A 288,358-nucleotide genomic window follows, 5' to 3' on the forward strand; every position below is an offset into this window, starting at 1 on the left:
AGTTACTATCTCGGGCCCCAAGTTACTATCTCAGGGCCTGAGTTACTATCTCAGACCCCGAGTTACTATCGCGGGGCCACAGGTACTATCTCGTGCCCCAAGTTACTATCTCAGACCCCGAGTTACTAAGTCGGGCCCCAAGTTACTATATTGGGGCCCTGAGTTATTATCTCAGGGCCCCGAGTTACTATCTCGGGGCCCTGAGTTACTATCTCTGGGCCGCGAGTTACTAAGTCAGACTCCGTTTTTTTCCTTCCATATCACTTTGGGGGCCCGTAGACTATACATGTATCAAACTGTAAATAAAGTTCTCGCTGACACAAAATATTTTTTCAGAAAACTGCCAGATGTGAAAGCAGGAATATTCATTTTGCCTATTAAAGTTTAACTAATAGTAACTTTTTGTATAATTTGCTTTCAGGTGCTGCTGAAATGTAACCCAACTGTGGTAGAAATAGACTTCCAACAATTGCAACTCATCAAGAAGAAAATGCTGTTCATCAGCCATGCAAAATAACGAGTTAAGACGTTACACAAACAAGTAGTGTGAAAAAAGAACCTTGCACTAATTTTGCCTGTCAAAGATGGATTTATCTGAATCATGCACATGAAACTTGTCTGATTGATTTGACAAACATTCAAAATGGATTCATCAAAACTTTTGATTGTGGTGACTTCATTATTGTGAATATGAGTGACAAACTTTAATGACTATTTTTCTCACAATCAGGCATTAAAAAATTATACAATGCCCTTTCCGACCAGCGGTGGTCCGCTATCTCTAAGGACCACTATCTCTAAGGTTCGCTTTCTCTAAGGTTAGCAAATTGTAGATTTTAAAAAAGGGACATCATGAGTTTGTTTGCTGGATGACTATGCAATGACGTCACTGCCATATCAGGGAGAAAAATGGTATCATACCTATCCATGATGCTTATTATGTATGTTAATTTGTATGACATCTGGATAGACTCTATACTGTGAATTGTAATCAACATGATCAATATTAATGTTTTTAATCTGTCAAACCAAGCTGTTTTAAACAAAAAACAGTTAAGGTTTTGACATATTAAATACATTTATAATTAGTTATTTATTTATTTCATAAACAGAAATCTTTGTAATTTATGTTTAAGGCTTTTATAATATGAAGAGTTGGGTATCATAATGTTGGATGCAAGATAAGAATGTCATAAAGTTTTTTCTAATGTTATTTTGGACTTTGAATTGTTTCTTATTTCAGAATCTATTGTGTCCAAAAGAGGATAGGATACAGTCTGTGGTGGGTACTAGGTAGGCAGATGAAATGAGACAACATGGTCAGAAGAGAAAATCAAAATCCTCGCCAACATGCAGGTCTAGTTCTGTACTAATTATTGGTGCTTGCTTTTGCTTCATATTTCACTATTTATGCTGCATGATTCAAGATTATCTATGGAATAATTCTTGTAAATTCATGCAGGGAAGCAATAAGCAAACATTAATCTATCTAGACTAAATCCACATGTGGCTCATTTACTTTCCAATTGTATAACCCTTATCAGACTGTATCCAATCTGCAACTGCATGCATGGTTTGCATTAGGTTTGCTCGGCTGGCTGGACTAGCTTGAGGTTAGTCGAGCATGTTAGTCAAGCCAGCTGGACTAATGTTACATTAGTCCAGCTGGCTTGACTAGGGCTATGTTAGTCCAGATGGGCACCAGTTGGACTACTTAAAGCTAGTCAATAACTAGTCGAGCGACTAACCTTAACTAGTCCAGCACGCTGGACTAACATCAAGCTAGTCAAAAAACTAGTCAAGCGACTAACCTTAACTAGTCCAGCGTGCTGGACTAACATCAAGCTAGTCAAGCGACTAACCAAAAGCTAGTCAAGCGACTAACTAAAAGCTAGTCCAGCATGCTGGACTAAGATAAGTTAGTCATCCTTGTTAGTCCAGCAAAAGTGACTAGCTTAAAGCTAGTCCAGGTGGGCACCATCTGGACTAGCTTTAAGTTAGTCCAGCTGACCAATTTAGGTTTTCAGTGCGTACATTGGATACAAGAACTCCAGTAGTAAAAGATGGTATATTTACTCACGTATTCAGTGACGTTTCTATGATAATCTCTCATCTTCCTCAGACTGGCAACCCATACCACTGCTCACTGTCCTTTTGGCGAACGCCATAGGGTGCGTGGTGATGAGTTGGTCCAAGATGTTATGTAACTTGTAGGCGTTGAGCAGTGGTATGTATTTGATATGTTATCTGGCGAATGAAATGAAATCAAATCAAATCAAATCAACGGTCAAAATATTGATAATTTTACATCCATAAAGATTTGGATATTAGTATTATCAACAAGCATCATGTAGGGCTTCATCATGGTTGATTTCATGACAGATTTGATTTCCACCGTGGAATGTTTAAAGTTGGAAATTGTCCATCTTATACAATAGCAGTTATCATGGTTATTGTGTCGTCGCTTCCATCCCCGGCTTCCATCATCTACGACAACGCAGAGAACATGCGTTTGTTTTGCCTGCGTACGTTTGCCTGCGTACGGGCCTGACCCCCACATCACGAACCACGAAAGTCCACTAACCGAACCCTACTAGTGTCAGAGGGGATACGACATGGGTTTTTTTTTCGTCTCAGTTTTCTTTTCTTTTTCTTTTTTTCTTTCTATCGGATGGAAATGTTAAGGTTGGCTTCTGTGGTAGTACTATAATGTTGCTCTCATTTAAATGAATTTGCCATGTGTCAGGTTTTCCCGAAAATGAAAAAAAGCTGCATTTTGGATCTGTCTAGCTATCGTCATGATCGTCTACAAAGTAAAAGGGCAAATTCATGCCAATAATAGCAAAGATCGATATCGCCTGTCTTGCTTGCGATGAAAATGCTGGCTGATGATGTCCCCTTTATTTATTTATTTTTTCTTTTAAAGAAAACAGATGTGAAGGCGAGAAGGAAAACAGATTCTGTTAAGAGCTCGGATGGGAACATTTGCACAGTATTTTTCTGGGAAATGGGAACATATTACATATCAAATTGCAAACACGAAAATGGCTTTAAAACGTTGTTTGATGGGATCATTTATTCGTTTTTCAAACAAAACATCATGTATACAACCAAAGTTTATGCTTAAGGGTAGACGACGTGTTGTTGGTCGAAGCAACCAAAAAATCATTCTCTAGATCAATAAATTATTGACAAATAACACATTGATGTTTTGCAAAAGTTCATTCTACAAATTATATAATTTGAAAACTTGCTTAATTTATTGTTTTTAATGAGTTATTTACGTTTTACAAAAGTGTTGTTGTTTCAACCCTCTTTACATAACTCAAGAACCACAGGACCTACAAAATTATTTATGTGATATTTGAATTCTTTTACACGCTCGCAAGGAAATGAGCAATGTAATTTTTGCCAAAGCTCATTACCATTCGCAAGATGTTGTGAACTACCAAATCGCAACACTTTAAAATAGTGTATTACCTTGAGCAGCTAAATGTGATATCATGCTAATGTATACTGATGCTTTTGAGTCATTCTCAACTTTAATTTCCCATCTTTTACAGAATTATTCACTTTTATAGCGGTTGGTATGTTTGTTGTGTTGTTCTCCATAATATCCCAATATTCTGAAATTTCCGTAGGCCTGTAACTCTATAATAATACCCGTTAGACAATTCAAGCATATATGTTTGTAATAACGATTCGACTTCTACTCGTATAATTAATTTTGAGATAAATCTGACGAATAGTTTGATCAGGTTGCACTTTTGGAAAAAAAAAGTTTCTTCAAAGTGAATTGACGCTGGATTGTATTATTACCATGATTACTAACATCACCATATTCCCTATTATCCTCAATAATAAGTGGACATACAACCAAACCATGCAGACCTCCATGTTATGAATCTGAATTAGGCAGTGGATGCATTGTTTATCATACCTAAGAATGCGATTGGGCCCATGACGGTACCTTGTGGTACGCCACCAAATAGCACTATCCAGTCAGAATAAACGTGGTTGTACTTCATACGCTGCTTTCTAGTTGAAAGAAAGTCAGCCACTGTACAATTGAATGCGAAACGCCCAGCTCAATCAATTTGGTGATAGTAATCTTGTGGTCTATAAAATCAAAGGCTTTGCAGAAATCCGTGAGCACTAATGTATTGATATGTTACCTGCGTTTGCTGCGCCTGATATGTGATGGTAAATACCTACAAGACAGTGCACAGTGTCATCGCCCCGATATCTTCATGGCAGAAATCGCCATGGTAGGTTGAATCCACCGCCACGCATGGCCATTTTGTATCGACCTGTTTAATAGTTTTGAGTCGCATAATGGGCCGAAGGCCATCTGACTAAGGCTACTGACAATAGTCCAGATTAGGCCGGTGACTGACCTCGCCGAGTCGAGCATGGTACATGTACGCCATAGGTCATATGCTCTTAGACTACCTTCACGATTGGCCTATACACTGCGCTATATAATTCGGAATTATTGCCAGTTTCTGACTCAAGACGCAAGCTTCTATCTCAAGACGCAAGCTAACGACTTTCATATCTGTTCAAAATATATATTCAAGTGCAAGGAACCATATCGGGAGATATTCATCATTTTCTACCCCGGTATATAAAGATTTTCGTCTTATATCAAACTCGTGCATAGGAATTCATGTGTATCGATCCCGGGTATTGATTTTAGTATCTCTGTCGAGAAAGTAATTATTAGCCAGGCGATGTCGGTGTGCAGTGTGTGGTGGACATAGACTGAGATAAGGTAGATGAGGTTGATACGCCAACGTGGAATCAAGGGGGCAAGGGAACTTTCAGGTGGGGAAAAACATTTGACAAAATGGGCTAAAATTACACAAAATGGGCTAAAAAGTACAAAAAGGCCTCAAAACAGTTTAACCAGCATCTCACAGGGGGAAAAGAGAGAGGACAAGACTTCTCACGAGGCGAGGGGGAAACTACCCCCCCCCCTCCCCTGGTTACACTATAGACTATGCCATAGTCGAATTTTGATCAATAAAATTATGTTATTATTGATCATGATCAACGCATTCCGTTGAACTCAAAATTGTACTGATAGTATAATGATCATAAAAGAGTTTATATAATATGTGACAGTAAAAGTGAAGTATACATAGGCCCTTATTATTGAATGGAACATATTTTGCATATTACATGTATGGTTCACTTCAGTACTGAACAATTCTGATTTTGGAATCTACTTTAACTATTCCGTGTCACTGAAAAGATCAGATGTGAAAATCTATCAATTTAATTGCACACAAATTAATGCAAATCAGAGTTTTATGATAAATGCAATATTCAGAGTATGCAAAATGGGCAAGTGGACTACGAAGAAGTCTAGCTACACTATTGCGACTTGTCAACTTGTGCCCACTGAAGTCGTCTTATAAGAATTTTTACATTAACTATATGTACTGAATCTTGGTTGCATTTCTTACAAACAAATACTGGGAAAGTATATGAAAAGTATCAGAAAGGTATATGAGAGCAGATTATAAGTATTGTGGTTGAAGCATAACTTTTTGAATTAACATGATAAACCTCATGTAACCACCAGAATATTTTCAGTACATTATTCCGATGTGATACAGCGCTGATAAAAATGATATAAAATGCCGTGTTTCGTTGAATTGACATTGTTTCAATGCATCACCTGCAAAAAGTCTATCATCAAACGTATTCTATTTCCAGCAGGTTGCTTCACTATGCCACTATTTATAACAAATTATTGTAATGTTAATATTTTTACTCTTTTATCGCAGTTAAAACTGATCATATTTCAGTCACTGGCAGTTCATTGAATAGATAAGAAAGATCATTGTACGAATGTCCATTGATAGACGAGTCAATTTCGCGTTTGATTGGAACACCAATGTTTTTGCTCGCTTGCCCCAAAAGGACAAAAAAGGGCATAGTGGGGAAAATGGTAATTTGCATAAGTTCGTTATAGTTTATGGAAAGACCACTGTCCTTTATAGATTGAAAATGCAATTGGTCTATACGTTTTTGTACACTAATTTGAACTCATTTTGTTTCATGTTTGGATCATGTTTGATATATTATATTCATTTTCCGGGGAGACCAGTACATTTGTATAGATGGAATTTCCAGCTTAAATTACGAATAAGTAAATATATATACATCATCATCGTCGTCGTCGTCGTCGTCGTCGTCGTCATCATCATCATCATCATGATCATCATCATCAACATCAATATCATCCTTCATCAACATCAGCATCTCCATGTTCATCTTCTCATCATCCTCTTCATATTCACCATCATCATCTTCTTCATCGTCATCTTCGACTTCATCTTCATCTACATCATCATCTTAATCTTCATCATTATGCTTCTGGAATATTTTTAACATAAATGAATGTTTGAACATCATAACATGAAATTAGACTCGACTCAAATAGAGATAAATGTAGTTTTTCCACTTTCTGTTCCAGCAACTATAATTAAAAGATGTCATGTATTCCCGTTCTTGAAAAACCAGTGTCTAACAGTCACACAATCATATAGGATATTATAGGGATATTATCCTACTGCACTTATAACTGCAGTAACTTACACATCTACATGTTCACCCCCCCCCCCCCCACCACCCCACCCGCCAGCACAGACACCCGAGTAAGGGGTAAAGTAGACCGGGACATGCCGCAAACATATGTCCCATTTTCGGCTGTTTGGTATATCTATTACCCGCAATTTTGGAATTATATTGATGGATCTTTGTTCAACAGTTTTTTAATAAGACCTGAGCGCAAGAAGACCGTTAAGTCCACTTGGCCCCTCAACATGTATACATTAAAGTTGCGTATGGTTTCGTATAGTTTGGTCATGTTTTACACATGTTCAGGGGCCAAAACAAATCTTTCACAACCTTTCATGATGTTTTCACCCTGGAACATGTATTAAACATTATAAAACCCTAAGAAACTATACGTAACTTTAGTGTATACATGTTGAGGGGCCAAGTGGTCTGCGCTCAGGTCTTCAATTTTGTTTGATCTGACAATATAGTCGCAATTTCGTTTCATTTAGCCAAAATGTTATAAATTTGCCGAAAATCAGGGGGAAAGTTGTAAAAACTCATCATTATTTCTTGTAATTTGAAACTTGGTATAAATATGAGATCCTCACAGGCACCAGCACCAAAACTTGGCTTGCCCTCCTCCCGGCCTCGACACAGACAGTAGCGTAGCCGGGATTTTGGTGTGAGGGGGCAAAGCCACATTTTCGACCCGATTTGTCTTTTTTTTGTCCCATTTTAAGGACATTTTACTCTTTGCCGTCCCCATTTTTTCCATGCAAAATTCATGGGGACTCTATCCCCTGCTCCACCCCCCTGCACCCCCCCCGGCTACGGCACCGGGACACATACTAGACATCCAAACTGTAAAAGACGTGTTACTCCAAGGTATTCCAGGATATGGTAAAACTACTTTAAATCATCATAATTATAAAAAGCATGCTGTTGCAAGTTTATTTTGACATTTTGTGTTTAAGAATGCAGCACATTTATGAAGTCAAAATAACTAGGCCCAATATGACAATACAATAAAGATGATAAATACTGCATTCTTATTCTTTAAAAAAATCCGAACACCTCAGCAATATAAAGTGAATGTCTTTGACCTGGACCATATCAGTTCACCAAATGTCCATACTGGTCAACGTGTTGACGCCCTCAATCCCTAACGCCGATGATTTGGTAAATCATCTGCTTCATCATCGAAATCATTGAAAACGGTATCCAAGCCTTGAGCTCTAGTATTACGTAAATTATGAACGCTGTGCCAGACTGAGCATCTACGCATGCTCGATAAAAACCAATGATATCGCAGAAAGCATGCGGTTAGACAGGCTGTTGAACTTTGAACTTTAACTGAGAGGCCGTGTAAAATAAAAGTCTCGTTTGTGAAACAAATGGGTATTTTTTACAATAATTGGTTTGAATGCCATGATATATTTTGATATAGAGTTACACAGTATAATTATTAGGTTTGTTGGAGACGATTTGTGTGATTATGGGGATTGGCAGTGCAAAGAAATCTTTTATGAGAGGATTCCAGAGCTAGGGGATTCGGTCTCTGAAATCAGTGTTAGTTGTGTCCCGGGAGTTGTGTTTATCATGGCTGTTTTTTAGCTGGCTATTGAAAGTTGATATTGAAAAGTCTCTTCAGTTTGTCATTTTTACTTATTGAATAATAACTGATGATACGTGCTTGACGCTAAACAAAACAATTCAACATTTTCCTATTTTTTTAAAATAAGACGAAATAAAAGGGAGGACAAGAAGTATAAATTTAGAAGACAGAGCGAAACTTATTTAGGAAAAACGAGCGAAAAGAAGAGGAAGAGGGGATACGAAGGTAGTGCGGGGGAGAAAAAGATTTTAGAGCAAAACATTGTTACAAAAACGAGTTCTGCTGATGTTGTGTTTGTTATTGATGATGACGAATTGCTGATGATGATTGTTGTAATTATGAATGCTGCTAAGAAGAAGATGAAGATGGTGATGATGATGATGCGCGCGAAAAAATTGCTATTTTGAAGCTAAACCGCGGTGCAAAAGTGGAATAAATACGCGCGACGCGAAAATGTGCACTTTTGGGACTAAAATGGGCAAATTTGAGGTTAATTTGGTCAGACACCCATATTCAGGCGTCAACATGGGGGGAGTGTGATTGTATGGATGGACCCCCCCCCCCCCATCTACGCCTATGATGATTTATGATTATGAAGATGTCAGATGATGATGGTAGTGGAGTGGGGTTTATGATTATGAAGAAGACAGTGATGAAGAATGCGCGGATGATGGTGGTGTTGGTGATGATGAGTATGACGAAGATATGTCATAACACAACGGGGGGGGGATATTCCAGTTGAAATCCATACCGCCCTTTCGGACTAAAGATCATGAATTATAATCTTCAACACATGAAGTATTTATTTGTGGCGGTAGTTATTTCGCTCTGGACCATATTTGTTTGGTTCAATGAAAACGATTGATGTATAGAATGAATTTCAAATTGGGTTTGGATTCGGGGAACGGGTGACCATGCAGGGCCGGATTTACCATAGGGCCAGATGGGCCCGGGGCCCCAAAATTGCCCTATGCAGTGTGCATCTTCCATTTTAGCCGAAAAACACGCACACTGTTTTGTTATATAGCAAAATTCAGCTTCAATTTGGGCCAAAATAGTCTTATATTGAAATTTTCCGGGCGCTTCGCGCGCAAATGTCCTAATAGAATCTATACTTGGCCACTTGAGTGCACATGCCTTCCTCGCGGTGCGTTTGGGGGCCTCCAAATTTTGGCCTGGCCCAGGGCCCCCAAAAAGGTAAATCCGGCCCTGCGGGTGACCATGACTCCATTTGCAGTATAAATCCCAAATTTGTTTTTATTTATTTATTAATCTACATCACTCTGTGGGAGATTAAGGTTATGCCTTGCCTGTTATGGATCTTAACAGGAATAGCCCAATCGATAGTGAAAGTAAACCAGAATAATTATAGATCATTTGTATGCAAACCGATGCTTAAAGAAGAGTACAACTTTGATACAAATTAATCTATGTGCTAAGATTGGTGTTCCACAGGGACGGTCTGTCGGTCCCTCTGACTATAATTATTAGGCAACGTGTATTTGTAGTCTTCATAGGTAAATACAGCTGGGTGTAAAGTCGCATCTTCACAGTTTGCATCTGAAAAGTACTTTTATCTGAACTATAACTGCAATTGTACTTTTTATGTACTGAGACTTGATATTTCATCCAAACTTTTAATTAGCCAATTACAATTGCGTGACCAAATCGGAAAATGTGTCCGACTTTTTTTTATACCAAAAGATCGATATTGCTTGACTTATACCACAATCGCTAACCATAAGCGATTGGCTATCGACCAGTGAAAGCGGTCATGACTTCTTGCTTAGAAAGTTATGATCCATTTCATTGGCTTAAAGACGATCGCGACTTGCTACGCGATTGAAGTAGAAGTCATTTTATATCGCGTGTTTGAGGACAGGTTATAGATTTAAAACAAAAGTGTCAAAAATGGACATTCACAGCTGACGTGTCTAGCCTGGATTATCGTCGTTAATCCGCGGCAGAAACACACTTTTGGGCTTACTTTCATAGCCAAGATTTACTAATCACATAATTTAGTCATTTGTCTAGGCTTTGTCTGGATTGTCAGAGCAGACAGACGTTAAACCTGGCAAAAGTGATAATAACATTTGAATTTTTAAAAACATCCGCGTAGTATCATGGCAGTATAGATTGACTGGAACATTAATTAAAAGGGCACATCCTCATTCCCCTACATTTCTAAAAAAAGTTGAGATTTTGAAAAATTCGTTTTGCAAAATTATCGTCATATTTGAATTACGTAATACATTCTCGCACACCAGAATGAAATTACAACAGTGGCCTATGGAAATGAAGGAGCAGTGTAATACATAAACCATGCCCGCAAATGCAAAATCGGAATCAACTGAAATTTTGGGAATACGATTTTTTCGTGGATATCTACTGAAAAAAATGTCACAAAAGAGGATGCAAGGATCACGAAATACTCCTTTTAGTAGGCCTAATCAATTGACAATTATCATCTGCAAGATGAAAGTACCGTTGTTGTTGTTTTTTGTTTTCTGTTATTTTATAGGCATGTATACGTCTCACTAATTATAAAGTTTGGTGGCCGTTTAAATAAATTGGGCTATTCCCGTTGAAATCCATACACCCCATGGAAGACATGACATTATTCTGGGTGCACTGGTCTTCAAAACCCACCGGACTTTTTTTCACGGAGTGAACATTTCCCCCACTTGAACCCACATCTCACATGCACAGTTTATCCCTTACATACACTGTGTCTTGAATAGCTATTGTAGCGAGCCCATCAACCCTGTGATTAAGAGGCTAGAAAATAATTCCTAATGTCTCATACCCAGGTTTGTATCCCTTTATCTAATCCTGCCCCACATGACAAGGACCTTTTAGCACATCTTATCTTGTATTGAGACAATGGCAGCCACAACTATTTTTTTTTGCCTTTTTTCTAAGCATGTTTACTATTGGATTAAGCCATCACATGATTATAATAGGCTTTACTGATTGGTGGGTACGGTCAATGCTATTGTTTATTTTGTGATAAGGCTATGCATATTACTGCATATATGAAAAATACACTGCATATTTTGATACAGGCGATTTACTCAATTCCTTCCAACTGACGAAATTTAGTTCCTTTTATCTACCCAGTAATGTTTGCTTATCTTAATTGGAACCCGTAAACGTGTATAATTATTGGGCCAAGGTTATTATCTGCCTGGTATAATTGAATTTCAATAGGCCTATGAAAGTGTATTGATTTGAAAGTTTATATTTCAATGAGTCGTTTCTTGCTGGAGAGTTATCATGGTTATAGAGTTATATAAGCCAGAGTCAGGATAGGTATCAGTTATGCCTCAAATCACTAATTTATTGTAAGATCAGTGCAGAGTAGGTTTGATATGAAAATGGAAAGTTGGAACAAATTACAGTATACAACTGATCTGTGAACTGTGTCTTTTTGAAAGACTCTTCTGTAGTACTCGGATACAAATAAATTCGGCTCACCTCAGATTTGGGTGAAGTGGACTCAGCTACAGATTTGACTTTTTTTTAAAGCATGGGGAAAACTTAAACAAGAGAAACTGAGAGTGGGGGTAGAGAGAGGGGAGTGGGGGAAGGAGAGAGGACGAGACTAGAAAAACGATCGTAGACATGGTAGAGATAGTTTATAATGGACTGTCATGAAAAAATAGTAAGGATCGAAAAAGGGGAAAGGGAGGGAGAGAAATCAGAGAGAGGATGGAAGCTAGAGAGGGAAAAGGGAAATGGAGGGAGAGGAGAGAAAGAAGTGTAGAGGGAGAGAGGACGAGAATAGAGAAGCGACGTTAACGAACATGACAATAAAGATGGAACATAATGATGCGGAATGCATATAATCATGATAATTATTATTATACATTTTGGTAGGAAAATCAAAGTATATGGTGAACTAGCGAAATATTAGGGAGAAAGAGAGATAGGGAAGGAGGAAGAGAGATAGGAGAGAGGGAAAGGAGGGAAGAAAGAAAAAGAAAGAATGGTGTATTATAGAGGTCTAGATAATTTATAGACATTGAAATGATCATGATGATGAGGTGGAGCAATATACGAGATATTTTGATAGCGAAATCGAAGAAGAATGAAGAAACGAGAGAGAAAGAGAAAGGGAAAAGTGAGATGAGAGGGATGGGGATGGGGAGGGAGAGATGAGAGAGGGGGGAGGGCCATAGGAGAGGGAAGAGAGTAGGACGGGTGGGAGAAAGAGAATGGGAGAATGGAAAGGGAGAGAGAGAGGAAAGGTGGAAAAGACAGATGGCAGGGGAAAGAGAAAGACGATATAGAGAGCGAGAAAGGACGAGAATAAAGAAACTCGACGGTGAAGAACAAGTCTGGTATAATTTTCATATATTTGCCAACCCAACCCACGTATATATGATCTGATGATATCTATTTTCGCTTGAATATTAAATAACATCCTATGCACTTACGCAAGATTAAGTATTTTTTTAAAAAAAATATAAAAACAAAAATCTACGTTTTGGTTAATGTTGGAAGAAGAAAATCGTTTGTGTTTGCCTGCTCCGAGACTCACCTTTACCTGACTGATGTTCTTCAAGAGTTTCTTACCGTCTCCTCGTGTTTATCACATCATTGTACCCCGGCGTGCATGGACATGTTGTAGGTACGGTGAATTTCATCATTTTTAGGCTCCTCACCATCATTTTAGAAACGAAATGTACTTTTCTTACGTGAAATAACCCATATGACTTCATGAAATCGGTGCCTTTTCATATTCAGAAGTTTAATTAATGCATTTTGCTTAATATAAATGGTAAGTTATGCCTGTAGATTGATTATTACAATGGTACCGACTTAATTTGCACTTACTTTCATTGACTGAGCTAAGAAGTAGAGCTTCTGGCTGAGAAGCCTTTTTATACCGCGGAGAAATTATGTCTACTAAGGTGACAAGTGCATGAATCTCTATTTAATAGTACGTTATTGTTGCTACATTTTTTTCAATAATTGCTCACATATATGAAACAAAATGTAATACTGAACAAATGCGATTTTTACAACATCTAGAACTACTAGAACTTGTTGAAACAATGTACAGGAGAAGAATCATTCTTAAGTTTTTGAAAAAAAAGATTCTTCTGTCGTTATTGTGAAAGTTACATATTAAAAGTTTCAATGTGGAGTTATTTCAACCATCAATATAATTTTTTATCATTGTTTATTATGTAGTATAGTCATCGTTCGAATCCAATATTTGTCGGACTCGACCTAAATGGGCCGGTGTCTCGAAGCATAGCTAGTTAGCCATTTAATCCTAACACAATTGCACATGATCACCTAGAAAGATAAATCAATAAAATGGATCCACATTGGTAAACTATAGCCTCTTGGCTTAGGAAGTCTGAACACTAGCCAAGCTCCGAGAAATCGGACAAAAAGGACTCCATACTCGGAGAGTCCGGTTCGAGTCCAGTCCACTTAAGGGGGTACTACACCCCTGGCCAATTTTGTGCCTAATTGTGCATTTTTCTCAAAAAATTATAGCGCATTGGTGGTAAGTAAGATATGTATAATTATAAGGGCGAGGACTACAACTACTGCACTGAAAATTCAGCAACTCAAGGTAAGTAGTTATTGATTTATTGATCAAATATTGGTTTTCCCTCATATTTTACTGTAACTCCACAACTGTTGTCTGTGCTGAAATAAAATTTCCAGTGCAGTAGTTGTAGTCCTTGCCCTTATAATATACATATCTTAGGTCACCAATGCGCTATATTTTTTGAGAAAAATGCAAAAATAGGCACAAAATTGGGCAGGGGTGTAGTACCCCCTTAATCATGTTAAATCAATGTCCATTTTGATAGGGTAAATGCAGGGCCATCGCTAGAGGGGATGTGAGTGTGATAACCAAGTTCACAAGGCCTGCCTATTCATATTATTTTGTCGACAAATTGTCATTATTGTCGGCAAAATCATGATGATTGTCGGCAAATTGCAATGCGTCAAAGAAATTTGACATGCGTCGTAGAATTAAATGCATAGGGGCCTATGTCTTCCTGATGGGCCCATGAGACATAACAATTTGGTTAAATATCGGGGGGAAAAAAGCGTCTCCACCCCTGCCCTTCCCTTGACAGATTTTCGGCACGGTCGAAAAATTATTTCGGTTCAACAATATGCACAATTTCAGTCGACAAAAAAGGCCATATATCGTTCTGATTGGTCTGGCGACGGCCCTGTTAACATTTATCCATGTTAAGCATGTTAAGCATGTATAGGCCTACAATGCATGAATTTGTTCACATTTTTTCTATGTTTTGGGATCTTTTTGATAAATCCATGCATATATATAGTTATGTTGGGCTCAAACTTGGTATCCCGCTCTTGGACTAAAGTATGGAGAAGGATACAAAAACAGAGTGTTATGACTCGGCTCGGTTCGGACCCCGGATTATAAAGACAAACTGTGCATTAACATAATCTATGAATGCCCTACCTGGTCCAATTACCCCCACCCAGAATCGGATGAGCTTCGCGGGAAATTAACAACTAAGTTGGCGCCAACCCATCAGCACTATCACACTGATAGCTGCTGTTAATGCCACGCATAGTTCAGACATAAATAAAAATTCCCTTTAAAAGGGAAGGCCAGCGTCAATGCAGAAGAGGTCTTGTAAATAGTTTGGGTCACCGTGAAAGGCATTTTTTAGGATCACGCTTACATCCATGTTACATGACAGTTCACCAAACCATCAATGGTGAGAACATGCACACTGAAACAGCAAAACACATTAACTCCTATAACTCCTGTCAACTCTTTAATTCATTACTCCAAATTGTTCTGTATTTTTGTCTTTACTGCTTTTTACCCATGCTTATTATAAAAATCAAGAAATACACTGCAGTTGTTAGTTAATTCGCTATGTTAACTCAACTTACATGCACATTTTATTTTAAAATAATTTTATATTATTTCGCAATGTATAGTTTACTATAAAGTAGATAGTGGCAAGCACATGATAAAGGACTGATCATTCACTACAATCTTCACTTTTAAACTGTATTTTTTGAATGTGTTGATTGTTAGTCCGAAACTCCTGCAAAGCTATGGACATGGCATCTTACCTACTCCATTCTGTAGTCTGCATTGTGTGTTTTCTCAGTCTTCAATCATTTTGTTGAATGTAATTTTATGAATCAAATAAAAAAGATAGAAATTGGCCTCACTTTAGTTATGTGTCATTTTACAGTATTTATCATTTATAAAGTAAGACAATAATTTATTTATTTTCTATAAGTGCATGTCAAAATATGGGATATATTGTTCAATATTATAGCTAGCCCTAAAAACTTTATTTTCAATCGGATTTTCCCGTTGAAAAGACAAAACTGATGTTAAAGATAGCAATAATATCATCAATAACATTTTGAGTCAATTTTATCCATAAAACGATACAGGATAGGATAGATAATTACTTTGACTTCAATGTGGTCCATATAATGAAGATTTTGATTCCACAACATTATTAGATCTGTTATCAACATATCAATTATGCACTCACAGGCAACCAAACATCATGCTATGCTCACTAGTCCACTGATATGACCTCGTGATCATTCCCCCGCTTTGACCATGTCATTTTTTTTGATATGCTGATTGCTGAACAAGTTTATGTTTATATGTGTAGGCCTAACCTATGATAACTTTTTAAGTCATAATTAATTAAAACATAACTTTGGCAATACTCAATCGTTTTCGTTCGTTGAAACGGCAAAACATACTTTCTTTTCCTTGCAAATCGAATTAGCAGACATCAAAAACATTTCCACCACGAGAAGTAAAAAAAATAATTCATACCAATAGAAGAAGGCTATAGCTAATCTTTAGTGTACACAAACCCCATCTCAGAATTAGGTACCAGCGCCCTATGCGCTGGCGAAAAGAGATAATATCTCGAATTTATGCTGAAAATGAGATTTTGGTGTATAGCATGGATAAAAAAAAATCCAAAAACAGCACGGTAGGCCTACCTGGATGGATGGCATATACGAGCTGCATGGGCATCTGCTGCCTGAACAATAATTAGGGCCTACTGTATTTTATTGTCGCAAAAGTCACTGTCGTTCAAATCGAAATAGGTGGGAACTATGCATTGTCCAGACCTGTGCAAAATACATGTCACCGTGACAACAAGATGAAATTAGCAAATCGCCAGGAGCAATTTGCCTCAATAATTTTGTCATGAAAGTTTATAATGTCATGCAGCTTATTTTTCAAAATGTCAGAAATTGAGACTGGTGAAACTTCATATAGGCCTATATCCAGCTTATTCGAAGCTTATTGACTGAAAATCATATCGTGTATTTTAAAGAGATATAACATTCATCAATGCGCGGCGTAGCCTGGGAGCAAGGGGACAGCTTCCCTTCGTCTGTACTCTGTAAAACATCTTGTCACCCCTCCCCTCTCCTCCTCCGGGATGCTGGCAACCTGAAATTTGTAGGTTTTTGGACCTTTTCTTGACTTTATGACAGTTTTCGTCAAATTCATCCCTCCAAGTCACCTTACTCCCCTTTACGGGTAGGCCTAGCCTACACCCTGTCACTCCGAACCACCGTCAGTCCGAAATTTTATAGGGTTAGGGTTCCTAACACTAAACCTAACCATAACCCTAAAATTCGGACTGACGGTGGTTCGGACTGACGGTGTTTCGGACTCAGACGGGGAGACCACCGGTAATACCATAGACCCTTTTTCAGGGTCTATCAGGGTCAGATCCAGGAATTTTTGATAACGGGGGCGCCTTTTGGTCGACGACGAAAAAAATGTGTTAGAGGGGGTTACCCCTCGAAAACTAAACGGTTTTGGCCCATTGTTTGCTGTTCATGGCCGAATTGGTTCCTTTTTTTAATTTCTTACAATTTTGTATTTTTAAGTTACCGGCGCCCTTTGCTAGTCAAAAAATATAGGGCGCCCCCCCTAAATCCGCCCTGTCTATGGTAGACCTAATACTATGGCCCTGGCCAGGACTATTGGTAAAATCTGAAAGAAGGCCCTATTCGAGCATTTCTTTTTCAAGAAGTTTTTTCCTTCTTTTTAGTTAAAATTGCCTGCCGCATCTAATACATTTCAAATGTTGTCATCTGATCGTCCTAAAACGGTGTCTTGATCATTTTATTCCCGATATCATCATTTTAAATGTACATAATACATTTTCATGCATCACAGGGCAGTACCAGCTATAGTAATAATTATACACAGAACCTATCTGAATCGGTGCAATTAGCGAAGTAGAAAAAAATTGCAGACGTCTAGGGTGCGTCAATAGAAAATATATAAGTGGTGTTTTCTTCATTAAGTCTAAATTACTACGCCCATGATATACCAATATACCAGCTACTATACCAATTCGTGTAGTTCATTAAATATCATTATATGGTTATTGACTTTCCCATGTTTATTGCCCAGGGGTTATTGAAACGCAGCAGAAACTGGAAAAAACATTATAATCATGTACTTTTTAGTGTTTTAACGAATTTTAAACCGAAAGACTAAATAATATAGCTGAACATCTTTATGTGAGTACTTTTACATTTCTCGATAGATTGCAGTCTCTAAACGTGCCATTTAGAAATTTGAAAATAAACACAGAAAATACTTTTAAAAAAAAATATCCCGCAGTTTATATAAAATGTGCCCAAACACACATGGATAGAACGAATGTATGAAATGAGACCATTTTCTTTATCAAATCAGAACAATTTTTCAAACATGACCCCTTTTAACACAATCCCTCACCTTCATCATTGTTTAAAACGTAAAACTTAACCTTTTTGCTTATAACTCGAACACAAATTCTTACGATTTCTGCTAGTAGGCCCGATGCATGCAGTAGCGGTACCAGGGGCATGGGGGGGGGAAGGGCAAAGTGAATTTCAGGGGCATCAAAACCATGAATTCTGCACACAATTTTCGATTTTTCTTGGTTTGGAGGTGCATGGGGGACAAGATCGTTGACTGGGGGTATCCTCCCCCACCCCGTGGCACCATCACGGCCAGTATACGGAACCGTCGGAACATCTATATCACCTATATGTCACATGCATGGCCATGTTAACTGGCAACACAAAATAGAAATGAGAAAATTGGGCTATTCCAGTTGAAATTCACACTCCCTATGAAATACATTTAACCTTAGGGATGAAATCAAAACTCGACCGGCGGTTGACTACCGGTTCCGTCTGATTTCTATCATTCAGTAAACAGTGGAAACCGGGACTGAACCTGGAGTAACCGGTGGTGAACCGGCGGTCGAGTTTTGATTTCATCCCCTAATCTTCCATACAGGGAGTATGAATTTCAAATGGGGTTACCTGATGGGGTGACTCCATTTGAAATCTACACCCCCCCCCCCCGTGTGTGAGGTAAAGTCATGATGTCTTCCAGAGGGGTGTAATGATTTCAACTGGAATAGCATATTATTGCGCGTCTGTTGTGAGCCAAGTTAACAGTATTTGGCATGTCTGATTCACTAATATACTCCGAGGTTTGCGTCATACTTTAATTATCTGTCACCTTTGTTTTTCTGCCAAAATAGCGTATTTATTATTTGTTATTTTGTCTGGATATGAGGGGCTCCTGATACGGGGGAAATTTATTGTTAAACATGTTGTAAAATTGTCGAAGCAATAAGACTCAACTGTCATGAAGAAGAGAAAACAGAGAAATAGAATGGAACCTTTTTGTTTTGTAGAGAGGTAGGCCATAATTATTTCAGAGATCGTCACAGATCATTAAGACAGGAAGAAATGAATGAGGAATATATAGAAGAAAGAAATAAAGGACAAGAAGAATTAAAGAATTGGTTTCGAAGAAATGTTTTTAATAAAAAGGAAAGAAATATTTTAAAGAAAGAAAGATTAATAAAGAAGAAAGGAGAGAAAGAAAAGCATTTGCACTTATTCCATTAATTGGATTTTTACCCCAAAGTTGTCCCCATTCTATATTATAAACCCTGCATCTTTATGGGGAAACCGATTCTGGTATTGTGCCTCATTCCGTCAAGTTATACCATGCATAAATATATAGGCCTATCATAAGTTGCTGTAAAATTGTACATAATTCTCGTCAGCATTGATGGCACTAAGAGAACTCCGTAGGCCTATACATAAATTCTGGGCTGGTGCCCGGCTGGCCGATGATCCGAGAAGTTTTCAAACGTAACCGGACCTTTTGGGTCAGCCGGGTGTTCTTACATAATACTTCGTTATGTTTGTTTACAGCTTTTAGTATATCACATTGTTTTGAATTTTGTTTCACCGCTTAATTTGATTTCATAATTTGACTGGGCTACAAAGATGACAACTTTTTGAAAACGTTTTATATGAAAAAAACATAACATTTGAAAAATGTTGTCAATTAATATTATTGTAAAATATTGCTCAGTTTGTGCCACCCCCCCCACACACACACACACACTGCATTGGTTAGTTGTGCCACACACACAAAATTATAATTACTAGCATACCTAGTACCGGTACTTGTCAATGCGAAATTATGAAACATGATCTTCATCCATGGCGTTGTCTTTTTTAAAGACAGTTCTTGTTTTCAAAACATTTTTGTCAACACTAAACTAAAATAACTTATAAATGTGAGAATAGCTTGTATATCAAGTTTTCAAAAACGTTTTAGAGTGTTATATTATTAAAATATTTTATACATGTACCCCATATACCGAATCCAACATTGAAACGTTTTCTGTGAAAGTTTACATGACTGTAATGCACTCTTAGAAAAAAGGTTTAAAATATGTTCTCGGTACAGTTCTAGCAAAACAAAAAAGGATCTTAACTATAAAAGCCATAACAGGGTCTGAGAGTGTAAAGTATCATTTGAAGAACCTAAAAGGGTTCTTTCAGTTTAAAGAGGAAGTCTCACCAGAGCAGTTCTTCTGCATGGTGAACTAAACCTGCCTGGTTATCAAATTAATCAGTAATAAATCTCTGAATTTGTCAGGAGCTATTTCATGTTTTAATGTTATTGCATTAACATAATCAATTAGCACCTGTCAAATTCAGAGATAACCTTATCACTGATTAATATGATAACCAGGTAGGTTTGAGTTAGGCCTACCCATTTAACAAACCTTTTTGTTTTTGAGGGTTCCATATAGGCCCTAGGGGACGCAACACAATTTTGTAGAAATCTGAGCTCATCTTATTTAACAAACCTTTTTGTTCTTGAGGGTTCCATATAGGGGACGCAACATAATTTTTTAGAAATCTGAGCTCATCTTATTTAACAAACCTTTTTGTTCTTGAGGGGTCCATATATGGACGCAACATAATTTTTTTAGAAATCTGAGCTCATCTTATTGTTTTCTTAATTGATGTTTCCTCTATAGGAATGGTACGATGATACAATGTGGAAGAAGTTCCGAGAGAAGTTCATCAATGAAAGATGTCACTCTCTTTGCCTGAAACGGAATTAGGTGAATCCGGAAGGTGAGTTTGAAACAATAATGATATGAAAACTATTGGTATTTACAGTTTTTATGTGTATTGAAATGCGCCAGGTTGCTATCCACAAAATTCAACATTGAAATGACCAGAATTTCTAGCTTTATTGTTTATACATTAATGCAGGAGTCAAAGAGAATGTTGACCTTACCCTACTCACCAGGGTAGGTTCAAGACCCCATTTGATGTCTGCATAATAGTCGGTGTGGACCGGGGATGTGGACTGCTAAAATAATTTGGGGTATTGATTATTGAGTAGCAGACACTGAAATAGGATTCAATTCAAATTAATATGTCAGCCCTGTAGGGTCAGCCAAAGTCAGCAAAATTGAATAAAAATTTCCTTTAAAACGGAATGGATGAATACAGGGTTATTTCTGACCGAAGTACTAACAATTTCCAGTCTTACTAAAAAAAGCGAACAAACAAAAAAAACAAAAACCCAAAGATCATTGGGTGTAGCTTCCATGCATATGACATTGGGTGAAAGCTTGAAAAAAGTGATCATTTTACTGTACAGGCCTAGCTTAGGCCTAAGCCTAGGCCTAATTTTGTTTGATTTTGATTGGACAGTCTTGTCCATATAAATAATGCAATTCATACACAGCATGTAATGGTATAGCCTGGTCCCCCTTCCTTGCCTCCACCTTGGCTATACACCACTGTACTTGGGAACTAATAATATAGGGCTATAATTTTAATGATGTAAGGCTATTATGAAAACTAATGAAAAGACATATAAGACTTGTTCTGATGAAGATGTGTGTCACACATCGAAAATTCAAGGTTAGTTGAAATTTTGTGCTGAAAGTTAATTTAAACTTTTAGAAATAAAGCCTACTCATGAATGCAATGGTCCGACTCTCACAGTTCAGATGCATTGTTACTAAGTTAAAATACCCTTAAAATGATCAAAATCAATATGTACTCCTTTACTTTGCTCTAACTCCCTGTCAAAGATTGTGTTTGAACAAAAATGTGAAGATTGAGGAGGGCGACGAGAGGAGGAGGAGGAGGAGGAGGAAGGAGGAGGAAGACGAGGAGGAGGAGAGGAAGGAGGAGGTGAATGTGAAGGGAAAAGAAGAAGGTGGAGGAGGAGGAGAGGAAGGAGGAGGTGAATATGAAGGGAAAAGAAGAAGGTGGAGGAGGAGGAGAGGAAGGAGGAGGTGAATGTGAAGGGAAAAGAAGAAGGTGGAGGAGGAGGAGGAGGAGGAGGGGGTTTAATTTGTTTATTCGCTTCCTTATTCGGAATATAAAAAAACAAAAAACAATACAAATAAACAAACAAAAACCACACCTCAGAATCTCCCAGGAATAAGAATTACTATTTTATGTTTGATGTTCAGAGTTAGATTGTCTATTTTGTTTGGAAGGTAAATAAGCTCTGCCAAGAGATGAACGTTACACTTGCAAAAGGCCGACGCGATACTGACCCGACAATACTCAGATATTCATCCATGATCATGCCAGATCATGCACTTGATTGGAGCATTGTTTTTAAATATTTTTAGCACCAAAAAGTTAGACTGTTCAGCAACGCATCCCAAATGACACTTTCATAATTTTATCATTAAACTGTTGCATGTTTTAACGTTATGTCAATTTAGTGTTAAACTAAATCGGTGACTTACACCATATGCTTACACCAAACTATAGACAGTTTTTGCTATAAAAACTGGACCCACAATACATTTCGATTTAAAAAGAAAGTGTTAGTCACTGAGCGGTATAAGCTTTTGATCTTAGATCTACAGAGTCTATAGTAGGCTATGTCCCGGGTTCAAATCCCTGCAGAAGCGCGCGAAAATGTTGACTTTCATCGCTTGGAGGGGCGCAGAATCGATGCTGAATTGTCAATTTGGCGCCCCCCCCCTAATGGTAGCGCCTGGGGCACGTTGCCCCCCTCTGCCCCTGCTAGTTACGCCACTGGGTGGACGAAGTCCATCATGTCCATGGGCCCTGAGCATGTGAGGGTCCAGAGGCCCCAGCAAAGCACTGCTCCTTTTTCATGGATCCAGTTGCTACACCCCTGAATGAGAACAAAATGTGAGATTAGATGTAAAAAAATCTCCATTTTGATAGGATAAAGTGTGTGGGGGTGAGGCTGGACCTGGTAAGTAATTGATAAAGCAGGGACAACCCGAACAAAGGTGTTTGTGGCAGGCCCATAACCAAGGGGGGGGGCTGGGGCGGTCACCCCATCCCAAAATGTCCAAAAGTCCCCTTTGTTACCCAACATTTTCATTTTGGGTTTTTTTTATGCCTAAAGTCCAATTTTTCAAAATCAGCCCCCTAGTCCAAAAAGGTCCAAATTTTGAAGAAAAAAATCCTGGTTACGGGCCTGGTTTGTGGCAGTTGCACAGAAACGAAATCAGAAACAGAACTGAAATTCTTAAAAGAAGGACCAATGCATCTCGGGAAGGGATTGCACCCATCTTTTGCTATCAGCATTAAGCATCACACATATTGGCAGGCAATAGGAAAACTTAAGGAAGCTCCTAAATTGGGCTATTCCAGATAAAACATGCACCCCCCCTATAGAGGGCAAAATGTTTTTTTTCTAAAATGTCTGGAATTCCAAAGCATACTTGAGGAAGAAACCTGGATTTCCGGCCCTGTTTAGTGCATGTAAAATCTGGAAATCCATGGAGGGTATAGAGGGTTTTAAAAATTGTCAAAAAAAAGTTGGAATTTTCAATTGACTTACCAAAAAAATCTGGAATTCCATTGCCCTCTATAGAGGGTTTCTAAAGATACCCAAATAAAATGTTGGAATTTTTCAATTGACTAGCAAAAAGTCTGGAATTCCATGGAGGGGTATAGAGGGTTTTAAAATTATCAAAAAAAGTTGGAATTTTCAATTGACTTACCAAAAAAATCTGAATTCCATCGCCCTCTATAGAGGGTATCTAAAATTACACAAATAAGTTGGAATTTTTCAATTGACTACCAAAAAGTCTTGAATTCCATGTTAGGGTTTTAGAGTTATTTTAGGCGTGTATAGGTGTTTATTGTTGTAAAGGTTACATTATATTTGCTTTATCTGCATTTATTCCAAGTCATCTATGATGTTTTACATGTATAGGCCTAATATAGGCCCACCACCAAGGCGTGTGTTTGGCAGTAACCAGGCCCGTACGCAGGGGGGGTGAGGGGTTGCGACTGCACCTCCCCAAATTTGCAAAAGTATTCAAAAAGTCCCAAAATTGAAGCATTTGCGAGCGTAGCGAGCAAAAAAATCCGTTTTTTTTATGGTTTTTTGGTCAAAAAGGTCCAAATTTGGGGGGAAAAGTCCACATTTCACAAAATCGCCCCCCTTTGGAAAAAAGTCCACTTTTTCAAAATCAGCACCCCAAAAACAAAAAATCCTGCGTTTGGGCCTGGCAGTAACGTACGCAGGTTTTCAAAGTCTGGTTCAGGGGTCTCGATTCTCTGACTGTTTTAAAATTTAATAACTAATTACCCAGTTTCCCCGATTAGGTGCATTATTTCCCCGATCTTTTTGACAAAAGGGGGGGGGGGGCACATCCCCCTGTCCCCTTTGCGCACGCCACTGGTGTTGGTATCCTAGGTAAGCACTAAAATTAAGCTTCTCTTTTGTGAAGGGTTGCTGTTCTCCTTACAGGTTTTCAATAACAATATGTGGTATGTAGGCCTACTAGTTTCTATATTAGGCCTAAAAATGTTTGATTGGCGTAACATAATTTTAACATTCTTGTTAAACCGGGTCTTTAGGTCCATGAACTGAACCACACAAAGGGACGCATACTCTGTCGGCAGCACACATTTCGAACTATAAAAGGATTGTATCGTGAAACTCAGTTTCTTGCTTCAGCTCTTTCTAAAAATTCATTAGGGCAAAATTCTTTCTTTATGTCCTTAATTATTCTTTATTTATTCCTGTTCTTTCTTTCTTGAGGCCTAGATCTTTTTACCCTACTTCACAACACGAATATTGTTGTATTGTCAATGGAAGTCCGTAGAACGTTCGCCTAATGGCGCAATGGGCCCCTTTGATATAACTGGTATTTTAGACACAAACTTAAAGCGCCCGCCCACAAAATTCCCACCAGCAAATAAGGGCATGCACACACCCCTAATTCTTGTTGTGATTTTTAGAGGAAGTAGCTCTCTCTTTGTACATGAAATTTACCCCCAAGGCAAAGGAGCCATGTGCGCCATTAGGCGAACGTTTACGGTACATAAGAATTCAAACTTTCTTACTTTGGTTTGAGCTGAGACTAAAATACCTAAAGCCTCAAATGTTGTTTTTATATTAAATACATACCTGTATTTGAATGAAATAGATATATTTATAATAGGCTGCATGATAAATACATGAAGCCACATCAAGTAGAACGAGTGCAACCTTGCTGCAGTACCTTGTACTACGCAGGTGCTCCTTTGTTAAAAGGAATTCCCTGATTGGGGAGTGGACATCAAAGAGCTCATATCTAAATTCGTTGGGGACTGTTACTTTTTAAAGTTTCAACGTCCGTATACATACGACATGTAGCCTATGAATAAAATACGACATGACTCAAGTAATAATAAAGTGACCATTGGCGTACGCAGGGGGGTGTTACGGGTGTGAAACACCCCCCTTGGATCTGTCCAAAAATAAAATGGGAAAAAAGAAAAGGCAAAGAAAGAGAGAGAGGGAGAGAGATAGAGGGGAGGGGAGGGGGAAGATGAGCAAGGCATAGGGGACATACTATCACAATAATATCATAAGCCTATAGATGACTTAACAACCCCCACACAAATTATCTCACCCCTATACCCGGTATTGACCGGCAACATATGTAAATGTGTTTATTGTTGATACATGTCAACACTCCTCCCCCATCATCACACCTCTGGCAACGTACATGCGTAAAGGTTTTAATTGTTAATTGCCATGGATATACATATTTACACCCCCTCCTCCCCCTCCCACACACCCCACACCCCAGCAACGTACTTAAAAGTTTAAATTGTCAACCCCATCATCACACTTTCAAAACTGTATCTCTTACACCGCATTTAATTGCGCCATGTTATCATCTGAAAATCGTTTGCAATTTTTTTTCTGTCAAAACATGGTGCTAGTACGTCTACGCAAGCTTTATGTACTTCAGATGATTTTTACTTAGTAATCTAAATCTAATCGCTTTTCAAAAGAATATATTAAAATAAAGCATATTTAGACAGTATTTTGAATTGAAATAGTGTAAAAATTATGCACCAAATGGTTTCAATTGGACCTTCATTTTGCAACATATCTGAGGAGGAAAAACTTGTTCACCTCAAGTAGACCGTCATTTCACTCGTTTTCGGCTTTTTGAAACTAAAATTTTACAGACTAATAGTGCCAAAATGGTCCACCAAATCGCACCAATTAGGTCTCCATTTTGCAAAAGTTTCAAACTTCTCAGGGGGCACATTAGCACTACTTTCGGGCTCTGTTGCTATTTAGTATACTATCCAGAGAGGTTGCGTCCGTGAGGGTCACAGACTGCGGCTAGGGGCACATCCCCCTCAGACACCCCCTGCATAGTGGATAAACCCCGGGGGATAAACAAGTGGCCATTTTTGCTTCTGCTTTTGACATTTACCAATTTGTGTTTAACACAATTTATAGGCCTACAATTAAAGGGAAAACTTGTTTACGAAAGGCTTCATGGACCGTCATTTCACAAATTTTCGGCTTTTTGAAACTAAAATTTTACACACTAATAGTACCAAAATGGTCCACCAAATCACTCCAATTAGGTCTTCATTTTGCAAAGGTTTCTAACTTCTGAGGGGGCACATCCCCCTCAGACACACCCTGCAGAGTGGATAAACAAGTGGCCATTTTTGCTTCTGCTTTCGACATTTACCAATTTGTGTTTAACACAATTTATAGGCCTACAATTATAGGGAAAACTTGTTCACAAAAGGCTTCATGGACCGTCATGCGTCATTTCACGAATTTTTGACTTTTTCAGACTAAAATTTTACACGCTAATAGTACCAAAATGGTCCACCAAATCGCTTCAATTAGGTCTTCATTTTGCAAAAGTTTCTTACTTTGAGGGGGGGCACATCCCCCTCAGACACCCCTGGCGTTGCGCAAGCTCGACGCGATGTCCGCTTCGCGGCCATTTTTTTATTTATTTTTTTATCCTCACACCCCCCTTGAAAAATTCCTGCGTACACTACTGAAAGTGACCTAGTTCTTTCCTTGCCCTGTTATAGCTATTATTATAAGATGAGCTCAAAGTGTATATTTCTACATTTTGAGCTCAAAATATTTAATCAATGATAATATAATGTATATTAGGCCTAAAAAATGTTTGATTGGCGTAACATAATTTTAACATTCTTGTTAAACCGGGTCTTTAGGTCCATGAACTGAACCACACAAAGGGACGCATACTCTGTCGGCAGCACACATTTCGAACTATAAAAGGATTGTATTGTGAAACTCAGTTTCTTGCTTCAGCTCTTTCTAAAAATTCATTAGGGCAAAATTCTTTCTTTATGTCCTTAATTATTCTTTATTTATTCCTGTTCTTTCTTTCTTGAGGCCTAGATCTTTTTACCCTACTTTACAACACGAATATTGTTGTATTGTCAATGGAAGTCCGTAGAACGTTCGCCTAATGGCGCTATGGGCCCTTTGATATAACTGGTATTTTAGACACAAACTTAAAGCGCCTGCCCACAAAATTCCCACCAGCAAATAAGGGCATGCACACACCCTTAATTCTTGTTGTGATTTTTAGAGGAGGTAGCTCTCTCTTTGTACATGAAATTTACCCCAAGGCAAAGGAGCCATGTGCGCCATTAGGCGAACGTTTACGGTACATAAGAATTCAAACTTTCTTACTTTGGTTTGAGCTGAGACTAAAATACCTAAAGCCTCAAATGTTGTTTTTATATTAAATACATACCTGTATTTGAATGAAATAGATATATTTATAATAGGCTGCATGATAAATACATGAAGCCACATCAAGTAGAACGAGTGCAACCTTGCTGCAGTACCTTGTACTACGCAGGTGCTCCTTTGTTAAAAGGGAATTCCCTGATTGGGGAGTGGACATCAAAGAGCTCATATCTAAATTCGTTGGGGACTGTTACTTTTTAAAGTTTCAACGTCCGTATACATACGACATGTAGCCTATGAATAAAATACGACATGAATCAAGTAATAATAAAGTGACCTAGTTCTTTCCTTGCCCTGTTATAGCTATTATTATAAGATGAGCTCAAAGTGTATATTTCTACATTTTGAGCTCAAAATATTTAATCAATGATAATAGGGATATCATATGTCTATACTGTGATGCGCATGCGTTGTGTGTGGGGGTGTGGGCTGTGGGAGTGAGTGTGATGCTGTTTTAAACAAATAGGCCTATAAAAACAAAATCTTCACACAAGCTAGAGTGAAGACCCAAGTCGGGCTGGGGATCACCATTGCAGGGGATGAACCTATCGACCCACACCACTCTTCGTCATACATAAATTCCCCCAGCCACATTTCCCTAACATAATATGTGACACGATCTGCTCCACGGGGGCCAAAGGAGGCATTTTTGAAAATTGAGTTACTATAATTATTATCTTGTAATAACAGCAGGCTATCATTTACTGAAAACACCAGAGGTCTAGCATGTTTGGTTCTAAAGTTATGAGGTTTTGCGATGTGTATTTTCTTATGTATTTTATTGTTTTTTACTCCATATTTTTGCCTTTATCTCAATATCAAACTTGCCGCCTTTGGCCCCCATGGACCAGATCGTGTCACATATGAAATTTAAAAAAAAAGGAAATTTAGTTCGGCAGAGGTGGGGCTCGAACCCACGCTGCACCGCTATCATGTATACAGTATCGACATATTACCAGCGCCTGTACCCTGACCAACTGACTTGTTGGGGCCATCTTGAAAATTTGAACATATAATCACAACTTCAATTACTTCATTACTTCAACATACCACGTGACAAGTAAAGACAGAAAACGTCATACTGCAGTTACTGTCCATTCTCCTATACACAATACACAGTGCTCTTACCGTTGACGCGTAACCTCTACAAATAGCGTATGTTAGAAGTATGGGTAATTGCCTAGTTAACGTCGGTGTGTGAAAAATAACCGGCCAATTCTAGAAAATATAGTTTTGTAACATGTCCTAAATTTTTAGCTAATTTAGATGTTTGGAAATATTCGTACTTTGGTGTTTTAGGAAGGATATGTAAACGACAGATAACACCAAAAAATATGAAGAAATTATTTCCAACCCGTGTTAATTCTGCAAACCACCATGCTTCTCATTTTCAAGAACGCTGGTTAACAATAAGCAGAGTATTGTCTCATTTCGTAAACAAAAGCCCACACAGAATTGTTCTCTAGCGTTCGCTTTATAATCGTTCACCCAACTGAAACTATAATACCAGCTCATTGCTCCATTGTACATGTAAAGCAGAAACATATGTTGCGTGTATTTAACCAGAGAAGATATGATTTAATCAGTTGAGCTGTTTTCAATGAGTGTTATCTTGGTTTAATAGCTTTTAATGGGGTTTAAGTCCTGCAAAGGTCGTGGTGAATTCCACTGTAGACATGACTGCATCATGTACCGTATTTTGGAATTTTATCTGCTTAAAAACATTAATGTGTAGAGCTACCATTAGGCCTATTAATATTGTTGAATTCTCAGGCGCATACAAACAATACGAGGGGCCTATGATACATACACAATTCATTTCGTGCATGCACGTGCCCTGCAAGGTAGGGAGCCTAGCCTACCATTTTTCTTGTAAGACGGTCTGGATTCGTAGTCCATGTAGGTCCCCAAAGTTCTTTCAGATATTAAAAGATTAAATTCCCATAAAGACGAAACAGTAATCTTTAGTGGGGACCTACGTAAATTTTACATAAAATTTCCGCCATCAATTCAGTGTTAATTTTTATAATTCAGAAAATATTTTGGCGTATATAAAATTGAAATAAATTCTCTGCTTCCTAAACCACATAAACTGAAGCATGATTGGGTATCACGAATCGCTATATATGATGTACAGTTAATATTCAAATATTCTTTTACACATTATGATGCTTCAGTTTTTACACAAACAAGAATTTGTCTTTAAAAAAGATAAGTTCACGGATCAGGTGTATAGTACATATACTTTGAGCTACTTTGGTCTAACATTTAATATTCATATCTAACCTACTCTGCACTTATTCAACAATAAATAAGTGATATGAGGCTTAATAATGATACCTGTGTCTTGACTCTGAAAAACAATATTTTTTTTAAACCTCATTTTGCATTTAGTTTTTTAATCACCTCGAAGCCACCTACACTACAGGATCTCATTTTGCATTTAGGGTTTTTATTGCGTTGCAAAGTAGCAAAACTTTCTGGCCCAATTCGTGACTGGAAAAGGCTATCCCTCTTACAACCTATCAACAGGTCTGATTTCTATAATGAGGTGTCACCGGGTTTCATGAGATAATAATACCAAATCTAAACACCATGAAATTCAATACATCACGACCAAGCTCACATTGGGCGCCCCATTCCTTTTTAAAGGAATTTTTATTAAGCCACCTCCAGGAAACAAATTTGGCTATAAACTACGAAGTATAAAGTCTAATAAATAAATAAAATAAATAAAATAAAATGAAAATTGTACATGTATGCAAGATGCCTTATTACTAAAGTAAACAAATTACACAGCCATTTGCTCTTGCTAGTTTTTGTCAGGGTCAGGGATATTTGTCTCATAGTCCTGCTTTTATGAACACTAATATTATACAGGTTACTACACATGGGTTATTACAAGAGTCAATAAACATTTGACCAATTAACTATAGATAATGGACTTAGTTTTATGCAATGTAGTTATATTGAACCTTTTCTGAAGTAAGTCGCCTGCTGCATAGTTTTATTTACAGATGATATGTTTACTTTGTGATTAGGCCTGACCATGACCTGCTAGTTTGATTAACCAATCAGTTATGTGCATTGTCAGCATGTGATGGTTATAAGCCAATTGCAAACATATTTATAAAAAAAGGCTAAAAATTCCTACACTGAGCAGACTCTTTGCTGGGTTTAAGGGCTAAATAGTAAGTTGTCATGTGGGGCAAGATTAGATAAAGGCATACAAACTAGGGTATGAGATATTAGGAATTCTTAGTCAGTGGGAGTGGTCTAGTTCGTAGACACATTTTTGATTGGACAATCGCAATATTTCGGGTGCCGTTTATCAGGCCGTAGACGACCCCACGTCATCATGCGTCTTGATAATGCTTTACACGCTTGTAGAGGTGCGCGTATGTATCGCGATGTATGCGTAGACTAGTGCGGAATACGCGACGCGCTAGCAGTACGCGCAACAGAATACGTGAAAGTTGTAAACAAGTTTCGTTCATTTTATAATGAGGGGAGTTTTATGACGGTAACTTAGTTTTTGCTTTAAAAAATTGTTTACAGTTATTAAAATAATATTTAACTGACTAAGAATGAGAATAAACGATAGGAATTTTTATTTTGCCTATCCTCTACCTATGATAGACGACAGGCAGGTCCAATATTTTTATCGTAGTGGATACCGGCTGCGCCGGCATCCACTACTCAAAATATTGGACCTGCCTGTCGTCTATCACACGGTAGAGGATAGGCAAAATAAAAATTCCTATCGTTTATTCTCTAATTATTTCCTAGCCTCTTAACCACAGGGTTGGGCTATATAGCTATTCAAGACACAGGGTATGTAAGGGATAAACTGTGCATATGAGATGTGGGGGCAAATGGCATCATTTCACTGACATGAAAAAATATTTCATTGAAAACCCTCCCACTCAGCTATTTTAAAAAGGTAATCAGGCTTCCTCAGCATATCACATGTGTTATGGTATTATTTTGCGAATTGCCCCGTGGTACTTTATGGAGGGGAGACTTTTATTTAAATACGGTATAAAGGACGAGTGGCCAGTATTCGGTAGGGTCTACATAGCTTTACAAATTCAGAGTCTTGCAATTATGATTTTAGAGCCAAAGGGGTAACTATATATTATAAAATTATAAAAGTTAGAAAGTCAGTATTAAAAGCAAGTCAGTAAGATACACCTCTACACTACAGGCTGCACTCCATAGTAGGCCCACAGCTAAAAACGACACTGACAGAAAAAAACTTTAAAAGGGGGAGAACTTTTTCATTTTTATTTTTTTCTACAATGCAAAATTGATCATTAAGAGGAGGAAGCAAATTGTATTGCCAATATGTTAACTTTAATTTTCCACTTTTATGCAAGAAATAAAAGAAGAAGATACAAATTCCTATAAAAGGGAAGCCAGCTTCAATGCAGAAGAGGTCTTGTAATTAGTTTAGGTGGAAGGCATTTTTTTTTTTTTTTTTTTTTATGATCCATCATGTTCCATGACAGTCCGGGATGACAGTCCACCAAACCAGGTGGTGGTCGCATTGCATTTTCATCGTCAACCGTGTAATTGAATGGGATTATTTTGAAAATTTAAAACGCTTGAAATTTCACAAACAAATAGGCCTATATGTTAATAAATAATATAAATACAAGCTAAAACCATGGGGGTTTGATAATAAACCCCCCCAAAACTAACCGAGTATTTGGACAATGCCATACGGCCGGGCCGTTTCACAAGCTGCCTGCTCTATCATGCCATTCGCCGCCTGCTCCAAACCATCAATGATAAGAACATGCACACAGAAAAACCAAACATTAACTCCTATAACTTCCTGTCAACTCTTTAATTAATTACTCCAAATTGTTCTGTCTTTTTGTCTTTTCTGCCTTTTAGGCCACCCTTAGCTCATTATTAATATAAAGAAATACACTGCAGTTTTTAGTTAATTGGCTAAAAACTGCCATCCTACTTGCCTTATACATGCACATTAATTTTATATTAATTTATATATTAATTCGCAATTTATACATAGCACATTATAAAATGTATAAAGACTGATATTGTTCAATAGGCCTACATGTATATCAATTGTACCCATATCAAAAATAGGCCTTGAATTTACATCGAATTTTTCCTGTTGAAAAGACAAAACTGATGTTTAAGATATCAATTATTTTATAAATGACATTTTGAGTCATTTTTATCCATAAAACGATACAGGATATAGGATATTTTTACTTTGACTTTTAGGTCCATAAAGGTTTTAATCATGTTATTATCAATACACTCACATCTCATGCTGTGTTGATCTCCAAGAGGTCTGCAAATGTAAATCTAAGAACGCCTGATAACAAGGATACTATCATTTTCTTTCGTTGATATGCTGTGGAAACTATTATAGGCCTGGCATATATATAACTTTTAATGTTATATTTCCTTCAAACCATAACTTTTGAAATTCTCACTCGTTTTCATTCGTTAAAACGGCAAAGCATACTTTCTTTTTCTTACAAATCGAATAACAGGTCTTACATATATATTTTCACCATAAAAAGTTCCGCAAAAGTAATTCAAACCAATGCTAGTACCCCGTAATCTCTTTAGCAAACAAAGACGATCTCCGAATTAGATAGCCAGCTCTTAGCTGGCGAAAATCAGAATCCCTCAAAGGGGCAGGGACAGAGTTGTTGTTGTTGTTTTGGCCAAATAATAATTTTATTGTTTTGATTACGTTCGATAAATTTGGTTTTACCATAGACCATTTATCTTTCCTATTTTGGAGATTATAAAAGACATAATGTACGATTTTGGTAAAATTTTAATTTTGTTCTTCTTTTTTGTCAAAATTTACTATGATTACATAATGTTACTGCTACGGTACTAGTAACACTTTATCTGTCAAGGTAGACTTCTCCGTAGTCCACTTGCCCATTTTGCATACTCAGGCCATTACATTTAAAGCATAAAACTCTGATTTATATTGATTTGTGTGCAACTGATAGATTTTCACATCTGTATCTGATCTTTTCAGTCACCGCACTCCCTCTGTTAGCTTCCAGGATTTTCGGGGTTCGCTATCAATAAACTGGTACTTCCAAAATCAGAATTGTTCAGTATTAAAGTCAGTCATTATAATTATGCAAGATAATGTTGCATTCAGTTACTTTTATTGTCACTAATTATCTGATATTTTTAACTCTTTATGACCATTTTACTATTGAATACTTTAATTTTAATAAACATCAGTATAATTTTGTATTCAACGAAATGGGTTCATCATGACTAATAATAACATATTTTTTAATAAAATTCGACTATGGCATAGTCTACTGTCAAGGGGGTCTTCTGATCATTTTAACCTGAGACTAGTAAACCAACAGTCTCAGGTTTACTAGTCTCAGTTTTAACTAAGCGAAAATAATGAGGTAAAAACCGGGGGTAAAAAGTAAAAAACCGACTTAGCCGCTTAACTGTGGAGCTTTGGGGGATCCCAGTTTTATTATAAAACCTCTAAATTTTACTTTGGAGGCTTAGTCCTTTACATGGTATTTCAGATAGCATTGGGCAATTACAATCATGTAAGAAGTGCAAATTTGAGCAAAATATGCAGCAAATGATAGCTTTACTGTAATACCAGAAGATGGGAGAAATATCTCTTTTGCTGATCAAGCAGACCCCCCCCGATCCAAAACAGCCTGGAGTGACTGTGAAGACTGCATGTATTATAAACACAAGTGTGTATAACTTTGTTTGCCAAGTCATGGAACCTTTTAAAATGTGTTTGAAGAGCATAATTAATATCCATGGTTAAACAAACAACCATGAACAAGATCTTGTTCTGTTTAATACATGTACTGCTCTGTGGTTTAGGTTGTGCAAATTACCAGTTTCGTTTGATTTTGTTTACTTACGTTTTTTAATCTCCATGTGTTATTCAACCTTTTATGTTCACTCAGCATGCAGGAGAATTTTAGATGTGCTAGAACATTGTAGGCTTTACAAAAGCAAAACTTTAATGATAATTATAATGAGTAGTAGAAACGAGATGCAGGGTATCTTAATATTTTAATGACATTATCAATCAAAGTTTTTTTCCTCCATCCCCTATACACAAAACCCAATATTTAAATTCCTCATCAAATTTATAATATGCTAATTAATCACATCCCGTGAATAATAAAATAATAAAACAATAAAATGGATGATATTTGATATTACCATATTTTGCATAACATCAGAGAAGATGAGCTCATCTTCACATGTATTTCGATTGAACATCTGCATTTTGTTCCATTCAAAGAACAGTAGTTTTAGCTAGTACGATATTGGATTCATATAGGCCTATCCCTCAGATGTTATCAACTCAGACAATCCATAGAGACAAATTCGTCTGACATTTGGTTTGTAATGGAACATTTTCCAAATGCAAAACATGTAAAAAAAACTCAATGTCCGGATTTTTTTAGACGGGGAGCATCATTTAATATAAATCATTTTTAATAATAGTAATACCGGTAATATGCACTTCTTGATTTATGCTTTTGGATTTTTAAATGTATATTTAGAGTCCCTCTTTCAAATTTTATATTTATGTGTAATCTAGCTATATCATAATTTGCTGATACTTTGGTCAAAATTTACATTAAAATGATCAGAAAAAACTATTATTGTCAAAATTTCTGTTTTATGGTGTCATGTTATTTATTGTATTTTTGGCGACAAAAGAAAAACCCACCCTATTCTACGGGCGGACCTTTCAACTTCAAGTATAGGGTCGGGTGTTTTTGTACTTGTATTTCTAGAGAGAGCTATCTTGAAATTACCCTAAAATATCACCAAAATCTGAAGAATTTTTTAATACCAACATATTTTCTATGATTTAAGCAAAATAAATGTTTGTTTTTTTTAATTCTCAAAAACACAAATTCCGGGTCGGTTGGCCCCGTAGAGAAGGGTTTTTTCGTAGCCTTTGATACTATTAATTTTTTTTTTTTAATTTGCAACATTTTATAATACTTAACAAAATATTAACAAAAACTGATGCTAAACTTAAAATTTGTATCCATCATTGAAAATCAATCAATTCCGGAAATTAAACCTGTTATTAAAACCCCAAGCCACGATGGGTTGATTTGTTTTAATACACAGAATAATATTTTCCTCAGTTTATTAATACGGTAGCTACCCAAATCTGCTAAAATAAAGCACACAGGAAATTTGGAAACAGATAACACTTTGTACTGCATGGATGAAGTGTGTGCACTATGTCCCATGAACAAACAATTACGTAATAGTATTGACTTTTGTTGAACTTGTGAAAGGTCAGTCCAGAGAGTTTCTTTGCTCGTACTAAATTACTGTTTAAGTGGTAATTTTCGCGTACAGTTATTGTCGCGATTTGGAGTTACAGAGACATTTTTGCAATTGTTATTTTCGCGATGCTTAGTTTTGCCCTATACTTGCAAATACATTATTATATATATTCGCGAGGTGTTAATTTCGTGGATGGAACTCCATTCGCGAAATCCGCAAAAATAAACCCCTCGCGAAGTGTGCTTGCTTTCTGTGAACTTGTTTTCATTAACTTAAGATAGTGCACTTGCTTTAAACTGTTTCTTTACTCAATGAAACTCTCATTAATTGAGTAAAGAAACAGCTTATTTTCAGGGCAACCATTTTCTTGGGGCTGACTTCATTTGGAATCTACACCCCTGTGTGAGAGACTAAAGTAATGTCTTCCATACAGGGTGTATGTCTTTCAACTGGAATAGCCTAAAATGTGTATATCATATACCTGGTATATGGCCGGATTTACCTTTTGATGGTCCTGTGGGCAAGGCAACATGATTGTCGCAGATCTACTCACTCAAATGGCTTTACCAAGATTGCGCGCAAAGCGCGGCAATTTGGTCTAAAATAGGCCAAAAAGGAGATGCAAATTGTAAATTTTGTCACAACATATCTGTCAACTGAGCAGGGGTGGGGTCTGATTCGCCACCCTGCGACTTGTTTTCCGTCAAGTTGGTGTACCCTCTTTTTCTTTCCTACTAATAATTAGGGCTTACTCAACAAGAACTGAAGAATGTTGGTTGTCATGGTCACTTGGGCTGTCAATCATGATGATTATAACTACTAGTACCACCAACTTGTGGGGGGGGAGGGGAAACCGCCCCAACATACATTATGCACATACATAATGACAAATTGCATTAACCTGGAGAGAATGGAATTCCTGATATCTATTTGCACAAAAGGCTGGAAATCCCGACAAATTACTAACAAAACCATCTGGAATTCCAGCACCTCAATGGACAAAAATATGGATTATTTTATTGACCAGAGGCAAAAAAGTCTGGAAATCCAACCAAGGATAAACACAATAAACCTGGAATTCCAAAACCCTCTATGCCTTCAGACTAACAAAATGGTGGAAAAATCTGGAAATTTTGCGCCAAGCATAGGCAAAATAGGCTGGAATTTGGAACAGCATAAGTAGAATAGGCTGGAATTCCGAGCCCCAAAGACCACCAAAAAATCTGGATTTCCGTTGCCCTCTATAGGGGGGGTGCATGTTTTATCTGGAATAGCCCAATGTCACGGCTAACACTAGTACTGACTTTGACAATTCACTCCTTAAGGGAGCGATATTACATGACCGAATTATTAAATTGCTTCCTTCCCGTGCTTATTCGTTTTTCCTCTCTTTGTCATCGAGATGAGACCAAGTTTGTTCAAACTCTTCATGGAACAACTTGTTTGTCGTTGAAAACTTGGATTTCCGTTGTTTCTAGCCTTAGAAGATGTCAATATGCTTGAAGCGTGTGACTGCTGTATAAAGTACAATGCAGAAAGAGTCAACTTCCATGAAGAGGCTTTCTCTTTTAAAATATAGACTGACTTGTCTTCTGACTGAAACGAACAAGGGAATTGCAAAAACCTTGAAGAGAACGTGCGTCTTCCCAGAGCGTCTTCAGCTGATTCCATCATGTAACCATATATTTTAACCACTTTGAAGTTCATAGTCAGGGCCGAGAGCTGGTCCAGGCCTAGCCGAAAAATTCAAATTTGATGGACTCCACAGACAATCGCTTTTACCATGTTTACAAAGATGAGACAAATATAAGATGGGCGCGAAGTGTGAAAAAAAAACCCCGCATTTTCTCACACAAAAGATGTTATCCTGATTATAAAGTTTGTCAGTGGAATTTACAAAACTAAGGGATGAAATCAAAACTCGACCAGCGGTTGCCTGCCGGTTCCGGTCCGTCGACCGGTTTCTATTGTTTTAAACAATGGAAACCGGGAGAGTTTGGATTTCATCCCTATAACCATGCTAACTGTTGGTCTTTGTGAGCTTTTGTGTGCTCTTCGGTACGGCCCCATGTAGGCTATAGGCCCGTGAACGTTGCTCCCCTACGGCCATAGGCGGCGGAACCGGGGGGCCAGGGGGGCCAGTGGCCCCTCCACTTTTTTGACTGGGGGGCCTGGCCCCCCCACTTTTAACCCATAAAGTGCTGTGTGTAACATGTCTGGGTGAACATAAATAATCAAATCTCTATTCTAGACCCTTAACATGCTTAAGAAAGTGGAAAAAGGATGCACAAAATGGCTTCAATTGGACCTTCATTTTGCAAAATTTTCCAACTCCCCTGTTTTAATACACAGTGTGTAGGCCTATGGATAAACAAATTCCCCTTTTCGCTTCTGATTTGGACACCCAACACTAAAAGCAATAATTTATACAATAATAGTGAAAACTTATCCACGAATGGCTTCAATTTGGGCCTTCATTTGACCCATTTTCGGATTTTTCAAACTAAAATTGCCCGGTAAAATTGTTCACAATATAGTGCCAGAATAGTCCACCAAATGGACTCAATTGGGCATTTTCCAAAGGATTTAGATGGCCGCTTTGCGGCCATTATTTCGATTTTTTATATCACCCTGACTGGCCCCCCCCCCCCCACTTTCAAAATCGTTCCGCCGCCCCCATCCCCTTGCTTGTGGCCTTTCTTAACTTGAGAATCCCCGTGTCTCATCTGGCGGCAGAAGCACATTTTGTGACTGGAAGAATGCGCAAAACAAATTTCATTTTCAGACTACTACTGTAAAGCCCAAAATGAAGGTGCACTTTGGTATCGGATAGACCAGTGCACGAAGCGCTTAACTTTTTACAATATTTTGACCCAAAACACGGGAGTTTTTTGGGCTAATTTATTAGGATTTTTAGGGGGAAGACACGACGTACCCAAATTTAAGGGGTAGGGGTGGATCCAGGAATTTTCAATAGGGGCGCTCGGCGAGTCAGGCGCCGCTCTGCAAAAAAAATAGGGGGAGGGGCATAAAATCATCACCACCACCACCATCGTCATCATCATCATTATCATCATCATCATCACACATGGATGCATAGAATCTGAAAACATTAGGGCGACCTTCAAAAGCTCTGCATGCAAACAGCCTAATAAACAAACCAACAAACAATCACGTAAACAAACAAACAGAGATATGTAGGCTATAGAAGATGATCTGAGATGAGGCATTGGTCTTGGCCAAGTCTGCATGAACATGATGAAGTGGAAGGGGCTCGGGGGAAGGGGCGCTGTAGATCGAGCTACTTCACCACGGGGAACTTTTTCAAAGTAACCCCCAGTCAGGCCTAAAATTAAAAATTACTAAATTAAAAATTACTAAAAAAAATTCCACATTATGGGGAAGTGTAAATTAATACAATAAATCAATAAAAACAATTTTATCTAAATAATAAACAAAACTGAATAAATCCGACAGGTGTAAAAATGATTGACGTTTTAGAAAACTAAATTTTGACAAGATGGGTGATTTCTTGTCTGTTTTTTAGGAGGTACCGGCTTAAATTGTCATAAACAATTGTAATCAAAATTAAATAACAGCTGATTATTTCATCGGCAAAAGGATCCATTATTATTTTTGTGTAAAAATAAAGCCATTTGTGTTCCAAACTAATTACTTATTTCCTTCTCACCCACCAGCCACAAAATTATATGCAGTTACAGTAAGTATGCACGCCCCTATAACGAGAAATGGACGCGTCCACATCAATTCGACCTGCGAGTCGAACCGATATCTCGAGATTGGCTGTCGGGTTATAAGTAGGGAGAATTAGAAACGTCTGGCTATATATGATTTAATTTCTAATTTTTGTAACTTTTGAGGAATCAGTGAATCACCCTCCTATATGTAATTCAGTAATCACTACATATACAAACCAAAAGAGCGACAATTTTGTGTAAAATTTGGTGCATATAGCAAGATGAATATTTGACGTATTTCAATTCTTACCAGCCGACCTCATTATGTTGTCTGGCTCACAGCGAGCTGAGGTCATACCGTTATATTTATCAGTATGAAAGCTCGCTCAGTGCTATGGCAATGCATCTATAGGCCCAGCTAGCATGTCAAATCAAGCCTGCCTGCATGAACATAGCATGGACCCTTGATACGTCTTTCCGGGACAGAAAAAAATGATCCAATCTAGCGGTTCTGTTCAAACTTCGCTAAATCATCTAGTTACCTGTGTGGCGCACTTGAGCTTGGCGTTGGATATGTTGGGTGCAGTGAAAAGCTTGTATGACCCATCGGAAGACCCCGGGAGTAACTCGCAATCAGCTGTTTTGGGCTGGGCCGGCGCGCCAAAAAAACACCGGCCGGTAGCAGCAGTGAGGAGAACATCTTTTCAAGCCGCATCTTTATAACGTTAAACAGCATGGTTATTTGCCATTATAAACAGATGTAGGTCATTTGTGCAGCTTTTGGCAGGCTAAATCAGGCGTGTTTTATTGATTTATAGATGCGGAGCAAGCTGTTTGTCTTTTTTGCGCGTGTTAAAATTATCAGAATTCACTTGACCATTTTCAAAACGGATTGATGGAGAGCCGAGTAGCACTGCAACGTCTTCAGACAACACATCGCGATTTCACGTGAGTATATAACAAATAATGCTGATAAAATCATGAATATAATTTAAAATAACCATTTCAGCCATGATCGGAAAAGATATGTAGATGACACAAATATTCTTAAATCGTTTTACTCGGTTGTCAATCCATGACACAAAATGGATTCCGCGCGATCAGCTGGTGATCATTGATAAAATGTTGCCTCGAAATGTATGTGCGAATGTTGGAAGTATGTTCTTATGTATAGTGCTATTACGAAACATACAACATGTGACGGGTACATGTTCGCACACGTACCTCACTATGTTCAGTATGAAACCAGGTACTAGTATACAGACACACTGCGGCATTTCTACCCGCATAGCAATAGCATCCAATGATGGTTTGAAATTAATTTTCTTAAATTGAGTGAAATTCAAAAGCAGAGAAAAATAACAGCATTTAATTTTTGTATTTCTGACAATTGTATCCATTGGACACACCATATTCAATGTTCATGTTACATCATACTACATGAATAGAAAATATAAATCCATCTCTTTTTTGCAGGTTGAAAATAGCTTCAAATTTGCTCATCAATAGATTGAATCAATCCCAGGCTATATTTTGTGAGAAATTGATGAAGCACATACATTGTATTGTCTATATAAATAAATTTAATGCTCCCCCTCAAAACGCCCCCGGAAGCTATCCCTTGAGCACATTATTTGAAGCTAGTGTTATCAGGGCTCAGTCTGAACCTGGTAGCAAAGTTTGGACAGTATATTTTTGTGGGACATGAGAGCACATCAGACATTTGCATTCTGAATACAAAGAAAATTTTGAACTTTCATATTGAAGATATGGATTTTTCCCCCAAACACCAAAAAAATTGGGTCTTTTGCGGAAAAAATGTGTATCTTCAGACTTCATTGATATGAAAAGTCAATATTTCAATTGATCGTCGGCTTTTCATCCCAGCGACATGTATACACTTTTTCAGTTTACTTCGAGGACTGTTGAATATCAAATATCAAAATTATTTGATATAAGGACATATTCCTCGTATTCAGAATGCAATTTCAATTTGATTAGGCCATATAAAATTAATATTTTGGTTCTCGTCCAGAGGATTTTCATGAATTGATGAGGGAGGGAGGTGTTTTTTTTTTTTTTTTTTTTTTTTTCAATGTAAAATCAGCATTGTCAGTAGTTTTCGGTCTTTTCCAACAGTGCTCGAGGAAATGATGAGGCACTTTTTTTTTTTTTTTTTTTTATATTCTGAGGGATAAACCCCTAGAGTACCACAAAAATACTTGGAAGTGATCCTTGTTCTCTAATAAACTTATTTATATGTATGAAAAATTCATAAATCATTCCAAAGTCTAAAATAATTGAAAAATCTAAAAAAAAAAAAAAAAAATCTGACAAATCCCAGAAATTGAGGAGGAGGGGCGAGAACCAAAACATTAATTTTATACGGCCTTATGGTGTACTCTCAGCTCCCACAAAAATATACTGTGCAAACAATATCCAATCCCCTACCATTACTTAGGCAGACTCTTAAATGTCTACAAAAAATTTGTTTAATATAGTTAAAATTTTGTTATCTCCTAAATTGACTTAATTTCATAGAAATTTCACAGAAATTTGCCTAATTTAGAAGTATTATAACCAATGTTCCCGGCAAAAACAGGTTTTTGCCGGAAAAGTGGCAAAAACTGGTGGCAGTAACTTAGGCCTAATGGTTAATCATTTGTTTTGAGATGAAAAAAGGTGAACTATGCATCACTTTTTAAGTTTTTGCCATTTTTGCCGGCAAAAACTGGCAAAAACTGTTTTTGCCAAGTGGTAACTTAAAACCGCATTTTTTCCACCAACATGTACAGCAAAAACCTGCGAACCCTGATTATAACATAATTTACTATTACTAAAGAAAGACAACATTTGTCACAATTTATTGTTGCGTAAAAAATATCAACCCGCAAATGTGTAAAATAAAATGCCAAGATAAATTATTATTTTTAGTGATTATTTCAGATATTTTAACGATCTGTGGTAATTGGATAAAAATAAAATTGGAAAGAAAGACTACGGTAGTACATGTACGTTCAATTGTACATGAGTAGAAATAAATTAAAATTAAATAGCGGCATTGTAAGTTATAAATACCGGTACTGTAAAATAACAATTGTTTTTTCGTTAAAATTTGCCACCAATATTGATTGAAGTACAGGTCGATACATGTAGAAATTGAATATTTCACAAAATTTATTTACCATATTTTTGCATTCAGATTCATTTATGAAATTATTATTATATTACCCAGTGCAAATAGAATTCCACAGAGACTTGTTCCAATCCAATGTTCCAATAACCCAGATCTAGTGTAATCAACAAATTATCACCAAGTATAAAAATTTGACTGAAACAAATTTATTTATTTACACTGCTTTGATGAAATAGGAATATTATCTTCCAATTAAAACCATGTTTTAAGTGGGATAAATGCAATATTTACAAATAAAAGTGCACCACTTTTGAGCACTAAGGTGTGAGGCAGCATAGGATAAATTGTAAGGGTTCCATGCGTACTAGTACTTTATGAGTTGACAATCTAGACAAATCATAAGAATGGTTTTCAATGGATTTTTAACAGATTTTTAGAAATAGTAAAATGGGTATCCTGGATTTATAACAAGTTTGTTCAAGACAGGTGATGAGTGGTACTATAATTTAAAAGCAGAAGATCACCTTCTCTGAATAATGTTAGGAGTTGGAAATTAGAAAAAAAATTGTTCAGCATCTGACAATTCTGTCAATCAAACCCCAGTACAGCCTGCGATTGGTTAGGATCCTGTAATAAGGGATTATCATACACAAACCCTGGAAATCTGGAATACAAACGAATTCCTTTATTTCTGGCTGAAGTGCTAGAATTTTGTGACAAAGTGCCAGATGCAAACAGCAAAGTATTGTTTTAGAGTAATTCCACTATGAAAATTTATGTATGTTTGATTTGGTTGTTTTTCCCAAGCCTGAAGATTCTTTCTCCAATAAATACCATATTCCTGTACCAGCACTAGAGCCAAGTATCCTCAAAATGAAAGATATTTAAATGGTTTGTAACATGGACAATGCACGAGGAGGGCCAGGGCTGTATGAAGTTATGGTACCTGTATTTTAGTTAGTCCGAGACAGTGGCATGCGCAAGTGCGGGGGAAGTGCATGGCCCCCAACTTTTGTTGGTCATTCGGGGGAAAACGTTTAATTCGGTTAAAAACATCAAAATTTGCTCCTATAATCAGACTCCATTTGGGGGAACTGAACAACATGGCCCCCACTTTCAATGTGCTGCACACGCCACTGGTCCGAGAGGTCATTAGTCCAAAAACACAACAAGGATCCTTAAAAATCCTAACCTAAACCCTAACCTGTAACATTTTAAAACCCTAATCCTAAGCCTAGGCCTCAACATAACCCTAATCATATAAACCTAACCCTTACTCTGATATACCCTAACATTGACACAACCCCTAAGACTTGCTAATGACCTTTTGGACAAACTGACTGTTGCCTAAGTTTTGAACTAGCAAGAGATAACATTGATCAACATCAATGTGACGATAAGATCATGTAATAGTGATCATGCAATCAGTAGTGCTTCGATGAAGAGCTGAATTCAAAAATTGGACCCTTGAATGGCAGCTATGCAGTCATGCAGATGCACCATTCTGACACAAACTTCTCGATTACAGTGCATGTTGAAATTGAAATGTTTCGAAATTATTGCCTAAAATGGCACTGCTCGGATGTTATTGTGGTTTTCATGTAATATCAATTGAGAGTTCACTGCAACACTGCCATTTAGGTGAAGATTTTCAGAAAAAAAGGGCTTTCCAGAATTGCAGTGATAACAATGCATTTCAAGCATTCAATAAAGCTACAGACCATAGCAGTGAAATGGTCTCATCTCCAACAAGCCAAAGTAAAGTTCAACACAGGTGTAAGTTGGATAAGAGGCCAATATGGAGATGAGTCAGGTTTCTAAGGTTCAAATCCCGGGGATACCAAGTGACTTCTTTGTTCATCTTTTCTCCTTTTTCGTTTCTTCTTTCATAGCAAAATTTTCAATCAAAGGTAACATCACGGTCTTGAAAAATGGCAGCGGATGATCATCAATAAAAAAACTTCACCATGCTTGGTATTTTTACCAAATCCAATTTCTGCAAGGTCTTGAATGAAAATCAAAATTGATTGTTGTGAATCCATCTTGAATACAACATACACTAATGTCACTAAAGTGGCTGAAAATGACTTCAGTGAGTTGCCCTTATGAGTATCACTTGAGCAAAACTGTGGGTGAAAAAGTCCTAATCTATATCGAAGGTCTAGCGCAAGAAAGCATCATCTGTATACTGAGTGTATAGCTGCCCAATGCATGCCATGTTTCATATTGTTTGAAAACGAACATTATATAATGCAGAAACTGTCAAATATCTATAGGGCAGCTATTGCATAAAGGGCATTCTTGTCCCTAGCTCTGCAGTATTCCCCTCACTAATAGAGTGAAGAGGTCTGTCTGAAACATAATGGCCTCATCCCAATGGCATAGTTCAATAACCTCAATTAAACAATCATAGTGCAAAATTTGACTTCAAGTTGCAGAGTATGAGTTTTTATACCCAACTTTACAAAGGTCATTCAATGAATGTGCAAATATATTGGGGTTAAAGAACTGCCCTGATAGATGAGCATGTTGTGGATCCTAGTGAGGGTCTGTCTGAGAGTAAGATATAATATGGGATATAATCTTACCATGCATACAAGTTCTGCTGTATGCATACAAGACATACAATCTTCGGGCATAAATCAATGTGTTTGACAAAAAACAAAGTTTATTTTGCCATTTCATGTCAGTCAAAGCAAACATTGGAATGTCCCTAAAATTTTAAAGTTCTCAAAATGTGCCAAGAATTGCTATAGGTCCTTTAGGGGAACTTGTGTTGTCTGTTTGAATGGAAAGTGAGAATAATCTACTTCGACATAGATGCTTCTTGCTTCTTGCTACAAAGGCTAGTAATTTAATAGGTTTTTAATACTAAATTAAAGGTCTGTAAAATCACAGTTCTAGCATATCAGAGAATTGCAAGTTTTGCAACATGGTTTCTAAATGGAAAACGTCCATTGACTTTCAGATCATAATCATTAATGTAACTCAGGGACTGTCTTTTGGAATTTGCAGGAGAGCATTAAATAGCTCTTCTGGAACTTTCAAGGTGAGCTGTTTAGAGCATTTACAATAGAATGTTTACAAGGAGAGAATGGTCAACTATGGAGAGCTAACAATCACTCTCCTAGATCAGATTTAAGGAGAGCGATTGCTCTCACTCTCCTCAAAAGGCAGTCCCTGGTAACTTATGGTGGTGCAGCGGTAAACTAAATGCATCTAGAGTCATGAGTCTAGGTTCAAATCTCTGCAGAGCTGACGCGTTGTCCATTTGGGCAAGGCAATTTTTTGCCTATCGTCTCAATACCTATAATCAGTGAAGAGAAATTCCCGCTAAAGTACCGTAATTTAACATCAATTGATAATGTTGGTTGTTGTTGTGATGTATACAGCATCACCTTGCCCATTCAAGAGAGGAGAATCTTACTATAATTCACCAGAATCTGTCTGTTTGTGTGTTTGTCTGTCTGTTTGTCTGTCCGCCTCTTTTCTCGGAGACCGGGGGTCGCGCGTTCCTCAAACTTGGTGGGTGGGTGTAGCTTGGTATGAGGAAGAACGAGTTTATATTGGTTAGTGGGTCAAGGTCACCCAAGGTCATCCAGGGGTCAAATTAGTAAAAACTGTTTTTCTCGGAGACTGGGGTCGACGTTCCTCAAACTTGACGGGTGGGTGCGTCTTGACCCGGGACAGAACAAGTTTGTATTGGTTAGTGAGTCAAGGTCACCAGAGGTCATCTAGGGGTCAAATGAGTAAAAACTGTCATATGGGCATGAAACTTGGTGGGTAGGTGCATCTTGACCTAGGACAGAACAAGTTTGTATTGATTAGTGGGTCAAGGTCACCCAGGGGTCATCTGAGGTCAAATTAGTAAAAACTGTTTTCCTTGGGCATGAAAGTTGGTGGGTACAATGTACAGTCAACTTTTATAGTCAAATTTTTGGAAGGTCATTTTGGGGTCATCCGGGGTCACCCAGGGGTCATCTGAGGTCTAATTAGTAAAAAATGTCGTATGCGCATGCAACTTGGAGGGTACAATAAACTTTTAGAGTCAAATTTTTGGACGGTCATTTTGGGGCCATCCAAGGTCAAATTACTAAAAACTGTCATATGGGCATGAAACGTGGTGGGTACAGTCAACATTTAGAGCCAAATTTTGGAAGGTCATTTTGAGGTCACAAGGGGTCATCTGAGGTCAAATTAGTAAAAACTGTCCCTACGGGCATAAAACTTGGTGAGTACAGTCACCATCAGCCAGGTAATCGCGACAGCCGAGAACCGCCAAATACGGGTAACCGCCTAGTCCTACTATAATTCACCACAATCTGTGTGTGTGTCTGTCTGTCTGTTTGTCTGTCCGCCTCTTTTCTCGGAGACTGGGGGCAGCGCGTTCCTCAAACTTGGTGGGCGGGTGTAGCTTGGTATGAGGAAGAACGAGGTTATAGTGGTTAGTGGGTCAAGGTCACCCAAGGTCATCCAGGGTCAAATTAGTAAAACTGTTTTTCTCGGAGACTGGGGGTCGCACGTTCCTCAAACTTGACGGGTGGGTGCGTCTTGACCCGGGACAGAACAAGTTTGTATTGGTTAGTGGGTCAAGGTCACAAGGGGTCATCTGAGGTCAAATTAGTAAAAACTGTCATATGGGCATGCAACTTGGTGGGTAGGTGCATCATGACCTAGGACAGAACAAGTTTATACCGATTAGTGGGTCAAGGTCACCCAGGGGTCATCTGAGGTCAAATTAGTAAAAACTGTTTTCCGCCTATTTTCTCGGAGACTAGGGGTCGCACGTTCCTCAAACTTGGTGGGTGGGTGCATCTGGACCTCAGACAGAACAAGTTTGTTTCGATTAGTGGGCCAAGATCACCCGAGGTCATCCAGGGGTCATCTGAGGTCAAATTAGTAAAACTGTCGTATGGGCATGAAACTTGGTGGGTACAGTCAACTTTTAGAGTCAAATTTTTGGACGGTCATTTTGGGGTCATCCAAGGTCAAATTACTAAAAATCTATATAATAATACTGGTAGTCTGTGACTCTGTGCCTCTGTCTGTCTGTCTGTGACTCTGTCTGTCCGCCTATTTTCTCGGAGACTAGGGGTCGACGTTCCTCAAACTTGGTGGGTGGGTGCAGCTTGACCCCATACAGAACAAGTTTGTATTGGTTAGTGGGTCAAGGTCACCCGAGGTCCTCTCGGGGTAAAATTAGTAAAAACTGTTTTTCTCGGAGACTGGGGGTCTCACGTTCCTCAAACTTGATGGGTGGGTGCGTCTTGACCCGGGACAGAACAAGTTTGTATTGGTTAGTGGGTCACGGTCACCAGAGGTCATCTAGGGGTCAAATTAGTAAAAACTGTCATATGGGCATGCAACTTGGTGGGTAGGTGCATCTTGACCTAAGAGAGCGCACCACCAATGATTGCGCCATTGGATTACACAGGGAAATACGCACGTTTGGATGGCGTTTTGTCACTGCAAAAACGTAATATGGATAAAAAGTTTGGTATCAAATTAAAGCTTATCATGTGTAGAATATTTTTCTTTTAACAGAATATATTGGTGACCATCTACTTTTTTTGTTTTTTGGCCTTAAAGAAAAAAGCGTGCAAATTTAACCCTAAAAATCACTCAATTTTTGAAACCGGACATTGTCCAAATTCGCGCCAAAACTCCATCTCTGAAATAAAACATTGGGACTTTTTCTCATATTTTGTCATGTAGACACTTGTCGGAAGCAAATGAGCTGAAAATGGGCAAATTTTGACTATACGTTTTGAAAATAAAGCCGCAACAAGCTCAAATAAGCGGTGGACTATTTTAACCGAATTTCACTGGTACATAAATCGTGGAGTGATTTGGTGGTGCGCCCTCTTATAAACGTCAATAGTTATCAAAATCCAATTTTTTACATTTTTAAGTAAACTAGAGACAGTTTCTAGTCATTTCCCAAGATTTCATCCCTCTTCGACTTTCCGTTCGGAAGAAATGGTGCTCTAAATATCAGTTCGAATCACCAAAAGACCCCAATTTCAACGTGTTTATCAACATGCAGAAGTTTGAAGAGGTTGGACATAAAATTGAATGTTTTATGCAAAAGATACTCTTTAATTTTAATTTTTTAATCGTGAAAAGTACTTTATGTGTGTACAAATATTTTAATACCTTAAATATAGGCCTATTTACATAATTGAGTCAAATTACCCCCCCTCTCTCGTTCTCTGTCTTCAAACTAGGCCTACTGATTTTGGCATTTTAAGCAAAAATACAAGTTTTATACGTTATTCTGATTTGGTATAAATCTATAGCAAAAGCGCTCATATAAGTAGATTTTTGATGCTTTTCTTAACGTCAGAGACCTGTATTTTTGGATAAATAAAAAAAACATTATTGCTAAAACTAATCACAAATGTTATTTCAAGCATTTGCGAATGAAATAAAATGATTTATTAAGACTTCTGCCCTTATTCTATGTTTTTTGTAAAAATGCGCGCATACCATAGCAACACACTTTAAAAGCCGCTTATAAGAGAGCGCACCACCAATGATTGCCCATTGGATTACACAGGAAATACGCGCGTTTGGATGGCGTTTGTCACTGCAAAAACGTAATATGGATAAAAAGTTTGGTATCAAATTAAAGCTTATCATGTGTAGAATATTTTTCTTTTAACAGAATATATTGGTGACCATCTACTTTTTTTTGCTATTTGGCATAAAGAAAAAAACGTGCAAATTTAACCCTAAAAATCACTCAATTTTGAAACCGGACATTGTCCAAATTCGCGCAAAAACTCCATCTCTGAAATAAAACATTGGGACTTTTTCTCATATTTTGTCATGTAGACACTTGTCGGAAGCAAATGAGCTGAAAATGGGCAAATTTTGACTATACGTTTTGAAAATAAAGCCGCAACAAGCTCAAATAAGCGGTGGACTATTTTAACCGAATTTCACTGGTACATAAATCGTGGAGTGATTTGGTGGTGCGCTCTCTTATAAACGTCAATAGTTATCAAAATCCAATTTTTTACATTTTTAAGTAATCTAGAGACAGTTTCTAGTCATTTCCCAAGATTTCATCCCTCTACGACTTTCCGTTCGGAAGAAATGGTGCTCTAAATATCAGTTCCGAATCACCAAAAGACCCCAATTTCAACGTGTTTATCAACATGCAGAAGTTTGAAGAGGTTGGACATAAAATTGAATGTTTTATGCAAAAAGATACTCTTTAATTTTAATTTTTTTAATCGTGAAAAGTACTTTATGTGTGTACAAATATTTTTAATACCTTAAATATAGGCCTATTTACATAATTGAGTCAAATTACCCCCCCCTCTCTCGTTCTCTGTCTTCAAACTAGGCCTACTGATTTTGGCATTTTAAGCAAAAATACAAGTTTTATACGTTATTCTGATTTGGTATAAATCTATAGCAAAAGCGCTCATATAAGTAGATTTTTGATGCTTTTCTTAACGTCAGAGACCTGTATTTTCGGATAAATAAAAAAACATTATTGCTAAAACTAATCACAAATGTTATTTCAAGCATTTGCGAATGAAATAAAATGATTTATTAAGACTTCTGCCCTTATTCTATGTTTTTTTTAAAAATGCGCGTACATAGCAACACACTTTAAAAGCCGCTTATAAGAGAGCGCACCACCAATGATTGCGCCATTGGATTACACAGGAAATCATGCGTTTGGATGGCGTTTTGTCACTGCAAAAACGTAATATGGATAAAAAGTTTGGTATCAAAGTAAAGCTTATCATGTGTAGAATATTTTTCTTTTAACAGAATATATTGGTGACCATCTACTTTTTTTTGCTATTTGGCATAAAGAAAAAAACGTGCAAATTTAACCCTAAAAAATCACTCAATTTTTGAAACCGGACATTGTCCAAATTCGCGCAAAAACTCCATCTCTGAAATAAAACATTGGGACTTTTTCTCATATTTTGTCATGTAGACACTTGTCGGAAGCAAATGAGCTGAAAATGGGCAAATTTTGACTATACGTTTTGAAAATAAAGCCGCAACAAGCTCAAATAAGCGGTGGACTATTTTAACCGAATTTCACTGGTACATAAATCGTGGAGTGATTTGGTGGTGCGCCCTCCTAAGACAGAACAAGTTTGCATTGGTTAGTGGGCCAAGGTCACCCAGGGGTCATCTGAGGTCAAATTAGTAAAAACTGATTTCCGCCTATAACTCGGAGACTAGACGTTGCACGTTCCTCAAACTTGGTGGGTGGGTGCATCTGGACCTCAGACAGAACAATTTTGTTTCGGTTAGTGGGCCAAGATCACCCGAGGTCATCCAGGGGTCATCTGAGGTCAAATTAGTAAAAACTGTTGTATGGGTATGAAATTTGGTGGGTACAGTCAACTTTTAGAGTCAAATGTTTGGACGGTCATTTTGGGGTCATCCTGGGTCACCCTGGGGTCATCTGAGGTCAAATTAGTAAAAAATGTCATATGGCCATGAAACTTGGTGGGTACCAATTTTTGGACGGTCATTTTGGGGTTATCAAGGTCAAATAACTAATAACTGTCGTATGGGCATGATACGTGGTGGGTACAGTCAACATTTAGAGCCAAATTTTGGAAGGTCATTTCGAGGTCACAAGGGGTCATCCGAGGTCAAATTAGTAAAATCTGTCCTATGGGCATAAAACTTGGTGGGTACAGTCACCATCAGCCAGGTAATCACGACAGCCGAGAACCGCCAAATACGGGTAACCGCCTAGTAATAACATATTTGTGATGGATGGAGCCAATGATTTAAAAATAGAATTCTTGGTTTTGGTCCATTGCATGCAAACCATATACTGTGATTCACCTATGACCTAGTGTGTACAAAAATAGAACCCAATCCTTAGTATTGACAGGCTACAAAAAGTCAACGAGAGGACAAACCAGAGCTTCCTTGCTAGCTGTGGATTTATTTTCTGTATTTTGGAAGCTTCAAATATTGTTTGGACAATTTCAAATGCCAAAAGGACATAGGACGATTTCAAACCGAAAACGTAGGACAAATTCAATACAAATATACCAAAACACGGGATCATGAATTTCAACATAGGACAACCAATATCAAATACTGTATTCATTCCATTAACTCAATAACTGCCCATGCCCCTATAAGTGCCCACCCAGTAATTTTAAACAAGCAAACTGTGATGTTTGTTTATCAACTGCCCATGTGAATTTGATCATGGTCCGAAACATGACACACTGATAATGATCATGGATGAATATTTTGTGCCCTTTTAACGTATTGTCGGTTTTACAATGTAAAAAATAAGCGCCAACCCAAAATGACTTTCAGTGCTGGTGCTGCCCTGGGCAGTTAATGGAACAAATACAGTACCTAAACATCTATCAATAATATTTCAAAACTAAAACATACATGCAAGGACAATTTGAACCATCTCTATTGAAATATCTCTATGTTCACTCTGTGAAACCCATAGCCTATTTCAGCGGCATAGCTGGGATTTTTTCCAGGGGGGGCAAGCCTTTATGGGGTGGGGGCCCAAACTAGGGGCGGGGGCCCAAATAGACAATTTTGCCAGGCTTATTGATAATAATCGTATGGTATTGCATATCATATGGATTTCAATATCTCTCTTTCCCTCCTTTCCCTCTCTCTTCTCTCTTTTTTCTCTCTCTCCCTCCTTTTTCCTCATTTTTCCTTACACTAGGGGGCAGGGGCCCAAATAGGCAATTTTTATGCGGGGGCGATTGCACCCCCCCGGTTCTCAAACAATCATCTGCTAGGGCACAGGCATTAACAATATGTTAAAACACAATTATTACCTGTTCTGAATGCATTGGGACTGGGTACATAAACTCATACCCCTCAACTAGTCAACTTGATGTTAAATTATGAGATATGACTGTTGAATTGAGGTCAATGAATTATGTCACTGGAACTGTGTTAGCTCATAGTGGGCCTCTTTCAATATTTATAATTCCAATTATATATTCGCCTTCCTTCAATAACCAGTCTATGTTCCTATATAAAAGAACCTGAGGATCAGTAGAATTGGGTCACAACAGATCACAATCAGCATGCTATTGATAAAGGCTTAACTTTATTCTTGTGTTTGTAACAGTTACCATGTGGTACACAAGTTACACAACCTACTTTCATGATTGTATCTATGCTGGCAAAGTATAATAATTTAAGACAATTTGACTACAGTACTACAAACAAAATATCATCATTTCCAGTGACACAGTTGAAAAAGTTCATTGATTCAACGATCATATGTGACGTGTCATGTCAAAAGGAGACACTTTTGGGCAGGATCGTAAATGGACAAATATCCAAAAATCTGGCCCGGGGTGATTTTTTCATAATTTGGGTTTGTTGCGAATTTGTGATGTTATGAATGTTAAAAATATTGTCTGATAGTTTCAGACCGGAATATAACTGGCATCTTGTATTTTTTGAGACATTTTTCAAGGTAATTCCTATTCTCAACATTGTCAATAATATTTTTAAAGGCCGATATCTCAATTTCCAATTTTATAATACCATAACTTACAAACTCAATATCTTCGCTTAGGAATGTCCGATTTCATTGGGGAAAATGGTGTTGTGGAGCAAAATATCTCTACATTTAAGATAAGTAAAAACCTCAATATTGATAACCTGCCCAAAAGTGTCTCCTTTTGACATGACACGTCACATATACTCATGCATACAATATTGGGGTTATAGAACTGCACCTTGACAGTTTAACATGTTTGGGATCTCAGCGCTATGAGTTCCAAAAGGCTTATGAGTAGATTTGGATGTAGAATCATTGTAAGCTTTTCAAGGAACGCATGATGGATCCAGGTGTACAACTACCAAAGAACATTGTAGACTTATATGTATATTGATACATTTTGATTTGATGTCAATTGAGCCTATTGAGGTGATATTTTCATAGGTCAATTTTAAGCTCTAATGATAAAGATAAAACACAGTCTAATTTGGAAGTCATTCTTTAATCCGACAATGAGGACAATCATACTTGAGAAGCAAAAGTGAGAGCATAAGTATACATACTTTTAAGCATTTGGAGGTATTAAAAGCTATGTGATACCCTTACATACAGCATACATTTGATGCGTACATTGTACCTTTGACAAAGCGGAATCTAAGCCTCTTGAGGTGAGCCCCAAGGGTCCATCTTGGGTCCACTCCACACTTTTGTGTTTTAGAATCCATAACCCATTGTGTTGAAAGCTTGAAAATAAGACAAATTATTATAACTTGGTCTACACAGGAAGCATTGTCCAAATGAAACTGTGATGTGGAATAAGCATCTGTTGAGCAAATGAACACGGTGAAGGATATAGCCACATTTTACAAGAATTTTGTGATTGCATGAAATTGAAAGCAACATTTCCTTCCAATTGCAACAATTTCCAGGGAAGGCCAGAGAGGTTGCTGAATCCACTTTTTCAGCCCTGTACGACCATTATGTAAACTACTTGTATCGCGTACAACAAAAATATTCAGGTAGACTATCTAATACCCAATTATAATGCATTTAATATTTTTGTATAGTATATGTAATACAAATCTCTTTGGAATACCATTGGGCAGTTCAGCTAGTTATACCATTTTATATAGCTGGCCAGGTAGGACAGATATTCCAGTACCAACCCATCCGTCAGTTTCCCAGCTGCAAGACATATGATCCGCCCTATTAGCTGACCTATATTTAAAATTAGTACAAGAAAGACAAATCTGCAGATGATAGCTATAGCTGCCCTGGGCACAATTAAGTACACTGTTGGTTTAATATTAGCTCAAGATTGGGTCTTGATTGTAGCTCAGAATGTTAGGGTATATGTCTATAGGCCGTATAAAATTAATGTTTTGTTTTCGTCCAGAGGATTTTTATAAATTGAGAGAGAGAGGGAAACCTCCCTTCAATGTAAAATTATCATTGTTGGTAGTTTTCGGGTCTTTTCCTACAGACTGCTTGGGGAAAGGAGGATGCCCTTTTTCTTTTTTTTTTTTTTCTTACATGAGATTCTGAGGGATAAACCCCCTTAAGAGGGTACTACACCCCTGGCCAATTTTGCCTATTTTTGCATTTTTCTCAAAAATTATAGCGCATTGGTGACAAGTAAGATATGTATTATCGGGGCAAGGACAACAACTACTGTACTGAAAATTCAGCAACTCAAGGCAAGTAGTTATTGATTTATTGATCAAATATTGGTTTCCCTCATTTTTGACTTTAACTCCACAACTGTTGTCTGTACTGTGCAGTAGTTGTAGTCCTTGCCCCTATAATATACATATCTTACTTGTCATTAATGCGCTATATGTATAATTTTTGAGAAAAATGAAAAAATAGGCACAAATTGGGCAGGGGTGTAGTACCCCCTTAAGTGCCACATAAAGACTTGGAAGTGATCCTTGCTCTCTAACAAACTTATTATTATGTAGGGAGGTTTCCTAAAGCATTCCAAAGTCTAAAAATATTTGAAAAATCTAAAAAAGAAAATAAATCTGACAAATCCCAGATATTGAGGAAGGAAGGAACGTGAACCAAAACATTTTTTTTTCCGGCCTGAATGACTGTATTTTTGTTGTAATGATTAAAAGGTATGCTTGGAATATTCCATACAGCAGCTATTATATATTAACGTATTTACGTCTCTCTTACACGGACAAGACCTATATTTTGACACAATTTGCAAGCAAGCTGTAACATAAGCGCATCTATCTTGAGGTGGTATTAGTCTAGCTGGTCCACCAAATGATGGTAGCGAAATGGCGTTGGAAAAAGAAACTGGGACGAATTAGTGAAAGAGATGGGAAAAGTACACTTGATTTATTAAAACTAGGATGAATAATTAGACGGTTTACATGTCTGCCTTAGTGTACTCGTGTGGAAAGACTTGAGATGGTGACATATGCAAGTTGGTTGTGTCTTGATATCGACAGATTGAAGGAGGTGAGATATGAGGTGGATCTCATCAGATAAGGCAGAATTGGTTATTGGGAAATGCATGACCAGAAGGGATTTTATTAACGTCCCAAACGACGATATATGCCCAAGAAATGAGTCCGTTTGTTCCAAGAAAACCTGAAGGAGCGTATCATCAACACTAAAGTAGGGCGATTGGCCGAATAGGTCAACCAGTGCCTGGTCACACCAGACGAAATGTTAGACATTGCAAGGTCGTGTAGGTTGCGTTTGATCTGTGATTTGATTGAGGTCTGAAGTGTGTTCATGGTGTGTGGATGTAAAACCAGGGGCCAATCAGCCGCCATAGTAGTTAAATAGTATTATTTTATTGTTATGAAATAGCATATTTACGCGATTTAGATAATAAATTATGATTCTATTACAAAAAGATTACGTGGATTTAAATACCAAAAAAGTTGCAGATCTTGAGAAGACATAGTTTCGTCTGTAGTAGCAGGAAGGATGGGACACCTAAGTATGAGGCTATGAAGTTCTCGAGCGCCAGTCAACATTTCCAAGTTCCATCTTTTATATGGGTCGGATCGCATGATTCTCATGATCTCATTCCACCCACCATATCCAAGCAACACAACCAAGGTTTTGGTACCGGGTATACAAAAGTTCTTGAAGGACTGGCGAGAGGCGAGCGAGATTATGAGTTTAGACATGGAATGAACAACACCGCTGCCACCAAAGTGCACAGAGGAGGACTGGAAAGTAGCCTCCTATTTTTGTATGAAGAAAGCCTCTATTCAAGTTCATGTCATGGAGAGAGAGAGAGAATAAGGGGTGGAGGGGATGGGGATCAGGGCATGGATGGGGACAACCCATGCTCTGCATCCCACCGCTGCCACCAAAAGTGTACGAAAAACAAAGGATCATTTACGGTCAACTGACATTGCATACAATAATTGATATCAATGTGGAACACCTTTTGTTGTAGTGTACCTCATCGCTTTGATTTGATTGACCGTCTGCTGTTGGTCATACTGATTTCATCGGAGCATGATGCATAACGTTCCGTAATTTGTATTATCGTTTTGAATTATATGCCAAAGGAGAATAAATTGACAGACATGCAACTTTGATGGACTATAGGAATGACCTAGCGATATGGCTGGACATGAAGGAAAGAGATCGAATACCGTGTACATGATGTAGCTAGACGATAGTATCCCCAGGGTTAACAAACAGTTGTCTAAATTAAATATCGTGTGTTGTGTTCAAACGGGAACAATAGTAGGAAAATAATAGCCCCAGAAGACAGTGGACTTGTGGATATTTTCTTCTCCAATTGAAGATGCGTCTAGAAGATAAAAATCGTGATTTATCATTAAGCTCCAGACATGCCTACAGTCAGGATTGATTAGTGTAAAGTCACGGTTTTTGATGCATGGCCATCATGCTGTGTTATCACTATAACTATTATACAATCGTATTTCAAGTTCCTATTTATACTTTTATTTGAAACGGTTATGTAATAAAACGGATCCGTTTCGTGCCAATCGCGAGCTGACAAGCTGTCCTCAAAAATAATCATACATCGAAGAAGCCTTTACATAAATCTGAATGGGATGACTCAAAACTCTGGCATCATAAAACCCAAAATTTCAGCTGTGCTGCAACAACGAAATAGACCTCCGGTTGCGCATTTGAACACAACAGTTTTCCTGAGATAGTCTGGACTCAGACTTGTTTGCTTACGTATGTTTGATTACCTGATTTGGAGCAGTATCACATTGTGTTGTCCAGACATGATTACGTAATCATATATATACTTGGGTCATTACATAATCAATGCTTGTACAAATCAATCTGACCATCTGACCGGCCGGCTCACAGTCACACTGCAGCAGTGCGTCCATTTTAGCTGTAGGCCATGGCCCTACACACCGAGCATTTGAGATCACAAGACTCTATATAGGAATGAATATTTGGATGAAGGCATAGGCCTACATAATTGTATACTAGTGAGTTACCCGCATGTCACGAAGTTGGAGTCCATCCACCTAGAAAAGAGGATGCTCAATGACCATACGGCCCCGCCATAGCCTAGGCGACCGATGATGGAGAAGCTTTACTGGAAGCCATTACACCAACGGAGGAAACGGCTCCGATATCCATCTTCTACAAGATCATCAATAATCAGGTAGCCTCAACACACAGATTAACCCATCTCAACCACATCACAGCAAATCAATCCGGAGACAAACTGGAATAAGCGAGTTCTAAAATCTTATCTAAAAGTATGCCATCAAAGAATGGATTCATATTTACTGAACCAACAACAGTGAAAGACACTGGTGCATATCACATCAGTGTCAGCATAAGCACCCAAAGACCGCGTAGGCCGACCATCAATAGCTGAAGGGAGAGTCGAGATCAAGATCAAAGTCTACATGTAGGCTAGCTGAAGGGAGAGTCGAGATCAAGATCAAAGTCTACATGTAGGCCTATAATGCCTGCATACTATTATTGAAAACGGATATGAAGGATTTGAACCAGAGGCCACTGCATTTTCGTATCCCGCATGTACGTATAAGTTCATTTGGGTATGGTAAGCTGTGTATAAGCGTGGGGGAGGGAATAAACTTCAACTAAACTAATTACTCCATGTATACTTCAATAAATGGGACCTTTCGAGCTCCAATATTGTACTCTATCGCGGCTTGTTATTAAAAGCTTAATATTGAACTTACTTCATCAGCCCATGATCAGTGCATGTGTACCTTTCCTGAATCAATCTCATTTTAATTCAATATAAGTAGGGGCAACCTAGCAGTTGGAGAAAGCTGTAGTCGCCTGCTCCGCAGCCAACTGATGATGATGACCTGGCAGGAAAATTCAAAGAAATCAGCCAAGTAAACTAAATTGCAAGAACCAATGTCATTGGTCATCTTTATCATCAGCATCATCATGACCTGTTTGACCAGGAGCAAACTTGTCTGGCAAAAATTGGGCTGGGGAGAAGCAGCGAAGAACATTTCGCCATAGACCATCGAAGTGATGGTCGACTGGTCGACACAATAAAGTAGAAGAGCGATCAAGAACAGAACATTTTGACGGAACTCAACCTCCGTGGTCAATACTGGTCGATGGTCAATAAAGTATCATATCAACACTGAACTTTTACCAGAGCTCGAAAAGTTCCCACGAAAATGTTGAGTGTAAGTAGGTTAAAAATTAGGTAAAAAAATATTGATAGTGGCGGAAAGAGGATGAGCGATTATTTTGCTTTCGCTATCAAACTTGGATTATGTTACCATACTCGATGATGTAACACGGACAGGCTTGATCAGATCATGGATGAACGGATTGGATGTATCGTCGGGTCGCTCTGCCAATATTATAAATGGTGTGTTTTTAGTCGGGGGATACTGTCTGGCGCTCATGCAAATTAATGCCAAGAAGACGAATCTTCATCGTTGTTGAAATGTCGACGGTAAGTGACTTTACCGGTTTGTGGTCGCGCTTTTCCACCATTGCTATCTCATCAATTTTCCTTTTCCTTTATTAGCAATAAATGTATAACTATTTTTTATAAATAAAATCATACACGTGGGAAGTTATGACCTGATAATAATGATAATGGCTTCGTTTGGTGGGAAATGGCAAATATTGTTATCTAATGAAAATAAATTATAAATAATTAAATATGCCAATGTATTTTGGCGAGTACGTCTTATTTCTGTCTGGATCATCGACCTTATGGAATATGCCACGCCCATTTTGTCTGGCACGGAGAAAAATCGCGCCGGATACTGGAGAGACGGAACAAGTTTTATGAAGAGAACGTAATATAAAAGATATGCTTGTTACCATGTTGCGAACTGTCTGGATTGGTTGCCGACCTGTGTTGATGACGTTCTATCTTCCTTCGTGAATTGGAAAATACTGGTGAGAGCTATTAAATAGTTATGATTTTCAATTCATTTTTATGCATGAAGCAGAAGTTCAGTTGAGTGAGCAGGGATTTATGATATTGATTTATGATATTGGTATTTATTGTTTTGTCTGGGCGATATTTCCATTTCTGCGACTGTGATTTGATTGGACTATCGACTAGCAAATGGCTCGTCATTGAGCACTAGAAATAAAACGTCTAAATCGTGAGTATATACAATTCGTACGCAAAGCTTTAAGCTTTCTTTATTTTTAGCTATTTGTAGAATGTCATTTTTGGAACAATAGAACGAACGAAGAGCTTGCATTACATGCTAAAATTACAAAGTTATAACTGACAAGAAACATGATTGCATACTGTTGCAGTGAACTTGCAGAACTTACCATGCTTTTTAATACCGCGTGTTTGCCAGCCGGCCGCGTGTTATCATGTTTATTAAAACCAGACAATGTTCTCTTTTCATCGATAGCTGTACCTGCTGGCTTGAGCATGCCGATACATTAATGTTCAACCACGTGGTGGCCCGGTCGGCTGGCCAGCTATCAAAGCGTTCAATGTACCGGCCTGTCGGGGAATATGTTTACAGTACATAGTAGTACATACACAAATCAGCTGATGGCGAATGAGTCATAACAACCTTGAATTTACGCGCCATTTCTAGTGAGGCGGGATTTCCCCGTGTGATGTGGCAATGTGCCAAAAGTCACCCAGTGCAGCTATAGAGAACCTTGGAAACCAGTGGATATCATCTTCTATTAAGTTCTAATCTGTAGGCCCTATACTTCTTTCGTGATCATATCAGCATTAATTTGGACAGTTCATCGAGGTAGTTCACTACTCATATTTCCCAGTGCTATTGCCATGGTACTTGGATGCACATTCAAACTTTATCATTTCTTCGGTTATGATTGTTTTTGATAGATCATATAAAACCATGTAAACCAGTATAAGCTTATATTTTAGTCATATGGTTGCATAGGCTATACATTTTAAATCCAACATCACACTTTTGTTTGAGTTTCCAAAGTTCTCTTGGGGGGTATTATTCCGAGGTCATTTAGTTAGAGGTGAAAGGTCAGGACAACTTTTGAGACTACTTTACTTCATGGTTTTATTTCACATTGAAGTCATTGCAAATACAGGGATGGCACCAGGAAGTTACTGAGAATTGCATTTTTTGCCCAAAATAATGGGAATATTTTTGGTGACTTTTCTGGGAACTGCAGTGGGTGGGGAGTCATGGGCCAGTGCCGCTGACTTCAGATTTTCAGGATAGGTGGGCCATGGTCAGAAACTTTAGCTCTTTTTTTTTTGGGTGGTGTGCAAGGTTATATACTGAGGTCAAAGTTCATTTGAGGTCAATTTCATGCTTCCATTCGCTCGGATGCTGTATCTTGTGAATGGATAGGCAGATTGACTTATGATATTTAGGATAGGTGGGCCATGGTCAGAAACTCTGGCTCCCACTCTGGCTACTTTTTTGGTGGTATTCAAGGTAATATACTAGGGTCAAAGGTCATTTTCTTGCTCCCATATGTCCGGATGCTGTAAATAGATAGGCGGATTCAGATTTTCAGGATAGGTGGGCCATGATCAGAAACTCCGGCTACTTTTTTGGGGTGATGTTTTTAAAAAGTGTGACCCCTGTCCTGCTGTAGCTTGTTTCCCGGTTGAGCCCCCATAAATGGTGCACATGAGTGCTTGGTCATCCATGTTCGAGGACCAGGTCAATTGTCAGGAAACAGATCTGTTTCCAAAAATGTTGGCCTGTATTCATTGAAGAAGATTGTGATATGACCATTAAAAAATGTAAACATTGCAAAAGAATTAAAAGCAACTTTATAGGCCAATAGTATACCTCAACCTGTGTATTGGCTCCAAAATGATGTATGCACTCCATGAGCCAAAATCACTGAGAGTCTGCTGATTCGGAAGCCCATGGATTTTTGATACCAAAGTTTTCAAGATCTATAGAGTCAATGCTGACTTCAACATCATCCATTTACAGTCTTGCTAAGTGTCACAATCTTAGATTGGAGTTAGGGCTCGAGCATTACCAATTTTTTTTTACCCCTGTATGGCATTTTGTGACCTTTAGCGATCACCAGGGGTCAAAACTGACCTTGTGCTTCATTTGTGGGTACTTATACTTTTATCACAAAGTGCACAATGGCTCCTCAGTTTAGGAGCTTAGCTGCTGCACTAACCCTGTAAAAAAGATGAATCTCAGACCTGAAACTTTTCCTCTTTTCAGCCGATTTCTTCTTTTTTATTCCTGAAATATACACGTTTTCTTTTATTTTCAGCCCAATTTGAGCCATTTTACCCGGATTTTATGCCGTTTTTTGATCATTTTCAGCTTTAATCCTCTTGTTTTTACAAAGACCCTGTTACAGGTCTGGAATTTATAATCAAATCAATTAAAACAATATCTTTTGTTTTTTTGTCTCTCACAGATTATGCTACAATCAGATGGGCCCCGGATGCTGTCTTGACCAGGACTGTTGGAAGAGGAACTGGAGCTGTGGGACCTGTTGTCATGTGCTGTGAAATGAAGCAACTTTAAGACTTGAAAAGTTACATTTGGAATGAAGGGTCCGAGAACAAACGGAAACCAAGAAACTGAAATGCAAGTGGACTAGAAGAACCAAGAGTTGTTTGGGGTCGTTCAATTGTGTGGCTTGTAGCAGCAGATAGATGATAAAACTGAACATGTCCAAGACAAACTTTCCCTGGTAACTTTATCGATGTGACCTCCTAGACATCTTGTGAACTGCTGGTGGGCGTGTCAGGAGTGAAGATGACTTTTTTTCTGGAAGGAGTTTTAAAGGAAGGAAATCTCGTAGAGAGGAAGGAAGGTGGATGGACGGCTTCAAGGGACCTTTGTTTGGAGATACAGACTGACAGGTGGGTGTCATTGATTGTATTTATTTATGTATTGTATTATAATTTAGACGGGGGGAGGGGGGGGGGGGCTTCCAGGTTGAAGGTGTATGGGGATCAGTGTTTACTCAGAGGCTGTATGTCTCAATTTTGGCCCAGTGAAAATAATATTTGGCCCACACAAATTTGCAATGCTGTATTACAATTAGTCAATTTGAGAAATTGCTGAGCCAAAATTGGGCCAATTTGTAGAGAAAATGTATCATTCGGCGCACCCAAGGTTTTGGTGGTACAATGCATCCAATTGGGGATTTTGGATGCTTTTGTGAAATATTGACCTGTATTCTGATGGGTTGCAACAACAGAAAAAGTAGGTATAGAGAAAATCTGCTTAGCACATCCCCATACAATTTTTTTAAAGACCCCCTTTGGTATTCAGACCCGGCACGTGTCTGGAAGGAAGAAGGGGGCATTTAACCCAAGTCTTGGACTTAGCTCTCCTTGTTTTAAAAAGTGGACAATAGTTTATTCAACTGAAAGAAACAAACATTATATAATAAATGTTCTAGTTTTGTTATAAGGATATAACTCTCTCTCCCTCCCTAAAACATATAAAAGAAATATTAAAAATTCATCATTTTCGACATCAATATTTTACCATCTTTTTACAAAGGTACCGGTAATCACTTTTTTGAACCCTTTACCTAGGCACCGGAGTTTTGCGCGATTTAAAACAGCAAAATGCGCTGGCCACTTTTCAAAATGGCTAAAAAATAGGTCAAAATGCGCTAAAATGCGTGATCCCCTGTTATCAATGCAAAACACGAAAAAACATCGGTAAAACGATGGCATGTCAATCAATTACGACCGGCTTCCGGTTCATTTCCGGGTTCATTTCCAGTTTCTGGAAAAAATAAAAAATAAAGATGGCGACCATCACAAATCGTCGATCGAAATGTCGAAAGCAAGGGTAAATTTCTCCACATTATGCTTGGTTTAATGATCGTTATTTGTATTTTGATGTACATAAGTGAAGTTAGAACCAATATTGCGTGAATTTTCTTGTAAATGCTGCCGATTTGGGGCATAAAATCGTAAGTTTTAACTTTAAGCTTATCAATGGGTCAAAATTTTGAATATTCTCGATGGAACCCAAAATGCGGTTTGGACACCCAAATGCGCGAAAATGTGCGCTTTTGCGCGAACCGCGCAAAACTCCGGTGCCTACCTTTACCCCTGGTGAAACTAGTTATGTTTATATGACATGATGACATCCTGTATTTTTTGGTTTATTCCCTAATGTTTGATTGGATGTATGCTTAGTACAGTGGTTCTTGAGTAACAAGTTTCAGAAATTTCCCGTCACCTGTTCAGAAAGAATCTCGCAAGTCATTCAACTACATTGTCTGCGACGAAGCCAATAACCCCATGCAATCTACGAAATCAAGTCTAGTGCGTAAATTTGTTTTAGCGAAGTCTTTGACCCAAACTGAATTTATAAATGTGAAACTCGTCTGTCTGGAATTGTGGTGTGCTATAGCGTTGGCAGTGGATTAGAAAAAAAGATTTTTTCAGATACATTTTTGATGCACAAATTATTCAAATGCAATTTTTATTCAATTTGATGCATAAAATACATTTAAATGAGTACAAACATTCCTAGTATTGGTTAAGTTATTTTTGAAATAACCTGTTGAAATTTTGGGGAAAAAATGTATGGAGCTTTCGCATGTTAATAAGTAATATATATAGAGATATATATAGCCTAGTGGTAAATAATAAGGGCCTGTCTGGATACATGTTAGAATATGATCTAAGTAAAGACAAACTTCATCTTCCAAATAGCTTGTGCCTCTGAGATAGATAGCAGCGGCGAATACCAGGTAAGAATAACTAACACCGCTATCATGATCATCATGGCTGGGAATCCCGCTGGAGGGCGCTTCTAGTGCTTCCTGCGCTCCCGTGTCTTTTCCTTTAGTGTGATGATGATCGCTTCAATTTCTCTGCGAGATGTCACTTGACAACCAAACCTTCTTCTTAGATAAACCAGACATAGCTGTAAGATGCGCATGCACTGTTAACCTTTTCAGTTTGATGAGCTAACGAAGAGACCATCCTCCCTGACAAGGTTTTTTTAAAGCTTATTTCTTTGATTGCAGACAGTGAGATATGAATTGTACCTTGAAGCAAATATTTTGATTTGATTTGGTGTGTATTTGCACGGTTTTAATTGCGTAAAATAAAACAAGGGTAGGAAGAGAGTTTGCTTTGAATATAAACTTATTCAATATCTCCCAAATAACTAGTCCTGGGCCAAATGGCATTGGCTTACCGGGCAACATTTGTAGGGGAGGGGGCATGCAATGTCTGGGGATGGGGAAAATGGCAAATTCAACCTATATTCCCAGAGGCCATAGGTGACTATATCCAGACATGTGTGTTTTAGAAAGTGTGCAAATTTGTAGTGAAATTCCCCAAAATCCAACTGTGATTGCCTGTTTCCCACACTGCCGTTCGATGGAGCGATTACCGAATAAGTTGCAACTCTACTCAAGACTGCCCTACCCCAACCCTTAACTCTGTAAACCAAGACTAGTATGTTGTACCCAGTTCTGGCATTGTACCCAATTGATTTGGCCCGAAACAGGTGCTATATATTTCGGTTAATTTTGGCCAGCATTTTATCAGTGCGCCACTGTTGCTTTCCAGCAGTCCAGTATAGCCATAAAATTGGCTCAAATATTGCAGGGAGGTCACAGCCATGTAGAGTAGGAAAAATCACGCAATTGATGTCCATCCACTTTACATCATTTTGAAAACCATTTCCTCAGATAAACCAGACATAGCTGTAAGATGCTCGTGCACTGTTAACCTTTTCAGTTTGATGAGCTAACAAAGAGACCATCCTCCTTGACAAGGTTTTTTTTTAAGCTTATTTCTTTGATTGCAGACAGTGAGATATGAATTGTACCTTGAAGCAAATATTTTGATTTGATTTGGTGTGTATTTGCACGGTTTTAATTGTGTAAAATAAAACAAGGGTAGGAAGAGAGTTTGCTTTGAATATAAACTTATTACCGGGCAACATTTGTAGGGGAGGGGGCATGCCATGTCTGGGGTGGGGAATTGCAAATTCAACCCATATCCCCACAGGCCATATGTGACTATATCCAGACATGTGTGTTTTAGAAAGTGTGCAAATTTGTAGTGAAATTCCAAAATGTCCTAAAATGCAACTGTGATTGCCAATGTCCCACACTGCCGTTCGATGGAGCGATTACCGAATAAGTTGCAACTCTACTAGTCTCATTACAAGACTTCCCTACCCCAACCCTGAACTCTGTAAACCAAGACTAGTATGTTGTACCCAGTTCTGTAACAGGTGCTATATAGTAAATTTCGGTTAATTTTGGCTAGCATTTTATATCAGTGCGCCACTGTTGCTTTCCAGCAGTCCAGTATAGCCATAAAATTGGCTCAAATATTGCAGGGAGGTCACAGCCATGTAGAGTAGGAAAAATCACGCAATTGATGTCCACTTATATCATTTTGAAAACCATTTCCTCGGATAAACCAGACATAGCTGTGAGATGCTCGTGCACTGTTAACCTTTTCAGTTTGATGAGCTAACAAAGAGACCATCCTCCTTAGCAACGGTTATTTTTAAAGCTTTATTTCTTTGATTGCAGACAGTGAGATATGAATTGTACCTTGAAGCAAATATTTTGATTTGATTTGGTGTGTATTTGCACGGTTTTAATTGTGTAAAATAAAACAAGGGTAGGAAGAGAGTTTGCTTTGAATATAAACTTATTCAATATCTCCCAAATCACTAGTCCTGGGCCAAATGGCATTGGCTTACCAGGCAACATTTGTAGGGGAGGAGGCATGCCATGTCTGGGGGTGGGGAAAATGGCAAATTCAACCCATATCCCCAGAGGCCATAGGTGACTATATCCAGACATGTGTGTTTTAGAAAGTGTGCAAATTTGTAGTGAAATTCCCCAAAATGCAACTGTGATTGCCTGTTTCCCACACTGCCGCTTCGATGGAGCGATTACACGAATAAGTTGCAACTCTACTAGTCTCATTACAAGACTGCCCTACCCCAACCCTTAACTCTGTAAACCAAGACTAGTATGTTGTACCCAGTTCTGTAACAGGTGCTATATATAGTAAATTTTCGGTTAATTTTGGCTAGCATTTTATATCAGTGCGCCACTGTTGCTTTCCAGCAGTCCAGTATAGCCATAAAATTGGCTCAAATATTGCAGGGAGGTCACAGCCACAGTGTAGAGTAGGAAAAATCAGGCAATTGATATCCACTTTACATCATTTTGAAAACCATTTCCTCAGATAAACCAGACATAGCTGTGAGATGCACTGTTATTGTTAACCTTTTCAGTTTGATGAGCTAACAAAGAGACCATCCTCCTTAGCAACGGTTATTTTTAAAGCTTTATTTCTTTGATTGCAGACAGTGAGATGAGTTGTACCTGGAAGCAAATATTATGATTTAATTTGGTTTGTATTTATTTGCATTGGTTTAATTGCATAAATTTAGAAGAAAACATTTTGTATTTGCTTGCAATGGTTCAAAGGAGTTTTGCTCGGTAAATAAAATTTGATGTAAACCCCCCTCGGACCCCCCCTGTCCGAATAAGTTTTTTGGTCAGCACCTTCTCATTTTTTGGCCGATTTCAATAAAAAAGGTGTCAAAATGCTCAGGAGATCCAGGGTTATAGCTAGCCCAAGTTGAGTGCCGGCTAATTTTTCTATCCAATTAGAGGGCTGGCTCGGGGCACACTCTTTTTAGCGAACACAAGGGATCTGGGAATAGGCTAGGGGGTATACCCCCAAAAATTGTTTTGGTTTTGTACTCTTTTTATGATAAATAAAACATTTGTAACAAATAAAACATATTTTTTTAGTGCCGGTCGGCGCCGGTTACCCCCGACCGGCACCGACCAGCGTGGCTGTAACCCTGAGGAGATCATCCTGCATCAAATAAGCTTGAGCCCTAAGGATTAGGAATCTGACATATCATGGTTGTATAACCCAGTACTAATTATAATATTAGAGAGATAATCTGAGATTTACTAAACAAGAACTTAAAAATTTTAAAGCAAAGTTCAAAGTTGTTTCGGTGAACATCAAGCATTTGTTATGTACTGTACAGAATTGAACATAGCATTTGGGCCATCAATTATTTTAAACAATATTTTACTACATGTAGAATGAAATACTGCAGCCAGACAGTTATCAGTCATCATGATACAACTGAAATGCAGAGTAAAATAATTGTAAATTTGCCCAATTTAACTTGTTAAAAGTCTCCCAATTGGGATACTAAATCACAGATATGGCAACACTGCTGAAATAAGGTCAATAGAATTGACCGCATGCGCATTGAAATAAAACGAAAGAGATTTTTTAATCGGGCGTAAATTTTTATATTCATCAATATGGTAGTCTATATTAGTATTGATTGGGTATTGATTAATTATATAATACTGAATGTCTGTCTGATGGTCAAGTTTAAGTTGTAGTCGTATGTACACAATATTGTACATAGAGTTAAAAGTGTTTGTTTCCCATGCTGCTTACAAAGCTGTGCATGTTGTTGAATTGGAGCAGTTGTACCGCTTTTAAAAGAACCTATAATTCCTGATATACTGATTTATTGAAATCCATTCTAGTAAAGACTTATTAATTGTTGTATATTAATTAATAAAAAAAACCCCAATAGTTAATAGGTTTTTCTAGATGCATCTTTAGAAGAAAAAAAATACTGTACAAGCCAGATTTAAGGGGGTACTACACCCTGGCCAATTTTGTGCCTATTTTTGCATTTTTGACTAACCCCACAACTGTTGTCTGTGCTGCCCCTAGATTACTTGTCATTAATGCGCTATACTTTTTGAGAAAAATGCAAAAATAGGCACAATTGGGTGTAGTACTCCCTTAACTTAAGAAAAGAAAAAATGTGATGTGCCTCAATGCATTACTATTTAGTGTAAATGCCGACCAGTAAAAATCTACTAATTACTAGACATGGTTGATTAATTGCTCGTTGATTGGTTGGACTTTTAACATATTATCTTTTAATCCTAAAGATACTAACATTATGAACAATATTTTGTGCCATGTGCATATGAAATTGTCCATGATGCGATACCCGTAATTCCCTGCAGATCATATTGTGATATCATAATAGTTTGTTCAAGTTGACAAGGGATTTTGATAACTCAGATAATTTTGCTGATTTTGTGATGAAAATTGTCAATTTACTGAATAAAATACATGTTTAACTTACAAAAAATATTAATTGACAAAGCAATGGATAATGAGATGATGGGTAAATGCAAACCGTACAGATATTTATTTAATCCATCTGCATGTCGAATTTGATGAAAATATGTGAAATTTTGAGCTAATTTCACTCAAAATGAGCTAGAAATAACACTTATCCGAGCTGTAACCAGGTGTTTATAGATTTAGATTCTATCATCATTGTGACAATTTTGGTTCAGTGTGAACAGAATGATGCCTTAGGATGCCTCATTCACTCGATATAAGCTTAATACGAACGACAACGAGAAGAAGTGTGAATCTGTCTCAACCAAGTATCATCATTGTTAGCTTGCTATATCCTGACAAAAAATAACAAATTCTAGTTAAAAAAATGATGAAGAATTTGATGCAAGTGGCATCTGTAATACCATCATTAGGTAGACAAGTTGAAATCGGTAGAGTATGACGACGAGACTCGACTAGAGCCGTATTCCGCCCCTCACAAATACCTACACATGTAACAGACCAGAGTCTAGCTCCATACATGTCTCAACCTGCCTTGCACCAACAAAAATAAAACACCCTCCAAGTTTTGCCTGTTTATGTACCATGCGCTAACCCTCGTGTCCCGCTTTTTTGTGGAAATTTTTTGACAAACGTATAAAATTGCATACTTTTGAAGAATTTCTTAATACGATTGAAAGATTTGAGGGAATTATCACGGTGATTAGGTTTTTAAGCGATTACGTTTGATGGTGCTGACGTCAAACTTCAAAAAGTTGTGCGTTTCTGAAAATTATACCATGGGGCGTAATCAGGAATAGGGGGTTAGTCTCGCAGACATGAAAACTTGGAATCGATTATCGCTACATGTTATGTGCTCGGAATCCGATACCGACACTCAATTTTTCCGTCTTCAATTTATACCATAAAAAGGAGAGCAATTTTGGGTAGGCAGATCAAGTCCTGGTTTTTATCTCTTGTTGGAAGTAAGGATTTAGATGTGAACCATGGCGGTAATTCAAGCCCTTCCCATGATGCTGTATATATGCGGGCTATTCCAGTTGAATTCCATACATCCTCTATGGATGATATTACCTTAATCTTCCACACAGGGAGTGTGAATTTCAAATGGGGTTACCTGCATGGGTGACTCCCCCTGTGTGGGAAATTTTGAGGACATTCTCCACACTGGGGTGTATGAATTATAACTGGAATAGGCCAATGAGCTTTGTCTAGAACCTTCCTATGAGTGGCCAGCTGTCTGCACCAGGAATTGAAGGGGGGGGGGCAAAAATTCAGAAAATTATATATTTTTTGCCCAAAATGAAAGCCAAGTTTTAAGGGCATTTGATGCTATAACTGCTGGGATGGTTTAATTTGAATCATAACACAAATGACCATATGGGTATGTTCCCCCGACACCGACAGACGCCCCGTTTTGGATTTCGTAACTCCGAAGGATCCCTCCTAAATTTGACCAAAATAGAGCTCCTTGATTTTCAGCTCTAAAAGACCCCCAAGTTGTTCATTCCTCAAATTTTCTGGGTTTTTTTCAGGCGATTTTCAACCAGAAAGCCAAGAAAGATACTTGTTCGCAGCTCCAAAAACCATGCATTTAAATGATGTGCCAATAAACTAGTTTAATAAATTATCTTATAGTAATAAAATTGCCATTTGAAATGAAATTGAATAAAAGTCATTATGACCTAAATAGATGATATTTTTGGGAAAACATGCAAAACTTGTAGCTTCAGGGAAAAGCTACCGTACTACTAAAGTAGCTCACTGTAGCAGCTGAGTTCACATTGTCGGGCGTATGCCCGGTGGAACTTGGTCGGCGCAAGTTGCAAGAAGTAGTGGTAGGCGCAGCCAGGAGTAGTGGCAGTGTGAACGATGGTCAGCATAAGTTCCGCTGGGTGTACATCCGACGATTTACCCCTGACAGGAGTAGCGAGCTATGTGTAATCTCCACCAAGCGTATGTTGCAGTGTGAATGCTACTACGCCTGGCACCAGGTGTAAGTTTGAAATTTTTTTGGTTGGAACTAAGAAATTAAATTTCGCCTGGTTGAAAAAGGTCACGGAAACACCGGAAGTGGTAGCCAATGTTTACGCTAAGAAGAAGTGAATGCCTGGTGGAACTGGTCAGCGCGGTGTTAGGAGTTGGCTAGGTGTGGACATGCGGTAGGAGTAGGGAAAATATTTGTGGAATTTTGATCAATGTTAGCGTAAGTTTACGCTGGGTGTATCTCAAAATGTGAACATGACTTCTGCTTGTGGATTTACACGGCTTAAGAAGGAAGCAGATAAGTGGAGTTATCCCTCAAATTAAAATCACAGCTTCAATATTAGTCAAAATTTATGCAAAATATAAATAGAAACACTTGTAAAAGGCAAAACCATCATTTACACAAAATGATGTACCAATAGACTAAAACTGGTTTGAATAAATTATCTATAAAATTGCCAAAATAAAGTTAAACGAAAGTAATTATGACCTAAATTTATGACATTTCGTGGAAAACATGTAGCTTCAGGGGCAATATCTCAAGTAGTTAAATTTGAAGTGAAAATGAATTATAACGAGTATTGTGGGACTGTTACAGAATGAATTTAATTCACCAATTTAGCTAGATGATTTGTAAAATTTATTGAAGAATCAAGATTAAAATGTTACTCAGCATTTTGTGAAAAGTGCAAAATTTGACACGAACAGACTAGAATTGGGTTAGCATTTACTCTGCTTGTCACTAGACAAAAACTTGTGGAAAGTGCAACATTTGACACATGAAACAAGACTAGAATTAGGTTCATATTTGTCGACTTGTTGCTAGGCTAGCTTAGATGTGGCCCAATTTACGAACCTTTACCTGATAACATGTTTTGGAAAAGACAATCTCATCCTAGTGCCATGGTTCTGTAACCCCTATTCAACATTTTAGCTCAAAAGTTGACCCCATGTTGTGGAGTATGAGGTTTGGTACCCACCCGTTCAAGAGGTCATTCTATGAATGAGCAAGCATATGAGAGGTAAGGGACTCTGCACAGACAGATGAGGATATTGTGAGGATGATTGACAAGATATGTGGCCCTAGGATGTGTGACTCTGTTATTGCAGATGACAGATCTTGTTGTGTCAGACGACATTCAGTGTACTTTTCTGCTGAATAAACTGAATTCATCATCAAAGATATAAACCAAGAAAGTTAGTCCAATTTTGGATTGGGGTTGATCGTGTACAATTACTCAGTTCAGGCTGGATAGTGTATGGGAAGCTAAGTTTTATTACATAAATGGGTGTTTAAAATCCACACTACCCATGTGGAAGATTTTGGACATATCTTCTACAGGGTCAGTATAAATTTCAAATTGAATTAGTAGCACATTAGGCAGCATCATTTAAATTTCATACACCATCTGAGAAAGATCTATACTGAATCTTCCAAAGAGGGAGGATGAGTTTTCAAATGGAGCTACCTAATGTGTTCATTCCATTTGAAATTCATACTCCCCCTGTAGAAGATATTTCCAAAATCTTCCACAGGGTAGTGTAGATTTTAAGCAGAATAGCCCCAATTTGTATTTTTTGTGAACTCTCCACAACAGGAGATATCTTGCACATCCCAGAATCCTTTGCAATATATCACCTCATTTCTTCAATGGCACTCCCATTACTTTGTACAGGTTCCCTTTGTTTTCATTTGTAGAATTTACTGGATGGGTCGATAGTCAAAGAAATAAGCACGTTTTTTGCAAGATCTGGATGTGCTCTGTTCATTTAAGATAAGTTTCATCGCCATTGCACACATAGCAAATCAGTACAGGCAATGGAATAAATGCATTATGGGAAGGGTAAGATATCTCTTCTGATTCTCCACAGCCCGCCTAAAATTAATGAGGAACAATCGCCTAACATTCATGAAAATCATAATTTCAAATTCACTTCCCTAACAATTTATGCTTAAACTTCCACAGGCTTAACAATGTATTGCAGTTTTTTAATAACCTTCGCCTTGATATTTCCAAAATAATATCGAAATTACACAAAACCTGTGAAAGAATTAATGAATAAAGATAAATGATCAAAAACTGACATTTCTGTAAAATGTTTTCACATTTAGCCAGTGGGGAAGAATCTAAAACGGAAGTAAATGTCAGGGGGGAAAATCACAGTGAGCAACATAAGTATGTTATTTTTGAAATAATCGAAAAGGAAGTTTTAAATAAAACTTGTATCTATATGCAATGAAACTTTGTTAGCCGTTGTTAAAAAGTCAACATTATTTGAGTATTGCCTTATCCCTGTATGCTGGCTCTGCCAGACACATACTTCACCAAGAACAAAGGGGTAAAAAACAAACGAAGATGGAGAAGAGAGAGAGCAGGGGAATAAGAGTGAATTTCTATCGGAGCTATGTCTGACTTTGTGGCTTGAGGCTGTCGCATGAGTTGGAACAAGCTGGCCTGTTTTTCGTGCCATCCTCTTACCTTTCTCTCGCTCTCGTCTTCATCAGACAGTTGTCGTACACTAACCCTGCATGTGTGGGCGTCATCTGCTCACAAAATCTAACATTTTCAATAAAATTGGAAAAAAAAATTAGAAATTTCATATTTTATTGTCGTATGTTAGAAACCTGCATGCTTTATGGATTGTTCTGAGTACAAACAAGCCTAGTATTGGGGTAATTGTTTTTTATCATCTCGGAACAAACAGAGGTTCAAAACACTCAGTACGTTGAATTCTACAGGCCTGCGTGTTGAGCATTAAGACCTGTTGTATAATGGCAACACCTACATCAATCATTGAAAAAGGTAAAAAATTTAGTGATAACCTATTTTGTTAAGCTTTTGAAGTTACCGCCATATGACTTTAAGTAATGATGTTACTTACACAGTTGTGTTCCTATGTGACGGGGTACTGCTGTCTGCTGCTACAAATTGTTGTGTCGTTTCATTTGCTCTGTATTTAAGAAACTAAATGTATTATCTCAAGTGAAAACTGAAGATATAAATAATCAAATCTAGTGCTTTTTTTTTACAAAGTCTGTTATGGCATTTTAGTGGCAAATTGTCTCTTTATTTAATTTTGGTGAAAATTTAGAAAAAATGTTAATATGTACAAAGGGTTAGGCCTTTAGGGGTATGTTTAAGGTTAGAATTAGGGCTAATGTGCCTTGGGAGCATGATGGCCAAGCAGAACATTCTCTGACTCTTAATCGGAAGGTTGCGGGTTCAAGCCCTGGTGGCTCCATCTTGTTTTGCCTTTGAGTGAGGCACTTAATCTTGATTACTTTTGTCCACCCAGGTGTATAAATGGGTACCAGCATTTTTAAATTCTGGGGAGGTATGTAACAGACTCTCTGTGGAGGAGGTGTGGCGATCCGCCCACAGCAACATTTCACGGTGGAGTGTGGTCTAATCACTAACGAAAGAGAGTAGGCGGGCATTCCATCCGGTAAAATATAGGTTCGGCTCCTTTATCTCCTTTTTTAGGGCTAATGTTATAGGTTAGGGTTAGGATGAAGCATTAAGTTCTAAGGGTAAGTTTTTGAAATAATGACCGTTAAGACCATAAACCTGTAACCGCAAAATCTGAGTCGACTCGCTGCTGTGATTGAACTCCTAAATATATAGACAAGTTCTATGTATCCCATGACATCGGCATACATACGTATGTCATGTCGTCCGTATCACATTTTTTGTAATACACACATCCCTTGCGTCTTTGATCCTGCATTTTACATGCAATGACAAATTCATTCAACTTTGGAAGACCGATTAACTACATGTAAATGTTTGTGCAATTTGCTCTCACAGACAGACACGAAAGGACCGGGGTAACTCAAATATATCTGCCTGCCCTGACACGAATTAGCTATTCCAGTTAAAATCCATGCACCTCATATGGAAAATATGTCCTTCATCATCCACACAGGGAGTGTGAAATTCAAATGGGGTTTCCCAGATGGGCGACTCCATCTAAAATCTACACCCCCTCTGTAGACGATTAAGGAAGTGTCTTCCATAGGGGGTGTCTGGATTTCAACTGGAATAACCCATTTATATAACCACCGTTTTGATTGCATACACCCGCGACCTTTGAATGTACTGTGTATAAAAACTCATAACTCTGTAAATAGTAGACAAATTTAAGCTATAATTGGTGAATGGAAGTTAGTGAACTGTGCCGCTGGGGCGATACAATTTAAGCTCATTATGATTTACATCCCAAGTGATACAACATCCCGGAGTCGTTGAATTTGTGGGAGTAACTTTTCAAAGCAATACTAGACAGCCTGCGCTAGAGCATTCAACTCATGGTGTCTCATAGGACATTCCCCTTGCATCTTTTAAGAGAGAGAGAGAGAGAGAGAGAGAGATGCTTGGAAAGAGCTATGAAAGAAACAGACACGGGGCTTTACCAAATTCTCCTTGAAATTAAATATAGAAACACTAGTGTCTGGGATGTATTCAATGTACTATTTCAAAAATGTGAGTGAATTACAGTACATTGTACATGTGGGTATTTTAAATGTATGTATGTTTTAAGAAATTGGGTTATTAAGGAAAAACTGGTGGAAATTAGCCCTGGAAATTAGCAAAATGAGTCGGCTCCTAAGAACTTATATTCCATCTTGAGATTTAGTAGCTTGTTGTCTAGATCCAGGGCCTCAAATTCTGCAAGAATCAGAGAATTGATCCTCGTAACGATTCTCCTAAACCTAAGTTTGTACAAATTCAATTTGACTCTCCTCAAATCATGTCCATTCTGTGTGTGTAAAGTTACGATACAATGATCAGTTTATTCTCATACTTGATTCTCACCAGATGAGTAAATGCAAAGTGCAACTAATTTGAGCCCTGGGATGTATGTGTTAAATTCCTATAACAGCCTGAATGTAGTGACTATAGCATAGTGTAGATTCTGGGGTGGATTGGGGGTTAAATCCCTCCCACCCCCCAATATTTTGATAGGGCTGATTCCTGATGGTCCATACAATCATCCCTTCCCATGTTGATGCCTGTAAGGTATAGGTTTCTGACCAAATTAACCTCATATTTGGCAATTTTAGCTTAAAAAGTTTGTGTGCACTTTGCTCCTATTTATTCCACTTTTGTACCATATTTCGCCATATTTTTTGCGCGCTTTGCACACATTTGTACCATAAACTTATTCTGTTACCAAAAGGTGCTGCATTCACTATACTTTATATCAATAAATTTCCCCCACCCCCACCCCCCATGTCAAAAATAAATGTACGCCACTGGACTAGAGGTTTATTTTAGTAGACAAGGTGAGCCCATTTAGCCAAGTGCAACCCCATGCAATTGCAAAGTACATATTGGATTGTCATATGGGGACAAATTAATTTACATCCTGCATTTTTCATCAAAATCAGGCCTTGCCGTTTGAGGCGAGCGATCGCTCTCGCTCGCCACCGCTCGCCCAAACTCGATTTCTAGTGAGCGATTTTCCACTCGCCATAGACACTAAATATCACTCGCTGCGAATCTCCCAAAATCAGCCATTGAATCAGCCAATTCAGCATTTAATCGATTCGGTGCCCCCTCTAAGCGGAGAAAGTGAAAAGATTTAGCGCGCATTTCAACATAAATACATTTAAGTACCTTTTAAGACCGAAGCTCTTATCATGATCCCGGTCTTATATCCAAATAAGTGATATTTGTGAAAATTCGACCGCTCGCCTAGCATCATGCTAGCGAGTGATTAACCACTCGCCTTTAAAATCTAGACGGCAAGGCCTGCAAAATCCCCAAATATATGATAAATGGATGGTGTTAAGTTAACAAATAATTAACCAAAATTCTTAGGTCCCATTTTGGGGAAAATTTCCATTAAAAATGTAAATAAAAAAGAATCCAAAGAAATTGTAGTGGATCAGACACCAGTTTGTCAATGCAAATGATTGTTCATTCCTCATTTCTTGTATTTTTTTTATTGCACAAAATCGCACCCACGAGTCGATTTGATATTTTATTGCAATCATCAGAAAAGTCACCAGACAAGATGAAATGATGAATGGATGATTCCAGTTGAAATCCTTACACCCCCATGGAACACATTACTTAAACCACACAGGGAGGGTGAACTTCAAGTGGCATTGCATTCCATTTGAAATCTGCACCCCTTTGTGGAAGATGGCCAAGTCTTCCATAGGGGGTATATGGATTCAACTGGAATAGCCCAAATAAATGATGACGAGCAGCATGGGTAATGTTTGCAGACATTTTCCAATATCCATTTTTACTTTATTTTGAATCTTTAGGGGAAGAAGGAGACACAAAATTGGCTGTAAATTTGAGCTTTTAGAAGAGGTAATTGCTAACCATCTCTGTGACGATGGTGGAGAGAGTCAAAACACCAGACACAAAATTTTGAATATAATATATTAGACATTTTAGTGTACGCAATTGCAATCGGCATGAAATATGCATTGAAATGAGTACAAACTTGCCTAGTATTGGTTCAGTTCTTGACATGCCTTGACAATTTTGTCGAAAACTCTAAAATTGGTTGATTTTTTTGCATACGATATGTTCCCTTGAGTGCACAAATCGTTGAGCCCCTGTGGCGGTATGTGTCTGGAGCAACCATGTTTTTTATGTGATGCTTAGACTCAATATACGGCAATTCCGTTCATTGTAATGTACCATTTTCATCATGTTATCATCAATTTTGGGTATGATTTGATGAAGTTTGGTCCTGAGGTGATTGTGTTGCTGGTTTATTAGAGTCAAAGGAATTGTACATTTGGATGGACCTTTCTGGTAGGGTTGATCTATCGGGTGGGTTTTTCCCCCCAAACGTCTGAAATGTCTCCAAAAAATCACCAAAAGCTATTAGAAATTTCTTTCACTTCGCTAAGGGTTTTTCAAATTTGATCTATACTTTGCCACAAAATATCCCCAAAATGTAAAATCTGGGTCGATCTTGTTTGAGAAAAGGTTTGTTTGTTTCGTCGCCTAAAAGAAAGCGACAGAAAAAAATGTAGGTGACTTGATTCTATCGGGTGATACACAATGTGATTGGTGTACATGAGTCTTCTGGTGCACCTGTGAGCAGGGCGTAGCATTTGTTTCTTTGCCTGTCTGCAGTGTCTGGGACTATATGCAACATTGAATTGATTTTTTTTAAAGTTAAAACTAAAGCCAAGAACCCCTTTGCTTAGACCAAAGCAGTGATTTGGTGTTTTCTACCCATAGATTTAGAAGTTGGTTAATTGTTGGGAGATTTTTAATGTACCATTTGTTTGCCGATGTTATCATCCCTCGTCCCATTTTGATTGTTTTCTGTAGCGACTCGTAAAATATTTTTTGGGAACCAAGATACCATGACAGTAACCCTGCCTCTGAGTAGTATAACCTTCATTATATAGGCCCCCCTACTTGTCTTTTGGTAAAAAAGTGGATTGTCAGAAATTAAATTTTTGTTAAAAATTTGAATCTTGGTAACTGAAGTTGAAGTGAAATTATAGACGGATAAATTCAAGACTAAAGTACAAGTGATACTAGGTGAATAAATTAATCGAACACATATTCTGAAAATTTTGTGCATATTCTTAGAATATTGAGTGTGTCGTCTGCATTTTGCATACATCTTTCAGCGCCAAATTACTGTGTTGAAAAACTAGTCCACCGCAAACAAGATCCATAATACCTACATGGCATGTAGCAACCAGAAAAAGATTTACGCATCCAATTCAAGAGGCACACTTTCGAGACGGATAACCTCTTGTCCTCTCCTGCTTTCTGATTGGTCAACAGTTACTTGTCTGATCAGCGACATATTCAAATGAGCTCCTCCTAGGGTGCTGTGCTCATCCAGTGTTCTGCACCGAGATAGCTAATGCAGGGTTCAGCTTGTGCCAACTTGTCGAGCTACTGTTCATCGATAGTGTCTGGATAAATTTGTCGTCATTTTTTTAATAGTTTTTGTCAGACGGCGGCTTCTCTTGCTCTCCTGTGCACGTCGGGACCGCACCCCTGTTATATCATAGTCAACATCGTCTGTTTTTTTTCTCGAAATTTTTGTTAGTTCTTTAAAACAGCGTTTTTGTTTTAATATCACGAGATTTTTAATTTTGCTTGCATTGAGCTCGGATTTGGATATAATTGGCGATGTAGAAGCACACAGATTATCTAAATTATAAGTTTATTCAACATTTTAGCTGAAAAATTTGTATTTTCGCAATTTCCGTCAAATTGTAACAATCTGTTAACAAAAATAACCCCATACTGGTAGGATTCTGAAGAAACTTCTTGATTTGCTACAGTCGTAAATGAGTTAGTTTTCTGGAGTAACTGAAATCAGGATTTCTTCAAATAAATCATCCCAGGGAAAAATTAGAAATTTAATTTTTGAGTTCCAATGTGATAGGGTGAGGAGGATGGTATTGATGGTTGTAATTAAAGCAGGAGCATAACCAGGGGGTGGGAGAGGGGCTAGACCTGTTTGGGATAGAGCACAGACTTGAAAGAAAGAAACAAGTTCTTTTTGCGTTGGCACAGACGATGGCAGCCATACTGGCACTCAATTTGGCAGCAATCCAGATTGGCCGGCGATTGTTAATGTATTTTAACCGTTTGTCTTGTAAAATATAAATAAAAAAAACATATCTTTTAAAGTTGACTCTCCATTTCGAACTGATCTAGAATGGAAAAATAGTGTTTCATATCTGTAAAACATATGGGTACTATGTGTATGGACAATTTTCCAATGGTGACATCAAAAATTATGCAATAAGGCCCTTCACAATTAATTCTTAGTTTCCTGTTTCATGGTTGAAAACAAGGGATGAGGCGACTTTTAATTATTAATTATTAATTATCTATTATTTTCTTTATTTTAAAACAAGTGGTCGCAACCTACATCAACCCCTTTTGACAAGGAGCGTGCATTTAATTATTTTACAACTTTGTTTGATTTTATACATAAGTAATGGTACAATTATGTTCTTTGTTTATTCATCATTATAGTTGATATGATCAAAGTCAGAAAGTAGCAAATAGAAGTCATTAAAAGTTACTTTAAAAGAGAAAATCCAAAATATAGATAAAATAATTAAATATTTTGCAATTCTCTACTTTGGACGCGGGCGGGAAACAGGAAACTAAGAATTAATTGTAAAGGGCCTAATGGCTACCACTCCCCTCTGATAGTCTGATATCAGTATTTAGGGTATTTAATCAACGACCCTTCCCAGGACCTCCATAACACTGACATATTGGTCTGATTCAGGGGTAGCGCTAGGTTTTCAAAGAAGAGGTCATTAATTTCAATTTTGTTAAAACTATGGATCCAAAACAATCGAATAGGTTGTCCAATTGACCCTTTTGCAACCTCGAAATGATAATCGTGTGCGTCAAAAGCTAAAAGAAAGGGCCATGGTGCAAGTTAACCCCACCCCTAGTCTGTCGAGTAGAGTTTGGACGCCAATAAGTTGGGCAACAAGCACAGCTTCTTAGATTTCAGTCTGGACAAAATGCCTGGGTTAGGACAGGCGGCGGATGACATGATCGAGCCGGCAACTCGTGAAACCGCCCGGCCGTATGGCAGTTTCCATATATACCTGGTTAGTTTTGTGGGGTTCATTATCGAACCCCAACGGTTTTAGCTTGTATTTATATTATTTATCAACATAGGCCTATTTGTTTGTGATATTTCAAGCGTTTTAAAATTTCAAAATAATCCCATTCAATTACACGGTTGACCATGAAAATTTACTGAATTTAGGGAATGCACGTCATACACCACCTGGGTTAGGACTTGCTGGACAACAGGATAGAGAAATTTGCATTATGTTTTTGGGGCCTGATCTTAACATCATCAGCCTGAACTTAAGCAGTAGGCCTACATATTGGTCACTCAACTTTTGATCAACTCAAGCTACAACCATATCCACAATCCAAAACTTCCTTCCTACTTCCTACCATGAATAGGGATGTAAGTTTTCCGTAACAGATTTCCGTTTTTTTCCTAACAAATGATTATGTCATCATAACACCAACAAAAAAGAAAAGACTTTTACGGGGTGATGTTTCCGTAATACATTCTCTGATCCCTCGCATTCAATAAGAAGATTGTGCTATGAGCAAGCATTTTTAGCTTGGCTATTAAGTTTGGGTATTCCAAGGCCAAGCTCTCCCTTTTAAAGGGATTTTTATTTCCTTTCCAACAGTTACTTACATCCTTGCTTGGCCTGTAGCTGAGTGGTCAATTCATTGTCTGGCCAGGGTCAATTTATTTTCCATGGTCAAGATCAAATCTTCATGAACTTGACCAATATCTGACTGGTCAATCATTGTCCTGACCATGGTCAAGATCAAAATCTTCATGAACTTGACCAATAGCTGACTGGTCAATCATTGCCCTAACCATGGTCAAGATCAAAATCTTCATGAACTTGACCAATTGCTGACTGGTCAAGTCATTGTCCTGACATGGTCAAAATCAAAATCTGCCTAAGAACCTGGGTAATTTGTCCATCAACCCAAAGCAGCATGAAAAGTGTGCAAATTCCCTCCACTTTTCACCATATTTCAGAAATTTACCAATATAAGCTTATTATATTGACCAAGGGAGCACAGTGGCCTCATGGTCAGACTCCAATCACAAGCTGCATGTTTCTACTGGGGAAAGGTTAGCAGGTAACCATGCGGTTTAGTTTAGCGTGTTACTGGTTAATGTGCTCAGTGGAAACAGATTGGTTCGGAGTGATGCGGTGACCGTGTGGACACCCGGCAACCGTGATCCACCTCTGGGGGTAGATCATGCAGTGTGTGAAGCCCGATCCTGACTCCACTTCGCGGCGCGATGCGATGCTATAAAAACTGTAATCTGAGCCAGGTTTTTACGAGCTCAGCGGTGAAAATTCTCATCTCGCCGTGGAATTTGGGTCCGCGAAAAGTTGAACAATGTTCAACTTTTTAACGCTCATGCGATATCGCAGCCGCGCACGCTTGTGATTGGCTGCTGGAAAATCAAGGTTGGTAGAATGACCTTAAAGGAGATGCAGACCCACATGCTTTTAAAACATCGCAATATCGCTGCGATGAAATTAAAATGTACATTTTAATTTCATCTCGCGATACTGAGATGTTTGAAAAGCATCGCAGCATCGCATCGCGCTGCGAAGTGGAGTCAGGATCGGGCTTAACGGGTGTACCAGAAGTCTACCTTGCAAGGTGACAGTAAATGAATGCAATGCGTGTGACACAGCAATTCCGTCCTACACCAGATCACACAATGGTTTACCGGTTCGAGCATCAGTAGAAACATGGTAGTTGGCCATCAAACGGTGAATCGGTTGGCAGGTGTTACCCGGTAAGAAATACGGTGTGCCCAGTGGAAACATACAGATGAGAAAGGCCTATCAGTGTTGACCAAGGGAGCACATTGGCCTCATGATCAGACTCATGATGACAAGGTTGTGGGTTCGAGCCCCATGGCGGCCGGCATGTTGTGTCCTTGGGCAAGGCACTTGGTCCTATTTGCTTTGCTTTACCCAGGTGTGAATGAGGGAAAGTAAACAGAACTCGGTTAGCTCTACATGTGCTATGCCGAAGTGGTGGGCAGAGATTTCAGCGCTACACGCCTCTTCTCAACTTGGCACTACGCTCCTCTGCTCACGCTAACGAGCTAGCTGTTTGGACACCGCATTCCAAGGGAACTTAACAAGTTCTAGACTCAGTGTGCAGGAGGAGTAGTGGTCCCCCACTGCAACATTAGACATGGAAGAGTCTGGCCCAAGTTTGAAAAAGAGATGGGAATTCCGGCCTGTAATCACAGGCATGACTTGATTGAACAATGCAAGTAATTCAGCTTTGCAGAGCAACAGTGATTTTGGGGGACTTTAACACTTAGTTGGGATCCTACCCTAAATACACTTTACCATAGCCCTAACTACTAGTATTCTTACCTGAACTAGAACAGTCAACATTAATAGGTAAATTTTCACGGGAAAATTTTCTGGACACGTGACCAATGCTATCAATGTGAGTGTAACCTCGAGCCTGATCTCTGACCCCCCGGCGGTGACCTCGCTATTCAAATCTTAGTAATTTTGAATTGGAATAGTATTTTTGACCGCAATTTTTATAGAAATTTGTGCATTGCAAATTTATTAAATATTATGTTATCTTAATTTCTTCACAATATCATCAAAACGTAATTTCAAAAATATCTATCTACGGAAAAAAATATTTATCTACGGAAACTCTCACTATAATATTATTAACTTGCGACAAGTAACTTATTTTGCTTCAAAGGAGGAATTCTTCCTATTCAAATACATTGGAAGAACACACGCTGTGCTCGGGGTCACATTCCATAATGCTATTATGTCTGCGCCCATGGGTGTCACGTGTCCAGAAAATTTTCCCGTGAAAATTTACCTATTAATTCTGACTGTAGAACTAGCCCCGTTCTCAAACCGCGACGCCTCTCGAACAGCGAGCGAGTACATGTACTATATCCTACAGTTGGAAAATCATCATACAGGTATCGGAGTACAGCACAGAAGCCAGTGCTAACCTTAACTTCAGTTACTATGGCAAACTAGAGTAAAACCATTAAAATCTATGGTAAAACAGAGGGGAAACTGGAGTTTATTAGACCATAGATATTGTTCCAATTATGTGTTTAAAGTAGACAATCCCTATTTTCAGGGGTATATGCCCTAAAAACTTGAAATTCCCTAATTTTTGGTATGGAAAAAAATATGTACTTTTGGAAATTAGGGAAGAAAAAATGCTCTAACCCATTGCAAATCATATAAGTCATGGAATTATTGAACATCTCTTAAAAATAAATTGAAAAAAATGAGCCTATTCGTAAAAATATACCTGTGCCCATTTTCACATTATGCTGTCATGCTGGTCAACTCAGTTCAGTTAACACACTATAATAAAGTCATATTCAATACTTCCCTGCTGGTCAGACCAGTTGAACTTGACCACTAGCTCACACAAATGATTACAGCCAATTTCACAGTCAAAACTGTCCTGTGGCCAATGCAGTGTACCACAGCTAATTGAGTTTCAATTTCCCCTGAGGGGATCGCCTTGATCTGTTTTAACAAGACACTAAGCCCCTAATTGGTAAACAATGGAGTACAATGTCAATGGTGTGAGAGTGATTAGTGTTAGGTCATTAACTAATTAAGTGTGGGATAACAGGGATTATGTGTGTCAGTAGGTCAAGGTTACTTTTGCTGGCAACAGCTGTCAATCAGTGGTCACTTATTGGTATGAACTTGACCAGTGTACTTATCATATCAACCTTGTTTCCAGCCAATTTGCTGACTAGTGCAGTTAGTCACTGTATTGTGTATGGCACTGGTCAGTTTGGCTTTGTGTTTACTCGTGTGTAATGTAGGTTGGTGAAGTGGTTGACTACTGACCTACTTTATCACTCAGTGGCCCCATTCCATTTGAAATTGAAGTTAAGATTCAACTGTATCATTATTCGTTAATAGTTACGAAGGAATCTATTAACAAAGCGATATCAAGAAGATAGAGTCGTTTGAGCTGTGGGTATTGGCGCAGAATGCTTCAGGTCAGCTGGAAAGATAGGAAAACCAATGCATCCGTCAGAAAGTGGGCATCACAGAGAAACAAGGTCTGCTCAGTCAGCTGAAGAAAAGAAAGATATCCCTGTATGGTCATTGGAAGCGGCGTCCAGATAGCATTGTTCAGATAACGATAGAAGGAGAAGTAGAAGGAAAAGCCAGGCCAGGTCGAAGGAAAACAGGATGGATTGATAACATCAGAATGTGGACTAATGGTGGAATGGCTGTGGCAAGAGAGAAAGCACGCAAGAGAATGCCGACGGTTCTATGAGGACTATGGCAACGCAGCAGCAGCTATTACAGGATATAGCTAGCTCTAAACTAAAAGTTATAGGCCTATGTCACTATGTGAAGCAGAAAATTTGGATAAATCACTCTACACCACTCTGTGTTGCCACCAATGATTTGCAGTACGCTACACTCAGGCACAACGCCTATACGTTGATCCACAAGCCTCAGCACAGGTTGTCCCTGACCATATGGCCCTGCATCATTCCATATTAAACCATTTAACAACAACTCATACCATATACTTTGTTACTTAGAAGTGCACACCCTAGACATTCCATAATTGACCATCACAGCCAGGATCAGCTCCCCGAATTTGTACAGGTTACAATTATGAGACAATTATTAGCAGTATAAGTTCCATGTCCAGGGCAATTTCAAGCCAACTCAATTTTTCCATGAGAACCCCCGCCAGGGTTCGAACCTGCAACCTCTCGCGCCATAGTCGAGCACCTTACCGATTGAGCTAAGTTGACTCCCACAATTTCTTATGTATTTCTTTATTTGGGGAAACTAAATTCACCCTTTGTTCCCTTCAAATGCTGAATTTCCCTACGATCGATTGAGCAAGCGTACTACACGTAGAGGTCCCTATATTTAAAATAAATGTCAAGATTTTCAATGACCCTTTCTTTTACAAATATTTTAGATCACGATTTTGTCTTTGAAACTCGTCCTTGTTATATTTGTAAAGGACAAACGCTAACAAATGTGGGGGAGTGAGTGGATAACCATGAGTTGTAATATTTTGAACTATTTTGTAAGAAACTTAATGTATGTATAGCGCTTGTGCATTGGTACCACCAAACCGTATTTCCAATTGGGACTTGAAACCAAACGCATGAGAGTATGACTGCACCAAGTTTGTATTTCACTCTTAGGACATTTTCAAGTGACCACTAAGCCGTGGTCAGCAATACCAACAACAAGTCCATCCATCTGCGTAAGTCATATTCAGATGAGGATGTAAAACTCTGTGTGAGTTACTAATGCCCTTAAGTAGTACTGCGTACAAATTTAAATTCTTTTTTTTTAAAGATCTTGGCAATTTCCCCCAAATTTTTAATAATGTAAGTTTTAAAATAGCATGTCACAGGAAAACAGATGAATTCTCCCAAATTATTATAAATTCTTCAAAAAAATTAGTATTTCCTGCTTGCTAAGAGCTTGGATAAACAGCATTTTGAAACATTCTATATCAGCAATTTTGTGCCCCCTCTTGTTTTGAAAAGTTTGGTAGTGACGTAGGTGCGTATTTTGCTTGTAACAGTGCCAAATCACGTACATACGAGTTAAGTGAGCAGAGCATGTATACGCACACATACAAGGGGGGGTTTAGCAAAATGCTTGCAGCGCAATTTGCGAAAAAGCATTGACGTCACTACCGAACAGCTATAAGCCTGTATCACTACATAGCATCTTTGATCCAGAATTGTTCAGTTTCATATGAAAACCAAGATCAACTTGAGTATGACTAACTCAATTTGTGCACCCCTGTAGCCTGAAAAACAGACAGAAACTTCAAGGATTTGATCCCTCTGAGTGCCATCTCCTTGTGCGGACACAACGTAAGTAACTGGACATTGAAGATGGAATACCTGGCCGTTCATACCCTTGAGAAAACAATCTGTATGTCTGGAGGACGGTCTCGGAAATCAATAGGTCAATCCTGTTTGGCCAGACAGGTGACCGATTTTCGCGGTCAGCAAGCAAGGACATTAGCGATTGTGTGTGACAAAAACGGTCATCTGAAAACGTGTTCAATTGAATTTCTTTTTTAGTTATAAGACGGATTTTGCTAACCTAAATATTGTAAAAATGTGGTGGGCAATTTGACCCACATAAGAACAGAATGGAACATTTTTACTGTGTTCATAATTTTTGTCATGATTGATTTAGCGCCAAAAAAACCCCAGTGTCCATGTTATCTAGGTGTTGAGCCAATAAGAGGATGAATACCTTCGGGACTGTCGGTCTGGATGCATCCGAACATTCTGCGGAAGTGCAACCTATTTGAATAACATTAAAGTGTTAGTGGGTTGTTTTTTATGAATTGAAGTGGGCATTATTGTTATGTATATTGACTGCTCAGTGCCAGAATTAGGTAAGTGCAATATATAGCTGGCCTGTGAACATTTGGCAATCAACACACAGTAAAAAAAAGTGACAGTATATTGTACTCATCTACGCATGACAGCTATTATTGCACTTATGCACTTCTGGCACTGAGCAGTTGATTTGTCACTTGAGTTGGATGGTTATTGGTGATTGATTGTCCAGTGATGTCAATGTGTCCAGTGTTTATTTTAAAAGGACTTTTGTACAACTTCTCACTGATGCACTCCCCCATCTTACTCAAGCTGGGCGTTGCTTGTTTGGAACTGGCAGCGAGGTCTTTGTCATCCACTGCCCCAGAATTCAAATGTAATAATGGAGAGCAGATAATTGAATATGAAGCTTAGAAATAGAAATGTTAATATAAACGCAAACTAAATGCATAGTTTGCAATTGCCAAAGTGCAATTCTTACATCAATAACGACGAGTTATTCAAGGTACCCAATATTTTGATGCTCTTTGCTCAGTGCCAATGGGCACAATATCCACGGGTGGGAAAACATTTTAAAGCAGTCAGCGGCTTGTGAAGTGCGCCACCGTGAGTCTGCTGCATATAAACTCTTGTGTCAGGGAGGGATTTTTGAATAGCACTTAGCAAGTGCTATTATCTATACTAGAGAGGGAACAGGTAGCGAGTGTATAACATACTTGTTATGCATGTCCAATCCAAATTCCAGAGGCTGTTGTAGACAGACTATTTGCGTAGACCATTTCTGTGATTGTTTTTTTTTTTACTTGTTTGCAGATATTTCTTTGGTTTGTCCTAGATGCATTTCCTGATGTTTGACAGCCCGGTCTGTTGTCTGACATGCTTTTGTTTTATCGTATTTCGGTCAGCTGGTCAGTCCGTTTCCTGAGATTTCATTTGCCGGACTGGCCTTTTGAATGTCAGGAGGCACATCCATAAGCTTACTTTAGGGGGGAAAAACAAAGGCTTAAATAGTTTGAGATGGATCTGTCTCAAGAGGAAATCATTGTCAGTACTTTGTTCAGCCCACAGAATTAGAGAAGGAGAACCGGGCCTCCCTATACCGCCACGTACAATCACACCGTCAGCTATGGGGAGAAAATTGGGGGTATTCGGGTCCTTGCCGACGGTGCGCGGAGACGAAGAAAAACAATAATTCTGCGTCTCATCATTAGCATCTTAGTATCGCGTGCAGGTCGCATCTCTCAAATGCGCCCATCATTCATCTGTTCATGTCACGCTTGCATTGCCTCGAGCACATTCCGAGGGAAACAGAATACCCCCAATTTTTGCTTCATGCCTGTATCAAGATGGCGGTCCAGTCCCGCTTCTGTCTCGAATTCTGTGGTTCAGCCTGATTGACAACCACACAATGCAGTATCTCGATTGAATCGCATTGTTGCCAAAATATGGCAAAACTTGTATCGTTTTGTTCTATTTTGTATGGAAAATACGGCAAAGTATGGGTGACTTAGGCATATGTCAACAATGCCTAGAAAAGTTGCTTTTTGTCTTGTAAAAGTATGTAATTTTTCCCCATTTTATGCTATTCCTTTTCTCCGACCAGCACCAGATAAACCGGCAACTTGGCCTCTAAGCTTACCAATAAGGCCTAAAAAAAATTGTTTGATTGGCGTAACCCGACCGACCCTAAAAATAGGCCCGACCCTAGACTTTCTTTCTTATTTTTTGGCAAAAAATTAATTAAAAAATCAAAAAAAGATTAAAATATATAAAAAAAGAAAAAAATCATGATTTTTAGCTTAAAATGTGTGTAAATTTTTTTTTTCCATGTTACGCCAATCAAACAATTTTTGTTTTAGGCCTAACTGAAGCAAAGTTCACAGACAATCTGAAAAACATTTGTTGGAGAGTGCCTTGTTCTAAAAATTATGGTGTGAAAGTGGTTTACCCCTTGCATTCTTCCTTCAAGCAGGATCAACCTGGACCTAGCAACAGTTTAACAATGCTGGACAACATCATATACTTTGCTTTCCCATTCAAATTGTCATTTCCAGGGTCTGCATGGGTCAGTGTCTGTGCTAAATGTAGGAGTTGAGAAATTGAGAACAAAATCAACCTTGTCCTTGTGGCTGCCTGAATTAGACCTTGTCCTTAAAAGTGCTCAATATGGCATGACCAGGGACAGGCGATTTGCGCGAAAAAAAATAGCGAATTACGCGGAACTCTTTTTTCAGTGCAAATCATGTATCCCTGCCCATAGGAAAAAAAATAGGCAATTGCACGGAAAAAAGTTCCGCGCAAATCGCCTGTCCCTGGGCATGACCTACAACCTTGGCGAAAAATGTTGCTACACCTGAGCGTTAATTGGCCAACATCCTTCCCCGCTCCCCTATATTGCAATGTTGATTTGGACAAAATCGTCATTATTTCTACATTACCGTCTCCCAACATTGAAAAATGGGGCGGGGGGAAGGGGCGAGAATTAGCTGAATGTGCATTTGCAACTATTATACAAAATAATACGGAACTATCACATATTTAGCTTCGATTGCGGGCTTTCCGCCAGGGTTGTAGTTGGCTCAGCTGAGATTGGGTTGCATGAATTAGTATTGGTATTAATCTACAGTAATATGATTTTAGCTTGTACTTAAATTGTGTCACTTTATTTATGCACATCATATTATTTGCAGCTGACAGGTTTTTATAACTTAACGTATAAGGTTGTAAGTCTTACATAGAGGGCACTGTAATATCGTATATGCCCAACTTGTTGAAGGGCAAACCAGACCTTCGATGAAATCAGAGAAAACAAAAAAAGATGGGGGTGTTAACACACTCGTGCAATGTCCTTGTAGAATCGACAGATATAACATCGGAGACAAAACCTTGAATACCCTTTGCAAATGCAATCGCATCACAGGCATGATTATTTTACACAGACGTGGGGAAAATGTTGATACGGTGTGTTTTTACCAAAACCAATTGCTAGGGGAGCGTGGGTATTCCTGTCTATATTACTAACAATATATTTCGTAAGCTTCTGTCGCACACTGACTTAAAATTGTGATGGAACTAACCTTGACTCGATTGTCGTAAATATTTCAAACCGTTAAAATTCTACCTTAAGATCCGTCTCTGAGAAGGGGTAACAACCACGGTGCCATTGCCTCCGTCGTCATTTATCTCAGTACGCCAACGTCGTGATCGGATCCCTACCATTAGACAATTGCGATATCGTAGCGGTAATCGCACACAAGACAAGGGGCCGTTGACCTCAAAATATTTTCCCCCAGAGTTATTTAGATTCAGTGAATACATTGTCATATTGTCGACTAGTGAATTGTGGCGTGTGGTCCTCCCAGTTCTTAGAAATTGGCTTTGATAATAGAGCGTATGAATGTGATAGTTGCAGGGTACTATGTACAATTTCAAAGCGTCTAGTCTGCAGTCATTGTAATTATATTTTAATATGTCATGTTGGCTTAATGATGTCGCATGACTTGACATGAATAAACATGGGCATTGCAATTATGTTACTGGTCGGAGAGGGATTGTGGGAAATACAAGGAATTGCTCGGGAAATGCTATGAAGTGAAAATACCTGCACTTATTCAGCTCAACCTAGCAGGAATATCATCTGATTTGAATAGTTTACATACTCTATTTAAAGCTTTTTGTATTTTAATTCTCTTATAAAAATATTTTACAACAATGAAGAAAGGCGGCCTATACAGCTTCAACATAGCAGTTCATAAAACAATGCGAGACACGAAATAAATGTGCCAGGATAATACCAATGCAAGCCCAAGAAATTCAGATTTTACTGTAACACAAGCAAATACCGGTACCACAAATTACGACAGACTAAAACATACGGATAATTTCAGTTCGTTAAATTCTGTCTAATTCTTCATATCCATTCAGGGAAGATTGCTTATTGCTGAGCAGTCATGCAGCATGCATATCATTTGCGACTATTATCAGTAACATGTGACCTGCGTAGAATTTGGCCCATTAGGGGTATTGTTGTCGTTCACTGCACAATGGTGTATTTTGACATTTCAAAATATTGCACTGATAATAATATTGCGCGCATCTGTGAGCACAGCCCGATGTTTTTGTTCAATCTGAAGAATTATATAAATGTACAATAATTATTGTACTTTGCATGAGGAGATTTGGTAAATGGGGAATTGTAAAAAGAACGTTTTCATCAAATTCATAATAATACTTTTGATAACCGTTTTGACATGTATCAGTCTCGTACCAGATGATTGTCAATATAATATGACAGGAAGTTACTAATGTGTCATTGTTTGGACGGAAAAAATGAGGAAAAGATTGTACTTCATACTTTTAAGCCATGCATGTTTGATTGTTCATCATGAAAGGAAATAATATAAATAATATCTTGTGTTGTTTTAAAGGCGTGGGGTGGGTGGACCCATATTTTTCCCATTTTATCCATTTCTAATGCACCATGCCTATTTAGGCGAGTGGGAAGGAGAAGGTAAAACTGATTTTCTCGCTGTGGTTTTGAACCAGGGGTGCCAGACACGCGCATGGCCATCACCATGCCATGGGGGTCTACCCTGGCTGGCCAAGCTTTTCGTGCCCATATGACTGTTCGCATGTTGATACAATCACATCACGTGGGATGTCCGCGCTTGCAGATGCTTTGGTGAATTAAGGTTATTGATGTATAGTTAGGGTTAACTACTACATTGATCTTAAAATAGAACATGAATTGAGGAAGCCAACAATCTCTATTATATTTCAGTAGGTCTTGCAGATGATTGTAAATTTTGGATGTTTTTCCCCCCGCACATTGGGAGGAAATGACACCCCTTAGAATCTCCTCTATAGAACCCATACCATTTGTCGTGTGTCAGCTTTATTTGTCTCAATAGTTAAGTGCAAACACTGCTAGGTCATGCTTCCCTTCGACCAGCCTTAATCACCATGTCATTATTATTTGTCCATGATACCACCAGTTTTTTAAAAGCATTTTGTCTGTTACAAATTTAAAAGGAAGTAATTTATCTAACATGTATCAGCTCTATAACTAAACATAGCTAAAACATGCCACATTAAGATCTCTTTGCAGGCGCCAGTATAATTACCATCACATTGCATTCAATTTTATACTGCATTTTAAAATAATTGAGGAATTTGATTGTGGCCATGTTGAAATGATAATAGAAAGACTGTCAAGACTACGACGGCAAGGGGGGGGGGGGTCTTTTAAAGGAGGGTATAGGAATATGCGGCAGATTTGGGGTGCATTTTCAACCTTTTTGGCATAACTATGGGTTGCAATTTACCTGACAATATTCTTGACATCCGACTCATTTTGCTTGATCGCATCACAAATGTGCAGACAATTTTCAAAAATTTGTTATATTTTTGTCTCTTTTTTTGTCAAATTTGGTAATTGGTATGGTTTCAAAATCTCTGGCTCACATCCATAACAAAGTTGAGACCACCCGGACTAAGATGTTGAATGGTGAAATGCTTACATTCAATGAAGTTATCAAGTTTTTGATTTTCAGAATTTGAATTTTCTTGTTTTCAACCCATAGAGTTTAAGATATAAATGTCATGCCTCCATTTTGTTTCAAGTGTCAAGTGTTTCTAGATATTGTCTGCTTGAAAGAAGAGAGGTCAGCTTAAAAATATCTCAAGAAGACAATTTTAAAAATTGTCTAAATTTTAATGAATTACCTTTAGATTTTGAATAGCATCCCGCCATCCTTTGCCCAAACTTGTTTTAACCCCATGTACATTTTACTCCCCTTCCGGGTCCAAACCTGATATTCATTTATTCCACATTTTCAATCTACGATGTTCGTAAAACACTTTGTTATTATTATATGCAGACAACCTGACCATGAGCTACGCATTATGTTGAATAGTAATAATAAAAAAGGGTATTTGCTCGGGTCAAAGCAGCTGGTCACCGGTCATTTCACCCGGAAGAACATCCGGCTTGTTAAAACCCAGACTGGCAAATTATACACAATTCGAGTGAACAGTATTGTAGTGGACAAGGGACACAGTGACCGCAAGTGCGACTCTAGTTGTACTGTTTAACTCTTTCACATTATCAACCCCTACTTTCCTGCGATAAATAAATGATGTCGCTCATTTTGGTACATTTTTGTTCAAATTTTGGGTCAAAAAGTGCAACAAATTCCAGAAAAATTTGGTACAAAATTTGTCATTAAATATTTTTCACATTTGATCATTCCTTAAGCTCTGTTATACTTTGTGTATCATTGCGATAATGAAAATTATGAAATTAGCAGGATAGCATTGTAAGGGCTAGACTTTCGATAATATTTTACAAGATTTTTGTTGCAATATATCTTCAGAATATTTCCTATCAGTGATTCAACATGTATGATTAAAATTGTCATCTACATGACCTTTTTAGTGATCAGAGTCCCACACACGAGCAGTAAGTTGACTAAGATACACATGTTGCATTTGTGTAGCATCAAAATGTTGGATGTTAAAATTGTGAAAATATAACGATGTGAAAATAACATAGATTCATGTTCAAGGTCAGGAATCTTTGCTAATGTGAAACCTGCTGGTCCGGGGTGATTTTCCCCCTAGCCATCTATCGGTCAATTCATCTACTAGAGAAGGGGCTATTCACCTTGACGCCCTTCGTAAACACTCTTTAACATGGCTGGATTGAACTTCTATGTTGTAGTTTTCAACGTAACAAGCGATGAATGTTATTGGATTATGTGCTGCATTACTCAGTGTCAATGTTTATGTTCATAAGGAGACGATACCTTACCCTTCCCAGAGTCCTTTGCAATGTGAAACATTACTTCATTACATCATATGACACTCCCATTACTTTGTACAGGTTCCCTTTGTTTTGAGAATAGACTTGATTGACTATGGGCCGATAGACAAGATCTGGATGTGCTCTGTTCATAGAGGTACATTTTGTCCAGACCCGTACGCGCGGGGGGTGCGACCGCACCTCCCCAAATTGGCGAAAGTATACAAAAAGTCCAGACATTTAAGAGACTCAGTACACCGGTCGATCTTACCGTTTCGATGTTGATTAAGATACTTCTTGCATCGATCCCGAGATGCGGAAAAAACCAATAGTCATTTTGTCCCACATAAATGAATAAATAACAAAAACCCCGATCCCCGAGTGGACTCACCCATTCGGTGACGTCACACACGATACTCCTCCCTTATCCTCCTTGGTTTCTATATGAGATAGACGTGTGAATTTTTCTTTACCAACACTAAGTATCATTACGAACCAAAGGACGAGATATACAGTTTGTTTGTTACACCTGAGGTAAAAACCAACCAGTATAACGCTAGGGAGATAGTTTTGACGACATTTTTCGACTAGAAAAGTGACAAAAACGATCCAAAAACTTAGCTTGTATGAGTGTTTCCGTTCGTATACGGGACACACGTTTTTAAAATGGCCGCCCTTAGGACGCCATTTTAATTTTGTTCTCACGTAAAACAACTATAGCAGACTAGTAAGTTACAATAGATGTTTGTACAGTACTGTGTATACATGTATGGTGAGTGATTATCGCTATGTTTATGGTGTGCTCTATCGTTATATCTTTCAGTACGCGTCTGATGACGAGTTACTGCTAAGAGTTCGATGGGTTTCGAAGGACCAGCCTGACAAATCTATACCAAAAGGTTTTCAGTTTTCATCCCTTTGTATATATATTTTATATCATACCACTACATCAGCGACAGCCACTGTGCGTGTGGGTCTGTTTATTGGGCTTGAGCTTGTGTTCGGGGGGGTAGTGCTGTACGCTCCCCGATTACTACAATGTCCAGGCCTTGTCAATCATGCCCCTCCCTTGTGGCAGAGTGGGACCCCCATCCACTCTGCTACACCCACAGGGATTGCTCTAAATCAAATAAGTGTGCTTCCTTTTGCATAGGCTTATCGGACATCCACTTGAGGATTTAGAAAGTAGCGCTTCGTTTGGGTCTTCGGCACAGACAGAAGGCGAAGACTAAGAAACAGAAGCCTACAGGTAAGATTGATATGGTAGGTACTAGCGCGGCCGGCAAGGGCCACGCTAAGGTAACCTCTGGGGCTCCGGTCCCGGGCAAGCAGGCGGACCCTCCGGGGACTGCTAGCGAGCCCCAAGGCCTAGCAGCCAGCGAAAGCACTGACTTAACGTCTAAGCTAGTAGCAGGCAGCAGGGCGGTACTTGCCCTAACAGGCGAGTACCAGTCTACCAGTGAGATCTCTAGCGAGTTTCTTGCAGGTGGACACCCGTCTATTGCTGGCGAACGGCGGGTCTAGCACCCGCGAAGTAGCCGGCGACGGACAGTATGCCAAGGGTACCCGGGCTTGCCTGGGTTGAATCCTAGCATACAGCGTGCAAACGGACCTCGGGCTTGCCTCGGCGGTCTGTAACGCACGCAGCGTGCCAGTGGAACCCGGGCTTGCCTGGGTTGATCCACGCACGCAGCACGCCTTCGTTCCCCGCAAGGGTCGAATGAAAACGTGCATGGGTTTAGCAGAGACGATACCGGGGCTAACGCTTCAGGTGTAGTCTTAGCAGAACCAGCTCGGCTTGTCACACGGCAGCGTTCCATGGCGGGACCGCCGAGTGATGCCCTGGGCCTGGGAATGGCTGCCGGCTGTCCTCCGGGACTGGCGAGCGGCTATACCGGGGTGGGGCTCGCAGTCTCTCACGGGACAGCGACCCAAGTGCAAGCGGTGGCAGCTACCGAGGACGAGCTACGGCTCGACTTCAGTGTGGTAGCCACTATGCACGCGCCCATAGCTGCCGTGAGTGGTCCGCCACACACAGCGACCTTGGGCGAGGCTCAAGAGGTTAGGGGAGGTAGTTTGAACAGCCTGGCTGATCAACAACCCACTTATGTCCTCGAGAGCCAGCAGGCGTGGGTGATCCATTACAGTCAATGGGTCAATTACCCTCTTATGATCGATCACTATCTATTCAGCGGAGCATGGCTCCATTGATTGATACTGCCTATTCAGGTAGCGAGGTGACTGATCGAGGGTATACACGCTCAGCTACCCGTGATACTAGGCAAGCTCCTTTTAGCCAAGGGACAGCCAGTATAGCGGGGTACCCATACACTGCGGCTTGATCCTCTAGCGGGAACGCTGTGAGGCATGGGTACAGTGGTACGCGGCCGGGAGCCCTACCGGGCCCCTCCGCTACAACCACGCAGGAACCACGGTACTCGTCCTGGTTACCACAGTGTCTGTGGCAACAGGGGGGGGGAGGCGGTACTGGTACTGCCGTTCCATGGGGTTTCCCTGGTGGCGGATCCTTTCAGGGTCAGCTACCGACAGGGGATACCCCGTGGTATCCGCCGCAGGGTGGTTTCTTCCACGGTCTAGCACCGTGGCAAGTGCCGCCTAGCGCTGGGCAAGCAGTACCACCAGTTGTTACCCAGCCTGGGCGGCGAGTGGCTAACCCTGATACAGCTCAGGGTAGGCCGCATGCTGCTATGGCTAGGGCGACAACAGCGAGAGCGTCGCGGATCCCGGGGTGCTATAGCTAGCATCTCGGGGTCTAGCGAGAGCACTCCCTCTTCTGCTGGTGTTCAGTTGGCTAGCCACACGGTGGCGACACCTCCCTGTCCACCTTCAGATGCCCGTCGTCAGATCTCTTCCTCATCAGAGAGTGAGTCAGAGTCTGAAGGCGAGGGAAAGAGTCGGAAGATGAAACCAGTAGCGACTCACAGTCTGATGAGGCTGTGCAGCTAGCTTCAGGTATCCTTCCCCCGCTTCCCCGTGAGGAACTCGCTAGCAATGGTCTGCCTGCGGTGGCCCAAGGTTTGGGCCTGGCTTTCTCTCAGGAGGAGTCCGTTCAGGAGGACCAGGGCATCTTTTCAGTAGGATGCCCAGCTAGCGGCTGTCCACACAAGGGTCGCCTGCACTTGCATTCCCAGCGGACCTCAAGGGTAGGTTTCAGTGGGGCTGTCAGGCTCGCTGGAGCTTCGACGCCCGCGTGCTTGCACGCTTCCACTGCGTGTTTCGCAGGAGGACTCTGAAAACCTACCTCAGGGTCCCTGACATGGATCCAGACGTTGCCAGCGCCTGCCGCTGGCGGCCAAGGCGCGCGGGTCGCTCTCCCCCAGTGGGAGGAGGAGCTAAAGCTCATCGATAAGCGAGCACGCCGCTTATCAGAGTCTCTAAGCGTCGCTTCCACGCTTGCCGAGCACCTCGGTAGGAAGGTAGCGAACGACCACGGGCAACGTCGGAACTCTTCCGCTTGAGGTTAATCTGTTAGCGGTGCTAACAGCTAACCTCAACGAGAGTTCTATGGGCCTAGCCCATAGGATGTCATCTCGCCGCCCGGGAGAATGCCTGTCTGTCCCTCCAGTCAACTTACGGCTCCGACTTTGCTGAAGCAATGAAGAAGTCAGACTCGGTGGGACAGGGGCTACTCTTTGGACAGGCCTTTTGCGCTACGGTGGAGGACCGGGCAAAGAAGGCCACCAATGAGAGCACTCTGAAGAAGTCAGAGGCTGCCCTGACCAAGGGGAAGGGCAGTAAAGCGAAGAAGAAGCACAAGAAGAAGAAGTCTTCTAAGCGTTCTTCAGCGCCAGCTCCGGCTTCAGCAGGGCGCGCACCACCGCCTACACCCGAGCCCGCTACTCCAGCACCTCCCAAAAAATCTGGGAAGCGCAAGAGTAGTGCTGGATCGTATGGCAAGCCCCCTAAGAAGAGCCGTTCTTCTAAGGGTGGCAAACCAGATCGGTCCTGAGGGCACGGCGGTCGACAGTCCATGCCGGCAGGCCTTGGACTTCCACAGGGATTCCCCTGTGGGCGGCCGCTGTGCATTACGCCCAGAGATGGCATGCCATCTCACCGGGCGCCTGGGTATTGTCAGTGGTCAGTGGGGTTACAGGCTGGAATTTACCAGCCACCCCTCGTCGCGCCTGCACGATTCAGAGGTCCACGGTAGTGCCGCCAGACGGCCCCCAGCGTCGGGCACTACTGTCAGAGGTCACCCAGCTTCTCACGAAACAAGCGATTGTCCCGGTCTACCCCCCCCTTTCACCAAGGGGTTTTGGAGCACTTTTTCTGGCTCCAAAGAAGACCGGCGACTGAGGCCCATTCTGAACCTCAAGCCGTTGAGCGAGTTCATCAGGCCCAAGAGGTTCAGAATGGAGACTCGCTTCGGTGCTAGCCTGCCCCATCAAGGGTATGTGGGCGGCATCGCTAGATCTCTCGGACGCATATCTGCATGTTCGATCGCACCTCAAGATCAGAGGTTTCTCGCTTCAAGGTACAGGGTCAAACTTACCAGTTTCGATGCCTGCCATTCGCTTGTCCACCTCCCCAGAGTGTTTACACTCCTGGTCAGAAGCGGTGGCAGCGTACCTGAAGCGCAGGGGAGTCAACATGTGTTGCTACCTGGGCGATTGGTTCATTTACGGACGCACCCCACTGGAGACACAGTGTCTCGTGGAGTTAGTAGTTCGTACGGTGCGGGACCTGGGATTTCTGATCAACGTCCAAGAAATCCAATTTGGTCCCGACATGAGACACCACTATTCTTAGGGGCCCAGATCAACCTCAAGGAGGGGATCGCGGCGCCCTCACCGAGAGGGTGACGAACATGGCGAGGTGTGCCCGACTCTTGGCGAGTCAGAGGGGCACCGCTGTGGCATGGATGAAGGTTTTGGGCCTTATGGCCAGTATGGTAGACCCTCGTGCCGTGCTGCCGCTTTCACATGAGGCCTATACAACTACACCTTCTAGCCTTTTACAGGCCCAGTCGTCACCCAATATCCCTCGCGGTTCCGATGTCGGAGCTCGCGCGAGAGGAACTCTGGTCGTGGACCCATCAGCCCAATTTGACTCAGGGTGTCAGGTTTCCTGCACCAGCGGTGCGTCGCGTAGTGGCGCCCGGCGCGTCAAACCTGGGCTGGGGGGGCCGCTCCCACGGGGACGCAGAAGCGGGCCTATGGTCGGCCACGGAGACGGAGTTCCATATCAACCTTCTCGAACTTTGGGCAGTGGAGAGAACTCTCCAGCACTTCGAGAAGGTGATCGTGATCTCATATCGTTGTCCAAGCGGACAACACAACCGTGGTGGCCTACCTCAACAGACAAGGGGGCACCAGGTCACCACGGTTGTGCCTGCACGCACTACGCCTGATAGGGTGGTGCAAGGCCAGGCAGATTACGTTGAGAGCGATGCACATAGCGGAGTCACCAACATCCTCGCGGACGATCTGTCACGAGGAAAGGTGTCGGGACCTACAGAATGGTCCCTTGCTCCTCCGCAGGTCGCCCAGGCGATCTTGAGGTGATGTACCACCCCTCGATAGATTTGTTCGCATCTCATCGAAATCATCAGCTGCCGGTGTACTGCTCGAGGGTCGCAGACCCACAGGCATCGCCGTGGGCGCTCTGTCCGTGAGACTGGGAGGAATGACTGCTTACGCTTTCCCCGATCTCACTGCTCGCAAGGGTGGTGACCAAGATCGGGAGGGAGGATTACAAACGTCATTCTGATAGCACCGTTCTGGCGAAACACCTGTGGTTTCACCGATGGTGGATCTACTAGCGGCACAGCCGCGAGTACTCCCCCGAAGTTACCAGATCTACTCCGGATGCCGGAGGAGAGGTACCAAGTCTACCACTAGAGCACCTGCAGTTAGCTGCATGGCCCTTATCAGGAACGTCGCGGCGGAGGGAGGCTTTTCATCAGAAGCTGCTTCTCTCGCCAGGGGTAGGCGAGAGTCTACCCTCCGTACGTATAGTCAGCGTTTGGCTCCCTACTACGCATGGTGCGATGAGAGAAATACATCTCCCACTAGAGCCCCTGTGCCTCTAGTGGCAGATTTTCTGACAGAAAAGTTCAGGTCAGGACTTCAGCAGGCAGCGATAGCCAACTACAAGTCAGCCATTCTCTCGATTCATCGAGGATTTGAAGGCGGAATCGACTATCAATTCAGATGGGTCCCTAAGTCTTCTTCTCGACGGTATGTTCAACGGCGCCGCCGGAAAGGAAGGTGGTCCCTCCATGGGACCTCAACACAGTCTTGGAGTATATTAAGCGCCCCCCTTTTGAGCCCCTGTCAAAAGCGACCCTTAAATACGTCACCCTTAAGGCGGCCTTTCTTCTGGCGTTGGCTATTTCGGACGGCGCTGCTCAGAGTTGCACGCAGTCTCAAGTCAGCCTCCGTATTACTAACAACGGGCGACGCTGTTTCTTCGCCCGGATTTCCTTGCAAAAATGAGCGAAGTACATTCCGACACTCGCCCTCTTCCTACCCAGTATTGGGCAGGGTTAATCAATAGCCGAAGACAGGTTGTGGTGCCCGGTGAGGCGCTACAGCACTACCTTGGCGAACACAAACCTTAAGAGGGGCTCATGACCGCTTATTTATCACCCACGCCAGAACCGCACGGTCCAGCCGCTAAACAGACTCTGGCACGGTGGCTGGTCCAGGTGTTAGTAGACGCGGGGGCGGCAAAAGACACTCGCCCCAAGGCCCACTCAACCAGATCTATCTCATCTTCGTGGGCCTACCATAGGGGGGTCCCCATTGAAGAGATTTGTCAGGCTGTGTCCTGGAAGAACCCGTCGTCCTTTTCCACGGTTTACTACAAAAACGTAAACCAACGACCAGGCGATAAGTTCACCAGGGCTGTTCTGGGGAGATAACATGGTGGTTGGGTATCAGGTGTTTTGCGGACAATCAGAATTCCAACATGGTAAGAACCAGTGTTTCTATTCTTAACCACTGCACTTTCAGTTCAGGGGTTTTTGTCTGTTCACGTAGTCTTTCTGTTTCCCGGCCGTGAGGGGGGGGAAATAGTTTGACCTCGCGATTACCATGCTACCCACTCTCCCGATCCTTATCAGATGCTGGCCAATCTTGTACCTCCATCCGTCCGGTTACTTGCTAGATCGATCTTTCAGATGTTGATGCAAGAAGTATCTTAATCAACATCGGAAGCGGTAAGATCGACGGTGTACTGAGTCTAGTCCCAAACAAAAATGTTTGGTAGACTCATAACCGGTCGCGATCTTACCTTTCCGATATTTGATTATCCCGAGACCCGCCGCCCCTACAAGTTTGGCGAGTAGGGGCTGCCCAAGTCGGATAAGGGATGATTATCGTGTGTGGCGTCACCGAATGGGTGAGTCCACTCGGGGATCGGGGGTTTTGTTATTTATTCATTTATGTGGGACAAAATGACTATTGGTTTTTCCGCATCTCGGGATCGATGCAAGAAGTATCTTAATCAACATCGGAAAGGTAAGATCGCACGGTTATGAGTCTACCAAACATTTTTGTTTGGGACTAATTTAATGAGCGTGCGAGCAAAAAAATCATGTTTTTAATGGTTTTTGGTCAAAAAAGGTCCAAATTTGGGGGGAAAAGTCCTATGTTGCACTACAGGGTGTATCAAAATGATTGGTACCGGGCTATGTGACATTTTCAAAAATATATCAAAAATATGAAATTGCTAATTAATATAGTTTTTGTACTATAAATAGAAAGGGGCATATGTTAACTTATTGATCTATTATTTATTAATCTGAAGTTGATAGGTTGGTGCATTTGGGAGCTATTGTCATTTAAACGAAGATCGACGTAATCATGGTTTGACTTACACAACAGGATGAATAGGTTCACTGCTTGAACCATTTATTGCATACATACTCTTCAATATCTCACCTCAGTATACATAACATAAAATTGCTTTACACATGCTTTTAGAAAGATAGTTCCTGAAGTACCTGCCTTATGACTCTGGCAGTGTGAGGTGAAGCCCTATCTTGAAAGAACTTAACACCTGGGATGGGTCCATTCTGTAACTGCCCATATCAAATTTTGAAGCATTGCAAGTTATAGCATGTTCGCATGGGATACGCCTTGCTCTTAGAAGCCGTCTCCTAAATCTTCTCTGCACTTTTCCATAGCTTTGTGTCGACCAGTGATTCTTAACTATGAATGCACACTGAAGTGTGGAATACTGTGGAGCCATTCCAATAACTTTTACCAGGTCTAAACTAACCTACACTGTCTACAGCCATTCTGCCACACCATCTACTTAGTAATCTCAATTATACAATTTAAATTACCGCCCTGGATGGTGTTGATATACAAACTTCTTTCACCCCACCTAAATTATTCAAGTCAATAATATTACTCTCAAGCAATAAATATTGATTATAACATTTCTATTTATGAATGAAGAAATAGGCAAGGAAAATATTAAATATTTCCATGATTTTCAACATATCAACCTCACAAGGTATTTGCAGTAAAATAGAGCTTTGAAAATGGTGCGCTACTGATCCAGCGTTACGATGAAAAGTGTAAAAACACCTACTTTCCTTTAGAATCATGTAACTTCTGAATAGAATATGCTATCTTTCTGATCTAAAATTCTTAGAGAAGATAAAACTACTATAATTACAAATATTTAAACAATTAACTCCAAACTGGCACAAAAATAGTAAAAAATTCGCAAAAATGAGAAGTCTTGGTACCAATCATTTTGATACACCCTGTATATAGCAAATCAGTACAGAAAATTGATATGGAAGAAATGCATTATGTTCATAGGAAGGGGTATGATAGCATGAACAATGTTGTCATGCTTTTCGTATTGACCTTGGGCGGAGATACAATCTGTCATGGTTTGTTTGGTTCGGGGACACATAATAGAGATGACTATGATGGTATTGCTGCTTGAGGAATTGTTTTGAAAGATCGAAGAGGCACAAAGTTTTCCCTCCTGAAGAAGCATGCATAGCACAGTGGGTGGGGAGGGGTCTCTTTAAAGTTTTGAGTACCCACATAGACAAATGGAATTTTGAGACAAGTGATCGAAGTTCAAAAAGTCAGCCAAGATTTACAGGATTTTGATTTTGGAAAAAATTAATTTAAAGATACCGGTATTTTTTTTCCTTTGCTAGGCTCAAAAGTTGCTTAAAAAATTAATCAATTGTTGAATTTCAAAATAGAATTCTGAACCATGACTTTTCTCCATCCTTTGGAGGGGACATGAAGCTGTCCTATCACAGATATTGAAACACTATTTGTGGTCCTATTCTGTGAATGATCTTATCAATTATTGCTACTTGTACTGTGATACTTGCAGCTCTGCATTATCAATTATTGCTACTTGTACTGTGATACTTGCAGCTCTGCATGGAGTGATTAAAATTATGTTAACTTATGTCTCGAAACGCCATTCAAGTAATGTTATTGTTACATTAATTCTATTGATTGCATTAAATCCTATGAAGCACTTGATCAAATCATTTGCCAAAAGTCATGTTCACATTTTGAGTTACTCCTAGCGTAAACTTGGGCTAACATTGATAAAAATGTCCCAAATATTTCCCCTAATCCTACCACGTGTCCACACCTAGCCTACTCCTGACACTTGTAACACAGACCAGTTCCACCAAGCATTTACTTCTTGTTGGCGTAATAAACATTGGCTACCACCTTTTACAACTACGCAAAATGTAATTTCTTAGTTGTGACCAAAGAAGGTCAAGTTTACACTAGGTGTCCGGCATAGTAGCATCTACATAGCAGGTAGAGATTACACCTAGCTTGCTACTCCCAACTTTCGTCAGCATTAAATCGTCGGACCGCTACTCCCGACTTTCATCAGTAGTAAATCGTCGGACGTATGCCTAGCGGAACCTAAGCCAGGCGTTGTCTTTTGAGGCGAGTCAGAGTGATCACTCGCCATCACTCACCAAAAATGAAGCTGAGGAGAGCTTTAAGTTTTTATCACTCACCTACATTTGGTGTAATAATAACACAAGTGATTAAAATCACTCGCCTACAGCTCACCTGACAAGTTTTGAGGAAAATGATTTGTCACTCGCCAGCAATTATCAAAAGACAAGGCCTGTTAAGCTGATCATCGTTCACACTGCCACTACTCCTGGCAGTGCCTACCGCTAATCCTAGCAACTTGCGTCGACCAAGTTCCACCGGGCGTACATCCGACTTGTGAACACAGCTAAGTGTGTTACAATAAAAACATTATCTTTAGTACTGTGAGTGTTGATGTTTAACATATTCTTTGTGAAATGTTTCATCAAATAAAGAAGCGTTTTACAATAAAAACATCCAAAATGATACATAATGTGTGGGTTGCACACCAGTGCCAGTCACAAACTGACATTAAGGTCTACTGGGAAACCAGTGATGGAGTTGGCAATTTCTTTAAGTGGGGAAACCCCTTTTATGGATGAATGTATAATGCGCTATTCCAGTTGAAATGCTTACATCCCCTAAGGAAGAATAACATTAATCTTCCATATAGAGAATCTGCATGTCATATGGGGTGGAAGATTCAGGTCATGTCTTCCTTAGGGGGGTGTATGGATTTCAACTGGCATAGCCCTATTGCTTTGCATTTCATGTACTGTTTTTAATGGGACATGTTCCTAATCAATGTGACATTTCCCAAGATAAATTCACAGAAAGAGGGACTTTCCCTAATTCCAGAGAAGGTATATATATTACACTTCCCACAATGCATTTCTTCCATTCCTATTTTCTGTACTGATTTGGTATCTAGTGCAAGGTGGATCGATAGTAATGAAATGTTCTTCAGGGGCGCCCACACAAATACAGGCGCCACTAAATCCGCCTCTGTACTTCAATGAACAGAGCACATCCAGATCTTGCAAAATACTAGTATGTTTATTTCTTGACTCATGTTTAGCCAGTCTATTTCTCAACATAAAACAAAGGGAACCTGTACAAAATATTAAAAAAGGAGTGTCATCAAGAGATGTTGCAAAGGATTCTGGGAAGGGGTGAGATATTTTCTCTGAATCTGAGAAAACAAAATAATTATGTGTGACAAAAACTTGACTTTTTTCTTCATTGAAAAACAACTTCATCCTTGTTATTTTATGGTCAGCAGTATTTAGGACAACTGCTATTTTAGTGATTCTGAACAACAGTGGATGCTAACATGTGACTGGTGTTTTTTCCTGTTATTGTAACAATTAACAATCCAATCCAGTATGGAAAAGTCAGGGATTTCTGCGTCGTTATCCGAATGTTGTATTTTCCATTATATGGCATTTGGCATTTTGATATCAGAGTGGGAGAAAGGTATCCAGAGAATGCATCTCGGTTTGGTATTACCGAAAGGAAACACATATTTGGGTTTTAGTACAAGAAACAGAATTCCCACAAAAAGTTCCTGAATTTCCCATAGAAGTAGCAATATTTCCCACAATTGTATCTGTATCTTATTTGAAGAAACAAATTTACTTCCAAAGGCCAAAATGTCCCCCTCCCCCATCCCAGATTGCATAATGTCTCTTGAAGGAGCTCCCTAGATGCCACATTAGGCAATTCCAGGTGAAATCCATACACCCGACAACCTTAATCTCCCACACAGGGGTGTAGATTTCAAATGTAGTCACTCTTTCAGATGACCCCATTTCCCGCCCCATTTGAAATCCACACGCCCTATGTTAGACAGGCCTGATTATTCCCTGATTTAAATTGGTTTTCCGATTTGTTTCTACTAAAAAAAAAAATTAAAAAAAAAAGAATTTAATTTTTTTCTTTTCTTTTTTTTCCTTTTTACATTTCCGGAAGTGGATGATGATATTTCATCATAAAAGAGCAAGAGCTTCATGGGCTTAGCCACCTTGACCCCACCGGGGCCCTTATCTGGGCCCCTGGACCCCCACCGTGAGGGGCGATACTACAGTCGCTCCGCAACCTCCGTTCACCAACTTAAACCAAAACGGATTTTTTAGGACCACAATCAGGCCTGGTTAGAAGATAAAGTTCATGTCTTCCATAGGGGTGTATGGATTTCAACTGGAATAACCAATATTGGTTTGAAGCATGCAAACATGTTTTTGTTTTTAACCTGAATCGTAAAATTTTGTGGTTAACATTTAAACAGATCTCTTGAATTGAGCTGTCGTATGTCATGTTGAATAAGACATGGATCATGTTCTTGTAGGCCTTCCCTCGATTTTTCTTCGTCTTGGCTTTTGTTTGTCACCATGAATCATGAATTGTGGTTTTTCATAATAGGCTTAGGTATGTGCAGTCAGACGATGAATCATTGAAAGGGCTTGTGTGCACAGTGTCTGCGTTTAAAGGAACATTGCCCGATTCTGCAGGTGTGGGTCCATTGAAAATACTTGGGCTCTTCTAGTTGAAATCTACACACCCTTATGGAAGACATGCCCATTACTGCCCACACAGGGAGTGTGAATGTCAAGTGGTGCTACCTGAATGGGTGACTCCATTTGAAATTAACACTTCCTGTGTGGGAGATTAAGTTCATGTTTTTCATAGGGTGTATGGATTTCAACTGGAATAGCACATTATAGAAATGGGTCAGACGATGCATGTTTTTTTTTTTAGCCAGTGGGCATATGGTGGATTTGGTGATGAGGATGAGAGTGATCATAATGGCGTTGGTGGCGGAGATAGTGGTACAATGTAGTAGCTGTGACAATGATGATTACTGTGATGTTGGCACTGATGATGATGATGGTAGGGATGGCGATGATACAAATGTAGTGGTAGTCTGGTGGTCTGATTTTAGTGTTAGTGTTGGTGGGGATACAGGCGTAGATGATGCTTTAGATGATGACGAAAACACACTACTTGATCTTTTTCGTAGATGCTGGTTGGTTGAAAGTACTTTTTTATTAAAGGCCCATTCAGTGATTCCAGCAAAAGTGTGAAATGCAAAATTGTGCAAAATAGAAGGAAAACAGCATTATTGATAAAGTTGAAGCCCCATTCAAATACATGTAGTAAATTTCTCTACATAAGTAGAGATATTACAGATTTATGTACTATAAGTAAAATGACTTATTTTGTCTTTAATACACAGCTTTAAAGCACTATTGTCTGTCCAAATAACTTAGACACCCGGTTTTTAGGATATATTTCGAAAAGTTTTTACTTTGGCAAAAAGTCATGAAAGAAAAGTTGCTAAACACGGTCAGACCTAACAGAAATTATTAGTAAAGCGATGAAAAAATATTCTTCCTTGTCTACCTTTATTCAATTTTGACCGATTTACAGCAAGATATCTGGGTCCAGCCGAATATTCCTAATGACTTGAAACTTTTGATGGGATAATCTATTTACAGTAAGGGGTGTTTGAACATGCATATTGATCAGTGATGCCACCCTTTTTCTTTGATCCTTTTACTAATTCACAATAATGGCGGTCTACTCAAATGCATTCAACAAAAGCATGTTTGCAATATACCGCGAGAGGTCGTCTCACACGCATAACAAATACACTACGATCAAATAGGTTGATGACAACTATTTGATTGAATGGACTGCACTGTGCCATGATTTCGGTGAATGACACCGGTTCAAATCCTTTGTTTGGAGCCAATCAATAATTTCAGTTGGTGCATTATAACAAATGATAGGGCAAGTTACTATGCGTCTGGAGTGTATTGTGAATTATACTCCTCACCAATAACATCAGAACATTCATAGGGCATACAATTTGTATTTTCTTGGAATTGGGCCAAGCCAAAAGCATGCACAGAACAAGATTCAAATACCGCGCCGAATTGTTGTAATTGGTTGAGGGACAGCTGGGATTAATACACTAAGAATAAATATGCCAATTAAACACTGTCTGCATTTTATGAACTGAATTATATTTTTCATTTTTGTAAAATGTTTTTGGTGAGGAGTATAATTAATTTACTATTCATCCATTCACTCTCCAAAATCACAATACCTACAAATCTGTATAATGAGATCTTCCAAAATAGTGGTACCCAACTTCTACCGGATTATTTTTAAAGTGTTGAGAAAAACCTTCCAATTTCAATAGAATTTCTGGTAAACTCTCACTCAATGCTTTGGAAACACAAAAATCCCGTTAGGTCTCAGCGAATGTTAGCACTTTTCTTTCATGACTTTCTTTGAAAGTGGATATTTTTTCAAATAAGTAACAAAAAATGGGTGTCTAAGTTAATTGGACAGACAATAGCAGGCTATGTTCACATCTTTGACACTAACAAAGGTGTCAAAATCTGAATTTTGATGATTTTTTCGATCCTCCAGATGAGTAAATCGCTGAATAGGCCTTTAAAAGATTTAATACATCATGCCTCAATTGCTCATCCTTATGGAAGCTGTATTTGAAGCACTTTTGTTGCCACTTATAGGACAGGACACCACCATAGAGGATGTAAATAATGATGATGACAATGTCAATGATGATGTAAATGATGATGATGACAATTGATGTCAATGATGATGTAAATGGTGACTCACTTTTTCACAAAACTACAGTTCAGTTCAAACTTATTTTCCCCCCGATGGTAGCAATGTCCCCGATCAGAACATTACAATCATGCATAAGACATTTAAAAACTTGATAATATATAATGATGGCTCGCTAGCGAACCAACTTGCTCAAAACGTGATAACATGTTCGTTTGTACGCATTGTGATCCCTAGAACGTGAGAACATGTTTGCTATACATTGTGATCCCTAGGCCTACAGACCTTGAGCGTTATCTATGGTTTACCAACTTTAGTCTACCAATTTGACCGTGACACATATAGCTATACATTATTATCTGCACATTGCTTGTTTACTCAAACGTTAATTTTATACATGAACTTTGTTCATTGTTTCGTTATTAATGCTTTATTATTTTGTTTTTTGCATTTTCACATTTTTCATGCAAAAAAGATAGTAGGCCTATAGGATTGTTTTCAAAAATTGCAAAGGATTTCCATGGAAACTTCGCTTGAAAAGTAATGTTTTTGCTCATTTGAATACTAGTCATAGATTCATAAAATTTTGAAATCTTAGCATTTTTGACAATCCTCATGAAAATGGTAATTAACAGTTTAATCAAGAACTGATAATGTATCATTGCATTAATTAAATATATAGAAAGATGACTTTGGCCTTGGCATGTAGTCCAAATGTGCAAACTTTTGCGGCCAAAATGCTTCTTATGTGTCACCGATTGTATTTTGAGTCCAAGGTGCAAACAGCGTGGGAGATGGGCATGGAAGTATTTTGATAAATGTTATATGCATTGGAATGATTAATAAGGCGAGACAAAATTTATTTTTTAAAATCAAATAATTTTCAGATTTTTGTTAAGATTTGCTGGTACATCAGGTAACACGTAAACATATTTACCGTATTTCGTCAAATAGTCGCCCCCCCCCTCAAATAAATGCCCCCCCACCACTTTTTTCAACCAAGATGTTTCAAAATGCCGATATTTCCATGCTATCTTGTGTAGTAAGCTTACCAAGTTGCGCACATGGTCGAGAATAGCGTCAATAATTGGCGAAAATCTGGATCAGAAACCCGGAAGTGAGCCAGAACTCAGTGTTTCTAGTTCATAGTTCGTCATTTTAGCGTGTGTTTTTAGTTTACTTTTTTTTAACGGGAATAATCGTTCTAAAATTGACCTTTAATAAACGCCCCCCTTGGGAAAATGTAACGCCCCCGGGGGCGTTTATTTGACGAAATACAGTACATATAATTTCAAACTGTTTTGTTATTTTTGTGAGCATCAAGTTTTGTTGACATTTTGAACCACTTTGTGGGACACAAATTTATGAAGGAATTGTGGTTTGTAAGAAGTATAGTGGGACATAAATAAGAAGTTGACACCTATATGTAGTACTGACTGGATGTTCCTCCAACCACAGATATCCACTGTTGGTGGGGTTGGGTTGGGGGAACCAGTGGGACTGATATTGGTTGTGATCAAGAACTTATGTTCATGACAGTTCTTTAGACCTGCAATTGTAAGTGAGGGTGGGGAAGTTCATGGGTTATATTTAATGCTCTGTGTGTGTGCTAGCATTTATAAGCTTCAACCGTTCTTCAGACCTGCAGACATCACAATCATGCATAGACATTTAAAAACTTGATAATATATAATGATGGCTCATGAGCGAACCAACTTGCTCAAAAGCGTGATAACATGTTCCTTCAACCGTTCTTCAGAGCTGCAGTTGTAGCGGGGGGTCATGGTGTTGTATTTAATGCTCTGTGTGCCAGCCATAGGCTTCAAGTTCAACATACAAGTCCAAGTTTTGAGATATTTTCTCAAAATATCTGAGCTATTTCAAGAACCACTGAACCAATACTGGGCATGTGTGTGTTCATTTTCTATTTTTCATGCTGATTCCAAATGTGTTGTCATGTTATGTACAATTCTGAAGTTTTTGAAGGAAAGTTGACACCCACTCGACACCCATGTGGAAAGGGTTAAGAACTAAATGGGAATGAAATAAGGGCCTTAAAAGACCTGCCTGAGCAGAGTTTAGTGCTCTCTCCACTATCACCTTCTACTGTTGTCCTTCCTTAGGTGCAGATTGCAGAGATATATGGAACCACTATATATTTAGACATTCTGTACCTTGGCTGCATTACATGGTCCCTAATTGGGAAAAAAAAAATCAAGTTGGACTTGTTCGACTCTTTGACACCTTTAGTTTGGTGCATAATGTAACATAGACTCTGAAGTTTCTGAACCCCAAGATGAATGTGTCAAAAGAGGCCATTTGTTTGCCTTAACCCCCTGGACACCACTGGTCATCTAACAGCATTTCTGATTGGTTGAGAATTTGAAGTGCTCATTTCAATTGCCAATTATAACTAGGCTTGAAACTATTTATGGTCAAACTTGCATTTGCAGCAGGGACTGCTGTTTGAGAGGAGTGAGAGCAATCGCTCCTCTACAGCTCTTCCTAAGTTGCATTTGCAAGAGTGATTTATAGCTCCTCTAGATGACTAGTTAAATTCATTATGCTTTAATGGCCACAGGTGCAAACAGCTCTTCTTGAAGATATCAGAACAGCATTCTACAGCTCTTTTCTAATATTCATAAGGCAGTCCCTGTTGCAGATGATCTTATTAATTAATATTAGTTCAAAATTGGACAAAATATTCATTTTGGCCAATCCGCAGGTAGTTCTCATGGTGTTAAGTTCACAAGTATCTCATAGTAAGTTATTTTTAAAAAACAAAGACTGAGATGTTGGCTGATGGTGTTTGACACAAAGCTTATTTGTTTCTTCTCCTTTTCTGTTTGACCCAATTCTTGTTGTTGCAATGTCTGCTTGAACTGGTTTAAGTGTTACTTTATCCCGCAGTGGTTTGGCACATTTAAGCTTACTGGAGACTAACAATTGATTCCCAACTTTTTCTTTCTATTAACCAGTGGTTTTACCAGCACACATGTTTGCTTGGAAGTGAAGCACTACATGTAGCTACCAAAAGGGCTAATTCGTATTTTGAGATTTACTGTTTTGATAAAAATCATTCAGGTGTGTCTTTGTCTAGCTGGTAACTTTAATATATTTTGCTTGTTTTTTTTATGTTACAGATATTGTGCACAGTTTACACTGCTAGACTGTTTTTTTACGAACGAATGCCTGCCCCTCATCGCTGCGGAGTGGATAAATTCCCCCCTATTGGATGGTTGGACAAGTCTGTCGCTGGGCAGGCACAATATCTGCTAGTGAGGTAAGTGCTGTACATGTACCACAGATAGCGCATCACAACACAGTGACTGACTGCTCTGTACTGCATTATCATATGTACATACATAGCTCAGTGTCTGCTGTATTGAGGCACGCAGAAGGGAATATCAATAATAATAATGAGTAAAAAGGTCAAGTTTAACCCATTTCAAGGCCCAGAAATTACTCCTTGGACTTGGGGTGACCCTCACTGTTCAAGGTCAGTACCTGGTGGTTGACAATAGCACCCATAGACACACACTGTCTGGGTTAGATCATTGCCACGCTTAAGGCAGTGTGCACCAAGTTACGCTTAAGCGCAACCTGGACCTGGAGGAGAGCCCCGTTTAGTCTGCAAGCTGGCCTAAGCGCGACCTCGGCCAATGTGACCCAGACAGTGGCAAGACAAAGCTCCATGACCCGATATCCAATACATGTGCCATATACTCGCCTGTGCATCAAGCAGCAGCATAGCCTGGGTAGGGTGGGTGAATGTGCAATACACAGTCAGTCAGTACTGAAGTGGGGGCAGACGTAGTGCGCATATTTATGGGATGAATCTATGGGGCAGGAATGGTTTTTTCCACACCTATGTTAACTAGTAGTGATGGGAGGTATGCTTTCTTTTGCTCATCAGCTGTGATATGTTATATGATCAGAACATATTTTTTCTCTGGAGAAAAACAGGTTTGAATCAATGTTTTATAGTGGCTCTAGTCCTTAGTTATCCCTGTTATAGTGTAGCATGAGTGTAATTCTGTGATATTATAGTGGTGAAGTTTTTTAACTGTAGCATTGTATGCGCTGAATGACTGACTGTGCCTGAGGATGGAGCATACTAAAAATACATGTACATGTATATTTTGGTACCTTCATAGGACCAGTACATTGGGCGCAGAGGGGTGTTCTGCTGATTTTCCAGTTAAATTCGGGATTCGTAATTGGTCAAGCATGACTCTGTTGGTGTGTTGCTGGCTAGGCAGATAGGCGACTACAGTTCAATGTACAGTATGCATGGTGTAGCTATAGTATGCGTGGGAGTGTGTACCGAGTATATGGGTCCATGTGCTATATGCAACGGCCGACTGTGGAGCGGGGATTTCATATACACGGCAACATTCGTTTTGCGCCCATTTTTTTTTCTATGTTCCTGTCTGGAACGAACAAAGGAAAAGTGGGTCAAAGAAGGAGTCATTGAGCACATTAAAGCCTCCCGGGGTGTTCAGCACCAGGGCATACAGCTGATGTTGGAAGGATAACCTTTGACTTGAGCTTATTAACATTCACCAACTAGTACCTACAACCCGACTGTGATGTGTTGCAATGGTTTAGAGTGCACCGCCATGTAAAGGAGGCAGGTCACAGACTGTCTAGGCCACCACGCATTGCCGAGCTAACCCATGATCACACCATACACGCGGTTGCCGCCATCTTGGAGAGAGCATGAGTGTTGTTCAGCGCCAAGCAGTTCTGCCCTCATCTGTTTGGCGATTTTCGTGTCAGTTGTTACTCTTCCTGAAGTAAAGTGGCAGCAGTCTTAGCAAGTGGATCCCTGAGTTTACCAGCCGGAATCAACTAGGAGTATCGCTTTGGAAGGTAACCGGGTCAATTGTAGTTAAGGCGTTGAATCGGAGTGAGGAGAACTCTCATGTAACCTTCGTGCTTTAGCACTACACATACACAGAGTGGTTGTCGCCATGGCGTTGTTGTCGCCGGATATTGTGGAAGAAGATGTTTCATAATTTGTGATTCTAGTATGTGCTTTGTTCATGGTTGTTCCATGTTCTGCCGATAAAAACGTCTGTAGCGGGGCAGCGCCCCGATTGCGACATGACAAGATTTGTGCTTCAACAAGATGGCGAATCGGCGGTTGCACATGTTCGCGCCAGCCGCCATGTTGAATTTGTATTGTTGAGTTTAATTTGAACTACACTGTTCGTGATGCCACGTGTCTATACCAGGAACATATTCTAATATTTTGGCGGGCAATTGTATGTGTTAACTATTGTGACCTATTGTTGAATCTATTTTTGGCTGATACGACCTGTGTGCCCTAGCAGTCTATCCCAGTATGTGCCTGATAATGTGTGTATGTGGGTTGTCTACCTTCATGCTGTACCATGCCCTATGAGTACATAGCACATTACCGGGGTACATTCAGCTATGGTAGACATGAAAGGTTAAAAGGTCTCCAGAAACAGTAATCATAGTTTGTTTGTACTACACCATCGTTTTTTGTGTACACCATGGATGTACGAACCGTTGGATGTTATCGCGAACTACTTTTATCAAACTGCCAAGTTTAATTGCCACACCCTTAAAACACGAGTTGGCGCGATTTACACATTTTTCCCGCACTTAGTCGACACAAAAATGTTGCATACGGTGGAGTGAGTGATCCTCACTCTGGTTCAACACGTCACGCTTTGTGACTTTGCTTTAAGTGGTATGATATATCTTTTTAATATATTTTTGTATGCTTCATGAGATTCAATGCATATATCATGTCTGTATCGTCATGTGAATACAGGTACATGGCACGGAGGGCGGACTAATTTTATATGCAGACATGTTAATTTACTCAATGTACGTGCTTGCATGTTTCATGACCTTAGGGCATGCTAGGGACATGAAATCTTGACTCTACATGTACACCCTTAAAGCGGGCCTACTATCACCTGCACGCCTACTGTCGCTAACCTTGCGCATACGTCTGAGCATCTTCCGTCAGTGCATTTTTTAAAACTTTTTTTCAAATTTGAATAGGATTTTTACTTTGCAATTTGGAGTGGCGCCCTTCACACTTCATGATGTCACCTCGGTTCTCCTATTTCTTCCTAGGCCTACATACGTGACGGGATCTATGTATTTATGTATCAAAGGGCGTACCTATAATCACGCCATATTGTCCAGGACTGTCTGGCTAGTGGCGGAAGGAAAGTAGAGCGCATATTTTAACCGATTTTCAAATCTGCAAATTTGCTGTAAATTACAAGACTTCATTGGTGGTTCAAAAAATTTCATGTATCGCATGCCGTCACATTTCGGATCACTTTAGGACTACGGGTTTGTCTTTTCACTGTCCATATTGTATACATTTCAAAAAAACGAAATGTGTGCCAAATTTGCGACGATGTGAATTTATCCATTGTCAATGCATCGCCGATTTCCAGAACAACGAGACAAGTAAGTCAGAGAATTTTGTTGTTTCATCATGCTTAGCTGAATTAGCTCCACCTGGGGCAAACAATCAGCACTCGCACGGTTTTCAATATATTCATTCATTCATTCCCACCTCTTTCAATTTTTTATTCCTTCTTTTACATTTTCTGTTTTTTTCTCCTTTCCGACTAGAAATCTCAAACAAGTCTGAACCTGAGCACGCCGAGCACATGGCGTCTGTATGTTTCATAGGCTATGTATCTTATCTATATCTTATATTCTTTTTAAGTTCAGATTTGACAGATCGCTATGCTGATTTGCGGTTTTCCAAGTCAATCGTGCATATTTTCTCTATCTTTCTGCTGTTGTATTGTAACCAGTTGGGATGGTGATGCAAGCGTTATCACATTTTCCTATGCCGCCTATCGTGTGCCAGCCGGTACACTACACCATTACTTTTCCCGGCATACCCAGAGACCATTTCTTACTATTCGTAGACTGTCTAGTATGTGCAAGTACTTGATCTAACTAACCATTCAACACATGGCACATTTCATCCAACCGGCGAGATTCATGCTCTTGTCTTATTCTTGTTCGCTTCGGTCTGATAGATTTGAATACCCATACTTCAGCAGGTTTTGAACTAGAACTGTGTGTGTCTATGTTTGTGGCAATGATGGTTTGCTTTAAGTCAGTATAGGCCTACTTAGTGGTGGTAGTGTTTGGCGCCAACATACGCCTCCGCTTATCCGACCAGACGGTGCTGTAGACTTCATACAATGTGATACCAGATTGATGAAATTAATCTTTGATTTAGTCAAATTCTTCTTTTTTAAGGGTGTAAATTTGAAAATCAATTATTTATTTAATATTATTAATTATTAATTATTGATTGTAAATGGATATTAATCAATTTACAATCAAAAAAGCAATTCTGTGCATCACTTGTTGACTTGTTGGTGCTGTATTTCTTTAATGGATGAATTTTCTCATTTTCATTCAGTTCTTAAATTTGTTTAAAGGCCTGATGAAGTAGCTCCAGGAATCTGAGCCTCTTTTTGAGAGAAACCAGCAAGTCAGAAACTTGTGTTGTTTGAGGCTGTCGACCAGGAGCCACCTAACTGCATTGTCTGCAAGCAGTTAGTCGTGTTGATGGTCAGAAACCTGCTAACATTTGAAGTTGTGGTCCACAGGGGTGTGAGAGATTAGCTTTTAAAAGTTGCTTTCTTTTGATAGCTTTTCTTACCCCTACCCATGAAGAAGGTAAACAGTTCAATTTTTATTTAGTCTGAAAATGACGCTTCCCTTGTTCAGAAATCTGCTTCAGTTCACATTGAAACTGGACTAGGATTCATTACCTGTTGAATTTTGAGGCTCTGGGCCTGGGCCTCTTTGACAGAAACAGGCAGGCCAAGGTGGACAGTTGTAACTTAGTTTGAGGCTGTGGCCCAGTAGCCACCTTCAGACAGAGGCAGATCATCATGCTGATTTTCAAAAACCTGCTTAATTTGAGGTTGTGGATCAGGGGCTATACTTTATGACAGTAAAGGTAGATGTAGTATTGTCTTGTCAGTCAGTGTGGATCTGAATCTGCTTTCTGGGGCTTAATGGTCAGACACTTAGACCTGGAGCCACATTTTGACAGAAAAAGAGTACACATTGATGGTCAGAAACAACTTACTTTATTTGAGACAGTAGACCTTGGAAGTCATATTCTGGCAGTCTGAAAGAGGCAGATCGTATTCACTATGGACCACAGTGGCCTCATTCAAATGGCAGAGTTCAATAACTTCCTAAAACAATCATAGTGCAAAATTTGACCTCAAGTTGCAATGTATTGGGGTTAAAGAACTGTGCCCTGATAGATGAGTATGTTGTGGATCCTAGTGATTGGTAGCTAGAAATAGGGCAGGATCTGTGGCAGTGCTGGACACATACCTATGATGATCTAAGAAAACCAATACTGCTGCCCGCATCACTCTTTAAACGAGGGGTTTCGCGGTTTGCGAATAGGGCTAGTTCTAAGGTAGAAACTGGCTGAATTGAGGCTGTGCACTTGCAGCTACTTGCTACAGCCAGCCATGTGGATGGACAGAAACCTGCTGAATTTCAGGCTATGGACAAGTTGGAGCCACATCTGAAAGAAAGTCAGGCAGAAAAACCTTTTAGTTTTGGGCTATGGACCTTCATAAGGATGGAGCCACTGTCTGATACTGATAGAAGTACCGTGAGGTACAAACCTGGCAGAAAATGGCTTACGGTTGGAAACTGTGTGCTCCCAATTCAGATAGTGATCTAGGATCCACAGAAAGACTTTTCTTTATTTTGTTATTTTCCTGCCTTCTCAGTTGGGTGTAGCACAGTATCTTGAACATATCATTTATTTGAAGAAAAAACCTGGCTATTGCCGTATCTTTGCAACCAGGGCTTGAAATAAGCAGGAGCAAGGGGCAAAATGCCCCTGGTTCTGAATCAGAAGTTCAGAACTGTGTGTATTTGTATAGACCAGGGGCAATATTTACACAAAAACAATCTGAAATCCTTATTTCAAGCCGTTTGCAACTTGTTGCCACAGCCTTGGTGACCCGTTGCAGTGAATAATACGGCTGACAGCATGTACAATTTTGACTCTAAAAGATGAACGTTCATACATAAACCACTGAGTAGGCCTTTGCTGAATGTTTAGTTTGAAGTGATTCGAAAAGTACATGCTGACCTCTAGAATTTGGAGCGCACACACACATGTCCAAATATACGACATCGGCTATAAAATCTTTCACCTGTAATTAATCGCAATTTATAGGGACACATGAATGTAGGCATTGCTTATTACATGAAATGCACACACCAACATAAAACTGATTTTGTAGAGCCCATGCATACTGAATAACCAGCCATGTATGTAATGTAGGCATAAGCCCTTGAAGAGTGCATGGTTAGAGCAAAGGTTGGAAAGTGCAGGCTGAACATACTGTAAACGTTAATTTTCATGCTGTGTTTATTTTTGCGATTTTTGCATATTACATTTGCTGCCGTGAAAATAACAACACATAAATATGTTCCTTTTGTGCATAAGGTCAATGTAAGGAAATTTAGATTCACAAATAAGGGTAACAGTTCAAAGTTGGCGAAGCACAAAAAATTACACGCACAAAAATTAACACTTGTACAGTAAGTCCGCTCTGTGGCTGCCCCTAAATTGGATTTAGTTTTGTTTGCTGCGATTTTTGGTACTGATCGATATTTATGTCTGTCTCGTTCTATGCACGTTTGGTGAACTTTGAGAAAAAGTTTATTTTGGAAATAGATACGAAACTAGCTAGTTGATGAGTCCAAATTGAAAAGTGCGTTACAATACCAGTGTTAAATCATGAGTACTACCTGCTGATTGATTACAAGAAGGCTATTATGATTTATTGAGCCAATCAGCAACATGGTAAGAATTTAGAATTTCTGTAAGAAAAGCAGGCAGTAATTTCAGCAGAGTAAATGTTGTGGATGCCAGTGGTGTAGCTTGAGTCATCCTATTGGGGCACTAGGCCTGATTGGGGGGGTGGCATTGCTGACAGTGTACAATGTTGGAGGTGTAATGTGATGTCCAGGGTGTCTCATTCTACTCTGTTCTTTCACATGTTTTGCTGCTCAGCAAGTTAAGTTTTTAAAGCCACTGCAACTTGCTGCATTAGCAAGTCCAGTTGAAAAGTGTGCTGAGGCTTGTGGATCAACGTCAAGGCGTTGTGCCTATGCGTAGTGAACTATAAATCACTGCGCTTTTTTTTTTAAATCTAGCTCTGATTCAGTTCTGGATAAGCAGACCATGCACTTATGTTATCCATAGGGAGAAAAACTACTGAGTACCACACTGTCATTGTCAGAAACTAAAGTGGTTAGATGCTGCTTCACGACTCAATGTTGAGGCTTTGCCGCTCTGTTGTGTCTTCGCCGTGTTGCTAGCTTGTCCCCTTCTCAGTCTGCGATTACTCAGCTTGATGTCTCGGCTTCACTGCTTGTCCCCCCTCCTCTGTCGCGAGTGGTCTTTGACAAAGACTAGTGCTGCATGTAACAAACCATCCCTTGCACTCCAGTGACCATAGTGGACTCGGTGGCTAATTCGCACAGGTTTGAGGGCATCAGGACCAGATGAACTGAGCAACTTTATTGCAGCTGCCTGCACAGGGACACCATCGCCAAGGTCTGACTGGGGCACTTTAAGTACCTACACAGTACCAATGCTGCTACTGCGCAGGACCCAACAGCACAGGTACTGCAGTGGTACTCAGTACTGCACAGTACCTTGGTGATGATGTACAAGCTTGTTTAAGTTGACTTAAAGAAGGAACTGAATAAGCAGCAAGATCAGTTTCATGTCTTGGTAGTAGAGGAATTGGGTTTAGAAACTTCACCAGTTACTTATTACAGAACTATTGGCTCGAAAATATCTCTTGCTATATATGTGGAATAACTTGAGAAGTCAAAGACAGTTTGTATGGTGAATCCAAATGTGTACAACATGAATTTGATGACAATAGCATATCTATGTCAACACTTACCTCAAGTGACTGCCAACCCCAGAAGCTTGGATCATCTTTGGGTAGTTGGATTTGGACCCCTACATTATGGACAAGGAGAATTACATTGATCAGTGTTGTTTAACTAATTATTGTCAAGAAGCTTGTATTTTTTAGCCCAGAAAGGTCAAGATTCTCTCATCAGCATTCACTCTATCAGTCCATCAAGGCCCCATTTGGTGTTCATTTCATATGTTATGTGTAGGCTTCCTGACCAAATCTCCATTCCAAGAGGGTTTTGAATGCTCATTGCTCAATAATGGATTAATTTGGCTTTATATTGAGGAATGAGGTTTTCTCTGATCCCTCTCAGATATCTGTTTTATTCAGCAGGGCTGGAAAAAATGCAATATTTCCCGGGAACATCATCAATTTCCCTCCATGCTTGCATAATTTTCCTCCACTTGAAAATGTTCCCATTATTTCTTATGTATTTCTTTGTTTCGAAGACAACAATTTCCTTCCAAATAGCAAAATTTTATGGGAACATGGTTCGCAATTTATCCACCTTTTCCAGGCATGCGTTTCAGTTTTAAAAAATCGTCTCCTTTTTATATAACATTCATTTATTTTCCTCATTTTGTATTCTTAACTTTATTTGTTTTCTTACTAAACCATGCCTTATGTCTGAAGTGATGTTGAATTTGATTCATCCTGTCTGGTGAAATGATGATGCATTCAAGGGCCTCATCCCTGCGACCTAATATAATGAATCTAAGGTCTTTGAACTCACATTTCCATGTATCTAACATTGACACATGGTGACAGTGGCATATGTTACAAAGTTACCAATTTGCAAAGGCTGAGGAATGGTTTTCAAAAAGGTTGCACAACCTTTTTGAAATGTGTTTTAATGTATGCAAATGAATTGTGTCAGGTGATTTGAAGAGTTATATGTCCATATTGAATTCTACATTAAATTTGACTTGCATAAGATATTTTAACCCAATAAGAAATATAATTTGTAAGCATATCATAAATTTACTTGGTAGTAAACATGACATTTAGAAAATGTCATGAATAATATAATTTACTCTGATTGAATTAATTATTTATACCATAATTTGCTTTTAAAATTGCCAAATTTGAGGAGAAGAAATTTAAACGTAAATGCCGACTTTTAAAATCGGCGCAGACTTTTCCATAATGTATGCTCTCCTGCACTTCACGCTGATCATGTGTGGGCGAAAAAAATCATCCTTAGTACCGATCCGACTTGCACTTTTTCCTCGAAAATTTACATTCTTTCAGCGCACATGAAACGGAATACATGAATGTGTGCATAGCTGGGACTATGCTAATAGTTTCATTCATACAATGTGTTTTTTTGTGTGTGGTAAGAGTAGAACTGTAATTATGAATGGAGAATGGTGTTTGGTACAAGTGATCGCTCTATTAGTTAGTACATATCTTACATGAGTGCAGTGTGCTAGTATAAACCATGTGTCTTCTACACATGTCTGTACATGCTAGGATTCAGACTCTGAGCTAAACCATTCCCTTACAGGCCATCTTACTTTCATATTGTTCCAAAAGCGCTTGCCTGGGCCCGCTAACCGACATAGCCAGCCATCGCCGATGTCTCCGACTCTCCCGTTAGTCTACATTTTATATTTTTCGCACATGTTTATTTCATACGGAATTGCAATTTGCCCTTTCCAAGTGACATTTTTCTTTAAAGCTGGCGTATTATTATTTTAATAGACTTGCTCGTCTTAAATTGTTTATTACAAATATGCTCGCGTTGGAAAATGTATCATTTCGTGATTTTAAATAATACTAGAGATATTTTGGCATGACTTTTGTTTCCTACTATTATTTCATGCATAATCTCAACTCCTCAGTATCATCTATAGGTGAAACTCGCGGAGAAGTGTAAATGTGATTATGGGGATGTACAGCAGATTTGGGCTAGACTTTCGGGCTTTAGTATATATATTTAGGTCGCAATTTTCATAAATGGGTTTAGAGAAGGGTAAATGTTTCACAATTTCCCCCAAAATCTGGAAAAGTACATATTTGTCATTTTTAAGCAAAAAGTGCATAAATTTACCACACAATTTTCAGAAACTGGTTTAGAGAAGGGTGTGTTTTCTCGATTTTCTCCAAAAATTTGGAAAAAGTACAGATTTGTCATCATTTTAAAGCAAAAAGTGCATAAATTTAGCACACAATTTTCAGAAACTGGTTGAGAGAAGGGTGTTTTTTTCATTTTTTCTCCAAAAATCTGTAAAACGGGCAGATCACAAAAGTGCATGAATTTAGCAGAATTTGTCAAATTTATCGCAATAAATTTTGAGCAAAAATAATAGAAAATAAGTATTTTAGGCGGTGTCTTTTTCACCAAATTTGGTTGATTTTTGGGTGCTTTTGGAATCGCGAGCCGTCAAAATGACAATGAATCCATATTTTATAAGCGTTTCTGTAAGTAAAATAGTACCATTGAAAATATGCATCTTCCTACACATTGGCCGTATAAAATTAATGTTTTGGTTCTCGTCCAGAGGATTTTCATGAATTGATGAGGGAGGGAGGTGTTTTTTTGTTTTTGTTTTTTTTTCCAATGTAAAATTAGCATTGTCAGTAGTTTTCGGTCTTCTCCAACAGTGCTCGAGGAAACGATGAGGCCCTTTTTTTTTTTTTTTTCAAATGTGAGATTCTGAGGATAAACCCCTAGAGTACCACAAAAAGACTTGGAAGTGATGCTTGTTCTCTAATAAACTTATTTATATACATGAAGATTTCATAAATCATTCCAAAGTCTAAAAAAATTGAAAAATCTAAAAAATAAAAAAAAATCTGACAAATCTCAGAAATTGAGGAGGGAGGGGACGAGAACCAAAATATTAATTTTACACAGCCTAATAATTGTAGATTCAGTTCACAGTACATGCTGGCATTCTATTGCCGTTCAAATGCTAAAATTGGTACAACGTGGCATGTTTTATTATCACGGTATCTATGGATGGCAATATAACACAATGAGATGCATGGATCAAATGGTTTCTGTGTTTCTAGGTTAATTTGGTTTCAAAATTTACTAATATATTTCCTTGTAGCGTTTTGAGCATCGGTTTCAGGTGATACTGTTGCTGAGACGAGGCGACAATATTTTTATTAAAATTTTATATACAAAGGGTATATCGGGTATAAAAAAAGGTGGGGTTTTGGTTTAAAATGTAGATTGATTGTTGGGTTAATGAAACATGCATGTGTGTTACAGAAAATTCCTGAGATAGATAATGTAGTATGATGCTAGGGTCGTTTCTATGCACCAACTCCATTACCAATCAATGATTTATTCATTATACCCAAATCGGAGGAGTTTGCACTATTTAATGAACTTCAGCCCATTTCGAGGGGAGAATAAATGTAACCCAATTTGGGTTAGTTTCAATTATTTATCACATTCCCAATAGCTGTAAGCTTTCTTGTTCATACCGTGGGCCATACCTTGTTGCCTGTGACACATGCATGACCGGTGATAACCACTAAATACTGCCACAATTCTGCACAATTCTCTGACTTGTGGTATAATGGACACTTCCTTGGTCTGCCCATGGCCTGACCATTTGTGACCGATTGATTGCTTGTGGTATGGTCAGTGTACTCGCTCCTGTCCATCTGCCTGTAGTTTAATCTGCGAATGGTCTGACCACCATAGGTAATCATTTGCCCGTGTTCTGTGCAAGTCCCTGTTACATTGCTTGTGGTATATGGACACTTCCTTGGTCTGCCCATTTCTTGACCATTTGTGACTGATTGCTTGTGATAATGGACAGTGTACTCACTGCTGTCCATTGCCGATTGTATCTGAGAATGGTCTGACCACCATAGGTGACCATTTGCCCATGTTCTGTGCAAGACCCTGTCACATTGCTTATGGTATAAATGGACTCCCAGTTGCTTACTGCCTTCTATCTCTGGATAATCTCCCCAATTATGGACTTACAAAATTTGGTGACCAAATACCAAATAACAAGTGTTCTAAAGATATGAATATTTTTGTCTTGTGGGCAATTTCTCCACATGCCATTGGCTTGACCACTAGTGACCATTTACATGAGTTCTGATAGTATACTATCCAGAGAGGTTCGGTTGAACGCCTCACGCTCGACTGCTCGTGCTACACGCTCGACTGCTCGTGCTACACGCTCGCTAAGTCTGTTAGGGCCACAAACTGCGGCTAGTTCTGATTGTGATATGGATAGTTAGTTTACTCAGTGCTTTATAAATACATTTTTTTTGTTGATGAGTATCAGTATCAAAAATCAATATTTCGCTTTGAAGAATTAAATTTGTTGGCCTGTAAAATTGCATTGATTAAAATTAATTGTATAGTATTTTACCATTCTAACCTCCATGTAGGCCCTATTGACATGTAGGCCTATACCATCCTGTTTTTTGTTTTTTTAATAATCCTGGATTTAAAATCAAATCTTAATATGAATGAATTCATTTTTCTGGGTTTCAGTTTAAAGGGAAGTAGAGTGACAAATCTCTGCAAAATCAATCTCATTGTGCATGCCAAAGTTCAACAACCTGTGTATAATAGAATGGCATGCTAACTGTCCTCTATATTGAATGGGGACACCAAAATAACATTGGTTTTACACCATACCCTATATTCAGTGTTTCACGACCAGCGATCATTGACCTATTAATGATCTGATGATCAAATCACCCGATTTCAGAATAAGTCACCTGATGATCGCTGGTCACGAAACACTGAATATAGGGTATGGTGTAAAACCAATGTATTTTATTATATTGAGCACTATTTATAGCTGACCGTGATATTTTTTGCGGTTTGAATTTAGTGGAAAAGTCACATAAATTTACATAGGACAGGGTCAGTTACCGTTAACAGGGTCAGTGATACATTTCCATGTTTCACCCCGCTGTGAACGTTGGGACAAGTTCATGTCCTTTTGCAAAATGGCGGCTCATGTCAGTAAGTGTTACCTGAATTGCTTTGTATCTAGGCTTTTATGCCCACACCACAGTGTTGTTGTATAACAACTGTGTGTAATATCTTCTGGGTTTTAAAATCTTGATTAATGATTTATCTTCAGGCCTAGAAATGTAGTGAGAATGTGTTCTCGTGTAGATTCTCCTGAACTGATTTGTGTGAATCTAGCTTGATTCAAGCAAAGAGATTCTTGTAGCTTTTTTGAGCTTACACACAACTTTATAGGGGAGAATCTAAAGAAGTCCTTGTAAAATGGTGTTGCCAGAATCTAAATGCAGTCTTGTGAGATGGAACAAAAGTTGACTGCTGATATTTGTGGATGATGAGAGAGGTAAACAGTTGCAAACACTGAACAACTTGAGGACTCGGGAGGGAGGGTCCATATCGATTGTTGACTCTCTTGAAATGGGTGCACCAAATGAAGCATTTTTCCCTAAATTGGCCAAATTTTAGCTGTAAAATTCCTGAAATTGACTTAAATCGAGGGTGCTAGTTTTTAAAGGGGGGGGGGTTAAAGTAATATTGAATGCATTTCAAGATAAATGGCAAAGAAGGTTGTTATATCCATGTAGTTCCAAAGCAAGGATATGTTTTTCCATGCAGTTTCAATGCTCTAACCACATTATTTCACAATGAAACTTGCACAGAGGGTGTAGATATCCCCCTTGTAAGTTGTAGCAGTAATTTACATGATTTTGTGATTGAATCCCCTCTTAGAACTACTTGTAACATCCTAGACCCTCCCTCGGGTCCATGGAGAACGACTGGTAATGTAGATTACATAGCATTAAAAATCAACTCAATACATGGACCCTCTCAGTCTGTAAGCAATTTGACTTCCAGTTCCCACAAAATGCTGGGAGTTCACTTTTACGGATTTGGAGTCACGCAATCTTTCTATATACCACGTCCATGTTTTCACTACATTAACGTTGGCGTAAGCGACTAAAACAAAGATATTGTATCCGACCAATCAACGCAGCTTGGCAGCGCGAGGGATATTTGAAAAGACTTCCTAGCTAAATAATGTGCAAACATTTGCAAACCGCACGCGATAATATACATAATATGGACAATAGGCCCAAGTCCGAGTCGAGTGGTTGCCTTTTATTATTGCGCGTACCATGGGTCTATATCAGACGCGTGCCACTTGAGCTCAATACCTCTCAGTTGTTGACAAGCAATGACAAGTGTCCCATCCGATCTTGCGTCACATCCCGCGGCATAGCTTTGTGCTACCATATTTGAATTGAAACTGGGGCGGGAATTGTGTACAGCAGGTTGCATTTGTTTTCAATTTGAGAATAGACTGGCTAAACATGGGTTGATACCTCATGAAATAAACATAATTTGAAAGCTCTGGATGTGTTCTGTTCATTGAGTTACCTTTGATCACTTTTCAACCCATGTTGCACTGGATCTAGAAAATCAGTACAGAAAATTGAACTGGAAGCAATGCATTGTGTGAAGTGTAAGATAATGACATTTTGGATTGCTTGTATAAAGCAATGTTGCAAGTGGAGATGTCTTGGCCCCACATATCGATTAGAAGTTGCTAGTCATAGTGCCCAAATCACTACCAGTTGTGGCAACTTGATCACCAAGTGGCTGTGTAATTTTGGCCATAAGTGGCTACCATTTTGAGTTCAAGCAGGTTTTGATGTGATTTGACTTGACAATAGTTGCTATGACAACTAAACTACTAAGCTGCGACTACTAAGTATAACAAAATTTAAAAAACAATAAAAGCACATGGTATCTCGGTGCCTTGTGGAAAAAAAGATGGTGAAAATGACGGGCACTTGTCAAATCCTAGCTAAGACCCTGAATGAGCTTCCTATATTCCACATTTTTCCTAGGCCTTAATGTACACCCTGAATTCAGCACCAAAGTTGAAATTTTGATCTAAATTGGGATTGGATCCTAGCTATTATGAAGGAGGTTACTTCAGGTTATGTAAGCTGATATGAATAATTATAACAAGTATAGATATTAGGGGCATAAGGTGACGTGTTATCGGTCATTTTGAAAGGGTGTGAGCAGATTCGGCTGTTCTGTGGGGAAAACTTAGCTAGATTGTATGAAAATGTTATCTAAAATATGCGCATTGTTTATATATTTTAAATTCTGCAAATTTGTTGACCTGGAGATTGTTCTTATCAATATCATTTGGATGTATTTTTAGCCTACAAACTTTTTTTATAAATGAACCCTTGTTGCGGGGACCACCTTTTATACAAACTGCATAATTTAGTTGAACATTATAGGCCATACATGTAAAACTTCCAAAAATCTTAAAATCAAGTGCTTTATACTTAGGCCTATTTCTATTAAAAATATCCACTTGATGTGGAATACTGTAGTGCACATCCACTCGCAATATAACGCTCGGTCGCATTGAGTAAACAGCGCCCTCGAGTTGGCCTATGTTGAACGTGATCGCATTATGTCTGACCCTTGTGCCCTCAAAGTTCAGTTCACGATGTGCAGTATGAGCTGCGATAAACAGAATTAAGACTTTTTCTCCTGCAGTGCCAGGCATGCATGCATACATGTTCAGGGTATGTGTGCATTGAATGTGCTTTGTGCATATTTTGGTTTTGGACACTCTTGGAGCAGATGTAGAGGGCAAAAAAAGGTCATAATCTTACACAAATATTAAAAAAGTGAAGATTTTGGAACAACATTTCCAGTTGAACTCTTATTTTACATCCAATGGCATTAAAACATTTGCAATATTGGTCATGTGATGTCACAGATAAACTGGTACTGTCGTAGTAGAAATTTCTGTGCGTTGCCAATCTTTGAACCGTTTCATTTATTTTAAAATTTGAGACTCTAAGCTTCCATACAAACAGGCAGTGACATCACACCAAATCCAAAGCAACATGAGGTTTTAGTATACAAACACTACATGGTTAGAGGGATAATAGGGCAAACTAATTGTCCTGAGGTACTAGCTATGGGCCTATCATCCCGAACCCAGAGGGTGAGGGGTGATAGTAGTCTTATGGCCGAGTACCAAGGGAAAATAGTTGCCCTATTTCCCAGATATAAACCATGTAGTAGTATTTGCTTTATTACGTGAACTTTGGCTATGGGGATGAGGTTGTCATGTAGATAGGAAAAACTATCGCGCAGTGAAAATAGGTTGTATCGTTTGCGATTGACCAATAAAGTGGCATGATTTGCTCATGAATATGTACGAGGTAAAATGTGTCAAGTGCAGTATCCTATTCAGTGCTTTGTACTTGGCCTATAACAATGTAGTTCGAATTGCTCTTTTCCAAAGGACCCAACAATATGACAATAGGCTCGCGTTTTTTAGTTTGTTTTTTGGGTATTACCGTATGGTACAAAATTCACAATTTTACCTGTTTGAAATTCAAAAATACATGTAGGCTATCCTGCTCCCACGAAATAAGGGTAAAGTCGGAAAATGAGTTTCGAGACATCTCAACTGACGAATTGATGTTCTTTGCTTTGGCAGTGGTATGTCCTTTGTGAATGGGGACAGATTTGCATGCAGAAAACCGCATATTCCATGTATGTCCCCATTCTTAAAGGACATACCAATGACTATAATACAGGTGTCTACAAAATAAGAGCAGCAACTCAACAATTGTATGGGCAATACAAACTATTTTTGCCCTTTGTATTTAGCCAATTTACTGAATTTAGTGAAAGGTACCTTCAAATTGATCAGCAAATATGCTGAACACAGCATTCCCTTGGTCTACTCTCTAGTAAATACATGGACTTGCTTATTTAAATTGGCCTTGCCAATAATGACTAGACAATTAGTGTACTGATATCGTATCAGTGTTAACAAACTTTGCGCAACGCAATAACGTCCATTTGTTTATCTCTAGGGTTGCCTGCACTTTGCTTTTATTTATAGATTATATAATTGGTCATGCTGATATTGACAGCTATTGTCTTTTCTGGGTTAACAAAATACAAGATTAGGGGTTATATATAGTGCAAGAAGGCTTTATCTGCGATAGCTGCCAGGTGTCAGATGTTTGAGATGTGTACAATATAGAATGCAGAAATATGTCAAATGTCTATAGGGCAGCTATTGCAGATATCCTTGATGCAATGGAGTTGAGTCATATCTAGATTAGAAGACAATTGAATAGGGATGGTCACTGAATTGACGGCCTGATAACGAATGCTTAGTGCCACAAGTGGGTAAGTCCAATAGCATTATGCAATTTACACACAGTATATTGTACTGCTCTGTACATGTACATTGCATCTTCATACCCAGATATTTATGATTGAGGGGGTAGGAGGGAGGGAGGGAAGTGTCCAGAGGGGGGAAAGACTGAGCGGAAGTCTGTACACATTTTGGACTAATATGGGGACTTGGATCCTGAATGAGGGAGCTCAAACACCCTGTTGAGGCTACATTTGTAATTAAGAAAGTTAAAAAGGGCAAGTGTCCAGAGGGGGAGAAGTCTGAGCCTTCTCAGTAGATAAAGTCTGTATATGGTGGACTTGAGCCATACATCCACAGAATTAGAGAAGGAGAACCGGGACTCCCTAAACCGCCATGTACAATCGCGCTGTCAGCTATGGGGAGAAAATTGGGGTATTCGGGTCCTTGCCGACGGTGCTTGTGAGACGAACGAAAACAACTCTGCGCCTCATCTGAAGCGTCTTGGTACTCGCGTGCAGGTCGCATCAAGTCGTCTCTCAAATGCGCCCATCATCCATGTCGCGCTTGCCGAGACAACGAATGCCTCAAGCGCATTCCGAGGGAAACCGAATACCCCCAATTTTTGCTCCATGCCTGTATCAAGATGGCGGTCGAGTCCTGGTTCTCTGGTTTTAATTCTGTGCATACATCATATCTTTGCACACTGTTCTATAAACCCAACATGCCTGTACACACATGCACACTGACAGGAGGAATTTGGTTGTGTAGAAGTTGACATTGTTTAGGGTAGACTGGTAGTCAATCTATTACTGTATAAGTGGAAATTTTCGCCAGGGTTTTATTTTCGCGATTAGAGCTCCAACCGCGAAAATAACACCTCGCGAATATATGCCATAATGTATTATAAGTATAGGGGAGGACTGGGCAATCGCGAAAATAACATTCGCGAAAATGTGTCTCTCACTACAAATCGCGAAAATAACTGTACGCGAAAATTACTACTTGTACAGTATTGGTAGATAACACAGTGCTGTTGTGACAAGTACTGGCCAATAGAGGGTGCTAAACAGGTTACAAACATGATGGAGCCAATTTTTGTCAATGGCAGAATTCCTATAATTTACAATCTGAGACGGGGAGTGCACAGACCCATTGACAATGTTGTGTCTGTCTGATCTCTATGAATGACATTCTTCTGTGAAATATTGCAATTGCTTGATATGTCAGACCGGGATGTCAGAACTGCAATGTCTCCTAAGAAAGGAAACTGGTGAGATCGATTTTGTGTGTGTTTTTGCTCTTTCTTCGTGGGTGTCGAATGTAGACGACAAGTTTCACATATTTTTTAAACATTACAAAATTTCATTTTTGTACATTTTCATGACCATCAGCATGAAAAATGCATTAAAATGAGTGGTTCAGTGGTTGTTGAGATAGCTCTTGATATTTTTGAGAAAATATCTCAAAACTTGGGCTTTTATGTAGAAGCCTATGGCCAGAGCATATAGGCCTAAATCTTCGAGGTCTGATAGGCATGAATACACTATTTCCAAGAATAATTTGTGCTGCACATCTCAACATTCTACATGTAGTTCTAAGAATTACTGGAGATCCAATGTGTCTTTAAGCTGTAATAATATTGATCCAGCTCTGATTCTCCATTCTCATTGATACCTTGATTTAATGAGGAAGGGGGAAGCTTTGCTCTTCTCCTCGACAGTCTGTCGGTGCATGACAATTGCCATTGCAGTAAGAAGCATGCGCATCTTATGTCTTATTCAGTACCCAGGACTAGCCATAAACTGCTTCTAGCCATCCTGGAGCTGAGCAAAGTGTGAAATGCTTAATCTTAGCTTTACCCCACACATAGTAAGGAGGTCAGCCGTGTCAAATTCGGAACCAAGACACTAGGATCCACAACATGCTCATCTATCAGGGGCACAGTTCATAAACCCCTATATCTTTTTACATTCATTGAATGACCTTTGAAAATTTGGGTACAAAAACTAATACTCTGCAACTTGAGGTCAAATTTTGCACTATGATTATGTAATTGAGGTTATTGGACTATGTCATTGGGATGAGGCTATCCCATCAGATATCTTAGTCCCTTCTGTGATACATGATTTCCTTGTTCATTTCTTGTCTGACTTAGACAGATTTTTGTTCTAGCATTGGGCATAAATGTTGTTTTGATAATAAACATGTGTGGCATAAATTCAAAGTTGAAAAGTTCAGAAAGTGAAAAAAAAGGTTGGAATTGGAATGGATTATATAAGCCTATGGGTTTCAGCTTAGTATGAATTGGCAAAGGACAAAATAATCATAGCGATACATGAAGGCAATTGGATCATATTCCAACTGAATGTTTTGCAACATTTGAAATTGAATTCTGTGGTGTTTGATTTCAAATATATAAAGCAATGCAAAGTTCCAATTTCATGTGTGATTTCAGTTTTTGAAATAAAAGGTCTTGATACCTGTATCATTTTGTGATCCTGTATATTTTAGTGGTGATAGGTAGTGCTTTATAAGGCGGCCCTTATGGCCTGAAGGTCGTGTTCTAAATCGGTAAGTAAAATAAACCTCTGGTATTTTACCAGGTAATTTTCGGTAAAATACCGTAATTTACCGTAAAATTCTGTAAAATAAAAGACACCAGAGGAAAAGATATTTTTGAGTTGTCTTAAAACATTAGCAAATCAAAAGGTTTCCTTCTGTTTTACTTGGGATACATATAATACTGAGGCTCATCGCTACTATGTCTCAAAATTATGAGTGGTTTTCCCAAGTAAAGTGTTGGATACGTGCAGTCAAATGGTCTAACAGCACGTATCAGACACTTTACTTTGAAAACCACTTATAATAATCCTTCATACAATGCTGAAATACATAAAATAAGATTAATTGCTACTAGTATTCAGAATATCTTAATATATATCCTTTTGTTTTGATCAAAATTATTAATAGTTTTGGATGTAATATGGGAAGTTGGAGGCCAAATGGTTCAAAAAGGTCTCAAAAACATACAACAGTCTCAAAAACATGATGCAAATTGAGTCATGGCCCATTGAAATTGACAAGGGCCCATAGACAGGCCTAGTGAAAATGTTCATTTCCCAGGAATGTTGACAAAGTTCCTTCCAACATATCAGGATTTCCCACCATTTCTTATATATTTCATTATCCAAAAAGCATAATTTCCCTCCAGATTACCAAATTTCCTGGGAATGAGATTCCCCATTTTTCAAGGCCTGCAAATAGATATCAAACCCAAGTAAAGGGCCTGATTATGGCCCTTGAAGATTTTGGCTTGTTTTAAGAACAGACTAGTGATAGAAGCCATGAAAACATAACTATCTGGGACTTATAACCAAAACACCCATAATGTAAAGAAAATCAAGCAAATGTGTAGGCCTACATCCATATCAAAACGATGCACTTGTCAGCTGCTATGTGTGTCTCATTTCACATAATACATGTAATAGTTGGGAATATATACCAGACTCATCTTAAGTGGAAATCACTTAAAATTATCTCCAAGTCACATAGTTAAGGAATGTACATACTCTATATTCCTAAACCATGTGACTTGGGAATGATATGAAGTGACCTTGCACTTGAGATGAGTCTGGTATTATTTCCTTGCTATTATGTGAAATGAGACACATGTAGCAGCCGACAAAGTGCATCGTTTTGATATGGATGTTCACAAATAAGAAAATTTAACATGTATTCAAGGTAATTTCTTCATTACTTTCAACTATTTAAAGTAAATCCATGTTATTCACTTAGATTCCAATAAGGATTTGGTGGATCTTGTTTTTTTTATTGCTTACTTTGCTGTTTACCTGAGCTAGGCAGAAAAAAAACTGGCACAAGTTCTACATGTAGACTTTCTGTGGTACCAGTCTCACTGCTACTATGATTAAACAGAACTTGCACTCTATAAATAGAAGGTAGACAAAGAACTGTCTGACTCTTTTCTTTGCTGTGAAGGTGTGCACAAAAACACAATAGACCTTGTTTTCATTATCAGCCCTAACTAGACTACATATCAGTTGTAAAGCTTTCTTCTTCACTCAAGCATTATGAAAAAGAACACAGACAAAGAAGATATATTACCCTTCCCAGAATCCTTTGCATGATGATGCATCACCTCGTTACATCAAATGACACTTTGGATTACTTTTTAGTACAGGGTTTTCTTCATTTTCATGTTAAGAATAGACTGGCTAAACATGGTTTGATAGCCGAGAAATAAACATTTTGCAAGACCTGAAAGTGCTCTGTTCATCCACAGATGTTGGTTCTAGATAGCAAATCATTACAGAAAATTGAAATGCAAGAAATGCATTGTGGGAAGTGTAAGATGTGTCTTGTTTGGAGCACAGGTGCCTGGATAATGATAAGGCAACACAAGTAAATGTAGGGACAGTATTATACTTTTGATGTACACTCAGTTCTTCTATGGTTCATGCAAAGTGCATGATGCATCCTGCATTTTACATTTGATGTTCCAGTAGCAGAATGTAGTCTGCATTTTACATGGAACAGATGGCAGAATGTCTTTGAGATTGCTGTAAGGTTGTTTTTTTGCAGAAAGGTATTGCACAAAGGTATTGCACAAATTGTCAAATTTGTGTACTGGAAATTTGCATTCAATAATAGCAGTTTTGTTAAGATCATGGAACTGGAAATGGAAGTAAGCCGAAAAAATTAAAAATTTAACATAGATTTAAACCATTGTGGCGGAATGACTTTGAGCGGTTGGAATATGATGAGTTGGCACCTCAGTTTCTTTACTTGGGAGCAAAATTTGGGGGCCTGAATTTGTAAAGTTAGGAGCCAATGGGTCATTGCAGTTTTGCACTGTACAGCACTGGACTGTGACTCTATAGATGAGCATGTTTGAGACCCTATAACTTGCTAGACGAGAATCCAGTCTTGTTTACAGAGTTTAGGGTTAGAGTCTATGGTTGGGGTAAGGCAGTCTTGTGAGACTAGTTGAGTTGTACACGATTCAGTAATCACTCCAGTTTGAGACCCTACATGCAGCGTGAGAGTTTTGATTTGAAGGCTTACGAAGTTGCGAAATGCACAAGAACCTTGTGCAACTTGTTTTCGTTCATGTCAAATTATGAAGTCTTTCCTAGGATAAAAATAACTGGCACCCAGTAGGTGTACACTTTGTGAAGTTGGTGTACAATGCAATGTATTTCTGTCTTTCTATTGTTGTAGACAGAGAGGTTTCCAGGGGTCATAGTATTAGAGGCTTTGTTCCCAGGGACTGACTGACTGTTAGATCACGAGGTTGGTTGTTTGGATCAATTGCTGTTTTGCACAAGTCTCATTTCTCGTTAGCGAAGTTCATGTTCTGGGGATCAGGGTTCCTGGTAGACTTGAGTTTTTGGGTGTTTTTGCAAAATAAAATCATGGGGACCCTATATTTTTTAATTTGAAAAATTATGGGGTCCACCTGAACCCCATAATTTGAGTTGGAATTTGTGTCCACATGACAAATAACAATTCTTCGGGACTCCATTGTTTACTGCTGGGGAGTAGTGGAAATTGATGTCTTTCAGGTATCCATTGGGCTTTTGCTAATATAAATTAAACATCATTATGCTTTCTGTGTGTAGTATGGAAATTGACCTGATAGTTTCAGGGATGAGTTTGACAGTGGGGGATTGGTGTAGTATATTGTGATAAATTGGTAGAGTAGTGAGTGGTATATCATATTGTATTGTCATACATGGGAGCCAAAATTGTGTGCCCCAACTTTGGTCAGCGAGTTTTGAAGTGGAACAATTTATTGCAAAGGTTTACATAACGGAGTGCTTTACAGGCAGTCTTTTGAGATTTAATTTGTCCAAAGACAGTCAAAGTGTGCCAAATTTGTATTGCATGATTGTAGCTAAATATAGAATTGCCATTCAATAAATAAAGATAGCCACTTCCGGATTTGACAAAAGCTTTGAAAAAAGGCCACTTTTTTTCCAGCAGCTGGCAGATGATAATATTTGGAAAAGGAAAATTGCAGGAATGTGTCTGTACAATGATAGGCCATCTGTATGTGAATGTCCATTGTAAATTGGCCATTCCAGTTGAAATGCATACACTCTCTAGATGGAAGGCATGTTAATTTCACACACAGGGTATATATCCTAATATTCATGTAGAATTGTTCAAAACAAGGTTATTCCAAATTGTTATGTAAGCAAACCAAAAACTTGATTGAACCAAAAAAATTGCATTAGAATGAGTATGAAAATGATGAATTTGTGTCTTATAATATTTCTGTCTTTTTATCATTTCTGCAGGTACAGCAGCAGACATCACGCGCAGACAATTGTTGAATGAACTCCAAAAGATGAGGTTGCCATTGCTGAAGGTAAGGATTGAAGAATTCTACAGATATGACACAGATGTATGACACAGATATGTCTCATACAAAGACATCACTCCAAGTGTGGATAATAGTAGCTCTTTGCGATATATATAAGATGTCATACATGGATCATATCTGATGAAATATCACTCTTAATCAGTGACTTGGCGGCACGAAGACTTATCTCCATTAAACTCTGTTGGTGCGATTGCCTGCATTATGTTTGAATGCACTCATTGCATGGTGCGTGCGAAGAGTTCATTTGCAATGAAGCCATAACATTGGAGCAACTGTACTAGGCCGAAATGCTTTTGATATAATAAGGCAGTCGGAGCACAGATTGAATTTGAAGGAGTACCAATGTCAGGTGGGATATTTGAAGACTATAGTGGAGGAAGTGCATTGTGCCTGTTCAGAAATATTTCTGTGAATAAAATTGCTCCGATCTTTTCATATTTTCGACCAGTCACAAATGATCTGGTTTTCAAACATGTTTGTGTGCATGATGAAGATGGCTCAAGACCAGTTAATATTATACCTAAAGCTTCCAATCTACTGATTTCATTTGAGAATACCGTAAAAACTCGATAGTTAGCATGTGCTTACTATTTAGCGCTTTTGAAAACATGAAATTGTACCAAAGTCTGGCGCTTTACCAACTGAGTAATGGGGATGAGACACACATTTGCAGGTTTAAAAAGACCTACATTTTCTTAAATCTAAATTTGTACATTAGGCACTCCCTCCATTTAATCGTTTTCAAATGATTATCAACAAAAGTCACCAATGCTAAAAAGTAACCAGAGTGGTTTTCATAAAAAAAATGATTTTCGGACAAAATGGATATTGTATTGTGGGGTGATGGCTTGATTTATTACATAAGACAAAACTGATTAGTGGATAGGTTAATATATTACTAGTATTACATCAGAGAACACACCACTGATGAAGGGATTGCTGAGATTTCCCTAACTGAGTTGCATACAACATTCTGTATATGGGGTGTTTAATTTTTTGGTTCAGAGGTTACCTATTTTCTCAAATTCTTGCATTGGAGATGATATTACACATATCATCTACATATATTTTGCAACAAATGTTTGTTATGGGTGGGTACATTATTTTCCAATGATTTTAGTTGATGATTCCACATTTGTTGTGCAAGTTTCTTTTGTGAAACTATGAAGCAAATTGAGCGTTTCTAATACTTTCTTTTAAATGTGCAAACTTTGATCACATCATTATATCAAGAATATTATTGTTGACATGGGTACATTTCATTGCACTATGTCATCTCGCCACTGAGTCAAAAAAAATGTCTGGAGTCTTGATAATTTGATTTTTTGTAATATTTGCTCGAAATTTAGGCCAGTCCATTGATTTTATAACTGTGGTGGTCAATTTTTTTCAAACCAGATTTTTTGGCATATTTGTAATGTTTACACATGACCCAACATTACTACCAAATTGGAATCAAACAATGTAGGCCAATAGCAATTTTGAATCCCCATAGAACACCACAATTAAGCGGCCAATATAATAAATGAATTTGTTCGTTTTACAGTACGGCTGTACCTCATTATTCCGGCATAAGATGACCAGAAAACCTGCCTGAAAGTTATTCTAATAATTCATATGTTTATTGTTTAGCAAAGAATAATAAAATTGAAATTTGACCAAAATCGTATACGGCTTTTGCTGTCGGGATATTTAACCATTTCTTGCATGGTTCAGACTATGCAGCAAGACGGCTATTTCTTGCAGAGTGGTGTGATCAGCTAGACGGCGTATGAACTTCTGAACTCATATGTAGCATTAGATAACATAATCAATCATAATACACATGTAGTTGCATAGGCAAATCAGTAATTAGCGTTGCTCCAGACATAATAAGACAAAAGAATTTAAATTACCTCATGCCTTGTTCATCAAAAGACGAGGATGTTATCGATTTTAGTTCCGTCTGTAATGATGGAGGTCAAAATTGGTCTTGGAACATTATTAGGAAGAGAAAGGATCAAATTAAGTTTAACTGGAAATTTAGGAACTTGATGAAAACATACAGCAAAGGTTACAGAAAAGCGGGCCGATAAATTAAATTTTGAATTGATGTTTCTTTGAACAGGTCAGTATTTTTGATATTTTTATAACAATATATATTTTGACTTGCTATATATTACTGCAAATCATCAAGGTATCTCAGTACATGCAAGTTGGGAGAGAAGGCAGGTAAAATTTGATTGTTGGCACTGTTTGATTACTCTAATATATTCCATTTTATTCGCTGGTATCGAATAGTTCCTTAACATTCCAGAAAACTGGTCAGACTGCATCTATTTATTACTTCCGAAAATAATTGAAAAGGTCCGAAATATTTTATTTGATTGTTGTTTCAACCGAGTTAAAATTTGAGTCGTCCGGCCTGTCCCCATCATTTTTAGTTTATATCTTTACCTAAAGTAAAAAGTCAGGAAGTGTCCGAGACATTGTTGCGCAACACAACATTCCTTTGAAGAAAGTGGCAACAATTACCACAAATTATTATGGAGATTAAATTTTAGAGATAGAAAAATGGGAAATTATTGTTCTTCCGAGTTTTAAACATAACAGTTAGTGGAAGGAAATACTAATTTTCCCCTCAAAATTAGGTCAGCATTTTTAAAAGGGTCAAGTGTTGGATATTTTCCCATTACCATGATTACAAATTGACTCAGTTTTGATTTTTAAATGCCAATCAATAATTAGTGCTATTTATTTAACCCAGAAAATAGTGTGAAATTGGGGCTAATAGACAGCGAGTTTTGTTTGAGGCAAACCATTATAATTCAACTGGGAAAACTCATCAGACAGCGCTATGAGCAGGGTGTGATTTACTTTGAAAAATTTACGTAGCAATTTTTAGCGAAAACATTTTTTAGGAGATGCCACATTTCAGGAAATTTCGAAGAAAATTTACACAATTTCAGGAAATTTTTGCACTACCCTTCCTAGGCAAAAGGATAGGGAAAAGTGCATTTTCAGAATTTTTAAAATGTTTTTCAGGAAATTTTGACAACACCAAGTGGCATCTCCTGATTAGCAAATGTTTATATTGATATAAAATTGGATCGGTTGAGCCCATATTTATTAATCGAGCTATGAGTTTTAAAATATTGGACGAGGCGTGGTTGAGTCCAATATTTTAAAACTCATAGCTCGACAATAAATATTAGCATAAAGCATCAATTTTATCATTATTGTGTTGGATCCAATATTTTGTTTAACACACTTGGATTCATCAAAACATAATAATGTAAGAAATTGGTATACAAAATTGGGAGCATTTTGCTCTGCTACTCCAGGTAAATCGAACGCTGACTATGAGTATGATGAGCTAGAATGGTTGCATTTCCAGTGGCACAGTTCAGTTCAATATCTTCCATTGAGCAAAATTTAACCTCAAGTTGTGGAATATGAGTTTTTGTACCGAAGATAGTCAAAGGTCATTCCATGAATGTATAGGCAAGTTGGGGTCAAAGAACCGAGGCCCGTTGAATGAGAATGTTTGAAATCCTAGCGCATCGTTTTTCTTTCCTGCACTACACATGTCAGAGACCTTTATCTATATACACGAGATTCACCAGTTCCGGTCACTCTTGTTAATCGTAAGTGCAGTATGATGGACATTAACGGTCAACAGTTGACTGCTGCAGCAGACGTATTATAAACCCATTACGGGCTTAACGATTTTTCAGTGCTAAACTTGTGCAGTGGTTGATTGTGAATGCTCAAAATGTTGCAAATTTGGGATGCCTTTGGTGTCGTTGTAGGGATTTTTATTGCACCTACTTAAAAAATTCATTTCAGTTAAAAATATTTTGAATATTAAAAATTGTTTGATAGAATTTGATGAGAAAAAAAAATCAGCTGCTGTCGCTATCTGCGTCCAAGGGTTAAGGTACTGTCCCCTGTGATAGAGTTGTGTTTCAGAATAAATATCGCACAGATCTAAGGGGAATACGGCATGCTAGCAACAAGAATATACGTTGAATTTTTTAACAGGCTTAGATTGACCAATGTCAAAGTTTGGGAATTGTGGCAATTTGATAAGTGTTAGATATTGTAGGTGTTTTACAATGTAGTGAGTGAACAAGGTGAAGGAATTATGAGCAGAGAGTAACCAGGGATGCATGCAGGCTGTATCAAAATGCAGAAAAGATATCTTACCCTTCCCAAAATCCTTTGTAACATGATGTATCACCTCATTTCATCAAATGACACTTCCATTATTTTGTACATGTATGGTTTGCTTTCAAGTTTAGGATAGACTGGCGGACTGGGTAAACATGGTCGATGATAGTCGTGATTTGTAAAATAAATTATTTGCGAGATCTGGATGTGCTCTGTTCATTGAGGTACCTTTTGGCACTACCGACCCGTGTTGCACGGGATAGAAAATCAGTACAGAAAATTGAACTGGAAGCAGTGCATTGTGGGAAGTGCAAGATATCTATTCTGATCAAGTGATCATTATCCACCAGTTCTCCATCCATTTGTGGTGTTTTTTAATACCCACCTCTTCCAATCCCATAATTCAATTGGATGTACTTGAGGACAGACTTTGAAATATGAAGGGAAAAAATAATGTCTGCATATTTGAAGTGTATCCATTGGTGCATTTCATTTCATTTCATTTCTTTTCTTTTCTTTTTTCTTTTCTTTTCTTTTCTTTTCTTTTCTTTTCTTTTCTTTTTTTCTTTTCTTTTCTTTTCTTTTTTTCTTTTCTTTTCTTTTCTTTTCTTTTTTCTTTTCTTTTCTTTTCTTTTCTTTTCTTTTCTTTTCTTTTCTTTTCTTTTCTTTTCTTTTCTTTTCTTTTCTTTTCTTTTCTTTTCTTTTCTTTTCTTTCATTTCATTTCACATTCATTTCATTGCATTGCATTGCATTGTATTGCATTGCACTTTCATTTCACTTTCATTTCATCATTTCTATTTTTATTTCATTTCTATTTTTATTTCATTCCATTCCATTCCATTGGTCAGTAAACATATAAAAATATATTGCACATTCAAAAGCACTACATGATACAGGCAGGCTGATACAGATCACTAAAAACTGGTGAAGGACAATAATTTTGATACAGCCTGTATTTGAACTGATGAACCATTGAACATGATTGATTGATTGATTGATTGATTTTATTTGGTACTATAAGAATAACATACAAATTACACTACATATACAGTATTATTATAACAAAATAAAATATATTGCACATCAAAATTGTATAACGAAATTACAAATCAACACAAGTACCAAGGATAGCCCAAAAAGCCTTGGGAAAAGCTTATTTCCATTGGGGTCCTTTACAAGTAAGAGAAATATAGGAACACACTGCCATACAAAAACAAGAACAGAGACAACGTGCACAAAGGATGCAAAAAGCAGATATGTGAGACCAGCTCAAACTCTAAAAATCAAATGGACCCTTGATGAGCTAAAAACTGTTTGACAGATTGTTTGTACAATTTAAAATCATTGATGTTCATTGTACTCTAATTCAATGTAAGTACTGTATTGAGAGTCCAAAAGGTTTAGAAAATTCCTCCCAAAATGTTCGTAAGTTTTGGACTTTTTGATATGACGTCATCTATGCACAAGTGGCGCTTTACAAACAAAATATATCAAACTACTTGTACATGCACAATTTTCTCCACAATGCTTCAATGACGCACCATTCATACGGATTTGGTGATGCATCATTTGAAAATTAATCATGGTAGCAACAATATTTGTATACTTGTAACAAAATGATCCATAGACCTGTAAAATAACCATGAAATTTGATGTAATTCTGACTATTTAATTCTAAAAGTCAAAGCTGACTGACTGAGTGGGCACTGACAAATACCAATTATTTCGAGACGATAGAATATTGATGATTGTGTATTACATTGAATTGTCTTATTGTCTGGCTGTGTGCATATCGATCAAACCGCATAAGAGTTATACAAGTAAATGCATTTTGAGAAGTTCATTGTTTTACAGGAATATAAGAATAGAATTTTGAAAAGGAATTTGAAAGCTTGAATGGATTCATCAATCTTTTAAAGGAAGCTTCTGTAAAAGTGCCATTTTGTCTGCACTACACTAATTTTCTTGTTTTCTGTACCTTATTTTTTTATTTAACCTGGGGTGACCAATCAATGCACTGGCACTGTTCTCCCTTAGTTACAGTGACAATTTTTCTATATTTTGTAAGTCTTGAAATTTTGAATTAGGAAAATGATAAAGAAGCTAATGTCTTTAAATCAATATGGCATAATGTTTGGGCCCTGAGAGTGGGAATTTACATCAAATTAGATTTTGGTATGTATGTAGTGTGTACAGTTCTGATCTAAAGTCTAAGCTGCCTGACTGCGTGGGCACTGCCACAAATGCCAATTATATGGAGACAATAGATTATTGATAATTGATGGTTATAATGTATTACAAGTCTGGCATTGGATTGTCTGGCGTGGTGCAATGAAGTGATTCCGTGTACATATCGATCAAACTCGACGAGAGTTATACACAAGTATGAAGCCTTCTGATGAAGAGGTCAATGCTTTACAGGAATATAAGAATAGAATTTTGAAAAAGAATTTGAAAAGCGTGAATGGATTATCAATTATTTAAAAGGGCATTTCGTGATTATTTTCAATAATTAGCAGCAATTAACTCATCAGAAACTTGCTCTTGTTGATGGCAATTTAACTCAATAATTGGAATCGGGCTATTTTTGTAATGAGCATCCATATTGTAAGGAAAAATCAGATCACCTACCTTTAAAAAAATGAGACCATCCACCTTTAAAGTCTGGGTTGAAACAAATCATGAATGTTTTCAAATAACATACAACAGTCGCCGCCTCCACACTCCACATGGGAGGTACGGTTTGTATCAATGCACACACCCTGGATCCGCATCAAAAAAGCAACTGTCGACGTGGCACGCGGAACCGCACCTGGGAAATGACCGCATAGTGAGCGCATTTCTTTTAGTGTGTGTAGGAGGCAATGCCGTGTATGTGTAGGGCACTCATGTCGTCTGCATGCACAAGAGAAATTCACATAGATCCACATCCCAGTAATACGCATTGATGTAGATCTTCGTCTACCGTATGGAATCCCTATTATGTAAAGAAGTAGACATTACATCATTTGCATATTCGTCTGGCTGAAAAACAAAATCAGAAATAATTAAAAGTGCAACATGAATACGTTTGTTCCAGAATAGATCTCATTTACATGTGTAACAGACAGTTGTACTTGAATGTCGATTATAGCAACACAATCCTCTCGTAATGATCTATTCAAATTATCAATAAAGACCGACATTATCTGCGTCTGCCAACAAAAAGTGCAAGAGTCTGATGAGCAATTAATTACTTCATTAAATTGCTGGTAATTATTGAAAATCAACACTGGGTTTGTTTTCTAATGATGGATCATTACCCTGAGGGGAATCTTGTTGATGAAATCAATTGAATTAAATGTTGAATGTAAAATTGATGCAGAATGTAGTTAGCTATAATTGAATTTTGTTAATAAAAGACATAGGAGGGGGAGGGAATTTTATTATTTTTTTGAACTTCAAACTTGGTAGGATGATAAATGGTGACCTCATGTACTGCATAGTTTTGCCTGGAATTTGATTAATCCTGCAGGCTGCACGCAATAACCGATTAACTTTTTACTTAGTACATGTAGGATGATAGACTATGATGACCTCTTGTGCTGTATAGTTTCGTGTCAGGTTATTTGCATATTAATGAGCTTATTTGCATAATTATTCTTTGTATTTACTAATACCTATTATTTACAAACCTTAATTACAAACCACATAATGCCAGTTTTAAGTGTGTATGTGCCAAACAGATTCTGAAAGGAGTATCTTTGGACCTGATTTTATGACCCCCCTACCCCCCTAAAAACAAACATAAAATATAGGGTCTTGGAAGCTGAAGTGTTGGCGAATTTAGTGCAAATGAGAGCCTAAGTGCTACTAGTTTTTGGAAAAAAAATACAAAATGAGGGGCATTAGAATTGATGCCAGCTGAAAACAACGGTTGGGAGTGGAGCATGGAAAGTGAAAGTGGGGTTAACCAATGATAGCATACAATTGCTTCACCTGTACTTTGTCTGGTTCATTCTAGCCAGATGTCAGATCTTTCCCAGGGAAAGATGACATTCCAATCTTCCCCTTTAAAGACCACTTGGAATTTTGGATTATACACTGTAATCTATTCAGTATTATGTCATCATTCTTTATGTTGTGGTTCTTATGATAGATTATGTAATCTGAAACTGTCTTGATAATCTGCTTTACAGTCAAATCCATCAAAAGTGTGCAGATAATTAATAAATCATTGGATTGCTCTTGTGCCCTCTACAAAATTTGATGCTGCAATTGCATGGAAAACACTGCCTAGTCCAACTTGTGTAAGCTGTGATTTCCTCTCCTTCTAGCCACGCATGTATTAAGATAACTGAACTAATATGAGGTGGTGAACCTGACATAGAGCGTGTTTCTACAGGCGCACCGCTAAGTTACCGCTAAATGGATAACGCTATCTTACCGTTATCTTACCGTTTAGCCTGCTGTTTCCACAGACGGGTTTTTGCCGTTGGCGTGTTCATACCGTTTAATCTGAATGACAAACATGTTTTAAAAGTGTATTTTGTCTTACCTTTTACAGTAGTATGGCCAAAATCTTGCATCGTAGGCCTAGAATTAATACTAGAATGGATTGTTTAATGGTTGATTGTTGCTAAATAATCACTTTTTTTTGTTATATTTTGCAAATCAACAGAAAAGTTTTACATTTTACACAGTTTTTCACTATTTTGTAGCATTTACAAATTTCCGTGAGCAAACCCCGAATTCCGTGAGTTTTTCTGTTTTTCCGTATCACGGAGAAATTGTGGCTTTACATAATAGTTTGGTTTGTTATGTTGCCCAGGCTATTATTAACGTTTTTGTCATGTCGTCTGTCCAATTAACATGTTGATTAACAGCCATGTTGTTTGATTTTGCTCAATAATCGGCAAGTTACCGCTTAGGTCTGTTTCCACAGAAAATCTACCCGCTTCGTCAACGGCAAAAACCTACTCCAACGAGGTTTCCGTTGGCGATGAAAAGGCGTTGCAAAAAGGCGTTGGAGGCTGTTTCCACAGGAGTAATTAACGGGTCCATACCGTTTCCAAAACGGTATTTGGCTCTGTAGAAACACGCTCATATACTGATTCTTCAGCCTTTTTGCTGGGTGGTTTCCTTAGTTTTCTTTCAGATTCAGGTACAGTTGATAGGGAACTCCATTCTACAGTAAAATTGGTAATTTTTGCCTGTGTAATTTGTGGTGCTTTGCAGATTTTGAACTCTGTCGCTACCTAAGGCCAAAAAAAAAAAAAAAATTGTTTGTTTGTCCTCCACAGCTTTGAAAGAGGACGTGCGGGCGGGTGGATTTTTTTTTTTTGGATTTGAGAGTATTTCTGGACCTTGCTAGAGCTAAATGCTACAATCATTCATGGTGACTTAAAAAAAACCAACATTTTGTTTCTTTAATATGCAGTTAAAGTTATAATTTGCGTTCATGTCATAGTCTTTTAATGATTTGGTGGGCTTTTTTTATTTTCAACCATGAAAGATCTTAGCATTTAGCTCTAGCTAGGTCCAGAAATACTCCAAATCTGAAAAAAAAAATTGAATTTTACTTATTTTTATTTAAAAAAAAAAAAATATTGGTCAGGCCTTCATCTGAGGAGTGGGCGGTGGAGGACAAACAAACAACTTTTTTTTTTTGGCCTAAGCATAAAAAATATTAGCAAGTTTTTATTTTCATGGTAGCTGTATTGAGGGCGAAAATTAATTTCACACAAAAATGTCCAATTTTAGAATTTTAGGACTACAAGTGGGTGAACGACTTGACAATGACACAAGGAGCTTAGCTCCCCAACCATTTCACTTAGCCGTAACCATGACAACTGAGAAGTTTCCCAACCAAAGCTTTAATAAAATAGGATTTCAAAATAACTAGAGTGATTCCTGCCATGTGAGTGGTTGAACGACCTCAAGATTTTAATTACCGCTATGATTACGAGACTGAAATGTCTCGGGATTGTTATATTTTTCAACTCCGCAAAAATCTTGATTTTCTGTGCGGTGACACCCTGGCTTTAAATTTTCAAATCAAGATGTCGTTTTGATACGTCATTGCTTGATACAGAACCTTCAATAGATGTTTTAACCCCCTGGACACTACTGGTCATTTAACAGCATTTCTGATTGGTTGATAACTTGACATGCTCATTTCAATTGCCAATCACAACTAGGCTTTAAACTATTTATGATCAAACTTGCATTTGCATATAATCTTATTAATACCCTCCTTAATTGGTTCAAAATTGGACATACATGGAGTATTCATTTTGGCCAATCGTCAGGTAGTTCTCATGGGTTTAAAGGGGTGTGACCAGATCAACAGCCTCATCCTCATCAAAACTGAGCTTTTAGTAATAGTAGAAATGAATTCAATGCCTAAGTTATGTTTCGTAAAGATGGTGTGAAGTGATTATGCGATTAAAAATGTGGTGAATTGCGGTAACCACAACTGGCTGTATCCTATGGGGCCAATCGCTATAGCAATACAAATATACAATTCAAAAATTGGAAACATTGTTTTAAGGATAGGTCTCGATGTAAGACAGAAAACAGAAGATGAAAAAATAGGACCCCATCCAGTTTCATAACACATTTAAATCACAGTCTCATATATTTTTCACTGTTTTGTGAATATTGAGCTATTTTTGTTATTTCAATCAAATTGTGTTCTTAAAAACATTTATCAAGTTGGTTTTTGTGAAGCACTTAGTCTGCACGGCTTCCTGATTGCTTCTATTCATAAGTGAAGTGGTCTATGTGTAGCCGCTGTAAAGTGGTAATATTCATGCATGTAATTTTTTTGCCTTTTGCCAATTTTGAGCATATTTTGCTCTCTTTTTTTTAATATGATTTTGAGTGCACAAGTCGGTTTTCGAAGGGATATTGTGAGGCAATGTATAGATCAGGATAGCCATTACAGCGGGAAAAACAGGGAAATGCAGAAATGAAATTCCTGGGAGATATTGTTTTGCTTGTTTAGGAAATATGGCCGTCAGTTGGAGAACCCTACCCGACTGAGTTATTGTCTAAGTACATTTTGATTACTACGCACTTCCGACCTTCTTGTGCTCAACGGACAGAGGAGATGACATCATCAAACACAATGTTTTGGACTGATTCCGCTGGAATCGGTGTAAAAGAGATATAAATGTTATTTAAGATGTTTTTCTCAATTTTCAGTATTACTGTCTGTCACATTGAAGTCCTATCTTTGTGTTTTTCCAAGTTAGCATTAACATGCCTTTGCCCTTTAAATAAAAGAGTGGATTTTGTTGACAATCTTGGATCTTAAATGTCAAGGTTTCCATAAGCGTATTTCTTACATATTAACCCCCTGAGCACTACCTACCGATCTAACATTGCCTCCCAATGGTCAATTACATGATATCGTCATTTTAATCACCAATCAGAATGGAGCTTTGCAAATAATTCACTCCAATTTTTTTGTGTGGTGAAATCATAACAATGTTGCTGATTGGTCCAATTGATAGTGAAAACTTCGTTTTGACCAATAGGCAGGTAGTTCTCATGGGGTTAACTTAAGGATATATTGCGTATGTGGTTAAAAATTCAAAGTACTCTGTCTAATTGATGTACACTGAAGATATATTTTAAATGTTAATGGAAATATTGAATGGTTAAAAATGCAAGACATTTCATTTTAATTAACACACTGGTAATTTTCATAATGATTTTTAGACACTCAGATGGTGAGATCAAATTTGTGCAAAAATTAATGTGTGCAAAAATTCTTGGCTTCTGTGGAAATCAATCCTCCATCTGAAAGCAGGAGATAGATGAAGTACTGATTTGGATGAATTTTTAAAATGTTAATAAAATCAGTACTTTGTTTCATTTATGAGAAATACGTACATTTTTTCATCTTTTGTGTAAAATTTAGTGGAAATGTCTTTTTATGAGCGGATGCATTAATGGCAGAAAATATACGGCCTCGAGTTGATGAGCTGACAGCAATCGTTCATCGTAACTTAAGATGCTGAGAGGATTCAAGGTTTGCCGCACGTATTTGGTTAGTCTGGCCATTGAGGAGAAAGCTAAATCGTTGCGGTCATTAAATAGCCGTAAATGCGATGGCTGCCGAGATTGTTTGTATTAAAGCTACGGTCAACTGTCTGGTCAGAAACAAGATTGGTGATGCAATTAATTGTAAACGCAAAATGAATTGATTGTTCTCCAATAACGATTCGTCTTTTCTTTTTTTCTTCCTAATTGTCAATTTTGGTAGACCACAATGAGTTGAAATAAAAATGTTGGAAATCTTAGTTCGGGTTTTTTTTTTCAATCACTTTTTTAGAAGAAACCTTAAATTTGGACAGAATCAAGGACTTATATATTTGTTATTCACTCATTTTATTTATTAAATGCTTATTTGATTTTTCCATCCAGTCCAAAAACACACATTTTTTTCCATAAAATAAAAATGATCACGCATTTGTCAATACTAGCCTTTTCAAAATAGAAGAAAATGAGGAAGAGTCCATAAAAAAAAGGATCAACCTACCAAACCTTTGACTCGGAAGGGCAACCAAACAATTTATTTTTTTTGCCTTTTTAATGTAACAGACAGCAATTAATTATCATTATTAAAAAAAAGTCAAATACTTTCAATTGTATCAGAAAATTGATTTTAGCCACAAAAATATTTGTTTTACCATTGATGCTTGTGTGTTTTAACTATAACCTAGACAATTTACGTAGAGGCTCTTTATTGAGTCTCTTTCAGATCAAGAAATGACTACATCAAATCTGTATTTATTCCATAATTGCCCTCTAGACATGTTGGAATTCAGAAACGGTCAGCCATTTTAATTGGTCCAGCCTCGACAACATGTTCATGAGATCCTAATCATTCCGACTGAGGCACAGCTATCGCACTTACAGCTTTCCTCCTCGGCCGGCCAGCAATACGACAATATAAATATCTTGATTGTCTGACTGACAGTGTGAATTGTGTATGTCTGATGCGGAATAGTGTTGCTAACATCATGTCTGCGATACGGAGCTCTGAGCTGCGGCGACAGGTCAATCACCTTTAAAACTCACGTCTGCTTGACCGCCCGGACAGCCAAGGCAAACCATCGCATTTTCTATTTGTTCATTGATTTGCCACTTTTGTGACGGTGTGAGAGAGAGACGAGACTAGTGCTTGCACACAAAAATAGGAAATATATTGCTAATTTTCGTAGAGTGGTGGCAGTCAGTAGTGTTGAGAGGTACAAGGGGCTGTTTGTAGGTAAATAATAGGAGTTTTTAGTCAAATTGAAGGTCGTTGCATGAATAAACGAGAGACAAGTTGTTTTGAATAGGGTGTGTGACCTATGCTTGTCTTGTTATTTTTAACGATTGAGGTAACTTCTCCGATGTTGATACCGACGTTGATGATATATAAAAGCAACTTCAGTCAGTTTGGATTTTATTTTTTGCTTAATTTGTCTGATGATATTCTACGCGTTTTAGTTAGTCGTTGGTAGACGTAGAAAAAAATCAATGTTCTTCCGTCAGATGTTTGCGTAACCTGTCATTTAATGCAGAAAGCGTACTTGAGACGTGGAAGTTAGAGGAATGCAAATCTGCTCAAAGTGTAGTTGAACAGGAGTCTAGATGATGATAATGTAGCATAAAGGAAGAGAATTCAACAACTGTATGTTGATATAACAACATTATTGAAGTTAATTACTATAAATATTAGATCATGTAATTTTGTCTTCATACTTATGAACTGTTCAGTTGCTGTGTATTGATATAAAAATATTGGAAGTTTTTTTAATAATTATAAATGTCAGAGAAATATTCTTCTTTATCATACAATAATACTTAACTTTTTAGTTGTTGTTGAGAAGACAGTAATGCTCAGCATGTGCCAGCCATAGGTTTCAACATAAAAAGTCCCAAGGTTTGAAATATTTAATTTCAAGAGCTATCGTAAGAGCTACTGAACCAATACTAGGCTTGTTTGTACTCATTTTAATGCATTTTCCAGGCTGATTCCAAATATGATCATGATAAATTGCAATTCTGAAATTTTTTTAACCTTGTATTTTTTTATACTTGTCGTCTGCAGTCGATACCCGTGTGGAGAAAGTAAATTATAGACTACAAGAAAATTGAGTTTGTAATCAAATAGATGTAGCTTCAATCAGAAAAGCTTTCAATTTTGAGTTGGTTGAAATTGAAATTAAAGTATATAAATGATCCATATGAGAGTTGGTATTAGAGATGGCTGAAGTGAATAATCACTGAGATAGGATTAGAAGTAAGGTTTAAGGTGTTAGGATTAAAGGGTTAGGGTTATAAAATGGTTGGGGTTGTGGCATTGATTATAAAGTTGCACCTTAGATTTTTGCTCTGTATGCTGGCCATAGGCTTCAACATAAAAGTCTAAAATTTTGATCTTTTCTCAAAATATCAAGAGCTGCATCATGAGCTATCCCAACAAGGCTTATTAATACTCATTCTAATGAGTTCAATGCATTTGTAATGCTGATTCCAAATAATATTATGGTCAATTGGTCACAACAATGTACAATTCTGAAATGTTTCATTTTTAAAGAAAATTTGGAATTGAGAGGGTTAACATGTGATGAAGAAGTTGTTATCATCCCTGAGATGGCTGCTAAGTATATGATGTAGGCTATGCATTAATGGGGATAAAAATGTTGTATGATGTGCAAATTTTCCTTTACATATTTTTAAATTTTGAAGGAAAAAAAATATTTGAAAAAAAATGCACAATTTCAGTTGAAAGCTTTAAAGGTGTGTGAGTTTAGGTTTCTTTTACTAAAATGAGTAGCTGATTTTGTATAGCTCTAGTTGTATTACAACAAAATTAAGTTTTATCTGCTGTAAGACATCGGAGCAAACACTTTAACTTGTACGAGGGTCTCACCAGACACCTTGTTCAGACGAATGTCCTTATATGTTATAGTAACATCCACTCCCAAAATAGCGTCGGCTGTGATTGGTCCGATTTTTAGTCGAGTGTTTTTGTGTCGGGGAACCAATGAGAGTAGAGCAAGATCGGGGTTAACTCGGTACTTGAAATTTGGTTGTCAATGTAAGAGTTAGTCTGGCGATGGTGTAGTGATCGGTTGCTAGACAGACATGTTGCATTGAAATGCATGGGTAGGTGGGGCATGGTCGATGTTAGAATGTAGGAATGCTCGTTTACCAATCACTGTTATCTCGACGATGATGATCGCACACCGCTCGTATGCCTTTTGGAATAATAGACGGGAGAAGTGGTTGATGTACCTTTCGGCAGATTTGGGTAGGTTGCCTCTATGTAAATTTGTTTTTTTAGATGACAGTCGTATGAATAATTGCAGTTGTATTTTAATTTTAAATTATTTAAGAATTTATTGATTTTGTGTGACAAGTACTTTGGTGAATCTAGTTTTTAAGAAATATCAATTTTGTGTTCGCAAATTGGTTCATTCATTCATTCATCATTCATATTTATTTGGCAAAAGCGACATAAAATAGTACAATGAAACATACAAAAATTTAACACATTGAAAAGCTGCACACCAAAAAGACACCAAAATGCCGAATTGCCAGGATGACCCATAAAGTCTAGCTTCCTGTGTAGACTTAATTCCAATGGGGTCCCACAAAAGAACAAAAAGATGCCTGGGAGCGTGTGAAACAATAAGATAAAACAAAGGCGGGGACCTAAAGGAGTAAGCTACACAAATTCAGCAGACTCATGGGTCATAGCAACTCTAGCCAGGTATTTTTTCATAGCACGCTTATAAGTACATTTGTCCAGAATGGATTTGATATGCGAAGGTAGGTTATTCCAATCAAGAGTTGCATGGTAGAAAAAAGATTTTTGGTATTTGAACCAACTCTTGGGACATGAAAATTCCAAGAGCTTGACCTAGTGGCATGAGAATGAATATCAGAAATTTTGGTAAAAAACTGGGTAAGATAAGAAGGGCCCTGTGAATGGAAAATATTATACATGTGGTTGAGTCTCAGCTGCCTAGCCCTGTTTTGGATATCTAGAAGTTTAACTAAGTCAAATTCTACCTGACCAACATGATCTCTGGGAGCTAGGTTCAAAATAAAACGAATCATCTTGTTTTGAATAACTTGAAGTTTGTGCTGATAAATTTTGGACAAACCAGTATACCATGAGGTGCAACAATAATCAAGATGACACTGCAGTAATGCAGAGCAGAGATTTTTACTTGAAGCTTTTGGTTGAAAAATTGAGAATGTCTGTATAAAAATTTGAGCCGGCCAGTAGCTTTCTTAATGAGAGAATCGACCATAACTTCTCCAGAGAGATGTTGGTCAAGTGACACCCCAAGATATTTTATGCAGGGAGCTGGTTGAATGGTATGATCATTGTATGAAATGTGAAAGTTGGATGCTTTTTTAAGCTTTCTACGTGAGCCAAATAAAATCAGTTCGGTTTTACCAACATGCAAGGATAATTTGTTGTTGATGAGCCAGTTGTTACAGGATTTCAAATCTAAGCTAAGATCATGGGCAATCACATCCGGGTTTGTGTCTGAAGATATAATAACACTATCGTCGGCATACAGGAGCAGCTTGTTTTTTACCGACATAGCCATGTCGCTGCTATAGCAAAGATAAAGCAGCGGATTAAGCAGGCTCCCTGTGGAACTCCACAGGAGAGCTGCATAAGATTAGATTGAATGCCGTCAACACTGACAAGTTGCTGCCTGTTAGAAAGATATGATTTAAACCAATCGGATTTGATGCCCATGGCCTCAAGCTTGTAACAAAGAATGTTGTGATTGACGCTGTCAAAAGCTTTTTGCACGTCCAAAAGAAGCATGCCAACATAATTACCCTTGTCAAGTTGAGACCTAATGTAATCTGTTAAAAAGATCAGACAAGTTTCTGTAGAGTAGCCAGGGCGGAAGCCTGATTGAAACTGGTAAATTAAGTTTTTAGAGCTTAAATATTGCTCCAATTGAACATAGATACACTTTTCTAAAACTTTTGAAACTGTACTCAACAAACTGACAGGCCTATAGTTACCAACTTCCAAGCGGCTGTTCTTTTTGAAAAGTGGGATAACCTTGGCAATTTTTAGATCCTGGGGAACAGTACTGGATTCAATGGAGAGGTTCACTATGTGAGTAATTAGAGGAGAAAGTTGTTCTGCACCATCTCTCAAAAATTTCGGTGCAATATCATCCAGGCCAACAGCTTTGTGAATGTCAAGGCTGGATAGCTCATCAAAAATATAATCTTCATCAACACACCTAAGATCAAACTCAGAGCTGGACACATCATTACTCAAGTAAAACCTCTCAAAAGAATCAGACCCCACCCCAAAATCGTTACTCACTTGCGTAATTTGTTTGTCAAAGCATCAGCCACAGTAGTGAAGAAACTGTTAACATGATTACAGACAGAAAGGGTATCTGATTGTAATTCCCCATCAACATTTAAAACAATTTTCCCTTTGGATTTAGATTTAGAACTATAACCCAGATTTTTTAGGTGCATCCAAAGTTTTTTGTGTTCTTCCATATTTTCCTCAAGTTTACTTTTAAAGTAGTTTGCCTTTGCCTTCTTAATTTCTCTCTGAATGGAATTTCGAAGAAATGCTAAGTCGGTGAAAGAAACTTCATGGTTGCCTTTCTTGATAAGTTGACTGGTTTTGTCCCTCATCCTAATTTGTTCAAGAATACTGGAAGTCATCCATGGCTCTGTACGTTGTTTAATGCGAACCGTCTTTCTTGGGGCAACATTGTCAATAATGCCAGTCAGAATTGATCTAAAATTAGACCAGGCTGTGTTGACACAGTTACTGGTAAGGACAGAGGACCAGTCAGCATTATCAAGAAGGCTAGTGTACATATCGACATTGTAGGTTTTCATGGACCTTAGATTTACAGTGTTATGACAAGAGAAAACATTCTTCACACCTTTCCTTGAGCAAAAAATCAAAAAGTGATCGCTTAAACCAATGGGTATTACCCCACTTTGACAAACTTTTGTGGTGTCGCTACAAAGAATGTGGTCGATTAAGGTTGATGATAGCGACCCTGACCGTGTGCGACCAACTCTGGTAACCTCCTTGATAAGTTGCTTAAAGCCAGTAGATTTGCAGGTGTGAAGGTATTTTTTTGTCTTAGGATTAGGTATAGCCGGATCAAGGAGATTGAAATTGGTATCTCCCAAGATGTATGTTTCTTGGGTAACACATAACGAGAGAACATGATCAAAGAGTTCAACAAAATCTGTCTGATCGGGTGGTCTGTAGATACAACCTATTAAAATAGGTTTTGATTTAGGTAGTAAGATATCTATCCAGACCCCTTCCAGACAGTCAACCTCAAGGTCATCACGTGTGTTAAAAGCAATATCAGACCTCACATATATGCAAACCCCCCTCCCTCACGGTTACGATCTTTGCGAACAGGAATATATCCGTCAATGTTAATTTCCGAGTCTGTAAATGTTTCATCCAACCAAGTTTCTGAAAATGACATTATAGCGATATTAGTTTGTTGTGTTATTATCTTAATTTCTGAAAGTTTAGGAAATAATGATCTAGTGTTCAAATGAATGAAGTTCAATCCTTTGCGGTTTAGGCAGCTAAAGTCAACTTCAGCGATAGGTGGGAGATCTAAAGCACATGTCATATCCTCAAATGTCTCTGGTTCAAATTCACACTCCATCGCCACAGTTATAAAAAAGGTAAGCTCTGGATCGAACAGAAGACACATATATAAGAGAAGGAGGACTGTTCTTGAACTAGTCGAATGTAATCTTGATCAGACATTGATCAGACATTGTACATTTAATGTATATATTTAAATGTACTATCAGAAAAAGTAATTTAAAGCCCATGTTTAATGTAATAATGTGGGATACATAAGTTTGATAATTCAAGGCAACATTTCAATATTTTGTGCTTTGAGTTAACTATAAGGTTGACATCACTGAATTAATTTAGTAGTGTATAACATAGATCCAAATTTTAAAAAAAATTGTTGCAATCATTTTGAAATATGAAAGTTAGGAAATGAGATTTATTGTAATTTGTTGTGGGAAAACTAAAACGTGCAACCAAATTGGGGATCTCAGAATGTTGTTTGAGTCTAACCAATTCAAATAATGTGCAAATAATCTTATGATTTCATTATTTGATCATTTTGCTATCTTCAGTAGATAGCAGAAATACAGTGAAGGAAATAGCTCCTTCCACTACTTGGCAAGCTCAGTAAACCTTCAATCACTAATATTTTAGTGTGTGAAATGGCTGCTGTTAAATGCAAAAAAACACAAAACTCAGTTTCATTACAAAATCACGATAATACACAGGGTTTTTTTTATCATGGTGTGCCAAATTTGGCAGTTGTCATGCTTTATACGTTTTGCAAAATTTAACAAAACAATACAAACAGACAAATGCTACTACTGTAAAAGTTGTAATGTTTGCAACATATATATTTTATGTTTTATTTAAGTTGGCATCTTGTTTGGACATACCATCAAGTACACATTGTTTGTTAGGCCAAAAAAAAAAGGGTTGTCTCAAAGCTCATGAGAAATTTAAAAACAAATGCGGAATGCAATTTTTTTTTTTTTTTTTTTTTTCCGGACTTTTTCATGGTATTTTGTGAAAAACTAAAAAAAAAAAAAAAAATTGAAATACAAAAAATTTCTGCATTTCTGCAAGCTTTGAGACAAAACTTTTTTATTTTTGGGCCTTATTGCAAATTGGATGTTTTTAATATTGCAAGCTAATTAGAAAAGAGCACAAAGTGCCAAAATTGATGTACTATGAACATATCTTTATGCAGTGGGCAGACGTCCTTGTAATGTCTGGTTTACCCCAGGTAAAAAAAGAGGAAAAAATTAACTAGATTTGGTTATCCCTAAGTGAATTATTTAACTAGGCCATCTGGTAAAACTGCACTGCCCTCCTTATGTAAGTCCCATCTATTGTTACATTTATTTTTATTTTTACTCGCGTAGTGGTAACAATGCTGAGGAAATTGTCATGTAGGCCTTACATTGACAAAATGGTCAGATTGTTTTTGGAGCATTTTTGTTAATTTTTATAGGCCTGTTTTTTCCCAAGTAATTTTAAAATTTTTATTCCAGAATAGTACAAAAACAAAGTGAAGATATTATTTCATGATTTAGTCCGATCAGTGAGTTGGGTTATACTCATTGACATGGAAATAGTTTCCGCTGTATAGTTGCAGTTTAGCCCTTTCCATTTATAAACTTTCTTTCTCTTTACCCTCTATGGTGCTTCTGTGTTGTGGTTACCTGATGATAAAGAAGCACTATGGTAGTCCACTATGGTAGTCAAACACGAGTCCAAAGCTTTATTTAATTCAGTGTATACATAGAACTGGCTCTAGTTCCTCGAGCCTAGGAGGGGGGTACGCACAAAGCATGTACAGCCCCAAAGTGGCCTTCGAGTGCGCTTGGGCAGAGTAGTCGATTTTGTAATGTCGGAGACTAGGACCTATGCACTGACAAATTAAATCTCAAGCTTTATTTTGCTCATAAGTTAAATTGGTAGATGCTCACTGGCAGTTATTAAAACTAAATTGAAAAAAAAACCACCATAATACCAACATGTTAATTTTAAACTGTAGAATTACCTTCCTCTTCTAGTGGTATTTAAGATGTAGTACCAGTAAATGCATCCATTTTAGCCTCCACATGTTTGTTCAATGATGTTGCAGTCAATTCATGTTCATGAAATGAAATCTATTTTGTTAACACAGTTAAAATCAGAGTGTAATTGTGGTCAGAAGGGTATTATATTCAGTATTGAGCTTATTCCCCATATAGTTATGTGGGCGAGCATTAGGTTATGTTGTTTTGTGTTAAACGAAGGCAAAATATTTACTACTTTGCGTGGGAACTTATATTATATGCAAGAAGGAAAACCAGAGAAAATTAGGTCATATGACAGCGTTCAAGCTTTGACTTACGTCTGGCGGACAAAAGTGTGAAAAAAAATTATTTAGGGGTGAAAACAATAAAAATTCTTGATTGTTTATATGTTTCCAATGGTAAAATATCATGTAGTTTCAGATTTTGGCACTTAAAACTTCCTATCGTTTATAGATTTCAAGAAAAATTCAATTTTATGTCCGATTTTGGCCGAAAATAGCCGTTTTGGGGTGACAAAAAAATTGACTTGCAGATTTCCTGTGAGTGAATGAACATGAAAACTATTAAATAGAGCCTAATTTTCTATACTATTTGTGTAACAAGGGTACAATTGTGATATTAAAAGCATTGAATGTGATCAACATATTTCTTTATTTTCGTGGCAGCAGTAGAAACTTGAGCGTTCGGTGACAATTGATTTGGAAAAAAGTACGATATTCGCCTCATTTTCTATTTGAAAAGGCCATATCTCCACAATGGTATGAGCTATAGGGATGCTTTAAGTGTCTTTTTGCTCAGTATTTCAATAGCTAAATGGTAATATAATAAATAAGTAAGCTAGATTTACAGAAAAGAAAATAACTTGCAATATGCTACCACCCCTAAGAATTTTGAGGGCGTGAAAAAATTAATGGATTCTCTAAAAAAAATAAGTCCTTCAAAACTGGGAGGTTTAAGCCTAAACAAACACAAACTTGCTCTTGCCAATACCCCCCTCTAGAGCAAGTTTATGTTTATTTAGCCCTAAGTATCCCCATTTTGAAGGACTTATTTTTTTAGAGCAAATTTTCACTCATTTTTGAGGATTTCGGGCAGAAATATGCCTGTACAGTGCTATGGGGAAAATTTTCAAGTTGATAATTATGCATTTTTTATGTCCAGATTCAGTTTCTACACAAAATTTCACCCTAGAAAATGTTCCTTTAAGTAGAATATCTTTCACTTTATGTTTTCAACATTCTGGCCACAAAAAGTAAGTCAAAGCTTGAATGCTGTCATATTTATGGTACTGCTGCTATCAGTCTGGTACCGAAAGTGATTCAATAGTTGCGTAGTTATGCCATATCAGGTGAAAGTGAAAACAAACAAACAAAATCATGGAATTGTAGTATTGGAAAACACAGAAAACATTGAAAATGGGGATATCAAATATATATGGTAATTGCAAAACTAAAACTCTTGTCAACCTAAAGTAATGCCTATTTTGAATGTATTCAAGGCCCAAGCAAACTCCCATCTTTACTGATATTTTCTTCATTTCCACCAATTTTAGTGGTCATCAATGTTGTCATGACTGAAGAGGTTCATCAGGTCTGTTGATTAAACAGCTAATTAAAGTTCTTTGCCAAGACCAAAGGAAAAACTTATGTTTTTCTGCTGACAGTTTCGCCAGAAACCTTCTGGCTTTCTCAAAGCGATTGATGTTGCCATTTTATATTTCCTCATTAGTACCAGGATCTTGCAATAGTAATGAAAATCGTAATGTTGTATTGTGTTCTAGAACCTAAATAATCATTACTTTAATTTTTTTTAAATGGAAAAGAATATGAAATTTGACTTTTGAAAATGGAGATTTTGTCAATCTAATCTAGGCTAATTCATCCCCTGGAGATCGAGAATGAAGCCCTCTTCAAGTAACTGCAACTTTTTTCTTGCATTTATACAGTCAAATCCAATATGAAAATTGGTCATTGCAAAAATTTGAGTTCCAAAATTTCTTCCCATAGCACTCCCTATGTACTACTACCCTAGACAACAAACAAAAACATTTGTTGAGCTGTAAATGTTATGTGGGATAGAGTAATAAAGTTGGAAAAAGTACATTATGACCACATTTGGGAGCCATGACACTTAAATTTGACCCCAGATTGACCTCTTGAGTTTCAAGCAGACCTGCTAAGAACTAAAAATAAGAGATCTTTTTTTGGTGGCCTGGTCTATGTTATTTTTAGGAGTCCTGTATTGTGTATGTACATGGACTGGAATACTATCCACAGCTTTATAGTTCTTTCTATTTTAAGCCCTGTATGCTATGAGGTTCAGGTTGCTGCAGTATAGTGACATGGGGATGCAGCTATTTTCGAACCATCTTGATTTGGATTCAAGTTCACACATTTGTGGAGACAAATATTTTGTGAATTTTCAACAAGCCAATACCTTTTTCATGTTTACAGATCTTGAATAAGAACAGGAAAAATATTAAAATTCTAAAATTGTTTGCACAAGCACTTCAAAGATTAGATTAGAATTCATGTATTTTGTGTAATTTTAGTGAAATATTTTATTGTATTGACTGAATTTTGATATCTTCTCCAGTAGAATTAACCAAAGTGATAGTCAAAACACTTACAGGAGCACAGATTTTGTTTCGGGGGAGCAATTTTTTACCACACTATATTTTTTTCTATGAAAAATTCAATTTTTATTTTCATGCACAAAATGCAGAATATATTTCACAATATTTCCCCATAGAATTTGTTTTAACAACAAAGAAGATGAAATCAATGTTTTTTATTGAAAACCAATCTATTATTCACATCTGACCTGTTTTTGCAACTGATATGGCCGTAAATATTTATGATTTCAAACACATTTTGCTATATTACACACAAACAAATGCATCTGGCATTTTATTTTTTAGTACTGTACACGTTTATAGCAAACAAACATGTTATTCTTTAGCCATATTATGGATGTTTCGGACAAGGAATAAAAAATCTGTAAATTTTATCACAAGAAATAATTTCTTCACCCAGCATTAGCACACAGGGGGTTAATGTCATGGATTATGTTGTGAGCATACCTGCAAAAGTTGACAGCCCTGGCTCATATAGTTTTCTTTCTTTTTTTCTCTCTTTCTCTCTTTTTTTTTTACCTGCATATAACATCACTCAAGTGACAATAAATTGTCTGCTCCATGGCCATAACTTTAAAAAATCTTGTTACTCTTTGCTTTAGTTGCAAAAAAAATAGTACTTCATTCAGTATTCAATTTAAACAAATATTGAGTGGGAATTATTTTTAGCAAGTGATTTGAAAAATTAACTTGCATGATTGGTAATTTGGTATTAATGAATTACATAAGTACCACTTGATGTAATCATATCTATTATATGATGCAAGTTAAATTGTGATATAGATAGACATAGTGTCTGTAAATAGTTCTGCTGTTGAGCAAACGATCAGATGCTGCAGGGCTCTAAAGAAGTTAAAAATATATTTGATGGAACATGGGTGTGATGTAACTTGGCGTAACCAGAGTAAACAATTCATGGTCCTGACTAGCTGGGTCTGCATATACCAGGTGCCTTGGTGAACATATTCACTAATTATATTTATCAAGCTGATTTGTGCTTATTTGAAGTCTTGTCTAGACAGTGAGAGCGAAAGAATTAGATTTTTTTTTCTGTACAACTGTGATGGATGACTGTAGTATTACACCGGTGGTGAGTTCTGTTTGAGATTTGATTTTTTGGTGTTGACTAGAATGAGCTGGTGAGCCATTAGCCACCCAATATTAAGGCATGTTAGTACCAGTGTATTAGTCAACTTTAAAAAAACATTTATTGACCAAAGAGAAAGAAATATATATATATATATTTTTTTTATTTTCCTGCACAACTGTGATGTATGGCTGTAGCAGGGTTGTTAGGTGCTGAGGTGCTGGCTAATTGTACTATCCAATTCATGAATTAGAGTGCATGCTCTGGGCACTATGTTTTTAGTGGCTGTGTGAGGGATAGGCTACGGAGGTATAACTTCCCCCTAAAAACAGGGGGGTGCTCTTTTTTCAGAAATTTTTTTATGCTTTTTTGTTGTTGTTACAAGTAGATATGTTTTAATCAGCCTGATCCAATGTATATGGATGTATCTGTAAGTAGTACATTTTATCAAAGTTCTACTTTAATTATATTGTAATGAGCGATTACCATTGTCAATATATTAAATTGTCTAGAACTAAATCATGCTCATCACTTTAAAATTGTACAGAAGTTTCAGCTCGATTAATTTTGTGAAAACGATAAAATTTGATGGCTGTGAAAATAATCTGGTATCAGACTAGATGATACTTAGTGTTTGTGCAAGAGAGTCGTATATGCAATGGTTGCCGTTTATGGCATCCCTACTCTTGTTGATGTTAAGCTTACGAGGCAGATTATTTGTTTGGAGACTGAGATGGTCTAAGAAGTAAGGTGTTGCAATGTATTGGAAAATATCAATGTTTTTCCAACATTGACTGACATGTTCAATCAAATAACATTAACAACAATGAAATCATCAAATTGTTAATGTTTGACATGAAAAAGGAATGAAATAGTGCTTTTCTAACACTTTTTTGATTAATAAAGGAGGCAAAATTGCAACCAAATTGGTTAAATCACAGTGGTTAGCATTAGTAAAAAGGTGACTGGCACATGATTGGTATGATGTTAAAGCTTTGAAGTAATAATTTCAAATGTGACACAATCTGGTCCATGGGGGCCAAAGGCGGCAAATTTGAAACTGAGATAAAGGTAAAAATATGGAATAAAAAACAATAAAATACATAAGAAAATAGACATCAAAAAACTTCATAACTGTAGAACCAAGAATCCTAGACTTTTTCTTTTTATGTTAAACCATTCAAACAATTTTTTAAAGGTCGTAGATGCTCTAGGAAGTCAAGAACCACCACCCCAAGACTAGAATCTTAAACACTGATGCAAGCAGCTATTGGAGTTTGATAGCATTTTTGCACTAACATAAGGACTTGTATCGCCTGGAGACACACATGGGGCGTGGTACTTAGCGTTCATATTAAGATATCATCTTTAGCTGTGTGTTTGTGTTGCTATGGAGGAGGAGGAGAACCTTAAAAGCTTTCAGTCTGTGTAGTGTATCTTTTATGGTTTCATTGTTTTTACACTAAAGACTCTCTAGATGTATGTTTTACATCACAGAAGATATTTGAGTCATCCCATGATGCTTAGTGCTTTGCGGTAAATATATTTTATTGTTTTTTGTTTTTCCTTCTATATTTTTGTCTATCTCAATTTCAAATTTGATGCCTTTGGTCTCCAATGAACAGATAGTGTCAAGCCCAATCCTGACTGATGCTATAAAAACTGTAATCAGAAACCAGGTTTTTACGAGCTCGGCTGTGAAAATTCTCATCGCGTGGTGGGAATTTTGGTCCGTGATGGAGTTGAAAAATGTTCAACTTGTTTGCATCGCGCTGCGCTATCGCAGCCGTGCATGCTTCTGATTGGCTGCTGGATCGTGCGATGTTTTAAAAGCATCACGCATGGTATCGCGCTGCGATGTGGAGTCGGGATCGGACTTCACAGTTATCAACTTAATATCAGTACATGATTGGGGAAACACTACCCTTTTTGTGAATTAATGCGGCATACGCCTCTCATTATTTATAAGATCTACATGTAGAGATGAATTACAATATATACCAAACGTCATCAGTGGCCACAAACAACTTGCATCAAATTACCTATTTGTTGACTTTTTTGAAGAGTGTTTTTTTTTAATATTGATTTTAATTTTTTGTTCTCTTTGGTCTCAAAACGTTATACTTATCCTCAACATGATACTTCAGGTTTTAAATAGCAACATTTAGTGTGCTTGAAAGACCGAATAGTGTTTGCTGAGATCTGAATACTTAGATGACTTGGCTGAGGGTTTAGAACAAGTTGACTATTTTTAGGTTACATGGCCAAAACTTGTCTGGATACTTGACATGCTTTAGTATAATGAGTGGTTTGGCTGGAGATATTTGCTAACATTTATTGTGAAAAGTGATGAAAATAAGGCAAAAAGTAATATATTTCAAGTTTCTCATTTCCAGTTGAATTCATATAAATTATTGAGAGTAGGAGGGTGGGTACTAAATTTACTGTCATTGAGCAATACACCCCAACACTGGTAAAGTACCACAAAATCTCACTGCACAAAGAACAACACATAGTAGCATCCCACATGATTGCAATCATACGAGTACACAATATATGGGGGGGACCTTCCATGAATTTTCAGTTTTGGATTGGCATTGGGGGGTACTACACCCTTGGCTCTCAGTACACACTTGGCGCTCAGTACACACACACACCCATAAAAACGCTGGCCAGCCCAGCCCAACATTGCTTGCTATCCTCGGTCTTGTCCATGATACCCGAGGTAATCTGTGGTTCTTAACCGGACCAAAGCCAACAACTTTTCTTTTCTTTTCAACTTCATCCTTTCTTTCTTCCTTCTTTCCTTTCCTTCTGCCAAAAAGTGGAAACAGTGTTAGGGTTAGTGATGCACATGCCATCATTTGCAAAGAAAGCAAGAGCAAAAATAAGCTGACTGTGGGCTCTATTTGCTCACCTGTTCCCATGAAATAGCTCCTAGTAGCTCCTTGTACACTATGACCGGGAGCTACTTTTAACCCGAAACTCTTCCAGTCTGCTGGCAGAAAGTCTCAATTATCTTATATATGCCAGACTACTGTGGTGTGTTTAACTCTTGCTTGGTCGTAAGTAGCCCCCAGCGTGTGGTTCACACAAAAGTAGCTCTGGTTCAAACCTTATTCATTTTGCAAAAAACAAAGCAAATCGTTAATTATTTCAGCCGATTTCAAAATCAAATTTACAGACACAACTACTTGTGTTGCTTGATCGTGTGTCATTCTCCCGCATCAGTTTGCTACCAGACTCCGCTAATTGTTGGCTAGACTTTTGTTTATTTGAAACATCGGATACATTCTTAATATTGCTAACTTCATTTACTAATATGACTGTTTGAATTCCAAAGTAGCTTAGATGTTCAATGTGATCATGTCAGATTTATTGACTTTGATAACTTGGTTACGGTGTAAACAGTAGGCCTATAATAGGAGAGGTTAAAATGGAACGAAATAATTATTATTGAAGCGTCCAAACTATATCATATGTATTACTGCAGCTCTTAACTGCTTTTGGTGTGAGCTATAATATCACTTTCCTTCAATACAATCAGGGGAGCTGTTTTTTATGTCCTCCATCCAAACAAATACAAGACCTCTTCTACATGTACATTGAAGCTGGCTTTCCCTTTTAAAGGGAATTTTTATTTATGACTTCCCCCAAATACACCCTCACGGGGAGCTGTTGACACTGCTCGCCTGGAAAAATCCAAAACACAAGGCCTAAAGCCCTTGATGGTTCAACCTGTTTCTAGTTGAGGCTACACCTCTAGCACAATGCTCTTGGGTTTCACCATGTGGGTACAACTTAAGATTTCGTTACACTTGAAGGTTCAAACCCTTAAGGTCCGTCTGAACATGGCTATTGATTTTGGATTGTTCCTGTTCTAGGCGAATAGTTTTGCACATCAAATGTCATTCAAAATGGAATTTAAAAACAATTGGGTCAGACAGATAAAAAAAATATATCCCCCTTTCCGCTGAAAATGGAAAACAACGTTGTGGTGTTCTCAAGAAAATGGAACCACGTTATTGATTTGTCTGCAGTTTTGTCGGCCAGGTGAAGGATATAGGGCAGTCGACGGTGTGTTATGCGCGTCAACATGCAGCCGTAAATTGTAATTAGACGTGTCTGCCTTGAGGTCCAATAAGATTATAGAGATATGTAAAGCGTTGGATGAGGAAATGTGTGTTGGTGCGTGGTCTATACTGTTTATTCATGAAGAGAATCCAAATTTGTCCGGTGGTGACTTAATTCAGCTATTCCAATTGAAAAGCCTACACCCTTTATGGAAGACATGACATTAATCTCCCACAGAGGGGGTGTGGATTTCAAATGCACCCATTTATGTAACCCCATTTGAAATTCACACTACCTCTGTAGAAGATTAGGGTCATGTATTCCATAGGGGGTGTATGTGCTACCAGTGGAATAGCCCATTGAGGAAGATGGGTATGCATAGTGGTCGATACACTAGCCTCTTGCTGTTGGAGTTTCATTCATCTGTATAAGTTCCACATGAATCGATTCTTCTAATGTAAGAAGATTTTTAAGGCTAGTTGTTGCGATTGTAACACGTTGGTGTTTTCTGCCTCGCATTAACCCTATGAGAACTACCTGCCTAGCGCCTATTGGTCAAAAAGAAGTTTTCATTATCAATTGGACCAATCAGAAACATTGTTAGAATAATTATTTCACCACCCCAAAATAGGGTGAATTATTTGCAAAGCTCCATTCTGATTGGTGATTAGAGTGAAGATATCATGTAATTGACCAATCAGAGGCAATGCTAGACTCGGCAGGTAGTGGGGGTTAAGACCTATTACCCAAACAAGTTAATGACGGGGGATGATCATAATGCATCATCAGGAACTGTCTTTTGGAATTTGTAGGAGAGCATTTAATAGCTGTTAGTTATGGAGCCTTCAAGGAGAGTGGTTTAGAGCATTTACAATAGAAAGTAAGGAGAGCTAAATTTCAGGTTTAAGGAGAGCAGTAGAGAGCGATTGCCCTCACTCTTCTCAAAAGGCAGTCTCTGCATACATCAAAATCTTACTGCAACAGTTGTATGCTTCAGATCTAGGTAAGACACTATCAGAGACACATCAGTGTACATGAAAACATTAATAAATGATCATCGTATCGTGATCGAGGACATGCAATTTAGGTGCATGGTGGTTAACAAGTGACCAATTGTAACAAATTTGTCTCTTGCCACTTTGCCCAGTGTCATTGGGCTATTCCATTTAAAGTCCATACTACCCCTGTGGAAGATTTTGGAAATATTTTCCACAGGGGGAGTATGAATTTCAAATGGAATGAACATATTTAGGTAGCTCCATTTGAATTCCATACACCCACTAAGAAAGATTCAGCCCAAATCTCAGAGGGAGGGTGAGTTTTAAATGTTGAATGTGCTAATTCTATTTGAAATTCTTACTCCCCCTGTGGAAGATGCTTCCAAAATCTCTTACAGAGGGAGTATAGTTTTCATATGGATTTGCCCATTTCGTCGTCTTCACATCAGGGCATTCTGCAGGTGACAGTGTTACATAGCAAAGGTGTAATGTCGGGACAAGCAGTGTTGTAATATCTTCCCAGGTGATGTCACCTCTTTACACCATTACAGAACTGCTCATATGTACTGACTCGAACAACAAACACTGTTAACATCCTTCACGCTTTTGAACTGATCATACACTCAGTGAGGTGACAAACATGTTACAAAATACAGACCTGACAGGCCTATTGAGCTGAATTGTACACTTGATGAGATGAGAAACACAATTACAGACTCAATAAGTTTTGCCTGTTTTGAATTGATTGTGCAATAATCCAATGATAAACACACTTACATCCTTAGTGCTCAGACCTGCTGCATGTTTAATGCTCTGCGTGCTATCCATGCGATTCAACGGAAAAAGTTGAAGTTTTGAAATATTTTCTCAAAATCTCAAGAGCTATCTTAAGAACTACTAAACCAATACTAGGCTTGTTTGTACTCATTTTAATGAGTTTTTTATGCTGATTCACAATATGGTCATGAAAATTTACATATCTGAAATTTTTTGAATTAAAAAAAAAAATTGAAACTTGTCGTCTGCAGTCAACACCCGCGTGAAGAGAGTTAAGTTGATCAGATGAGATGAGAAACACATTACAGAATATCAGAGAAGATATATTACACTTCCCACAATGCATTTCTTCCATTTCAATTTTCTACTATCCAGTGCAACGCAACATGGGTTGATAGTGACAAAAAGTATCTCAATGAACAGAGCACATCCAGATTTTGCAAAATCTGTTTATTTCTTTACTATCGACCCATGTTTAGCCAGTCTATTCTCAACATGAAAACAAAGGGAACCTGTGCTATGTAATAGGAGTGTCATTTGATATAAAGTCTGCACAAAAAGTAACTCAGCTGTTATAAATACATCTATAGATTCAGAACTAATAATTGTTTTTACAATATTTCAACATAGCGAGAAGGATGATTTATTTACACGCATTTTGATACCCCATTCGTCAAATGTCGTTCAATATTAACAACACAGTAGTGCTTTTACAGAAAAATACCCGAATTTAAAAGTTGCAGTTTACAGCGATCAATGGTTATTAATGCCAGCACTGTAAACACGTAACGCCCACCGTTATCTTCGCGCTTACTTCAAATCAATACAAATAACTGCAACTTTTAAATTGGGGTATTTTTCTTTCAAAACACTGCTGTATTGTCAATATTGAACAAAATTGGACAAATGGGGTATCAAAATGCGCGTAAATAAATCATCCTTCTTTTTATGTTGAAATATTCTGAATATGTAGGCGTATTTACAACAGCTGAGTTACTTTTTGTGCAGACTTTAGTAAGGTGATGCGTCATGTTGCAAAGGATTGTGGGAAGAGTAAGAGATCTTCTCTTACTGAATAACAACCTGTCAAGTTTTGCCTTGTTTGATTGTACAGTCAATCGAACACAGTTGCTTCCTTCTCGCTCAGACCCGACAAGTTTTGATGCTTTCAAATTGATAGTACACTGGATTAGATGAGAAACACAGAATACACATTTTCGAATCGAAATTACCGAAGTCAGCTGCTGTTAAAAATGACACAGCTTACAGGCCTGCTTTTATAATACCAGGTAATTATGCATTTGTTGGGTGCAGCATTTACGCTATTTGCGTAAGGACATTTACGTACGCTTTATTATGCTGCCTACGCACCTGGTATACGTGACCTGGTTTTTCCAAACATTTCCAATGTTCATTTAAAAAGGTCTATACAGACCCGACACGTTTTGCTTATTTTAAATTAATCGTACACTCAATCAAATGATAAACATAGTTACTTCCTTCTTGCTTGGCAAGTCTCGCCTGTTGCACAACATTATTAACTCAATACCAGGCTCCGTGTGTCTGTGTATTCATTTTATTTGGTCATGTCTCGCCAAAGAAAATTTGCTTAAACCTGGTTATCCATCATTTGGGTTTTCAATAATTAAACGACTGTACGTCAAAGAAAATTGTGTAGCAAGAAGACGCAGACGCTCGGTAAACAAGCAGATATTGTTGTAGACTTTTAAGTAAGCTTACCATTTACGTGGTATACGGTTGGTAAAGATTATCGCTTTCCAAGACTCGGGGGTTTGTGGTACTTAAGAGGGGCACTTCAAAGATTACAATATTATTTTTGATGATTTGATATGTCTTGACGTATTCCTACATGAACTGGAAAATAACCACATTAGAAGATGTGTCAAAATGAAATTCAAGCAGTTCGTATTGCAAGTGATTTGCATTCTGATTAGAATGTGATTTTTTTTAAGCGGCCTTAAGGTGGGACAGGTGTAATTAGATAGGCCAAAATCATCATTTCATCAAAAATTAGTTTTTGTCATTTTTAGACACATTAATGTATGTAGTTTTCATATTAACATAAAAAAAAATCTGGAAAAATTATGCAAATTGTATTAAAAGCATGCTAAATACAACAAGAATCTTATTATTTTCTTTGTTTACGAACCCGTTGCCATAGGTTTTTCACGCATTTCATTTTTTCACCGAAAGTCGACATTTGAAAAAATGCAGCTCCAAAAGTATACCCCCCTATAGACCTGAAAGTTGGCAGTTATTTTCTTTAGACCATTATCTAGTGCAAGAACCTACTTTGAAATATTTCTTAGATATTGATAAAATCAGATGGCCAAATATGCCAAAATTGGTACAAGCAAAATGTCTGAATCATAGGTTTTACACCTCCTACCCACCCTGATGTTACTGGAAATAGGCTCATGCACTAGATCTTTGCGAGAGCTTTATTTTGACACCTCAAGTATCTCAATAGGACATTGTATAGTGGACCTACATTTTTTCAAAAAATGGCTAATATTCGCTAATTAAATATGCAAATTAGCTAATTAATATGCATAAAATTTGAATTGAACCGGTTTTTCTACATTTAATTCTATACCTGTTACAATGAATCGCGTAAAGAGTTTCTATGATCTTTCCACACAAAAAAGTGTTAATTACACCTGTCCCACCTTAATGCAGATATTATCATGCCACTTGAACAAAATGCAGGAAGCTCATTCCAAATTCCATTGAAATTTTGGGACTTCGGAGGGAAATTTTGCTTCATTTTTTTTAAATACGCAATTTTGCAAAACAATTACCCGCTATTGGAGTACCCCACCTATATTGTGACAAAGGGAGAAATGAAACAAATATAAAATAATTGAAAGTAAATATTTATAGCAAAATTAAAACACCTTGGAAAATTAAGACAATAAGTAAAGCAAAAAACAAAACGAAGTGCGAAATCCTCTCAGACAACGCAGTATATTTCCGCTCTGGCCTTTAATAGTTTCTTTCATTTGCCTTGAATAAATATTTATGATATCCCTGATTGTCTGTCTGACTGCAAGGTAAATGGGAAACAGGTCAAGCAGTTAATTTGTCTGGAGTCTTAACCCCCTGAGCACTATCTGCCAATCGAACATTGCCTCTGATTGGTCAATTACATAATATCTTCATTTTGATCACCAATCAGAATTGAGTTTTGCAAATAATTCATCCCATTTTTTTTGTGTGTGGTGAAATTATTCTAACAATATTGCTGATTGGTCCAATTGATAATGAAAACTTCTTTTTGGCCAATAGGCAAGTAGTTCTCATGGGGTTAAATAAAATACAAGGCATATCATTGGCCATTTTATTCTGATGCAAGAGAAATGCTGGCTAGCACAAGTGCTTGCAGTATTTCTTAGTGGCAAAGACAAAATTAGTTCAGCCCAATTTTAACGGGATATCTGCACACCCAGTGTGTAAAAAATTTCAGTGAATACTGTAAAACCACTTAATTTCGCGAGGTATTTAATTTCGCGAATTTCGCGAGGGCTTTTGATTCGCGAAATTAAATACTCGCGAATTTTATCACAGACAATTTGCACACTGGTTCCGAATTTGACAACCCAACTCTAGCAACTTCCATTACAGAATTCACATCAAAGTTATTTTGTGACTGTGTCTGTGACATAATTTTCATTAGTAGATTATTTATTTACCTTGAAACCATCATCAAAATAGCCTCATATATCATTATAAAGATCATATAAATTCCACAAAGCATTGACCCTCCATATAAAACTTGCTAGAAAATCGTGAAATTGGTATTGTTTATCCATTTGCTGCATAGAAAATAATGACCAATTATCAATCAATCAATCAATTATGCCAGTCCTCGTTCAATCAGAACATTTTAGTTTTGTTTTCAACTTTGTTTTCTCACGTTGTAACACTCTAAACAAGGCTCCAAAATATTATTTTCATTGTTTCAATGATTTAAAAAGATATTTTAAAATGTTTAGAAGTAATTTTAATAACAAATTATGAGACAGAAATGAAAGTTTGTGAAACAAAATGGCACCCCCATGGGCTATGATAATGGCGTGGGTTGTTTGGGCAAAAGTATTTCGTAATTTTATCATAGTTTGCATGTTATTTTCTACAAAACAATGGCCATATTTCATTTTAGAGATATCCCAACATTCAATTTAGGGAAGGTAAGGCGGAAATACCCAGCAAAGTAAGGCTAATTTTCACTTAAGCTTCTGGCTATATGCAGAGATAAGAATTTGGAAACTTTGACGTGAAATACAAAATCCTGGATTCGCGAAATTAAGTACCAGCGAAAATGGCGAATATCGGCGATTCAGCGAAATAAAGTACCAGAAATTAAAGTGTTTTACAGTACATTTGATATGAATATTCATTGGGTACATTCCGTGTGAAGCGCACGAAAATGAGCAATTTGACAGTCTTTTATACTAACATAGTAACATGGTGTTTACCGAATGAGTGCGTACTTAAAAAACACTCAGTACTAAGAACAAGGAATATTTCTTTTCTCAGATTTGTCAGGGAGAAATTCCCTTGTAGCAGAAACTGACACTTGAGCTCCATTTTTTGGCTTAACCCCAGATTTCATAACTGGCATCCTCTGATGGCAAAACATTCAATGCACAAAATAACCAACATTTGGGGAGATTAATCTGAAAATTAAACCTGAAAGCTAGTGCAGTAGGAAGTCTTATTTCTATATTTATTAGCTTAAATACTGTACTTCTGACAGTTTTTAGTAGCTTCCATGTTTAATTTCACTTTATAAAACTGATCAATTCAAGGACGCATACTTACAAATTCATAGCGTTTCTACTGCATATATCACAGAACACAGACAACTGAATCAACAATGTCTCTCTAAAAAAAAATTAAAATATTGTTGCCAGTTAGATATGGCTTCAAGTGCACTTATTTTAAAAACAAACTGAAAAACACATATCAAGTCATTATTTACAATTCATGTTGTACCATTACTTAATTTTTCTCGTTGCTTTTTGTCTTTTCAGATTCTCCTCCGTCCGAGTAAAGCGTTGGGTCAATGTTGGCTGGTCACCAAGTGATCATCAAGAGTGGTTTAACTTACAACACACAGGTAATTTGATCTTAAAGGATATCTTTTATTCACACAAATCGGGAATCTGTTAATATCGGATGCAGTCAGGGTTTGCATAGTTTGAGGACATTTTAACAGTCGGTATCAAGCGGCTATTCCAGTTGAAATTCATACTCCCCCATGGAAGACATGACCTTAATCTTCCACAAAGGGAGTGTAGATTTCAAATGAAGTCGCCCATTCAGGTAACCCCATTTGAAATTCACACTCCCTGTGTAGCTGCGTGCTAGCCATGCGCTTCAACGGAAAAAGTTGAAGTTTTAAAATATTTTCTCAAAATATCAAGAGCTATCTTAACAACTACTGAATCAATACTAGGCTTGTTTGTACTCATTTTAATGCATTTTCATGCTGATTCCAAATATGGTCATGAAAATTTACATTTCTGAAATTTTGAAATTTTTAAAATTTTTGAAACATGTCGTCTGCAGTCCACACCCGCGTGAAGAGAGTTAAGGTCATGTCTTCCAGAGGAGGTGTAAGGATTTCAACTGGAAAAGAGATGTATTGTAAGGCTGGTATAGAGGGCGACATTCGTATCAAGCTGGTGTGTGATTTGATGCAGTGCATAACCAGAATTTCATCAACTGGGGCCAAATGGGCTATCCCAGTTGAAATCATACACCCCATGGAAGACACAACCTTAGTCTCCCCACACAGGGGAAATCCACACTACCTGTGTGGAATATTAAGGTCTTGTCTTCCACAGGGGATGTGAGGATTACAACTGGAATAGGCCAGTATTCTATCATGAATGGTATCTGTCTTTATCCAGGCCAGTTTGTTAAATCCCTTTCTTGTGCAGTTCAAATTTAGGTCATCGCTAAAACAATTCTGTCATGAAACATATCTATCCAGGCCAGTGTATTGTGTGCTCCAAAGCAGAAGGAAGTCAAGTAATTCCAAGTTACCCAAAAGTGTTGAATTTGACTTCCCCAGTTTCCTCCATAGAGATATATGAGAAGGAAGACTGGCTACTGGTTGGGAAAGACTTAATGATGTGTGGATTGATAGCATTACTATACTCACTAGTTAAATCGATGACAGCTCTCATTGTTTTTTCGAATATTTCGTATTGAAAAATACAGATATATTGGATTTTTTGGTGATTTGAATTAATCTCTAAAAAGAAATGACTTGTACTTGTTGAAAAATGGGTAGTAAAGTGTTGCACTTGATTGACAATTTGGACAATCGATAACAGGAATTTTGCAATTTAGTTGTTAAAAAAACTTTACAAATATTCTGTTAAATAGGTCTACTTCACCAGATAAATCAGAAATGGAAGCACCTTCAACAAGTAGGTTTGAAAGAATGTCCTCTTTTTGACTAGTTCAAATTTAGGTCATCGTTTACACTATGTAAAACAATACTCCCCATGAAGCATCTATTTCCAGGCCAGTATGTTGTGTGCTCCAAAGCAGAAGGAAATCAAGTAATTCCAAGTTACCCAAAAGTGTTGAATTTAACTTCCTCAGTTTCCTCCATAGAGATATATGAGAAGGAAGACTGGCTACTGGTTGGGAAAGACTTCATGATGTGTGGATTGATGGCATTACTATTATACTCACTAGTTAAATCGATGACAACTCATTGTTCTTTTGAAAAAGAAGATAATTTTTGAACTTTTTCCATGATATGAATTAATCTCTGAAGAAATGACTTGTACCTGTTGAAGTATGCTGATTGATAAGATCAAAAGCTTAAGTGGAATCTTTGGCAGGAATATTCAGGTCAAATTGTTAAAAATGACTTGTTCAGAGCCCTTTTTGTCAAAATTTCACAACAATGGATAGCACCATTTAGAAATTTGGATTAGGTTTAGAGTTAGAATTAAGGATAGGATTTGGATTAAGAGATTTTGTTGATGAGATCAACATTGGGATTATAGTTTTATGTATCTACCTCCAGAGTCACCAACACTAGCTTTGAAGTTCAGCGTGTGCTGCGTGGTTTCTTGCGTGTACATATGCGGCATGTTGATCATGCGCGTAAAAGTACGTATACGCACTAAGCTAGCGCAGAACATGCCAAACTTCAAAGCTAGCGCTGGGGACTCGAGGTAGGTATAGACTATAAGATTATTGTTAGAGTGTTGGCGCTCTTCTGAAGTGGTAGCATAAAATACATTGTATAACTATAAATAAAGTTTTAACTTGCACTTTGTTCAGAACTGTGGACTTGGTAGCCTGCATTCAGAGCCACTGGTTTATTCCGTCTTGGTCACATGACCTGTGACTATTAAATGATGTCACTCACATAACTTGATGATGTCTTCGTAACTGAGATGGAAGACGTTGTTTTAACAAAAATGACCTGTATGTATGTGTATCATAGACCTTACCTGCGAAGGAATTAAAAAAATTGCATCTAGTTTTGTTGGTCTTCATGTAGTTTCCCGAAAAAGCAAAAATGCCATAACAAAGTTTTCAATATATTTGTTTAAGAGCCACACCTACTGACTTTTGAGTTGAGAAACCAGCATCACAGGTGTGTGATTCTTTAGGATTTTTTTTTGGATTTCCTGGATTTTTTGGCTATAATTTTATTGATTTTCAGCCCATGGCATTTTAGCCCAATTTCACACTTTTTTAGGATTTTCTTCTACTTTCAGGATATTTCACAAGCTTTGAATCACACCCCTGGTATCAGTGTGTCACTTTTCACAATGCTAATGCGAGGTTTAAAAAGAAGTCTTGTCACTTTTCAAAAACTGACGGACACCTTTAGCAAGCTTAGTATCATCTTAAAAGTTATATTGCCATTTCCCAACGGAGCCGGAAGAGACATCAGCTACCTGTTGACAAACGACGCCTTATTGATGTGCAGACTGATTGATAAGTTAAGAAGGTGACGACGGGAGTTCTCATTTCTATTGTTTCAGACAACTTTTAGCTCTGTTTGCTTTAATTTTGTCAATTCCCTTTGCCGGGGAAAAGTCGTCGGTTTGGGATCTTTGCATGTCAGTGTCATTTTTAACAGGAAGCGCTTTCTACCTGTTTGAAAATACCTGTTGAAAGCATTGATTGATAACTTCGGAACACTGGCTTAGTATTAATTGACAACTTTTTCAGGTTGCTATTGTTTTAGACATAATATGTGACTGCACTGTGACGTTGTAGTGTTAGACTTTGTATTCAGACACTATGAGATGTAAGTTGCCCTGAAATTGTTGCTAACCGTAATGAACTCTAGATACATTCCTTCACCAGGCTATCTTATCCTTTATACAAGTTATTAATTGGCGAAAATTTTACGCCGCGTGTCTATAAATTCATGTAAGTGCGCGCCAATCACACAAAGCGTAACTGGCATATTTACTGCGGCCAACTGTATGTGTGCCTTTCTAGTGATTCTGTGTATCAATCTTCAATGTTAAGCCCGATCCTGACTCCACATCGCAGCGCGATGCAATGCTATAAAAACTGTAATCTGAGCCAGGTTTTTACGAGCTCAGCGGTGAAAATTCTCATCGCGCGGTGGAAATTTTGGTCCGCGATGGAGTTGAACATTATGTTCAACTTTTTCGCACCGCGCTGTGATATCGCAGCGCCCGCTTCTGATTGGCTGCTGGAAAATCAAGGTTGGTAGAATGACCTTAAAGGAGATGCAGACCCACATGCTTTTAAAACATCGCAACATCGTGCGATGAAATTAAAATGTACATTTTAATTTCATCGCGCGAAACTGCGATGTTTGAAAAGCATCGCATCGCGCTGCGAAGTGGAGTCAGGATCGGGCTTTACATGAGTCTTCGTGAGCCTTTGCGATAGTGTGTTGTGTGCAAGAAATGTGAAGCATTTGTGATACAGTTGAGAATCCAGTGATGATCATAAATTCTATAGATTTATGTGCAATTTTATTTATTTAAAGATTGACGTATTTGTGAACTGTCAATCATATTTTGACATATTCCGGTCACATTCTTATTTGCTTATAACTTGTGCTCAAAAATGGGGAATAATGGGCTATTCCATTTAAAATCCACACTACCCTGTGGAAGATTTTGGAAATATCTGTCACAGGGGGAGTATGAATTTCAAATCAAATGAGCACATCAGGCAGCTTCATTTGAATTTCATACACCCTCTGAGAAAGAGTCGCCCTGAATATTATACAGTGGGTGAATTTCAAATGGAGCTGCTATTTGAAATTTATACTCCCCCTGCGGCAGATAGTTCCAAAATCTTCCACAGGGGTAGTGTGGATTTTAAATGGAATAGCCCAATGCTGACTCATCCTGGATAATGTGTTTATATCCATTAGGCCAAATAAAAAATAAACATGTTTCACGTCCCCTCCCGCTTCCTTTTTTTTGAGGTTTCTTCAATTTTATTTTTATTTTTTGAAATTCAGTTATAACTTTTCAAAAAATATGTCTAGGAAGTAGAGATGCTTTCTATAGCCTTGCTAATATACAAAAAACACTTTTTAAAGGTTTTATGATAGTTAGAGGGGGTCTATCTCTCAGAACAACAAATAAAAAGAGGCCTCCTCCTTTTTCCAGGCATTATTGTATACGCTAAAAACAGCTCTAATTATGGGTATATGCATCAATTTTGCGATAAAAAATAAAAAGCCCCCTCTTCCTCCTTTTTTTCAAAAACCCGGACGTGAAACATGTTTTTTATTTTACTTGGCCTTATGTATCAGAGATGTTGTATAACCCACAGATCCAGTCGTTGTGGTTTACCTGAAACAATAAGTGTTTGGCATGTTGATGCAAATTACATAACCTTTAAACACAAATCTATGATTTTATTTCCATTTGTTTTATAATCCAATTCAGTATTAAATGCAAAGAACTCTCTGGACAATCATGTCAATGATGGTTAAGTTTTTCCTGTTTGCTATCAGTGCAGCGGGCTATTCCAGATGAAATCCATACATCCCCTGTAAAAGACATGACCTTATTCTCCGACACAGGGGGTGTAGATTTCAAATGGAGTCACTCATTCAGGTAACCCATTTAAAATTCATAATCCCTGTGTGGAAGTTTAAGGTCACATCTTCCACAGGGGGCGTATGGGTTATATCTAGAACAGCCCATCAATCAGTATCAAATTGCTTTGTGTACTTGATCATGATTTTTCTTTTTCAAGTATTATGTTTCTATTTCAAGTTCCTGAATAAATGTATAAATACACATCTTAAGGGGGGATTATTATTTTGTTGCCTTGACGATGTCATCATTTGGGGCAAAACAACAACTAAATGGGGACAAAGATGGTATGTTTGAACCAAATTGGGTCAAAATATGGATTTTAATACCAAACTAAAACAACAAAGGGAAAAGGGTTTGAGGATATGCAGATATTAACAATAACAATAATTCATGGAGCGCCTCTATTGTGGTAAAGGAGAAAACCACAACAAAAGTGCAAAGCGCAAAACCAGACACATTTTGAAATAAATATGTCTTAAGGCTGTAGACATACCTTGAAGCTATTAGTATAACATGAACAATACGAGAGTGGAAGATTGTCAGTAAATTGGGTCAAAATATGCATTGGGCTGTTCCATTTAAAATCCACACTACCCCTGTGGAAGATTTTGGAAATATCTTCCACAAGGGGAGTATGAATTTCAAATGGAATTTACACATTAGCAGCTTCATTTGAAACTCACTCTCACCCTCTGTGGAAGATTCAGGTTGAATCTTTCTCAGAGGGTGTATGAAATTCAAATGGAGCTGCCTAATGTGCTAATTCCATTTGAAATTCATACTCCCCCTGTGGAAGATATATATTTCTAAAATCTTCCACAGGGGTAGTCAGGATTTTAAATGCAATAGCACATTGGTGGTGCAGTAAATTAAAGGCATTTTTCAGAGATTTTTCATGCAAAATATTTTGGTCTATATCTGCACCACCAAAAGATGAACAAATAAATATTTAAGCTGATTTGATCATAATTTATCTTGTTGTATTCCATAAAACATGAAAATAACCTGCTATATGTGACCGTACAGCACGAATGAGCCGTAAATTCCCTAAATTGTATTCTGAGTTACAGTGTAAAATGTGTATGAAGGTCGTATTCGTCGGTAAGGAAGGAGCAAAGTTTAACAAACCATAACCCCGCTTCTGGATATCGTTTGAAGTCAAATGATATGCCATTTTAAAGCTTATGATGTAAATTTTCTAAATACGAAATAAAACAAAATTGATCGGGGGAGGAATTTACGGCTCATTCGCCGTGTACGGTCACATATAGTGTAAATTGCTTCTTCAGTTAGCATACAAATGCCAAATTTGACCACCTCAATGGCGTGATTAGAAAAAAGGTTTTAATCTATCTTTATTTTGATGTCTGAATTTGTCTTTGGTCTTCATTAGATTGTTTTCACATTTCTAATTTGTTTGCTCCAGTAAGCACACTGCTTGTCCAAAAAAATTTTTGAGTGTTCTGGCAAATCACTCATTAATCCTCTTTTTATGACAATTTTCAGTACATATCCACGAAAAAAAGCATATTCCCAAAATTTCAGTTGATTCCGATATTGCGTTAGCGAGTTATGCATGATTATGTGTATTACACTGCTCCATAGACAATACGTTGTAATTTCGTTCTGGTGCACCAGAACAATTCAAATTTCACAATATCTTTGCTAAACGAATTAATCTGCAAGAAACATTTTGTACATAAACATTATGTAGCCAGAGGTTTCAAGTGATATAAAAATCTCAACTTTTTTTGAGAAAAGTGGGGGGATGAGGCTGTGGATCACGAAATGCCCTTTTAATTCTAAATAAAACTTCAAAAAAATCTTACAAAAAAATTCTGCATTTGTTTTTGAAACTGCCACAGGCTGAGATATAACATTTATTTTTTCTAGCCTTAGTTTGTAAGAATATTTATGTTACAAAATTAATTTTTTGCTCAGTTCAATAGCAAATATTCCATATCTTTTATTTATTGTATAATATCAACAGTGCATTATTTGTTGCATAATTTGTGCACACCTTTTGATTTTAATGAGAATTTCATTTCAAATAATAAATTTATTAGTAACTCAAGCCAGGCATGAATGGTAATACCAATGTTCCATGTTTAACCTGCAGCTGTATGTCTAGGCTTGCTAGTAATAATGTATCTACACGTGGCGCTGTCTGCAAATATGCCATGCGAAAAAGTGTAAAACGCCCACTGTAGTTCTTGCTGGAGTTCATGCGATAATTTAAGTATAGAGCGCCCATTTTTTTACTAACATTGAAAGACTGATTTCGAAAGTCACTAATCTAATATTTGCACAGTATGCTTTGCATGCATTTGGCTGGTACATTTCAAATTTACTCATGAAAATGCAAAATTAATTCAAGGGTTGTTTTGTTTTATTTTTGGATCATTTTGTGAAAAGAAAATTGGACTTCGAGTTGGGTTTAACAAAAATAAAATCGAGACAATTAACGTGTCTGCAACGGCTACAGACAGGTTGCGTTAATGATTATATTCTTGCATGCAGTTATTAATTTGCTCTAACAATGGTTTTACATATATTCCACTCCCCTCCCCCCATGGCAAGGGTCATCTCAGCAGAGACTATCTATGTATTTACCCATTTGAATGTATTTTGGATGCATATGATTGAATTCATGATTCGAAAGTGTACAATTGTAGAATTCTGGATCAAAGTTGTGTGTTGTTTACCAGCGCTACCAACTTTCGCCTGGAGCATGTTAATGTTCAGGCTCATTGAATAGCACCTGGTATTGGTGCAGACATTACAACATATTTTTCTGTCTGCTGACCTTTGACCCCTCCTTTGACGATAGCTTTGTGGTAAGGTTCATGGTTTAGAACTAAAGCATACACGTGTTGAGGCAACGTTGAACCCCTTCATACAAATGCTACACCGTACCATGGATCTACCAATCCAGGAGTCCCTTGGTGGAGTCTGAACTGATCGGATATGTTTTTTTCTCGGATTCGGAAACCTTTTTGTTATTGTAAGTTTTTCTTTGTTCAGAAGAAGTACTTTTTTGCTTTTCATATGTAGTTAAAATATTGTTAGAATTGGGAACATAACAGTACAGCTGTTATGCTGATGTCTACATGTGTATGCGGCCATACTAAATGTACATGTACGTGGTAAGTTGTTGTGAACAACATGGCGCTTTTGGTATAGGCCATATTTTAAGCGTGGGAGCTAAATTTAGATTTAAGTTGCAGACAAATATTTTGTTGAATCGTAACGGAAATTATAATTAAACGCTGGCCTTGTACTGCTGCTATCGGACTATTCCACTTAAAGTCGTGGACGATTTTGAAATATCTTCCACAAGTATGTGGTATGACTTTCAAATGGGTGGAAGATTGAACTTGATTATTTTCTCAAAGGGTGTATGAAATTCAAACAGAGCTGCCTAATGTGTAAAGTTCCATTTGAAATTCATACTCCCCCTGCACAGTGGAAGATATTTCCAACATCTATACAACAGGGGGAGTGTACACTTTAAATGAGATGGCCTATTCAGGGAGTGATCAAATGTAATTTCTATGACTGGTCACTGGAAATAGTATGATATCTGATGCAGACAGAATCTAATAGCTCATTATGGTTGGTGTAATGCATTAACCCCCTGAGCACTACCTGCCGATCTAACATTGCCTCTGATTGATCAATTACACGATATCTTCATTTAAATCATCAGATTGGAACTTCGCAAATAATTCACCCCAATTTTTTTGCATGGTGAAATTATTCTAACAATGTTGCTGATTGGTCCAATTGATAATGAAAACTTCTTTTGGACCAATAGGCAGGGATACTTGGGACATGTTGATCCATTTATAATGTACCAGACTTATGTGTTTTTAAGTGTGAACAACAACGCATTACAGGTTTGCACTCTTTCGAAGGTCCGTATGCACAAAGCAAAACGTTAGACCAGGTCTAACGTTAGACCAGATCTAACGTTAGACCTGGCACGTTAGACCTGGTCTGACCATGGAGGTTGGACTCAGGGAGGTATCCTTTTACTCTTTCCTTTTCTTTTTATTCCAGTAGCAAAGTCCAAAAGATAAACTGGAGCCATATACATGTATTTGCCCTTACACTAACAGCATCTAAAATTATATAGAATAGGGTATGTTAATACCTAAGAATTCCTTCTCCCTAAGTCTAATATCCATGGTTAGATCAGGTCTAAAATTAGACCTGGTCTAATTTGTTTTGTGCATTATGGACTCCATTAGCTTGACATGGTTTTGTATTATCCTGTACTACGAGCAAATTATAGCTGTTATGGTATATATCTTGTTTAGGCCGATGAAGGTACTGTGCATTTGTTCTAGGTTAATCACTAAAAGGTGAAATGTTTACACACAGGATGTTCCATAGGGTGGCATTACCTGTAACCTCTGAAGGAAGACAAGTGGAGATGATGCCCATAATGGATTCTGATCATTCATGCAGTGGGACTAAGATTAAAGCTTTCAATTCAATTGTGCCAGGGATGGCAGAGTTACGCTGACACTAACCTGCAATTAGGGGTCTCCAAGATTTAGGATAGACCCCTAACTTTAGGGCTTTCTGTAAGCTATATACGGACTCATCTGATTGGACCCCTTAGTTGTTAGCTTGCATGCCAAACCTGGGACAGTCAGTCTGTTAAACCTGGAACTGAATTCTTGATCTTTCGAACTTAAGTCTTGGTATGTGATATTTTGACTTACTCAGACTGACCAGTAAAAAATTGGAGAGGGGAGTTAATGTTTCCTGTTGGACAGCAGTATGTTACTGAGAATTGGTAGTAAGCATGCCTAGAAAACATGTTGAATCGGGGAAGTCATTCCAGGGACATTTGGAAGGACATTGTGGCATTTGGAGGGAAATTATAGCATTTGGATTGGTATTTCCGTATTTATCATTTGGAAGGATATTTAGCCAGGTGGACAAGGCAGAGGAAAATGTTGCTTCACCAAAAAGGAATAGGTTTACGTACAAGTATCAAAATAACCAGGCACCCTGAGCCATTTACCCAGTGGACAAAATATTTTGGCTCCTGGTCCATACCAATATCATATGAACCAGGCTCTACTTTTTTTAAATAGATCCTGGTAGTTAAAGAGGAAGCCCCGCCAGAGCAGTTTACTTAATTACTTAAAAAGTTAAAAGTAATTTTTGATAATTTCTTACGAACTAAGATTACAACCAAGAAATATGTGTGCAAACACAACACTAATCCTGCAAATTTTTTTTTTAACTTCCGTGGTCGTGCCTGTGCGTATCGCGTACACGAGCATAACGCAAAAGCAATAAACAATCACGCTGATTGGCTGATCAATGCACTTGACAACAAGCCGGCTGACCCATTGGTCTTCGGCGCGGCGCGTAGTAGGCGACCTTGTCACTTCTACGCGATCGCAATTCACCAGCGCGTACCCGGACCACGGAAGTTTAAAAAAAACAACTTTAGTCTGCAATAAATCTGAACAGCAGACATGCAAATCTAGTTTGTGCAGACATGCAAATCTAGTTTGTTTGTAAACATCTTGTTTGTCATCAATAACAGGACAATGGATGACAAAAATAAACCAACCAAACAAAGGTTGTTCAGTAATGGCCCAGACTGTCACAGTCTCACTAGTGTAAGTGACTTGGTGTGCTTTGTGTAGGATTGCATTCAACAATCACTTCGCAACACCTACGATGAAAACATATATGCAACTGAAAGCTCATTTGATTCTTGAATTCTGCCCATGAACATATCCCTCAATAACAGTAATTTGAATGCCTTTCTTAAGCATAGTCATCAAAAAGTGAAATGTATACATTTGGGGAAAATGTGTATGTCTACATATTTAAATTAGATTGTAGACGAAAAATCTATTGTGATTTTGTTTTGTCTATTTTTCACATTTTGTGTAAATGTGACATGCTGTTGCCACACAATGGCAATGTGTCTGTATGGTTGTCATTAGGGACCGTTCACAAACACTTGTAGGGGGGCCTGATGCAAAAAAAAATTCATCTGGAAAATTTTTCGGGCCCCTTTACAGACCTCAAAATTTCAGGCACCCCCCTTTTTGACATGAAAATTATGGGTCAACCCCATAGAAAAGCATATAAACTTACTTTTTCCAGGAAAATTTGGTCATTTTTTCAGCCCCCCCCCCCCCCTTAGGAGGGTCAAAAATTGTCAGAGACCCCTCCCCTTTTTTGCATCAGGCACCCCTTACAAGTGTTTGCGAACGGTCCCTTAGGTACACACCATTAATGAACAAACCAAGAGGGCTTTCATTAGGAGGCTAACTCCCTCACTGTAATGTAAAAAATTAGTTCAACCAGAAAGATCAACTTTGACTGATATCTTAATTAGATTTTCACAAACATAATCTGACTTTTTGACCCCCTCAAATGAAAGGACTTAGGACTTTGACCCCCTCAAATGAAAGGACTTTCGTTTATAGGACTTTGACCCCTCATATGAAAGGACTTTCGTTTATACGACGTCATCAAACATAGGATGTCATCAAACGATTGGGTTTGTTCCCCAGGGAAAATTAATTCTTGCTTACAATTTGTTTTAAATTCCAATTTGAAGTGTCCCTAAGGCTGCGATCACATAGAAGTATACGGTATTCGCTATACGAAATACGCTCATTCGATCAGGCTGAGTTCACGTAGTATGCTCCTATGTGAACTCGGCCTGATCGAATGAGCGTATTTCGTATAGCAAATACCGTATACTTCTATGTGATCGCAGCCTAAGAGTTACTTCCCATTCCAGAAAAATACAGCACTCATTTTTTTGGGATTAAAAAAGTATCCTGTTTTGCCAAATGAAACATAGCTCAATCCTAATCTTTTAGTTAGTTCTAATTGGCAATAAAAGTTTGATTTCACTATTTGGCTAAATTTATGAATTAAGGGCCAAAAACATGTATTTTAGGGTGTTTTTCACATGCTGTGACAATAGACTTTTAATAAGTCTAATTTCAAATATGCATTCTAATTTTTAGAAAAGACATGTTTCATTCTTATAATCATTAATCAAAGTAACACAAAAAAGAGGAAAATTAGAGCAAAAGTTTGGAATATACTCAATATTTTGAATGCTTAGCCTTGTTCCAAGTCTTTGATTTTTGTGACTTGATTGTCTGAAACATGCAGAAAATGCATGTTTTTTGCTCTTTTTTCAAGAAATTAGTTAAACAATGATCTTTTTCTTTTATCTCCAGTTAGTATTTTTAAATGAATGATTAAGATTGAGCTGTTTCATTTGGCAAAACTTGATAGTATTTTTAACCCCCCGCCCCCCCAAAAGTGCTGTATTTTTCTGGAATGGGGAGTAAGTAGTGGAATATTCACTGACCCAACCTGACCTAGGAACTGTAAGGGCAATATAAACTTATTTTAGGCCTAAAGATGTATACACAAATGTTTAGGGTAGGCGCTGTCTGTTTGGTGGCAGGAGCTTCCTGGATCACTCCCAGGGTAGGGGTCCATTATGCACAGCAGATATTTTAAGGGCATAGGGTTGGGTCAGAGGCCCTGTCGTTGATGATGATGATTTTTGTTTTCTGAACATTTGGTTTGGTATCTTGTGCATTTTCGTACATCTATCGCTGGAAGGGGCTAATTAGATGTTTTCCTCCTTTTTTATGTTTGTTCATTCACTCACTCACTCATATGCTTGGATTTTATTTTGACAGTCAGTCCAACTCAAGTTACGAACCCGTTCACTGGTGTACATGATGGTCTATCCCCTGGAGTCCATCTTCATGACATCCCCTATTTTAGGCCATACAGAACTGGATCTCTGGTATTATTAGATTGCGGAAGGAATGACAAGGCCTAACAACAATATCACTGAACCATCAACGATGGTGATAGGACTTTGTTTGATCTAGTGTACAATGTTGGCAGTCAATTGTGACTGAAGTGGGAAGTTTGTCTAAGCTACTGGGATGCTATTTTTGAATAATTTAATAATACAAATAGAAGTTTTAGTTTTGATGCCAAAAGTTGGACAAAGTTTGTGGATTTCTTCCGGACTTCCTTGTTAGTTTTAAGTGTCACTTTGCACAATATTTATAAGCTGGTTTGGATGGAATTGGTCAAAAAAAAAAAAAAAAGATAAATCCGACCATCCCAATTTTGGCAAGATTTTGGTTAGCATTTTATTATTTTAATTTTATTTATTTATTTTTTGATCAAAAAAGTTAATAAGAATACACTCAGCTGTCAAAATTTGATGAAATTCTTTTTTTTTGCATGTGCTGAAAGTCAGTCTAAAACTTTTGAAAATTGATAAAACCAAAAATGAATTTTGGGAGAAAAAAAATTGTGACTAGCAAAAAAAAAAGTTTGGTTGCCCTCAGAGACCGACCCCAAAAATCAGAAATCTTGGGTGTTTTTCTTTTTCCTTTTTTCATCACTTTCGTAGAAGCAACCTTAAATGCATATTTGATTAAAAATAAGAAGTACTTCCATTTAAATTCTGTCTAAAAACACACAATATTTTAAATGTAAAATGATCAAGAATTTGTCAATATTAGCCTTTTCAAAATGGAGAAAGAGCCCATGACAAAAAAAAAGGATCCACCAACTGACCCTCCAAATTTTTGTCTTGGAAGGGCCCAAAAATTCGTTTTTTGGCCTTATTTCAAGAACCTGTCCATTGAGTCACTGGATGGCAGAGTGGTGGTTATTTTGTGGCTATATTTGTTGAAGTGTTGTACCAGATCGTCAATATTATTTAAGAACATTCACATATTCATTTCCTGATTGAAGATTGAAAATTTTGTTTGAAAATTAAAACTTGTAGACCTGAAAAATATCTTACAACTGTCAAAGTTTCCCTAAAGAATGAGGACAATTTTGTAAGCTTTCCTGATATTTTGGCCTTCTTTGATAGAGCATTTGCAAGCAACAGTGTGATCACATTAGCAAATCTTTGACAATTTTATGATACAGCAAACCAATTAAGCTTTTTAAACAAACCATACATCAAAACCGGAGAACCGGGAGACATTTTTGTTAATATGTAACCGCAGACTTGGTTTTGTACCCTTAAAGGCGCCCATCTCCCAAGTCTGAAAAGGCATCAGACGATGATGTTTTGGCTACATTACATGCATGGATTAGCCTTAGGAACATGCAGTATAAGCTGATATAATTGTGTAAAGATTAAAGATATTTTTACGACTTTCAGCAAAAGGCACATTTTTGTTAATTTCAATGTTGTTCAGTACCAATAACCTGTGCAAAAATAACCACTGTAGTTCAACACTCCCTTACTACAGCTCCAATGGGGTGATTTTTTGGCAGTTTTCGCTGCGACTATGACCATGTCCCGTCCCCTTGAAGCTAAGATACAATATTGGTTGACTTCTCATCAATGGGCTATTCCATTTCAAATTCACATTCCCCCTGTGGAAGAATTTGGAAGTATCTTCCACAGGGGAGTATGAATTCCAAATGAATGAAACATTAGGCATCTCCATTTGAATTTCATACACCCTCTGAGAAAGATTCAACCTGAATCTTACACAGAGGGAGGGTGAGTTTCAAATAGAGTTGGCTAATGTGCTAATTACATCTGAAATTTATACTCCCCTGAGGAATTTATTTCCAACATCTTCCACAGGGGGGGTGGATTTTAAATGGAATAGCTTATTAGCACTCATTTGTGGAAGTTTCTGTCCCATAAAAACCAATGGTTATGAGAAAAGTTGGATGGCCTTTTGATGAGTATTCTGGGTGAAATTTTTGGCAATGATGTCTCAATGAGAATGGCCTGCTTGGATTTGCCTGTCATTTATTGCCGACACAAACCGGATGACGAAGACAACGATGGATGGATGGATACACAAGTCTGCCTGGTTTCCTCAACCCGTAGATCCGAACTTGTGCTGGTTATAAAGAGTCCACAAGCTCAGACCTGCGGGTCAGAGGGCGCTCTTGGCCTAAGCTGCATCTACCGAGGACTAACTACCAATAAGCTTCCTGCTTTAATTGGACATTATGAGAGAACAATGTCAGGCAATATCCTTGCATCCATATTGATCACCTTTGGCTCTCTGCTGCCCTCTTTCAATCCTAAATGTTTACTCTGGTGACTTGACTTTTTATCTTCATACATGTATTTAAAAAAAAATTCAAATTCATTGGTTTTTGGTAAAGATTCCAACCATCTTTAGCTGTTATGGTTTTTATGGGGGACAGATTGAGATCATTTCACAACCAATTTCGTCCAATCACATTTATATTCGTTTTGACCACTTCTGGCTTAATTCCAGCACTTCCTTTTGTAACAAAACCCATCTTTACACCCTTTTTTGATCTTCTTTATAAGGCCAAGTAAAAATAAAAACATGTTTCTCGTCCAGGTTTTTAAAAATTAGGAGAATGAGGGGCTTTTTATTTTTTATTGGAAAATGACGCTAAATACCTGTATTTGGCACCATGTTTCGGTATTCGACATACAGATTGATATCTGAGTCGAGGAGGCCCTTTTTATTTTATTGTTTTGAGAGGTAGACCCCTCTAGTGATCACAAAACTCTTCTTATATGATGTATTATGCATTCACAAAACCGTAAAATAAGTTTCAACTTCTGAAACATCTTTTTCTACAAGTTATAACTGAAAGTTTACAAAATAAAAAGAAATTCAAAAATCTTCAAAAATGAGGAGGGCGCGACGAAACATGTTTGTTTTTTTACTCGGCCTAATATCCAAAATATTATTTTTTGATACTCGGTTACTGCTTCAACAATCTTTTTTTTTTTTTTTTATCATAGTTTTGTTTCTCTTTGTAACTTCCTGGTTCATATTGTTATCACATGCCATTAGCCATTCCAGAAAATTTCCGTACCATTTCCCCACCCCCACAGATGATACAGTGTTTTGTTTTTGTTTTAAAATGTTTAACAGTGATATTTCCATTTTGTGATTTCATGAAACTAGAATGGAATTTCCCATCTAGACTCTTCAACAAAAGGTATATGATTCTATAGTGTCCTCAATACTTGAACCCTCAAAAACTTTTTGGAGAATTAACAGTCCTGCACAGTTTTTAGAGGTTTACAAAAAGGTTCCTCAGAGTGCCCAAAGCTCATGTAATGGTTCATTTTATGAACCAATGAACCGGTTCTCTGGAGTGTACATTAAGCTGGAGTGTACATGATGCTGCCCTTCTTGGTTAGGACATCAAACCAAACTAGACAAGATTTCCATTTTTGGAAGCAAAACATACATCCAAATGCTAACACAGTTTCCATGGAGGGAATCAACCTCATCCTGGATTCTAAAATTTTTCCAGCTATGTTTCCTTAAGCTTCCCATAACAATGGCATTTCTAAGCCCTGAAATTTAGGGGTATAAGAGAATTGGGATTTATAAACATATCCATATAATCCAATCATGGCCTCTTAAAAGGGCATTTCGTGATCCACAGCCTCATCCCCCCACTTTTCTCAAAAAAAGTTGAGATTTTTATATCACTGGAAACCTCTGGCTACATATTTATGTATAAAAAATTTCTTGCAGATTAATTCGTTTAGCAAAGATATCGTGAAATTTGTACACCAGAACGAAATTACAACACATTGTCTATGGAGCAGTGTAATACACATAATCATGCATAACTCGCAAACGCAAAATCGAAATCAACTGAAATTTTGGGAATAAGCTTTTTTTTGGATATCTACTGAAAAATGACATAAAAAGAGAATGCTAGGATCACGAAATACTCCTTTAAGTGTTTTTCTTTTGGCATTTTCATGAATTGAATTACCATGCAATATTGAGGAAGGGCGGTTGGGGGTGGTGTTGGAAATTTCAGGTTCATCTTGGAGGGGGAATGGCAAATGTCTGGAATAGCCCATTTGCTAACTTTTCTGAAGTACTCTATTATATTTCACTTTCCGCTATCTCAATAGTGTTCATAAATAATTTCTTCTGGACCGATTTACTAAAGCAAAGTTTTGTCCCAAGGGGTATCTCAGCTTGCGCCTGTCACCATCGTCCCAGGTAACAGATGCTATTCCAGCTGAAATCCATACACCCTCTGTCATGTCTGTGGAAGACATATAGCCTTAATCTTCCACACAAGGGAGTGTGAATTTCAAATGGGGGTTACCTGAATGGGTGAATCCATTTGAAATATACACCCCTTTGTGTGGGAGATTAAAGTCATGCCTTCTACAGGGAGGGTTGATTTAAACTGGAATAGCCCAACTGGTTTACATTATCATCCCATTACTTCGATAATATTATACTTTTATCCTCTTGTATTGTTTCAACTCAGTGAATCTTTATGGAAGACGTGTCTGGGTGTTGCGAGCGTGATTATTTGTAGACTGTGATAATCCCGTGAAGATCCGAGTATCAAATCCTTGTTAATTCCTTCTGAGTAGGACTTGCATTAGGAATTCATTAAGAACGAGTCCGACCAACTTGATTTTACCAGTAGCGTAGCGCTGACACTGACGACACTGACAAATATGAAATGGTTGGCCACGATGTTGTATAGAATTATTCTTTAGTGATCTTTTTCTATTTTCTGTTATCGTACGGCCGTTCACCTATTCAAAATATGAGAGTGATTTTGAATAGATGCACGGGCATATGATACGTACGTTTGGAAATCGCAAGCTCTCGAATATTATTCTCCGATTCTAAAGGCTTAATTCTTATTGGTAGAATATGTAAACCAACTTTTGATGCTCTTACTAATACTAGTGAAATATTTTCATTATCGCAATGAGTGTCACAAAAAAGATACTGTTTTCGTCTGGCTACCATAACTGTTTTTGCAAATGAAACTATCCCTACACTGCCAATGATATAGCAACAGCTCAGTCAGATAAGAGCACACACAATATTGGCTATGCTATATAGGGCCTATAATCTGTCATTAGAAGTGAACCAAAATGCCACTGATCATATCAGCAGGTACCACACCAGTCAAACGGTCTTATTACCAGCACACCTTTTACAATCATAACTTGGAACTCAAGTTGTAGAGCTGCTAGCTGTTGTACAAGTACTCAACCCATTTCAAGGTGGAAACCGATAAATGAGCGAGTTAGAACATTTGGCGAGTTGGTGTTGCCGTAACTCGCTTCATGGACTTTATGGCTTTATCGTAACTCGCCAGTAGCTTTATTTGTTAGCCCATTTTCAGGTGTTTCTGCCAAATTTTATAAATATCAAAGCTTTTTTTAAACAGTTTCCAGACTTTTTCATGAATGTGTATCTCATGCCTGGGCATGTGTACTCAATTCTACATGCTGATTCCAAATACAATCTCACATATCCAAAATTCTAGAAAAAGTAAGAAATTCACTTTTTCCCCTGCATGCATATCTCTGCAGGGAAAATATTATTGTATGGAGATGCAGCATATTGTAGGAATGCCAATGAGTTTTCTTAGTGGAGGTGTGCATTTTCACTTCTGAAGAGGATGTTTCCGCAGGATGCTTGATTATTGCTGTGTTAAGGTGGTACGACATCCTTGATAAATTTTGTGACTAATTTTGCATTTTTCTCAAAAAATAACTACACACTGGTAACAAAAGTTAGGTATATTATAGGGGCAGAGAATCCAATTACTTCACTGAAATTTCAGTGATTCAGGACAAGTAGTTCAGTATATATGTTAAATAATGAGGTACATTCTATCGGTACCTCTTTTCTTATCACAATTAACATACCGCTTGTATTGAGTCACTGAAATTCCAGTGTAGTAACTGGATTTCTTGCCCCTATAATACATGTATACCTAAATTTTTTGAGAAAAATGCAAAAATAGTCACAAATTTATCAAGGGGTGTAGTACCACCGTAAGTTCAGTTCTGTCGGGAGATTCTTACCCATTCCAGCTTTAAAATAAATATTTTCACAGTTTCAATATTTATCTTTCCCCACTAGTGTTGAAAATGCCTGGAGAATTTTCAATTCTTTCAAATTTCAAAACGGTAAAAGTGTTATTTTTACTTAGCAGTTGTAGCATATGACGACACTTTGGGAGACTGGGGAGGGAGGGTAGGAGAAACACCTAATATGAGTAGGCGTGCATTCTGATGATCAACCAGTTGGTATATTCAAGAACCACATAATTTTTTCCAGCACCTGACCCCTCTTATGATGGATTAGTGCTAGCCAAAAGCTGAGGTCAAAAACTGGTTGTTTTTGTTATGTTTTATACAAGAACCACAGATGTAATACGTAATTAGATATTTATAACACTATTTAAACACAAAAATAACAGGAGTTAACAAATTTGGTCTGTAACATTTCAGTAGTGGTTGTAATGTTGAGATAATTTTTTTTTTTAAACCACTGCAATTTAAAATGTTACCATGACACATTGATGCAGGGATATAGGCAAGCACAAAGGCAGCACAATTGACATGTGTCACACACGTCACATGCGCGTCATAGTGTTAACATCACTTTCCAGACATGGCCAAAAACCAACATTATACTTGTACTAGAAACAGGTACTTAACCGTAATCATTGTATCTCTGCTCAATCTTTTCCTCATATTGTGGGAGGACCAAGCAGATGAAGCATACATTCCCATCATGAATTGCTTCAGTAGTCTTTAAGCCTCTCATGCGGGTGTCGACTGCAGACGACAAGTTTCAATTTTTTTTAATCAAAAATTTCAGAATTGTAGATTTTCATGACCATATTTTGAATCAGCATGAAAAATGCATTAAAATTAGTACAAACAAGCCTGGTACTGGTTCAGTGGTTGTAAAGATAGCTCTTGATATTTTGAGAAAATACCTCAAAACGTAATACTTTTAATGTTGAAGCCTATGGCTAGCATGCAGAGCATTAAGTCATGTATAGCAAGCTTCCATGTGGAATTTAGCGCAATTTCACACAATGCATCATGGGATATTGTACCTTCCTGTTGTTGGGAGGATTTTGCTTCCAATCAATACCAGACTGATTCTTTCCTCCTCCCACCCAATGTTATGTACAGTGCACAGACTTTTCTAATAGATGAAAATATAATATTGTATGGAATACATTCAGAGTAGATATCTTACACTTCCCACAATGCATTTCTTCCGTGTGCTGATTTGCTATTCAGTGCCACATGGGTAGATATTGACAAGAAATACCTCAATTACAAGATAAGGATGAGCTCTGTTATAATATGTTACAGCTACAATGACACTTTGTGACATCATGCTGGACGAAGTCCATTCACAATGACTGGACGTTTTTGGGTGTGAATGCAATGAAGCTTATAAATCTGCAATCAATACAGCCTTAATTGATTTGCTAAGAATTGATTAAGGTAACTGTTTCATCAAATCCTCTAATTTATATTTTTATAACATACGACCAATTAGCCAGGCAAGCCCAATTGTGCTTGGAGGCTACTAAATTTAGGGATGCCATCCGGATATGATGGGACAGGGATATGGGAAGAGGTCCGATTTTAGATGCAGGAGGAAAATCGGAGCAGGTGGCAGAGGTGTCATTGAAGTTGGAACAGATAATAATTGGGATCATTTTTGTCACTAGATATCAACCCATGATGCACGGGGAGCAATGCATTGTGGGAAGTTAAGATGTTTAGATTGCACAGATTTTTTCTGGTAGAGGAAAATACAGTAATGGAGTACATCATTGTGTTGCACAGTACAGTAGTACATTGATGATCTGATGGAAATTAAAAAAAAAGGAGATTCTTAAAGTTTGTCCAGAAGTGTGTCTGTCTCTGTTGGAAGTGGCTTTAGTGAGGAGTTGAAATCTATTTATGTTCCGACTAGTCTGGCAGAGGCCCTTGCAATTTAGTGTCAGGTTTGCAACGGTTGAAACTACAACAACAAATCATACTTCATAGAATCATAGTGAACAAAATATACCCTTTTAAGGCAACCAAAAACCAGCATTCAAAACCTGTTCTACTGGCAGACATTTTTTTTTCTAGAATCTGAAGCGTAAAAGATAGGAAAATGTTTAAAATATATTTTTGAAATTTCTATCAAAATCATTCCACTTCGGCCCAAATGCAGCTGCTCTCAATTTCATACAGCTATATAAAATCTCAAAAATCTGTCGGTCGGGTAAGCCCGTAGAACAGGGTTTTTTTGCGTCGCCCAACTAATAGTTTTGCTTAATATCGCCATTTTTTTGCACCATTTGTGGCCTCTTGTTGTTAATGATGGAATTCTATGATGGTGCAATCGTAATTAGTATACAAATAAAAATTGACATTTGAGGCAGACGGAGAGTAAACAGTAATATTTGTATGTTATGCGACTCCTGATTATGCAGTCAATCCCTTGTTTCTCTGTTTGATTTTAAACCCACTTAGAGCTAGTTAGTGAGTGAAGTCGACAAATGAAAATAGAAAATTTCAGTCAGTACAAATAGTTGCAAGGGTGTACAATTGGGATATTCCAATATTGGGTCTTAGTTATCATCAAACACATTCATATTCAAACGCCTGCATGATGACTCCTAAAAAGTGAAAAATTGCCCTTTTGCTCCCGTTTTTAACCAGTCATTAATTTAACCCGATTTGGAAAGAAATATCCTGCTACGTTCGAAATATCAATATGTTAGGCCAAAAAAAACCGGTTCGTCTCAAAGCTTGCGCGCTCATAAGTTGGTGAGCATCAATTAGAGAAAATATGATAAGTATTTATGGTAATGTATACAGAGCAACTGGGAGGCATAATTTCTTATCCGGAAGGGAAATTTTCATTTATGAACATTATTTCCATTTATTTACTGTCTTTAGAAGATAGCTAACTCAACTCAACTTGTAATAAAAAAAAGTTTGCTTTATCAAGACACATTCCAAAGCTAAAGCAGTTAGCACTTTGTGATTCACAGCCTCATCCCCAACTTCCTTCAAAAGATTTTAATGCCATCGGAAACCAGGGTTTACTTTAACGCACAAAACATGCGTATTTACCTGTTCACGCACTTTGCAGACCCCTTCAAATCCCGGAGTTCAAAGTCCAACGCGTATAAAATCTTGAAAACGTACACGTTCAAATATTACAAGATTTGAATAATTATAGAAACACATTGTTAAAAACGGTTTTCCAAAATAAAAAATACCCCTTGGACAATGTTTTGGACCCCTTCAGAGTAAAAATTCACAATTGAAAGGGACCAACAAATTTGAAAATACCCCTTCAGCAATCTTCTTTATAACCACACATTTTGCACAAAAAGTGAAAGGTCAATTCCATCTCACTTGTGGTTATGCAAATTAACTTTATGCAAATCACTTGGTAACCCTAGTATCATCTTTGAGCTTGTATTACAACCCCAAAGTATTTGTGGGTTTTACTTCTCAATAAAATGCCCAGTTGAAAAGAAATGAAAGTGAAAACAAATAGAAACACTACTGAAGTGTATCTAGCTCAATTACGGAATCTGTGTTTGAAGAATAATGATGCTTCAGTGAAATGGGCACTTGATGATTAAAAGATCAACCTTGTGGTCTGTATGTGGTCAGTGAGTAGGTCAACCACATCCTGATAGCACGTACAGAGTTCTCGGAATGATGTGTTATTTTATTGTTTTATCTTCCTCAGAACCGTAGGTATTTGTAAAAAGTAATTTTAATAAAAATCCCAATTTGAGTGTAGCGCACAAAAAAAAGTCAGTTTTTTTGTGGGGTTTTTGGGAAGGTCAACTTCACAAAATTGCCTCCCCCATTTAAAAAAAAGGATCCACTTTTTCAAAATCTGCAACCCCAAAAAATCCTGCTTGGTCTGATTCTTATGATCAATTGTCTTAATATTCAAGTGTGATATAGCTTATCAATTCATTTGTACCTATCTTGCATGCCAAATGTTCACAGGGCACCTATTGCACTTACCCACTTTTGGCACTGAGCAGTCAATATCGGAAGTGGATTATGCTCCCCTTTGATCAGCATATTGCCAGATCTGTGCAAGTTGTGCTTAACCCCCCTGAGCATCATCTGCCGATCTAACATTGCCTTTGATTGGTCAATTACAATCATGATACCTTCACATTAACCCTAACACTGACCCAGGTTTTTTGCTATCGGAAGTCACAGAAGATCCGAATTTTTCAAGAAGAAGAAGAATTTTTGAATTGGCACCCCGGATTCAACCTTTGACCCCCGCATGCCAAGCTTAACGATCGCGGACCGGTAGCTGCTCGGGTTATTGCTGCCCGCCAGCAATTCCGTGAGCATTTGACGCTTAGGCTGATTAAGGCCATCGCAGACCCTGGGATGCATGCATGATTTGATTTTTTCATCGTGGTATTCTGTGGTATTTTTGGGTGTAAGGGTTAACATAGGCTCTAATGTGGAAAAATACACATTTCTTAACCCTAACACTGACCCAGGTTTTTGCTATCGGAAGTCACAGAAGATCCGAATTTTTCAAGAAGAAGAAGAATTTTGACTTGGCACCCCGGATTCGAACCTTTGACCCCCGCAAGATGCTGCGAATCGATCATGGACCGGTAGCTGCTCGGGTTATTGCTGCCCGCCAGCAATTCCGTGAGCATTTGACGCTTAGGCTGATTAAGCGCCATCGCAGACCCTGGGATGCATGCATGATTTGATTTTTTCATCGTGGTATTCTGTGGTATTTTTGGGTGTAAGGGTTAATCACCAATCAGAATGGGGCTTTGCAAATAATTCACCCCATTTTTTTTGGTGTGGTGAAATTATTCTAACAATGTTGCTGAATGCTGATTGGGCCAATTGATAATGAAAACTTCTTTTTGGCCAATCGGCAGGTAGTTCTCATGGGGTTAATAGATCAAAACCTGTTGATCCACTGAAGAAACTTTTGAAGTATCATCAACTTTGATATGAAAGAATTTAAAACAAAACAAACAAAACACTGGTATGATTCCATATCTGCCATCCATCTTCTACCTCAAAACTGAAAACTGGGGGAAAGTGAAAGAGTTTAAAAAAATAGACAATCTGGTAATGGCATGGAACATTCAATTAGAGAAATTCTTCAACTGAACCCACTCTTACCCCGGGGCGATTTCAACTCTAGTTTGTACTTCGTGCTTCGGTATGTAATGCTAATACCCATGTGTGTAGAACAAACAGATACTGCCCCCGAACTCGTCTGGGTCACCGTCAGGAACGCGGGGACTGCTGTCGAACAGACGGAACGACCGTCTTGATGGAGGGGAATTAGTTTCACTAGGATGATTTCTTTAAGCGATAGCGATCTCCTTCTCCTTCTCTCTCACTTCTAAGCTTCACTGATTATGCTTTTGTATACCGCCATAAGTTACTAGATCAACTAGTTCATAGGAGGTACATCTTGGGGAAGTATTTCATGGTAGTACAATGTCATGCACTAGGCAGTAGGCATGTTTAACAGGGAGTGTGAATTTCAAATGGGGTTACCTGAATCGATGACTCTGTTAAAATCTACACCCCCAGTGGGGGTCTTCCATTGGAGGTGTATGGATTTCAATACTGCAGTTTGAGTAACAACTGGGTCATACAACTCCCTCTGTACTCATTAATAATTTGCATAAATTAACCTAACAAAGTGATGAAAATTGAACATATCGAAACTGAAATTTGTAAATTTTGAACTTTATTTGACTGCAACAGCATTTGATATCAGTTTGAAGAGGATTTAGAAGTGAAGGATTTAATTTCTTCAAGAAGACACTATCATAAACAGCTGCTTTCTGCAAAATTCCTTTCAATTGACAAATTTTGATACCAAGTTCAATATAGGAGATCAAAAACATTTTATTAACACACAAGAATAGCTACATTTTAAATTTAATCATTTTGATGTTCAAATTCTGTCAAGAATTTTGTCATTTTTGTACCACTTAAATAAAATTTACTCAAAGCAGCCATTGGTGGTATTGAACCAAGCTCTTCTTCAAGATGCTATCAGTGGAATTAGTGTGTGAAGAGTTCAGCATTTATTAGCTGATTAAATAGTTACTGACTTACTGAGGCTTGATTCTGACCAGATACCGTGTAATATTTTTGTAATCTTCATTATTAAATTGCATTGCCATGGATTTTGTAACTGCAATTTTTGTGGGATTTTTTTTTTTTCCTCCAAGTTTGACCAATTCAGTGTTTGTCAGTAATATTTGTTTGTATTTTTTTTTTGCTGAAGAATCTAGAGGTGTCAAAAAGCATGTGAAATTGATATACCACTAAAATGTCTGTTAATGCGTAAATTTGAATAACTCGTGATAGACAGACACCGTATAAATAAACCACTCTCCTGATTAGATATGATATTATATTATTATGAATTATGAAATATATATATATGGCATTGTGCTTAGATTGCGTCAAAGTGGCCACACCTAAAAGAAGTCTTATTTTTTCCAAGTATGAAAATATAGAAAACTAGAAACCTAAATAAATGTACGATCTAGATATACAAAAATATATTTAACACTTGTAAGTTGGAAAAACTAATCACATTAATTTGATGTACATGTACTATTTGAATCCAAAACAAAATGCCTTCTGCAATCATTTTTAAGAGTAACATTATCATGTCGTCTGCTACCCATTTTTGTATCGACTGCTAACCCTACTGCTGATCGTAGAACTTGATTTTAATCTGAATTATTATGCCAAAATTGATCCTAATGCTAAGGTCCATAATTGTAGACATTGTGCTATTTTAAAGTCTTGCCCCCACACCTTCAGTGGCGATTACAGGATTTTTTATGGAAGGCATGGGGGGGGGGAAGTGAATTTCAACAAATTTTGATAAAAGTGGAAAATTTCATAATTATGGGTTTTTACTGAGGGGACAAGAGTTCTGACTGGGGGACATTTGCTTCCCCCACCCGTTGCCACCACTGATTGCCCACTGCTTGCCCCATGATGTCACACCTCAACTTGTCCTGAGAATAGAAGTAAAACTGTTCATAATCTACATGCGGAAAATAGGCCCTAATTGAAATGCAAAAGCTGTAACTCCATGGCCACTAACCACCTCCTTTCTTACGTCAGTACTGATTGGTTACTCTGATGAAATATATTGTAATTAACCAATCAAAATACAGCTTTTAAATCTCTCAGCCATTTATAACTTGCCCATTTCAGCCCCACTGATAATTCTTATCAAATCTCTGATTGGCTCAATACATAACCAATCAAAAAAGTTCTCAGATAATTCGGTCACTAGTGCCCATAGAGTTCAGTTTTAATGGAGCAGATATTAAGATATAAGCTAATTGCCAGTTCTTTGTTTTAGTTGTCCTAAATCGAAGAGAAAGAAATCAAGCTTTTAAAAGCGAAGTCAGACTGTAACAATCATAGTGTATTGGACTAGCTCCAGGCATTCACAACAAGTTTTTGGGTCAGACTCTCTGCGGTCTGAGAAGAGGCCAATCGAGTTCCAGCAAGTTGAGGTTATTGATTTGAACATCATCGTGTTGATCGGCTTTAGAAGTACAAGACATCGGATAAGTACTCTTGTCTGGTGCAAAATTTTGCAGTCTTGATATTTTGCTGTTTTGAAAATTGAAAAGCATACAAGTATTGTTTGGTTGCAATTTTTTGTGTGAGATTTCATATGAGTTTATCAGCGATTATGAAATAATTTTACGAGTTAAGTAAACATGTTGGGGAAAACAACGCAAATCGTTACAAAAATGGGTTAAAATTGTTCAAAATTTTAAGAGGGATGAAGTATTTGGTTTGGTGAAGGGATGGCTAGCTAATTAACACATAACGGGATAGGAATAAGTAGATAAATCAGGTTATTGTACACTGCCAATCAAACGGTATAAATGTCAACCGTCTAGACCAGGCCAAGGCAGGTTGTGCAGCACAGTCAGTCGCAAGCAAAAGCCTCGTTCAAGTCGAAATCGCTCGTTCTGTCAAAACACTTTTTCGGCGGTAACCTAGGGGGACTTGTTGTGGCTGTTTCTGTCGGGGCGGGAGATAGTACTGGATGGCAGACTGTGATCCAGGCACAGGGTAGACACAATAATAAATATCAAGTAGTTGGGTATTGAAGAAACTTTTTTTTTTTTTTGGCTTGTTCTTCCAAGCTTGCTTGCTTTCTTAAGTTTAAGCCCTGTAGTGATTTCACAATTTTTGATACGTTTCGTAGATGCGATCTCTCTATCGTGTGTCTGGTGTTTAAATGAGGCAGGTGGGTCCAGACAGCCTCATCCTCTTTTGCACAGTTCATGATTCACTCTTCAATATGGTTGGCTTTTTGTTAGACTTGTCATTGGCAGGGTGTAGGTATTAAAGAAGTAGTTTGTGCATGATTTTAAGATTGGTGCCTGATGACTGGGGGATGCTGAGAATTACAGAATTGCTGTTGTTGATGTTTCAGATAAATTTTTACTATGATTTCAGAAATATAATGAAAAGATATTACTTTTTAAAAACTTTTAGCCGTCAGGTGCATTGACAAGCCAAGTACGGCAAGTAGACCAGGTTATAGACTTGAGGGTGTGTATGTGTTGGGAGGTTGCAACCACACTAGTTGGTGGTTAGTATGGCTAGCAGGGCTCCAATTTAGCACTTGCCAGTAGCGGTGACAGAATTTTTTTTCCTGGGGGAGGAGGGGGCAAAAACCCCATGCCCCCTCCCCTGTGGTGCCGCCACTGTCTATATGCCTACTAAAGCCTAAAAGTATAACTGTACACAAGTTAAGTGAGCATGCTCTGTAGAACAGCATTTGAAAAACTCAGAACAAGTTAAATGCTTGTGGGCAAGTTACCCTCAAGTTGCAAACTATGGAAACTAATCCGATGGGCAACGTGGTGACAATGGGAGCCCTAATTATTTATAGCATCATGTATTTCAGTGTCCCAGTCATGCTAGTACTTGTATTTCATATTGATTGTTTTTCCCCTTTTTTCTAAAGTGCACCTTTAGCATGATTTGTGATAGTTAGTACATTGTTACCTGTATGTGTTGTTTGCCAAGCCAGGCATAATATGTCTGGGTCAGACTATGGTGGAGAGGGTATATTGATGGCAGGGAACTCTTCTTATATTGAGCAGTTAGCTGACAACAGGTGCAGGGCATGTTGGTACTTGTTTAGATGCCGGGTTTAGATACGATAACATGCTTAATTGTACCTCATCAGATATATATGGAGGCGATTAAGCCATATGGCAGTGCGATTTGCACACTAAAATAATTGCAATTTGCAACTTTGAACTTTGAGGTGCAGAATTGCAATGATCTTAACTGAAGAGCTGCCATATACTGTAAAAAACTTAAATTTTGTGAGGGCCCGAAATTAAATCCCTTGTGAAATATAAAATTTTACATTGAATCTAACCGTATATCTTCTGGATTTGTGAATTTAAAACCCTCAAAAAATCCTGAGTGGTCTAACATTTAATGGACACTTTCAGATGGTAGCTGAACTTGACTTTCTTGTTTAAAGTTTGTCTTAAAATAATGTCAATATTAATCAATTGACCAACTACTTTTTAACATCCTTTAAAACAAGTCGAAGATGTTACATAATAACCTGTGTCTTTGCTTCAATTGTTATTTGCTAAGGCTTAATCCCATGAGAACTACCTGCCGATTGGCCAAAAAGAAGTTTTCATTATCAATTGGCCCAATCAGCAACATTTTTAGAATAATTTCACCACACAAAAAAATTGGGGTGAATTATTTGCAAGCTCCATTCTGATTGGCGATTGAAGTGAAAATATCATGTAATTGACCAATCAGAGGCAATGTTAGATCGGCAGGTAGTGCTCAGGGGGTTAAAGCATGATATGTTAGTCTGGGTTCAATACTAGTATACAGGCTGCATTTGTGTAGGGTTATTCTATAAAATCATTGAAACATTATGGTTTGCTACTATGGGCTATTCCACACCTCCTGTTTGAGAGATTGATGTATGTTATGTCTTCCACAGGGGGCGTATGGATTTCAACTGGAATAATCCAGTTTGCAATGTTTTGGTTGCACTAAAGTATTTTGGATTTTGAAATTAAAGTGTCCAGCAATCACAACATTATGTCTTATATGTTGGAAAAATAATTATTTTTATCTAAATAATCTCATGGTTTTATTTAAAACAAACTCATTAAAGGGGGGTAACCCTATTGGTTTTGGATATGGATTGTCTTTAAAATTACATAATAATATCAAATATCGCCTCCTTTATGCTGCTTTGTGAAAAAACGAGAGCATTTTCAGCGTAAATGTGAATAAATAGCCAAATTTGCAATCCAATACCTTGGTATACGTGAATTGCATTCTGGGCAGGCAATGACGAATGCTGACATGCTGTACAATGCCCGGCCCGTATTGAACGGAAAATGTTATTATTTTCGCATCGCTTTCAGAAAAAAAAGGAAACAAAATATATTTCCCTTGCAATATGTACATTTCAAATGAATATAAAAAAGTTTGGGTAAAATGGAGAGGAAAAAAAACTTCCGAGACCGGTTTTGAACCGGTACCTCTCGGTAAAAAACAAACGCTTAGTCAATTGAGCTATTCAGCACACCACGCTTGCTTTTGCCGCTTTAATAACTATATACGGCAAACCGCCTCCTCAGCAGTTAGTGTGGTTCGCTTTTTCACAGAATGTGTATGACGCGAAACCAAAGTAGCTGTTTCGGTGACTGATATTTCGCTCATAATTCCTCCCAGAATTCCAAAGTATTTACCATTGTTTACAAACTGGTATACCTGTAAAACCGCTGTGATTCATGATTTCTCCGAAATACATCGACTTGGAGCGCCAAATTTCAGGATAGTAATGAGAAAAATAGTATCTATTATGTGATACCAAAACCTCATCAACAATGAAAAAAATCGGGGATGATGCTGTCGATCGGGTTACGGACCTTTAACCATAAAAACGAATAAAAACAGCCATCTCTCAACACGCGATATTCAAAATTCCTGTGTCGAAATTGTCTAGAGCAATGACGTCCTAATAATTTATTGAAGCCTGACGACAAATGAGCACAAATAACCATGACACCATTACTCTAGAAAATTTCAGCGCGGGAATTTTGAATATCGCGTGTTGAGAGATTGCTCTTTTTATTCGTTTTTATGGTTAGTATGAATTTGTTTTAAATAAACCATGTGATTCGTGCTTGATTATTAATTTTCCAACATATAAGACATAATGTTGTGATTGCCGACACTTCCTTTAAGAATGGCTCGGAAATACCCATATGTACCCTGACCACTTGTCCTAAATCCTAAAATCATATCCCTCAATAAAATCATTACAAATGAATTGAGACCAAACCAGAATTGGGACTAACCAAATGGCATTAATGTAAGCTTTACTTTTCTGAGAGATGCATAACGATAGCCCCTTTAAGCACATGTACAAGAGGGTTATATAATGTCTGTATTATGTTCTTCTACAGTTCTTTAAAAGAAAACTCATGCATTAAGGAAACCTTAAACTGAAATTAATCTAGCCTTTTTGACAAGTCTCATAAATCAATGGCCCATCTATTTGAGCTCAATAACACCAGGTATAAAAGCATAGCTTAATTTTCAGTGCAAAGAACAGCTTGTCACCATGACAATCTCAATTTCAGGCAGCCATTTTGTTTTTCCAGCACTGTCATCATTTAAAAAAAATTTTTCAAGTGGGCTAGACTATACAACTCCTTGCAGCTAAATATGTCCCAAGTCCTCAATGTGACATTTGATTAAGCGCACACACCTGATACGACAGCGCGTTATCGTCAGCGATAACGGGAAACGCAGATTACTTTCCGTCTGGCCTCGCAATCAATGTATTGATTTGCAACCGAGACTATATAAAGTCAGTTAATTTTGCAAAGTGTACTTAGTCTAGTACGTCTGGACAGAAAGCATATTAGACTTGTTCAATGGCACATTGTCGGCCATTTTGTTTCCACCCAAGCAATTTGACAGCACAATTGTAAAGCCAGCCAGGATTTTTGGAATGAGCTTGTTAATGACAATACAAGTAATAGAGCTTGAAAAGGTTGAGGAAAGGGTCGCTACATTGCGTGTGATAGTCGTGTATTAGAGAGAATACACTCGCATTTTGTACCCATTAGATGATTACACCGTTTAAGTAGAATTGAATGGCGTTTGTTGCTGGCTCTTTATAAGTTGCAAGAAAATGCAACTACCCTTACTTTAATGCTCTGATAGTCTGTTTACAGAAATATAGAAATTAATATTTTGTTAACATTTTAGCAACAAAATTGGTTCAACAAAAATTGTCATGACCCTACTTTTGAGAAAAAAGATTTAGATGAGAACAAAATCATGTTTAGGTATAGAACTTTCAAAACAAACAAATACATAAGTGGATTTGTAATTTGAAGCTCACAAATTTTGCTTTACAACATCATGATGATTTAATATGAGAAAGGTTTTCAGCACAAGTCTCCGTAACCAAAAATGACAGCCAGTAGGACCGATGCTCTACTACCAACTGAGCTAATGAGTTGGATGGAGAAAAGCAACATGTTATTACGGTATATCCATTGGCCTTCAATTCAATAACTGTGACCTATCATCTTCTCATCAAGATAATATTAATAAAACATATTACAAATTCGCATTCTTATTTCATCACATTCAAAGTTTGATTTCATATTTTTTTCTAGTGAATAGTATACAGCTATGCATAAATTAGCCAATTTCCCTAATTGTGTGTAGCAATGTTGTGCGAGGCATACAAAGGCCAGGAGTGCCATGAATGGAATCAAGATAATCAGTGCTGCTGCTTGTGATTTTAGATACTGATGCATTTCCCTCTGGAGGGACATAATGGGTTTCAAATTTTCCGTTTGTAAACCAAATTGGTAACTTCAGGCACAGTGGAAGCAAATATTAGGCTATTCCAATTGAAATGCATACACCCCCTGTGGAAAACAGCACCTCAATCTCACGCACAGGGGGTGTAGATTTCAAATGGAATCGGTTAACCCCATTTAAAATGCACGTTCCCTGTAATTATACCATTCAGCGTACCTGGACAAATTGACATTATGTGTATGACATAGGGCAAGGATGCCTGGTTATTTCAACAAAGGGCAAGGATTCCTAATGAAGTTTTCATTGCCCTTCTCATGAACCACTGAAACTAGTGCTTAGGCCAAAAAAAAATAATGGTTTGTCTCAAAGCTCACGAGTGGTTTGAAAACGAATGCGAAATGAAATTTTTTTAATTTTTTTTTATTCCCGACTTTCTTTTAAATGGTATTTGGAGAAAAAAATCTGATTTTCGCGAATTTTTCTGGAAAAACTTAAAAATTTTTTTTTTTGAAATAAAAAAAAAATTCTGCATTTCTTTTTTTCCAAATCTCACGATTTTACAAATGCGAGCTTTTTTTTTTTTCTTAAGCATGTCTGATTGTCTGTACTCATTTCAAGTATTTAAATTTGGTAAAATTTTACAAAATGATTTTGTTTTTGTTTTTCCCAAATTATTAATTTCTGCACACACTGCATTTAAATATGTTTATTGTGATATGCTCAGCTGATGTTTATGTTAAATATTGGAAGTATGCGTGATAGGGCGTGGATCGTATGATGAGTATTAGCGAACTCATCATCCACCAGATGTCTGGCTGCTGTCTGGATGAGGCAGAATACTCTCATTTCCATTTGCATCGTTCGTTAACCTATTTAATAATCATGGCTCAATGTGACCTCAAGTTGTGGAGTATGAGTTTCTGTACCCAACATGTCAAGGGTCATTTGGTGAATGTACAATTGTATTAGGGTTGAAGAATTGCACACTGAGAGATGAGGATGTCTGTGATCTTGGTGTTTAAATTTTGCTTAATTTCAGGCAAATGTATAACTATAGAAAATTGTGATTTTTGAGCGTTAAAAATGTGAGACCTTGCACTTGAATTTTATTTTATGGCCCAGCTGTGCTGACTCGAACACATTCAACTCATTCTGTACAAATTTATTTCCAGAATGAAAAAAAAATCCTTTAAAATTTTATCAATTTTTGGTGGCACATTACTGAAACTTACTAGAATTGTACACTGACAACATCTTCAGTGAGAAATTCAAATTATGTGAAGCAGCAAATGATATGGTACAAAAAACACATTTTATAGCCACTATGTCCATCTTTAGCCTCTGATGTGAACTTTTTGCCAGTGACAAATAAATTGTCACACAGGCTTTTTTGGACAATTTAGGGGTGCATCGCCCTTAGCCCTGTATATTTTGAAACCTGCTATATAGGCCTACAGTCGAGGCAAATGGTAAATGTGGCATTTAAGACATTAACCCCTGACCCTAATTTGCATATGGTGATGTTTCTGTCTAATAAAATCAAATACATTAGAAAATTTGAAATTTATAGTGATGTCTGTGCAATGCATTGTAGGATGAGCAGTACCAGTTGCAGTACTGTGTTATCAGATTCAGATTGTTACCTGATCCGGTAATTTGTCCAGACTGACATAACCCTTCATATCTTAAAAGCATAAACCTTTCAAATTAAAACCAAAAATATTGGGACAAAAAAAGGAAGATGATGAAGTAGTCTGTGTGTGACAAAGTGGCAGCACATTAATAAAAAAAGACATTTTATATATTCTGCAAACATGTGGTTCTATAGGTCTAATGAGGCTCGCTATAGGAGGTATATAGGAAGTGAGAGCGACTATGGACCACACAATGGCCTCATCCCAATTGCTTAGTTCAATAACCACAATTAAATAATCATACTACAAAATTTGACCTCAAGTTGCAGAGTATGAGTTTTCGTACCCAAATGTTCAAAGGTCATTCAATAAATGTACAAATGTATTGGGGTTAGAGAACTGTGCCCTGATAGATGAGCATGTTGTGGATCCTAGTGAGTGCTCAAAGTGCATTCAAATTCAATGTACTTAGCCAGACACAATCTGACATTTAGAATAGCGCATAAGAATTGTCTGTCTGGCTGCTGTAACTAAACATGTTTATTCGTACATCGCTTGGAGTGCATGATCATCATCGCCATCGCCGTCCGGTTGTTCACCTCTCGGTTTCGATGCAGGCAAAGCTGAATTGGGCATGTTAGAAACGGAAAATAAATGTCTGAGCGCAAGTTTATTTTTTCATGTGTTTGGGTGCGTTTTTTCAATAAGCAAGCTTTAATACGCAAAATATAGCGAACTTCTGTCTGAACATAATTTGCATAATAAGAAAGTATAACTTGAAATAAGTGAAATTTGTTTTAAAAAATATGGTTCGAAGTGACAAAACTGAAAATATCAGAGCTACAAATGTACATTTTTTTTGTTTTAATGGTCGCGAGGTTTTTTTATAATGGAAAGCCAGCGATGTAATCATGATATGCATCGTTGATAGGACATTGCCCATGCTCAAGCCAGGCTTGAATGAAGACTTGTGGTCAGGGCAAGTGATTACCTCACATTACATTATGGGACAGAAAATAAAACACACCAGACCATAGTGGTCAAACATAATCAATGAGACAATTAATTAATAGTGGTTTCTCAAGTCTTGGTAAATTCAGGCATTTGTGGCAGTGGATTACTTGGGAACGAAACGAGTTAAAAGGCCAAGTCATAGTCTCAGTTTGTGAGTTCATATATTTGCAGATATAATGTAGTAATTAGTCATTTAGGTATGAGTTGAAAATCTAAGTCTAAGTCAGTCCCACTTCGTAAAGAGCCGAGTTATAGTCATGGCTAATTTCTTCTGGCTAAGTTCACAAATCTGCAGGTATCTGTTTATTGGTCATTAGGTAAATGTTCAATAAGAGGTATTTACCTGTTGAATGACTCATATATTTACAGTTAGGGTGTGTTCAAAGAATAAGTTACCACTTTGACCTCATGTTGCTCAATGTTAAACCTTATTATACATGATAACACCAAAGATCAATTCAGTTTAACATAAGGACAACAAAATTTTAATTTTCTTGTCCGCATGTTATAAAGAAACATCTTCCACAATCTCTGGATTGGTAAAACTTGATTGAAGCTAGTAGTGTTTTGGTAAAATCCACCACAGATTATAGAATGTGAATCCACTTAGTCCTCCGGTCCTCCACCTGTATGTTACTCATTTATTTAATCAGTTGACAATTTCGTCAACTTATACTCATTTTAAGGATGCTAGTTCTAAAAATTGGTAAAGTCACAAAATTGTGTAAAATGAACATCTGCTACTAAGGGGTTATTCTACACCCTCTGCAAGTTTTATAGTGACACAATGTTGTAGAGCATTGAAACGACATGGACATTACCACCACCTTGCATTGAAACTAAAATGGACATATTAACAACCTTCTTTGTCATTTATCTCAAAATGCGCTCAATGTGACCAGGGAAGTGATGTGAATTAACCACCCTTTTAGATTTAGCACCCTCAATTAAGGAATTTTTACTTCTAAAGCAATCATTAGCATCTCTTCTCATAACCGAGGGAATTTTAAAAAAGGTCCGACTCTCTTATAGATACAGTCAAATTGGAGATTTTTGCACAATAAATTTTGTGTGCTTTGCTAATTTTTAACTGTTTCCATTGTTTTTGAATTTGCAATTTTAAGTTGACTTTCATTGCCATTAATACAAAATAGGAATATATTTGTGTGTTGTCATTTTCACGGTATAAGCTTGGAATGCTAAAAGTGCAAAAATAAATGCCGCGCGAAAAATTTCAACTTTAAAGTATATTTCTGTATTGAATCGTGCGTATCATACAAGTAATGAATGTTTAATGACGTAGTCGTCTGATATTTCGTTGACTTTCATATTGGATTCAACTTGCACCCATGAGATTAAACGCTGGGAATCGAATAGCTTTGAAGACATGGTCGTGCTGTTTCAGATGTCCTGTGTTATTTTTGTCATTTTGTAAAAATGTATATAATAAAAATTGAATTTGGGCTATTCCAGTTGAATTCCTCACACCCTTATCGCCGTTGAGCAGGAAAAACCTCCCATGTGTCATTGGCTCCTGAACATGTTTAAAGCAAACCTCTTATTATGTAACCTGTTGGCAGTTTTGTTTTAAACATGTTCAGGGGCCACAATCACATCTAGCTTTTTCCTGCCCAACGACATTAAATGCAAGACATGATATGACCTTAATCTCCCACAAAGGGCAGGGGGTGTAGACTTCAAATGGAATCACACTCCCTGTGTGGAAGATTAGGGTTGTGGCTTCCATAAGGTGTATGGATTTCAACTGGAATAGCATTCTATAGGCAGAGATGTTGGACCTTTGTATGTCAGACACTCTAGTGATCTGTTTTATTGTTACACTTCTAGTAAATGGACCAAATTTTGATCAGCATTTCTGTCTGCTTTCTGATGATGTCTCTAGTGTAATCTGATGTGATATTAGTAGTCTGCATTTGAAATAACCTTTATCAATAATTCACAAAGAGTTAGAAATCCAGAACATCAACAGTAAATTAAAAAAATTCTGTGGCAGTTTGCTACGAGACTAGCCAAGCCTTGAAATAAGCAGGCGTGGGGAGCAAATTTGCTCTCGTAAAGCCACCAATTGCTCCTGGTCCTTGTAAAATTCACATGAACCAGGAGCAATTTTAAAAACAAATTGCTCCTGGTTCCAGTCTGCTTATTTCAAGGCTTGAGACTAGCCCGGGGGGATCACTCACATAAATGGTCTGTACGCATGCGTGACCAAAAAAACAAGTAAAAGGGGGTGTTTTTTTAGGCATGGCAAGTTTTTTTACAGGTTTTAGCCTCAATTCAGGTTCAAATTCAGTTCAAATTCAAGCGTTTTTTTTAATTTTCAGCCCATTTTGGGGCTTTTTGGCCGGCATTTACATGCTTTTTCAGGTTACACTCGCCACTTTCAGGGGTTTTTTCTGAGTGAAACTGAGTGGCATCTCTGCATGTTACAAATCCAAGTATCACAAAATATTTTTTTTAAAGAGTATTTTGTGATTCTTACATTTTCTTTGTATGGTATGTTTAGTTACCTATTTGCAGTCCTGGAAAAAAAAATCATTATTTCCCAGGTAGGAAACTTAATTTCCTACTATTTCTTTATGTTGAGAACTAAAATTTCCATCCAAATACAAAAATTTGCCAAGAATGAGATTCCTTGCTGAATTTCATTTTTTTTTCAAATATGACTGGTTGTATCACATAATCTAGGTGGTGTCAACTGTGACTTCATATCTTATTTATTAATTTAATAAAAAAGAAATAAATTATGTATTGGGATAAGTGAGATTACAGTAATACCTCATATATGTTATTATTCATATTTCGTCTACTCTGTTGTTTTATGTCTTACAGAATTGACTACCCTGTATCTGGGATGAGTGATAGTGTGGTCTGCGTATTTTGAGAGCAAGTGGAGTTGATATCGGTGGGAGGTTGAGGTGAGTGGGAGGGTTTTCTCTAATTATTTTTTATTAAAGGGGCAATTCATCGTTGGGCAGGAGAAACCTTCTATTATGCTTGTGGCCCCTAAACATGTTTAAAACAAAACTGCCAACAGATTACATAAGAGGTTTTGCTTTGAACATGTTCAGGGGCCAATGATACATTTAACATAGGTTGTTGCTGTCAAATGACAATCGTTGGGCAGGTATAACCTCCTATGTGCTTGTGGCCCCTGAACATGTTTAAAACAAAACTGCCAACAGGTTACATAGGTTTTGCTTTAAATATGTGTAGGGGCCAATGACACTGGAGGTTTTTCCTGCCCAATGAGAGATTTTAAATTCTTTGTACAAAATATTGTATTTGAATCCCATGAGCACTACCAGCCGAATTTAATAGCTTCTAAGAACTATTTTGATTGGTTATAAAACGGGCTATATCATGTATTGAGCCAATCGAGGATGTGAACAGAGCAGACCTGTGTGACTATTGCATGAACAAATTGGTGAAAATGGTAATTAAGGCTGGTTTGCCAAAATGCTCAATTTTAAATTTTTATGAAAAATAAGGAACTTTATAGAAATTAATAAGTCTTTGGGTAACGGGATGTTGGAATAGAAAAAATATTATGAACCATCCAATACATTTTATATGCATGTACCTTAAAAGGGCATTTTGTGATCCACAGCATCATCCCCCCACTTTTCTCAAAAAAAGTTGAGATTTTTATATCACTGGAAACCTCTGGCTACATAAAGTTTATGTACACAAAATTTCTTGCATATTAATTCGTTTAACAAAGATATCGTGAAATTTGAATTTCGTTCTGGTATACCAGAACGAAGTTACAACACATTGTCTATGGAGCAGCGTAATACACATAATCATGCATAACTCGCAAACGCAAAATCGGAATCAACTGAAATTTTGGGAATAAGCTTTTTTCATGGATATCTACTGAAAAATGTCATAAAATGAGATCACAAAATACTCCTTTAACCACGTTAATTTAAAACAAAAATTGCACCACATTTGAATGCATCCACATTCTACACTCCCCTTGTGGAAGAATCTTGGAAATATCTTCCACAGGTGGAGTATGAAATTCAAGTGGAATTAACACATTAACCAACTCTATTTGACACTCACCCTCCGTCTGTGGAAGATTCAGGTTGACTCTTCCTCAGAGGGAGTATGAAATTCAAATGGAGCTGCCTAATAGTACGTGTTCATTCCATTTGAAATCTAAACTCCCGCTGTGGAAGATATTTCCGAAATCTTCCACAGGGGTAGTATGGATTTCAAAAGGAATTGCCTATTTTGGATGTACAAGTCTACCTTACAGTTGTTGAAAAGTAGTACACATAACCTTCCATAATGAATAATCCAGGATGCTGTATTTTATTAGGTCTGCGCTGTCTGTCTCTAAAGGCCACCTGCACTTTTTAATTTTATCCACAAAATTTTCACACTGGAAAGTGACCTACTTTCGAAGCAAAAATTGAGCAATTCTGTGTTTGGTAAAAAAGGTATCCTTTACATAATGGGTGATTTAGGTCGCATATAAAGGTGAGAAACAGGTGGTTTCTTAATAAAAAAATTAGAAATTGCGGTTGGAGGCGTGAAAATTAGCAAAGTGCGATTTTGTGTCACAGACTGTAATCAGGTGATTGAAGGGTTACAATGCACTATGGACATCTGTGAATGAATGAATGCCTGTATGTAATTATTGGTGCACCGAATCACATTGTGACAGAAGTTTGTGATGAAATAGGCGATGTGTCAGTCGATTTACGCTTTTTGAAATCTTGTTTATGAAAATAATAACCTGCCTGGTTGTGTGGTATTGATAGGCTGCAGCTTGTGAGCTTGATAACTGATTGGGTCGTATGGAAAAATTGAAAGGTGATCTTTCTTAGGATTTTCAAGGAGATAGTTTTAACTATACAAACTAGGATTGTGTAGGCTGTATACTTCAACTGGAATAGTCTATTAAAATAGACTATGCCAGTTGAAGATACATACTCCCCCTGTGGAAGACATGACCTTAATCTCCCACACCGGGAGAGTGAATTTCAAATGGGGTTACCTGAAAGATTAGGTAATGTCTTCCATAGGGGGTGTATGTGTATGCAGGTGGTGGCCGCATTGCATTCTCTAAATTCAGTAAATTTTCATCGTCAACCGTGTAATTGAATGGGATTATTTTGACATTTTAAAACGCTTGAAATATCACAAACAAATAGGCCTATGTTGATAAATAATATAAATACAAGCTAAAACCATTGGGGTTCGATAAGGCCCTTTACAATTAATTCTTAGTTTCCTGTTTCCCCGCCCGCGTCCAAAGTAGAGAATTGCAAAATATTTAATTATTTTATTTTTATTTTGGATTTTCTCTTTTAAAATAACTTTAAATGACTTCCATTTGCTACTTTCTGACTTTGATCATATCAATTATAATGATGAATAAACAAAGAACATAACTGTACCATTACTTATGTATAAAATCAAACATAGTTGTAAAATAATTAAATGCATGTTCCTGATCAAAGCGGATTGATGTAGGTCGCGACCACTTGTTTTAAAATAAAGAAAATAAAAGATAAAAATTTTAATAATTAATAATTAAAAGTCACCTCATCCCTTGTTTTCAACCATGAAACAGGAAACTAAGAATCAATTGTAATTGGCCTAATGAACCCCACAAAACTAACCGACTATATTGGAAAATGCATACGGCCGGGCAGTTTCACAAGTTGCCGGCTCGATCATGTCATCCGCCGCCTGTGTGTATGGATTTCAACTGGAATAGTCTATTTCATCTGGAGTATAATCAAGCCTAGGTTCAGTCACAGTTTTCTTATTTTCAATTTTATGATACACATAAAACTAAAAGGTACTATCGTATTTCCTCGAATAGTCCCCCCCCTACTGTATTCAGCAGGTGTATGATGCATTACAATCTTGAATCAGACAGTGTCTGACAGGAGTGGCGTACCGTTATTTGACTAGTTCTCATATCATACTACCAGTTATAACGATTGAGAGACAAATCGCTGTGTGACCAAAGTCTGGTAGCGATTGTGCAGTTAGTTTAGACTACCATGGCAATTGTCAATCTTCCAAGGTGCTATCCCTATGCATTTATCAGCTATACTGGGACTTGGTGCATGGTTCAGTCACAGGCTAAAACTGCAGAGCAACACAACTTGCACACTGTCAGTGATGCTAGTGCTGACATGCTAGGGATGGTAGTGCAATCTTTACCCATTCATAAAAGCTGAAGTTAATAGATATTAATGAAGCATGGTGAGCTTCAGTAAAATTAGAACAATTCCAAAAATGCACTTAAACCCATTGAAAATATTTGGTTCAAGTAACTAGAGTCTTTCATATTAAAACCATTCATGCAGGTAGATATATTGTAATGATGTCTTGGTGTGTGATACTTAAGCAACTGATAAAACTGCATCTTTTTCAAGCAAAAGGGTCACCATGGCAACACCTTTTGTGTGTGGGCTTTTAACACAAATACAGTATCAAAATGTGGAGAATGCGAGCGAAAATCTCTTCAGGTTATGAAAGATGATTTTACTGTTTACAAAATTGGATCAGAAACCCATTTTCAAGCTATGTACATGCATGTTGCTGTACTAGAAGGCCACATACAATATTTTAAGGGACAATGCCTGGCCAAGCTGTAACATGCAGCCTTACAATACCAATAGCTGTGAGTGAATGAACATTTTGATCACCTAATGTGCAGCATAATTCAGGCATGAGATTTGGCGGCTAAATTCGGCTTTTATGGCTTAAATTTGCACATTTTTATTTATTTTCAGCCCAATTTTTGGTACTTTTTGCTAATTTTGCACTGTTTTTCAGCTTTTTCGTGCTACTGCAATTTGGCATTATGTATAAGTAACAAGGATATTTTGTTTTATCTCTTTGCAGATGTAGGGGAGCTGAAGAAATCAAGAGGTTTACGACTTTGGCTGTTGCTGTCTTTGGATGTGTATCAAATAGGTAGGTAATTGTAAAGGAGCATGCAGACCTGCCAACTGTCCCTCATTTTGAGGGACTGTCCCTCATTTGGGGTTTTCCAAAGTGAAAAAGAGGGACAGTCCTGTTTTCTGAAAATTTCAGTGATGGCAAATTTCACTTTAAAATTTTGCTATAGCATTCTCTTTAGTCAATTGTGATAAATTTAGACCTGCAAAACCTTCCCTAAATTCTGAAAGTATTGCACACCTCAAGTCTTTGAATTTGGTGGTATCTGGTTTGTGTACATGTGCAAGGTTTTGGCCTCAATGTCCCTCATTCTGACTTTGGTAGGTTGGCAGGTCTGGAGCATGATGGCTGTACTTTGTTCGGCTTATAATTGGCGAAAAAAATGAAGATTCATAAGTATAACATTGTGTACTGATTTAGAATGATGTACATGCAGCTGGGCGCGGCACCTATGCTTCTGCGATTGACGAAAAACCAAATATTTTTTGCCAATTAAAAGCCGAACAAGGTTTTTCATCGCACATCCTAAATCATCAATTTTGATTCTTGCCAGTTACTGATGTACCGTATTCATTCCCAGGGCGCTTAACAAAGTAATTTTGGGTGAGCGTTTATTTTTTACCTGGTTTACCTAATTTTTTTCGTAAATTTACATATGTTATATTAGGGTCCTGAGATGTTCTAGTAGCTTTTCTGATGCAGAAAATGTATTGCAAGTTTACAGTCTTCTAGCTATTTCACGGTATCAACATCTATCTGTCATCAACATTAATGGTATCCTTCAGCAAATTGAACATACCCTGGGTGGGCGCTTATTGGGGCATGGGCGCTTATTGGAACGAATACAGTAAAGTATTCAACCTAATAAGCGCCCCCTAGAAAACGAGTGACAAATTCAAATTCAATCAAATGTCTGAATGCAAATTACCTTACAAAAGTTTAAAATTATGATTTTGCCTTCAGTAACGGTTGTATACAGCGTTTTTAATGTTTATGCTCCAATGACACCCTCCCCCTGAAGTAAATGCCTAACTTTTAGAAGCAGGCATAGAAATTTTCAGGTTTAAATCTGAATTCACATCTTTTGTTACAAAATTTACGCATTTTTATTTATTTTTAGGCCATTTTGGGGTGGTTTTGTACGGGGGCGCTAATTAGGTTGACCAAGAATACATTACTGTGCAGCAGATGTTGCAATGAGATTTAAGTTCTCAACATTGTGCTGCAAAATCAGGTCCAGTTCAACTCGTAGACTGCTGGTTATTTTTTTCATGATGCTTAAAATGTAGACTGATGAATAGTGTGTGGGTTATGGTCAATTTAGTGTAAGACTAATGATGTTTTTGGCGAGACTGGTATATTAGCTGCTTTCCCTTCCCGTCCTCAAGGTAAAACGCAGTAAACGCAAATCAATGACATTGTAGATACTGCCTTGATATGATAAGTATGGATTTTTAATCGGTCTGGTGCTAAAGAATAAAAATCCCTTTAAAAGGGGGAGCTTGGCCATAGATTATTACCCAAACTTCATGAAATTTTAATAAGTAGTATGTGGTGTTATTTTCAACTTTAAAAGCGACAGAGTGTTTGTGCTATTCCAGTTGAAATCCATACACCTCCATAAAAGACATGAACGTAATTTTCCGCACAGGGGGAGTGAATTTCAAATGGGGTGACTTATAATTTGAGATTTACACCCCTGTGTGAGAGATTAAGGGGGTGTATGGATTTCAATCGGAATAGCCCATTTATATAATTGAAGACTGAATTAAAAAGACTACTTTTCGTCTGACGTCGGGGGAAAGGCGCGACGTGATTGGTTGCTGCACTTTTTGGTCTGGTTGACAAGACATCATTTTTAATTCAGTCTTCTATAGGTGTGCATTTATAGGTATCTACAGCCCGTAGTCCATGCAATACTGTTGGCTGTTCGTAATATAATGCTAGAACAAACCCAGTTATATGCATAGTTGGATGGTTAGATATTACTCATTGTCAACCATCCTGGATAAAGTACTGGGACAAGTGTGACCCAATGGGCTATTCCAGATGAATTCATACACCCTCTGGTGGAAGACATGACCTGAATCTCCCACACAGGGGGTGTAGATTTCAAATGGAGTCTCCCTTTCAATACCTCATTTCAATATCACACTGCCCTGTGTGGAAGATTAAGGATAGGTGTTCCATTAGTGGGTGTAGGGTTTTCAGATGGAATAGCCCAGTGGGTGTTAGGAAACCAATGTTGGAAATCCAAAAATTTGAGGATATTCCCATCATTGGGGGTAACATGATGAACCAAATACATAGGGCCTATTGTTACTCGCCTAAAAGGGCCAACTATACTGACACTGAAATACAAATGTAGGCCTGCATAAAACATACAAAAAAGGTTTGTCTCAAAGCTGCTTCGCTCATTCGTTTCACAGTGCGCATATATCTCGGAGAAATTGGCCTATACAATTTGTTCCACCTAAAACATGTCTTTTAAGTCAATTCTTGGAAGAATTGTATGATTTAAACAGTTGCAATTAGTAAAAAATTTCATTCAGTGTAAGAATGTATGTAAGCTTTGAAAGTTTCATGCATCTCAAGCTTTTTTTACTGAGTTTGAGTCAGGTTAGGAATGTTTTCTGCATTGGATATTAAATTCTTTGCAAGTTTGAGGCTACTTTAGATTGCCTACTATGGACAAATGTGTAGGTAAGTTACAAATGTTGTTACTTGTAACACATATGTGCATCATTGCTAAAAAACATTGTACAAACTTCTGTGTTGTGCTAAGTCAATACCCCCAGTACCAGTGTTAATATGTTTCCCGAGTTAAAAAATGATATCATTGTAGCAGAAAAACATCTGTAAAAGCCAGACAAGATTATTTGGGGTAGACTTGGTAGGATCAAGACTTAATACCTCATTAGTAATGGCTGGTGTTTAATAATATTGCTGGTGTCATCAACAAACTTGCTAACTTCTAGCATATGGTTCAATCTCATTTGAAATGAACTTTCAAAGAGGAAACCCTGTCAGAGTAGTTCTTCTGGGGTGAACCAAACCTGCCTGGTTATCAAATTAATCAGTGAAAAGGTTATCTCTGAATTTGACAGGTGCTAATTATTGATGTTTTAATGCTATTGCATCAATTAGCACCTGTCGATTTCAGAGATAACCTTGTCACTGATTAATTTGATAACCAGGCAGGTTTGGTTCACCCCAGAACTACTCTGGTAAAATAAGCTTTCATTCCGTTATGTCCATGCTTTATTAGTTCAAAGCATTTTAAAAAGCATATCTTAGCAATGTCAGTAACATGTTTGTTTCCAAGTTCACAAAAAGTGAATTTTAACATCAGTGGACTAAGCCTTTGGTATCAGTAGGATTGATTATGGAAAGTCAGATGGTCATTTGGTGAAGACTCATCAGGCATGCTTACAATAACAACAGTTACATCATGCCAATCTGGTAATTTGACTACCAACTACAGCACTAATTTTGTTTATAGTATTTTATTTTGCCAGATTAAACATACGGTACTTTGATCATAAATCAGATTTATCTAACCAGGAATAAAATTCCATTATTAATTATTAATTTTTAGAATGAAATTGAAAGAAAAAAGACTAAATAAATTTTGGTATAGATAGCAAGCCCTAAAATAGGTATACAAATGCAATTAGAATATCTAAATCAACACAGTGGAGAACACAAGGGTGTGGAGGGGCACCATCACCCCTTTCAAACCTGCAAAATCAACCCAGCTATTTCAGCTTATTTCAGCCTCTCCCCTCCCACTAAAAAGACCACATCCAATGACCTATGTAACATATAACAGCACCGACATAGGACAGGACAGATTTGAAAATAATCGCACACTGTTTGATGAACTGTGTCAAAAACTTACAATGTATAAACTGAACCTCTTAATGGTCATCCTAGTAACTGACCATCAACGTCTTATTGACTCTAGCCTAACCAATACTACTTCCCCACAGATCCACTTAAATCAACAACACCATCATTAGAATCGATTCGCAGACAACACACCCGTTTATATGGTCTGATTGTTATGTATTCAACACGGCACTGTGACCAAATCCATTTTACTAATGCATTTCGTAAAGGGAAGCAGACCTTTTTGTCTGCGAGCTATGCGTTATGATTCTCATTTTATGCGAGACCACACGTCGTCTGTCGCACTTGCTGTGCATCCTTTTGTGTTTCATTTCCTGTTGTGCCGCTTGTTTCTTTCCGGGAAAAAAATGGGGGTAAGAAAAAGGCATCTGTCGTTAATCTATTGTTTTAGAAACGCCCTGTGGAGTTCTGATGCAAAATGAACAGAAAAGGGGTGCTATTGATTTTTATATATTCAGACCAGAAACGTCCTCTTTGTAGCTGATTTCCTCTTTTTTTATTTTCTGAAATTTACGCATTATTTGTTATTTTCAGCCCAATTTGAGCTTTTTAGCATGATTTTGCACTATTTTCCTCTTTTTTAAAGCATTTTCCTATTTTTTCACAAAAATGGTCAGTTTCAGGTTTGTATATTCAATTCTACTTTTTTTCTTCTCATTTTCAGAATAGCTTCATAATTTCTTGTTCTTCTGTTTTGTTATTTATATGGCTAAAAAATAGTTCTGCGCAGGCCATGCATATTTTTTCAACAGATTTTATTCTTTTCATATTGTTTACAACATGCAATATTTAAATAAAATAATCCTATGAAAACCAATTTATAATTTTCCTTAACTTCATATTTCATATCTAAACCACTCAACTCTGATTTGTCAATAATGTCATGATTCTAAAAATAAAAAGACATTTTGCATCTTGGCTTCCGCCACCCACATGAAACTTTTGTTTTTTTAGCCTAACATAGTTTCCTATTCAAAACGTTATTAATTGTGTGTGCCCATTTTTAAATCATGGATGATAAAATCCATTTTTATTGATTTTCACATCCTGTGTGTTTCTAAAATCTTAATATTTATTTGTTAAACTTATATAAATAGAATTGCTTGTTTTTCATTTCAAGACACTTCTGGTCTTTTTGTCCTCAAAAGGTCCGATTTATTTTTAAATTGTTTATACCATTGGTAAAGTAATGCTTCATTGTTGAGTGTTTATAAAACACTTGTGGTAATCTTGCCAAATCTTTCTAAAAATAAAGATAGTAAAAGTGATAACCACCATCTTGACATTTTCTGCTTGAAAAAGGTCAAAATATTGTCATCTCCGATGGCATAATTCATTGACCTTTATAACACAATCATTTCACAAGTTGACCCGGGGTATGAGTTTTTGTACCCGTTACATTCAAAGGTCATTCTATGCAGGTACAAACATATATAGGGTCAAGTAACTATGTCTTGATGAATGAGGTTGTTTGAGATCCAAAGGTTATTATGAAATATTTCAACCTGCAAAACTGATGCTATAGCAACAAAAAGAATTTAAAATCAACAGCTAGAAATGTCAGAAATAGTGATTCAGATTGAATTACTTGAAATCCAAATATAGCCCGACTGCACTTGTGATGTGATGAAGTAAAATGAGTCGGATGCTGGGAATATTGATTTTGAGATATACCCAATATTAGTATTCAATTTCCTTATGTATTTTATTGTTCTGAGTAGCACTAAAAATGGCTGTATCTCTGGAACCCTAAGTGTAATTATGATGGAGTTTTCAGCAAATTAAAGCTTTGAGAATGGCTCATGAAATGAAATTGAAAACTGAACTTTGATTTTGATTGACTGCGGACTCGTTTAGCTTGATCGCATCCCGTTTGTGCTTCCAATCTCTTTTGTTTTGTTTCTAATAACAACGTAAATTTGTTAGTCAAACAAGCCCACAGTAGGAGAGATGTTAGAAGCAAGGCAATTTGCGCAAATGAAGTGAGCTTCGGAATCGTGCTTGCTTCGTGGAAACATAAGGTCATGTTGCCTCCACAATATGCGATGTTCATCAGTCTTATCAGCCCTGTAGCATGGCAGAGGTGATTCAAGTGTAAGGCATTAGTTTTGAAGGACTGTGTCCTTACAAAATAGTGTGTTTTCCCGTTCAAGAACCACTGACCTAATACTAGGCATGTTTGATTGTAAAGAAGCAAATTTTTGAAATTTTTCAACTAAAATATTGAGAGTATGTCAATAAATTTTAATCCGATTCAGAATCTTGGGCCTGTTTACTGCTGCAGACGCATATGTTACGTTGTCATGGCCTCTAGCGTGGCAGAGGCACTTCCACATTCTATATAACACATTTTATTGTGATAGTGAGAACATCATGCCAGGCACTGTATGGCACTGAATATGGGAGGACATTTTAGCGGTATTTATTTTTCACGCTATTACAGTTTTCAGTAACTATTATGGATTTGAGACGGAGAAATAAAGTTTAAATCTATGTGGTAAATTAAATATGAGCAAGGTTTTTAAGGGTTCGAATCCTGGATGGTCAGTGAGGTTTTTTCACTGGCTGTCATTTGTGTATGTGTTGACTTGACTTAAAAACCTTGCTCATATTATGGATTTGGCTATTCAGGGTGAGAACAGCCCATTTATATAGTCTGGAGGGTTATTAGTCCAAAAAGGGTTAGTTTGAATTTGCCCTGCATTTTAGGTTTAGTTAGTGATAGGGTTAGGATCAGAGTTGGGATTCGAGTCAGGGTTATGGTTAATATGTGGTGTGATCAAGCAAACTCAGTCTGAAGTCAGACTTATTCAATTTTCAGTTTCTTACAGGATTGTAAACAACATTTGTAAAGCTACATTTTGCAGAAAATCCTGTTGTAATTTAACATCTAGTCAGTTCAAAAGATATCATTTAAAAGAAATTAAGATTTGATTTAAATCTGGTCAACCAGACATACCTATTTTTGACGGACGAACCGATGTTGAGACTGAAACCTTCAGTCTTCAGCTGGGTTGTGATGCAAATGACCTTGAGTACCGGACACTTCCGGTATAGATACATACCCAGATGAATGAGAGTCGATACAGTTTGATCATTTAAAAGAGTTTCCAAAACAATGGGAAACAAAAGTAAATACTTATCTCAAAATCAGTATTTCTGACTTCAGATTGATTTTGTTTGATCACATCACATGGTTAAGGTGAAGTTAAGGTACAGTTAATATTAGGCAAAAAAAAAGGTTTGTCTCAAAGCTCACGAGAAATTTAAAAACAAATGCAAAATGCGATTCCCCGATTTTTTTCATGGTATTTTGAGAAAAAAGTCTGATTTTCGCCGACTTTTTCTGGAAAAAAATAAAAAAAATTCTACATTTCTTTTTTGTCAAATCGTGCGATTGTACAAACGCACGCGCAAGCTTTGAGACAAATCTTCTTTTTTTTTGGCCTTACAAGTTATTGGGTTTTCAGACTATTAGCCATCTCATCAACCTGTAACAGTTCCTGGTGACTGCCTGCCTGCTGCAGACCAATTGTTGCAAGATTCAAATTGCGGTTGAATTATGCGTGGTTTCATAATTATAACACCCTTGTCTTTACTGACTATATGAAGAGTAAACACTTAGACGCGTCTCAAGTGACTCTATGGAGTACTTTGATCCTGCTTTATTATGTACAAGAGTCTTGTTTTGTCTTGATAAGTCTGTTCCTTGAGTCCAAATGTGTTAGGCTGGAGAAAAAGTTTAATGTCCTTTCTTGGGATGATAAGCTAAATTTTGCATAAAGATTAACAAATTCTCACATTTCAGATATATTTCTTTATTTGAGGAAAGGACAAAACTTGGGGGTCTTTGGGTAACAGCCCTTTATGTGGGTGTTTTTGGTGACAGCCCTAAACATTGGGTCTTTGGGTGACAGCCCTAAACATGGGGTCTTTGGGTAACAGCCCTTTATGTGGGTGTTTTTGGTGACATCCCTAAACATAATTTGGGTCTTTGGGTGACAGCCCGAAACAGGTCTTTGAATGACAGCCCAAATCTAAGAGTCTGCAGTTACAAAATGGGCAAACTTGGTACATTTGAGGTCTTTTTGTGAATATTAGGCCAAAATGTGTCCACAATGTCTTGGTTATTTGGCCAAATAAATTGTGGGGAAATTGAATTGCAGGTCAATTAAAAATGCTACAGAAAAACAAAATATTTCAGTCAGAAAAATGATACAAGGGTTTATTTGAGGTAAATTGCATGACCATTTATATACCTTGGGCCTGATGCTATACAAATACTACTGGTCATAGCTATGGAATAGCTCCAATTGAAAACATTAGCTTCGTTTAAAAGTGAAATCAATAAATGCAGAGATGCCAACCCTCCCTCATAATTTTAGAGGCAGCTCCCTATTTTTGGAAACATTTTTGTCCAATTTGGCAACCTCCCTGTTATGTGCCATTGAAGTTGCATGTAATTTTGAAAACCTCCCTATTATTTGTTTGAATCCTCCCTATTATATGGATGTAAATGTTGGCATCTGTAATGCGCCATTTCTCTGGTCTTTCATGGTGAACACTTACAACATTAACCAAATTCAAATTTAGGGAAGCCTTCCTTTTTTTCTGAAATGGACTGCAGCACCCATAACAATTACAGGCTGTCGCAACAACAATTGAACATGAGTCTATTAAGTCTGAAATGGACTATAGTAGTCCCCTAACATGCCTACAGCTGGCACACTGACCTAACATTCATTCAGTATAAAGGAGGTGATCACATTCAAATTGGGCCAACTCAATCTTATCTAGACTACAGTACCCTGTAGCAAGCAACTGTACATCACTGTACAAGTGAGAATTTCTGTGCCATTGATTTTTCACTCTATAACAATTTCAAACACTTGTGCTTGACCCAAGTTCCATAAATTTTCAAAGGTTTCTTCTTCATATACTTGCGCGTTTACGGATCAAATTTATGCATTTTGAATTTCACGCCAGCTTAGGTTAACATGAAAATTAATGTAACTGGAAAAATTCCACCTTGCGATAATCGTGGCACTGACCGAGAACATTCGCTGACTGACCGAGAACATTGGCTCACTAAAGGTAATCCAAAGGGCAGGACAACGCTTGAGTAGACAGTTTTGCTTTCCCATGATGCATTGTGCCAAATTACACATGCAAATCCTTACTTAGCTAGTTCTGGGATTGGCCAGTGTTCATATCAGGGAACATAATAAAGTTGATTTAATATGCATATTATTGCAACCATTATCTCCAACCCCATTGAAAGCAAATTTTCCATAATATTTTTCTCCAATATGTTATGTTATGCGCTAGTTTTTAGAAACACTGAAATAGTTGATGATAATTATAGAAACACTGGAATCAGGAATATGGCATGATGGGAAGCCCTGATTCTTTCATATGGGCTATTCCAGTTGACATCCTCATACCCTCTGGTAGACATGACCTTAATCTCCCACACAGGGGGTGTAGATTTCAAATGGAGTCACCCATTCAGGTAATCCCATTTGAAATTCACACCCCTGTGTGGAAGATTAAGTGCATGTCTTCCATAGGGGGTGTAAGGATTTCGACTGTAATAGCCTAACCCTAACACTGATAATGATATTTCAGAGATGGCCTCTCAAAGCTAGGCCAGACATAACAAGACAAGTAAAGTTCATGCTTCATTAGGTGGCATCTTTGCATGGCCTGTGAAAGCTATCATTACGATGTACAGTCCGCATTGGATTAAATTTGCGCTGTCACCAGGAGGCTCAGCGCAATTCCCACCTCTGTCTCAGACTCATGAGTACCTCGACCTTTTGTTTATTTTATATCATACTTTTATTTACACCTTTATGTCTGGTTTTATTTGTCTCAAGTATGTGTGCGGAGATGTCTGTATTTTGTCTGTTTTTTGGCCATTGGTCATTTCAGACTCTTCTTCACTGTTAATATTATTTTGTCCGTCTACTGTTAGAGTGCCTTTAATTTTCTCCTCTCCCATCTGTCCTTTGCACAGAGTACATTGACCTTTCAGTGGTTCAAAAATAGTGCAAGCAAAAATGAACAGATTCTGCTTAACATGCTACATACAGAACATTCTAGGGGCATCGAAGGTTGATATGCTAAAAAATCAATGGGGGTGTTGAAGTTGCAAATATTTCCCTCTTGTGTCTTCTCTCTCCCTTCCCTTCTCATCTCCTCTCCCCTACCTTTCCTTTTCTCCTCGACTCCCTTTCTCCCATCCTTTCTTTTCTCTCTTTTCATATCTCATCTGCCGTCCTTTCCCTGCCCTTTTCCTCTTTCCTGCTCCCCTCCTTTCCCTCTCCCTTTCCTACTCTTCTCCCCTCCTTTCCTCTCCCCTCTCTTCCTATTTTAGTAGTTTTATGCCTCAAGTTTTTACAGCATTGACATACACCTGACGTTTTGTGTCCTCGTCCGTTGGATCCACCATTACCCACTTTTTTTGATGTACACCTACTTAAAAATAGTATTGGAGTTCTTGCATGAGTGACAAACCCATTCAGACCTGTGGATGTGACTTTCAAGAGCAAACTATTTAAAAGAAACCTTTTGAACTTTTAAAGTATTTTTGATTCAAAGACGTTCATGCAAAAGAAACCCTTTACAATAACTTGCTGTAGGCATTTATCTGTCTGCGTCCCTCAATGTGCCGCAGATAACATCGTAACTAGACATGTTTTTGATTTCGCAAAATATCAAGGTGATTAATTTTGCCTGAATCCTTTTTAATTTACATAGAATCTGCTCAAAATTTACTTTACTTTTTGAGAGTGGATGATGGATATTGACTTTGTATTTACCTTCTGGGCTGTATAATTTAACACTAGAAAAGTCAGGGTCGGGATGAAAATGAAGTGAGAAAAGTGCCCGAGCTAGTTATTGTTGATTTAAGTCAATATTTGTTAGGTGAAATAGTAAACGGCAACAATTTTGATCAAAAAGTATCAAAATTTAAAAATTATTCTGCATTTATTCAAAATTTAAAAATTATTCTGCATTTATTCTATGAAGTATGGAAAAGCATCCTTTTATTGTATGTAAATTAGTTTAATCTGAAGTGGGAAGTCCCCCCCCCCTTTCTGCAAGAATGTATTTAGTTTCGTAATTATTTTATTTTGGTTTGAAAATGTATAATGAAATTAATAATATTTTTGTTTGTAAATTCAGGTGAAATCATAAAACAAAATATTACATTAAGGTTATTAATAATTTTAAACTGTTGTGATTTGGTAGTTCACAGCATATTACGAAAGGAAGGCAGTAGGCTTTAGCAAAAACTGCATTGCTCAATTCATAGCGAGCGTGTAGAAGAATTAAAATATCACAGATATACTTTTATAGGTGCTGCGGTTCTTGAGTTACGTTGTAAAGAGGGCTGAAACAACAACACTTTTGTAAAACGTACATAACTCATTAACAACAATAAATTAAGCAAGTTTGCAAAGTATACGATTTGTAGAATGAACTTTTGCAAAACATCAAGGTGTTGATTTTCAATATAGATCTAGATAATGAAAATCGATTTTTAGGTTGCTTCGACCAACAATACCTCGTCTACCCTTAAGTAAACAAGTCGCAGTTTCATTTGGCTCTTCAGTTGATATCCACACAGGGGATGTGGATTTCAAATGGGGTGAATGGGTGCTTCCATTTGAAATCCATGTGGGACATGTACCATTATAGTTTTGATAATATTGTACTTGATGATTGAATTTTCCGAATTAGTGAATTTTATGAAATTATTTACAATTATTTTTCCATTTTATGTCTTCACAGATTCTGTATGGTTTTGCTGGTACAACTGGAATTAACATATTCAATGTTTTCTAAAACATATGGTAAGATTAACTATATACCTGGCATCACATGCTTAATAAAGATTTCATTATTATTAATAATAATAATAATATTAAGCTTCTTTCAAGCACTGTCTAGTCAAGCAAATTTTCATAAAGACATTATCTCCAGACATTAAATTTCATTTGGTAAATTCAATAAAAATTCAGTGAGCAAACAAGTTTTTTCGTCATCGACTTGCATGTTGTATCGGATGGAGCATGAACACGGAAATGAAATTAGCAATGAATTTGTTAATAAATAAATGAAATCTTGATCGAAATATGTGACCCGGCCTATATCTCTTCAAAAATGTTGTATAAAATAAACAAAACGATGCTATTATTGTATGGCCAACGGGATAAATTCTCGTTCCATTCTTATTTTGACTAATGACAAATCTGTACCATGTGATAATGGTACCATCTTCTTTGCATGTGTGCTTAGGGAGCAGGGTTGCCGAGAATTTTCAGCTGGAATGGCGGAGCAAATAATCGAAAATTCACCCAATTTTTCTCTTAATCGTTGGTTTATGAGATCTGAAACGAGGAAAAGTTGTGGGAGCGGATGTTGAAAAGTCGCCCGATGTTTGTCAGTTTCAATGGGACAAGATATGTGCAAATGGTCTTTGGGAAAATCTTCAAAAGTCGCCCAATTGGGCTACCAAATCATAGGTTTGGCAACCCTGAGGTTGTATGGAGTTCAATTGTATCTGACTATGGATTAGATTTGAGTCCAGACTGCCTTCAGGGCCTAAATTAAAAATTGATCTGTTTGCGGGATTTGCAATCTCCTTAAGCAAGCCCAACTTATGTGCTGCGCTGTTTTGCGTTTATTGTGCAGTTTTAGAGAGCTACGGGGCGCTATACCTATTATGATGCTTTGTGCAACCCTATGGGAGCAAAATGAGGGCTATTCCAGTTGAAATCCATACACTCTGTATGGAAGACATGACTGTAATCTCCCAGACAAGGTGTATCGATTTTAAATGGAGTCACCTATTCAGGTAACTCTATTTGTAATTAACACTCCCTGTGTGGAAGAGTTAAGGTCATGCCTTCCATAGGGGTGTATGGATTTCAACTGGAATAGCTGATGTCAAAAGCACACGACACATCCAAATAATTGTTCAAAACTTAACATAAAAAAATTGGGAATTTAAATTTTCATAACATTTAGTTTAAAATCTTCATGCAAACAAGCCTTACATAATTATTGGTTTAATGGAACTTGAGTGGGGGAGAATTGTATTTTTTTTTTAAACTGATAGACCTGCTTTGATTTTGAAATTTGGTCGGTTGGCTTTGGCTGTTCCATCTTGCAGTCTCCAACATATAAGAGAGAAACAATTACTTGTGTACTCAATGGGGAAAATCACTAAAAATGCCATAAAAGAAACGCCACTTGGTGAAACAATTTCGAAAGTTTGGTTTCTTATCAGGGATAACAAAAGAAAGACATCCAATAATTACAAAAGAAAAGGAAAATTGGTATTTTCTATGCAGAGAAAGTTCAGTAACTATGGAAGCTTGGAATCACAAATTTAAAAACAAGGGAAACTGTTCAAAAAGTGGTAAAACTTAAAAAATTACACTTACAAAAATTCCCACTTCACAGTATTTGTGTCTACTGAGTTTCATGGGAAACAAAATTACCCAAAATACATTAATATTGTCATTAGAAGAAATAACTCATCAGCAGTGGGCTATTCCAGTTGATATATGCACACCCTATGGAAGAAATTACCTTAATTTCCCACACAGGGGGTGTGTAAATGTCAAATAGAGCCACTCATTCAGGTAACCGTATTTGAAGTTCACACTCCCTGTGCGGAAGTTTATGGTTGTGTCTTCCACAGGGGGTGTGTGGATATTAAGTGGAATAGCCCAAATACTGGTTATGGCTTGCTCATAGGTAGACATGACATAAGTCTATAATCATCTGATCTATTTTTAGCTCATTATTCTAGGCCTAAATTGCAATCAGCTGTTAAATTATTTTAATTTGTTTGTCAAATAAGTGCATTTGTTAACTCTCTCCACGCGGGTGTCAACGACAGACAACAAATTTCTATTTTTAAAAAATTCAAAAATTTCAGAATTGTACATTTTCATGACCACATTTAGAATCAGTATGAAAAATGCATTAAAATGAGTACAAACAAGCCTAGTATTGGTTCAGTGGTTCTTAAGATAGCTTTTGAAATTTTAAGGAAATATCTCAAAACTTGGACTTGTTGAAGCCAATATGGCTAGCACGCAGAGCATTAAAACAGAACAAACAAATAGGTTACATAGAGGATGTTATTACTTTCCTATGACAAATCCAGACATCTCATGTTGGGTGAGGCTGCAAATTTGTAATTTAGTAAATATAATGGTATAATATAATGGTAAAGAGTGCTGCTCTAGAGTTCATGGGGTCCTATATTGAAATCCTGATCTAGAGGTCCCAGGTTCAAGTTCTGGTCAACTCAAAATATTGGTAATCCTTTCATTGGCCAAGCCTGAGTGAAAAATGATTTGGGATCATCAGTGCTGCTCCAGAGTTCTAGAGGCCACAGATTCGGGAACTGGTATCAACTCATGAATGGTGATCCTTTCCTTGGCCAAGTCTGGGTAAAAAATGATTTGCAATCATCAGTACTGCTATCTAGATTCAATGCCTGGCGTAGAGGTCCCAGGTTCAAGTCCTGCTCAAAGATGGTAATCCTCTCCTTGGCCAAGCCTGAGGTCCCAGGTTCTGGTCAATTTCTCAAACTTAAATATATAGTGATCCTTTCCTAGGTCTAAACTTGAGGGAGTACATGATTTGGGATTTTCACATCATTTAGCTAGTTAGCATATGTGCTTACTATCAAGCACTTTTAAAACATGTAAACATGAAGAGCCCCATCCACAAAAGTGTAAAGGGTTTTGAGCAAATCATCAAAACACATTTTTTTACAAATGTATACAAACAAGTAAAGCAAATTAGCTCAGTTGGTAAAGTGCCAGATTTTGGTACAATTTCATGTTTTCAAAAGCGCTTGATAGTAAGCACATATGCTAGCTATCGAGTTTTTACAGTATTCATAGTAATCCAGGCATGTTTTAAATTCAAATTTAGAGTGATATATAGTAATAACAATACATGTTTATAAGATAAATTATAATAGACATCAGAAATCATGTATATATAGATATAAATCAACAAAATAAAACTGCAAAAAATATTGAATTTTGGAGGAAATTACACTGTTGAGGTTTTATTGTGTATTGCATTTTGTATAATATTCCGTGAAAAAAAGCAGCTGGTATGAACACAAATTAGTTGTATAGCATTATTAGATGTTTGCTTCACTTAAAACTGTCTCCTGTGTCAGTGTTGCCAACGATGTGAGCCCAAAGAGCGTTGCTGCGCTGCAGAGATGGTCGCAGCAGATTGAGGCAATACGGCCCAATTTTAACGCTACGGTTTTACAAAATGGGAATGCTATCACCATGGTTTATGGTTTTGTGTAGGTTAAGGGGGTACTACAGTACTACTACACCCTGGCCCAATTTTTTGCCCATTTTTGCATTTTTCTCAAAAATTATAGCGCATGAGATACAAGTAAGATATGTATATTATAGGGGCAAGGACTACAACTACTGCACTGAAAATTCAGCAACTCGAGGCAAGAAGTTATTGATTTATTGATCAAATACTGGTTTTCCCTCATTTTTGGACTATAACTCCACAACTGTTGTCTGTGCTGAAATAAAATTTCCAGTGCAGTAGTTGTAGTCCTTGCCCTATAATATACATATCTTACTTGTCACCAATGCGCTTATAATTGTTGGAAAAAATGCAAAATAGGCACAAAATTGGGCAGGGTAATACCCCTTAACGTTGGGATTAGTAGCATTAGGGTTATGTTTACAGTTAGTGTTTACAGTTTATTCATTGCACACAGCGTCGTGAATGTGGCAGTGGCAGGTATGGCTTCAGCCGGGTTTTATATAAATCTAACATTTAGAGTTCATGTTCAAACAGTTTCGGACCAAAAAAGTGTTGCAGACAGCCTTGTGTAAATGCATGGAAGTAGGTGGCCTTCAAGTGGCCCAGTTGTAAACATGGTTTTGAAAACGGCAATGCTGTCATCAGGGTTTGGGGTTTTGGCTATAATTTAAGCTTTGAATTAGGGTTATGTTTGGAGTCCTAGTTGGTATAAGCGGAACAATCTATGTGTGAATTTAAAATTTTGCCATTTTTTAAAATCTGTTGTGGCAGAATGATATATACTTTAGGGTTAAAGGTTAGGGCAAGGCTTAAATGCCTCAAAAATTAAGCAAAATGAGACTTTGCTCAGGCTACATAATTTGCATAATATTGCATTTTTTGATTTAAGCTTTGGAAATGTGATTTTTGTGTTTGGCAGACGACGGTAAGAAACAAAAATTGCCACAAAAGTGCATTAGTGACAAAAACAAGTGGCATCACATTGATCATCCTTGTTTCAAATTATTGATTATGTTTTTTAGTGCGATAGGCCATTGTAGCCCAAGTGTGCAGATATATGCATCGCATAGCAACTCGCTCGTCTGTCTGCGTGTCTGCCTGGCACTGTAGCTAAAGCTTTCACTGTCTGAGAACTAACAAACAATTTATCAAAGCTTAATTTGTACTCCGTTCACTTGAACATGAAATGTAACCTTTCCCTGAACAAGCTATGGGTATGTTTGATGCACAAAAATCGTGGATGTCTTGATAACGCTCGCTTAAATACGATGATTCAATGTTTTTCCACTTTAAACATTACGAAGTCTGCGAAACTTTTTTCAAGGTGAAAAGGTCACGTTTTATTCCGAGTGAACAAAGATGAATTTTACCAGGGTTGCGCTGTCTGGGAGAAAATATCGACGATGTCTGGGTCATCCAAAGTCTGGTTCATGTGTGTGTGTGATGAAGCTTAAAAAGGTGTGGTATCATGCTTGGTGCTGGCTGGCTGTTTTGTGATTCTAATGTGAACGCTTCATGGGCCGTGCCAGTTGAAATATATACACCCCCTGTGGTAGATATGACCTTAATCTCCCACACAGGAAGTGTGAATTTCAAATAGGGTTTACATGAATGAGTGACTCCATTTGAAATCTACACCCCCTGTGTCAAGAGATTATAAGGCCATATCTTCCGTAGGGGGTGTATGGATTTTAACAGGAATAGCCCAATTTGACACCAGCCGGATAATTAGTGTATCAAATTACTTTAATTGCATATTTTTATCCATAAATTTTGATGTTATTTGGGTTCAAAGCCAGTTTTGTGTGTGATTAAAGGTAGAAATGTGTGGTGCCAATCTTGTTACTGGTGATTTATAATATGTGATGCGATCAAGCAAAATCAGTCGGAACTCGCAAATATTGATTTTGAGATATAGCCAAACAAGGAAATATTTCCTTTTGTTTCCTCTTGTTTTGGAAACTCTTTAATTGCTCATATCTTTGGAACTGGTTGTTCATTTTCAATGGGACTTTCTGCAAAATGCAGCTTTGTAAATGCTTTTTTCTATCCTATAAAAAACTGAAAATTAAATTTTTCCGAGTTCCGACTGATTTTGCTTGATCGCATCACATATGGTGAATAGATGAACGCTAGAATACCCAATTATTGTGTACAGGAGTGTTGATGTTTTTTCTGCCTAGATACATATTTTGGTTTGTAGAGTATGTGATAAAAATGTTTATAAGGTGTTGCAAAATATAAATCTCATTTTTTAATTCTTAAAGATAGTAAAATGGTTACCTGTTCTTAATTTGCATGAAAGACTGAAAACACAATAGTGTAGGGAGTGGTTTCTGCCTACATTATTTAGGTTTGTATAAAAGATGTGATAGTTGCTTTATGGTATTGGTATCAAGCTATTTTTGTAATTTGTAAAGATGGTAAAATATTTCCCTTTTTCTTAATTTCTATGATATAATTTTTGTGTCTACATCCAGACTGATGCTGTATGGTATGGGTGTTTCTAGTAATAAAACCTAAATGCTATTCTAACACTACAGACATTTTTCTGCCTAAATTTGCATAGAGAAGAGTCTACATAATATATATGAAGAGCTTAGCTTCAAAACCCCTTACATCCACTTACCCTATTTTGAGAACACATCAAAAAATCATCCAAAAAATCACTTATATCTGGGGGTTTGCAACAAAAGCAGTTTTTGGCGGGATGCTTGGGTAGGATGATGGTAGTGTGGTAAAGCTTATTTGAATTGTCAAGGTAGCAGCATAATTTCTGTTTTATTTATGTGGGGATGATTTTTTTTCCTACTTGTATACTGATGATGTCTGGTCTGGGTCTTAATAGTCTAGTGACTATGTAATTAAACCTCGCACAGCTATTCTGGCACAACAGACCGATTAAAAATCAGGTGCTTTGTTAATTTCTTTACTTTGGTACAGTCAATCTTTGAGATTTATGTATAGCGTCTCAAACTATTAAAGAGGAAGCCTGGTCAGAGCAATTCTTCTGGGGTGAACCAAACCTGCCTGGTTATCATATTAATCAGTGACAAGGCTATTTAACAGGTGCTAATTGAAACAATAATGTTCTGGGGACACAAAAACATGATTTTAAGGTTGTGTATTCCATAGGGGGTGTATGGGTTTCAACTGGAATAGTCTAATGGGCTATTCCAGTTTAATTCCATATACCCCCTATGGAATACATGATCTTAATCTCTTGCACAGGGAGTGTTAGGCCTATATTGCAAATGCAGCCACTCAATCGGGCAACCCCATTTGAATTTCATACTCCCTATGTGGAAGATTAAGGTCATGTGTTCCATAGGGGGTGTATTGATTTCAACTGGAATAGCCTATGTTCACTGTTCATGCAGCTTGTTCAGGATTTGCCCATAGCAATTAACCCTGCCGATTGGTCAAAAAGAAGTTTTCATTATCAGTTGGACCAATCAGCAATATTGTTAGAATAATTTCACCATGCAAAAAAATTGGCAAAATTATTTCAAAGCTCCATTCTGATTGGTGATTAAAATGTAGATATTATGTAATTGACCAATCCGAAGCAATGTTAGATCGACAGGTAGTGCCCATGGGGTTAAAAGACGGACCTGCCTCGGTTTTGATTTCTTAGTTCAATAAATAGTGTTACCAGCAAATCCAAGCCATTCTGCAAAAGTTTCAAAACATTTCTATAAAATTTTTAGTCTGGTTTATGATTATGATCGTTATTAATGTGCACACAACTTGTGGAGGCTCACGATAAAATATACTTGATTCAAGGCATTATAAACTGTTCTGAAAATCTTCAGGTCTAGCTTGGGGGAGAAAGAATCTTTCATCGCACATTAGAATATGTTAATGCCTTGCGTGCTAGCCATGCGCTTCAATGGAAAAAGTTCAAGTTTTGAAATATTTTCTCAAAATATCAAGAGCTATCTTAAGAACTACTGGATCAATACTAGGCGTGTTTGTACTCATTTTAATGCATTTTTCATGCTGATTCCAAATATGGTCATGAAAATTTACATTTATGAAATTTTTGAATTAAAAAAAAATTGTCGTCTGCAGTCGACACCCGCATGAAGAGAGTTAAAACATTAAATTTAGTCATGTGAAGATGAAATATTATATTGGGGAAAAAATTGTGAAGATGAAAAATTTTAATTTAAATGATGAAATATTATAAAAATGTGTGTTTTGAAGCCGTCAACTGTTGGGGTAGACAGCATGCTTATGTTCAGTGAAGTATTGAAATGCCAAAGTCATTTACTTCAGTAATGAAATTAACAATTTTGATCAAAAAAATGTCATATCATGTTTATCGGAATCGTCTGCTGGCAATAGTCTGCTAGCAATATAGTCTGGGGCATTATGCTTGTATATAAAAGATAATTCATCATGTCTGCAGACAGTTTTAATGTTAGTATGCATATTAATGATTGGTGTGTTTCTAGAGTTTGCGCACAATTAATATTGAGAAAAAATGGAATTATTTTGATGCAGTTGCAGACATTAGGGGACCACAATAGAGCATATCAAATCTGACATGCAGACAAATGATGTGTTTGTTCATTATTGTAGATCAGTTTAGAAGACCTGTCTATCCTACTACATTTCTATATTCACCATGTTCATTAAAGGGACACTCAGTGGCGGCGCCAGGAATTATTTTTGGGGGAGGGGGCAAAATCAACAAATTTTGCGCAAAACTGCTGCAAAAAAAAGTTAAATTCCGTAATAATGATGCAGGACTTTGATGTAAACTGCTCAGTCTCAAAAAGGTCACTGAAGATGGCAATGTCTTACTGTGTAACTCTTTCATGTTCCAAGTGGTTTTCTCACATAGCCAGACAGAGTCACACCGAGGTTGATGAATAATTTACACAATTCAAGCCCGTTTATCACTTTGTGATCTACGAATCCATGAATAATTCATGAGTATTATGACAGATATGAGGAAATGGGAAGCTAGCTAATGCATTCTGGGATATTAATGAGGTTTAGTAAGAATGCGGGATACAAGGTATCATTTAACAAGGATGGTTTAAAATGAAATGAGGGTCTCCAATTGTATCCATACACCCCTTATGAAAGACATGACCATAATGTCCCACACTTGTAGATTTCAAATGTAGTCACCTACCTACAGGTAACCCTATTTGGAATTCATACTCCCTGTGTGGAAGATTCAGGTCATGTCTTCCATAGCAGGTGTATGGATTTCAACCAGAATAGCCAAATGGTGTTAAATTTCTGACATGTTAAAATTAATAGCAGTCCTCAAATAATTTTTTTCCAAGAAATTTTCGAAGGCAGCGCAATTAATCACTTATTTTAAAATAACTTTATAAATTGTTTTAATCTACATGTTCAAGGAGGCTGCCCAGATTTTCAACACAAGTTGGGAACAGCTTTTCTTAAAGCGTCTTTTTGATTACGATGGTTACTTGAACAGATTCTAGTTGGCCCGATTCAGGGAGTATGCGCCCTATGTGTGTTCTTGCGAAAAACAATTTTGGACTATTAGGAGTCTGTCACTCTGCCCCTTGGGGTACGCCCCAGAAAGAAGCCTTAATATGTTGCCCTCAACAAATATTTGTCCCAAAGCTATTTTGTGACAATTTTGGGGTAAATCGCCCTTAGCCTCCTCATATTTTGAGCCCTTGGTTTATATTATACAGAACCAAGGTGGTACAAAAAAAGTTATGTCTTTTTATGTCACCCAATTGGGCTACATAATGGTTGGCTTGGCAACACTGCTTCCACCATGCTCACATGATGATAATGTTAACGGTTCAAATCACATGTGGGCCATGCTCTATTTTCCCTGTTGGTTTCCCTATGAGTTCCCACCATTTTCATCATCACCTTTTCATTAAGCAGACACATGTGCATGCTAGCGAAAACATGTGATAAGCTTATACTATTGTATACTTTTGATAGAAATGATATTGTACATGATTTTTTTGTTGTTTATAAATATTTTATAAAGCTACAATAGCTTATGCCATGTTTAAAGTGCACCAGGTGTAGCTATTGATGCCGAGCATAAAATACTGCTTTTATTTTGTCTTTGTCTCCCAGTAATGTTGCAATTCTGGGCTACTTAATGTTGTTTGTCATCATAATGCTACATTACATTGCATTAAATTGTGCTCAGGTATTTCTGACTCAAATCTAGAGCTCTTACCCTCCTGCATACAAGTCTGTGGCCCTTGGAGCCCCTCTCACCTCACCCAAGTCTGTGGTTCTTCCCCATTCTCCCACCACCCCTACTTAAGTCAGTGGTTCTTAACCTCCCTCCCACCCCTCCCCATTCATGTCTGACTTTTACCCACCGTAGTCTGTAGGCTAGTGACTAGTACCCTCACACACAAGTCTTTGGTTTTTGCCCTTTTCAGCACTTCAGTGGCCTGTAATCGGAGACAGAAATAGAAATTACTAGTAATAGTATGTGTCTGATGTCCCTGTCTATCACACTCTACAAGGCCTGTGATTGGTTAGCATTATATAAATAGGGTGTGCTTTCGGGAGGGGTGCCTTGAAGGGGGAGGGGTGGCTTGAAGTGTCATGTCACTAAGCTGGTTTTTAGCATCCTCACCAGTTATGCCATTGTTTTGTTTCATTTTTTTTTGCAGGGGGTATTATGATTATGACAAGGCAAAATTAAAATGTTAATAAAATGAACATTAGTGATCACATTTATCATGTTATACAGCTTCATTATGAGGTCAAACGTTCACACATGAGCTCTCCACTGTGCTGGTGTACATTGCACTGTCATTCTGTAACATGAATTAATTGTTATTATGGAATTACAGCGTTGAATTTCCTGTTGCCTTTGTATGGGGGACTTAAGGGAAGATAACCATTGAGCTATGCCTGTTGAATTTCTTACACCCCTGTATTGAAGATATTACCTTAATCTTCCACACAGGGGGGGTAGAGATTGCAAATAGAATTGCCATTCAGGTAACCCCATTTGAAATTCACACTCCATGTGTGGGAGATTATAAGTCATGTCTTCCATAGGGGGTGTGTGGATTTTAATGGAACAGCCAATTGGAAGCGAAACCAGTTTATTTATAGGTGTGTCTGTCTACTGAATGCGTTCATTTTATGCTATTCACATCATAATACAGTCTGCATATATGCATGAACTCAAATGCAATAGAAATCACAAAGCAGTCATTTGTGCTCTTCAATTTCTTCATTTATCTGTGTGTTGTTTGTACAGATGTTTTGGCGATTGCGATGTCCGATACACATGGAGCAGATTTCAGATGGACCTATCTATATGCTCATCTATTCCCGACACCATATGCTGGTCATAGAGATAGCATCTCGCTCAGATAACGGTCTTGTGCTGGAGTGAATTTGAAGAAGCCGAATACACAGTATGAGGGACTGCTTGACCTAGTGAGTTTCACCACTTAAGTAAGGAGATACTCTATCCAGTATGATCCGAGATGTAATTCCACTCCATTGAGATAGTAGAGTAGATACTCTGTCCAACTTAATGTGTGAAGTGTTTCTACTCCTTTACAGATGTTCGAATTTTGGTGCGAAATCATCAAATTAATTTGCGCAAAGATTCTTTACGAAAATATTTGCGTGAATCAAAGTTCATTCTTGTAAATTTTCAAATAGTAACTTTCCAAGAATTAATTTGATTCCTGTTAATTTCTTTCTCAAGATTCGATCGAATCTTGTGACCATATTCTATGCCTGCTTTCTTTTATTAAATAGTAGAGATCCGTCCAAGTTTACAGTTTTTAAGAATTTCAGAATCACTCGATGGAGAGAGTTGAATGTACTTTTTCACGCGATTGAGATGATGTCGGATATTGTTTTGTCTTCCAATCAAACAATTTCTGATCAGGACAGGTATAAAAAGTTACTCTTGCCTTACAAAAAGCTCCTAGGTTAAGTTTACAGTGTCTATTCACATTTTTGGATGTAAGCTAGCAAGATGGCACGCTAGCCAATACCAGGAGTCCTGGTGCTGTCATTTCATTATGTTGCATGGCCCAGGCCTCAAAATAGTGTCCTTTCAGGAGCTACTTTCTATTCCATATTTACCCAGTAATTGGATTTTTTAGGGCTATTTTGGCATTTTCGGGGCAAAATCGTACTCCCCCATCTATTTTGAGTGCTGTAGCAGGCATCTCCCATTGAGAATCATTTGAATTGTGCATAGTGCTGTTCACAAAAACTTGACCTTGATTTTTTTAGTGAACCAGGAGCCATTTAAAGCACGTTTTCTCTGATGAATGTTTCGGTAGTAAAATCGGTTATTTTAATTTATATGAAAACAAGCAAGTTTTCTCTAAATGTGTCATGCAAGTAAAAAAAAAAAATTCATCTGTCTTCAATAAGGATAGAGCAAAGTGTTGAAACACTTATATTCATGGAAAACAAGTGTTACAAGCCAGGCTAGATTCATGTGGTCTTTACTAAAGTGGTAAGTTTTCTGTGATTTAAAACACAGAATTCCGCAAGTTTCCGTCCGTGGCTTTAAATACTACATTCCGTGATTTTCTGTGATGTAATTTCAATTCCGTGCATTATCTTAATTGTTTTTAAGCCTGATATCTTCGAATACGGACTTCATTTTCATTATTTTAACCTCACACCTCATTATTTTTTCTTCATTTTTAATTTTCTCAGGAAAGAAAAGGTTTTCCATGAATTTCCATTTTTTCTGAAATTCAGTGAATTTGTCCATTTTTACGTGACACAGAAAACTTGCCATTCTAGTCTTTACTGTAGTGAATTTGTGAAAGTGATGTATTGTGTATGACTATAAGGGCCTTGTTAAAATCTTGAAAATGCCTTTCAAATCCTCCAGTCTGTGGTTAGAAAGGCCAAATTGATTCAGTCTGCGGTCAGAACAGGCCAAATGTATCGATCGTCAGGTATATATGTATAGCAATTGGTCAGTGGTTTGTCCACTTTGTCCAGTTTTTGTGAGGGATGTATGACTAAGTCCTACTATAGGTTGACCAGTCACCTGTTCAAAATGTATTTCAAAATCCTCCAGTCTGTGGTTACAAGATGCATGGTAAATTGATTCAGTTAGCGGTCAGAACAGGCTAAACTTATCAACCATTAGATATACAGTAAGCCAAAAAATTCAGTTACCAGTTGTGTTCACCCTTGTGTATCCTAAACAAAGACAGATATGTCAAAATTAAAACAAGCAGCCAATACCTGTACTGTTTAGCTCCGATTTAAGACCTTATGTTATTAATTGGTATCTTCCTTGGCTTTTTGGATCGTTGTGTCTTTATTTCTTGAACAATTTCAACGAACGATGTCTTAAATTTGAGCTAAAGGATGCAGCTATTGGCTGCTGGTTCCAATTATGACATATCTGTGTTTGTTTAGGATATACAGGAGGTGATCATAACTGGTACCTTAATATTTTGGCTTACTGTATATTAGGCTATTGAAACTTGATGTTGAGTTTAGCGTCCCATTTTTTTCAGCTCATAATGAGGCAACTATTTCATTATTCATTATTCATTATTTTCAAGGTTTCATATCAGCGGCCTTTTACCGATGCTAAATGCGCTTTTGTTCATTTTAATTGGGTATCGCCAGTCGCAATATAACTTCACAAACACACATAAACATTTATAAAAGTATAATAATTTATCTTGCTTTTTGTTTTTCAAGTTTTAAAACAATGTATTCCAAAGTATACCAATTACCATGCCATTCTTCACTCCAATGTGTACTAACCTCTCCGGATACATTTGGGGATAGAGGGAAATGGGGGAGGGGGGAGGATTGACTCATTTATACAAAAATAACAATCATGCAGAACATTATGAAATAAAATTTTGGCACCAATTTGTCAAAACTAGGGCTTTCCTAGTTAAATTATTTACAACATCAACAATGTCCATCTGGTAAAAACATTTTGGCTAGGTCCTCTTCTAGTCTACATCCCAAAGGTATAATTGAAATAATTGGATAGAGCAAGGGTCAAAAAACTGTATATTTTTAATGCTAAAATATTTTAGGGCTTCATCTAATAGTTCTCAAGGCTTTCTATACAAAAAAAGGGGTTTAAAAATTTTGCAGAACAAATTTTCTTTCTGGTTTTAGTAGTAATTTGCAAAATAATGAATTATTTTCAGATTTTACATCTCAAACGCGGCACAAATTTCATAACGCGGGCGGTGGACCCTAAACTCAGAATCAAGTTTCAAGTGCCTTATGTATATCTATTAATTGGTCAGTTGTATTTGTCCATTTTGCAAGTGATGTATGATTAAGTCATGCTGTAGGGACTTGTTGTCCAGTTAATTGTTCAAATTACCTTTCAAAATCCTCTATAGTCTGTGGTTAAAAGATGCCAGTTTTTATACAGATTGTGGTCAGAACCGGCCAAATTTATCGATTGTCTCCATTTGTATATCTATTGGTCAGTGGTTGACCAGTTAGTGACTGCCACAACCAAATCCTCAGAAGTTGACCTACTTGTATCATATGTAAAATAAATTTGTCAGTATATTTCATTCAAAAGTTCCTGCAGTAGATTGTGACAATTGTTACAATTTAAAAACATTCAAATACACATCAGAATACATTGAAAGCACAGATTCATACAGAAAAATGATTTTATAAGATATGGAAGTATACAAGCATGAACTGGCATGCGCTTTTGATTATTTTATGTTGTGGTTTTTGCACTTAAATATTGGGCTATTCTGATAGGAATCCATACCCCCCTGTGGTAGACATGACCTTAATCTCCTACACAGCGAGTGCGAATTTCAGATGGGGTTACCTGAATGGGTGACTACTTATTAGATTTGAAATCTACACCCCTGTGTGGGAGATTAAGGTCATGTCTTCCATATGGGGTGTATGGATTTCGTGTGGAACAGCCCATTTCATATTAGCCAGAACAGCCTTATTGACTATTAAAATGTTTGTTGGTCAGTAACTGCTACATATGGAGGCAAATTGCATATTAAAAGGTTAGGCAAAAATTTTAATATATTTATACAACATCTGTTGTTGGTCAATCATTTAGAACAGATTCTAGCATTTATCAGATAATAGTTTTAAATATTCAGGTCACATCGAACATTATTCCAGCATATAATTCTGTAAAAAAAAATTCAAATCAATACCATCGCTTCTATAAGGTGATATTCATCAAAATTTTATGCAAAGTCATTTCATACAACAACAAAAATGCGATCCATGAGCTTGGCTTCACCTTTTCGTTCATCTCGCCTGCAATCAATCTCATTTCCATAGTGTTACACCGGAGAAGATAACTTGCCCTTCCCAGAATCCTTTGCAACCTGATACATCCGCTCATCTCAACAAATGACGCTCCCATTACTTTGTACAGGTTCCGTTTGTTTTCATTTTGACTTGGGAATAAACTGGCTAAACATGGGTCAATATTCAAGAAATAACATAATTTGCAAGATCTGGATGTGCTCTGTTCATTGAGGTACATTCAGTCACTATCAAAATTGAAATGGGAGATATGCATCATGGGAAGTATAAGATACCTTCTCTTGCGTCACGCATAGGTTAACACCGCTATCTCGTGGTCAAAATAAGAATAAGCTTTTTACATGATTTAGCTAGGTAAACTGCTGTTAAATATTGGCTAGATGTGTCGGCTATCAGCAGTGTTGATCTCAAGATAAAGCTAACACACTTTGTTGTCATCTGTCTGTCAGGATACGGGCATCTTCTGCTATAGCTACCAAGGTAGGAGGATCAAAGAATCTACAAAATAAGACATCCGATACGGTCTTATTACTTTGAAAAGCAATTTTGAATCAATCACAAATTTAGTCTGTCTCGTCTCAAGTTGGGATTTTGCAATGGTAGATTTGAATCAGTTAGTTTACGTAGTTGCGTCGCCAGTGCATGGACAAATAGCCATTCGTGTGGAATGGCCCCGTGTAGAAACGCCCCTTCAGATTAGGTTGGCGCGTGTGATTCAAATCAACATGGCGTTACTCTGAACTTCAGACAAGACAGACTATACATGTAAATAACTTGACAGGTACTCCCCCTTTAAGTCAAAATCGTTGTAATCCTGAACTGGAAGGTGTAGACTAAATTTATTCAGACATTATACTAGTTACTAATGCTGAATTTGAAATAGGAAGAACAAGCTCTCCTTGCCCTTGCTTTCATGCTAGTAACAACGTAATGAAGTTAGAAAGCCAATGAACTTGCTTGCTATTCTTGTACCAATAAGAGTAAGTAATCCACTTACATTTCATCTATGGGCAAGTAATCGTGATGGAATGACTGTTCGTTGCCAAGAGCTGGACTTTGACAGGGGCTACACAGGGTAAATCGTTACAGGTGTTAAAAGCAGTACAATTTGTTGGGGACTCACTCCAGAAGGCAGAGCCCTGGCCTTGGAAGTATTTGGTTAGTTTCTAACATGCAACTATTTCATCTGTCATCCCTGATGACTAAAACTATACAAGCGTTTCCGATATTTCCAGCTTTGTCCAAGTCGTTGTCGTCTTCATAATACTACACAATGTCCTGTTTCGGAACTAGACAAGTAGGAAGATGATGTTAGTCTTGCGCTTTGATGAAGTTGTGTTATTGCTGTTTTAAATTTAATGGGGTCTTGTTATTTCTTGCGGAATATTGTTGCAATCTCTTACCGTCAGTAACATCACCCCCCGACACCTAAAATGGGGCAGAGAAGAAGGGGAGAAAAGAGATAAAGGAGAGGAAAATAGGGACAATACGAACCTTTCCCCTTCCCAGGCTGGCTATGCGCCTGCTTACAGTGCTCTGTATGAATGAAAATTTGAATGAATCAATGCGGGGATGATATTCAATGAATGATGGGCTTTATCTCTGTGTGATCCTCTGGGCCGGATGCAGGTAGTTTTGGACTGGCAGCGCTAGATGCCCACCCCATGGCTTTTTGAAGAATGTCTATAGTGATTTGTGTTAACTGCAATCCCTCAAAATGTCTATGTAACTATGCCCTCTACCCTCCCAAAAGGGTAAATATTTTAAGCCCTGAGAATCTAAAATAGCAAATGGCAGCCATTGTATAAGAGGCAGACTTGCCAGTGATATAACTGTCTGAAATTTATAGGTTAGAATAAAAAGACAAGGGGTTACCTAGAAGTCAGTGATGCCTAATGGTAATACTCAAATCTTGTTAAGTTGTAAGTCTATTTTGACCTGATGTTTTGAAAGGTAAAATATCATGTTACTATTATTTTCTAAAAAGCTTGTGTGTTTACCTTGTGTGTTGATCCTATTTTTGGCAGCATGAAATTCCAGATCACTTTAAATGTTTGGAAAAAAAGGACCAAAACCGAAATCCGCCTGATTTCTCTTAATAATAGACATCAAATTTATAAACTTTATTCATTTTTTGAAACTGATTATTCTATCATAGCCTCAAATTGATAGTGAAATTGCAGGTTTTTGTTGCAGTAAAGTGTATTCATTTTATGAAATGGAATAAGAAAGTCTCTAAACATTTATAGTGCTGTATTATATGGAATTAGAATTAATGTTATCTGATGGAAAAACAAAAAAAGGAATTAATGCTATCTTCAGTAGATAGCAAATGATACCTCTATGAATTACCAAATTCTTTCCAACAATACTTGCTTAAATAATAATTTTTTTCCCAAGAGTACATGTACCTACAAAAAATATAGTATCCAACAACAAAATTGTTGCTTCAACAAAAATGTATAAAAAAACGTTTTCCTCAACTAAAAATTTCTGCATGGAAACACTTCACTTTCTGTTCCTTTGATGTAAAATATTATAAAAAGCAATATCCAAGAATGGCAACAATGTTTTGAAAGCGTGTAACAGAATCAGTTTCATTTATGTCAGTTAGAAAATGGTGAAGAAAATGTGAAATCATTCTTCGAAATGATATTCCAAAGAAGTGGCAGGCATATGTGATAGGTACTGCATCAGTCGAATTTCAGACTTGAACATTTTTGTTTCCTCGTTCTCAAGTTTTTTTCTACACTTTCTCTGTACAAAAATATAAGTTTTGAATTTTTTTAGGTTTTGCTGTTTGTTGGGTTTTCCCCTCTAGACGGGGGAATATACGGTTTGACCCCAAAAAAATTGCAACAAAAGGTTTTTTAACTGATTTTGGTACTATGGGACCTCAGGAATAACAGAAAAAAGTCCCAAAAATCGGGCTACCGGAAAGTGGTTTTTCAAGATGGCGTCCAAAATGGCCGCCAAAAAATCTTAAAATTACTATAATTCATTTATTTTTCACCACAGAGTTGGAATTTTGGTGTCTAAACCCATGTTTTGGGGGTCAATGATTCTATTATGATCAACAAAAATATTGCAGAGTGATCAGATAACCTAGAAATCCAAGATGGCGTCCAAAATGGCCGCCGATACCCTTAAAATTGTTATAAATCACTTATTTCTTGTCATAGAGCTATAATTTTGGTGTCTATCCCTATGTTTGTGAGTTCAACAAATCCAATTAGGCCATTAAAACTTTCACCAAGTAATAGCATCCATCATGAATTTCAAAATGGCTGCCATTTCTGATATATTTTGCCAAAATGTCAATTTTTTGAAAATAACAGAAGCTATACATTATATTTTTAATGTTTTATAAAACTGTTTTATTAAACAATTATAAAAATGATACAAAACAAATAAAATGGAATCATTAATTTTATCAATAAATGATTTATTCAATATATTTCCATCAATAAGGATATTGATATCTTATGGGAGCTCTCGATCAACTTCAAACAAGCAACTCCTAATTGGCCAGGAATGATGCACACTATCCATAAAGGAAACGAGCACCCGGGCCAGTCTTCGGTTGTGTTTTTGCCTATGATAGACATGTATTCAGGGGATAAGACCTGTATTCTTTCCACATTGTAGTTCCTTTGCAGTTTGGCAATGAAATATAACCTGTCACCAATAGTCATATTTGACCAGCCCCTATGCTGAGATCATCCATGATGCACTGGAGAACAGCCCATTGAAAAGGATCGTCTTGCTGCTGGGTTGTTTTCATACATTCATGAATTTACTCGGAGCAATAGGTACTCTAATGCAAGGGACAGGATTTAAAGACATCCTAGAATCTGTGTATGGTGAAAATGTTGTGCTTAAGTTCACTTGAAAGTCTGTCCAAAGAGCACTCCAGGGCCACCTGCTGGTAGACAAGTGTCTAAATCAGATGTGCTGCATGATAATCCCCAATTTCAGACATTGATGGATGAATCTGAAGATGTGTACTCTTCTTTGATGGTAGGGGAAACAACATTGGAGAGTATTGAGACATCTGATATATTAGGCAAGATCAAGCTAGAACTTGAAGATGTTGAGAGTGGCCAGAGCGTTGATCATGGAAGATCGCACCGGATGTTGGTCCATGTACCTAAGTGCTGTTGCTGACTGCCTTCCAATTTTTGCTGCAGCTGGACATTACAACTACTTGAAATCGGCATATCTCTACATTCAAGAGATGAGTGAGCTTGAGACCAAACATCTAGACGCTTTCCAGAAACTCTCCAATGACTTCCATATCATTCGCCGCAGTAATCAGTTTTGGGCAGGCCTAAGTTCAGATCTAGTAATCGAACAGACGTTAATGAGATCACTGAAGAGTACTGGAGGCTTAACACGTGAAGCGGTAGGCCTATGAACGAAGAGCAGCGATCACCATGGATGATGTCAACACCCATAACATCTGAGTATAACAATGCCATGCAGGAATTCAATCGCCTCTCCTACTCTACAAGTGAACAGCATAAAGAGTCAGCTGAATCAAGGATCAATAGAGATACATTAGACTTATCCAAATTAAGTTCAAAGTTGGATACTTACTCACACTTCTCTTCAGACCCTTCCTTAAGAAATGTTGCGAATGGTGTAGTGGCCGATGCCGATGTTAATGTTCATGAGTATGAGTCAGTTGGTATGGCAATTGTGCATGACCAACCAGTCTTTAAAGTATCATTCAAGCGCAAAGACAAGGCAAAAACCCTTGGAGATTCGTCTGCTGTACCAATTGCTCCAGATCAGACCATTGACCCCGCCCTCTTATTTCAACGGTTTGTAGTAGTGTCGCAAACAGGAGAGCTTTCAATGCAGAGGTTATGGATTACGACCTCATTATATTTCCTCCCACCTTGTTTGATGCTAGAAACATTTTCCGAGAAGCAGATGAGCCTCAAATAGCTACCATTATCACTGAACATTCAAGCAACGTGACGGCAGGTGATTACGAAGTCCTCAAAGAGTCTTATCCAAAAACTGATCATTACGTCCTTGATGGCGGTTCCTTGTTGCATCAAGTACCATGGAAAACTGGAGACAGTTATGGGTTGATTACACAGTCATATGCAGACTTCACTGTTTTCCATTATATGGATTGGCAACTGTGGTCTTTGATGGGTATGGTGGAGGTCCATCCATCAAAGACAATACACACCAACGACTCAACAACCATTCTCCCAAACCAGCCAAGGCAAATCATTGAGGAGTTTGGCAGCAAAGCTATATCTGTTATGTTTGGCAGCAATGGGGAGAGTTCACTTGCAACCCTGCGCTACAAAATATTTGTCAAGAAGATAACATTTGCAAAATAGTTTGTCACTCCTGAACGTTTGCCTCCTACTGCATCGGCCACCAAATGTCACTGCCTTAGGAGTTTACTACCAGATTATGGTCTGGATGGGGACTAACAATGGTATGGATGTCTTGGACTGGGGTGGAAAATAGACAGCAATCAGATGGTTCCGATCATGACTGACATGAAGGCTGCCCCGGATAACCTACTCAAAATGATCCACTGTAATTGCAAAAACTGCCCACCTCGCTGCAGCTGCCAAAGATATACGGACTACCATGTCATGCTGGATGTGGTCCCTGCCAAATTGACTCATGTAACAACCCACACAGCAATCAAATAGTTATGGAAGATAAGATGGAGAGTGAAAATGATGTACTATAGCCAATTAACTCAATTAAAATGATCAGCATTTTAGTCCTGCCTGAGTAAGGGACGCATATGATATTGACAATGAAGGCTTCTAGTAAAACATCATCATCATGTGCCTATATGTATGACTGAGTATACAAAAAATTGTATGAACTCTTTATGCCTATTATGTCAGAGTCTACATAATATTGTATGAACTCTCTATACCAATTATGTCCGAGTCTACATAATATTGTATGAACTCTTTTCCAAATTAGACTCTTTGTAAGCCAATGGGATTACGCCTCTACCTAATTTTGACTAGCCAATTTATGACAGCCAACATTTGACCTGCCTATTGTGTCTCACCAATATTGACTTTTATATTATCATTGCTGAAATTGGGCAATCTATTTCAGCTTAACTAGGAGACTTGTCTCAGTACTCCTGCATAGGGATGGTAGGGATATCAACCAACCAACCAACCATCGCACTGCATTTTTTTTTTTCCCGACTCCATCAGTGCTGGCAACTTTGTAGCTGTTGTCTTTACCCACTGGGAAGTACTTGTAAGATAATATAAATACAGTTCAAGTCATTTTAAGGTTTTTCTCACTTTACCAACCAATCACACGTCACTACCAACCTCAAGCGACAGGTAATATATACAGTACAAAACAATTTTGGCGACCATATTGGATGCCAAATTTACTAGTAATTTTTTGGTTGGACCTCCAAACATGGGTGTAGATACTAAAATGTCAACTTTCAATAGATCATTATTGCGTTAAAAACTATCACCTAAATTCCAGATTTTAGGCAGCCATTTTGGATTTATAGCTTGCTTATCTGATTAATCTGAAATATTTTTGTTAGTCAAAGAGGAATCCTTGACCCCCAAAACATGGGTGTAGACACCAAAATTGAAACTCATGGGTGAAAAATATTAGTAAATTATAAGGTTGTTTTTTTTGCGGCCATTTTGGACGCCATCTTGGATTTCTAGGTTATCTGATCACTCTGCAATATTGGATGATCTCAGCATAGGGGCTGGTCAAATATGACTATTGGTGACAGGTTATATTTCATTGCCAAAGAAACTCCAATGCCCTGGCTCCAATGTGGAAAGAATACAGGTCTTATCCCCTGATTACATGTCTATCATAGGCAAAAACACAACAACCAGCGGGAGAGCGTGGCGCAATGGTTAGGGTACTTGCCTTTAGTGCATGAGGTAATATGGGTTCGATTCCCGACGGTGGTGATTTGCTGGGATATTGACTTGGAGAAAAAAGTCTGAAATTAATTGGCAACATCTGTAGATTAAATTCAGACTTCCGCTCTCCCCATGGTTCATTTAGAATTGGGTAAATAAATCATGAAAGTACTCCGTCCTTCGGAGGGGACGTTAAGCCGTTGGTCCCGTGTGCAGAGAGCCATACCTGTACATATATCTCGCAGCCAGTTTCGAAAAGAGTAGGGTGTTAACCCCTGACTGTTCCTAACCCGTCCCGGTGTTCAAATAGACCCCAATGGAAATAAGCTTCAATAGAGGCTTTCTTGGGTTTTCCAGGGTTGTCCAAACCCGAACAAATCAAATCAAATCGAATCAAATCAACCGAAGACTGACCCGGGTGCTTGTTTCCTCTATGGATAGTGTGCATCATTCCTGGCCAATTAGGAGTTGCTTGTTTGAAGTTGACCAAGAGCTCCCATAAGATATCAATATCCTTATTGATGGAAATATATTGAATAAATCATTTATTAATAAAATAATGATTCCATTTTATTTGTTTTGTTTTTTTAATTGTTTAATAAAACAGTTTTATAAAACATTAAAAAAAATTGCAATTTTGGCAAAATATATCAGAAATGGCAGCCATTTTGAAATTCAAGATGGATGCTATCACTTGGTGAAAGTTTTAATGGTCTCAATGGATTTGTTGAACTCACAAACATAGGGATAGACACCAACATTATAGCTGTATGACAAGAAATAAGTGATTTATAGCAATTTTAAGGGCATCGGCGGCCATTTTGGACGCCATCTTGGATTTCTAGGTTATCTGATCACTCTGCAATATTTTTGTTGATCATAATAAAATCATTGACCCCCAAAACATGGGTTTAGACACCAAAATTCTAACTCTGTGGTGAAAAATAAATGAATTATAGTAATTTTAAGATTTTTTGGCGGCCATTTTGGACGCCATCTTGAAAAACCACTTTCCGGTAGCCCGATTTTTGGGACTTTTTTCTGTTATTCCTGAGGTCCCATAGTACCAAAATCAGTTAAAAACCTTTTGTTGCAATTTTTTTGACGTAACCCCCCTTATTTTCATATATTCCCCCGTCTACTCTGTTTTTTGTTTGTTTGATCACTTGCATGCCTGAAGTGGGAATCTAAGAAGCTTCTTCCCGAGAAATTGTATTTGGAATGTCACTTTATCAATTAAAGAAATTCTAAAGAATCTTTTTTTTTACTTATCTTCTGGAGAAATAAAATTTGTTCCCAGACATGATTAAAACCCAACAATGTACTGTAAGACTTTCATATTATATAACATTCAATTATTGTGGATACGTTTTTTAATCCAAAATGTTGTAAAAATATTTTTGCCCGTAAATTTATTCAAATCTTTAAGTGTGAATAACCTGATGTACATTGCACGTCGTTTTTCATTTCAGTTTGCGAGACGCAGACAGCCGCATAGGACACCTACCCTCCAGCTTCAACAAGGTAATACTCCCGACTTCTCATCAAGTACTGCTGAGAATAGAAGCGCTGCCTGCTGGCGTTATGAGGATAGAAGCGCGCTGCTCAGCATTATTGACTCGTGGTTTGGGGAGGACGATACCGCTGTTATATAAGGTGAATTGATGAGGAAAAACTTATTGGATGTTGTGAAAAAGCAATTTTATCGCACTTTGTTGAGTCTTGTTAGCAAACCCAGTGGGCTGTTCTATTTAAAAACAACACCCCCTGTGGAAGATGACACTGTCGCCTCAATTCCAGTTGCACCTTAAACAATTCAGTCCAGCTGGAATTTTTTCCATTTGCCATTTTTGTGTAAAATTCAAGTTAAACACTTGAAATTTGTAAAAATCAGTTGGATTTTACACAATTTGTCCTCAAGTGAGAACATTATGTTTGGAATTCCAAAATTACTCAAATTTAGAATTCAACTTAAATGTGGCTGGGATACAAAACTGTTCTGCAGCGGGGGTGTGGATTTCAAATGGATTGGCCCAATGGGAGTGCTGCTGTCTTTGTTGCTGTTTATGAGAGCGATATGATTTTTGATGGGGGGGGGGGGGGAATGTGTCACCACTGTTCAGTTGATCTGCATGATTTACAGAAATTCATAATTAAAATTTAGCACATCAACTTAATTCAAATTACAGTAAATGTTGTAGGCATGAATACATTATTACAGTATGAAACCCACATGAAAGGGCAAGATATTTGTAAAAAGAAATCAAAATTTTAACCTTGCCCCCCCCCCACACACACATACCAACTGTATCAAAATAATTGAAACCAAGATATGTGACATTTTCAAACTAAAATCGCTAATAATTGTATAATTTTTGTGCTACGTATAGAAAGGGGCATATGTGAACTTAATGATCTGATAATCTGAAGCCAATTGGTTGTTACATCTGGGAGCTATTCTGATTCAAATGAAGAATTGACATATTCATAGTTGTACTCACACAAGTTCAACCGCTTCACTTCTCAAAATATTTATTGTATAGCTGCTCTAAATCGATATCTCACTTCCTTTAAAAGCACACAACTTCTGAACAGAATGTGCTATTATGTACTATACTTCAAATGTTTAAAAATAATGAGGCTTAACTAGTACATAACATACAAATGTAGTGACAAAAGTTCTGCAAAATTGACGAGTTGTCAGTTCCAATCACTTTGTATTATATCATATTTTTCCTTATTGCATAAATAGCCACACAGTTTAACCCAGAATGGAAATATCAGTTTACACGGTGGCGGATATGTCTTGTTTCAGTGAATTGACATATCCCAGATGGTCCCAGGCCATTCCTGAATAGGGCTTATGGATTCTACATGAACCCACCCAGCCTGTCGTCAAGAGGAAATATTTGTCCGCTCCTTAACCACGGAGCGTCACTTAACGTCAATCTTAATGAGAAATATGGTTTGACTTGAGGTCATATCGGCTTAAGCAGCTCTTACAGACCTGCCAACGGTCCCGCATTTTGCGGGACAGTCCCGCATTCCGAAGTTTACAACCCCGAAAATGCGGGACGTCCCGCATTCTCGCATTTCCGTCCATTGAAAAAAATCATTAAAAAAACCAACAAATTGTCCGATATCGCCTGGCACGAAAAGAATTGCGGCGGCGCTATACCTATTTAAATGCATTGAAAATGTGGTGGCGCTTATTAAAAGCCTGATTAGCACGTGCTTGCGTGTGCAAATTCACGCTGCCCATTGTAATACATTGGATATGTATGAACGCTGCCATTAAAAGGAGGCTATTATTTTCGCCTCATCGCTCGGTGCATGGTTCATTGATGCAACATTGTATAATCGATGAATTGCATATCTTTTTCGGATTGGTGAAGAGGTTATTTTCAGCTTTTCACTGTGTCAATGTTTCCGAATTCGGAAGGTTCGTCGTAATTTCGTTGGAATTTTGGAAGATTTTTTAGTGTCCCGCATTTGGACTTTCAGGGGTTGGCAGGTCTGCTCTTATGACAGTTCACTTGATTTTCTCCTAGGAACAAAATCGGAATGTTGTGAGAATATGGTACGTTTTATATCTGATAGGAATTGTATCACTGAATTCAATATTACACAAGCAGATTTATGGGTCTGGTGGTTCTTAAGCGGATGACAAAAGTGCCAAAATGATTCTTGATCGTATTTTGATTCTTATTCAGGCAAGAATGTGATTGCAGGGATGTCAGTTTTCAGGCAATTGCCTGATTTCAGGCCTTTTGCTACTCCAAATTTCCGCACTTTTATTTATTTTCAGCCCGTTTTGAGGCTTTATAACCCAAATTTACACGCTTTTTCAGGCTTTTCCTGCCAAGTCACTTCAGGCCACTTTCATCCCTGTGATCACAAGCCTTACTAATTTCTTCAGTATCATTCTTGAGATACTTAATTACTCTTTTTCGATGTTGACTAGCGTGATCGACAATCATTAATGAACAACACACAAAAAACTCGCACCCAAGTTTTTACGATCAGCGATCTCATTGCTGTCCTGCCGTCACAACAAACTGCCACACGATGAACTGAAATGACCTGACCTGGAACCCCCATAGAACACTAGCATCGTCCATTTCTCCGCAGGGGGTAAAGGAGCTTCACTTTCGGTAAAACTTATTATTCTGCTACCTTTGTATACCAATTTTACAACAAAGAACAAAGCAACTATTTAGTAGTTCTTTATTTGAGGAACCAAAGTTTTGTTCCAAGTTCAAGAATTGCCAAGGATCTCATGTTTTACCATTTTTTCAGTGTTGTTCTTGAGATTTGCAATGACTGATGATTCTTTGGTATCTCTTTATATTTTAAGCACAACAGATATTCAGTATTTCGACTTCCAAAATGGTGATACATTTGAACTAAACTTAGTTTATAAATCAACCACCCAAATATTTATATATAATTTCAGTTTATGGACTTAAATATTTATTTAAAAACAAGAATGACTTAGTATATTAAACGATAAAGACGGACATTGTAAAAAAGCAAAAAAATGAAATGTCCATTAAAGAGGAAATAGATAAAGACGTCAATAGACATTGTTTGTAATGATCCTATGGAGATGCGGGATATCCGCCTGTCAATCATGCACACTCAAACAATGGATTCTGTGATGTCTTCATTCGCTTCTGGCAAGTATCAAAGGGTCACAAATAAGGAGGGGCTGAAATTGACAGACAGTTATGATCAATAATTTTGTTTTAAACTTTTAATTTATACTGTAGATTTGAGATAAAAGTGGATCAGGAGATCATGTGGTGCACGTAAGCCTTTCAAGAAGCGACTTAAGTTTGGAGATGGGTTCCAAGTCGTGAAAGTAAACGGAGACATTATATAACATCTTTAGAACAAAGCGCAAGCTTTACATTTTTTGCGATGCCTTTTAGAATATATATCACATCATTTGATTGGCTGTGATATTGATAATAACATACAATGTTACTACCCCCTAACAGATCCTCATTTTACACCTAAGTTAAGTGAGTTTTCTGTTTTGTTGTCTTTTCTTTATATGCCTGTTCTAAAGGAAAAGTAAACCAAAGTGGACTCTGCCATTTGCTGTAAAAATTGTCACAATATATTATAAGTATTGTATTTGGGCCATTTCACAGAATCAAGGCCCAAACAGACAAATTAATTTCAAATATGAAGTAAAATATTTTGCTTTGTTGCATTTTGGAACATGACGTAATATAGGTTCCACTTTTAGCTCTTAAGAAATGACCAACTAGGAAAGATTATGGGGTGACTAAAACCATGTAACCCCATTCTGTGACCAACCCTGATAGAACTGCCAAGTCATGTGAGATTATTTTAACATCAGATTTGCACCACCAGTAGGTATAAAGGTATTATTAGATGTAAAAATTTCTCCCACCCAAATACTCAATGACTGTACTATGTAATAGCAACTGAATAAAGGCTATTTCTATTTATTTTATTTTTTTGCCCATTTTGAAAAATGCGATGTGAGTAATAACCTTTCTTGGTATCACACACTTAAAAAAAGACACAGGTGAACAAATATTAATGAATTCAGCGTCCGTTTAAAGCAATATGGGATTTCGTAAAAGCCAAGTACTCAAAAATGTTGTCCATAACCTTAAAATGGCCCGTATCGAGAAAAGAAACTCATTTCGGAAAACAGTCACAGCCTGTAAAGGAAATGTAGTTCATGCAGTTTGGATTTTAACTGAATTTTAGCAGTATCAAATTTAAAAATATTTTGATATTTATTATTAGGATGATATTTTTTATCCTTTCAAATTTCTTACTTAATTTCCTGCAAAATCATCAATTTAGTCAAATGATGTAAATTTCAGGGTTTGAGAATATTTCGGAAGTTCTCTCCTAAAAATCCAATAACGTGATATTGGAAGTGACTGCAATACTATGTAACGCTATGTAATAAAATGAATTGACAAAAATATCCGATTTTGCCAGACAGCCATGTCTCGCTCCGTTGCATTGCATGCATACATTAGGGCATGTAATAGTACATCGACATTATACATGGCATAACAATGTAGCATTACATCAGCGATAAAGGGCAGCGATAATAATACTTTGACCTACTGCATATTACATATCATCTGTGAAGGTGTGTATCTGCAAATATAGAAATGACAAATTATATAAATTTACATGATTTTCCTATGAAATTTTGTTCTTTTGGTTAAAAATACCACAACCCATTCTTTGATCACACCATTGTTTGAACATAGGTACATATGAAGCTTTATTGCATACACGTGGCAATTTAAATACATACAATGTGTCATATTTGAATAATTTATATTTATTTGTTAATGACGTTGTCTATGTCACTTCACATTTGTGTAAAATGGTTTTGTACCAATAATGACTATACTTTAAATGTATAAACTTGCTAATATTTCTTTTCTGTTGATTTCAGCCTGTTGGATATGGAATGGATCTATCAAATTAAGGAGAGTTTTGATACTAGTAGATGAGCTGAGCCAAAAGCCGGGCTACTTTAAGAATACTGCCATAATAGCAAGGATTAAGATATATGTAATAAAGCTAAATGAAGACTTATGGGGGGATTAGTTTTGATTGAAATCGATTGAGATAAACAATGGGCCATTTCATTTAAAATCCACACTACCCATGTGAAGATTTACCTAATTAAAGTCTTCCACACTCCACAGAGGGAGTATGAGTTTCAAATAGAATAGACAGTTGGACTTAACTTTGAAATACCAGTTGTGGAAGATATGGGTTAAGCTATAATACAGGGGGAGTATGGATTTCAAATTGATTAACTCTGACCAATTACATTTGAAAAACATACTCCCCCTGTGGAAGATATTTCCAAAATCTTCTACAGGGGTAGTGTGGATTTTAAATGGAATAGCCCAATTCAATGCAGTTGAAATCTATGCACACTCCTAGCAAAGATGTGACTGATCTCCCACAGGGAGTGTGAATTTCAGATGGGGTTACCTGAACGGGTGACTCCATTTGAAATCTACACCCCCTGTGTGAGAGATTAAGATCATGTCTTCTATAGGGGGTTATGGATTTTCAACTGAATTTTGAAAGACAATTTGGAACTTGTTGTCTGCAATCGACACCTGTGTGGAGATGGGTAATAGTTAGTGTTCAAATTATTTGGTATTGTCAAATGTTAATCAGATTTTGTTTAGAAATAAGATGGTCAAAAAGGATCCATTCCATTGATATGCTCTTGAAATGGTTGCACCATTTTTACATAATTAGGGATCTGAATAGCACATAGCATTATTCATTTTGCCCATTCAGGTTTGAAATTCTGACCGAGTAATATCTTAACATGTTCCATGATTGTATTCGTTCCTAATGCAGATAATACAAGCCCCCTGATTGGATAGAGGAATCACTGGTATTCACACACACACTATCATGTGGTACATGACATGATGACTGCTACATGGATATCTTTCAACTGAATGGTATGGCACAATACCAGGCAACTCAACAGAAAGATAGACACTCCACACCTGTGACATGCAAGAAGTCTCATCACAAAGTGCATGACTACAAGATGGCTACACCCACAATTCTCTGCGGTACCCAGAATGCATCAGTGATACCCATAATTCTTTGCGTGCCCCCTGTGTGAGGTAGTAGGTTATATAGTTGAGAATTACACCATTGGCGATAACTATGTGACCTGCTAGCTTTCCGCGTGGCGTGCTCATCACAACAAATGGGTATCAAATTCAGCGTATTTATCAGTTATCGGTTTTCGAAGAAGATTGCACCGAGGAATTGTTCTTGATTACAGAAAGAGTAGATGTATCGTGGTGTCCAAGGAAACACCATTTTATTGGCTTCAAAAATGTGTCATTTGAGTCTTACGACGGTTTCAGAGTATTATTAAGGCAAAATGTGCTCCTAATTCCAGGTCATAATTTCCATAATCTGATAAGTCTGCTATGTGCATGTCACCTCTGTACAAAGCAGTTTGAATAGGTTAAAGGGGTATGTTTTGCAAAGCCTAATTTTAGGTCATATTTATGGTATGAAAGGCAGAAGTGCAATGAAAACCGATCTGAATGCTTATAAGAATCGCTGCAAAATCAACACATTTTAAATAAACTGGATGTGTCAAGTTTGGACCTGGAATTTAAGAGCATAACTATACTGTAGAAATTGTGATGACTTATGTGCAGTTTGAGAACAGCCTGTTGTAGTTGTATGATATCATCAACTTTGGATGGCGTAGATGTAATCTTATATCCAGCAGAACCTGAAAGTGGCATCACAACAGCAGGAGGAGGAGGTTAAACAAAAGGAATGTCCTTTTCCTGGTCCCTGAGACCCTAACTTGTGAGTGATAATTATCAAGAGATCACAGGTTAGCTTCTCGGGAACTTGGAAAGTGAGACGATTACTTCACTATGACAAAGCTGCTGAATTCGACAACTTGGATACTTTGATGGAATATACTGCACTTTTGCAATCGTTCAGACTTCTTGAAGTTAGAGCTAGATTAATGTAGTAAATGTAAGACGTTTTATATGTGTGATATAAATATTACAAATCGGCCATTTGTTCGCTGATATTAACCAATTGTATGCAGCATAATTAAATGTGGGGACTTGCAGCCTTTTATGGGGTCACTTAATAGATAAGAATGTGAAAAGAGGAATCCCTACCAGAGCAGTTCTGGGGTAAACCAAACCTGCCTGGTTATCAAATGAATCGGTGACAAGGTTATCTCTGAATTTGACAGATGCTAATGGTGTTTCAATGTTATTGGGTTATTGCATCAATTATCACATGCGAATTTCAAAGATAACCTTGTCACTGATTAATTTGATAACCAGGCAGGTTTGGTTCACCACAGAAGAACTGCTCAGGTGGGGGCTTTCTCTTTTAATAGGAAAAGTGATTGTGCACTGTTTTGCTTGTTTGGTCACATACACATACTTGATCCCAGCTTTACTGTAAATTGTTACTTATTCATACACTCTTAGATGGCGAGAACCAATTAGATCAAACATTAGAAACATGCGAGCTAGGCAGTGATTGTGTATAAGGCCCCTAACAGTCAATTTTGAGTTTCCCGTCACATAATTTCTGAAAACAAGTGAGGTAACTTTTTCATTATTCATTATTCATTATTTTTCTGCCTTTCATTATATGACCAACACGCATGTAAAATGTGTTGTTATTTGCAGCTCACTCACTTGAAGATGGATGTTTAGCCCAAATGAGATTCAAAAGTATATTAAAAAGAGTCTGCAAGGTTGACAGCAAAATACATGTTTTGATTTTGATTTTTCCACAAAAAATAAAGGGACATTTATAAAAAATTTGCAAATATAACCAGTTTTTATCGGTATTTTTTGGAAAATCACAATAATGAATTCAAGTGAGGGTCAGAAAATGAAGTGAGGGCGGGTGACGGGAAACTCAAAATCGACTTTCCTTGGCCTAATGCACAGACGCGTATTTTGCACAGTGCTTTCGGACATGTTCAATTTTCTTGCGGGTGGATGCATTTATATTTGCTTGTATTTTCCAACATTTTTAGTGACAATTTTGTTATAAAAATAGCAAAAATCATGGGATTTTTTCTTGTGTATGAAATAAATGCATATCACTTGTTGGAGTGAAATTGTACAAAACAATGCACTCGTACTGAGATGTTGATGCGTCTAATGCACTCCCCCTGCAAGGCTCATGACACATCAACATCTCGGTATGCTGCATTATTTAAAAAATTCTCTCCCAACAAGTGATTAACATTTAACTTTTAGCATTATACTGAATTTGTGGATTGTTTTCCAGTGAAAAGCCATTTTTGCCATGGGCTACAAGTGTAACTGTTCAGCTAATCAAACTTGACAGTTTATTTAGAAACAGTTGAATCAGTTCATGGAATCTTGACAATGACATTTCTGGCAAAATCATGCGAAATGTGTGGATCTTGTGTTGGACTGAAATTCCTTCCCACAATACAATATGCATAATGCAATAACGAATTACCACCATGCTATATCACTTATTATGCAATACGCCTATTACCTTGTGGGAAGGAATTTCAGCACAAATTGATTTGCAGTAAAGAAACACAGGATCCACTTAAGGCCCCTAACAGTCGATCTTGAGTTTCCCATCACATAATTTTTGAAAACAAGTGAGGGAACTTTTTCATTTGTCATTATTCATTATTTTTCTGTCTTTCATTATATAACCAAACATGCATGTAAAATGTGTTGTTATTTACCGCTCACACACTTTAAGATAGATGGTTAGCCCAAATGAGATTCAAAAGTATACTAAAAAGAGGCTGCAATGTTGGTAGCAAAATTGATGTTTTGATTTTGATTTTTCCACAAAAAATAAATGGATATTCATTGTTTTGATTGCATATCTGACCAGTTTTTATCGGTCTTTTTGGAAAATCACAATAATGAATTCAAGTGAGGGTCAGAATACATGTATGAAGTGAGGGCGGGTGACGGGAAACTCAAAATCGACTTTCCTGAGCCTAAATGGGCGTCTACATGTTGCTACATTGGGCAGGTATACTACAGTGTACCTTTGCAATCCTTGCATATAAAGCTTTGTTGTGCAATTGACTGCATTGGTTCATTTGGTCACAGAGCCTCCAACTAGCAACATGTAGGTCCAGGACTGTACCTTAAAACACTGTGTTTTGTATGGGTAAGGGAACAAACCAAATAACCAATTATGTCTAATAAACAAAAGTAGTTTTATATACCCCCATCCACCCTGCCTGACCCATAGTCATGGGTGGATAATCCCCCCATATTTTGATGGAGAGATGGACCATACAAACATCCCCCAATGTTGATGCCTGAATGTGAGTTTCTGACCAAATTAATCTCATATTTGGCCATTTTAATCTAAAAAGTGCCAATTTATATGGGCTTTGTGCAAATTTATTCCAATTTTGTCACCAAAAGGTGCTGGATTCACTATATACTTCAAGAAAAAAAATTCAACCTCATCCCCCCATGTCAAAAAGATACCTGCGCCACTGGAAAAAAAAGTTTCATTTATAGGATGTGATTCATGTTTTGAGCAGTTTTTTAACTTCGTTGGCAGGTGGGAACATTCAGAATGAAGTACCTGCCTGCCTCTGATAGGTAACAAAGGCTATTCCAGTTGAAATCCATACACCCCCAATGGAAGGCATACTCTTGAACCGCCCACACAGGGGATGTAGATTTCAAATTGAGTCACTTGTTCAGGTAATCCCATTTTGAAATTCACACCCTGTGTGGGAGATTAAGATCATGTCTTCCATTGGGGGTGTATGGATTTCAACTGGAATAGCCCAATTTGAGCAGACCAGAGGATGGGTTGTATGTAGGTCCCAGTTCTATATTTCACCAGAACCTATTGCAGAGATGCTACTTTTCGGGTTTTGGCTTGAATTCAGGTTTTTGGTGAGTCCAAAGGCCCACGTTTTTATTTATTTTCAGTCCGTTTCGGGGCTTTTTGGCCTGCATCCAGGAGCTGTTTCAGGTTTTTCTCACCAGTTACTGGTTTCTTGAGTGAAACTGAGTGCCATCTTTGCTGTTGCATTGTGTACAGAGGTTGATGTAAATGTTTTTTGTTTAAGACCAAATTCATTTATTTCAAGAAAGACATTGAGGGCGACATTGCATAATACAAACCATGACCTGCCATTGCATGCCATCCGTTGTATATTACCTTCAGTCATGTACATGCATATGCGTACATCCATATCAAAATGATGCACTTGTCGGCTGCTACATGTCTCTTTTTATAAAATAGTTGGAAATAAATACCAGACTCCCCGTCATCTCAAGTGGAGGTCACTTCAAATCATCCCCAATTCACATAGTTAAGTAATACAGAGAAAATTCCTAAACCATGTGACTTGGGGATGATTTGAAGTGACCTCAACTTGAGATGAGTCTGGTATTTATTCCTAGCTACTATGTACAAAAGAGACACAAGTAGCAGCTGACAAGTGAATCGTTTTGATATGTTTGTACACATCACTACATCATGTCTTCTGATTTCACCGTAACCAGTCAAGATGTTAGGCAAAGCAAGTAAAAATGCTGTCAAAATTTTGCAAAGAAGCTATGTGCTATGATTTTTTGTTGTTGTTGAAAAAGCTAAGTGCTATGCATACTGTTTAAATTTTTTTATATTTTGTTTGTTTCTAGCCAACTTTTTTTAAAACAAACAAAAAAAATACAGCCTAAAAAGGCCCAGTCCATTTAAAGGGCTATTGACTATTTCACATACTGGCACATGGGTTTCAGAGACACATTTCCTTTTTTAGAGCCTCATCAATAAATATCATTGTTTAGAGCAGTACAATGAGGGTGGCATTGCATGGTGAAAACCAACTTAACCCCCTGAGCACTACCTGCCGATCTAACATTGTCTCTGATTGGTCAATTATATGATATTTTCACTTTAATCACCAATCAGAATGGAGCTATGCAAATAATTCACTCAATTTTTTTGTATAGTGAAATTATTCTAACAATGTTGCTGATTGGGCCAATTGATAATGAAAACTTCTTTTTGGCCAATCGGCAGGTAGTTCTCATGGGGTTTTAAACTAACCGAAGTGACCAGCCACTACTGTGTGTAAATTTATATATTCTATTATTTTATTAAAAATCTCCTCAAATTTTGTCACATATACAGCACCTATACTATGATTAGCTCTTAATAGGTGGGAATTATTTGGTTTTTGTTACTGCGCGAGTCAATAAAGTTCCAACTTACGCATACGAAAATTCACAAAAGCACACGTCATTCACGCAAAACACAGTTCGCGTAGGTGCTGCACCTAGCTGTGTGTACGCCATTCTATATCAATCCACGATGTTATGAGTCCCGCCTATTAAGAGCTGATCAGAGTATAGAAAGCCTTGATTTTTTGCAGAGTATGTTAACTTATTAGGCTAAAAAAAGTGTCTCAAAGCCCATGGCAGTTTCAAAAACGAATGCGGAATGCTGGGTTTTTTGTAAGATTTTTATTAAAGACTTTTTTAACACTTAATTTGGAATTATTTTCGAATTTAGATGTAATTTTCGAGTGTTCAAAAGTACACAGCATAACTTATAGTGGTTGAATTACACAATTGAAGTACAAATATCATTTGTTTCATACCTAAACAAAATAATGCGAGTATTGAATCAAGTAAATTTTCCTTGTCTCAGAATTCCATGATTTTACAGATGTTAAATCAGAATTTTCTAAACAATTGAGGGCTTCTTCCTCAACAAATGTAACCATGGTAACAATGTTTCTTTAAGCCTACAGCGATGTGTATACTGACTTAAATGTTAATACTACCAAATGCTGCAAACATGATGTGAACATGCCTGTCATGTTAACCAATAATAATGGTAGAAATTCTAAACAGCTCTTAAATGTTAAACAAACATTGAAAAGACTAACAACATACAATGAATTATTCATTCAGAATATGAAATAGTAGTTGATAGCAATGCCATTGCCCTCTCGGCCACACTGTACGTGTAGTGTATGAATGCATGCAGGCTGCACTTGAAAAGCATGAAATAACAAAATATTTCCTGGGTTAAATAGAAGAGTTTGTAAGTTTAAAAGAAATTGTAATGTGCAGTAAAAGCAAAATATTATTCATATGCTTAAGCTTTTGCTTCCTGTGATGGAGAAGCAGTGGAGTGGATCATTACGTGTGATCATGTCTCTGGTAAAGGAGCAAAAGTTAGGTCCAATGTTTTATTGCTGTTGATACCGCCTGTGCAGGCTCACTATAAGCTGGAAAAATGCGATGTCTCAAAAGCCATGACAGTTTCAAAAACAAATGCGGAATGAGGATTTCTTTTTTTTTGAAGATTTTTTATTTTTTGTTAAATTTTTAAACATTTTGAATAAAGATATAAAAGATGTCATTTCCAGACGAGTGTGTGGTTGATTTACACAATTGAAGTACAAATATCAATTTTTTTTATACCTAAACAATGCGAGTATCGAATCAAGTAACTTATCTTCCAAATGTGTCTCAGAATTTCGTGATTTTACGGCAAAAAAAAAAAATTAATTTGCCTTTTCAGCTGACATGAACGGGCTAAGAAAAATGAATGTGCATGTGGGCTTTGAGACAACATTTTTTTAGCCTTATAATATTGAACCTGAAGTCTCATATGGAATAAAGTGTTAAATTTATATAAGAATTTCTTTGTGTGAAAATATATGTGCCCATCCACCACAAACTGGTCGTAAAGTCTGCATTTTCCATTTTGAAATAAATCAAAAACAGTATATGGATTTCTATGTAAAATATATTAGGAATTTGACCTTTGATGAACCATAACGTCACTTCCAGATGTCCGATGAAGCTGGTTGAGGTGTCATTTTAAAGCTGAAAGCGAATTCTTTCAAAACCTGCAATAAAAAGAAAATGACCGACCAAGAGCCGACTTTACTACCACTTTGTGGTGGATGGTCACATATGTGTAGTTTGTGTACATGACATACATGAGATAAATTGCATTTGGTGATCCAAAGCCTTGTCCACCCAACTTACTCCAAAAGTTTTAATACCATAAGAAACATAGGACTGCATCATGATTGCGTGCATAAGCTTTCATGCAGATTTGGTCATTTGACAAAAATACTGCCCATTTTGTATTTTTGGCCCGTCATAATTACAACACAGTACGAGGGACCAGAGCCAAAAGCCCCTAAGTGCAATTTTGGCCAAAATGAGATACAAGTTGCAACACTTATCAAGCCCTCATAATTTTCAAATGAACATTTGTGATGCCTTGCAAAGATGTGTACACCATGTAGAGGGCAGCAGACAGGTAGAATTGTGCTACACACCAGGTGGTGGTCGCATTGCATTCGCTGAATTCTGTAAATTTTCATCGTCAACTTTGTAATTGAATGGGATTATTTTGAAATTTTAAAACGCTTGAAATATCACAAACAAATAGGCCTATGTTAATAAATAATACAAATACATTGCTAAAACTGTTGGGGTTCGATAATGAACCCCACAAAACGGTTTAACCGAGTATGTGGAAAATGCCATACGGCCGGGCGGTTACACAAGTTGCCGGCTCTATCATGCCATTCGCCGCCTGCTACACACAGTATACTTGTCTGTCTCCCACCAGAGATGTTCACTAGCTACATCAAGGTAATTTTACGTGCTTAAAAAGCATGTCTTTTCCTTAGTTGTCGGAAAGAAACTTGTTCTACGGGCCTGTCTGACCCTAGATTTTTTAACTGTATTTTGGCCAAAATGGCATGATTTTGACTGAAATGCTTCGAAAAAAATTAAAAAAAGTTTCATATGTTTGCAAACAAAGTTCAGATTTTCCAAGTTTCCAGTTATTTTTAGCGTCATTTATCCTCCTTCAGAAAAATGGATATAAAATTTTTAAAATTTCCATCACCATATGCAATTTCTTATTGCTAAATGTGAGATCATGGTTAAAAACTGCCATTTAATATATTTCACCCTGATGTGGCAGTGACGTTAACATGTTGAGGCAGCTTTTTCTATGCAGTGTGTCCATGCTTACACCAGCGCTTTGAGCGTCCACTAGCTGCTTGGAAGCTGCGCCTAGTGAAATGCACACTGATATCACTGTCACATCGGGGTGAAAATTGGTACAGTATGTGAATGTTCTGTAATAATCTGTTATGGTACAGACTTCTGAATCAATAAAAAGATACTTAAATGACAGTGAATTTGAAGCCAAATCGTTTTATTTGTGTGATAATATATTAAAGTGAGCCTAAAAATAGAGATTATGATCACATTTTGTTGACGGTATCAAGAGATAAGATGAATGAAAAGTTGATTGAACCAGTGGCAGCACTACTATATTTTTGTGCCCCCCACTTTTGAGGCAAACAAATCCAAATTACATAAATTTCCACTTTTGGGGGCAATTTTGTGCAAAATGTGGTCATTTTGACCCCCCCCATCCCCGAAATTCACTTTGCGCCCGGAAAAAATTCCTGATGCTGCCACTGGATTGAATTGAGTATGACTGAGGTCAGTTAGGCGTATGTAGTTGCAGTAATCTGTATGATTTCAATTTTGTTTTTGTTCATGTGTGTGACCATCATGTTATCTGGGATAAAGTGAAAGAAGACATCCCTTACGCATTGTGTACTATTTACAAGCAAGATTAACAAAGAAACCCCCGAACAAGTGCCCTGTCACTCATTTAAAAACATCTAAAAGATAGAGATGCAAAGAATTTATATATTAATGTTGCTATCTTCAGTAGATAGCATGTGGTTAGCAATGCACATGCTGCATTGATTTGAGTCAGCATTATACTTAAACTTTTAATAAATTAAGTCAAGATATTTTGAGATGGGCTAATATAATGATCATTAGTAAAATAATCCTTTTAAAAGATCCTCATGTTCCACACAGGGAGTGCAAATTTCAAATGGGATTACCTGAACGAGTGACTGTTTGAAATCTACACCCCTTGAGTGGGATATTAAAATTGTGTCTTCCATAGCGGGGGGGGCGTGTGAATGCCAACTGGAATAGCACAATTCCATGATCTGAAAACAAGGAGTGCATGCAAATAGGCCAACTCATTCAACCTACTAGTACTTGAAATCAGTGAATGTGTCTTTAATTCAAAAGTTACTTTGCCCATGCATCACCCCTTTTTTTATCTACCGGTATGTAAATTTTGATGCAGTCATCAGTGGTGATGTTGCAAGCAAACATCCTCCATCCATAAAGATGAGGATGATTCATATGCATGTGCTGCCCATGGGTCCCATAGGCCTCATATTTTCTCAGAATATCAAGAGCTATCTCAAGAACCACTGAACCAAAACTGGGCTTGTTTGTACTCGTTTTAATGCATTTTTCATTCTGATTTCAAATATATTCATGAAAATGTACAATTCTGACATTTTTGAATTTTTAAAGAAAATTTGAAACTTGTCATCCGCAGAGGACACCAGCGTGGAGAGGGTTCAAATGTCTAGACATATTGAGGGCTTCAATGAAAGAAGAGTAGATCAATGCAGGTGGCAGAAAATGCCCCGCCCTGGTTCCTTGCCAATGTCCTGGTTTTAAATGGACACTAGAGCCATAATAAGGTCATATAAAATTAATGCTTTGGTTCTCGTCCAGATGATTTTCATGAATTGATGAGGGAGGGAGGTTTTTTTAATGTAATTTTTTTTAAATTCCAAAATCTGCCACAGTGGAGTGTGGTTTGTAAAAAGAATAGCCCATTGCATGCCCTGTTATGTTGAAGCTGAATATTTCAGTAAGGCGACGAAAAAAGAAAACCCTGTTCTACGGGCCAGACCGACCCAGATTTTGAACAAATTGGGAAAAAAATTGAATGCCGACCCAAATTTCAGGAACAAAAGCAGATAATGATTTTTTTCAAGTTCAAGTTTATTTCACCATCATATCATAATAATATTATATACAGTAACAAAAGGTTGAGAAAACGATGGTAGGACAATCACAAGAGCAAAGCTCGAAAGACGTGATTGCCCTCAGTGACAAAAACAAAAAGACGCCTACAGACAACAGACAAGGACGGGGGTGAAAAACGACAGACTGACAGGACTAGTGCAGACAGACAAAGACGTTGGCAATGACAATCATGACATATAAAAAGTCAATGAGAAATGTAAAAGTAAGTGTCTTAACTTACAGTACAATGATACAATTTTATGATAAATGACATTATTGAATACAATAAATTTATGAGTATAAAGAAATCAAGTAATCTTTGTAACTGCGTTTAAAAGAATTAGGAGACAAGGCAATTTTGATATCATCGGGGATGGCATTCCAGAGCAATGGACCTTGCCTTCTAATGGTATTTCTAGCCAAATCATATTTGAATATTGAAGGACGAAACAAACTCGATGAACGAGTGGAATAATTGTGGATGGCCATATTTTTAACAAAATAATTGGCAAAATTACAAGGCATGTTGTTAATACTGAAATTATACATAAATAAAGCTTTGATAAGTTTATGAATATCAAAAATATTCAAGGCATTTAGCTGAGAAAATAAAGGTGATGTGTGGGCCAGCCACGTAGAGTTGGTACATAATCTGATAATTCTCTTTTGTTTAACAAAAATAGAGTTCAAATTACAGTTGTTAGGATCTGCCCAAATTATATTGCAGTAGTTTAAGAGCTCTTGAACATAATTTTTTAGATGTGGCTCTATACCTAAAAAAATAGATTTTTCTGATATTTTGTGCAATGATGCATGTTAGGGTGTTGACTACTTGTGTGACTAAAAAAAATTAAAGAATCGGCTCGTTGCCATGGAAACGGCCAAAAACCAGATTCTGTCATTTTTGGCCAAATCGGCACTGAAATTAGTCAAGAAACATGTTATTTCAAGTGTTTGCTGCATCTAAGTCATATAATGCTGGAACATTACATTAAGTTCTTGTAAAAGGAAATCTATTCATCTGATGATCAGCTTATTTAAAGGTCAAAAAGTTATTCTTAAGGGTACGTGCAGAGCCCATCTGTCAGGTGTATTTTCACTTTTTCAAAAATGTCATTTTAGCACCTAAAATATCATCATGAAAATCAACAACCCGGTGTTGCCAGGATTTTGTCCATTCTAGTGTGGATAGTGCAAGCTAGGTACTTTACATTTTAGCCAAAATCAGCTTGGGCAAATGTTACTTCTAAAAACAGTGTTGCCAGAAAAACCGGTATTTCTGCAAATTGACATTTTGTCAAATTACGCCTTTTTGTCACAATTTTGTGCATTTTGACAAATAGTTTCCTTCAAGGTGATACCAAACAACACTTTTCGTCTCTTTAAATATCTAAATACTGAAACTCAAAATTAGTGTTGCCAGAATTCTTGATAAAACACCCAATATTAGCATTTTACTGATAGTATGATTTTTTGTTGATGATTTGGTTAGGAAATGCTTATTTCTAATTTTCATACATCGAATGTACATAGTATAGATTGTTATATAAATGTTTAAACACAGAGCACAAAATAAGTGTTGCCAGAATTCTTGATAAAACACCCGAAATCATATATATATATATATATTTATATGTGCCACGATCCAGTTCACTCACGCTAAAGTTGACAACGTCAAAATTTGGTTTACTATCATCAATATTATTAATAATATCAAAAATATTTACATCATTTTCAATAATAATCAAAAATATTAATATCAATATCGATAATAATCAAAAGTGTTACATCAGTATCAACAATTATCAAAAATATTAATATTAACCCTAGAACTACTGTAACTGTTAAAGCTATGATATTTTGTAACACGGATTACGAAGGGGGGTTGCAACACCCCCTAATTTTCAATTATAAACGTCATATACCGTTATATTTGGTAACAATGTATAGCTATGGGTGTCCTCTATCCAGTGATGCCAATAAGTACAAACATTCCCCACATAATGTCGCTATGACGTAAATTTGGGAAATACCAGCTATGTACAAAAGTATAGACAAAATTGATTTTCGGCTAAAAATTATACAAAAATTTGATTTTGACCGAATTTTCTCCTAAATATAAAAGGAAATGACTATTTAAACCTAACTAACAAGTAAAAAGTCAGTAGCTTATACTAATTTTACATGATCGAAATGAAAATCATTGAAAGAGGGCTTCACCAAAGGATGGATCTACGATTAGCTTAGGTCGTTTGGGCGTAAATGCGCGCGTTTTTTACAGCGGATAAAAAAGGGGGTTGGTACTTTGTAGTTCTAGGGTTAATATCAATAATAATCCAAAATAAAAATATTAACATCGATATCAATAATAATCAAAAATATTAATATCAATATCGGAAATAATAAAAAATATCCACATCAATATCAATAATAATCAAAAATATTAATACCAATATCAATAATTTTCAAAAATATTAATATCAATATCAATAACAATCAAAATACTAATATCAATATCAATAATAATCAAAATATTAAAATATATATTTTTTTAATTATTGATATTGATATTAATATTTTGATTATTATTGATATTGATATTAATATTTTTGATAAATTAATATTTTTGGTTATTATTGATCTCGATATTAATATGTTTAATTATTATTGATATTGATGTTAATATTTTTGATTATTATTAATATCGATATTAATTTAGTTGATTAGTATTGATATTACCGCAATATATTTGATTATTATTATTGATATTGATATTAATATATTTGATTTATTATTGATATTGATATTAATATTTTTGATTATTCTTGATATTAATGTTAATATTTTTTATTATTATTGATATCGATATTCATTTGTTTGATTATTATTGATATTAATATATTTGATTATTATTGATATTGATATTAAAAATTTTGATTATTATTGATATTGATATCAATAATTTTGATTATTAATGATGTCGATGTTAATATTTTTGACTATTATTGATATCGATGTTAATATTTTTGACTATTATTGATATTGATATTAATATTTTTGATTATTATTGTTATTGATATTAATATTTTTGATTTTTCTTGATATTGATGTTAATATTTTTTGATTATTATTGATATCGATATTAATTTGTTTGATTATTATTGATATTGATATTAATATACCGTAAAACCCCGTCTACAAGCATATAGAGTGCTTCTGATAAAAGCTACATTAATCCAGGCGCCATTATGGAATTTGAACAAATAAATTACGGATCTAAGCATATACAAACAAGTATTATTTTAAGACCAATCTATTATATTGGTATATTAACGCTTGCATCGAATTAATTTAGCTTTCATAAAAAACACTATATATGCTTGTAGACGGGGTTTTACGGTATTTGATTATTATTGAAATTGATATTAAATTTTGTGATTTTTATTGATATTGATATCACTAATTTGATTATTATTGATATCGATGTTAATATATTTGATTATTATTGATATTGATATTAATATTTTTGATTATTATTGATATTGATATTAATATTTCTTTATTATGTTTGATATTATTGATTATTGATATTGATCCAATCCACTAAGGCTTAAATTAAAGCCATGATTTCTCCGTGTTACAAAATTTAAAATCTGTGTTACAAATTGGATTTTCCATTTTCCACATAAAGCCCTGAAAAGTTAAAACAAAACATGTTTGTTTTAAAGTGTATTTTGTCTTACCTTTTATTGTAGTATGGCCAGAGTCTTGCAGCGAAGGAATTAATGCTAGAATGTATTGTTTAATGGTTGATTACTGCTAAATGATCACTTTACTTTGTTTTATTTTGCAAATCAACACAAAAGGTATACATTTTGCATAGTTTTTCACTATTTTGTGGCATTTTCAAATTTCCGTGAGCAAACCCTAAATTCCGTGAATTTTTCCGTTTTTCCGTATCACGGAGAAATCATGGCCTAATAGCTTAAGTCACCAGTAACTGTATTGGCACAATAAGGTGGCAAAATCCGATAGAAAACAAAGAACAAAAGTAATACCCATATACCTCGACCATAACTTTGCACTAGATAATACTAGATCTCTGGGGTTTTCAAAATTTGAAAAAAGCTTTTTTAGGACAAGCTATTGATGATAGTAAACCAAATTTTGACGTTGTCAACTTTAGGGTGAGTGGACTGGATCGTGGCACATATAAATATATATATATGATTTTGGGTGTTTTATCAAGAATTCTGGCAACACTTATTTTGTGCTCTAGTGTTTAAACATTTATATAACAATATACTATGTACATTCGATGTAAGAAAATTAGAAATAAGCATTTCCTAACCAAAGCATCAAGAAAAAATCATATTATCAGTAAAATGCCAATATTGGGTGTTTTATCAAGAATTCTGGCAACACTAATTTTGGGTTTAGTTATTACAGTATTAACAAAGATAAAAAAGTGTTTTTGGATTCACCTTGAAGGAAACTATTGTCAAAATGCACAAAATTGTGACAAAAAGGCGTAATTTGACAAAATGTCAATTTGCAGAAATACCGGTTTTTCTGGCAACACTGTATTTAGAAGTAACATTTGCCCAAGCTGATTCTTACTAAAATGTAAAGTACCTACCTTGTACTATCCACACTAGAATGGACACAATCCTGACAACACCGGGTTATCGATTTTCATGATGATATTTTAGGTGCTTAAATGACATTTTTGAAAACGTGAAAATACACCTGACAGATGGGCTCTGCACGTACCCTTAAGAATAATTTTTTGACCTCTAAATATACTGATCATCAGATGAATAGATGTCCTTTCACAAGAAATTAATGTAATGTTCCAGTATTATATGGCTTAGATGCAGAGAACACTTGATATAACATGTTTTTAAACTAATTTCAGTGCCAATTTGGCCCAAAATAACAGAATCTGGTTTTTAGCCGTTTCCATGGCAACGGGTCGATTTTTGAATTTTTTTTAGTCACACAAGTAGTCAACACCCTAACATGCATCATTGCACAAAATATCAGAAAAATCTATTTTTTGAGGTATAGAGCCACATCTAAAAAATTATGTTCAAGAGCTCTTAAATGAGGTAGAACTAATGTATTGTACAAGGTAAATAACGTATTACAAGAAAGAATATGCTTAAGACGATACAGAATTCCACTATACCTTGAAACAATATTGGTAACATAAGAATTATGATCATACCAAGTCAGAGATTCGTCAAGAATAACACCCAAAAATTTAGTACGAGTTACTTTCATAAGTTCATTGGCATCAATAAATATATGTGTATTGTGATATGTGCGATTGCTATGACGGTTTTAAACATAATATAATTCGTTTTTGAACATTAAGGGACAACTTGTTAGCTTTGAACCAGACAGAAATATTAATTAATTCATTATTAACAGAACAGATAAGTTCATCAAGGTTCGGATTGGACATAATAGCATTTGTATCATCTGCATAGATAAAAAAAGACAAATCTTTCGAAGAATATACAATATCATTGAGGAAAATAATAAAAAGAAGGGGACCCAATACAGAACCTTGGGGAACACCGCAATGAACAGTAATTAAATGAGATTTACAATTATTGAACACAACATATTGTTTTCTGTTTGTAAGGTAACTCATGAACCACTCCAAGGCCTTTCCACGTACTCCATAATGGCGAAGTTTCTCAATGAGAATATCATGATTGATCGTATCGAAAGCCTTGGAGAGGTCCAGGAATATACCCAATGTATGGTGACCTTTATCAAGATGAGAAACGATCATATTGTATGCCTCTAAGACAGCCATGTAGGAAGAATAATTTGTTCTAAAACCAAATTGACTTTGATGAAGTAATAAATGATATGTTAGAAAATTATAAAGTCTCTTATGAATAATACGCTCAAATATCTTTGAAAACACAGGAAGGATTGAAATTGGGCGATAATTGTTACATAAATTGGATGCATTTAGATGCATGGTTTTCTCAAATAGATATAGGCCCCCTATTGAATAACAAAAGAATTTGAACTTGAAGTCAAAGTGAGTTTCTGTGTGTAACAGTATAAGTCCTAAGTAAAACGAGTACAACAAATCATTTTTTGACAGTATGAAGACAATGGGCCAATTTCTTGACACTTGGCTACAGGCAAGGCTTGTAGGGGGCCAGCCCTTAGTATACACATATTGAGCTATACGTTGAAGGGGTTTCCTTTTTCTTTAAATATGTGACATTTGGAGTTGTAAAACAATATTCACAGGAAAATTAAATGCTGCGAATCTAAATCTGAGAATATTATCGAGAGGTGAATGCTAAATGGCACCGTCTCCAATAGCTGCCATGTATCATAAATATCTAGCTGCCGTGTGTCATGTTTCAAGATGTGTACAATATACGAGGGGGTATCAAAAAGTTTTAGAAATCGCCTAGAAGTGAAAGAGCTATATCAATGAAATTTTGTCAGTGCAATCATTGGTCCTTATGTACAATATGGTGCAAAAATAGTCCCATAAGTATGTTTACTTTTTTTTACAGGAGCTAGATGTCACTACCTATGTAACCGCATAACCAGCAAAATGGAGAAAATTGAGGCATGCAGCATGATTAAGTTCCATTTTAAGGGTTACAGTGCCCAGAAAATCTGTGATGAAATAAAAATTCCTTTTCCAAAAAGCGACAGTGACATATCACAATCACCACCGAAGATAACTTTCATTGCATCATCAATTTTCTAGGCACTGCAACCCTTCAAAAGCAGGATCTTAATAATGCTGCTTGCCTCAATTTTCTCAATCTTGCAGTTTATGCGCAGTAACTGGGGCATCGGGTTATTGGCATCTAGTGCCACCTGTAAAAAAGTAAACATACCTATGAGACCATTTTTGGACCATAATGTACATAAGGACCACCGATTGCATTGACAAAATTTCATTGATATAGCTCTTTCACTTCTGGGCGATTTCTAAAACTTTTTGATACCCCCTCGTAGATGAGGTGACATTAATGTTTATCAACAAAGGCAAGGGACTGGTATATCGATATGCTTGAGTGAACCCCATGCAACCACTACACTGTTCAATAACCTTATGGGGGCACAACACTAAATCCTTCCGCATTTGGTGTAACCTTGTATAGTTCCGGTTAAAAATAGCGCCTGAGCGAAATGTATCAGCCTCTCGAGGGTACTTAATTTAAGTGAATCGTGCTTGTTTTTATGAGAACAACAGACTAGGACCTCAACATTAAAAATCTGTTCAAAAAATGTTTCAAATCGATTGTGAATTAGTGACAGGCTGTCGGAATAATATCAAGGCCGGAACTGGTAAGGAGGCGAAATTGTCGGCTGAAATTTGTGAGGGCGCTGTTCAGGTGCCTTTAGCTCAAAAGTTCGACTGAAAGGACCCCAAAAAAATAATTTTTTATTCAATTTCAGACTGTATACTTTTAGAAAATCCATACGACATTTTCTCAACTTTAGGCAAAAGGGTTTCAATGTATTTCAATGGGACGATTATTTAGTGGTGTGCCCCCTTGTTGTGATGTGGCGGGCGTTTTAAAAACACGATCCCTGAACAAAATATAATGCGCGCGCAAACTGCCAGGCAAAAAAAAACAGTATTCCAGTGGCGTACCGACCAGGGGCATCTTTGAAAAAAAATGCAGTGATTTATAGTGTGCTATTCGCCACTTGCACGGTTCCGCCATTATGCACTATGTGCGGGAGAGCCTCGAACTGGCAGCATACATGAATGGGAATTGAACCAGTCATATAACATTCTGTGTAAGGTTACGTAATTCTTCCTTTCATGTATGCTGCCAGTTCGAGGCTCTCCCTGCATATAGTGCATAATGGCGGAACCGTGCAAGTGGCGAATGCACAGGCACAGCGCATAGACGTTGATGCTCAAGCCTCAGCCCCGGTCTCAGCACACTTTACATTTTGTCGCTGACCATTAATCCGGTCCTATATTATTCTACAAACTATTTAACAACAGCTTTGCATCTTAGAGGCGCATACTCTAGTCATTCCACAATAGACTTTCGCAGCCAGGATCAGCTCCTCGAGTTAGCATTTAGTTCCTTGTCCAGGGGAATTTCAAGCTAACTCAATTCTTTACACGAGAGCATACTAACCACCGCCAGGCATGACAGGGTTCGAACCCACACTATCGCGAACCAGTAGTCAAATGCCTTATCGATTGAGCTAACTTGACTGCTTCCCCACCTCCTGACTCAAAATAAAGGGGCAAAGTTGACCAACATTTCTGTACGCCACTGGCTTATTGAGCAGCTATTAATTGTTTTCTTCCACTAATCCCTCAATAATTGCAAAAAGCGACTTTAGCGTATATCCGTTATTCCGTTGCACTTATTTATTGACATAATTCTCCTCAGACAGACACTAAACCAATCACCGTCTGACCCAGTTTTATAAAGGCGAATACAATAGCCACCAATTTCACCATGTAAGTACCTGGACAGGTAGATTCTGCAAAAGCTACATGGCTGACTTGTCATTTGTATGTTTGTTTTGGTAGGATGTTTAAAGGGACCACTCCCGATTCCAGAAAAATGCAGCACGAATTCTAAAGGGGCGGTCAATAAGTTCGTAGAACAAGGTAGGCCCACTTGAAAGAGTACTAGCCAAATCCTTTCTATCTCAATCTTGAACATTGTCACTGCATACCTAAATTTTTCCTGAAAAAGGAAGTCTTCCGATTGCTCCATGAGCCACTCTTCTGAGTAAATAAAAGGCTCACCAGCATCGATCACCAGCAATCCTGATATTATGAAGGTATGGCTTAAGATTCTAAAATAGGTTTCACTGAACTGGAGGCTATGCCTGGACCACAATATGGTTGCTTTAGTTAACTCCTCTGCAGTGAATGGACCCCCGCCAACAGCTACCAACCTTCAAGATGGCTGGAATCAATGTTGCTATCAAAATTTTATGATGCGTATGATTGTACTTTCATTTGGCAAATGACCTGTCATCAAGACTCTTCCTGAATTTCGGAAAACAGCGATGAAGACCTTCCACTATGGTGACCGAGTGATGATTTTCTTAAGGGTGGGAGATCCCGGGTGGGAGATAAGGTGCGTCCACTGAATAGATTCATAATTCCATTGATTAATGTATGTCTTATCACCTTTAAATATAATATAGATGAAACTTGCCTCGGTCCTCATTCTAAGTGTATACAAGGTGCGGACCTGATTATGTCAACTGGTATCAATTTTGTGCATGAAGATTCTGGGACCCCATCTGGAAGCACGTATATCATTATATTAGTGGTATGGGTAATCACCAAGGACATGGAAAACAAAATCAATGCCTCAACATCTTGCTACAGAGTGATGTTAAACATCAAGCGTGTGGATCGGATTCCAAATGAAACCATCTACAATCTGACCAACACCACTCCACTGGTTGCCAGATTCATCAACTCAAATTTATCGGCTATATACTGCGTCTTGAAGACGACGAGCCTGTGAAAGAATATGCCCTTTATATTCCACCACATGGGAAGAGGAAGCCGGGACGGCCGCGCACACTGTACTTACAGTATATCCAGCACCTCCTGGGAGATACGGAAGGGATGTTGCAGCCAAACAAAATTGTTTCGCTTGCCCAAGATCGCAATAGTTGGAGAAAGCTTGTAGTCGCCTGCTCCGCAGCCGACTGATGATGATGATGATGATGGTCAGCATGTCTTTTGGACCTTGGATGATCTTGAAACCTTCTACCGTAAAGATTCGCCTAATGGCGCACTTGGGCTCCTTTGCCTTGGGGTAAATTTCATGTGTACATTCGTTTTAGCTCCTCTGAAATCCCAACACGAATTAAGGTTCCGTGCCATTTGTTGGCGGGAATTTTAAAATTCACCCTGTAGCCTGGCTATTTAATACAGTCATGCAGTCCGGTGGCCTTTTTTAATGTCTATAAAATTATCTCTTTTCATGAAGAAAAAAGAGAGATAGACAGAAGGTGTGGTGCTCACTAGTAATAACAACATTTCTTTGCTCCACCTAGCTTGGATCTTATTCCATATTTAATATCATATATAACTATCAGAATGGGCTCTTAGCCAGGGTGCAACCTCAATATGAAATAAATGGCTAAATAAAGATGCACTTGAGACACCCAGTATGATGTGTCTGGAGTAGGACGTCTGTATTCAGTGAATAAACGACCACGTGATGTGATGGTTTAAGTAGACAACTACAACTCACTGCTCTTTTATGGGTCGCTTTGGTGAGGCTATTTTGTGTCTCAATGATAGTACCAAGTAATATGATTGATAATATAGGTTGATGGACGGCGTGATGGATTGATGATGATAAGGAAGAGCATGCCGATGTTCCTGTTCAAGGATGATGATGGTGAAGATGTCAACAATCCATTCGGCCCTCTACACTGTATACGCAAAAACTTAACGTACCTGGGTACCCCACAGGAGGAATTCATATTGTCAAGTTGTGAAAAGAACGAGGAACCACCTGTTCACCCCTGATAGAAGAACCAGGACACCCAATGTATTGCATAGCAGTTTGATCATTAAAAATGCATCTTGAAGCCAGGCTATTATAGTAATGAAGTCCGGCGGCTTCTTTTTGTGTGTGTATCTGTCGGCCTGCAAAATTATATCTTTTGTAGAAAAAAAGAGATAGACACGAGGTGTAGATTTCAAATAGACTCACCCATTCAGGTAACCCCGTTTGAAATTCACACTCCCTGATGTGTGGAACATTCATTCCATCTCTCATTAGAAGATGATTTGGACAAATGAGGCTTATTTGCCACTAAGCTTCGTTTATTTATCGCTATCTCATCCCATATTCAGTAAATAACTATCAAAAGGGGCTATTGTCCAGCGTAATCTAAATCAAGATAAAGAAAATTGTTGAATCAAAATACAATTGAGACACCCAGTATGATGTGTCTGAAGTAGGGCGTCTGCATTCATTGAATAAACGATTTAAGTAGCAACTATAAACATTTGCTCTTTTATGGGTCACTTTGTCTCAACGATATAGTACCAGGTAATACAGGGGTCGGTCAATAAGTTCGTAGAACAAGGTATACTTGAAAGAGTACTAGCCAAATTCTTTCTATCTCACTCTTGAACATGGTCACTGACACTACCTTAATGCACCCGTCTCTGTCGTGAATGGCAGCTTGACAAACTTAGAATAGGGTACACTACATAATCTGAAATCAATCCCTTTCTTACCACCGACCTTCTTCGCCCGATGGCTTGCCTCAAGTTTGCTATATAAATTGTATGATATATGCCTGCGATTGCACTCATTTGGCAAATGATCTGCCATCAAGACCCTGAATCTCGGACAATAGCGATGAAGACCTCCCCTACCCTGACCAAGAAGACACACTGGAATATCCAAATGTTAATGGATTTATGTTTAAAACAATTTCGTCAGAGTTAATATATGTTGTGGCTATCTCATCTTTCTTGTTTAGTTCTTTATTCATTATCAATGCCACTCACTGTACCAGCACATATGGTCAGCAAGCCTTTTGGACTTTGGATGATCTTTAGGGACGCTCATTGCAGTAGCGTATTTAGCCCTTTTGAACGGCGCCCCCCCCGTATCAAAAAAAATAAATAAAGAGAGAGAGAGAGAGAGAGAGAGGATTAAAAAAAACCTAATGATTTGCAAGATCGACAGCATGCAGCATCCCATCACTCCTCCGCAACCCCCTGACAAAAGTGCCAATTTTTGCGGATTTCGCGCGAATTTATTCCACTTTTGTACCATATTCCACCAGTTTAGCTTTAACATGGCAGAAAGTAATTTGTTGAATTAAGATGCACTTGAGACACCCAGTGTGTGTCTGAAGTAGGGCGTCTGTTTTCAGTGAATAAACGACGACGTGATGTGATGGTTTATGTAGACCATCACAAACATTTGCTCTTTTGGGTCACTTTGAGGCCATTTTGGTCTAAATGACTGACGATGAGGACCATGTCGATGGTGTTGGTGGTGATGTTTTAAAGGAGGTGCATGATGATGATGGAGATGCAAAATTATCTCTTTTCATGAAGAAAAAAGAGAGATAGACAGAAGGTGAGGTGCTCACTAGTAAGATGTCTACATATTGAGTTACAATAACTCAACTAATTTGTTCTTTGAACCTTGTTTATTTTTCTAAGTTCCCTGAACTTGAATTCAGAAGTTGGCATTACTAAAAGTTGACGCAACGACTTACATCAACTCCTGATCAAGTCAATTGTTGAATTAAGATGCGCTTAGACATCTAATATGATGTGTCTGCAGCTGGGCGTCTGTAACGAATAAACGACGACGTGATCTGATGGATTCAGTAGAAAACAACAAACATTTGCTCTTTTATGGGTCACTTTAATTTGAGGCTATTTGTTGTCTCAATGAGAGTACCGATAATATTGAAAATATAGGACGGACGGTGTGATGGAATGATGATGATGGAGGAGGATCATGCCGATGTTGATGGTGTTGTCGGTGGTGCCTTTAAAGAGGAATGTGATGATGATGGTGATGTTGTTTTGGTGGTATTTTAAGGAGCGAGTCAGGAGGGTGGTGACGACGTCTACGATCGCGATTATGGCAATTCTGATGACAATGGCATTCTTTTGTCAAGTTATATTTATGTGGATAGCCAGAGACAGGAAAATCTACCTAATAATTTTACATGCTTATGAGTAATGTCTCGATCTCAATCCCATAATTAATTATTAAGCTATTTTCCTACCAGAAAGGGCTCGTGACCCGGGACCTCTTGATCAAGTAAATTGTTGAATTTAGATGTACTTGAGACACCCAGTGTGATGTGTCTGAAGTAGGACGTCTGTATTTAGCGAAAAAACGACGACGTGATGTGATGTTTTAAGTAGACAGTCACGAACATTTTACTCTTTTATGGGTCACTTTGAGGCTATTTTGTTTTCTCTCTGTGATAGTACCGTGAACAATATTATTGAAAACATAAATTGATAGGCGGTGTAATAGAATGATGACGAGGATATTGATGGTGATGGTGTTGGTCGTGGTATTTTACGGAGAAGGATGGCGAAGTTGTTTCCAATCGCGATTGGGACAATTCTAATGAGAATGACATTCTTAACAAGTTATTTTTATGAGGATAGCTAGAGACAGGAAATCTACCTAATACCGTAAAACCCCGTCTACAAGGATATACCTAAGAAACGCCCTCAATAAAATTGGTTGATTGTTGTATTTGGAGTTTGAGCAAATATATACTGGCACTGGGTGGCTATGCATTCCATCTAAGTATGTTGTAACACCAATCAATTGTATTGACATAATAACGACTGTTTCGTATATCAGGATCGTATAGCTCAATTGATAGAGCGTCAGACTTTGGAACTGAAGACATGCTGAAGAGAGCATGGTCCGGGCACCGGTTCCGTTTTTTCATTCTCGTTTAATTTTAACTTTTGACATGTTCTTTTTATCTTTCTTCAAATCTACCTTTCTACTTTTAATTTTAGGTGCGTTTTTTTTTTTTTTTTTTTAGTTTTTTTATAGTTTTTTTAGTAATTTTGTGGTTTTATAGAAACTAGTAAAAGCATTTATTCTAAATAATAGCGAAACCCACGGTTAGACAGAATGTGTTGTAACTACTTGTCTGTCCTCGTCTTTGCAATAAAAACCTATTTTGCACCTTTGTGCCATCCCAATTCTTGAGGTAGGGTGCGTTTTTGGCTTAAGCACGATTTTGTTTCTACTTGAAATGAAATCAAAATAAATATTGTTCTGTTGCCACAATTGCAGTTTTTTCAATAAAAAAAAATAGATGAGGAATAATAATTATTCCATATTTGAATCTATTTTCCCATCAAGAATAGAGTGTCTTCAAAAACTTCAATCAATTCATCTGACAAAGGAAACTATTCTGGTCATTCAATTTTGTTTCGCTTGCACCTGTTATATCACAGGCGTTGGTAGAGAAGGCACACTTCTCTTGTCTTCACCGAAGTAGTGATGTAAACACTAACATGATTAATTACCATAGCTAGCAATGGACATACACTATTTTTTGTTCCACTTGAACCCATATACTATAGGCTATTCGCTGTCGATGTGACGTAATTAATCGGATTAACTACCATAGCAATTGATGAATACAATTTCGAATATATAGCCCTGCACTTCATCGTTCACGTGGCACCTATGCATTAAACCATAGTTGTCAAAGAAATGCTAATCACTCGCCATGTAAGATTAGTATTTATGAAAAGAGTGGTATTCAATCTATGTTTGGTGACATACGCGGGTGATTAGTGCAATCTGCTTGATGGTAGTTATTGCGATTATTACGTCACTTCGACAGCGAATTGTAGTATAGACGAATCCAACAAGCCAAGTGATGGTCAGAATTTATTCGGCCATTATACGCTGGTGAAGTTGCGTAATTAATCGGATTAATTACCATAGCAATAGGTGAAAACAATTTTGAACATATCGCGCTGCGCTACAAGCAGGTTACACTCATCACCTGTACTGTGTATGTCTGCAATCATAGATTGAATACAATACTGGTCTTTTCAAAGATCTTACAGGTGCAGCATGATATGGTTCAATGAAGAGGTACCGCCTGAACGTATCAGTGTATAACGCGGTATATTCAAAAATTGTTTTCACCTATTGCTATGGTAGTTAATCCGATTATTACGTAACTTCGCCAGCGTATTGAAATAAAACAGGAGGATGTGAGTTCATAAGGGCAATGTCGGGGATAGGTCACAATCGATGTGGAGAGATGAGAGGTCCGACCAACAGCCATAGCGATTCAACTAATTCCAGCGGACGGTCTGTGGCTAGTAAGGAATCGTCTTTGACCACATGCGCAGATCTGTCTCGTCAGGAAGATATTTAATATCCCGACTTTATAATAGGCCTATGCCTACCAGTTCCATCGTATAACCGATCTGCTAGAGAATATTTGTTACCATGTTTAATAAATTCGTATTTATCGTATAATAAAATGTAGCCAAATGTATATTATGTGTCACACGGTTTTCTGCTGAACCACTAGCAGGCTATGTTACCACATCTATGACAATGATAAAGGTGAATTTTGATGATTTTTACGATCGTCCGGATGAGCAAATCACTGAATGGGTCTTTAGTTCCTCCTCTCCTTATCCTGCCAATATTATATGAATCAAAGAAAAATAAAGAAAAAATAAAATTAAACAAGAAAAAAAAAAGACAAAGAAAAGAAACAATAAAAGAAAAACAATAGAATAAATTAAACTAAATATGAAAAAAAAATGATCACGAAAGGAGTCTTTAGAAAATGCAAGAAAATATAAATGAAAAGTTTGAACAATATTTTGTTTATAAAAGTTTGTGTGACCGTGATGAGGCTCGAACTCACCATCTTCCGATCTAAAGAACCAAAGTCTTATGCCTTGCCAAGTGAGCTATGCTCGTGAGATGCGAAATAAAGATAAAATAATACATTGTATACCTGCTTGTGTCGGTAAATGATTTGCTCAAATTCCATAATGATATAATATTGTGGAGGGCGCTAGCGTGAAATATGCTATCATCACAGTCGCTTCTATTCCTTATAGACGGGTTTCTACGGTACTGTGTATGCTTACGAGTAATAACAACATTTCTTTGCTCCATCTATAGCTTGATTTTATTCCATATATCAAATAACTATCAGGAAGGGCTCTTGACCAGAAGGCGACCTCAAGACGAAGTAAATTGTTAAATAAAGATGCACTTGGGACACCCGATATGTGTCTGAAGTAGGGCGTCTGTATTCAGTGAATAAACGACCACGTGATGTGATGGTTTAAGTAGATAACCAAAAGCATCTGCTCTTTTATGGGTCACTTTGTCTCAATGATTATTGTACCAGGTAATATCATTGAAAAATATAGATTGACAGTGTGATGCAATGATGATGTGGAAGAGGAGGTTCATGGTGATGATGGTGTGTTGGCAATATTGGTGGTGGTGGTGATTTCAATGAGGACCATAGGAGGGTGATAGTGAAGCTGAACATCACATCTCTCCATCAAAGACATGAAGTCGCTGCAGCAACAGTCCTCTACAAAATACACACCAGCTTGTGCCCACCAGATCTGAAGGCACTGCTACCAAAGCCATTTGTAGTCAGAAGAGCTACCCGCTCCAGCTTGTCCATACTTAATTTCCATGCTCTTACAGTACCAGTTTCTACAACCATATCTACTGGCAGGACCTTCATCCACACTGCAGTTCACGTTTGGAATAGCCTACCAGATGGAGTAGTCGGAGACATATCTGACAATGGCGCACCATCCTTCAATAGAAGAGTGCTAAAGGCTAAAGCATCTTATTTCATGTGTCTGATGCTTTACTGTACCCCTTTACTCTTGTTGTTCCTAAGCTGCTGTGAACCACTGATTTATAGTGCCTTTTTAAGTTCTTGACGTTTGTCACTCCTCATGGGCTACAGCATTTTTTCAAACAATGTTTACAATCGCGATTATGACCATTCTGATGAGAAAATGGCATTCTTGACAAGTAATAGTTATTCCACGAGTGGCTTTCAGGCCACGAGTGGAATAAGTTACTTGTACCAGGGCAGAATGATACATGGCCAAAAGGAGCACTCTACAAGGACAAAACTCTAGCCAAGTAATCTATGTTTACAAACATACTGAGGTCATGGTTATGTCCTAAAAGTATACACCCACATGGAACCCTTGTTGTGAGGTTACATAATGTTGTACGGTTACTGGGAACTTTTAATTGAAAAAAGGACCACTCTCTGGGCACATCTGTTATGAGGATGGTACAAGTAATCTCCCATGTCAAATGTTATGTCTGGAGTAGGACCACTCTCTGGGTGGGTCTGTTTATTTTTAAAGTTTATATACTAAAGGGTGAGAAAAGTGATCTCCCATGCGACTTGTTATGTCTGGAGTGGTACATGGGAGTGGTACATGGGTTTTGACTCCACTCTAGACAGAGTGTTACTGGGCAGTAAAATCACCAGGTATGGTACAAGTTATTTTTATGAGGATAACCAGAGACAGGAAAATCTCCCTAATAATTTGCATGCTTAGGAGTAAATGACAAAATTCCTTTACCACATCTGGCTCGATCTCATTCGATATCCAGATATCAAATACCTATCAGCAGAGTATCAGGAAGACCTCTTGACCAGGGGCGACCTCAAGATGAAATAAATTGTACTTGAGACACCCAATATGATGTGTCTGAATTGTGAATAAACGACAACGTGATGTGACGTTTTAAGTAGACTACTACAAACTTTTGCTCTTTTACGGGTCACTTTGTCTCAATGATAGTACCAGGTAATATTAATATAGTTTGATCGATGGTGCGATACAATGATGATGCGAAGGAGGAGGCCATGGTGATGATGGTGTGTTGGAAATATTATTGGTGGTGTTGGTGTTTTCAAGGAGGAACAATAGAGGGTGATGGTGAAGATGAGACGAGAATGGCAAAATATAGGTTGATGGTTGATGCAATAGAATGATGATGAGAAGGAGGATCATCATAATGGTGATGCTGTTATTGGAGGTGCTGTTAAGGGATCTGGAAAGAGCGTTTTGAGCGTTTCGACAGTATTTTTGTGGGACATGAGAGCACATCAGACATATCGAATTGCATTCTGAATACGAAGAATGTCTTTCTGATATCAAATAATTTTCATTTTTGAAATTCACGATATAATACAAATTTTATGACAAATTATAAAAATTTGATGTTTTTCACATTTTCGATATAACAGTCCTCGAAGTAAATTTTATAAATCTAATGACATATTCTTAAAGTGTATGTAGCTGGGAGGAAAAGCCGATGATCAATTGAAAATTTTGACCTTTCATATTGAAGATATGGATTTTTTGGTGTTTTGGGAAAAAAATCCATATCTTCAATACCAAAGGTCAAAAGTTTCAATTGATCGTCGGCTTTTCATCCCACCTACATACACTTCAAGTATAAATCATCAGATTTATAAAGTTTACTTCGAGTATTGTTAAATATCAAAAATATCAATTTTAATCATTTGCCATAAAATGTGTATTACATTGCGAATTTCAAAAATCTAAATTATTTGATATCAGAAGGACATTCTTCGTATTCAGAATGCAATTGATATGTCTGATGTGCTCTAATGTCCCACAATAAATACTGTCCAAACGTTCATACCCCACCCCTAGGCCCCTTAAGGAGACGCAAAATAGGAGCATGGTGATGATATTTACAAGTCTTGACAAGTAATTCTATCTACGAACACTTGCGACAGGAAAATCTACCTAATAATTTGCATGCTCACAAGTAGCATCAACATTTCTTTACCCCTATCCTACCCGTCTGGCTCCATCTCACCCCATATATAACTAATTCCCTACATATCCTACGTCTAGTCAAATAACTATCAGAAAGAACTCTTGACATGGGTGCGGCCTCAATATGAAGTAAATTGTTGAATAAAGATATACACAATTGGAACATCAATGGTAATCTCAAAAAGACTTTCCCAACATTATATCAAAAATGGAGAAAAAGAAGGAGAGGTTTTTGATTTGTTACCTCTGTGGAGACCAAACTTTGACATTTGAACTTTTTGTCTAGAACCCAAGAACTGTATAGATGTGAGATACGGTAGTACTTTTTCTGAATGCTTGTGATGAGAGGAAATCTAGCCCCATATACAAATATTTTCATAGGTCTGCATAATCATCAAAATAACCAAACAGCTTTTATAAACATAGAGGAGCAATATATTACGTAACGCATTGTTCCTTTGTGCCGATTTGATTTACCGACACGCTATTCATCGAGAGGTACCTTTTGTTCGGGACAAAGGGTTTCCGCAATTAAATCGGTAACTGACCTGACAGCGTATTAACGCTATAATAGGCAGGCTACTGTCAATAAGTGATCAAACGAACGTCACGTGAAAGCGCCTACACGAGCGAGAGGTACCTTTTGTTCTAATACAACCCAAGGGTGTGCTTGTCGCATGCACACAAAAGCACACTTTACCGTCAATGTACAATTATTTACCACCCATCTTAATTAGGCGCCTCATTTAAATAAATGTAATAGAGTTGCTGATCGATTACCCGTAACAACGTGTTATTGCTGCCAGGTATATAGGTCTATCTGTGTCGCTTTCTATAATTAACTACTTCGCAGTATATCATGGTTATAGGCCTATTCAATAAAGTCAAATGGGTTTCTTAATATCATAGGGGCAAATGAGAGAGTGAAAGAGGGGTCAAGGGGTGAAAAATGGAGATAAGAAGCGGATGGATGATCGAGATTGGAGGGAGAGGAAAAGAGGGGAGAAGGAGAGCGAGGGAAATGACAGGCCCCGAAAATATAGGCATAAGCAAAAATAATTTCATGCAGAGAAAGGAATGAATAAAGAAAATAATAATTATTATTATAGAAACTAAACATATGAATACATGAATACAAAAGCCACCTAAGTCCATGCGAAGTTATTTTGAGAGAAAAACCTGTGTATCATTTTAATTCCATCAGTTAGATTTACCTGGTCAATATGGTAAGTTTTACGTGCAAATGAGTGGATTAACCTGTATTAGGTATGACGATTAGCATTTCAGGGACTTCGTGGGGTTCATTTTAAATTTTGGACTTAGGTGTTTTCTGCCTCCGCAGGAAGGTAGTTTGCTTTGAAATTGACACCTAAAATGCCGCACATTGCGCGGCATGTAGGCCGATTGTACAAATTTATATTCTGACAAGTACTCTAATTTCCGCCCAATATTGAGAGCCCAATATATATCCCCCACCTCTCTGCGCCATACATAAATTCGCCTATCGCCATTTCCGAATGTTCAAAAAGGAAATCACGCTTCCTCAGCATGTGCAATAAATTAGCATTAAAATTAATCTTATTCTATAGGGATTCTAGAAACACCTAGCACGTGGCGCCAATGGCGTGGGTTTATCAAGTTCATGAATTATGCATTAGAATATTTTCAAACTCATATGTTGTATAATTGAAGACCGAATTAAAAAAAGACTAGCTTGCGTATGCCGTCCTGTCAACCAGACCAAAAATGCCATACTGCGCAGGTCAGCAACCAATCACGGCACGCCTTTGTCATGACGTCAGACGCAAACTAGTCTTTTTTAATTCGGTCTTTAATTATAGGTTGTAGCCTCAGCGCTCATCAACAGCTTTATCGTAGAAGACAAGTTGGAAAACCGTTATGCTGTGGCAATGGGAATAGGCCTACACATCAAACAAGGTTTAATTTCATGATTACATGAAACCTGATTATCAATGCAAAAACTTTGGCTGGAGAAGTTGATGCTGACGTTCATGGCGACATTTTGGATGTGATAATTTGACATCATGGATTGTTTTGTGCAAAATTGGAGGTATTTTTGTGCCGCGGCGAGTCAACAGACCGACTGGCATGCAGGCCTAGCTCGACTAGGCCACAATCATGATCATGATGTATTTGAACTGCAATGTATGGTATGATACGCCTAGCCGCGCCTATGGCCGGCTTCATTGCTGTTCAAATACATGTACTAAAGTATTGCAATTTTATTGCGTTGATATAATTCGGAATAATTCGTTTTAATGCTTCCCCAATTCCCATGCGTGGTTGGTCATGTTAATAATAATAATAATAATAAATAAGCATTTATAATGCGCCATTTATCTAGAAAATTAAATCTAATCCAAGGCGCAAAAACACAAATACAAATTAGGGTAGCTGCAGGTAATATGGGACAGCAGGTAATATGGGACACCTGTTTTCATTTAAACAAAAAGTAGCTTAGAGAAGGTAAACACTTTAAGTTGATTTGTTAAGTGTTTAGAGACATCAATTGTGCTTCTAGAAATGCAGTTTTGGAGTCTGTGTATCAAACTCTTGGAAATCAATGCCAAAAAGAGTGAAATGCCCAAAAAATTATGTCGTGTTTTTGGCCTGATATAAAATCAATGACGTCACATTTTATGATTGTGTATCCAAAAACTCTGGTACTGAGGGGGCATTTGTCATTTTTTATGATCTTTAGGTGTTGGGATAAGCTTATCAGCAGGTAAAATTCCACTGACAAGTGGCACTTTCCTTTTATAAATGATTATTTTCTCTGATTTTCAACTGAATGGGTGCAGGTAATATGGGACACATAGGAAATTGTGTGCATTGTCAATGCGAAAACCAAAACTATTTAGAAAATTGAATTTTCTTGTTGGTGGTATGTATGTCAGTTTTTTAAATTCTACTGAACTGTTGCAATATTTTTGCATGCATACCCATGACCGTTTATGATAGAGAAATTTGCTTTTTGTTTGTTAAGATAAAATAAAAATAAAATGCAAGAATCATCTTTCCCCACACAATACTTCTTACAAACAAGGTGTTGCGCTATTGACCCTTTCGATGCAAGACAAAGCACACATGAAGGAAACAAAACAAAACAATAATGTTTTTGATTTTTTATTCAATTACACATACAAAAAAGTAATGGCCTATGAAAAGACCCCCCTTAAATATAATAATATTAATATTATTTTAGTCCTGAATATAAAATATAATAAACAAGCATAAAAGAATCTGATACAACAATGTGTTACTCTGAAACGTTACAATCGTAATTTTCAGTCAAAAATCCACGAGAAATGACTCTTGATACAACTTAGGCCTATATTTAAAAAACAGAAACGACTGCCTGCATCTGGAACTCTTCATATCTGAAAGTTTGAATATCTTATTTCATACATCAGAATTATCTGCAAGATTGCAAGATGGCTTTAGGTGACCGTGGCCCTATTGGCTAATGCACAAATTTAGATTTTTTTTTCCATTTAAATAATATGTTAAAGCTTATGCCCTGTAGATTACATTCGGTTCTCGAGATATGGCCTGACAAAATGGCGCGAAACCAAAAAAAAAAATTGGCAACAACTTTCTTTTTATTTTCTATATTTTTGACAAGTCCAGTTGCCAGATGATTTTCTAATTACATGCATGAATTATGCAAAGTAAAGATTTCAGATACAATTAAAAGATCTATGGTACTGAGGCATGGCACATGGGTAGAACACACACTATACTATAAAATTACGGTTGCGTTTTGGCAAATTTCAATTTGCATAATTAATTAGGGCCACTTATTAGAAAAGTTGATTAGGGCCCTAATTAATTATGCAAATGGAAATTTGCCAAAGGCATCCATGGGTTTTATATCTTATTTTGTAGCCGATCTGAACATTTTACTTTGTATAATTCTTGCCAATAGGCCTATAATTAGAAAATAAGGCCTACCTGACAACATTGCATAAAAATAAAAAAATAAATTTGTTGCCAACTTCTTGGTTTCGCGCCATATTGACAGGCCATATTTTGGTAACCGAATATCCGATTAAAATAAAATTTTCAGTCTTATAATCAGGAGAGAATGGACTCACATATTTCAATCAGACAAAATTCTATATCCAATAGCGTTACCTTAAAGCTAGCATTATAAGTGTCTCCTTAATAACAAAAGGTGCCCACTGGTATCTTGGAGGCATTGTCTTTTTTAAAGACATTTCTTGTTTTGAATCATATACAAAGACAACAATGTTAGAATGAGATTACCACTAGTAAGATAATACAAAATAAAGCACACAGGTATGTATAATGTTGATAAGCATTCTGCCATGTAATATAAACCACACACTTTCCTTTATTAAACCCATTTTTTGTTCAAAAGTCATTCTCTAGCAATGAATGTGTTACAAGTGGACTTTTTATACATACTGGATTTCAATCAATGTGTTACAAGACTCAAATCATGGAATTGGGTGATTCTTTCATATACATGCTATTTTTCACATGCCCAATAGACACAGAGAATGAATTTGAGTTGTTCTTTCATGCATATGACAGGCCTATGTATAGCAACAATTTCCCATGCTTAACTCAATTTGGCCAAAGTATGGACTTAGGTGGCTTTTGTATTCATATATTCATATATAACAGCACTAGACAGCCATTCAATGATGCCCAAATCTTAAAGCGTTACGTAATTTCACACCTGCCAGACCAAACACAAGTGACCCGATTTTGATAACTGGACGTTGAATGTACACTCTCATGAATATTAATTGGCAACATTTTCCAATATGCCAGCGCTCAAATCGGACACAATAGAACAATAAACCCTGCAGTGCGTTGAAAATAACTAGCAGACAGGGCTCTTGAAATTGATGCGACCTCAAGATGAAGTAAATTGTTGAATAAAGATGCACTTTAGACACCCAGTATGATGTCTCTGATGTAGAGCGCCTGTATTCAGTGAAAAAACGACCACGTGATGTGGTGGTTTAAGTAGACAACTAGAAACATTTGCTCTTTTATGGGTCACTTTGAGGCTTCTGTTTTGTCTCAATAGTACTGTAGTATCAATCATATTGAAAATATATATAGGTTGCTCAGTGGACGGTGTGATAGAATGATAATGGTGAGGAGGATGTTGAAGGGGAAGTTGTCCATTTCGATTTGGATTTGGAAGATACCTTCTCTTAAATAACAGTATTGCGAACCACCAGCATACATAACTCGATGTAGAGAGTCTTTCCTATTCAGAGGAAATATTGCAATTACGCACCTTATTGCCTTTTAACAATAACCAATGACACTAGCACATATCAGAGAAGATGTAAGAAAAGGAGGGAGAACAGAATTATATCCTTGAGATAATCCCGTAGGTAATCCTGTTGCACCTATTCATAGTCCTTTATTCTCAAGTGGTGGGTTAACCAACAATTAACAATGAGAGGACATTCCTGAACCTCGTTTAGTTGGGGATGATTTGAAGTGACCGCCAATTATGACCATTTGATATTTTTAAAATACCAGCAATGTGAAAAAAAAAGAAATAATGGCGTTTAATTAAGCGAAGTCGAATTAAAACCAGATTGTCAATGGGGAGAAAATTTTTGGCCAGGCGTATAAATGGGTTTTTTTACCCTTGTGTATAATATGGGTTAAGCCGTTGATCCACTTGGGAGTTACGCACATCAGTGATTTCAGATATGCGTTCACCCATGTAAAAACAGGTGCAGGGTTTTGATGCAATCATAATGGTTTTGTTAAAGGGTTTTGTTGTTGCTATGATACAACCAATCACTTGGCATAATTGTAGCTGGTCAAATGCAAGTGGGTTTTTTGACTCATTCATATCATGTTTTATCATCGAGAGATCAACTTCTATTGAAAAATGGTTAAAGCATCTATGGTTAAATAGCTGCATGTCAATATAAAACAGTGGCATGTTTAATGCTTGCATTCGCTCTATGGCAATGTATAGGAATCTCCTAACAGGATATTAACAAAATGGCAACAGTAAAACAATCAGTGTATCGAGTTCAAGTAGAATGTTACATAGATTGTGATTGTAAAGCATTACGGATGGGGCGTCATCATGGTGGAATTCTTGTCTTTCGGCGGTATGGAAGAGACAGAGGACTTGAGTAGGCAAGTTATGATTATAATCTGTTAATTTATACTATGAAATAATAATGATAATAATAAATAACAGAAATAGCAATAAGGAGGATCACCACGAAGGACAGCGATTAAGTTATACGGGTAACATACATATAGCAAAAGATTAAGCAACTATATACTTTATCTCGTATCTTTTGAAAAATTTATTAAATGTAAGCCTTACGTATAACATCTATTAAAATACGCGTATAACATCTATAAGCAGTGCCAAGAAATGAGTGCGTAAAGGCATAAGATAGGAGGCGAGTTAATTAAAACATTAAATAGTGCCCGCGGGGGCATTTCAGTTGATCGAATAATTATGAATAATATGAATTAATATTATTATGTGGTTAAATAGATTAATTTCAAACATGCTCAATATACACGAGCACATGGATGTGTAAGACGGAGGGCAAGTAGTAGGACCTATGGTACCTTCTGTACACTGGGGGATAAATTTATATACAAATGCACGGTCAGATTCATCTTCGAGTTATTGCGAGTTGATAGAGTACGTATAAAACCCGAAATAGTACCACACAAGTCCGAAGTAATGACGCTGCAGATTGACATGGTTTTGTCAAAAAATAATAGGCCTAAACACGAATATTTCAGGATATAAAAGTTGTATTAATTATGGTAGGCAATAAGTACAAGCAGGACTAGCGGGGAACAAATGTAATTAAGCAACAAATGGTAGGGTCAAGGAGGTTGCACTAAATTCATGGTTCTATTTATAATGAAAAACAGAATAAGGAGAAAGAAAAACTATTGTTTATCAAGAGAGATAGACCAGCTCTATATAATGGCAGAGTCTGGATCTTATCAAGTAAATGAAAGGATAAAAAAGCTACTAGAACTGACATCTGAATAACATAAGAAACTAACCAGATTAACAATAGATGTGAACAATTGCTGTACAAACGGGAAGTAAAGAAGGCAAACAAGAAAATATATCTTATTTTCTGGAGGTAAACAAATAGAGATGGTCACTTAAGTCGCAAATAAGGAAAATGGAAGTATAAGTAATAGGCCTAATATAAATATAAAAATAATAAGCATACCAGATACAGTAATAGCAAAATGAAACCCCATTTGTAAGGGTAATGATAGACATAATATAGATATGCAGTAAAATACAAAAACGGGAAGTAAGGAAGGCCAACAAGAAAAAATATCTTATTTTTCTGGAGGTTAAACAAATAGGGATGGTCACTTAGGTCACAAATAAGGAAAATGAAGTATAAGTAATATATAAAAATAATAAGCATACCAGATACAGTAATAGCATCTAGTAGATTAAAATGAAACAAAATTGTAAGGGTAATGATATAATATAGATATGCAGTAAAATATATAAATAGTCTTTCAAAAACATAAATTAGTAACAAGGTAGAAATGACCGATTAGTGGATCAGCATTATACAATTTAATGCAACTATATCAA

At 37.6% G+C, this 288,358-nt stretch overlaps 2 long non-coding RNA genes across 2 annotated transcripts in view; both read left to right on the forward strand.

Annotated features, from left to right (window-relative positions):
* Nucleotides 1–814, forward strand: part of LOC140169637 (uncharacterized) — a 3,171-nt gene extending 2,357 nt beyond the window's left edge. The window contains exon 3 of the long non-coding RNA XR_011861374.1: nt 422–814. This is a non-coding gene — a long non-coding RNA (uncharacterized lncRNA). The remainder of the gene's footprint in view (nt 1–421) is intronic.
* Nucleotides 815–40,068: 39,254 nt separating this feature from the next.
* On the forward strand, nt 40,069–170,169 carry LOC140168908 (uncharacterized). Its single transcript, XR_011861280.1, has 5 exons — nt 40,069–40,567; nt 62,098–62,548; nt 111,151–111,290; nt 134,477–134,547; nt 170,003–170,169. It is a non-coding gene; the product is annotated as an uncharacterized lncRNA (long non-coding RNA).
* The last annotated feature ends 118,189 nt before the right edge of the window (nt 170,170–288,358 follow it).

The sequence above is a fragment of the Amphiura filiformis genome, chromosome 14 (assembly GCF_039555335.1).
Source record: "Amphiura filiformis chromosome 14, Afil_fr2py, whole genome shotgun sequence".
Classification (NCBI taxonomy): domain Eukaryota; kingdom Metazoa; phylum Echinodermata; class Ophiuroidea; order Amphilepidida; family Amphiuridae; genus Amphiura; species Amphiura filiformis.